The 284,857-nt window shown below is 33.8% G+C and overlaps 19 protein-coding genes across 26 annotated transcripts; 9 read left to right on the top strand and 10 right to left on the bottom strand.

Annotated features, from left to right (window-relative positions):
• The first annotated feature begins 45,136 nt into the window (after positions 1–45,136).
• Grd (gamma-aminobutyric acid type A receptor subunit Grd) lies at positions 45,137–59,573 on the top strand. Its single transcript, XM_077440498.1, has 10 exons — positions 45,137–45,275; positions 48,504–48,571; positions 48,641–48,864; positions 58,094–58,176; positions 58,256–58,391; positions 58,432–58,451; positions 58,497–58,783; positions 58,865–59,086; positions 59,166–59,295; positions 59,371–59,573. Exons 1-10 carry the CDS (start codon positions 45,137–45,139, stop codon positions 59,571–59,573), a joined length of 1,512 nt encoding a protein of 503 aa, XP_077296624.1.
• On the bottom strand, positions 51,988–55,203 carry LOC143918676 (glycerol-3-phosphate phosphatase-like). The gene is made up of 5 exons (XM_077440645.1): positions 55,072–55,203; positions 54,819–54,979; positions 53,962–54,099; positions 53,530–53,876; positions 51,988–52,275 (listed from the first exon to the last, which is right to left on the bottom strand). Exons 1-5 carry the CDS (start codon positions 55,166–55,168, stop codon positions 52,095–52,097), a joined length of 924 nt encoding a protein of 307 aa, XP_077296771.1. The 5' UTR covers positions 55,169–55,203; the 3' UTR covers positions 51,988–52,094.
• Positions 59,574–60,618: 1,045 nt separating the features above from the next.
• LOC143918675 (glycerol-3-phosphate phosphatase-like) lies at positions 60,619–64,048 on the bottom strand. Its single transcript, XM_077440644.1, has 6 exons — positions 63,886–64,048; positions 63,045–63,144; positions 62,811–62,971; positions 61,794–61,931; positions 61,379–61,725; positions 60,619–61,302 (listed from the first exon to the last, which is right to left on the bottom strand). The coding sequence occupies exons 1-6, from the start codon at positions 63,964–63,966 to the stop codon at positions 61,122–61,124; spliced, it is 1,008 nt and encodes a 335-aa protein (XP_077296770.1). The 5' UTR covers positions 63,967–64,048; the 3' UTR covers positions 60,619–61,121.
• Positions 64,049–67,471: 3,423 nt separating this feature from the next.
• Alg-2 (Apoptosis-linked gene-2) lies at positions 67,472–69,998 on the bottom strand. 2 transcript variants are annotated; one of them, XM_077441006.1, is made up of 4 exons: positions 69,851–69,998; positions 69,204–69,310; positions 68,856–69,124; positions 67,472–67,965 (listed from the first exon to the last, which is right to left on the bottom strand). In XM_077441006.1, the coding sequence occupies exons 1-4, from the start codon at positions 69,907–69,909 to the stop codon at positions 67,864–67,866; spliced, it is 537 nt and encodes a 178-aa protein (XP_077297132.1). In that variant the 5' UTR covers positions 69,910–69,998; the 3' UTR covers positions 67,472–67,863. The 2 variants fall into 2 exon arrangements, with proteins under 2 accessions (XP_077297132.1, XP_077297133.1); XM_077441007.1 differs by having other exon boundaries at positions 67,496–67,747; positions 69,851–69,987.
• A 1,999-nt stretch (positions 69,999–71,997) lies between these two features.
• Positions 71,998–76,310, top strand: LOC143919465 (uncharacterized). 2 transcript variants are annotated; one of them, XM_077441799.1, is made up of 14 exons: positions 71,998–72,103; positions 72,193–72,376; positions 72,446–72,625; positions 72,701–72,958; positions 73,064–73,178; positions 73,259–73,411; positions 73,692–73,839; positions 73,915–74,078; positions 74,698–74,862; positions 74,944–75,062; positions 75,139–75,286; positions 75,358–75,583; positions 75,707–75,885; positions 75,959–76,310. In XM_077441799.1, the coding sequence occupies exons 1-14, from the start codon at positions 72,078–72,080 to the stop codon at positions 76,036–76,038; spliced, it is 2,145 nt and encodes a 714-aa protein (XP_077297925.1). In that variant the 5' UTR covers positions 71,998–72,077; the 3' UTR covers positions 76,039–76,310. The 2 variants fall into 2 exon arrangements, with proteins under 2 accessions (XP_077297925.1, XP_077297924.1); XM_077441798.1 differs by having other exon boundaries at positions 74,941–75,062.
• Positions 75,879–80,874, bottom strand: Exo70 (exocyst complex component 7). The gene is made up of 16 exons (XM_077441800.1): positions 80,810–80,874; positions 80,569–80,734; positions 80,376–80,491; positions 80,235–80,309; positions 80,043–80,160; positions 79,742–79,974; positions 79,609–79,673; positions 79,438–79,538; positions 77,574–77,761; positions 77,324–77,503; positions 77,109–77,247; positions 76,920–77,036; positions 76,731–76,840; positions 76,552–76,658; positions 76,383–76,482; positions 75,879–76,302 (listed from the first exon to the last, which is right to left on the bottom strand). Exons 1-16 carry the CDS (start codon positions 80,846–80,848, stop codon positions 76,066–76,068), a joined length of 2,091 nt encoding a protein of 696 aa, XP_077297926.1. The 5' UTR covers positions 80,849–80,874; the 3' UTR covers positions 75,879–76,065.
• A 605-nt stretch (positions 80,875–81,479) lies between these two features.
• On the bottom strand, positions 81,480–91,341 carry LOC143919038 (uncharacterized). 2 transcript variants are annotated; one of them, XM_077441216.1, is made up of 3 exons: positions 83,958–84,146; positions 83,460–83,842; positions 81,480–82,169 (listed from the first exon to the last, which is right to left on the bottom strand). In XM_077441216.1, the coding sequence occupies exon 3, from the start codon at positions 82,107–82,109 to the stop codon at positions 81,732–81,734; it is 378 nt and encodes a 125-aa protein (XP_077297342.1). In that variant the 5' UTR covers positions 82,110–82,169; positions 83,460–83,842; positions 83,958–84,146; the 3' UTR covers positions 81,480–81,731. The 2 variants fall into 2 exon arrangements, with proteins under 2 accessions (XP_077297342.1, XP_077297341.1); XM_077441215.1 differs by lacking the exons at positions 83,460–83,842; positions 83,958–84,146 and adding an exon at positions 89,700–91,341 and having other exon boundaries at positions 81,486–82,539.
• On the top strand, positions 85,085–88,502 carry Ostgamma (oligosaccharide transferase gamma subunit). Its single transcript, XM_077441210.1, has 6 exons — positions 85,085–85,297; positions 86,426–86,716; positions 86,798–86,938; positions 87,012–87,303; positions 87,852–88,068; positions 88,165–88,502. Exons 1-6 carry the CDS (start codon positions 85,196–85,198, stop codon positions 88,178–88,180), a joined length of 1,059 nt encoding a protein of 352 aa, XP_077297336.1. The 5' UTR covers positions 85,085–85,195; the 3' UTR covers positions 88,181–88,502.
• LOC143919037 (polyprenal reductase) lies at positions 91,283–95,477 on the bottom strand. Of its 3 annotated transcripts, none has more exons than XM_077441212.1 (5): positions 95,212–95,330; positions 94,656–95,120; positions 93,229–93,426; positions 92,853–93,157; positions 91,283–92,023 (listed from the first exon to the last, which is right to left on the bottom strand). In XM_077441212.1, exons 2-5 carry the CDS (start codon positions 94,984–94,986, stop codon positions 91,931–91,933), a joined length of 927 nt encoding a protein of 308 aa, XP_077297338.1. In that variant the 5' UTR covers positions 94,987–95,120; positions 95,212–95,330; the 3' UTR covers positions 91,283–91,930. The 3 variants fall into 3 exon arrangements, with proteins under 3 accessions (XP_077297338.1, XP_077297339.1, XP_077297337.1); XM_077441213.1 differs by having other exon boundaries at positions 95,224–95,308; XM_077441211.1 differs by having other exon boundaries at positions 94,656–95,477.
• Positions 95,478–96,724: 1,247 nt separating this feature from the next.
• On the top strand, positions 96,725–101,517 carry LOC143919035 (uncharacterized). The gene is made up of 6 exons (XM_077441209.1): positions 96,725–96,982; positions 97,080–97,243; positions 97,317–97,444; positions 97,566–100,011; positions 100,091–100,276; positions 100,354–101,517. The coding sequence occupies exons 1-6, from the start codon at positions 96,946–96,948 to the stop codon at positions 100,594–100,596; spliced, it is 3,204 nt and encodes a 1,067-aa protein (XP_077297335.1). The 5' UTR covers positions 96,725–96,945; the 3' UTR covers positions 100,597–101,517.
• Positions 101,518–103,063: 1,546 nt separating this feature from the next.
• Nrt (Neurotactin) lies at positions 103,064–129,114 on the bottom strand. The gene is made up of 7 exons (XM_077441690.1): positions 128,971–129,114; positions 109,086–109,359; positions 107,597–107,768; positions 107,272–107,516; positions 106,602–106,683; positions 106,376–106,526; positions 103,064–106,297 (listed from the first exon to the last, which is right to left on the bottom strand). The coding sequence occupies exons 2-7, from the start codon at positions 109,341–109,343 to the stop codon at positions 104,887–104,889; spliced, it is 2,319 nt and encodes a 772-aa protein (XP_077297816.1). The 5' UTR covers positions 109,344–109,359; positions 128,971–129,114; the 3' UTR covers positions 103,064–104,886.
• Positions 129,115–131,600: 2,486 nt separating this feature from the next.
• Positions 131,601–136,121, top strand: LOC143918942 (protein OPI10 homolog). 2 transcript variants are annotated; one of them, XM_077441070.1, is made up of 5 exons: positions 131,601–131,770; positions 134,929–135,058; positions 135,147–135,269; positions 135,365–135,480; positions 135,558–136,121. In XM_077441070.1, exons 1-5 carry the CDS (start codon positions 131,732–131,734, stop codon positions 135,753–135,755), a joined length of 606 nt encoding a protein of 201 aa, XP_077297196.1. In that variant the 5' UTR covers positions 131,601–131,731; the 3' UTR covers positions 135,756–136,121. The 2 variants fall into 2 exon arrangements, with proteins under 2 accessions (XP_077297196.1, XP_077297197.1); XM_077441071.1 differs by having other exon boundaries at positions 131,706–131,770; positions 135,147–135,273; positions 135,375–135,480; positions 135,558–135,767.
• Positions 136,122–137,828: 1,707 nt separating this feature from the next.
• mRpL23 (mitochondrial ribosomal protein L23) lies at positions 137,829–139,287 on the top strand. The gene is made up of 3 exons (XM_077440900.1): positions 137,829–137,905; positions 138,053–138,335; positions 138,419–139,287. The coding sequence occupies exons 1-3, from the start codon at positions 137,892–137,894 to the stop codon at positions 138,572–138,574; spliced, it is 453 nt and encodes a 150-aa protein (XP_077297026.1). The 5' UTR covers positions 137,829–137,891; the 3' UTR covers positions 138,575–139,287.
• Positions 139,072–143,226, top strand: TTLL1B (Tubulin tyrosine ligase-like 1B). Its single transcript, XM_077440497.1, has 11 exons — positions 139,072–139,079; positions 139,661–139,777; positions 140,100–140,186; positions 140,243–140,467; positions 140,596–140,795; positions 141,676–141,862; positions 141,940–142,141; positions 142,215–142,378; positions 142,457–142,523; positions 142,598–142,707; positions 142,782–143,226. Exons 1-11 carry the CDS (start codon positions 139,072–139,074, stop codon positions 142,924–142,926), a joined length of 1,512 nt encoding a protein of 503 aa, XP_077296623.1. The 3' UTR covers positions 142,927–143,226.
• Positions 142,750–157,779, bottom strand: arr (low-density lipoprotein receptor-related protein 6). The gene is made up of 20 exons (XM_077441834.1): positions 157,509–157,779; positions 155,137–155,360; positions 153,146–153,357; positions 152,790–153,074; positions 152,536–152,720; positions 152,227–152,450; positions 150,916–151,089; positions 150,582–150,812; positions 150,354–150,495; positions 150,120–150,281; positions 149,892–150,036; positions 149,679–149,803; positions 149,446–149,596; positions 149,098–149,375; positions 147,816–148,064; positions 147,340–147,733; positions 146,170–146,352; positions 145,923–146,094; positions 145,297–145,508; positions 142,750–145,213 (listed from the first exon to the last, which is right to left on the bottom strand). The coding sequence occupies exons 1-20, from the start codon at positions 157,633–157,635 to the stop codon at positions 144,241–144,243; spliced, it is 4,848 nt and encodes a 1,615-aa protein (XP_077297960.1). The 5' UTR covers positions 157,636–157,779; the 3' UTR covers positions 142,750–144,240.
• Positions 157,780–159,668: 1,889 nt separating this feature from the next.
• CRIF (growth arrest and DNA damage-inducible proteins-interacting protein CRIF) lies at positions 159,669–160,888 on the top strand. The gene is made up of 3 exons (XM_077441068.1): positions 159,669–160,039; positions 160,315–160,550; positions 160,623–160,888. Exons 1-3 carry the CDS (start codon positions 159,727–159,729, stop codon positions 160,815–160,817), a joined length of 744 nt encoding a protein of 247 aa, XP_077297194.1. The 5' UTR covers positions 159,669–159,726; the 3' UTR covers positions 160,818–160,888.
• Positions 160,876–170,572, bottom strand: LOC143918939 (1-acylglycerol-3-phosphate O-acyltransferase Pnpla3-like). Its single transcript, XM_077441066.1, has 9 exons — positions 170,290–170,572; positions 164,983–165,215; positions 164,511–164,699; positions 164,177–164,437; positions 163,925–164,100; positions 163,247–163,402; positions 163,012–163,174; positions 161,735–161,870; positions 160,876–161,656 (listed from the first exon to the last, which is right to left on the bottom strand). Exons 1-9 carry the CDS (start codon positions 170,447–170,449, stop codon positions 161,472–161,474), a joined length of 1,659 nt encoding a protein of 552 aa, XP_077297192.1. The 5' UTR covers positions 170,450–170,572; the 3' UTR covers positions 160,876–161,471.
• Positions 170,573–173,325: 2,753 nt separating this feature from the next.
• Urod (uroporphyrinogen decarboxylase) lies at positions 173,326–175,471 on the bottom strand. The gene is made up of 7 exons (XM_077441694.1): positions 175,401–175,471; positions 174,843–175,130; positions 174,615–174,773; positions 174,397–174,540; positions 174,167–174,322; positions 173,676–173,843; positions 173,326–173,597 (listed from the first exon to the last, which is right to left on the bottom strand). Exons 1-7 carry the CDS (start codon positions 175,416–175,418, stop codon positions 173,454–173,456), a joined length of 1,077 nt encoding a protein of 358 aa, XP_077297820.1. The 5' UTR covers positions 175,419–175,471; the 3' UTR covers positions 173,326–173,453.
• LOC143919388 (aldo-keto reductase 1B-like) lies at positions 175,219–181,273 on the top strand. 2 transcript variants are annotated; one of them, XM_077441695.1, is made up of 9 exons: positions 175,235–175,290; positions 177,046–177,137; positions 177,229–177,314; positions 177,617–177,759; positions 177,830–177,971; positions 178,057–178,251; positions 178,323–178,522; positions 180,280–180,435; positions 180,545–181,273. In XM_077441695.1, exons 3-9 carry the CDS (start codon positions 177,237–177,239, stop codon positions 180,588–180,590), a joined length of 960 nt encoding a protein of 319 aa, XP_077297821.1. In that variant the 5' UTR covers positions 175,235–175,290; positions 177,046–177,137; positions 177,229–177,236; the 3' UTR covers positions 180,591–181,273. The 2 variants fall into 2 exon arrangements, with proteins under 2 accessions (XP_077297822.1, XP_077297821.1); XM_077441696.1 differs by lacking the exon at positions 177,046–177,137 and having other exon boundaries at positions 175,219–175,290.
• The last annotated feature ends 103,584 nt before the right edge of the window (positions 181,274–284,857 follow it).

The following is a 284,857-nucleotide window of genomic DNA, read 5'->3' as shown; positions in this document are numbered from 1 at the left end:
GGGTCGTGTAATCCGTGTCGTTCATTCTTCAACGTTTATAAAGACTCGTTTACACCGAAATTTCTGAATATATAACCAGAATTACCCGATGAAAATCCCTAACTGCTGAGTATTTTACATTGTGTCTTGGAATTTAGATTGTGAACATTACATTTTGACAACAATGAAGAAGATGGAACTAGTTTTGGAAAAATACATTCACTAATAGACTTCTTTTGCTTACTTTATATTGTTGCAACATATATTACAGAGTCTAAACACACCTTTACAAAAATCGAAATTCTCGGCGTTATTTATCTAGGGTTTGTTTGGATTGGTTCCCGCAAAGATGCACTGAATAATGGCGCAGTTTCGAGAAGTCCTAATTTTCAAAGGCACTCAAAAAGAACTTACGCAATATAATTCCACAAAAAAAAGGTTGGTACCCTCGGATAACATTCAAATACACCTTGACTCTTTTTTATGGAATTCTATTGCGTTAGTTCTCCTTGAGCATTTTTGAAAGTTTGAATGTCTCGAGAGTGCAACTATCTCAAGTGCATTTTTCCGGTCACTGTTTGGATTAGCTACAATTTCAATATCTGCTTTCTATTGGATTTGATTTTCAATTTCAATACCTGCTTGGACCAAACGACGTCGTACTGTTGACGTAGATATTTCACCTTTTCGTCCTTTAATTGTTGTTGAATATTTTTTTTTTGTATTAAATCGATTCTTGGAAACAAGCCTGGCGATTTTTCGATCCACACGAGGGCCAAATTTTTTTTTAAGTACCACTATTAGCTCGCCGATTGAGTGTGGGGTCGCAATCAGTCTCCAGATTTTGTTTTATTTTTCTAATAGACGCCCTACTAACACCCTCCATTGTTGCGATTTTGTTTTGAGAAAACTTTCCTGTATTTAATAATGATGTAATGCTTGCAATTTTTTCTTTAGAAAGATCTGATTTTCTACCCATCTAAAAAAATCCAATAAAAGTTTTACACGCAATTTAAATCATAAAACAAAGTAAAATTTCGAGATATTATATACCAACTTACCTTAGAAATATGATAAAGTTGCAGAAAAAGAAAAAAAAACACAGTGCTTTTCACAAAATAATGAATGATTTTAACGGAAACGCACGTCAATATTGAACAAAATTCAGACGCAAACCGATTTCAAACATCTTTCTTTTGTTTTTGAAGACCTTTTGAGGGATAATCCACCGATATTTTTTGCTAGTGAATAGAGTTGCATTTAAGGATAAGATCACAAAAAAAAATGAGGCCAAAAGTTCCCATAATGAGTTATTTAAGACCGTGACAAATTTACCCAAACGCATCTCGAGAGGGGTGGCGTAATATTCTGGTCAGGGACTCTATATGTAAAAAAAATAAATAAATCGATAAACTTTCAAGCATTTGAATACAATTTTACAATGGAGGGGAAGAATTTCGGTTAACGTAAAAGCCCCTTTCCTCAAATACGACCACTAAAATTCACCTCCACATCACTGCATCAGAATGCAAGTTACATGCAATATCGAATTTCACCCACAGGCGTTACCCACACATACACACACGGGAGATTTTGCATAAGTTTTAACGCAATTCCCAAACAGGGTTAGAGACAAATGCGTGACGTCGATTCAGATTCAATTTGGCGCGTCTTCTTGGGTTTATCCCGCTCTTGCAATTACAAGAGCGGGATAAACCCTGGCGGCTCGTCTGCGACCCGCCAGATTAAAAGCCCATTACATCCGTCGACCCGAACGATACGTACGCTAGTGGGGTGACCGCGATTCCCGTCGAAATCCGCGGGACTGTTCGCATGCGGGTGACACCGCAAACGCAAAATTCCCCTAGAACGATTTGCGGTTTTGTCTGTTCAATACAGCGAAAAGTTGGTGCCGTAGTCGAACTCCATGCGAATTTTTACGCACTCGTACACCTTTCGATTAGTCTGTATGTGATATGCGTGAAAGTGATTTTCAATTGAAAATTTAATTCTATACTAAAACTTCGATCCGATAAACTAAAAAAATATTGTAAACGATTTGTGATATGTACCTACATATGTAATGTCACTATGGCGAAAATGTAAATAAATAATTATGTATGTAATTTTATGCACGGCGCAATATATGTATGTACACACATGCATAGTGCGTACATAATAAGATTATGTACATAGTATACAACTATAAAAAAAATCATTATTTATGGATATTTAAAGAAAAAAAATTCTTTCTGAAGTTTTAATAATCTATAAATTCTATCAATGGGGACTGTACTATTCGCCCTATTGTGTTGAATAAAAAGTTATTATTATAAATTTATAAATGTAAATAATTTAATAATATATAAATAAAATATAATTTATATAAATATTAATAAAATTTACATTTTATAATTAAAAATATATATTGTAGCATATGCTAAAAGGAGCCTCGGTTTTAATTGGTTTTCGAGGATTATCTCCAGGCTTAAGTGCTGTCGGCTTACAATGGAGACCCCCGAATGGACTTACTGGTCGGTAACGACATTCGGTCACTTCCCGCTAGATTTCTCAGAACTGACAGCGCGAAAGCGTGGTACTGAGTATATGGTACGTGACTATAACAATAGGTAAACAAACGCGTCGAGGAAGATGCAGTGAGCGACCTACCCTTTATACGCAGGTACTTAGGCCATATGAAGGCATTATGGACGGAGCACTGACTGTACGTGGATCTCCTTAATCACTCAATAAATGCTGTGAAGCGACTTTGGCCTTTTATTTGGATCCTCCATCCAAATCGCTCCTTTTAGCATATATTAATAATAATCAAAAGCCACACCGATTTTTACAAGCTTTTTAATAGCTTCATTTTGTTAGTGACGTAATTCACTTTTTATTACTAGATTTTTCTATGTTTCACTAACGATTCAGTATCTATTCCTACAGTCTTCCGATCGTTTTGAAACTTTGCCATTTTGCGCGGTTTGGTCAACGATGGAAATTTAAATCGATTCTGATAGTTCAATGGTGAAAAATAATCGTAATAGTTACGTTTAAAAATGCAAACATTTTGGACTTCTTGACGTTTAGCGGTCAGTAACCTTAGATGTTTTACTTTCCGCCACCCTCTCGTTTTGTCAGATTTTAATTATTTAAACGCCTATAATATTTTTCACACTATATCTTATAAAAATTGCATTACAGGCTCTCATTATATCTACTATATATTTTTACTTCACTAATATGTTATATAATGAATGTTAAATTTTTTTATATTATAATTAGATATTCGTCTTATGGCCAAACGCCGAGACTTTTGACATTCATGTATGACAGTCGAAGTTTTGTTTACAACTCTCTGATTTTGCTTCGAAGAGAACGATCTGCGATATTTTACGAGATTTATATTTTTATATACAAAACATAGAAAAGCCTAGTTTTTTAAAAACTTTTTTTTATATATATTATTACGCAATGTCGTTACCTATTCTTGTTGCTGCATTTTTATTAGCTTACCGACATACGGGGTTTGCTAACATTGAAGTAAGTTAATGTCTCCAAAATGAAGTTAGAGGAGTTAAATCATTAAAGAACTCATTAACAATTACATCGTAATCATGTGTCAGATTGAAGCAATGACTGCTAGTTATCCAAACATTCACAACTCACAGGCTAAACAGTTATAACCAGAGAAATGTAATGTAATATAAACTTAATATTACAAGTTTTAATACTTTCTCACATTTTTCTGTATGTTATCTAGCTAACCGACACGAAAAATGGGTAAAAGCTTATAAATAACACACACAGTAAGTGATATGGATATCGGAGAATATTAAATATTTTAATCGATCAATTTCATCAATTTGAATTTGATTTTGTCAGTTGAAGATTTGGGTCCGATTTCCCACATGTTTCCGGATTGATAGCTTTTCAAACTGCTTACCTTTAATAACGACGGTATATTTTAATATACAATATGTATAATATATCCACATTTTCCATATGTACATTTGTATATATATTTTTATCCTCCCTTATCAATTCCAATATCATCAAACTTTCAAGGCCTCTTTTTCGCCCAAGTCAAAAGTACAAAAACCCAAGATTTGCCAGCGAGCGTATAAAGATTTTAAGTCGTGACAATGCGATCTAAGTTGAAGAATATATGTGAAAACTTTGTGTAAGTTTAAAACCTAATACGTATCGTCGTTTTGAGAAAAATACATTTTGTGGCTGTACTAAATACCTATCCAATTTTTTTTTTATATTTGACCTACATATTTCAACACTCGACCTAGGAGAATTTGAAAGTTACCATGAGAAGGTTACTCTTAAGGTACACTACGATTTACTTTATTGACAGTTAAATAACTCGTTATTGTGTAATGATAATATAAGTGTTAAAAAAAAATCAAGATTTTTTTAAATTTATAACTGACCCACTATGAACATATGTATAATATATCAGAATACCTTATGTGTTTATATTTTATTAAAATTGGTCAAGAAATATGCAATAATAATATTAATTTTATATGAAATGAGAGTAAACGAGAGTGAAAAAGGTAACTGTTTGGCTTATGAGTTATGAAGGGTCGGTAGAAAGCCATGTTTGGTAGCTAGCTGTCATTGTTTCGATTTGACACAAGATTCCGATGTAATTTTTAATGAGTTCGTTAATGATTAAACTCCTCTAGTTTCATGTCGGATTCATTAACTAAATTTAATATTAGCTAACGACCGAATATATGTATGTCGGTAAGTGGAAGTGGTTCAAAATCAGATCACAATTCACACGAAGAAGATAGAAGATATCACTGAATGGTTAAATTGCGATGTGACCGACTCTGGTTTAAAAATTTCGAATGAAGAGTAAATAATTATGGAAATATCTGGCTTTGAAGATCAAGAAGGCAAACAGGAGATTCTCGAGGGTGGGGGGGGGAGGAAATATTGGTCCTACACATTCTGAAGCTTTTCAATGCTAAGATGTCGCCATGAAGTGGTTTGAAAATCAAAAAGAATGTAAGTACATAATTCGAGACAACTTATATGACTTGAAAATATTCGCGATTGGGCAGCTTCGAAACCTTAATCAAAAATCAATAATTGAATTCCTTACTTACATTAGCTAAACATGCTATTCATACTAAATGTAATAGATATATACATAATATAAATTTTACAATTATTCCGGATAATCGATGTTCTAATGTATATACTTCCCTCTTTATCCGTCTACTATCTCAATTACTCGGTTATGCTCGGACTTATGAATATTAATAATAAAAAGTTAAAGCACCTTAAAATACTATATCAAATTGTGTAACCTATCGGACTAACAAACAAACGTTAATCTTAAAATTAAATATGAATACCATGCAGACAATTAAAGTAAACTAAAAAATCATGCCTTAATGAACATTATTAGTCCTTTGCTCGCGGCAACTTTCGCGGTACTTTTAAGCGTATTTGTAAACCGAGCTTTCGACCATAAATATATATTGCACTTATTCAAGTGATCAAATATGTCAATTGAAATCTGAAGTATTGTTTAAATAGTGAATCACGCCTGTAGTATTCTGTTTCCACAGTGAGCTGCTGGCTTTTTAGGCATGACATATATAGCGGTCATCTGCGGGCAAAGGGCTTAGCCATTAGAGGGGTCCTTCTATTTTTAAAGTTGAATGGAAAGGACACTAAAAAGTGCGGCACGGGACGCACACACGGACCCCAGCCGTGAGAGGTGTATCTTCACACCACAAGGATTGCCCACACCAAAGTCGCATGCGAATATTGAATACGCACGATTTGTGATATTTTCCGCTTCAGTAGGTGAGGGTTATTGGAAATTATTTTAACCTATTTATCTGGTAGCCTGCGCTCATCATTTTTTTCATAACTGAATGTGATGTATGAGTGGAATTTTGATCTTCTCTTTTACATTTGGACCTCGCTATGTGTACATACATACATAGGTGTACAAGAAATTTCCTACTTTATATTTTATTATTTGATATTTTGACTTTATATGCTATTATTATGATGCTAAATTTTTTATGACCATGAATAAATGTATTTTTGTCAGTAGTTATATGTATATATTTTTATTTGTCTCACCTCTCTGTGGTTTTTCGACCATTGTGGCGCATTAGGGACTCCTGTTATGCCACAATGGTCCAAACTTAAACTTAAATAAATTATTTCAAGTTACTCCCACATTTCTTCAAATATGGGAATCACCGCTATCGATCACTGTCAAAACTGTCTATACAAGGATAAAATATCACAAAATAAATCCAGGGGGTGAGTTTTGCCAAGGATCGCGATGGCATAGATTAAATGTGCTAACATTTTTTTTGCATGTCCAAATCTAAAAAAAAATCACATGCCGCGTACTACTCTGTCTGTTTAAGTTACACCAAGTATAATATTTATCAGGAAACTTGCATATGTATGGAAATATATTTTTTTAATTAATAGTAAAGCTTTTTTTTATATACATACGTGCACTACTATTATCTATATCTATAGCTCTCATCTCACATTTATTACTCTTAAAGAAAAATGAATTATATTTCATACGACATATGTCACATTTATGAGTCGTTGACATTTTGGAAAATTGTATTTCCGGTCGCATTCCACATATGTTCATACGTGTAAGCAATTCAATACAACAGTACCATGTACATACATAAATACAATTGCACATTCAAAGATGGCAGAGTTAGCTCTTGCAAAATTGCTTTACATATATGTAATACATAATATGATCACGTCCACATTTGAACATTCACTAGGTCGGATAGAGGTACTATGTCTGAAATAATTATAATTGAATCAAAGCTGTAGCTGGGGTTGAGTTTGTCGATGCGATTTATATTAAAAGGAAGTTTAATAATACAATTAAAAGTTTTACGTAGGCGGGGGCTCGATCAGGTAACAATAGATTAATCTAAGAAGTTTAAATTGCTCCGTTTGTTCTTTGGAGTGTTCGAACGGCGACACTGGAGCTGATGGCGACGAAAGGACGAGCTCAAAAGACTATCTTTGCTTATGAAGGATGCCCAAGATTACTCCTTGACAGAAGAGAACTCACATCGGACCCGTTTCCGGATGCTTATTATAGCCGGGATATTCTTTTAATGTTAATTACCCAGCAGATGTCTAGATTGGCTGAGATTAAATTAGTACCCATGTACAATATATGTATGTATATATATTACCTTTGATAATGTTCAACGGACGAAAAATAGTTTTACGACGCATAATCAAACATCGCAAGTCGTACATAATTTTATGATTCACGTAACAACATGATCTATTGCAGAGATGGGCAATATATGCATCAACAACCAGCGGCGTAGACTAATGGTTAGCATATTATGCTTTCGAGCAGAGTGGTCACGGGTTCGAGTCCCACTAGAGTGCAGCTGCTGGCCAGACCTTGGTTTGTGATTCCAGATCAATGGTTTCTTATCAGATTTTTCTGATTTTCATTGAAACGGTTCCTGTAAAAATTGGCATCTCCTTACCTATGTAATCTCAAGTTATTCAGCGTCTTGAGGTTCGCCAATTTGATTATTAAAATGCTGCGAAAATTTATCCATAGAGTTTGTATGAACTCGCATTGTATAAAAATGCTTATGTATATTGATTGTATTGTATCTGTATAAGTGCACTCGTCGTTTTCTAACGGCGAGTGTTCATGTTTTATGAAATTAAATAAAATAAAATAAAATATATACATAATTATGATGAATTTAACAAATGTATAATTCGGTTAAGCGATTTCTTGCTGCGGTGGTTACCCACCTCCATTAACCAATATTACTCATAGATATTCTTCAAATGAAATCACAATATTAAATCAACCAAATTTAATATCTTATTTAATTTATACTATAATAATATTATAGTTTTAATAGTGTAACATAGAGAGATTGGAGAATTGGTGCTCGTGGACCGCAGGTTTACTATCACTAATCGCCTTATCTCGCATTCGCGCCAACAAAGGACTTGGCGTATGAACAAGCTGTATACAACGGCCAATAAGGTCTCGCGATCCATCGACCTATGACATCTCTGTATTGGGAGTGACCGCTAGGTATAAATACTAGGCGGTTTTGGTGCGTGCTTCATTCGGAGCTGGCAGGCCGAAGGATCCAGAACAATAAACTACCTCTACCGTTACTACTGCACCTTTCACTCCGATCTCGAAAACCTCTACACTTCCACACTATAATATTAAAATAATTTTATTCGTTTTCGATGTCAAATTATCAATGAATTTGGTTAAATATTAATTTTAAAAATCATATTTTTTCAGTGATTTCACTATTTTAATTTTAGAAATAGACTTTTTTCAATCGTACAAATTTATTTATTTTCTATTATCTTATAACTAGAGGTAGGATAGTCACAGTGCTATCCATTGTTCCATTGTTGTAAATCCATGTAAAAAAGGTTCGGCAAACCTTTAACAATGCATTTACAACCTTTGAACAATACGCGGCACCTTCTGGGTCCGGTGACTACTTATAACCAGTGAGCGGCCCTAAGATGCGCCAGTTCGAAATAAATGGTTTTCTTTTGTCAATTTCTATTGTTAACCATTTTTTTTGCTCTCTAAAGAGCAAAAAAAGGTTAACAATAGAAATTAACAATAGGATCCCGTTTCAGCGCATTTTCGCGCCTATCTCTGCTTATAACAAATCTATCTACTATCTTATAAAAAATAATGATACTTAAAAAAATCATAAATGGTTCTGTGTGGTTTTTAATAAATATTGAGCTAATTGTATACATACGTACATACATACATATGTTACAGTCCAAGTGTTCACTCTAGGGATCCCAAATCCGAATATTCGAATACTTTTTATACGAGCTTATTTTTTTTATATTCGATCTACAGCACATTTAGTTTTATTTGATGTTCCGGACAATGATTCTCTTAAAATTTTAATAATATCTTGAACTTACAAATAAATAATTTAAAGCTACTATTCGATATTCGATATTCGAATATATTCGAATATTTGGGATCCCTAGTTCACTCCAGTTCATTCGTGAACATGCTAGATTGTTTAAACACAACTATTGGTTTTAGTTCAAACAATCAACAGATATCTTTGGATATAATCACCAGGATTGTATATGTAGCATGAAACTTTTATCTGTCAAAACCTTCGAGATGTCAAAACGCCAAGTATTTAAAAGGGAAAACCTATGGGACCACGTTACAACGTTGCTATAATTCTTGTTTCTGTTATTTTTTAAAACATATTAAATCAAGACAAGCAAACATATATATGTACATAATGGTTGGGACAAACAATTGTGATTATTTTAACTTATGCCTAATAGTTGGTGCATGAAGAAATTAGTTAATTTGTCAATTATTTTGTGTACACTAGAACTGGCCAGATCGGTTCTTGTATGAAAAAAACTAGTATCTTCACGAACGAACGAAATATACACTTGGACTGTAACATACAATATAACCAAAAAATATGCGAATAAAAGAAAAGAAAGGTGAATAAGAAAAACACAAATCGTTTAAAATTTGATTTTTATAATCTCTCTCTTTTGATTTAATAATTGAATTTATTTATATTTCAATAAGAATATTTTTCAAAATTCTGGTTCAATTATCGTACTCTTTCTTTAAATTGTACAATGATTTAATTATTAAATTAATAAATCACAAGCCATTAAATTATGTATATATATATTGTACAATTTACATACATAAATGAAAAAAATGAATTTCGACACATTTATAGATTAATGTATCAATATACAAAGAAGATCAAAGTCAATCCGCTTTCACGATCAATTGGCGAAAAGGTTTCCGAGCCATGATTTATTCGCTATAAAGATCGAGAGGGCAAAAATATGGCGTTAATAAATTATTGAAGAAGCAATTCGATAAATATATAAACATACTATGCCTATATGTGTAATATGTAGAAAGGAAGTGATACGTAAGAAATGAAAAGGAAGCGTCCTTTACACGAACCTAATGACCCAATTATTTTTGATTAGCACTGAATTAGAAAAGTTACATACATATGTAGTACATATATATACACTGGACGGAAACACATGTAGATAGTTTATTTAACGTGTTGATTTCCAATCGATATTAACTACTTTGACAAGTTGTTCATTAGTCGCACAACTGTGTGAAAACACACACTAAATTCAACTTAAACTTTAGACGTTAACTTTAAATAGCTAACCTCAAAGATATGTACATATGTATATGTATATGTATATAAGTATGCACAAGTAATTTAAAAGTATATTGTATGGTCTTCATACTTATAAATGAATAATGTAAATAATTCAATACAGAATTAATTATCTTACGACATTCAAAGGGCCGTGATTGTTAAACTTTTTAAATACTAATTATAATATATGAAAAAATCGCCGCATCAAAAATATGTAACTCAATATTTTTAGAACATGTATATTATTTTTCTTAAGAGGTGTATTTTCTTAAGAAATAATTTACAATTCAAATTTCTTTCGCTTACGGTATTTTCACGTTATATATTACGTTATAATAATAGATGAGGTTTTGCGATCATGTAAAAATTCGACTTCAATATTTTGACTGATCTGAACTCAATCACTGATCTCATTTGTATGCTTTTTAAACAATGTGTATGTGTGTATTTTAGAGGTGATTTGAACAGGATTAACCTTATCAAACTTAAACTGAATATCGGTAACTGAAATACTAATTTTTTTCATGTCATATCTATGCATATGTATGTATATATGAAAATCAAATTTTGTCTGTCTGTCTGTCTATCACGTATGCGTTCCTATACCATTCAACCGATTGCGATGAAACTTACATGAGCTATTGTGTGTATGCCCGCGATGGTTTCTATAAAAAAAATGGCCCAAAACGAGAACGGGAACGGGAAAACAGGAATGAGTGGCATTGAAACGCAATAATTTCAAATGTATTCGCGTCGCCACCTGCGTTGTTAGGGTAAAATAAACAAACAGTTGAATAATTTCAAATACGTTCGCTGCCTGCGTTTTTCCGACAAATTATCGTTACTGTAATTTAATTACTGTATTAATTTGAAACTGAAACATTTACTTATTGAAACAGATCGAGAAACGGGAATGGGAATTCCATGTGTTATTGTGGCATTGCAACACATGCCGGATTCAGCTGGTTTATTATAAAATAATTTAGTTATATAATTACAGTCAATTTTTATTTCTATTTACATCCGTTATATGCAGTAGCTAAAAGAATGGATGAAAGGCGGGCAAAAGAAGTGCCCGTGAAAATGTAAAAGGGTGAAAAGAAGAACGCAGCGAAGATGAGTGGACGAAATTTAAATAATGACTGAGGATCCATTTACTCATATTGATGACCAAAATGAGCAATATGGCAAAGTATGAAAATGATCGGATAAGAGGCAAATTTTTTCATGAATTGCAATCGTAAGTGAAGCTAAAAGGAGGTTAGCAAAAAAAATGTGTGAGATGAGATAGATGAGAGTTGCGCAAAACAGAAACGAATCGAAGCGTGTTGGAGAAACCTTCATCCAACAGTGGATGGTGAATGGCTGCAAATTATGATACATGCAATAGATGCACTAAATAAATATTATTAAAATTTTCAGAACTAATTTGTTTCGATGATTCCTTTTAGATTACTAAATTTAAAATAGCAACATAATTGAAAAATAAATTATTACTTGATGGTTACGAAAAATGTATGACCTTTTAAGTCGGAATCAAATGAACACATTTCTCATATTGAAAATAATTCAACATTTTATGGACGTCATATATGTAAAATTAACAAATATCCGAAGAAGATGATGATAAAATACTTTTTCAACACTAATTTACTATCGACATGAGACATTTACAGTATATCCCACTTTAGACTCTTATTAAGAAAATCCTCAAAAATACTTTATTAGATATATGTATGTATGTACTTTGTGTTTACCTTGAATAAATATGACCCAACAAAAACAATGTGAGAGAAAACACCTATGAAACTGAAAAGCACTTTGAACAACACGTATTACAAAGGGGAATATTACATTATATTACCAACAAACGTACTTCATTTTTGATAGACACCAGAGTAAATAAAATATCACTTATCGCACCGACAACACAAAACAGTACCGTTTTGATCGACAACAATAAATTTTCAGGTGAGAAACGAACGGCCAATTTAACCCAGACTAATAGAATGTCAATCATGCGTAGGCAACCGCCCAGACGGAGAAGAACCCAGCATCCACACAAAGGTAGGAGGCAGTCACCTTCGAGAGGAAAGGGTCCCTCTGAGGTCTCGGGGGGCCCTCGAGATCGAAGGGTCCCCCTGGGCGGGGGTGGCCAACCAGGGGGTCGCAACGACCGAGAGCCCTCCGGCACAGTTGGCTATCAGACGCGAAGCCAACACCAACGTCCCCTGAAACATCGTTCTGAAAACACTTTCAAACACAACTTTCACACGAAACTTTTCAATAAGTCGGAAAAAAACTTTATCAATACCCACACACAATCCAAAATAATAAAAAACGTGTCACTTTACATCCATTTGAGAAGTTGAGACGCAACTTGCGTCCGATATTCAAAACGGTGAGTACCACATTTATAATTTTTAATAATAGACACAATTTAAAAAATTATAACTTTATGTTTTTAATGAATTAAATGGAAAAAACTGGATTGAATGTAAGATAAGCTACCTAATATATAAAGTGTAAATTATATCTAAATTCCGATATTTTTTTTACACGCGCTTGTTTTTATAAAGCATCTACTGAGTAAATTGAATTAGATGGGTGTGTATATTCTACATAATTACATTTTTAAATTGAAACATCGCCTTAAAAAGTTGTAATTATACATGAAACGAAAGTGGCTGAATTTTATCAATTTTGAAATTATAAAAAAAATTAATCATTTGGCATCGTTTAATTTAAATAAAAATTTTTTATGTTTTATGAAGAAAAAATTGTTATTTTTGGCTCTCTTCATTTATTTTTAATATAAACCGCTTAAACATGGCCAATCTAATAGTACATTTTATTAAATTTATTTGAATCGTTTTATTTTATTAAAATTTATTTGAATATTCATTTGTTTTTTTCTAAGAACCAAACAAACATACAAAGTCTCTTTCGAAATTATAAATTAGATATTTGAAATTTAAACATCGGCTTAAAAAAGTTGTAATTTTACATGAAACGAAAATACCTGAATTTTATCAATTTTGAATTTATAAAAAAAAATTAGTATTTAGCATCGTTTAATTTGAATAAAATTTTCATTTGTTTTCTGAAGAAACAGTGGATATTTTGACTCTGTGAAGAGAGTTAAATTTCAAATATAATATATATTTGTCATTTGAATTTCTGTATAGATATATTATATTTGAAATTTAACGAAACGAAAACAACTGAATTTTATAATTTTTTTAATTATAAAAAAATGAATCATTTAGCATCGTTTTATTTAAATAAAATTGTTTTGTTTTCCGAAGAAAAAATGTATATTTTTGACTCTCTTCATTTGTCATTTGAATTTCTATATATATATATATATTATATACTTAATTAAAAAATTAAATGTACAAATAAAAGTAATTAAAATATAATATATATTTAGGGGTGGGTCTTCGTTGTGGATCATTTGAAGCGAAATATTCATTCAAAAATATCAACGTTATTTTAGCGGATGCTTCAATTATATTTGTATGTTCAAATTAAATTCAATCGATAATAATTTAATACTAACAAATGTGTACGTATTTCAGATGAACCGTTGAGCTTTTGTCAATTATCTCATACTCGGTTATGTAGCTGAAATATTATTAGTCGAATTAATTTCACACCGCTGCCACCCTTATTTTGTGTATCCAATTAAGCATTATTCAAACTCGTGTGTAATGTAATAATTAGGTGAGAAAAGGTCCCAAGTCCTCTTTAATGAGATTCCGCAGGTCGTTTCCCCTCTTGTTTAAATGATTTAATAAACGACTGTTTTTTGGAGAAAATTAAATAGCGTGTTTTTTACGACGCGTATAAAATTGCGCTCATATTGTTTGATGAATTTATTTATATTATAAAAGTAATAGTTAAAATGAAATTTGTTTTAATATAAAATACAGTTGTTATTTGTATGTGTTGATTACTTTTCAATTGATCGAACTTTTTTCGGAAAATAAATAAATCCACGCAATAACATATTCCTGCGTACATGAAAAGTTTTCCAATACAATTCTTTGTATTGAAATTTATTTTATTTTATTTTATTTGTTGTGCTCTGAACACTCTTTTTTATTTTATATATTATTAAAATGTCGAACTAATATCTAAGAATTTAATATGATCTGAAAAATTTCCATTCGAATTGGTTTTCGTCTGCTAATGAATTCTTGGAAACATCGAAGCTCGTGTTCTTCGAATTTTATATTACGCCTACATTCATTTCGACAATTGATAATGATATTCTGTATTTACTTTAGTACAGTTTGCTTGATTGAAATTAATTAATTAATTAAAATTTTCTTTGAATATGTATTTGAGATTTATCGATTAATTATCAAAAGTCTGAAATCCCCTTCAAAAATTATTCCAATATTTAATAAAATATGCTTTTTATATACGAATTACTTCTTTCTATACTTTTCTTTTCCCAAAGCTTCATAATGAATTATTTTATTATTAGATACTCTATTGCTTTCATGTTTAAAATTTTGAAATTATATAGTTCGTTCAGACTATATATGTATGTATTGTACACTTTTAATAGTTCAAAAATGAAACAAATTATTACATCTACATATGCATATGTTTGTATGTATGTATGTAGTTAATGATAAGTCTGCACACCATCATTCGAACACTATACGCAAAAAGGTTTATATTATCAAACATTACACGTCAACAATTCGGCACAACTCGGAAAAAACAATTTCTATTCATACCATACAGCACCGCCCGTTTTCGGCACGTTCATACTTATTTTCGACGAGTGCAAAGAAAAATCGGCTTACATATACGGTACAGAATGCGACGATATGGTGCAATATTGCTTGTGTCATGTCGTGGAGTCAATATTATTACATATGCGCATGTGCACTTTCAATATTACGGGTGAACTCGTCACTAATACTTCGCATCGAAGGAAAGCGATTCTGCTTGGTACGTTTCAGTGAAATGTACTGCTGTATAATATGAATAGATCGTGTCGGCTACTGCTGTTTTGGCATACAGCATGTACCCATTACGGAAAGTATGAATGTGTCCACATAAAATGTGCTAAAGAATATTTTTCGAACTACTGTTTATGTACATACGTGCAGTTTGAGCTGTGAAGTTATAAAAAGCTATATATGTAAGTACAATATCTAATTTGCACGTCTTCGATCTAACAAAAGATTCAAAATAGGCGATAAGAAAAAAAATTCCATAACTGAAGAAAATGAATGAGACACGTCTTCAAATAATAATTATACAATAGACGCCTTTCGGAACAATCAGGCTCCTCAGTAAAAATAAAACCAACGAAATATGTGAGAATAAGAAGAAGGGTAGGAAAAGAGGGTGCTGATTGTATCGACGAGTTTTCAATATAAATATTATTATATTTGTACAGCGACGAAGAAAGATTAAGAAAAATGTCTCTCGTATCGGTCCACGAATTCAATTTTGACTTCATCTTACGATACTAGTCATTCAAAACCACTTGAAAAGATATTGCCACAATATTTAATATGGAAACGCAATAAACATGCGGTATACCACCCACTTTGCCGTAAACGAGAGTAAATTAATATGGATTTTCTATATTAAAAATGTTTTCCCAGAGGGATTTCGATCAAAAACCGTGCTTTAAAAACACGTATCTCTCTCAGGATTAACAACAAAAATATTTTATAGGTACAATCCACTTCGACAGTTCAACTATCAAACAAAACTTTCGATATCTCGTACACGCGGATTAACCCCCGAAAGTTGAGATGAAAATGTGCGAAAGCGTTACAAAATCCCCACAGTCGATATTTATAGAAGTTTCTAAAATGTTGATGGTACAAAACGAAATCGGTTGAAATAAAACGACAATTTTAATGACGAATTCGCAACGAAAGTGAACAAACAAATATAAAAAATGTGTCTCAAAAGAAATTATTTGCTCTTGACCGAATACGCAAAAAATTCTGAGAAATAATGTATGAAGAATATAACCAGGTTATTCTAAATCTGACCTTTTATATTGACATTAAATACACGAAAAATAACTTATTAATAATACGGCAGGTTTCATATTAAATAAATAAAAAAATATAATATACATACTTATGTCCAATGACGCCTTTTATTCAATGAAAATTAAACTTTTGATCAGTTATTGATAACACATGATCAGTAACTATATATGTATGTATATACAGAGTCGACGAGAGGGGCGGGCCGAGGTAAAGTTCCAGGGCCTGGACTACTCGTGGGGCCCCGCGTCAGAAAAAGTACCTGTTTAATCATACTTTCTTCTTCAATTATTAGCAACCAACATATAGTAGGTGTTGTTCTAATAGTTCTGATTGATAGTAGGTGTTGTTCCAATACACGGTAAATTAAATCAAATACAAAAAAAGTGACTTTGAAAATATGTACCGACATAGTATTTAATACAAATATATGTACATATATAAAAACAGACGCGATGTATATTTGTGGGTATGTATGTATAGGTATGTGAAGGATGCGTCGACAAGTATGGAGATTTCAAAAAAAATGAAAAATTGAATACCAGGAGTACACGTTATGCATAGGGATGTGGCGTGACGAGCGATCGTGTCAAGGAGACGTGGGCTAGCCGGTAATTGGGGGGGGGGTGAAGCGTCTGACATGTGCTCCTGATATTGAGTGCCTGATTTGGAACGGGTGACGTCAGGTGAGGACGGGTGACACACACACACACACACATTCATTCATCATTTCATTTCGAACCGGTAAACAAACGGGTTAGATCGGCGAGCGTGTAATGCGTTCACTCAACTTTTTACTATTAATACGTGCGCGTGCCTATAAATTAATTTACTTATTATATTTATATCATAATTTTATTTTATTTCGTGTATCAATCCTTTCCGAAACCACCCGTTGAAATCAACGGGCACAACACTAGTATATTATATTCGGTTTAAGTACGTCAATTTGATAAAATGAAATGAAAACGTCTGGCATATTTCGATCGTTAGTAATAACGTGACCTTCACATATATAGAAAATGCTGTCGCGTCTCTTGTTCAATTTTCCCGAATTTCCTCCAAGAAAACATCGGTCTTATTTACATTTTGTTCCGGAGGAAGGAAACCTGCTCAGATTTCTTCTGCAAACAATAAATAGCGAGAGCAATCCGAGCTGCACAGCATCGAGATTCCTTTAAATGTATTAGAGAATCGAAAATTTTCCTCCCGGCCATTCGATATGACACATACGTATGTACATACATACATAGTTGTATAGTATGTATATTTATAAACTTATCCCGTGTAACAGCCCCTTCAACGTTTCCCGGCTTGCCTCATCCCCCTACCATTCTCTTACCCCTCCGGCGACAGTTCGTGCCATTGTGCAGAATCTTTCACTGTTAAGTTTTATTACGCAAGCGAGTAACACCCCTCTTGAGTTGTTCGGAAAAATATAGAAATAAATTGACAGAATTTCCCGTATAGTCACCTTCCCCTTCTCGGGCCCCCCGCAGAAATGGGTTTTTCGTGTCTTACAAAACAGATTTTTTACAATTCGTCGAAAGAATTGAAAGACTCGAACAATTACTCTATCAGGTTACGTCGTAGAAAATAAAATACACACAATTGAGAATTCACTCACTTTCTACATAGCTTTTTACGTTATACGTACATATTTGTTAGCATATACATATGTAACTAGTTGTTTTACCCGGCTTCGCTCAGTATTTGTAATATAAACAGCTTAAACATAGCAAATCTAATAGTAACTATTCATTTGTTTTTTTATTAAATTTATTCGAATCGAAAAAAAATAATACATCAACCCTTATACATAGGCGAAGAAAAACTAGACCTACATACATAAATAGCCTACAAATTCAATTTAAAAGTCAAATTTTTCAGTCAAGTGAAGACTAGAAAATAAATTAAAAATTGAACGGCTCTAACTTTCAAACTTTTGTTTGTAAGTGAGCCGGGCCACACCGGGTGACTTGCGAGTGACTTTGTTGCCCAAGCGTAGTTTCTTGTGGTCACTCTTGGTCAGTCAACTCAAACATCCAAAAGTGACCAAGAATCCATTTTCGCATTTATAAAGGATGCCTTTTATAGAGGTTTATTTTTAGAATTAGCAACATTTTTTCCAACAACAGTTAATTTGAAAGTTGACAGCTAATTTGTGTTCAATTTAGTTTGTCATTTTACGATAAATAGACTTACGCCGAAATTAAAGCTTGCACATTGTGCAAATTTATTTCAAAAATCATAGTTCATTCGCGAAACTTACCATGCGCTACTTCCATTTTACGGTCGTCCCTAAAATTGGCCCTAAGATCGTGTGATTGTTTTAATACCTTTGGATTATTTTCTATTATATGTGAAGTCGTTATTCTACGCCAATAAACCAGAGACGATGGACGACTTGGAAGCCTTCGCCGCGTTATTGGCGAACGGCCCTAGCTGCTTTAAAAAGTGCTCGAGTGACTTTGGACTCGAGCAACCAGTGAGTTGCCCGGTTTGGCAAGCTCCATACAACTGCATACATTTGATCTAGTCGTGCAACAGTCACCCGTTAAGTTGCTCGCAAGTCATCCAGTGTGGCTGTTTTCAATTTGTGACGATCAGTCACACGTGTTATATTATTTTCACTATGCAGTCGCTGGCAACTAATCATCGAGTGTGTCACTCTCAATACAACGCTATACATTTTGACGGGTCATGCTGGTTGCTCAAGTAATAAAATCACTGTGACCAGAACGATCGCCGGCAACTGATATTGCTGCTCGGGTGGCTTTATGGCTTGGGCAACCAGTGAGTTGCTCGGTGTGGCATCATCCATGCAGCTGTATACATTTAATCGAGTCGCACAACAAAGTCACCCACCAAGTTGCTCGCAAGTCTGGGCTCTTATAATACTACCAGATATGCCGAATTCAGTGGTTTTAAATTGAAAACTGCAGATTTTCATAGTGAACATAACAAACATTCATATTTATAAAGTAGAAGACAATATACATATGTATATTACTATTTTCGAAAGTTTGTATCACATAATGAACCGATTCTGATCATCATCATCATCATTTACAGCCATTCGCCATCCACTGCTGGATGAAGGCCTCTCCAACACGCTTCCACTCGTCTCTGTTTTGCGCAACACTCATCCATCTCATTCCGCACATTTTCCTAATTTCGTTCACCCATCTTCCTTGCGGTCTTCCTTTTACTCTTTTGCCTTCTCTCGGGTACCATTTCAAGCACTTCTTTTGTCCACCTTTCGTCCATCCTCCTAGCTACGTGACCCGCCCATTGCCATTTCAATCTCTTCACTCTATCCACTATGTCCACTACCCTTGTCATATTTCTCACCCACGTGTTCCGCTTCCTGTCTTTCCTCGTTATGCCAAGCATACAGCGTTCCATACTTCTTTGAGTGCATTGGATTTTATTTTGCATCTTGGCGTTCAGTGTCCAAGTTTCACATCCATACGTCATCACTGGCAAAACGCATTGATCAAAGATCCTTTTCTTCAGGCAGAGTGGCATTTTTGATTTAAAAACAGCATTCATCCGTCCAAATGCACTCCACCCTAATTTCATACGTCTCTTTATCTCTTCATTTTTACTACCAGACATGTCAATTATTTGGCCTAAATATAAATAATTATTTACTACTTCTACTGGTTTATCATCTAAGGGGATGCTATCAGGCATGCAATAGCTATTGAACATTAGTTTAGTCTTATCTACGTTAATTTTTAATCCTACTTTTCTACTTTCCCTGTCCAGCTGTGTTAGTCTGATAAGTAGGTCAGCTGAATCACGAGCTACTAAAACTATATCGTCTGCGAACCGAAGGTGACTCAAAAAGCGACCATTGATGCTTACTCCGGCTGTATCCCAATCCAATTTCCTGAAAACTCCCTCAAGCACCGCATTGAATAACTTGGGCGAGATTGTATCTCCTTGTCTTACTCCTTTTCCTATGCTAAATCTATCTGTACCTGAAAAAATTTTAACCGAAGCTGTGGCATTCTTATATATTGCAGCTAACAGTCCCACATAGGGTTCCGGCACTCCCTGTGTTTTTAGAGCGTTAAGTACTGCATTATGACTAACTGTATCGAAGGCTTTCTCATAATCGACGAAACCTAGGCACAATGGCCGTTGATATTCGTTGGCGCGCTCGATTAGTTCGCCAACTACTTGGAGGTGGTCCATTGTGCTGAAATTTGCCCTAAACCCTGCCTGCTCTATAGGTTGGTTCTCGTCGAGGATATTCTTCAGCCTTTCTGTAATAACCTTCGTGAAGAGCTTGTAGACCGCTGAAAGTAGACTAATGGGTCGGTAGTTCTTGATATCGCTTTTGTCGCCTTTTTTGTGTATTAAAATGATAGTTGCGTTATTCCATCCTTCTGGTATAGCTTGGTTCTGGATGCATTTGCTGAAAAGCCTAGCTAAGATATTAATTAGGGGGGGGGCCGCCACATTTTAGTAAGTCAATGGGAATATTATCTTCCCCTGGGGTTTTACCGTTCTTTGCAGTTTTTAGCGCGGCCTCTACTTCGCTAGGCAATACTGCAGGAACCCTTTGGCCGTGTGTCGATTCCAGAGCGGGGAATTGGCCGTTGTCGTTCTCGTATAGTTTTGCATAGAACGTGTAAACTCTGTCTATGATTTCTTCTCTATTCCTAATTATTACTCCGCTCTCTGATCTGATGGCGATCATTTGGTTTTTGCCTAAGAAAAGATCCTGTTTGCACTTTTTCAGGCTACGGTTATTCTTAATGGTATTTTCTATTAGCTTGCTGTTAAAATCCCTGACATCCCTGACTATTCTCTTTTTAATTTCCTTATTTACTAGATTGTATTCTTGCTTATTATTATCCCTATCTAAATTCCTTTTATGCTTAATTAGGTTTTTTGTTTCCGCTGAAATTTTGCTTAATTTAATCTGTTTCCTGAATCCAGTAGAAGACAATATACATATGTATATTACTATTTTCGAAAGTTTGTATCACATAATGAACCGATTCTGATATTATGTAATAATTGTATTAAATTTTCATTTGATAGTACAAATATATATATATATATATATATATATATATATATATATATATATATATATATATATATATATATATATATATATATATATATGTGTATATAGGTATAATCAATTTAGTCGTCCATTTACTAGATAGGGTTACAGTGAAGGTTTGTTTAATTCATTAAAATTTGCTTATTGTGCAGTCTTTTATAATTTTTTTCTACAATTCCCAGTGGATTTGTCCTGTCAAATATCGCGATGCGAAAAAATTCAATAATACTTTTTCTCCCGTCTTTTAAGAGAGAAATCTGCTCCTTGGCAATCAAGATTGAGCTCGTCAAACGAAATCACTTTTTTTGTCTTGGAAATTTATTTTTTCGTCGACCTCCATTCGAGACACTTTTCCAGATTGGTTTCAATCGCCTTTTAGCTCCCATTATTCAATTAATTCATATTAATAGCGCTACCAATTTATATTTCCCGTGTATATATATATAAATAAATAAATAAATAAATATATACATATGGGCATCAAAACTGTAAAATGCATGAAATTTACATAGCGTGAAGTTAAATTATATAGAAACTGCGATCCAAATTGCAGTTGGGAAAGGTTTTTTTTAATCATGCTCAAAATGACAGATCGTCTTTGAGGCACGCAAATCTAATTTCTTCGGAAGCCTTCTTCAGAATCAATAGTGAACCAATTCCACTTTAAAACGAATCTATCAACATGTCAGATAGGGTAGGTTTGGTACCAGATTTTTCACGAAACAGACGTTCATTCGTGGCCTGAAAGGTGTTCGATTCACATGTAGTGAGAATTTGGAAAATTTATCGAAGTTTCTCAAAGCTTTTAGAAAACACGATCACCCACTAGTATTTAACCTGGCCGATACGTACGTATTCCAGGCCTGATCCTAGAACCATTCATATGTATGGTACATAGCTGAAAGGATCTGTATAAATGTACTCTGAGACTCTTCTCTAGCTTTCTAGTAAACATGATTGTTAAATGATATTTATTTTTATTTTATAAATATTGTATACCAGGAAGAGCTAACAGGTAAACCCAATTCGATATACAGCTTTTTTTTTTTTTTTTCGAGAAATACATACATTTTACACAGTATGTAGGTGGGTAGCATATTTTTACCTAATCAACAAACTCTAGACGATATAAACTCGAATTTGTTTCAACAATGAAATCAAATAACTTTGAAACAGTCAGCCTGGAATGAATATCCAAAGTCTGGCCAGCAACACTGTGCCAGAGAATGAACCCATGACCCCTTAAAAGTAGTACACGCTAATCACTGAACTATGTTGCTGGTTATGGGTATTGCTGCTAATCGGGTTATCTCCACTATCTCATCTACATATCTGACTTGTCATGTGAACAAAAAAAAGTAAAAATTAGCCTACATCTAGCCCTTTCAAGTAGACGCGAGACATCCAACGAAGGCAACTATTCTTGACTTTTTACAGTAGCAGAAAGGTTCAGAACTCAGGAAAACGAAAATAGTGTAGCGTATGCTAAAAGGAGCCGCCAGTAAAATTGGTTTCGAGGATTATCTCTAGGCTTAAGTGCAAGTCGGCTAACAATGCACTTAGCGGCGGTAACGGCACTCGGTCGCATTCTCGTGGAGTTCTTAGAACTGAAAGCGTGGGACTGCATATCCGAGTACGTGACTAAACAATTGGGAAGTAACCGGACGTCAAAGATGCCCTGAGCGACCTGTCCTTTATAAGGAGGTACTTAGACCATATCAAAGCATTCTGGACGGAGCACTGCCAGTGCGTGTATCTCCTTAATCACCAATAAATGCTGTGAAACGACTTTGGCCTTTTACTTCGATCCTCAACCCACCCCCACGCAACAATAGTATTCGATTTTTTTGCTTTTGATTCAATTCAACACATTTTCTAGCAATATTTTAACAATATTAAATTCATTTATATGAACTATCGACTTTTATGTATTATATATGGGTAACTAAACATTCATCCAACAGAGCAAATCTTCCTCTAAGTCTTATCACCTTAGTAAGCGAAGAACACTTTGAAAAGTACCCTTCGCAAGAAACTTGACATTTTTCAAAATAAAGTGATAACACTCGAAGTCCTTCATACGTTATCTATGTATGTATATTCTTCTTCTATTTTTTTTTTGTTTTTTAATAAAATTTATATCTTCCCATGATGCCATTGCGGATTGCCCCTGAGCGAAACCTATGGTATTAAACTTATACATATATAAATTTATAGATTATAAAATTGAAATTATATTTGAAATAGTGGGTAGGATAGTTTTGCCAATTTGATTTTATAGTATAATTTTCAAGAACCACCAGAAAAAAAAACAAACATATAGACATTATTAAAAATAGTAATAACAATGACTAAAAAATTGTTTTGAACAAATATATGTACATATGCATTAACTCCCTCATTATACTTATGTATGTATGTATATTTTTTTTTCCTCAACTTTCACCCGCTTGAGTGACGCCGGGTAATTCAGCTAATATTGCACTATAATACACCACATATGTATGTACTTATTATGGAATCCACATATGTATACATAAATATATATGAATATAACTGCTATCAATCTATTTTTCAACGAGCAAATTCACGCGTTCACAATTGATTCGCGGCAAATTTACGCATTATCTATAAGGAAAAATGCATAAATCACCGTGGATTTGGATTCAAGTGGAATTGTTCGGAATCTAATAGGTGATCTTTCGAGGGGGGTAAGATACGCAAACAGGCGTAACGGCCAAGACCTTGAATAAATTACGTTTTTTGAACAGATGATGGCCGTACGTACCGAGATAACGTACACGTGAATTTATTATGCACGCGAAATAAATAACAATGCCGTGTCTCAATTTTACATTAACATAAAACGAAACGTCTATATTACATATACATATTATACAAAAAGACGTACACGTGAATACGTATGTTTATTGTGTGTCTGAAATACGGTGGTATGAAATCGTACGATGCATTAGTTTCGGTACTGCAAATTTCATCGAGATTGTATCGGATCAGATAATTCGACGTCTTTATATACAAGATATGTATGTATGTATGTTTATTGCAATTACGGATTATCCTTGACTATAAGGTTTTATTGTAAATTTTATCCGACGCTTAATCTATATTTATATGTGATGAATAAAATTGTGTCAGTATCAGACGAGCATCTACGATTCTTGCAAATCCTTCAAAAAAGTTACAAAGCTGATATTTACTTTGTCAGTGGATTATAAATAAGCTAGCTCTAGGGAATAATCTTTACAATTTATATGAATAGACGATGATATAAATGTGAAAATGTGCGATTATGAATAAAATAACGTAGACGGCTTTTACTTAATCTATGTATATGGAAAAGCAATAGCTAAAATTTTTATTTTATTTATTTATTTATTTAATATACTTGGGGGAGGCGGCAAAGCCGATAGGCCCAAGGGGTTTGAATAAACATATTTTACAAATTATACATACATATATGCAATCAAAAAATGAGAAAAATTAAAATACATAAAAAAAAACAATATTAAAATAAAATAAGAGAAGAAAAAAATATAAAATATATAAACAAAAAAGATAAAAATACAGAAATATGATTATAGGAAAGAAGAATCACAAAAATCCTTTGGTTTTAAAAAAAGTATCAAGTTTATTCTTAAAAATATTAATATTATTAGAGGTTACTAAATCGTTGGGAAGACTATTCCAAACTGAAACCACTCTGTTAGAAAAGAATGAATCTCTGATCAATTTATTAGATTTATCTTTTTGGAGTCTAAGCGAGTGACCTCTGAGGTGAGTGTTTGTGTTGAATGAAATAAGATTAGACATATGACAATTATAGTGATTATTAAGAATTTTATAGACTTCGATTAAGTCACCTCTAGTTCTTCTCGTCTCCAATGTAGTGAGATTCATTCTTTTCAATCTTTCATTATAAGAAAGTGATTTGAGATCAGAAGGAATCTTTGCAATTCTCCTTTGGACCCTTTCAATACATGTAATATCCTTTTTAAAATGAGGATTCCATATGTTAAAAGCGTAAAAATATTATGTATTTTTGTATTTATTTTTATTTTTTATTTTTACATAGATATATACCAAGAAGCTTGACAGGAAGACCCCAATGCGCCTTCCTAGACAATTAATTACAAACAATGCTGCATTTTTATTACATAAACCAGATGAACAAGACATTAACAATTAATTAATTAATTAATCTATTGAGACATCTATGGATTTTAGATTTGTACATAATTTTTACAAACTGTACATAGATTTAATACAGATTGGTGACATCAAGTAGGATGATTTTTTTGCCAATTTTGAGGAACCGTTTCAACAATGATCAGATAAAATTGACAAACTCTGATAAGAAACGATCGACTTGGAATCACAAATATTAAATTCTAACCAGCAGTATAGCGGGATCGAACCCAACAATCACTCGGTCATACTGCTGGTTATATGTATATAAGGAATATCTATCTCGAGATATCGACTCTGTATTCATTGTTGATTTCTGATTTAAAATTTTAATTAAAATTTGGTTTGAGCTTAACTTTCAACCGTGTAAGAAATACAATTTTTACTTTATCTATGAAAGTAGTAACAATGTGTAGATAAAGTTGTGAGATCATGTGGAAATTTGACGTCGAGATTTTAGCTGATTTGTACTCAATATCGATCACTGATCATGTTGTCATGGTGTGTAAAAAATGTGTCTGTATTTTGGTGATAATTTAAATACCATTAACTCCATCAAATTGAAACTTGGTACAGTTATAAAGCTTTTGGATTCTATTATTTCCTAAGCCGCTCAACGGATCAGACTGAAACTTTTTTACATGTAATAGAAATGGTAAATTTCATAAGTTTATATTTTTTTAATATTTTTACTTTAGAGTTTCGGGGTTTTTTTTTTATTTTTCTCAGAAGCCTTTCTGTGTATTGAACTGAAACTTGATATCTACAATTTTATGCTTAACACCAAGTAATATACAAAATATATTAAATATCCGTCAACTGGAAGTGGCAATTAATTACTCTTCGATTTTTCTTCCACTATACTTTTCGACCCTATAAATATGCATCCTCTTCACGAGAAAATTCAAGTATAATTATTGTATCAAAGTGATTAAAATAAAAAAATCATTAAATTAAATAAACCAGAAGTGTGATTTTTTCCTGTTAGAAAAGTCAAAAGTGTTGTAACCTCACAACTATTCACGAGTAAATTCAAGTATAATTATTGTATCAAAGTAATTAAAATAAAAAAAAATCATTAAATTAAATAAACCATAAGTGTGATTTTTTCCTGGAAAAGTCAAAAGTGTTGTAACCATACAACTTTTTCCACACTACTGAATTTATGGAGCTGAAAATTTATATTTGTATTTTTTATGTGCTAACTTAGCTAACCAGAAGTAGTAATTTAGTTTTAAAATATATTTTATTTTGACCTTTTGAATTATTTATATCTTCTTGATACTTTATGCTTATACTATTTATAGTGATATTAAGAAATAAAAAAAACGTAGAAGAACTTTTGTCTTGTGTGAGTATCAACGACACCCGGAAGTTTTGGAGAACACCCACTGTCATAACGTGCACCCAAGGACGTGACGTGCCGTACTATTCAGTGCGTTTTGGCCCTAACTTACTTCAATGTTAGCTAACCCCTCGTATCTCGATAAGATATCAAAGCGACCTGAAGATTGGAAGTGGCTCAAAATCAAATCACAATTTTTTGACGGGCAGAAATGTCACTGAACTAACAGACTGAAGCGAATAAAAATCTTGAAAAAATAATAAATTCGTCAACGCAAAAATTTTCATATGAGAATTGTATTCAAACGACAAATTCACGTATGTAACTAAATTTGTTATAAAAGTCCAACTTTATATAAAAAATTCACAATATTCACTCCGTTAAAGTACATACATATAATATACACGTATGAGCAAATTTATATACGTGAGATTTCACTTGAACGTTTCTAGCAGGTGCATATCTCGAAAATTATTCCGAACGACTTGATACACTTCTTTCGATTTTCGCACATACATTTCTAACTCAAGTCCTCGAGAAACTCACTTCTTGAACCAACTCACACTTTTCACGCTCCAAGTACTTCGATATATCATATTACCCCCAAAATTATCAACACTTGAAACGCTACGAATATTTACAAAATACTTTCGGTAATACCCTCACATTCGCAAATACATTAAAAATGTGTAAAAATACCCTTCTTCAAAAGACCCCTATCTCACACGCCCCTTTCTTATCTGCGAAACCTCCGACGACCCAAATCTTATAAAGTATTCTTTCGAAATTCATCCGAATACACTCAAATCTCGCGTACATTACCCGAATAAGTATAAAACAATATCTTATTCATTCATAGAGTTTCCCAAAGTCGACCGAATAACGTACACGTACGCTTTACAAAGTCGCCCTTAATAACTTGATGGATGTGCAGAGTTTTGAAGCGTTCACGGTGTAAGCTTCCCCAGGTGAAACAACAATGGCCCTTGTCTTCCTTATCGGTCCTCAGCATCCACCCTGCCCGAGCCATCATTTGACAACCCCTGAACATTGACAAAGCGCACACGACGAGCCCAAAATGCATATCGCATCATCGAATACCGACGAACAATGATGCATGAAACTCGTGCAATAGATACTGTTTCTCGTTCAATGTGTTTTGAATTTTGACGATGATAATCCTTAGGGATAGTTTCGAAGGTATAATCTGAGGAAAAATAGGGATATTTAATAATATAACAATTTTTTATTCTCAAACTCTCTTTTTAATTATTTTTCTTTGAATGATATGCACGGATAGGGTGACCGTGAAAAAGTCAAAAATATTCGTTTATCATGCATACATACATATGAAAAACTCTCTCCCCCCCGTCGTACATCCTCACTTAATTTTCGCGAGCAGGATACAACAGGAACAAGAGGAACAGGCTTTTCCTCCCGTATTCTGCGCGTGCACATTACGTTTTCACGAACACCTACCCTCTCCATCTAACCTGATACCAACTTATAGTTTAACTATTTTTTCAGTTGCGACATATTCTGACCAGTTGCAATGTAATTTGACATATGAATTAGCTTACGTGGGTTAGAAGGAATATATTATAAATATTCAAAATATATTACAACTGAAAATACACTTCAACTACATATATATGTATAACGGCAGTCGGTACCAAGTTAGATAAAATGTATTCCAACAGGAAGATACACTTCAACTGTAGCATATAAATATGTACATACTTACCTATATGTACATACATAGATCCCACAACCAACAATCTGGTGGCAGCGAACTTGAATAAATCAAATTCTTCAAACGTAATTTACGTTTGAACATAGGTGTCGCTTTGGGGCAACCTATCATGACACTTATGGTAAAATTAAATATTAAAATTGAAGATATTGAAACGTTTTTTTATATATTTTATAGATAAAGATTTATAATTATAGATTTCAGTAAATAATACGGATTTTTACGTGGTAATTTTTTTTACTAAAACTAGTGTTTTACATGTTCAATTTTATCAAGATTCTCAAAGACCATAATCATAATTTCCCACAGCAAATTATTACTTTGTTAAAAAGTAAATGATAAAAAATGCATAGTTTTTAAATACAATTTAATTTTAAATTGAATTTTTTATGTGATACTAAAAACAATTTAGCTTTTTCAGTTCATAAAATTAAATTTTTTAGACTAAACTTTAAATTCAAAATTCAGTTATGTATGCAAAAGACCTTCAACTCTTTCAAGTATAAGTTCATATTATATCATAGATAAATTTATATTGTAAAGGTATATATAATATTATTAGGAAATAAATTATATTTACACAATTTTACTATTTACATACATATATCAATCAAATTTCAACAAGAATTTTGAGTTACATACTTCTAATATCACATACATATGTATGTATGTACATATGTATACATATACATGTGTGTATGTATTACATGAACCTCGAAACCAATTCGTTTACAAATCAAGTGAGCAAAAGAGCATTGTTGACAATAGTAATTGACAATATTAAACCATTTGTTTTTTGCAAAAAGCATTGTCCACACATTTTCTACACCACTGAACGAATCAAACTGAAAATTTATATTTATACTAGCTGAACCCGACATGCGCTGCATTGCCATAGTAACGCATGCAATTCCCGTTCCCGTTCCCGTTCCCCTTCCCGTTCTCGCTCCCGTTACCGTTCCAGTTCCCATTTATCGGAAAAACGCAGGCAGAGAACACATATGAAATTATTGCGTGCAATGACACTCATTCCCGTTTTTCCAGTTTCCGTTCCCATTTTTTCCCATTTTTTTTTTCACAGTAATCCTCCCGGACATGCATACAACAAATCCTGAAAGTTCCATCTTAATCGGTTTAGTGGCTTAGGAGCCTATTTGAGACACACACACAGACATCCATTTATATATATATAGATTCTTTATGTTTTAACTAAAGAATTACTAAGGTTTTTGTTAGAATTCCTAAACCGGAAGTAGCTATTTTTTTTTAAACAATATTTCATTATTTTATTTTGACCTTTTAGATTATTTCTATCGTCTTGATATTTTATATTTATAATATTCATAGTGATTTTAAGTAATAAAAAATATTTGAGCAAAATCCGACAACCGGAAACACAACTTTTGTCCTGTGTGAGTTTCCCTACATAAGCGCTTAACTTGTATCGAAAATGCTCTCGTAGCCGTGTGTGAACGCGAATGTACGTTTCATTATCGAATTTTATTTTTTATACTTCTAATATTCCTCAAATACATAGATTAAGTCCTGAGTTTGTCACGTCCATATTTTTTTTCATTAGAAAAATCCAAATATATGTATAAAAATAGGTTTATAAGAAAATTCTATCGTTTTAAAAAAACACATCGTCCGTTTCATAATACATACTTAACGAATCACCCTCACTCTAAAATAAAATCCGCCAAATTCAATTAACTAGGTCGCCTAATTGGGTCTAGTTAATTCTGCACAAAAAAAAAACAGCATCGTCACATACACGACTGGCCGAAAATAAACCTTCGAGAAGAAGGAGGCTCGTTAAAGAGATCACACGACATCCATCCAGGCGACAATCAAGTGTCAACCTGCGAATTCGCTTTTGTAAGCAAAACTTTTTTCAGCTACCAAAAATCTCACAAGATCGGCATCAAACATCGCGCGACCGTGAAGGCCACTGGGATTTTTACAAACCAATAAATTTATTATTTCCTTCAGATGACAGGAGAAAGGGGGCGGTGCTCACCACCCCCTGAAATCCTCCTCAGAGCTTACCTGTCCGCTATATCGAGCATATCCAGGGGATACGACGAGCAAACGCCCGTCGTCGGATAAGTACGTAATATCCGATGTCGATAATCCCAATCGACTTCCACGATACTCGGAAGCACTCCGATTCCCGACACAATCGTCGTCATCGCCCTCTGATCTAATTGGATGCTGGAAATCTCGAGTCGGGATAAAAAAGCGCGCCAAATTTAATGCGGTTAATCGATAATGCGATTTGCGCGTCGAGCGACACTAACACTAGTTAGCGCTCTGTCGGATAGAATCGAATTTCGCATGCAAATTTTGATTCCAAATCGTAATTTTTAAATGCTCCCCCAATCCTATTGTGCATGACAAAAATCCTATTTGAAAATTTGGTCCGAATTCAAATTTGCAGCGAGTCAAAATTGAGCTTAACACCGGTAATCTCTGACCAAAATGGTGTCCTTTCCTCAATTACTACAAATATACATAATAGTAAATCCTCTGAAGTAATCTCGACATTCGACAATAAGAAAATCATTGAAAATAATACAAATTTTATAAAATATAGTGTGTAAAAATTATAGGCGCTTAAACAATTAAAATCTGACAAAACTTAAAACAATTAGGCTACTGACCCTAAACGTCAAGATGGTCAAAACTTTTGCATTTTTAAACGCGTCCATTACGATTATTTTTTACCGTCTAACTATCAGAATCGATTTAAATTTCTATCATTGACCAAACCGTGCAAAATTTCAAAGTTTCAAAACGTTCGGAAGACTGTATGAATAGATACTGAATCGTTAGTGAAACATTTGAAATTTTGTAATAGAAAGTGCATTAGTTCACTAACAAAGTAAAGCTATTAGAAGAACTTTTGTCTTGTGTGAGTTTCAACGACACCCGAATTCAGTTTGGGGAACATCCACTATCACAATGTGCAGCCAAGGACGTGACGTGCCATACTAATCAGTGTGTTTTGGCCCTAACTTACTTCAATGTTAGCTAACCCCTCGTATCTCGGTAAGACTTCAAAGCGACCTGAAGATTGGAAGTGGCTCAAAATCAAATCACATTTTTTTCATACTGGCGGAGTTGATTTAACCAGCTTTTAAACCTGCAGCATAGCTCGGTCGTTAAGCTTCTGCTTAGCTTCGAGAGGCGCCGGGTTCAATCCCTGGGCCGGGGCCTCGAATAAAAAATGAATTTTTCAGAGTATGCTGTTGGTTAGACCTGGATTTGTGACTTCAGGTTGATCGTTTACTATCAGAGTTTGCCAATTTTATCATTGTTGAAACGGTTCCTCAAAATTGGAAAAAAATCATATTTTCTGTTGTCACAAATCTTCTGTATTTATTGTGTGTATAATTTGTAAAAACTATGTACAAAATCTAAATCCATAGATGTCTCAATCGATTAATTCTGTAGTTAATTAATTAATTAATTAGTTATTTTGCGTTCTTCAGCTTCTGGAAATACAGTGATTTATGTAATAATAAAATTCTGCATTGTTTGTAATTAATTGTCCAGGAAGGCGCATCGGGGTCTTCCTGTCAAGCCTTCCTGGTATATATCTATGTAAAAATAAAAAAAAATATGTACGTATTAGGGTTTCTGATTTCCCGGGACACGGGACGGAGCCCGGGATCGTTCCCGGGATTCCCGGGGTCCCGGGACGCATGTAAAAAATTTTTTTCAATTTAATATATTTTTTATTAATAAAAAAATATTTATTTATTTATTTACAAAACAATACGTAATATATCTATTAACACGAAAAAATGTAATTATGATAGTAAACTTATTTAAAGTAGCTTCTTAAGAATACTAATACTATATTTAAATGAGAATCCGAAAGTCTAATTCTAGATTTGGTACAAAAATTTCTAGCAATGGAAACTCTTTTGGTTTCGGTCGAAGTTGGTTTTATTGTTAAAGGGGACGAAAACAATTTTTTTAATTATCGGTTTTTTCTCCTGTTCACATGTATATTTTAATTTCTTTTTTAAAGTCGAGGCTAATTTTTATTTACGTTATTTTGTATATTCGTCTTTGATAACTCCTTATTTAATTCTTCATTCATCGTCAAACACACAATTGTTTCATCTTCATCCGAATCTAAAAGAGTTTCTTCCATTGTGGAATCGTCAATACAAGAAGGATATACTCGCTTCATAATAGTTTCACTTTTATTACAACATTTAAAGAATGTTTTGTTCGGTATAAAATCAGAATTATTTAAAATTTGTGTTAAAAAAATCAGTTTTAGGCTTCTTCTTTTTTCTATTTTAATTTTTGAGAATATTTTACAATTCTTTGTGTATTTGATTTATTATTTCTCTTCGTGCAATCGTAAAAACGTTGTATGTTTTCAAAATTTTTTTTAATTCAATTCCCGGGATTCGAGATAAAAATTCCCGGGACACGGGACAACAAAAATTCCGTGAATTCCCGGGAATGTCTGTCCTGGGTCGACCCGGGTCAGAAACCCTAGTACGTATACATATGTACATCGTCCAAAATTTAAAAGTCAAATTTTTCGCAAGATATTCATTTTTATATACTTTTATGGGAAAATGGCGTAGTGCTGATGAAATCCTTTAGTCAGTATTAACCCTGGCGCGGTTGAAGAGCTTTTCAGCACCCCGGTCGATTATGGCGATTGCCTCGTCACTCGCTCATGCTGAAATTTACGGTTGGTTCAGACTGCTGAAAAGCAGAGTTAGCTCACACGCGAATGGTCTGCCTCCCGATACGAGGACACAGAATAAAAAAATAGTCATCGCGACGACCGTTGGCACGTTTTCCACGGCTTTTCTATTTGCATACTGGCAATACGTAATCTGAAAACAACAAACTGGCCTAAAAACATTGCAGTTTATCAATAGTGTACCATGCACAATGTACATACATACCTATACATGTATAACATATTCAATATTCAACAGAAATACAAAAGTTTTCCATGCCTCCTCGTCTTACATACATATGTATGTATGTAAATTTCAAATAAACATTCAGTGAAAACACGTACCAAATTTACAATTAAATTATATTAAAGAAAATTGTAAAACTCAGCGTTTGAAAAACATATTAGCATTGATTCTCTAAAATACTATATATTTCAATTACAATTGTATCTGATTAAGGTACATATGTACATGCTAAATGCTGTTCTTAATGGATTCAAATCGTTTGCTTAATCCACACCGAGACTAATCCTACCCAAATTCTCGACTGTATACGACTCTACATGCATACATACATACATCTGATAAAAATAAGTTTTCTTTCAAATTTAATTTTTTTACTCAATAAAAAAATAAAAGTAAGCAAACAATTTATTTTATTTTATTTTTTCACGTTACTATGACAAAACTTACACATTTTAACAACAAATATGATAAAAATTATTTGAAATTACAAAAAGGCTAATTTCAATATCACATTCATACTCAATATGCCTGGTTTGGTTCCCGGAAGAATGCACTGAAGTGCACTGAATAGTGGTGAAGTTTCGAGAAATCCTAATTTTCAAAGGCGTTCAAGAAGAACATACGCTATAGAATTCCACAAAAAAGGCTAGAACCCTCGGATAACATACAAATATCCCTTGACGCTTTTTTGTGGAATTCTATTGCGTTAGTTCTTCTTTGGATATCTCGAGAGTGCGGCTCTCTTGAGTGCATTTATCCGATCACCGCCTGAATTAGTCTCTTACGATTAGATATAGACTGCTCGTCAGGACAACTGTAAAATAACAATAGAATGTTCCATCCAGAGAAGTTTAATAATAATAAAAGGGCTCTTACGAATAAATAATTGTTGTCAATATTATCCGGTACGTCTCTATAAATACGCTACAACGCACGGAATACAATCGAATCAATTTACATACTTATAAAAATGTATCTCATGTTGTTTATTGTGTGTTTTTGAATGCATTGTGCAATTTTTACCGACGCTTGCCCATCTTGCAAGTAATATAAACAAACATAGAAGTTTTTATCGGACATACGTCGAGCACCAAGCATCAAATACGACTAATGCTAAAATTATTTAGGAATGTCTGTGGACAATCGTCACTTGACAACAATATGACACCTAAAGCCACTTCTATTAATATAACATTTCTCTGGTTCCATCATTGTTCTATGAAAAACCAAAAAACTAAAAAAAAATTGCCGCACTGTGATAACCGGGACTATTTTATTTCTCCTAATATTCTGAATGCAGGGTGTTCATATTTTTTTGTATTTCTCATCAAAACCTCCATGATTCGAATAATGTAATTACATTAAAACATTGATCAATATCAACAGAAATAAAGAAGCCCCTTATACATGTGCCTAACGATACGAGAGAGAGGGGGAATTCAGCACGCGTTGCAATTAACGGTCAGTGTGTGATATCTACCTTTAAATGACGGCTCGACTTCAGCAGCTATTTTTTTTTCATTTCTTGCACTTTTTATTATTTGCTATTTATTTTATATTATTCGACGTTCTATATTATACATGATAAAGTAATTTTTATAAGCTAATTGCAATAATTAACCTCGCAGATTTTGCATTACTTTAACTTAAAACACACACTTTGGTGACTAGCGGATTTATTTAGAACAGTAAGGCAAGTTTTAACGAGAGAAAACTAACGAAAATCAGTATCATATTTGAATTCGCTGGGTTTAACTTAGTAACGATTTCTCAGTCTAAGCTCTTTCAACTCAAAAACGTAATATTCTGTTGCTCAATATAATCAAATTTTTTCCCAAATCTTAAATGTAAATTGTATTTTATTTCATACAACATGAACACTCGCCTTTACAGATCGCTCCAAAACGTCGAGTGCACTTATGTATACAAATACAATACAATCAATATATGTATGTACATAAGCATTTTATACAATAAGAATTCATAAAAACATCCACAGTGACATACATACATACATACATACATATATGGAGAAATTTTTGCAACATTTTATAATCAAATTGACGAACAACTTTAAATTAGCATGAGAGATAGGAAAGTAGATGCCAATTTTAAAGGAAACGTGTGAATGTTTTAATTTGAACGTTTAAAAATCAGAAAAATTGACAAACTCTGATACGAAACGATCGACCTAAAGTCACAAACCAAGGTCTGGCCAGCAGTGGGACTCGAACCCGTGACTACTATGCTCAAAATCACAATATGCTAATCTAATATATAATTTGGAAAGAGACTGTATATATGTATGTATGTATGTATGTATCCTTCGTTCGTAGAAATCCGTGACATATCGAAATAATAATTCGCTTTTTTCCGATTCAAAGGATTCGAAGTTCCCGGGGGCGAAGGCGCCGAGGGCGGAGCCCTAGGTAGCGCAGACCCCAAGGGCGGAGCCCTAGGGGGCGCAGACGCCGGGGGTGTACATATATTTTTTTTATAAGAGACTTACTATATCTATATATATATTTGTTTTTTCGTGACAGTCAATTTAATCAAAAAAACAAATGATTATTCAAATAAATTTATATAAAATAAAACTATTCAAATAAATTTAATATAAAAATTAGCGGTTTATATTACAAATACCGAGCGAAGCCGGGTAATACAGCTATTAATTTATATGATTGATATGATATGCTATAATATAATAATAAAAAAAAATTATTTATTTGCCTACTAAAACCAGAATAGTCGTTCTGAGAGATTCTTCTCACCAATTGAAGAACTCTACCATATACATACATATAGTCATCGAAATAAAACTTAGATGTTAAATCAGCTGGAAAATATTCTAACACACCCAAATACACCCCACTATATCAAAGGAAACTATTTTAGAATAGCATATCGAATTTACAGAACATATGAAAAGAAAATCAATCATCAATTTAATGTTATACGTATACATAATTATACGGATAGAAAGTTTCAGTTACAAGATTGAACAATTTTCAACCGAGCCATTTCTTCTGGGGGAATCCCAACCCCATCTCCACCCACCCCACCCACTTTCACCTCCCTCGGGCACCAGACAAAGCCTCGAACGGTAACCACTTGTGGTTTTACGTGATCAAGCACATTTTTGCCCACGCTAATGGTCTCCATACCGTCGATAAGCCTCGAACGAATCGCGACTCTCTTGCCGCCATTATGTCATGGTCCATAATCATCGCAAATTATTATCCGATACGCGACCCGATGATGATGATGAATATAATTGATACTGGCGTTCGCGCCTCATTAACGGACCATTGTGGACGAGCCACCAATACGCGAAACCAAACCTTCGTTAGCGATCAATTAATTCGAGCTTCTGTCTAAAACCGAAACCAATTATAGGCTTATCGTTCTAAAATTTAACATATGTAATTTCATGCAAACAACCGTAACTCTCGTATTGGTTTTGCTGAGGATCGATTTATCAATTTGATACAATTTTAACCGCCTTTGACTTTCATCCGAACCGAAATTAATCCGGTCTATAATTTGCAAACATTCACAAAGGTACGATTTTCAATTGTCAATGTGGTATATATGTAATAGATGCAAATCCTCTCTAATGAAGAAGAGACGTATAAGATGTGTATAAGTACGTATGTATATGTACAGAGGCGTAACTAGAAAAAATTTGCCAGCATGCAAAAAATACCAAAAGGTCCCTCATTTTTTTCAATTAAATAAACTTGTAAGTTTAAATGACCTTCTCAGCTTATATATGTATGTATATATAAATTTGAATCACATATTTTATAGACATTTTCTGAACTTTTTCATGTTAATATTGAAATTTTATTTTAAAATAATAATAAAATTGAAAGTTTTTCAGAATTTTTTTTATACTAAGCTTTCCGGACATGCATACAACAAATCCTGAAAGTTCCATCGTGATCAGTTGATTGGTTTAGGAGCCTATACGAGACAGACAGACAAATAGACAAACAGATATTAATTTTTTTTATATATACATTTTTATATATATATATATATATATATATATATATATATATATATATGTATATAGACTATATTTATTATTATTTATGTTAATATTCTCCGAAGGCCCTCCTGAGCCTAGGGGCTTGCATGCACCGCATACCCCTGCGTCATAGCAGTTACGCCAATGTATATGTATGTACATTATACCGGAGCGAAAAATACGAATTTTGGATTTTCATCGATGGCCTAGTGGAAAACTTATGTCGTATCAAGGAAACGTAAAAAAATCATTAATTTTAAACAATGTCCTAATCAATCGATTTATCCTAACAAAAATTTGGAAAAAGTAGTTTGTTTTCATATTTCGCTTTTTGGTGAATGGTTTTGATTTTTTTACTATTTAAAAAAAATAAACACTCAATACCTATTTATTGAAGTTTACTTGGGTCGAATATGATAAGTTTTGACTGATTAACTGTTCTCCCTATCGTCTTAAAATAAAAGCAATTATGATTGTCAATACAAGGGTAAAATATCATCGAAAATACCCCATGGGGGTATTTTCGGCCTACATAGATTGCCATAGCATAGATCAAGCGTGCTAGCGTTTTTTACATGTGCAAAACTATCTAAAAAAAAAACAAGCCTATTTCGAATTTTCAGTACTTACATATGTACATACATATGTCTGTACGTAAAACCGGATTTACCTGTAATAAAATTAAAATAAAATGAAAAATAAGAACATGCAATGTGAAAAATGAATAGTTCAACATTTTGCATCATTTTCCACAAATATGTAAATACGTAATTTATTTTCCAGATAATTTAATTGAAATTAATTTCATTGCAACAATTTTTAGTATCTTTTTTTTTATTCATACCAATTTTGTGACAAAATTTAAAAAAAAGCTTTTCATCTATTTAAATTCATTGTAAAATTTCTACTTGCATATAATGAACTATTATAATCGTACTCATACTATGTAATTGCAAAGTTTACAGTACTTTTTTTGAAAAATAAATCTTGTTTTGAAACTCAATTACGAATCCGGACATTTCAGGATGTGTTCTCCGCAAATGGATTTACGTTTTTCAGCGGAAAATCTCATCTAACATTGAGTACTATCTGTAATTAGATTTTACAGAAAGGATAGTTTTGTACCAACTCACTTTATTTCCAATACGTACCGCACAGCTACACTATGTATAGGTATATTTTGAGTTTAAAAACTCTACAATTCAATACCACATTAACCGATAATTTGAAATAAAATTGGAACGACGGAACTAAGTCTTAGTACATTATTCTTAAAACTCTATATATGTATATTGAACATATGTATTATACCACGAAAGTTCGAGCCAAACTATTAAGCTCCAGAATACTATATTTGTTCAGATCATCAATTTTTCAGTGGGTCGAAAGTTGTCCCGATAAACTAACCGTAACAAAGTCCCTCTCCGGATTATTCCCTTCGATTTGGCGTTGTTTATTCCGGTGGCAAATTTTTCACAAAGCGAAACGTTTCAGGAATGCACGTGAGTGTAATTTCAACTGGGATCAAATTTAAGTGTTGTTATCTCACGATTTCGCGACGAAATTTGACCGTCGTCAACTTCAACAACGTGCCGAGGATCCGTTTTCAAAACCTCAATTAACCATTCAAATGAGGATAACTACTCCACGTCGCACACCGTATAAATATGTATTATATAAATACAAGCAACGCGAAATTATCATCTTTGCAAACTTTTGCAGGAATTTAAATTCGCGACGCGACTGAAAAAAACTTAATTAAGGCCGAAGGAACATTTTTAAAATTGCTGATTATACTAACGCTAAAACATATCGCCCGTTGGAAATCAACGCGTGTAAAATTATCAAATAAAATTCATCAATTCTATCGGTGATTTAGTTCTTTTTAGATTTGGTATTTTTTCCCACTGTTATTACTATTTTATATCGAGTATTTTCTATTGAATCATGTTTATTGGGATAGTGTTCTGGCCACAATTTTTTTTGTTTTTTTTTTGTTTGAATTTTAAATCGGTAAAATTGCGAGCTAAAAACTCGCTACTATTATTTACTCGTATTTACACAAATCTGAATTGAATTAATATATTAAATTGTCTTTATATGAGAATTAAATAAAATTCCACTTTAGAAAAATCATATTTCGACAATTCTTGTGGATTAATAACAAAAATTCTATTGTTATTAATACCTTACCTCGATAAAATAAACGATTTTTTTTTTTGTATAAGAAAAGTCATATCTCGTCTTTGAACCATTTTTTGTGTCAAACAGTGTAATTAGCACGTGAGCTGTAGCAGTTTTAGCGCGTGCCGGCCGATTATATAGCGTACAGTGAGTACAGCTTGTAGTTTTAAATATATTTAGTAGAATATATTCAAAACACGTCTTAAATATAAAATTTAAAAGTTGGTAATATTCACAAGGACGGGACAGAAGCGAACAAGGAAGTGCAATTACTTGACGTTATTACATGTACCGGCCTTTACGGCACACGGGATTTTTTTCATTAACTTTTAAGCTTTGAGATTTTCAATTATTTTTTCGTAATATTCCTCTCGCCGGAGACTAGTACCCGGCTCAAAGAGCACATAAAACACATCGCCAACGTACCCGAGCAAAGTACCCGACACAACTTCGTCGAAACGACGACTCTTCATAGCTTTCGATGCCTAATGATCTCGTTCATTTTGCCAATTCGAACAGCATCCCTTCAGCTTTCGCGTATTTGTGTATCGAATTACATTTCACGCTTGCTTGAGCTTTGCTACTCCGAACTACACCCCTTTCCCCATAACTTTTTGTTTGTTTTTCTCGTACAAAAGTCGTATTGATAGTTTCAACACAGCTACTTTGGAAAATGTACCCGACACGAACATGACACTGACCCGTTTTAATGGCGAAATTTTATTCGATTCTGTTCGTCTGATATTTACATACTACATACAATAATACATATGTATATAGTATATAATAATATTATAGCGTATGCTAAAAGAAGCCGCCGTTATAATTGGTTTTCGAGGATTATCTACAGGCTTAAGTGCTGTCGGCTAACAATGGAGACCCCCCGAATGGACTTAGTGGTCGGTAACGGCATTCGGTCACTTCCCGCTAGAGTTCTCAGAACTGACAGTGCGAAAGCGTGGGTCTGCGTATATGGTACGTGACTATAACAATAGGTAAACAAACGCGTCGAGGAAGATGCAGTGAGCGACCTACCCTTTATACGCAGGTACTTAGGCCATATGAAGGCATTGTGGACGGAGCACTGACTGTACGTGGATCTCCTTAATCACTCAATAAATGCTGTGAAGCGACTTTGGCCTTTTATATGGATCCTCCACCCAAATCGCTCCTTTTAGCATATGCTACAATATTAATAATAATCAAAAGCCACACCGATTTTTACAAGCTTTTTTAATAGATTCATTTTGTTAGTGACGTTACGATTCGTTACGACGATTCACTTTTTATTACTAGATGTTTCACTAACGATTCAGTATCTATTCCTACATTCTTCCGATCGTTTTGAAACTTTGCCATTTTGCGCGGTTTGGTCAACGATGGAAATTTAAATCGATTCTGATAGTTCAATGGTGAAAAATAATCGTAATAGACACGTTTAAAAATGCAAACACAAAAGCGTGGGACTGCATGCCAAGACCGTGGGACTGCGTATCTGGTACGTGACTATAACAATAGGTAAACAAACGCGTCGAGGAAGATGCAATGATCGACCTGCTTTTTATAAGCAGGTACTTATAAAGAGCAGGTCGAACAAATGTTCCCACATATGTACCTATGTATGTATGTATGTATAAATTGTACATCTGTATTTTATGAAAGCATTTAATATTTGAAGATAGCTTTTGACTGATAAGCTTTGACTTTAAGAGGGCTGGACAGCAGCGCCTTGTCCATACAAACGTACTATACTTCTCCCTTCTTCAATTATGGCACTAGAGAAATTATTTTTTAATATTCTATGGATATCCACCATTGGGGTGCATCTATCGTTTTATTTTTTTGATTAATTATTTTTTATAGGAGCCAGGAGCCACCAAACATCTATAAAATTGCCTCTTTTTTACACCCACGAAACGAGTCCAGCGTGCTTATTTAACGGTCGATTTTTAAAAAAATATAGATAGATGCACAGAAAGTATCTTTCTCATACCGATGATGAAATTTTTTTAAAAATTGGTTCAGTTTTGGAGGAGAAAATAGGAGAATACGAAACCTCGATTTTGTCAATTTAAAATACGTTTTATCCGGTCGAAGCGCAACTGTCGCATTCACTCAATATATATGTACACACACTCAATATATATATATATATATATATATATATATATATATATATATATATATATATATATATATATATATATATATATATATATATATATATATATATATATATATATATATATATATATATATATATATATATCGAAGAAAGGAATAGTAACAAAATTAAGGTTTCGGGTGTACAGCTCTCTTAAGCTCGTGTATGAACAAACTATTATGTTTATTAACGACCTGAGTAACACTTGGACTGTAAAATCCAGTAGTATGGCTAGGTGGTTGCGTTTAGGTATAGCGCCGAGAGGTTACCGGGTTCGATCCCGTGCTAATCTTTAAAGCTGCTGGTCATCGTTCCCTATCAGAGTTTGCCAATTTATCTGATTTCATTGTTGAAACTGTTCCTCCATCAAATTGGTGAAAATCATGCTACCCGCTATGTCACAAATATTATAAGATGTTTCTATGGATTAATTCATTGATTAATTAATTGTTAATTTCGTGTTCTTCAGCCTCTCGAAATACAGTGATTTATGTAATAAAAATTGCTGCAATGCTTGTAGTTATTTTTCAAGGAAGGCGCATTAGGGTTTACATGTTGGGCTTTCCTGGTGTATGTACATATATCTAAATAAAATAAAATATACATATACATACATATATAATGCATACTAATTTAAATAAATTAAAAATCAAAACACTCGAAAATTGAAACTTGCGCACACATTTTGTATAACATGAATAGATTTTTAACACTTTTATAATAAGACTTTTTATTATACTTAAAACTTTTTGAAGATCCAGCTTAACAATTCTTCTTATGTATTATACATGAACTAAAAAGTCGACAATTATTTCCACCACGAATAATAATGATAAAAAACTACCCTAGGCGCATTTCGTCGAACAACAATTCTCGAAGAAGAAGCGAATGCAATTACCGAATCTGCACCGCCTCGAGAGAGATGCATTTGCATAACCCAGGCCGCCAGTTAACACTCACTCCTTCACTCTCGGTCATTGCATATTTTCAAAATGCAATGCGCTCGGCACCCTGGAAAGCTTTACATTATGCGACCAACTTTTTCAACTGTTCAAACCATACTTACACACATACGAGACCATACCCTACCACCCAAAATTCCAAAACTTTCACTGCATAAATATCCCTTTACATATCATTTGCTTCATATCATACGACTGGTGTCCGGTTAAAATCACTCGGTACAAAAGCGCCCCGACGTAACCACTCCGACATAACCGCGAAGCGTTAAAACAAAACCACGAGAGATAAAAACCATCCCAGCAAAAAGCACTAATATATGATAAATTTAAATTCCGATTTCGACCTCGATTTCTAGTTTATTTGTAGTATTTAAGCGTTCAAGTATAAAAATAAAAGATTGTAACTGTAGCATAATACATTAATTGTTTGGGATTTTCCGCCGTCAACTTTAAACAACGCATCGAGATTTACCGCTGTAAACTTTAAACAAAGCACTTTCTCGAATTCTCATCGAGAAAATTCAAGTATAATTATTGTATCAATGTGATGAAAATAAAAAAAAATCATTAAATTTAATAAACCAGAAGTGGGATTTTTTCCTCTTCCAAAGTCAAAAATGTAATGACCACATGACTTTTTCCACAGCCCTGAACGTATCAAGCTGAAAATTTATATTTGTATTCTTTATATACTTACATAGAGTTGATAAGGTTTTAATAATCTCTTGGATTCCTACTCCACTCAACAAAACCCTTAAATGATCATTATGTACTTAAATTACTTTATTTTTCCTTTGTAAGGTCTCACCTTGAGTTTGCCTCAATTATCTGGTCACATTTTTATTTATCCCATATTAATTGTATTGAAAAAGTCCAACTTAAATTTATTAAATCCTTACGCTACCTTTTTCCTACCTACACCCATACTACTATTCCAGATATTTTAAAAATCCTATCTTTCAACAATATTTCTGTCAGGCGATGACTTATTGATACTACATTCTTTTTTAAACTCATGCATGGTTTCCTTAATTGTTCTGATTTACTGAGTAAGGTTGATTTCAGGATCCCAGTTAGGTATTCTAGACACGTTGCACTCTTTTCACTTAATCCTTTCAATACCAATTCCCAAAAATATTCTTATCTGCAGCGTGTTTATCGTATGTTTAACGGGGAGCTGAATGAGATTGATCTGCTCGGTATTTCCTTACATCAATTCAGAACTAACATCAAGAGAATCTTGACCGGTTGATCCATATCTTCTTCTATTCTATTTTATAACGTTTTTCCAATATTTTAACACTTTAGTTTAGTTATACAATGTGCTATTTAGTCATGTTATAGCTTTTATTATTTTCCTTTTCATTTGTTTATCTTTGTAAAAATCTGTAATTGGACTCGGATGCTATATACATATATTATATATTTACTCTTTGTTTTTATGCATTTCTACACTTTTTTCTGTTGATTTTTCAATAAATAAAATAAAATAAGAATTCGTAAGCTGGAAGTACTATTTTTTTTAAAACAATATTTCATTATTTTATTTTGACCTTTAAAATTATTTTTATTTCTTGATATTTAATGTGTATATTATATATATAGTGATTTTAAATAAAAAAAAATTGAACAAAATCCGACAACCGGAAGTTTTGTCTTGTATAAATTTACCTACACTTGCGCTCAATTTGTATTAAAAATGCTCTCATAACCGGTATGTGTGAACGTTTATGTATGTTTTACTATTATTATTTACGAATTATTTCATATACTCTGGTGTGATTTTGTCGCCAAGCGCTTTTTGCTGGGGTGGTTTTGTCTGAGCGCGGTTTTGTCTCCCGCAATTTTGTCGGGTTGCTGTTGTACCGAGCGCTAAAGTCGGGGTACCCATACCACTTCCTTCTTCCAGCTCAAATTTTTGCTTATTTCATGCATCCATCTACTTACAACCTTCCTTGCACCTTTTTTCTATATCTTGGGTACCATTTATTTTGTCCAGCTTTCATCGATTCTTCAACCTCTTCATTCACTCTACTAAGTCGGCTACTCTAGTCATATATCCCTCACCAATTTATATTTATACAAAGTTTTTTGCTCGACAGGCTCCAACTGTTCATCTGTACTATGAAGAAATGGTCCGACCATGCAGTTTTGTGTGCGACCCTTATAATGTTGTTGCGTTCGCATCGGATGCAGTGCCAATCGAAGAGCACTTCATTAACTCAAATGAACGATCACAAGAACATCTCGGAGCTCCTCGACGGGCTGCTAAGGGGGTACGACAATAGCGTGAGACCTGACTTTGGTGGTAAGTCTCAACTTTCAATACGTCCGATATTGGAAAATAAATCCTCGCCGCAACGTTCAATATTGAAAACTTTCACCGTACAATTCCGCCTACAAACTATCATATTATTAATTCGTATCGACTGCCAACTATTTGATTTATACACTTGTCATGGAACGTCCCTCGCTTTGTATGGAGATATTTGTATTCCAATTCTCATACTTAGATTAAATTCTTTCCTTTGAGGATGCAAACTGTGGCGATGATACGATTTCCAATAAAATTATCAAAGTAGTGTAAATCTTTGTACGCGTTTTAGAAATGTACTTTGAAGAATATGTGAAATACGAATTCTGTTAGTGTGTGTGTGTGCGTGTTCGAGAAAGGAGATAAATAAGCTTTGACGGCAGCCTATTCCCGGAATAGTGGAGTCCCGAGGGAATCCGTTTCCACGGCAAGGTAAACAGACCACTGCACATGTTTCCAAACCGCCAGATCGGAAAAGATTGATAGAAAATGGAAAACATTCTGGAGACACTCTAACACCGCTTGTGGAATATATCAAAATCAATCTTCTCCACTCAACAAACAACTGCTATAAGATTAACTGGGGAAAAAGTACCTATTATATGTATATCTATCCATGAATACATACAATTTATCATGTTTTGACACTCTTCTACTAATTTTTATAGACCTTCAAATGCGGTTCGGTGATTATTTCGCACATGGCGATATCGCACACATCACTAAAATCTCGATCACGCACTTGAAAATTCCACCCACCAAGAGTTATCCACGCGAACTATCACACTAACGAGAATTTCAAGTGCCAGATATTCCGTATAAGCAATTTTCGAGGCAACGATTGTCAAATACATATACTTCAATCACCCATAACCAGGTCATATTATCAGGTCAAAACTTAATATAAACAAGTTCAAATCTTTACAAAATGTTCCTTAATCCTTCTTAGAATAATAATAACAAAACCCAAGATCTACATATTATATGTTGATAAATTATTTTTGGAGTGTTATGTGGCACGTGTTTTTATTATGCTAGCAAATGCTAGCACGTCTAATCTATACCGTCGCGTTTCTTAGCAAACCTCACCCCCTGGAGTGTTTTCGGTGATATATGTTCCTCGTACCGACATAAGTTTGATAGTGATCGACATCGTTAATAATAAATAAATGATGATAATTAATATCCAAACTATTGATAAAATGTATGTACAGTTAGCTTTTACTATGTATATAAAATGTGTCTGATGGTGCTTACGGACTAAACCAACGACGATTTTGGGCCAACTTTTTAACCAGCAGTAGCGTACAAAATATCGAAATAAAAATTAAATTTTAAAATTGAAATTAAATATCAAAATCAAGCTAAAGAGCGAGATTGAGCTAAAATTAGATCATCATTGATGTTTTGAATTACAACAATGTTTTGAATTACGACGATACGCATTTAAAACCAGAGAAATATTATAATTTCTCTGCTTACGAGCGAAAAAAAATATTGTTAAAGTCGTCACGAGATGTTACTGTATTTCCACCGTCGATGATCGATAAAAAAAAACAATTCATAAAAAAACGCGGTGTCGGATGTCGGTGATTTGTCAAAGGGTTTTTTTTCTTTCGTCGAAATAAAATTAATAATCACACATTATCCGATAAATTTTACCTGTGAAATGATTTAATTACTTGATTTATTTCGACGAGAGAAACAATTGAAGAATAAAAAAATCCGTTTGATGTGACCAACAACACCCCGGGTTAGCAAAAATCGTTGGATCACCCATACTAATACATGATATATTCTCAGTAACTGCGAAATAACGGGGAAGTAAAAATAATAATTCTTTGATTTTTTTTCGATCTTAGTGCGTATCTTCGTAAGTCAAAACATCTTCGACAAACAAAAGTCGAGGATTACCTGTATGTGATTGTTGATGATCTAATTTTAGGTCGATCTCAAAAATTTATTTAAATTGTGCATGTTCTGTTTTAACTTTCAATATTTAATTTTAATTTTAATATAATGATTATAATTTTATTTTGATACTTGAATTTAATTTTAATATAATAATAATAGTTTTAATTTTGATATTTAATTTCAATTTTTAAATTTAATTTTTATTTCGATATTTTGTACGCTACTGGTTTTAAAAGTTGGCCTGTGGGCCGTTCGTTGGCTTGGTGCGTACGCACCATGATACGCGCGCTTTAGTATTGGTATAGTAATAACTGCAATATAGAAATGAAACTGAGTATAAAGGTACAGACACACTGAGCGGTACACGGCATGTGTTTTTTTAGATAATTTTGCACATTTGAAATTAATGCTGGCACGCCTAAGCTAAACCGTCACGATTCTTGGCAAAAACACCCCCTAGAGTGTTTTCGGTGATATTTTATTGTTGTATTGACGTATATAGGTTTGACAGTAATCTAAAACGGTGATTTCCATATTTGAAGAAATGTAGGAGAAACTTGCAAAATTAATGATGTCGTACGAATTAATGTAAATACACCTCTCACAGCTAGAGTCTACCTACGCGTCCCGTGCCTTACTTTTGAATGTGTTCTTACCATTAATAATCGCCAGAATACGAATATACTTGCCAGTATACTAAATAGTAGGCGAAAATGCGTGATTGCTATTGGTCAGAAAGACACCTGGAGAATAAATATGTTAATTAAAATAATGTGTACAAGTAGAAATAATCATGTAAAACATAGGGCGCAGAAAAACAGAAACGTACGCGGTACGTGATTTTTTAAATAGATAGTTTTAGACAACAAAAAAACGCTAGCACGCCTGATCTATGCCGGGCCAAAATCACCCCCTGGAGTGTTTTCAGTGATATATTTTCTAGTATTGACTGTGATTGAAAACGGTGATTCCTATATTTGAAGAAATGTAGGAAAAACTTGACAATGGTCTGAAGTAACGCCCTTCCCAGCTGGAAGCCACGAGAACGTGCATGGTGTAGGATTCAGTGTGCTTTCGCCCATATAAACGAGCGTACTGCACAATGTGCACAGTAATACATAATACCATATACCTTAAAAAATTACACCAGGTGTGTTTGACGCAACGAAAATCGCCTACTACCTAGTAAAATGGAATATCTCATATGACAGCCTTTGTGGTCTATCGAACAATTCTCAGATGAGAATGCTCACCATCATCGTTTTTATTCTAATGACCATTTATTGAGCACCCAATGTTGTATTGCAGGTCCTCCTGCAGTCATCGAAGTTGACATCATGGTAAGAAGTATGGGACCTATCTCAGAAGTAGACATGGTATGTTTCATTTACAATTCAGTAACTGCTTTATTGCAACTTTTAATCAAAGCCAACCATATTTTCAAGACATACTCGATGGATTGCTACTTTCGTCAGTCCTGGGTGGACAAAAGATTGGCGTTCAGAGCCGACGCCAAGGAAACCTTGGCATTGAGCATATCTATGCTGAAGAAAATATGGAAACCAGACACATACTTCTACAACGGAAAGCAGAGCTACCTCCACACCATAACCACGCCTAATAAATTCGTCAGATTGTATCAAGACGGACGCGTCCTATATTCCTCGAGGTAAAAACCAAAAAGAAAAAATGCACTTTACCACCGAAAATATTTATCTTAAATGAGTTTAATCGTTAATGGAACATCATTGAGTGTTTTATAATTGAGTAAACATCTGGTCGAAGCCTAAAACGTTCCAGAGATTCGCGACAGCACGCTTTTAGGCAAATCCACCGGGGATTTTTAAGTGGAGCCTTTGATCAGCGCTCGTGCAAAAAATCGTAGCAGAAGATCGTATAATTGGAATTTTACGTGCGATCGCTTAATTTGCGAGCAATTGAGTGGCGAAAATCCCGAAAATAAACGCTCTTTGCATATAGAATAAATAAATGATCCACTTAGTGATCTAATATCGCTGCTACGATATACGTGATATGTAAATCGTTTGCATTGTCAGTATTTCGAATTGGCATTCCTATCGTATCAATTAGGAAATGTTTAATTACGGAAACGTCTCGACCTATATACGTACATACATATATACGGAAGACATTTTGGCACGTGTTTCAAGACTCTCAGGCAATGGTAATAATAATACATTCGATTTATTTCAAATTCAAAAAATCATCTGTAAAGCTCGAGCGCCATCTTTTTAAAAACGCTCAACAGCAATACGTGAGTGGTGCTCGAGCGAACGCTTGGCACATTTGCATATTTATAAAATCGCAAAATGTTTCTCAGTTTAAAGTAATGTATAAAAATGTCGGCAAATTATATTTTTCATTCGCCCTAGAGACTATAGAAAATTTTGCAACAGAAATGAATTTTAAGTTGCGACTTTAAATGCATTTCAATTGAAAAGATTCCAATTATCGTCTTTAAGAGCGTCATTTGAAAGACATTGCTGTGGATCCCTTTGTAGAAAATAACAATTAATAAACGTGAAAGCAATGGCGCAAAGTGATTACAATAAATATCCTCCGTCATAGATATTATACCCACCTTGGAAGAGTGAAGTTATTCATACAAATATGTATATATGTATGTATATGTAATACCGCGTTTTAATGATTTGAGAAAAAGCAATTAAAAAACTAAGCAAAAACCACCAGTAACATAGCTGGCTCGATTGAAAAGAATTTTTTTAGAGTATTATCCGTAGTGCTGCTGGTCAGGCTTGGATATGAGACTGCAATTCAGAGTTTGCCAATTTTTCTGATTTCATTGTCAACAAATTGGCAAAAACCATCCTACTCGCTATGTCACCACTAGGGATTGCAATACCGGTATACCGGTTTACCGTTAAATCGACAAAATATCGTCATCGGTAAAAACCGGCAAATTTTAAAATTTAGCGTCAGCTATTTTATAGTGAACTAGTTATTTTACCCGACTTCGCTCAGTATTTGTAATATAAACAACGTAAACATGGCGAATCTAATAGTAAATATTCATTTGTTTTTTTATTAAATTTATTTGAATCGAAAAAAATATAATATTCAACCAATTGAATTGTCGTCATAGAAACTTTGTATTGTTTACGAAGTTCCCAACCAAAGATATATACATACTTACATACATACAAAGTCTCTTTCGAAATTATATATTAGATTAATTATTTACATATATTTACATATACTACGAAATTATATATTAGATTAATTATTTACATATTTACATATGCGTATTGTAAATTAAGTTGTCTGGAATTTGTTTATTATTTTCAGTATTAAATATGGCAATTTCAAATTGATAAATTCATTGGCAACACACACACTAACCAACTGCAATCGAATTACAACGTACTACCAACCCTAACTTAACCTAAACTTAAATATAAAAAAAACGAACCATAACTAAACCTAACCTAACCTTACCTTAAATAAATAAAACCAAACCTATCTTATCCTAACCTTGAATAAATAAGTGTTAGCTGCTAAGATATTATGATGTGTTTGATACGTCATCAAAAAAAGCCAAATCGAAACAGATAGTGAACCATGGGAATGGACAGGAGTGGGGTTACGGGGAGGGCGTGTGGGTGACACGACAACTCGTTCACAGATTTTCCGTAAACCGAGGATGCGCTCCAGGCATTACGTATACGGCCATCTCTTTCTCACCCCGTCTGTTCACCAAGATATCGTTTACTATGCCATTACGTATGCAGCCATCTCTTTCACAGATCGTCTGTTATCGGTGAACAGACGGTCTGTGAAAGAGGTGGCTGCATACGTAAAGGCATAGTAAACGAGATCTTGGTGAACAGACGGGGTGAAAAACTGTCAAAAATTACAATTTCACTGTAACATATATGTAAAACAATCATTCAAATCTACACCGACTATATCCACTTGAAATTTTTAAACTCTCTAATACAACTTAAGACCCCGAATGGGAATCACAATTATGTATGAATGAAAGCCTTCGTATCAGCCCTATAAAGCACTGGAATGCAATTGGAGGATTAGTTCCAGCTTAGAACCGATCCCGGATCGGTTTGAGAGAGCACGCTTTTCCAAAGCTCACGCTCATAAATTTGTACAACGTCGTTTTTGACTATTTAAATTTCACCCCGAGGAGGTCCCGTCTATTTCTGGAACGCTAAATACACACACACATACATATATAGATAAATACCCAACAAGCCTTTGTCTGACTTGTCCCCGAAATTATTTTCAATGCAAATCCTTCAAAGACGGTGTCCGTACACGCGAAAATTTGGCATCATGAATAAAACATCGCGGTTCTCCTCTGTGAGGAAAATCGGCCAATCGTTTATTTTTCGCCTTTGATCCAGATTGCAGGTGAAAAGTTTCGCAATTAAAAACGACCTTAGGGGCGACAGCGACGCTGTGCGAAAATTTCATTGTGTATCGCTTTAAAAACATCACTCTGTATATACCCAAGAACGTTATTTCACATACTAGGTACATACATACATACATACATACATTGCGATATCCAATTAACGTGTCGAAAAATTAGTCAAAATCGCACTCATTATTTTGAACAACAACAATCACACCATCGAATAAATTTACAAGTCAACAATGATTAATAAAATAAACATAAAACTTGAGGGTTACCATTCATCAATATTTGTTATTGTTCGCACAAAGTTCAAAGTTCAAGAAAATCACACGTTAATTAAGATTTTCAATACATATCCTTGAATTCATAATAAATAAAGCTATTTAAAATTTTATTTAGTTTATATTGACCGTAAATTTTATCATAATTTTGATTGAATTAAATTTAAATAAATAATGCAGTTATATAATGCCAAATAATACTATTTAATTCAAATATGGCAACAGATCACCGATACTTTTCATATAAACGTCTGGAATTAGTAACTTGTCTTCAGGTTTGTCTGACTTTTGCCATTTTCTAACATCAGCCAAAGTAGTAGCTCCAGATAAGACTAGCATCGTCTTAAATCCACAACGGGCTCCAAGCAGTATATCAATATTACTCCTAAAAATTTAAAATTAAAAGTTACTGTCCAAGCTTTCACTCCGGGTCGTTCATGAACATACTAGTTCGTTCATACACGAACAGTTGGTTTTAGCTTAAGTATTAGCAGTCAAAAGGTATTATGGTTACGAAAGCGAAAGGATTAATGCACGACTTTTAAATATGACGGTCGGGAAGGAAGTAAAGTGGTAGCCACCAAGTTGGTCGAATCAGTCCCAACTCGCAGAATGGCGAGCCAAACTCGACCATGTCGTAGAGCCCATACAGTATCTTCAAATAGACAACACCAGGTGTTGGATGAAACTTTTGATATGTTGAAACCAGTGGTGTCATTCTATTGGTTTCCGAGGGTTTCCGGAAACCTGTTGTTCAAAATCAAAAGTTTCCGAAAACCCATTGTTTGAAATAAAAATACATGCCATTTTTGTTAAAACGTATACAAATATTCAAACAACTACGAAAATATTGTTTTATCCGTAATCGAATACATAGCAGGTATGAAGAGGGACCTTTTTTTCCGTTATGCACTAGCAAAAATAGCTGTTAGCCATTCAATGTGAACAACACAGCTGCACTCGATATCAATCTGAGTAAAAAGTCATAAACTTTATTGCCTAGAACTTAAAATACCCAAAGGAAGCTGAAAACTCAACATTTTTTTCAAACTAGCAAACTTTCTGCATTTTGGTTTTACTCGATTTATTTAAATATTATTAAATACATTAAAATTTTATATAAAATTTAAGAGATTAAAATTTTTTTAATATTTAATACTTGAATAAATTGATTTCCCGTGTCTTTGGATAGTATCTGTCAGATTTGTTTATTCGTTTTATGACGTACTTTAATTCTAATATATACATACATATCGGAAACCCGTTGTTTAGAAATTCGGGTGACACCACTGGTTAAAACACCAAGTATTTGAAATGAGAAATCCTATGGAAACCGTATTGTAACGTTTCTGTAATTCCCGTTTCTGCTTATATTAAAATATTGCAACCCAGGGTCAGCATACATACAAAGAGAAAGAGAATATTTAAACTGATGCCCAATAGTTTTTGCATGCACAAACTAGTTCATTTGACAATTAGTTCTTTTGTGTACATTATAACTGGTCAGATTGGTTCGTATATGATCAAAATAATATATACATATGTTCATGAACGAACGAAATGAACACTTGGACTGTAGCATATATGTATGTACACCACACTTTGAATAACTTCTAGAAAAAAATTAGAAAAATCTAACCTGTCTCCGATCATGAGCGTTCTTTTAGGATCGACGCCAAAATTTGCAACTATAGCATCTGAAATATACTTTTCAGGCTTTCCCACCACCATAGCTTTTCTCTCAGCACAAGTTTCCACGGCACGAATCATACTACCAGTGCCGGGAAGAACGATCGACTTCATGGGAAATCTTTCATCAGTATTAGTTGCTATGAATATACAATTTGGATCGCTCAAATATGAGGCAGCTTTCAGCATTTTTGGATAGCTGAAGTGTTCGTCGAATCCCATTACAACTGCTCCGACGTCTGGATCGGGAACGAAGTCTTTGCTAACCAAAGTTTGCAAATCCGTTATGACATCGGGCTGAAAAATTCAATTTAACGTCAAAAAATGCATATATGTATGTGTGTATTTACATATGTATTTTGTAATGAGAATAAAAACTAACCCCAATTCCAAGATGTGGAATTCCAACAGCCTCCAATTCATCGATGATTCCAGCCGAACCGATAACGTAAACTTTTTTTTTGAAACCTATACTTTTTAGATAAGTAGCTGCCAAATAGCTTGTAGATAATATATCATCCTAAAATACAAACATAAAAAAAAATATTCTAGAAACAATATTTTGAGGTCATTTTAGATATAATAAACAATAAAGTCAATCAATGATTAAATATCCCGGAAGATGAATCCTTATCATCCTGATGAATTTCAAACTCAAAAATCATTATAATAATAATATATATGTATATAAAAACGGACGCCATGTATGTGGGTATGTGTAAGACCGTGGACACACTGCCAATCAGAGACAAGTGTTCAAGGAAACGCGGGGAAGTATGGAGCGTCATGTGACATCAGGCCCAGCCACGACAGATATGTGTGACGTCAGACCGAGCGACAGATGACACATACATACACACAGACATTCATTCATCATTTCGAACGGGTTGAATTGGTGAGCGTGTAATGCGCGCACTTTTTACTACGATTAATATTACTTTAAATTACCTTTCATTATATTTATATATAACATATAACTTTATTTTAATTCGTGCATCAATTCCTTTCCGAAACCACCCGTTGAAATCAACGTCGCACAACACTAGTAGATATATAGTTTTTGTTAATGACTATTTTGAACGAATTTAAAAGTAAATCTCTACGTACAATAATAACATACATACATACATTTGAATTAAATATACATATAATAATATAATACTTGCAATATCTAATTGCAAATATATTCAGAATTTTTGCTATCAACTTTTGTCTGTTTATTATAAATATATATATTACCTTTTCAGCTATGAATCCCATATTATTGAATTTTTCTAAGAACTCATTCCTACACTTTGTGGAATTATTCGTCACATAGAACACTCGCTTTCCCATAGAACGTAAGGTGTTGAGAACTTTCGAAGCTCCAGATATTTCATCATTGTCAATCCACAGGACGCCTAATAGTTTAATAAAATCAATTAAAAATAATTACATACATCCTCATTTTTTTCATATCGAGTTATTTTAATATATATATATATATAGTTACCATCACAATCGGAGAGTACAGTATCAAACGATCCTAGGAATTTATCGACTTCTTCTTTGGACAAAGCCGTTGCCCTTGACTCGGACGAGCTATACATGATCTACATATGAATAAAACAACAAAATGAATGTCGTTAAAATTCGTAGTTAAATCCAAGATTATCGCTTATCGATTTTGTGAATAAAATGATAACACTGAAAGCTAAAAAAAACGATAACATTGAAACGATATAATTTATTACCATTCAACGTTTACATGGATTAACTTCTGCTCTTATTTGAAAACTAAAATGAAAATCGTAATCCAATGCGCGTATTATAAAAGAAAACAGAGATTATATACCTTGTTTGTTTGTAGGTATGGTATGTATGTATGTATGAGCAATTTGTGCCAATACTCAGTACATCCATAGTTATATTTCTATATTTTATTTTATTTTTACATATATACCAGGAAGGCCTTACAGGTAAACCCCAATGCGCCTTCCTGGCCAATTACAAATTACAATTCAGTATTTTTTTATATAAATCACTGAATTACGAGACACTGTAAAACTCGCAAACCAATGAGACATCTATTAATTTGTACACAAACTTATTTATTGCACATTAATTAATAACAAATTATAGGTGACATATCGTATATGAGGGATTTTTAGCCAATTTTTTTCCGGGAACTGTTTCAACAATGAAATCAGAGAAAATTGGCAAACTCTGATAGGAAAAGATCAACCTGAAGTCACAAATCCAGGTCTAACCAACAGCATACTCTGGAAAATTCATTTTCATTCGAGGCCCGGACCCAGGGATCGAACCCGGCGCCTCACGACGCTAAGCAGAAGCTTAACGACTTAGCTATGCTGCTGGCTATATATAAAATAAAATCAATGTTCAAAATGCATAGATCTTATTGAAAACTATTACTACTATATTATAAGATTATTTCACCACAATGAGTTAAAAATATGGAAAGTATAATATTTGGTTGGCTTAAAAATAATTGATGTATAAAAATATATCGATGGATATTAAATCAATATTTCAAACACAACAATACCTACAAATTATTTCAGGTCTAAAAAAACTGTAATGCAATTATTCTGGTGTACAATATTACGCATTTAATAAACCGAAATTTTAATGAAAACAAGTGAAAATTCATGTCACTATTTCATTTCAATTTAAATAATGTATTACGTATTAAATAATGTAATTTTTTATTACAGTTAATATTGTAAACAAGAAGACATATATACATATATATGTACCTGGCATCGCCTTACAACATTCACACATACAGTAGAACCTCGATTATCCGGATTGTCAATAACAAACACAAATTTTACGATTTTGCTGCTTTGAAATGCATACCATAAACATTCGAAAATAAAACGTAGAAATGAGTCAGTTGTCTTCAAAATTCAATTAATGAGAATTGCGTTTACAGCAACCATCCAATTAATCTGTGGTTCAGTCTGTCTGGCGCTTGTCGATCGTTTGCACCAAACCCGAAAAAATTATGAAGTTTACTAATTCTTTAAGAGGGCTGTACACCAGCGCCTTGTCCATACAAACGTATTACACTTTTCTCTTCCTCAATAATGGCACTAGAGAAATTATTTTTTAATATGCTATGGATATCCACCATTGGCATGTTTCTGTGGTTTTATTTTTTTGATTAGTTATTTTTTATATGAGTTAGGAGCCGCCAAACATCTATAAAATCGCCTCTTTTTTACACCCATGAAAAGAGTCCAGCGTGTTTATTTAACGGTTGATTTTTAAAAAAATACGACCACACAAACATAGAAAATATCTTTCTCATATCGATGATGAATTTTTTTTTAAAATTAGTCCAGTTTCGGAGGAGAAAATTGGATAATACGAAACCTCGATTTTGTCGATTTAAAATAGATATTATCTGGTCGAGGCGCAACTGTCGCTTTCACTCAATATATATATTGATATATATTGTCGCATTCACTCAATATATGTATATATCGAAGAAAGGAACGGCAACAAAATTAACGTTTCGGGTATCCAGCCCTCTTAAGAGGGCTGTACACCCGAAACCTTAATTTTGTTGCCGTTCCTTTTTTCGATATATATATTGAGTGAATGTATATATTGAGTGAATGCCACAATATACATATATCAATAAATATATTGAGTAAATGCAACAGTTGCGCTTCGACCAGATAAAACGTATCTTAAATCGACAAAATCAAGGTTTTGTATTCTCTTATTTTCTCCTCCAAAACTGGACCAATTTTTAAAAAATTTCATCATCGGTATGAGAAAGATATTTTCTGTGCAACTATGCGCGTATTTTTTTTTAAATCGACCGTTAAATAAGCACGCTGGACTCTTTTCGTGAGTGTAAAAAAGAGGCGATTTTATAAATGCTTGGCGGCTCCTAGCTCCTATAAAAAATAACTAATCAAAAAAATAAAACGATAGATGCATCCCAATGGTGGATATCCATAGCATATTAAATAAAATAATTTCTCTAGTGCCATAATTGAGGAAGGGAGAAGTCTAATACGTTCGTATGGACAAGGCGCTGATGTCCAGCCCTCTTAATGTCAAAAGATGGAAGCTCAGAGCGCAAAGTTATGAAAAAATCACGATATGAAGAAGTCGAAGAGTATATTTTTCTGCGGTTCATTCAAAGACTATCTGTTCCATTATTGTATGAAAAGTGCTCGCGATTTCGCAGCTTCAAAAAGAACAGCAAACTTTAAGCAAAAATCCATAATTGAATTTCTTAATAAAGAATAATTTAATAATGATTTTCATGTTATTATATATATATATGTAAATATAGACAAATAAAAATTATCCATACTGAATGTACACGTTTTTCCCTGCTAATTGTGATTTTTTTGATTATGCGAATTTTTCATTATCTGGACTACCTTCATCCCCGATTAGTCCGGATAATCGAGGTTCTACTGTAATATGCAATTTACAACTGTGAATTAAAAACATAATTATATGCTATAAACATAGTCATGTTTCAGATTGACAATAAAGGCAGGGTGTCCGATGAATCTTGAAGATTTTCCGATGGACACCCAAAGGTGCCCATTGAAATTCGGCTCTTGTTAGTATGAAAGAAAACTTTTGAACATGGTATCACTCTAAAGATTAGCAAATTCAACTCTAAAGATCTTATTTTACAGTTGGTTATACGTCAGTGGACGTGATCTATCGATGGAACCAACAAAGACAAGTAGCAATAGCCGAAGACATGAAACTATCTCAGTTCGACCTGATCGCATCTCCGGCAGCGAACCACACCAACACTGTACTCAAATCGTATCCCAAAGATGAAAAAAATCCATACGCAATATGCAAGTGATTCAAACTACTGCTTTTGTCATAATATGTATATATATATTTTAAAACTTTATACACTTTCAGGTGAGTACTCGATGCTGCTGGTCAGCTTTCATCTTCAAAGACACATGGGAAATTTTTTGATACAAGTCTATGGGCCTTGTATTTTATTGGTTGTTTTGTCTTGGGTCTCCTTTTGGCTCAATCGTGAAGCTACAGCTGATAGAGTGTCTCTTGGTATTACTACAGTTTTGACAATGACTTTCCTAGGACTTGAAGCTAGAACAGATTTGCCCAAAGTACCTTACCCCACAGCTTTAGACTTTTTTGTCTTTTTATCATTCGGATTCATATTTGCAACAATTATTCAGGTTCGATTCCATTCATTTTTATTAAAAAACTCATAACTAAACCGGAATATACATATGCATATAATACTGACACACTTTCAGTTTGCAGTCGTTCATTATTTCACTAAATACGGATCAGGAGAATGTTACTTCAGTGCTGATTTAAGCTCAGAATCCAGCAGTGATGAAGATGATGGGAGAACAAGTAGAACAACATGTAGGAGTCAACCCGGCTGTGTACATAATAATAATACACCAGGAAGCAGTACAGAAGACACCAATTACAGCGAAACGAAAAATGGAAAAGACGTTTTCCTTTTAGAAGTCATTAACATTAATAAAACATTCTCTCTAAAATATAATAATATGTTTTAAAATTGTGTAATTAAATTCAATAATTTAGGTTATTCCCTTGAGAGCCTGTATTACGCCTACGATTCCATCTCGGAGATCATCCCTCAGTTGGACCGGATTACCGTGCTTAAGCCGGACACAACCTGAGCTCAACACTCAGCATATAATTCCCACAACTGGTAAAAATTACAACTATTTCCATAAAGTTAAGCAAAAATAATAGTACTTAATTAAGACAAAAATGAAAATGACAGTTTCAGATCATCGTTTATCATTTCAAGCATCTTCAGGTAGCATCAAAAAGAAGAAAAAAAGAATGCCCCGTTACAATTCGGTGTCCAAAATAGATAGAGCATCTAGGGTAGTATTCCCTTTATTGTTCTTAGCAATTAATTTATTCTACTGGTACTCGTACTTGTCGAGAAGTGAACGAATCAAATCGACCTATAAATCCTAATTGCATATGTCTGCCAAATGTGTACGTATATTTTTCTATGAATTCTAGTCTTCTATATGAATGAAAATGAATTGTACTGTGATTGAAATGTAACATTAATGGTATAAAATTAGAGGGTAATTAAATAATGCCGATAATGAGCTTTAATGCATGACCATATAATGGACATTGTATTATATGTAATAAAAGAAAATAAATGTTGTTATACCACCAGTTATGTATATTGAAATAAAGAGTTGGAAATGCTTGACCTGGGACTGAAAAAGTGTATTTATTGTTGTATTAATCATAATAAACAAACATTCTCACAGGGATAGATTAGTATTTTAATAAGAATTGCTCTCGTTGGATGACTAAGTTATTTTTTAAATTGTTGTAATGGAGGAAAAACCGCCAGAGAAGCACTTAAGTATAATAGATTTAGTATGGTTCACAGAATGTCAAATTATTGTGCTTCAATGAATCTTCCTGTCTGCGATTCATCTCATCTCATCTCAATGAGGGAACTGAATTTTCATTAAACAAACTTACAAAAAACTTATTTCCATTAATACTTTGTCTATTTAACCAATCAACAAATTAATTGGCAGCATCTTTAGAGCTTTTTAAAATCAATGTCAAAATCTTTGTTTTTTGAGCTACATTTTGCCATCAAAAGAAATAATTAATATCAAAAAATAATTACACAAATTCGTCTTTGTAGAATATTTAGAGTTCTGGGATAAAATTCGTTTTCAGAGAACTTTGACACTGTGTATGTTTTAATGAATTTTACTATTTATTTCAATTAGTTGTCTTCATAATTATGTACATATGTATCGTTTTTTTCAATTAGTTTTCTTCATAATTATGTATGTATCATTTTATCGACAAACTTCCACATGATAGAATAAAACAATTGTATATTATTAATTTAGGAATAAAATAAATTAAAAAAAAACCTCATCTGCAAATATGTATCATGTATTGTTCTCATGCAGAAATGATATCAATACTAATTGTATGTATTTTCTTTGTCGATGATACAAAATAAACAAATTTTCTTAAAAATATTGTATTTCTGAAAAATTTTCATGAGTATAAAAATGCTTCATGTACAATACATATAATACAAATTTATTTTTTGTAATTAAAAATTAAAACATGCAAAGAAACGGATGAATAAATATTTCACTTTTTAATTGAATAAACAAATAATACGCCAACAGGCATAAAAAATTCACATATCCATTTGAACATTCATAATATTATGTATTTGAATAAACATACATCTATTTGGCATTTAATGAATAGATCACATAAATACAACATTAGTAGTAATTAATACAAAATATAAATACAATTTATTTAAAAATATATTATTAACAAATCTGTGAACCGTCTATTTTTATTATCACATATTGTTTTACGCTTCCTAAAATTATCGAATTTCTTTATGTGTGAAAATATCTTCAAGAGTAGAAAAACCGGAAAGCTTTTAAAAGCAGAACTATCAAAATTTCAATACAACAGTTGACAGTAATTGAGCATTTGATGCTATAATACTACCTAGTTTAAATATGGTAACAAATCACCAATACTTTTCATATACACATCAGGTACCAATAATTTGTCTTCAGGTGTGTCGGATTTTTGCCACTTTCTAACTTCGGCTAGTGTCGTAATTCCGGACAAAACAAGCATTGTTTTAAATCCACAACGGGCTCCAAGTAATATATCAGTATTACTCCTAAATAGTAAAAATAAATTTATATAATATATATGTATGTACAGCACACTTGAAATAACGTCTAGAAAAATCTAACCTGTCCCCAATCATGAGAGTCCTTTTAGGGTCAACACCAAAGTTTGTGACAATTGCATCTGAAATGTATTTTTCAGGCTTTCCCATTACCATAGCCTTCCTCTCGGCACACGTTTCAACAGCACGTACTAAACTACCAGTGCCGGGAACAACGATTGACTTCTTGGGAAACCTTTCATCTGTATTTGTCGCGATGAATATACAATTTGGATCGTTCAAATAAGAGGCTGCTTTCAGCATTTTTGGATAGCTGAAGTGTTCGTCGAATCCGACTACAACTGCTCCAACGTCTGGATCGCGGACGAAGTCTTTGTTTACCAAAGTTGGCAAATCCGTCATCACATCAGGCTGAAAATGCAATTAGAATTAAAAATATATTTACGTATGAGATTTATTTTATGAGAAGAAAAACTTACCCCTATTCCAAGATGTGAAATTCCAACAGCCTCCAATTCGTCGGTGATTCCAACCGAACCGATAACGTATACTTTCTTTTTGAAATCTATACTTTTAAGATAAGCAGCTGCCAAATAGCCTGTAGATAATATATCATCCTAAAATACAAAAAATAAAACACAATGTTTCATATAGCAAAACCATTAATTAAACTCATCCATAGATGTAGAATAACCTAGATATGCCATTACATACAAATTTCGTTGGAGATCTTGTCGCCACTAACTGGGGTGCGGGGGGTTTAACTAGCGGGGAAGTGGTGTAAAAAAAGGAAGGAACGCAGTGGTTGGCAGTGGTCAGCAACCAGTTTATGTACATATGTACATGCACTGAAGTTTTATTTTATTTATAACATTATTTTATTGGACACTCCGCGTGTAAACAGTAAACCAAACTAATAAACCCATATTAAGAAAAAAATATTAAGCTATACACACTATATTAAACTACAAATGTATGTTACTATAATAAAACCATCATTAACTATTAAAATATTTAAACATTAGTAACTTCCACAAGGATCAATTTTAAAGCTGACACTTTAATATTTAGTTCATCATTTGTAGTTTTAAACTTAATGTCGATTTCTGAATTTCCTTCAGTGCCAACAAGATACACCCAGGTTGTCAACCGCTGTTCCATCAGTACATACATCGCGCCGATATTTCATTATATGTTAAAATACTACTATAATTGAAGACATTATATATAAATTTTTACTTATGATATGTGATGCCAGCCGACTTTTTATGTTTTCTTGAGTAATTGTAACACAATTTCACTGAACACGTCGGCATTTTCGAAAAATGTCAATCAACCTTCCTACTTAGAAGCTAACTAGCTATTGAGAGAGAGTGTGCATGATCTGTACTTTTTTTTGTGTGTGCATGCTCCAACAGGGTGATCGGCTTAGAGCGTCAGGGCTTATCTATGGTATTCTATATCTATGGACTCATCTTCTTCTAGTGAAAAGTTACCTTTTGAGCGATGAATCCCATATTATTGGCTTTTTCTAAAAATTGATTCCTATTCTTTGTGGAATTATTCGTCACATAGAACACTCTTTTTCCCATAGAACGTAAGCTGTTGAGGACTTTCGAAGCTCCGGATATTTCATCATTGTCAATCCACAGGACGCCTAATCGGTTAAAATAATCAATTTAAAATAATGTTCATACATCCTAACAATTACTCAAATCAAACAAAGTTACCATCACAATCGGAGAGAACGGTATCAAATGATCCAAGAAATTGATCGACTTCTTCTTTGGACAAAGCCGTTAATCTTGACTCGGAAGAGCTATACATGGTCTACAATAAAATATAATTAAGTATTAAGTTGCAAATATAATACTACCGCTGATCTTAATGTAATTAATAAATACATTCATAAAACAAGACACGAAATTGCTTTTATTTAAGAACAAAAACGGAATCTTAAAAGAAAAATAAGGATTATAAATAGGTTTTTGAGCTCTTTTTCCTATTATGCTGTAGATTAGCATTAGAATAATATAATACTATGATTACTAACCAAATTAAATTAAATTGTAAAATAGAAAATGATCAGTAGATCAGTAGCTATTAAAATAGATATAAGATGTATTGTGAACATAATTTCGTAATGATAAAAAGCATTTAAAAATCAAAAATCAAAAGAAAATGAAGATTGTTTTTTTCACTTCTCAAATGATAAATTGTAAAATAATATCAGTATACTTTCAGAATTCAAACCCCTATTCAATCAAGTCAGAAATCACTCCTAAAACAATTTTCAGAATTCACTATGAGTATTGCAACATATTTTTTTTCTGAACAGAATCTAATCAGAATATTCAAATTCTGCTTTATAAACCCATAGTCCACAATAGCACAGAATAGTATGCAGTATGCATTTTTTTTAAGATTTCAAAATAATGCAGATGATCGATAGTGTCGTGTAAACAATTGCTGGAAATTAAAAAATGACACCGGAAGTTGTGCAATACGTGTCAGCTGATAAGTTTGATAAGAAGTAATGATGCTATGAGAGTACAAGATGATGTAACTGACCGAGAACGAGCGCACCCCCCTAGAGAACAAACGCGACACCAGCTGGCCGCTGACTGACGCCAAAGTAGACGTCAATGTCATTATATTTCCACTTTTGTCCGCTCTACCTATCGCTACTACCAATCGCTATCATTCTAAATCCGGTGCTGCCAACTCTCATCTCACACTCCACTTGTTTCGCTTTTCAGCCAGCTGATTTAACTGAAATACTAACTCACGGGGAATTATTAATTTTATTAATTACATACCAGGAAGGCATTACAGGCAACCCCAACGCGCCTTCCTGGCCAATTACAAATATTGCAGAATTTTTTATTCATTATATAAGTCACTGAATTACGAGACACTGAAAAACTCGCAAATCAATGAGATTTAGTACGCGGGACAGATGTGTTGACCATGTCCCGGTCTAAGGAAACACCGTTTGTGTTTGTAAGAGGATTGTTCAGACTGCTTGTCTGATGGTCGGTTTTCGTGGCCTTACGACCCACGATTTGGCCGATATTTTTGTGCTGGCGACCCTGAAAGCGGCTAGCCCACACACTGACAGTTGTTCCATAACGGTTGGCGCGTAAACACTGGGGTGTTTACGTGGCCCTTCGCTTCTTGCCACCGACCACCAGCTCGAGACTGGTGGGGTTGTGACGATACTTGGAGACCAGCTCCAGTATCCGTCCGGTGTGCACCAGAGGAAGCCTGGTCTGTCTTCGTCCAGAAGGCAGACAACTCAGCTACGCGTGGCTAACCTCAAAAAAGCACGCGTGGTTTCTTTGTTGACTCCCCCCCCCCCTCTTTCTCCCTGTTTGCTCTATGTACATTCAACGTGAAAATATAATCATTGTGATCAGATTTACGACCTGTTTTCATTGTTATATAATCTCCCGCCCTTTTTCCACATCACGCATCCCACGCACACTGTACGAAAGAGAAAGGGACAGAGCAGAGCAGCCATCATCAGCAGAGACCAGACCGCAGACGACGATCTGCAGATCCCGTGGAGGAGACCACGCACCGCGCTTTGCCACTGAGCAACTTCACAAAACCGACGCAGGTGGTCTCGATTGAAGACCCCTGGCGTCCGTACAAGGATCGTTTATTTTTGTTCAATTGTTACAATGGTTATTGTATGTATGAAGAGGTTGGGCTTCGGAGAAGTGATCTGGTTGAACTCCAGAGGTTCACTCTGGCGTTGCGAGCTGTTGCGTCGCTTTATATACGTTCTGGGTTGAAGCGTTGACACGTGTTGACCTATTTTCGAGGCGCGTGCTTTATGGGGTCAGTGCCAGGACGTCGTTCGTTTGAAAATGCGGTTTTCGAGGCACGTGTTGACGACTACCACGAGTAAACGATTTTCAGGACATGTGTCGCAGTTGCCTGATGACATCACTATGGGGTTTCGTTCGTTTATGATCAAGCGATGAACTCTTTCTTCTGGAATGGTCGAAGGGGTCGTTGCCCTTGAGTTATGCATGTTTGTACAGGATCGATGATGTGATCACTGGTTTTGATTCGTAATAGCACAAGTTGTGCTAGATTACTACAGAGACATCTATCAAATTGTACACAAACTTATTTATTGCACATTAATCAATCACAAATTATAGGTGACATATTGTATATAGGAAAGATTTTAGCCAATTTTGACCGGGAACCGTTTCAACATTGAAATCGGAGAAAATTCGCAAACTCTGATAGGAAACGATCAACCTGGAGTCACAAATCCAGGTCTGACCAACAGCATACTCTGAAAAATTCATTTTCACTCGAGGCCCGGCCCTGGGATCGAACCATAGTACGTGACCATAACAATAGGTAAACAAACCGGACGTCGAAGATGCCCTGAGCGACCTATCCGTTATAAGGCGGTACTTATGCGATATCAAGAGATTGTGGACGGAGCACTGCCAGTGCGTGTATCTCCTTAATCATCAATAAATGCTGTGACACGACTTTGGCCTTTTACTTGGATCCCACACCCATCCCTACGCAACAGTATGATGGACTTTTCGGCTGCCAGATGTTCCGTTATAGAGATTTTAGTGACTTTTGGGGAAGCGCTTTGTGACCGATGATCACCGAACCACCTGGAAGAGTCGTTATAAAATCAACCGTGCAATTATGTAAAACAGAAAGAACTGAAATAAATTTCTACAAATCAAATCTGTGATGAATAATCTATTTAAATGTGAAAAATTAAACATATCTATGTATATGTTTGAAATTAAATTCATCCAGTAGGGGGAGGGCATAGCAAGGGGAGCACCCATTGCAACCTCCTTGGGTCCGCCTATGAGAGGATAAGGATACAATATAACAATTGCTACCGTGTTTTCTTCGGGCTACCAAGGGAATGCAGTCCACAGCAAATGCTTATGGAAGGACACATGCCTCACCTTGGGGAATTATGCCTCACATTATTCTCTGTATCGTCAAATCGTATTCTTGCCGCCGCGACTACTCAATTCTATTTATCATTATATATTCGATAGATTGGACTATCATAAATTATTTATTTATTATTATTTCATTCGAATTATTATTATATTTATTTTTATTATTTGTATTATCTATATATTTATTTATATGGACGATAGGGATTGCATTATTCTTCCTATCGTCCAGAATAAGAATAATTATTATTATTATTATTATTATTATTATTATATATATATATATATATATATATATATATATATATATATATATATATATATATATACATACATACATATATCATTTAACTCATAATTTTCTTAAATTTTAATCTATCTCATCAATTACAAAATTCTTCCACCATTAGACCGGTTCGCTCGTAGATTTTACCAATCAACCAATACAGATTACGTGGATATGCATGTACATATGTCGTGAATTTGAACATGAGGTCTAGTTGCTTATATTTTATTTTATTTTATTTTTTTGTTACAATCAATATACACTCGCCATTACAGATCGCTCCAATGCGACGAGTGTACGATAACGGTCAGAAATACAATAATACATATACAATCACATTACATAGCATATAACAATTAATCAGTACAGAAATAATAATCATTAGATTTTTGGGTACAATTATTATTACAATTTTTATACATATAATAAACACGAAATTATAGAGATGTCTATAGAGATATCTATAGATTTCAGATTACTGTGCATAATTTTTACAAATTATACACACAGATTTTGTGACAACAGGAAATGATCCAATACCAATTTTCAGGAACTGTTTCAACAATGATCAGATAAAATTGGCAAACTCTGATAGAGAAACGATCGATTTGGAGTCAAAAAACCCCCAAACCAGCAATTTGACGAGGACTCGAACCTTCGACCTCGGTGGTGCTAAATATATACGCTACCATTAAGCCAAACTGCTGGCTTATATATGTATTTCATAAAATAAATACTTTCTTGTATCTTGATTAATCAATTGCAAATTATTGTACTTTCATCTCAGATTTTTTTTTACTCTGCAAAAATAATACCAAGTTATCCCATCCACCTGAAGTCACATTGTAACCAATTCAATAATTGAATTCATAATCATCTATCATAATTATATTAAAAAAAAATCAAATATACATACATATGTATAGCACATACATTAATTTTATTTATTTTTTAAAAAATATATATTATATATAACATTTTAAAATAGGTACATACATTTTGAGAACAACATTTAACAGCCATTAATTTTTTAAAAACAGTAAGAATAAACTTGATATTTTTTATACCAACAGCAACCATTGCATTATATTTGCAGTGAAAAAACCATCCATAAAAATTGTTCGTATTGAATAGTAATATATCCAGTCTGGCTGTGATCGTGCTGACGAAAAGAATGTGTTAAAGCCTGTAATGTAATAATTCATACATTCGTGTACTATATCAAAATTTGGACACAAAAGGAGGCGAGAAAATTCGAGTTTCAATCAAGTCAAATGTAAAATATTTTACAAAATAACTTTTTTATATCTTCAGACTAAAGACCATTCCCAGAAACTGTTCATAATGAATTGAGATGACCCCATCTTGATCTGTATCGTACTGTCTGAAAGATGCTGTTAGTGTCTGGAATATATGAAAAAAACACAAACATACACTTAAAAGAATATTTCATGCAAAAAATATATATAATACAAACAAAAATTTAGCTATTGACAGTAAGATACTGAAAAGAGTGTAATGTTCTCAATTTGGTTGCCAATTTTATGACAAAAATGTGATGGCATCATTCTCACCCAACAAAAAAATATTTATAGAATTCCATAATGAAATCCAACATCTCATTTCATCAGAAATATTAACCATAAACCATTTTAATTACATCACATAAAAAATATTTAAAGCACAAACACAAAAATAAGTTAAAGCACAAATAATATAAATACATATGATGTAGTCCAATATTGAAGAAATTTCTTGTTAATTCACTATTAAGGGATTAGGTGGAATCAATAACATTTTTAGCAGGACAAAACCCAACTTAAATAAATAAGATTAACAAATGTCGTATTACTGATAACAAATTACTAATAAAATGCACTTAACGCATGATAATGAAATCCCCTATAAAAATGAATAAACCATTTCCCAGTCAATTTTATTTGGAGTGAAAAAATGAGTCGTTATATTTGTAAGTGGCGTAGTCCACTTTTGTTCATTTCGAGAAATATCTCGCAATACATTAAATATCATGTTTTGCGTTTTACAATATTTAAAAATATTGGTGGTTTATTCTGCTTTGCCGAGATTCTGGACGTATCGAATTAAAAGTAGTGATAACAATTTGTGAATCAAGTCAAACTGAAATAGTGTTTTTGTGAATGAAAATTGGACTTCCGCCACTTTCAAATATAATGGCTAAAATATAAATATTATACAAATGTATGTATAATATAAAAATAAAATCCAAACATAAAGAAGCAATATTAAACAGCAATATTAAACAGCATACTTACATATAGAATAATACAGCATTGTATAAAATCATCGAATAAAATGGTTCCTCTACCGAACCTATCGAATTTCCTCACCAACAAACCGACAATATTATCGGAAAGTCGATATCCAAATGCGATCAGAGCGTTTTTAAGTTCCTCCTTATCGATATTTCCAGAATTGTCTCTGTCGAAAGATCGAAAGCAACCTTGCCAATCGGTGACGTATTTCCACAAAGCTCCAAAATCTTCAAAATTTACAGTCCCTCGACTCTGCTTATCGAACATACCTAATAAAAAAAGATGAGCAAATATAGAAATAAATGCTCTTTTATCCATATGTGCACGTAGTACTAGCGATGTCAATACCGATCATCAACCGCACGGTCTCTGGATTGAATGGATTCCACGTTCCATTCGACAAAGCCATTTGTAATTCATCGGCCGATATATGGCCACTTCTATCTTTATCCACTCTGCAACATAAATGAAAACAGCATTAAATTACATTAAATATGCATCAGTAAAAATCTACTTAAACACACATTGCAAACGCTTATCAGGTCTAAACACACAAACATAAATCACCGATTGTTTCCTTACCCACATGTACACTATTTAATGCAAGATAAAGCAAAATCAGTACGAAAACAAAACAATGGAGAAAATTAGTATATTGTACGTATCTATTTGTGTACCATTCTGACTAATTCACACGTCATGGTCGTGAATTAGTCAGAATGCATATCAAAAAAATCAATAAAATGTTTAAAAAAATTGAATAAATAAACGCTCCAAACGGACATCAAGGTCACATCATTTCAAGCCAAAAAGATAATTGTATCTATCCATTAAGAAAAAAAACCTCGTTAGAACGAAATCAATTTTGAAAGTAGCATTACATACGGCATGGGGAAAGTACCCACGTGCATTGTGCAAGTGCATTGTGTTAAGTAAAACGAATGCAGTGTTCAAGTGGTTGAGGTTATGTGACGCAATGCGATCGGAATAGTAACCTTTGGAAGACGTCCCACAGGAATTCCCGGCTGGGCATCGGAGATGCGAACTGCGACATGACGAATTCGCTCGAAGTAAACAAATAGCAAAGTGACGTCTAGCCGTCACGCGTCCCCCGCCCAATACCGGATTGCCAACTGAAGATTCGAATGCGGATGTTGATTCAACCCACTGCTGCCACTCTCCGCATCTCAAACAACACATCACTCTTTTAATTGAAGATTTTGCTGAAAGAAAGGTTTGAAAAGTTAACTTCTGAAATTTATATTTTATCAATCAATTCATTTATTTATTTATTTAAACTCGGTCAGTTTGGTTTGGGAACCTTGTTAACCACTTTACTGCCGGTCCCAAGCCCGGAAAAAGTAGGAGGGGATACTTATTTTCGATATTTCTTTTAGGGGCGCCTAGAGGAAAATTGCTCGAGGGCGCCATAGGGTGTAAGGCCGGCACTGGCTCTGCTATTTTTTTTTACAAGCCTCATGTTAGGCTGCTTTCGCTTTTTCGTCTGACAAAATTTTTATTGCTAAGTATAATTAGCTGTCCATTCTTGAATGACAAATTATTTACGTGCATTTCTATTTTAAATGTCAATGATTCCTGATTACGTTTAATTTAAAACAAAATTAACCATGTTTCGGTCAGCGCCACCATATGATCACAAACACTATACATCAGAGAAGTGTTATACAATAGAAGTGCCCTAAGGCATCAAAAGTGTCGACAGTTGCGGTGTGGCTGTGGCCACACTCCGTTCGTGAAAAAAGGTCTGTTAATTAAAAGCTGACACGATGTTCTGACTCTTTCTCGCGGGCGGACACGCATACGAGCGTGACAGAGACAACTATTATTACTAATTATAGTACTGTGAACGCGTTTGACACAGGGTATTTGTTCAAAAAGGCACTTCTATTGTATAACACTTCTCTGCTATACATGGCCTTGTAGGCGGGGTAGGATGTGTTGACCGTATCCCAGCCTAACGAAACACTGTTGTGCTTGTTTTAATAAAGTTTTATTGTTTGCCTAAATATTGTACAAAGGTATTAGAATATTTGGGCAAAAGTATGTCGTTCAGCGGTCTCTGGATATGGTAGAGTGTCGCTGGCTCGGCATTCGGCTATGTTCAGAAGGTCTCTGGATGCGGCAGTGTGTTGCTGGCTCGGCGTTCGGCTATGTTCGCAATCACTCAATTTATGTCTAGATAATAGCTTCATCTCATTCTACGTACACACCCGATTGCATACTTTACAAGTACATACATATGTACAATAATCAATATTTGTGTACAAGCATGCATGAGCGTCTGTACGATTATTTTGATCATTTTGGTTATCATTATTTTAATCATTAAAAATATATATTTGTGTAAGTGAATGTCGTATCCTGATTTTTTTAATAATTTAGGATGTGACAAGTGACAAAAAATTCAAATAAGTTTTTGCGTCCATTCAGAGATAATTAAGCTTATCACGAAAATATATTTTCAACTCAGTAAGTTAATGTGAAAATAGGTTTTTCTATTCATTGACCAGTCCTCACATATGCCAAGTTTTGTTTTGTATTGTAGCGTGGACGTGTAGAGAGGTTTCCTAGATCGAAGTGAAAGACGCAACTAGTATGCTAGAGATAGCTTATTGTTCTTCATCCATCGGCCCGCCAACTCTGAATAACCCACGGACCGAAGCCGTCTAATATTATTGCACACATTGCGATCACGCAAACGACATTCGTTGGCACGAAAATCACGAATACGGAATATCTGGCACTCGAGCTTTCGTTAAAAAAATTTTTGGATGCCAGATATTCCATAATCGAAATTTTAATGACGTGTGCGACATTACCTTGTGCGAAATAATCACCGAACCACACCAACTAACACTGTTCCACTGTAGTATTTGGAACTCTGTATTTTATTTTTATAAAAAGATTCATTTTTAATGTTTATCAAGCATGCGGTTACATATTACATTGCCGTCAATTTATGAAAACAAAGCGATATTTCAAAAATCAATATTATTCTAATGATACTAGTTAAATTTTATTTGTGGATTACAAATGCTCGCGACATTACATGTGATTCCTCATATGCTTTTCAATCAGCTAATGGTTTTTTAGTTATAAAATAAAATTTGAAGTTAAGTGTGCTATTTATCGTATTTGGACCAGCCTCGTGTTGTTTAAATGTCAAACTTTCATTTGACAGATGAATAAAGTTTCATAGCGATGGAGTTACTACAAGAAATCGATTGGTGAGAGGAACCTTACATTTATTAATTTTCTTTATACTTACTTGATAGTTTTTTTTTAATTGCAAAATTGTGATTTTATACTTATTTAGGTTAAAAACTGTATACGATGGACGAAAATTTTTAAAACATGATGATATTTTGAATGAAGCAGCAACGTTTAAAATTATTCGTGAAAAATTCAAAAATCCATTACTACCCGATTCAGATGAAGAAACACGACCCGTTAAAAAACTACAACAGAAACTAAATAAAACTAAATCAGAACCTCCAAAAGTATTAACACCTTCTAATTCCTTTTTAGTCAAATATAATCAATCCGTTTAAATATTGTTTCATTTACAGGATCCTAAAAAACCAAACCAATATATACCTGGACTTCGTCAGATACCAATTTTTCCTCAAGTATCTACTCTAACGCCTCACCAACACAAAATATGTATTACGGCAATTCAGTCGATCAAAAACTACTGTGTATCTATGCCAAAAATTAATTTTAATCCTAACCAATTACAAATTTACAATGTAAATATTTACGATACTTATTTATTTTAAAATAGTACTTTTTTACTATCGTGCTTATATATACTGATATTACAGAATTTAATTGGTACAATAAATGAAGAGAATCGACTTTTCGCGGAACACGTAAAAAACATTTGGATTACAAAAAGCTGTGTAAGATATTTGAAAATTCTTCCAGAACATGAAATGTTAATAGACAAAGTAATGAAAAAATCGGTTAATGTCCACAAAAAGTATCCACAGTTTTATCAAATGGCTTGTATGTTTCCTCTCGTCTATAATAATAATGATGTTCCGATTGAAATATCGTTTTTGGAAGATTTACTCGAAGTGGTAATTTCAGAAGTTATAAATTTAATAGCAAATGAATTTTACAAAATATATTTTCTTATAATTATAATATTACGAAATTGTTTATTATAACACTTTGATTCATAGGGTGAATTGCCGACAGTGAAAATACCATATTTGAATAAAAAATTTGTTTTGCCAACGACTTTATATAATTCAGTGGATGGTTCTAAAGATGCATTCAAATTTCACAATTGTTTAGGTAACTTTACATATTATTTAACATTTTTATGTGAAAAACTGTAAATGTATGCAATGCAATTTTTGCTGTCAATTTTTTAGTTAGCGAAGATATTAAATGTGAAGAACTCTCCATAAAACATGGAGCCAGTATTGTTATATCTTCAAATGGGCTCAAAGTACTCGCCAATAACCAGGCTCCCTTCACGCAATTTTGGGATTTACCAATTCTAGTTAAAAGCTATCCAACGAAAGGTGATTTTTTTTATTTATTTAAGGACATATCTAATATATAATTTCGAAAGAGACTTTGCATGCTTTTTTGTTTGGTTCGTAGGATCCGTGACAAATGTATATTCAAATAAATTTAAATAAAATATAACTATTCAAATAAATTTAATCAAATGTTTACTATTAGATTAGCCATGTTTAAGCGGTTTATAATACAAATACCGAGCGAAGCCTGGTAAAAACACTAGTATTTAATATAGAGAAGTACAATAATAAAAAAATATTTTGCAACTCATTCTTACAGGTCCGAGAGGTGAACTCACATATCACACTGTTGCATTTATTGATAAATCATTACCTGTATGCAATTTCACTAATCATGAAAAAAGTTTACGGTGCTACAAATTACTTTTGAAGTCATCCTTTTTGAATTTGGTGCAGCATCAAAATCAGTAAGCTTTTCGGGGAAAAATTATTAGTTTAGTCATATTTTAGTGCTTTAATGTGTATGTTCTTTGCCATTCCAGGACTTCGTCAGAAAATGTGCCCAATACTTCCAAAGAAAATGAGATAATTAAAACTAACGATGAACCGGAATGTTCAACCGAAAGCAACACTATGAATGATTTATCGAGTGATAGTTCTTCCGATGAAGAAAAACTTTTAATTGATTGTGCACTCGGGTTTGATGGTTAGTCCACCTGTTATTTTTTATATCAATCTGAAAAAAATTATCTACTAAATATTTATAGTACTATATCTGCGAATTATTAGCTATTTGCAGGTACTATATCTGCGAATTATTGGCTATTTGCAGGTACTATATCTGCGAATTATTGGCTATTTGCAGGTACTATATCTGCGACAGGCGCAAAGCCTTCGATTATAATTTCTTACATTTAATGTATGCTAGACTTGTTTAATCAATCGTTCATTATACACGAGGCAAATAAATTTCGCACGTTATTATAATAGATTTATATCATTTAGCTAGTTCGCGGCTTGTACTTGTATTATATGTAGGTATTATACGTTGTATATGATAATAATTTTCTAACAATTAATAATATTAACTAATTTGGATTATATTTTTTACTCTACGTCACTGTTCGAACTAAATTTTCAGAGGTTTAAAACAAAATTTTAACAGTAAACACGCTGACAGTGACAGTTCACGCGCATGCGCAGAAGGCTTTGCGCCTGTCGCAGATATAGTACCTGCAAATAGCCAATAATTCGCAGATATAGTACCTGCAAATAGCCACAACCAATATATATATATATATACCTGCTTTTCATTTAATTTTTAGACAAAACTACTAAAACTACTACTAAGATAGGCAAAACCAAAAACGCATTATCAAAAATATCTCAAAATATGACATCTAACAACAAGAATGAAGATGAAAATAAACAAAGTGCTCGTTTAGAATCTGAAAAAATATCAGTTATAGACAAAAACATAGAACAAAAAAGTAATTCCTATTATTATATTTATATACGTCATATATGCATGTTTTTTTTTATTATTTCTTACGTTCTCTTGTTACTAGTAGATAGAATAACTACATATAAATTATGGAAAATTGGGCAAACCAAAGGAAAAAATCCCCTTTGCAAAGACCTAGAAAAAGACATTAAAATTGTAATACGGTGTAAAGTTGACGGATACGAGGTATAACATAATACACTCGCACTCAAATAATTGTCACTTTTCAATCCATACAAATAAAATCATTCTAATATTCCAGACAGACCCGTCAGGCGAAAAACAAAACATAAACATAGTTCCCAAGCTCGAATATCAAGCGGAATACGGAGCCGAAATGACCACACCGTCGGAAATTGCTCAACATTGGACTTTATTACAATTCAGACCCAATTCAACACTGCTCAAAGGTATCAACTATGACCCAAATAAGAATAAATCCATTTGAAATTCTCAATTAATTAAACCAATTTAATTTCAGCTCGAATCATACCCCACACTGGCGAGATTATAATGATTGAGAAACTACCTTTGTCAGCCGTGGCGAGCGAAGCTTCAAAGCGAGGGGTTTGGAAGTCTGAATTTGCCCTCGGTGCATATTTCAGCATATTTTCAAGACTATCCAAACTGCAACCGGGTCAATACATACTGAGACATGAACCGAAACATCACGCTTTCGCATTACTATACAGAAGTGTTCCATCGAAGTAAGTCAATAAAAAATAATTATAAAATATATATATGTATACTTTAATTAGATAAATTAACATAATTAATACATTTTATGCTTATATCTATGCTATAAATAATGTAATAATATTTTTTCTCAGGTGTGAAAATGGTTTGGATCTAAGCGAACGAACGTCCGATGAAACTTCAATCAATCAGACCGCCCCATGGACTCCTATTGATCCCAACATAGTCACACCTAATTTAGCGCACCATAATATTATGCCTTGTATGTTCACTTCGGGGAAATGTAAAATACTCAAACCAACTTTTAAGAAAAGTATATATATTTTTTTTATCTCATATATTTTATTACTAATCAGTTAGTTAACAATGTGGCCTAACTTTTTCAGAAATCATAAAGCCAAAAATGAAAAAGAAAAATAAAAAAAAGTCATCCAAGAAGCAAAATGACAAAAAAAAAACGGAATGAATTCGAATTGTAAAAAATTGTAGGCATTTAAGCAGCAACGTCGAAAAATCGATCTAGCATATTTGCTATTTGTGCGGAATTGTGTTTAACGTACTTTTCAGGAGTTTTCGAAAATGGTAGCGATGCGTATGTATCGTAAAACGAATTGTATTTTGGCAACAGAGTTTCTTTATTATCCCGCTTTAACGATTCTCTGAGCTCTAAATCCGGGATGGAATAGCTTCGTTGAACTTTCGCACATTCTTCCATTTCCTTATTGAAACCCTACAACGAAAAAAACAATGAAAATAAAATACTCAAACTAAATGATCAAATGCATTTTCAATCCAATCAATGTAACCTACAGCAAATTTTTCTTTAATTGAAGCTCTATCTTTATCTTTCAGTTTACTGCCTTTTGTTTCTTCATCACCAGGCGTTATATACATAAGTAATTTATTCCAGCTATAAAATTAAAAAATTAAACCAATTGTTTCTTCAGTTTATTAAAATACAACAATAAATAAAAAGCACCTTTGTAAATAGTTAGTTTTGTGCTCTTGAATCATATCTCTATAATTTTGTTCACAATTCGGTTCCGAAAGCGTTAAAACTTCCAATAACTGCGTCCTTTGTAAACCCTGTAAAAATAACATAAACATTAATTCAAAAAAAAAATCAATTATTATACATAAATGACATTAAATACGAACCATCAACAAATAATGATTATTATTAAGTCTAAATAGAGCGCGTAGAGCTTGATCACTATATTGCTCGCTTTTACTATGCAGAGTCAAATTCAATTGCCCTAATACTTTTCCTATTAACGAAATTTTCAATAACAGTAAATACAATACATGATTATTTTATAGTACAAAAACTATATATATAATACTTACGAACGTAAATAGCGAGCAACGCTCTTGCTTTCGCTTCCTTGTCATGAGCAATTTGTGTATAGCACGGTAATAATGCAAAATTTTTCACGTAGACTGTCTCTTGGGATAAAACTCCACCTGAATACGCATTATTTTCAATTAAATAATAATAAAATAGTGCAATGATTTAATCTATGATGTAATAATCACCGATGGTATCGGAGTAGTCTAATATTTGATCGAGAAATACGAGAACGTTAGTCGTAAGCTCGTGTACCGTTCCGTCAACCGGCAAAGTGCCGTTGTCGGATTTTACGCTTTCAATGAAATCTTCCAAAGCTTTCACCCCCTAAAAAGTATAAAAATAAATAAAACACATCCGAAATCAATAATAAATGATTTCAGTTCTAAATATATGTACTTACAGTGGTGTGTAATGTTGTTAAAATTGAAGAAAACTTAGATTTTACATTAATATCACAATGCTCTACCGTTCTTTCGAATTCTGGTTTCAAGGCTAGCAATTGTTTTAAGATTGGAAACACAATTAAGACGGATCCGAAATCATGTCGGCTCATGCATTTTTTAGCTCTTGATGCAATATTCTTAAAACAAATAGAAACTATTGTATATTCTGCATGTAATGTGATTTAAAGTGATTTTTTACAGTGCTACCTCTCCATCTTGTACTACGAGATCAAGGGCATCTCTGACTATAATCTCAAATACGGTATGCTGCTGTGCCAACGGAACCAATCCGACAAGAAGCATTTGCTCAGCTTTCATAAGACGATGCAATCCCATTACTAATTCTAAATACTGCTCCATATCTTGTTCAGCACCGCCACTCCAATCTTCCCCTTCTATAAATTTTAAAAACGAATTGAAAGTATTACAAATTAAAGCACGGCCTATTTTATCTTTCATTATATTATACTCTAGACACAATCCAAAAGTGGATACAACTCTGGAGAATACAGGAAAACGAGCAAAAATCTGTCCATGTGACATTTGTGTACAATGAAGAATAAAACTTGTCCTGTAGAATTGAACGACATGACACTTCCACAAGCAGAAGTAGCTTAATATCTGGGTATACTTCTGGACTGCAGGTTTACATGGACAAAACGTAAACAACAAAATTTTAAACTCAGGAAGCACTACCAGATAATCGGCACTGGTCACAGAGAGCAGACTTTTAGTATATAAGGCTATCTTGAAACTGATATGGTTGTATGGGATACAATTATGATGCTCAGTCAGTAACTCTAAAGTGGAAATAATCCAAAGATTTCAAAGTAAAATTTTACGAGTCTTTTGTATTGTAGGAATACATTGTAACTGCATTATATCAAACGCTAATGTCATCGCGTAGCTGCAAAAGAAACGACGTCTAGACGCCACTGAAATACCAACAACCAATTCAAGTGGAACGTCGAATGCAGGTGAACTCAAAACACAATCCATGGTGCAGCTGCAAAACAAACGACGCCCAGACGCTTATGTCATCTCATATAACGGATCAGATGCAGCAGATGGGACAGATGGCAACCCCCGAGACACAGCTGCAACGCTGACCACATTCTGCACACGGCCGCGTATCGTATATAAACCAACGCACCTGCTCCGGACGTCAGAGTGAACAATTGGAGTTCAGCCAGCTCACTTCTCCGAAGCTGGGCAACTAGCTCCTTCGTAAATACAATAACTCTTGTATAAACTGAACAATAAAGATCCTCTTCAAAACTCAACTGAGTTTCCATGAGGGAATCGGTCGAAACCTATGTATCACACGCCCTATAGTAAAATTCACAAAGATACAAGGATACCGACAGTCACAGAGGAGGCGAGTTCAATAGTCTCCATATATAGAAACAGACTGGAGAATCATCCCAACGAGCTGGCCAGGGAGCTGCTAACCAGTAAAGTAAAGAGGCTTGTAGGAATATAGCACAACTTGTACGATCTCAAATAAAGGTCGGTGATCTCATTCACTTCCCAATAAAACACAAGTTTGTATCATCGCGTTCCTGTATGCGCATGCAGATCCAACTGTGGCCGTAATATGTATCTTTTAACAAAGCATCATAGAGACATCTATGGATAAATTTTTGATAAACTTACATTTTCGGAGCATAAATCGTCAAATTTCGAGATGCTAAAAAACTCGAAAATTGTGAGAAATCGGTAAAGGTTGCCAATTCGTTGGAACCGTTTCAATGAAAATCAGATGAAATTGGCAAACTCTAATAGGAAACGATCGACCTGGAGTCACAAACTAAGGTCTGGCCAGCAGCAACCAGTGAGATTCGAACCCGTGACCACTATATTCGAAGGCATATAAGCTAACCACTACTCCACGTTGCTGGCTATAACCAGCACACAAGCCTCAGACGCCAGTAAGCCTCTGGAGTTCAGCCAGCCCACTGGATCTGGACCTCTAATATCAGGTGAAGTGCCGATGGGTATTTCACCCACAAGCTAAGAGGAAAGAGGAAGAAAAATAAAAAAATGCATAATAAAAACAAAAATATTAAACCTGCATGCGATGCACTTCTTCTTGGACCGAGAGTTAATCCTGTCGACTGCTCTAAAGTCTGAGAAGCTTTCAGTATCATTTTATTAGCTCGTTTTTCAAGGCTGAAATTCATTTTAGAATAAAATAGCCATTTTGAGTAAAATTTATTATATATTTTTTTTAATTCCTTACGCCTTGTGAATTCTACTTGAAGTTTTCCTTGCAGTACTTTCAGTGCGATGTATTATTTTAGATTTCTAAAATTAATTCCAAACATTATTATACAATACAACAACTTTATATACAAATTTGTAACGTTTCTTACGGGCATCGGCGAATAAGTGATATGTGATTTTTGCATGCTTCCTCCGCTACTGGTTCGTTGGTGTTCTTTGAGAGAAGTGAGCGATTTATATACAACAGATCCTCTCACAGAACCCAAGAGAGAAGTATAAGCATTTCGGCCAGCATTATTCAACCACTGACATATCGATCTCAAATCTTCTAATGCTGCTAACGGCATTCCTAAACTTGGTGGAGCACTTTCTACGCTTGAATCTGAACAAATATCACATATCAGTACAAATAATGGAATCATATTACGGAGGAAAGTAATATTTTAATACCTTCATCCATTGCAATGAGATCTAGCAGAACAATTGGCAGAAGGGGTTTACTATATTTAACGAGAAGATCTTTCAGTTCACTTTCAAGTTTAGTAATACCGGTGAAATATAGCGTATTCTAAAGCAACAAAAAATAAATCTAATAATTTTCAAAAATTTACTTGGTAAACAAATCAGTATAATAATACTTACAACATTTTCAAGTTCTACACTTTGTGGATTATTTTTATTGAAATAAGCTTGAGCTTCGGCTAGTTTATTCATCGCCTAAAAAATTACGTATCAGATATTTGGATATCTAAATAAAACATTTTAATGTGAGAAAATGAGTACTTGAAGAAAATTATTTAAACCGTCACCGGGTCCTGCAGTAATAACATCTGAAACCTCTTGTGCGACGCAGTAGTAGCTTATAACATGATCCAAAGATTGCAAGGTTCGTTCCATATCTGTTGGACGTAATAAATGAATTAGACCATGCTGAACCTATGCAGTGAAATGAGAATTTGTTCAAAAAATTATATACTTTGTTGCTTCCTTTGCAACTGTGCCGTGTCATTATACACCGGAAGTATGGTCTGCTCTAACTTGGCGAGCCTGTGCTCAAACGAATCCAGAATTCCCACAATGGAGCTTGTGAGCTGGGAACTCTTGTTCAATCTCTCCTTGAGGAGATTTAAATTGGTCGTTTCCTATTAATAAAAAAATAACGATAATCATTTAACATTTAATTAGTCATTATTTAAGATGTAAACAAATCAGAAAACCTTTTCCAGCTTCATTTCAGCTGTGGATTTTGACTCCATGGTTGTAGCTGTCAAACGTGCAACCCCACACTGAACATTACACGACCATTATCGAATTATTAAACAATTTTAAATTTTAAATCAATTCTTTGTTACGAATAGTAAAGCTAATTAAATAAATTTTACTGTATATCAATTTTAATTTTTTCGAACGCGTAGTATGAACATTTCTCGAAAACAGACATGGATAACAAATATTTAAATATAGATTTCTTTATCGACTAAATATAGAAAACACCTGCTATTTGGGACATCGAATGTCCTGAATATAGAAACAACGATAGAAAAGCCACGCATAAGCTATCATCTCGACTTTTCCCAATTCCCAAGTGACGAATGTTTTTTGAATTGCGTTCCAAAAACGCTGTGCAAATCCCTCAGTGTGTACGCTACCGATGAGCTCAACGCAGTGCTAAGCGCTAAAGTTCTAAAGCTAGTACGAATGGTCATATTATACGGTAATAAGATTATTACGCACATCGCGATCGCCCAAAAGATTATTTTTGCCATGAAAATCGCGATTTGTAAATGGTTCAATGTTGTTCATCGAGACCACCACATCTCCCTATAATGCATAGAAAAGATTTCATACACTTTATGGGGGATGAACGAATGCGACGACTGGCATGTTAATGCACGTGTTTATTATATGACAGCTGAAGACAGAGTGAGTAGCGGCTCTCCGAACCCAGCCGGGGTGGTCCCCACTCGCAGGAAGGCAACCAAACTCGACCATGTCGTATAAGCGAGCCGCCACATCACTCCCCCCCCAGCATCAGCGATACCAAAATTACAAAGAAACAAATTTTACAAAAGAAAAAAATTATTGTTACACAAAGAGAAAAAATTATTACGTGGGGAGAAAAAAAATTGTTGACGTGGGTCATCCGCTGTGTACATAGGTGTACCGCCCTGAATGGTCGGTAGATTCGAGGGCGGTGACGTCGCGAGCAGGACGGTGGGTGGTCCGATGGTCGCGCCGATGCGATGCGATGCTGCGGCGGCGCCGCTCTTCCGAGGCTGATGTCGGTTGGTGGGGCGGCGGGGGCGGCAGGGGCATCGATGTGGTTGATGATACTCCGAGCTGGACTGTGAGTCGTTGTGGCTCGTGGAGGTGTTGTAGCGCTACCGCCCGTCTCGGCGTGACGACGCTCGTGGGGACGGACGGGGCCTTGATGATGATGATGATGATGGTGCTGAGGTGGTTTGTGATGAATCTTGTGGTGCTGGATGACCGTTCTATGTGTAGTGGATCGCGCATGACTCCACATCCAGCTGTCAAGATCGTCGTCTCATTCGCTCCCCCATTTTTTAAAAGCACCTGTCGTCGACGTTGTGGCTGGACTCCAGTCGATAGGTAGGTAGGTAGGTAGCCGTGTCTGCTCGTTTATTGTCACCCGCGGGCCGCGACGCGTGTTGATGGCGATGGGGGCGCGGCGGGTAGCTTCCTGCCCGGCTCGGCGAGGCAGGGATGAGCGGCATGTTGAAATTGATCGAGGCTGCGTGGCTCGATGTCGGGGGTCACCAGTATGGGGGATGAACGAATGCGACGACTGGCATGTTAATGCACGTGTTTATTATATGACAGCTGAAGACAGAGTGAGTAGCGGCTCTCCGAACCCAGCCGGGTTGGTCCCCACTCGCAGGAAGGCAACCAAACTCGACCATGTCGTATAAGCGAGCCGCCACAACTTATTGTCAATAAGTAAAGCCCGGACCCTGAGGGGGCTGTATATTGTTCAAATGTTGTAAATGCATTGTTAAAGGTTTGCCGAACCTTTTTTGCAAAGGATTTACAACAATTTAACAATAAACGGCACGCTTCCGGTCCTACCTCTATCAATAAGTTATCGAAGACTTAAAGAAAAAAAAATGATAACATAATTGTATATTTATTTATACATACACGGCCGCGAGGACTATTAAACATGAACACAATAGAACATTAATATTAATATAAGAATAGAAAAATAGGAGTTTTAAACAATGAAGATACCCGAAATGAAATGAAAACAATAAAATAAAATGCCTTTTAGCCTTTGAGCATATTAGAGAAATTATAATGTTACAATTTTTTAAAATTTTGATAACTAATATTAAATAGATCAAATTGGCTAACGTCGTTTCCCGGCTTATGAAGCCTGGGTAACGTTGAATTTTTGTTAAAATTTGTAGCATAATTTTGGATGTGGAATAAATCGTTTCATCTGGTAAATCTCCCCGGTGTATTTATTTATTTATTTATTTATTTTATTAATTGAAAAATCAACAGACAGGATGTACAGAGATAGGTATAAAAAAAAACAAAAAGTAAATAAATAATATATGTAACATCCGAGTCCAATAATAGATTTTTACAAAAATGAAAAAGATAAATATAAGGAAAACAAATTAAAAAGTAAAGAATAAAGGCATGACAAAATATGTAGTACATTGCATAATTAAACTATAGTATTAAAATATTTGGAAAAGGTTATAAGATAGAATATAAGAAGAAATTGAAATTTACAAATATAAAAAACAAATGAAAAAGGTAAATACAAAATAAACAAATGAAAAGGAAAAGAATGAAAGCTATAATATGATTAAATAGCACATTACATAACTAAACTTATGGGAACTAGTCTTATTGTGAAGGTCTTCTTCACCACCAGTCCGCCATGTATTGTAGACAGATTCGTCTGTGTTCGGTATTAATACAACTATATGTTTAATATGGTATTTATTTGGTAGTAAAACGTATACACAAGTATGGTTAATTGTTGGTAAAAGTATGTCGTTCAGCGGTCTCTGGATATGGTAGAGTGTCGCTGGCTCGGCATTCAGCTATGTTCAGAAGGTCTCTGGATGCGGCAGTGTGTTGCTGGCTCGTTGTTCGGCTATGTTCGGAAGGTCTCTGGATACGGCAGTGTGTTGCTGGCTCGTCCGGCTGGTTGATCTTCCAAGTCCGCGTAGTGTAGTGGTGGCTGGTCAGGAGCTGTATGTCGACGCTTGCTGCTGTGGGTCGACTCTTGCTGCTGTGGGTCGACTCTTGCTGCTGTGGGTCGACTCTTGCTGCTGTGGGTCGACTCTTGCTGCTGTGGGTCGACTCTTGCTGCTGTGGGTCGACTCTTGCTGCTGTGGGTCGACTCTTGCTGCTGTGGGTCGACTGGGGTTGTTTGGGTTGTACCTCCTTTTATAGTGTTTCTGGAATCGCCTGACCGATGGTGGTGGTTTGTTGATGCGTAAGAAAGGAATGCACTTTTGTCGAGGCGTAGAATTTTCTGGAACGCTTGATGGAAGTGGTTATTGATGCGTACGAGCATTTAGTTGTTGATGCGTACAAGAGGAATTTGCTTTCGTCGAGGCGTAGTATTTTCTGGAATGCTTGATGGAAGTGGTCGTACGAGCATTTAGTTGTTGATGCGTACAAGAGGAATTTGCTTTCGTCGAGGCGTAGTATTTTCTGGAATGCTTGATGGAAGTGGTCGTACGAGCATTTAGTTGTTGATGCGTACAAGAGGAATTTGCTTTCGTCGAGGCGTAGTATTTTCTGGAATGCTTGATGAAAGTGGTCGTACGAGCTTTTAGTTGTTGATGCGTACAAGAGGAATTTGCTTTCGTCGAGGCGTAGTATTTTCTGGAATGCTTGATGCTGTTCCGCTCGATGTATTTTGTTGTTGCGGAATATTCTCGAAGGTTTCGATGACGATGACGACGACGAGATTCCTACAAACTAAAGTATAAAAATAATGGAAATATTGAAAAAATAGAATAGGAGAAAAAATGAATCAATCGGTCAAGATTCTCTTGATGTTAGACCTGAATTGATGTAGGGAAATACCAAACAGATCAACCTCATTCAGCTCTCCGTTAAACATACGATAAACGCGCTGCAGATAAAAATATTTTTGGGAATTAGTATTGAAAGGATCAAGTGAAAAGAGTGCAACGCGTCTAGAGTATCGAACTGAGATTCTGAAATTAACCTTATTCAGTAAATCAGAACAATCAAGAAAACCATTTATGAGCTTAAAGAAGAATATAGCATCAGAATGTCGTCGCCTGACAGAAAGATTGTTAAAAGAAAGGATTTTTAAAATGTCGGAAACATTTTTTTTAAATGATTCCGACATTGGATTTTTAAATGTATAAAAATTTATGAGGTCCACTAATTCACTACAGTCCATAATGCCGCTGAGAACACCAAACAGACATAATAGATCATTGATTATTCTCCTGTCACAACGTTTGATCATATGGCCGTATAGTTTTGTATTTGGGGCATCCAGTGCGTGGCAGGGCGGCCGGCCGGTGACAACTGTCAAGTGCATCGGTTTACGTTTTGCGGTTTTGTCGTAAGTCAAAATGCGCGGCCGACTATGCGTGTGGATTGCAAGCGTGGCTTTTCTGATGGCAGCAGCCACTCTGTTCGCCACTCCGACCTATGCACAGGCCAGAGTCAAGACGGTAATTATTTTTGCAGAGACCTCATTTTTTGTTCAATCGTAAATTAACCACGTACGTGTATGTATCGGGCTATGAACCATAGGCTAAATGACAGCACATTTGGTTATAACACCACGGGTAACGACTATACTTATTGACCGTCAATTGAATAACTGCCGTGTGCTATATTATCTCAATCGAATCATTTTGATTGACAGGGAATTGGATGTAGCTATTCTTAATGGAACCAAACTGAATGATTATTTTTTTCTGTATATCTACATCTTGATGAATCCTTTGTACTGTATTAAAGTGCATATAAAATGGAACAGCAATAACAAAATACATACTAGTGTCTACTACCATTACATTTTATTTTGTACAAAAAAAATTTATGGAGTTAAATATTTTGAAAAAATTTCTGATTGAATAATTGATTAAAAAATAAATTTACTTTAGTTTTAAATATTTTTTTCAAATCGCTTTTTTTCGGTTCAAAACTTGGTACTTGTCCATTAACCCTTTGCCTCTGGCAATAAACATAGTGAACAAGCCCTGTACGCGGCACCTTTTTCGCGAATTTGGCAATCGAGTTTTCGACCTTAAATACAGATTTTAATATTTACTCAAATAACCAGATATGTTAATTAACACATAAAGTATTATTTTAAACAATAAAATACATAATATATCTCGTAGTTTTGGCTTAATTGTCAAATAATCATTCTTCATACAATTGGGACGTATCGTCGCCATTGTTCAACAGACGTGACGTCACATAAACGAGGTTTCAGTATGGTTCCACAAAAAACTAATTTTGACTGGTATATATTCATTTTAAGCAAATTGAATAGATGACATTCAACTCTCAGTAATATATTCAACCAATTTTGAACCTTAAAACAGTTGAAATAGGCGCATATAAGGCTCAAAATCCCGTGCAAAGTTCAGAAATTCAATGGAAGACAGCCGCGCTACAGACTTGTCGCCCAAAGCTTCCATAGAAGACGGCCGCGGGCAAACCGTTAAATTAACACAAAATTTTGTGCAACGAATTCTTTACCAGCTGATACTATTACAACAGACGAGTACCGAAACTTATATCTGATGATTGATACTGATTAATTGAGAGTTTGTTTTATTTTTCAGCCATCCAGTGTTGAAACCAAAGTACAACAGTTGACTGAATTGGCTAGCAAGAAGCCAATAATCAGATTCAACGGTAACAAATTTCGCGACTATGTGAAATCAGCGCCAAGAAATTACTCAGTGGTCGTAATCTTCACAGCGATGGCACCGAGCAGACAATGCTCAATTTGTCGACACGTGCACGACGAATTCACAATCGTTGCGAATTCATTCCGATACTCTCAAGCGTACTCCAATCAGCTGTTCTTCGCAATGGTCGATTTCGATGAAGGCTCTGACATCTTCCAAGCGGTGAGTTCATAATTTTTAATGGATTTAATCGATATCATGTAACTCATTTGTTATTGTGTTGTTTGTTTTTTTTTAATATAGCTTCGTTTAAATACGGCACCCGTAATAATGCACTTCCCGTCTAAAGGAAAGCCAAAACCGACCGATACAATTGACTTCCAAAGGGTTGGAGTTTCAGCTGAAGCCATCGCTAAATGGATTCAAGAACGCACTGACATTCAAGTAATGATTCATATCAAAATTTCGACGTCTCGTAATAAATGTGTAAACTTTCAATTGTAAATTTTATTTGCAGATACGTGTATTTAGACCACCCAACTATTCAGGGACTGTAGCTGTCGTCATGCTTATATTGCTCTGTGGAGGGTTCTTCTATTTGCGCAGAAACAATCTAGACTTTTTGTACAATAAGCAAATGTGGGCGGTCGGAGCAATAGTTTTCTGCTTCATCATGGTATCAGGTCAGATGTGGAACCAGATTAGGGGACCTCCGTTTGTTCACAGGGCTCAAAATGGAGGTGTCTCTTACATACACGGTTCTTCGCAAGGACAATTCGTATTGGAGACCTATATAATAATGGGACTGAGTATCCTTTTTCAAAATAAATATGCCTATAAGCAACGTTTTTACTTTATCTATGTACGTAGTAACAATAGATAAAGTTTTGTGATCATGCGAAAATTCGAACTCGAGATTTTGACTGATTCGAACTCAGAATCGATCACTGATCACGTTTTCATGATATAGAAAAATTGTGCGTGTGTGTCTGTGTATTTTGGGGATTTTTCGAACACCGTTAGTCCTATCGAACTGAAACTTAGTATCAGTTACCGAAATTCTTATCGACACAACGTAAATTTTTTTCAAATATTTAAGTTGACCGGAAATGGTATCCTCTTTTTTTTAAGTTTTTGAATTCAATTATCTCCTACATCAATTTGTATGGAAAATGCTCTCATAACTGGTATGTGTGAACGTGTATATAAGTTTAATTATCGAATATTTTGTGACCTTATATTCTTCAAATACATAGATAATGTCATGGGTTGGTCACATCCGAATTTTTTTGATTAAGTAATGGAATTTTATGATATTGCTGTACTTTTGTGTTTTTCCTTAACTGCTTTAAAACAGATGCCGCCATTGTAGGAGGAATGATATTATTAGCTGAATCTGGAGGTGGGTTTAAAGTTGAAGGAAGCCCTGCTCCAGTGAAGGAAAAGAATGCTGGCTCAAATGTTGACTATCGTAAAAGGCGTTTGTTAGCATTCTTTGGCTTAGCCTTAGTTTGCATTTTCTTTTCTCTTCTTCTATCTGTTTTTAGAACAAAAGCCCAAGGCTACCCATACAGGTAAATAAAAAAATGATATTTTTATTATTTGACATATACATATATGTATATGTATGCATGATTTTACTAAAAATGTTTATTTTATCATTGTTTTAGTTTCCTATTCAAATAAAGGATCACAAATCTCGATAATATAACACCAAAGAGTCAAGAGTGCACATACATGAAGTATTGAATAACGTCTTAGTGTTGTTTTTCAATATTTGTACTTAAATGTAATAAAAGTTCAAAACACATGTTGTTTTTTTTTTTTAATGAAAACGTCAATTCAATCCAACAGCATAATTAATAGATTCTTAAACCTCTATTCAATGATAATAATTTGAATTATTAAATGACTATTTGAACACCAAATTTAATAATGCTTTGCATATGTTTATTTATATGAGTATTCACTCCTGTTCGTTCATAAATATACTAGTTTGTTCAAACACAAACTATTGGTTTTAGTTTAAGCGCCAACATTCAAAAGCTATCTACAAATAGCACACATTTTTCCATCCCTAACACAACAACGTTGCTATAATTCCCGTTCCCGCTAGTATTTAAAATATAGTAACTCAGGGTAAGCACACATATGTATATATGTAGTACATACATAGAGAATAGGACAAACGATTGAGAATATTTGAACTTATACCTAATAGTTTGTGCATGAACAAACTTGTTTTTTGGTCAATTTGTTCTTTTGGGTGCTCTTAAAACTGACCAGGTGGGTTCGTTCATGAACAAACTAGCAGGACCGCGCCTAGGAGTTCGGCCGTTTTTTTTCAAGATTTCAAAGCCTTTATTGCTGATATTCAGCGTATCCTGATGACACATAGGCCTCCTCCAGACCTTTCCATATTCCTCTCTCTCTTGCCATAAATAAATCCTTGTCCATAAAGGGCCTGCAGCTTGTTTCATGTCATCTGACCATCTTTTTCTTTTTGCTTTATAGCGTGGGATCCATTCTGTTATTGCTCTTGACCATTTGTAGGGATATAGCACGACTTGTACCATACGAAACTAGGTCGATGATATCACCTATTTCCCTCATCGAACTTAATCTGTACAAATGACATCATCGTGTCCTGTTCTCGTACACGAAAGTCAGCCGTGGCCGAAATACTTCGTCCAGCTTACCCATAAAGGCGATTCGACTCGCTCCAGATATGCAATCACGAGTACACGGGAAATCCCAAGGAGCTACGCAACTACGCATCAAACATAGAACACAAAGGAAGACCTCCACCCCGTTGGAATCTTCCAGAACGTGATCTCACCAGCATAGCTACACGTTGCTCAAGCAACACCTTTATAAACCAGCGCATCGTCCCCAGATGCCAGTGAGCTTCAGGAACTCGACCTGGCTCGTTCCAGCGAATCCCCTACCTACTTCGCTGTACATACCTGTATTAATCGAGTAATAAAGATCCTCTTCAAAATACAACTGAATTTCCATAGGCCGGGAAACGGTTCAAACCTTTAACCCGCCCCATACATTTATCTTTCTTTTCTCTGATCATGTGAGCGGTCCATCTCCATTTTCATTTTTTGGTTTTTATGCTAATATCTTCCACTTTTGTAATTTTTCTTAGATCTGCTCTTTTCTTGTTTTATGGTGTATCCTAGCATACTTATTTCCATACTCCTCTGGCATGTTATAAGTTTCTGGAAGTTTTTTTGAGTGGTAGCCCAAGTTTGACATCCATAGATCATGATTGGAAGTATGCAGGTGTTGAATATTTTTCTTTTGATTGCATTTGCATGTTGTTTGCCCTTCATTATGTCTTTCAAGGACCAGAATCTTTTCCACGCGTTAGTGATCCTCTTTTATATCTCTGCTTCCATATGGTCATTGAATGACATAATCTGCCCGGGGTATACATAGAATACTCCACATACTCGATAGGCTCACTGTCTACCTTGATGATACTCTTGGCTTGGTTTGTCATACCCTTTGTTTTTGTTTTGCTCAATGTAAACCCTACTTTTTACTCTTTATTGCAAGGAATTGTGGCATTACTTGTACGGTTTCTGAGTTGTCAGTAAAAAGTACAAAATCATCGGCAAATCAGAGATGATTCAAATTAGATCCGTTTATGTTAATGCCACATTTGCTCCAATCCATCTCTTTGAATATTTCTTCAAGCACTACTGAGAATAGTTTTGGTGAAAGTGGGTCTCGCTGTCTTTCACCTCTCTCTATTGGGAGTGTTTCTCCTAATGTTTCCATTTTCACTTGGGCTGAGCTATTTGTGTAGATATTTATAAATATAATTTCGTCTAATATATAATTTCGAAAGAGACTATATGTATGTGGGTTTAATGCAAACGATCGACAAGCCCCAGACAGACTGAACCACAGATTAACTGGATGACTGCTTTAAACGCAATTGTCGACTTCACGAATGATAGATTGCACATCAGATGACGAGTAACCTTTCGATGTGCACAGATGCAATTATTAAAATTGAGTTGGACCTTTCTGGCGAGTTTAATAAGGCAAAATTCGGAACTAAAGTATCAGAAGCACAGAACGTATACAGGGTAGGTATGTCGGTACTTCGAGTGGATTTCGCTTAGTGTAAGTGCGAGCAGTGCGCACGCATTAAGGTACACGTGTCGTTAATCTGTGGTTCAGTCTGTCTGGCGCTTATCGATCGTTTGCACCGCATCGTATGTATGTATATTTGTTTGGGTCGTAGATTTCTTGACGTTCAATGCAATAAAAAAACAAATATTCAAATAAATTTAATAAAATGTTGACTATTAGATTGGCCATGTTTAAGCGGTTTATATTACAAATACCGAGCGAAGCCGGGTAAAAACACTAGTAGAACATAAAAGACCCATCTCTATGCGGGCCGAAGCTATGTATGTACGAGTATACCTGCTATCCCGTTATTTCCCCGAATTATAGTTTGAGTATGTTACAAGTTGTAATATTTGCAATAGCAATCCACAAGTATACAACAAGACAACCTAAATGCATTTTAAAAACTACGATGTCTTGTTTCGTATTTTTTAAGGATTATAATTTTTTCGACTCATTTCTTTTGGCCCTTCAAACTAGTATGTTTATGAAAAAACAGCGTGCACACTTGGACTATAACTCATATACATATAGAATTTTTTCCTTTTCGTATTCATATTAAAAATTGACATGCACTATGTTTATCATATTTTGTGATTTCCGTTAGCATAGTCTTCAGGCGAGAAATAAAAAAGTAAAAAACAATTTAATTTAATCAAAGGAATATACATGCACCGGATATTAAATAAAGTCATAAAAAAATTAATTTATCTGAGTTACAAGTTTGCTTATCTCCATTATAAAATATTATCATTATGTACCAATATTTTGGGGTTTTTTTTTTCATTAAAAAATTGTTTTTTCCCAATTTCCATAAAAAATTGTTGAGTTGAGTATTACGTTACGTTTTGTTGTTTATTATAATCATTACATATTTATGTTAGTCATCAAAAATTCATGAATAATCTCTTCAACAAACAATAAATCAGATATTAGAAATTCTCATAGAACGACATAAAAAAATAAAAGTAAGTACTAAATGTGTTATGACAGATTTATCGAAAAATAACGAGTACAAATTTGTAACTACAGCTTATTGATCGGTCAAATTTATTTAATACTTCAGTACTATACTTAAAAATTGCAAATACTGCAAGGCTTTTGATTGGGATGTGTAGCATAATATCAAAAATACGAGTAAATTCGCTTCAGAACGATGTAGAAAAATATATTTTATCAAATTTAAAGTATGTAACAATATGATTAACAATAACACTTAAAAATAAATCGGAATATAAAACATTCCTTGTGCGTGTAGATAAAGCAATTTTGAAGAGTTTTGTACTAAAGTACGTATGGAATTAAAGCTTTCCTTTCTTTCGGTAAACTTGGGAACGTCTTTTGATACCACCAATGTGAAAGCAATGCAGTTTCAATCTAAACAAAAAAAAGAAAAAACATCAATTTAAAGCAATCGTATCTTATAATATATTTTATTTTTATTTTATTATACAACAACAATTAATCAAGCACACTCGTCTAACAGATTGCTCCAAAGCGACGAGTGTGCTAAAAAGATTAAGAAAGGACAAAAGGAAAAAATTACATGAAATTTTACAATTAAAAATACTTAAAGAAAAGATAAATAAATAAAACATGACATAGGAAAAAAAATTCTTAATAAATTCATAATTAAATTAACTAACTCAACCTTTCTAAATGGTCGCGACTTCCGTAACTTAGGAAGTGGTGCATTGAATGAAGAGAGATGTGACAAATTTCAATGGCACCATCCAGTGAATTTAAGAAATGGAGGCCACGAGGAATGGGAGAATAACTAAAAGCCACAGTTCTAGCCAGAGGAGTGTGAAAAAGGGGACGATGGCGGGGCCATATTACACTCTCTGGAGCATGAAGGCCCAACTCAGCCAGGATAGACGGACAGAAGATATAGCCTCTAAATATAGAAAACAAGAACTTGATGAGGGCAACACTCCTCCTGTGGTCAAGAGAAGTGTAGCCGACCATACCCATGACGAATTGTGAAGGAAATAAATATGGGTAAATCCCATATTGCTCCTTATAAAGCAGTCGGAGAAAGCGTCTTTGGATAAGTTCAAGTTTCATAGATAGAGATTTAGTGGAAGGATTCCAGATCATAGAGGCGTATTCCAAGATACTCCTAACTAGAGCATTGTACAGCGGGATTATGGTAGTGTCGAGAATTACGAAAGACAATATAATTGTATCTTATAAATAACATTACCTGATTACTCAGCACCCACATAACGATACAAAGCCACGACGCGTTCTTCGAAAGCAGCATCGTCAGCGACAGGTAAAGCACTATTTCGCAAAATTGATGTGGACACGAAACATAATCGAACCAGCCACCATATGGTAAAAAGTATTTTTCGCTGACGACTTTCCTAGAGCCATTATCTTTGCGTAGATTAGCCAAGATTTTATTGCTCTCGAACTGATTGTACCATGCGAAGAGGAAGATGTAAATGGTCGGAAGAGCCAATATCACAGATTGATTGTCGATGATATTATACTTGGAAGCATCGTCTGAAAAACAGAACACCATCAAATATTTACGATATATGTACAAAACGTTTCAAAATAAGACGTTGAATTACCGCCGATGCGGGTGAAGCCAGCTGAATGCGCCAATATAACGACAATGCAACCGAAATAATGGAAGTGTCCTATTAAGTAATGCGTGAAGAATATCTTGCTACTTTTAGCAAAGACCTGAATGAAAAACGTTTCGTAGAATCGTCTTATGCACTGCACCAGCATCAAGGTCAATGTGATAACTGTTGCTGATATACTAACTGAAAAGTAATGTAATTAGAATGTGTGACTATAGTTTTTATACAGCAAACCTTCCAGAATCCAACTCCAATACTAGAAAATATTTCAATCTTACAAAACATACCTTAAATCAAATTCATATTCAATACATTGTATATCAAAATTAACCAGACATCCCATATATGTACATACAACCATATGCAAACTCAATAAGCAGACACACACTTCTATATGCTGTTTCATTGTATAGTAAAGACCTTTCGGTTTCTATAATATGTCGAATGAGCTATTTTTAATTTTCAAAATTTGTAAACGATAGATTTGTGTATGTTAATGTTTCCCAAAAGTAAATGAAACATTAAAATAATAGAAAGGAACAAATTTTCATCCATTAGTCACAGATTACCTAAGCCCAATCTGATTTAGATCGTCGACTTTAGAAATTCTTTAGTTAATATTATGTATTAGATGTATTATGAGCATTTATAAGAATTGTAAATAGGTTTTTGAGCTCCGTTTCCTATTATGCTGTACATTAACATTAGAATAATATAATACTATGATTACTAACAAAATTAAATTAAAATTTTAAAATAGAAAATGATCAGTAGATCAGTATCTATTAAAATAGATATAAGATGTATTGTGAACATAATTTAGTAATAATAAAAAGCATATGAAAATCAACATAAAAAATCATCCATTAGTGAATTGGTAAACATGTTGTAAAAATGCTGAATATATAAAAATTTAAATATCAAATGTTCATTTATTTTTTAAAATACAGTTTATTACACAGAAACAAAGGAATCTGAAAATCGGCGCCATGACACTATAGACGGCCAATTACCACACACTGGATATTCCCTGGATGTTGAGTGATCACGCTTCTCCAACGACGGTGCACGAGGGGTTCATCAATAGCACACGCCTGGTGCACCGTCACTAGTGGAGTATGACCATATCTGGTGGAGTATGTCGACGATGTCTCTACGAAGATCCACAGCTCCATACATTTTTTAAAATTGCAATCGAGTCAAATAAATACAATTCCAAAACAATTGACAACAAAATCGCATTGTTGAAATACACACATACATACATATATGAAATAAAATATAATTGTTTCTTTATTAACTTGACAATTAAACATTTATTAATCTACCATATGTTTGATGGATTATTGATTTTCTATAAATAGACGAGTTTGGCTTTTGAAAGGCTTGAGTGATATTTGATGTGTACATACTTAACGGTTGTCTATTTTCACCACACCAAAAGTCTAGGAAGCTCACAAGCCACGAGGGCACGGTAATTTTGAAAATGTATAGTCTTAATGCAAGGAAGAGAGCGCCGGATGAAAGTAGCGTGGCAAGGACGTAGAAATGTTTGAAGTAGGACTTAGGTAGCTGGGATGAGCAGATGGCCTGAATGGGTTTTTTAGTCGAGCTGAATTTGCCGTAGCGAAAGCTCTGGGTGATTATATCGGGTAGACGATCCTCGATCAGATTTATCAAGAATCCGACTACGAAAGTCGCGAATGACATGCTTAAAAACAGGAACTGAATTAGAGACAACATGACCGAAGCAGATGTTAACTCAGACTGAAGGTGGGACAAAATGGTGGAGAAAGTGCGATCTGCGACTACTCAGTACTCTCTACTCCTACTCTCTCTTTCGGTTGCTATCCCACTCTCGCTCGCTCTGTACTTCACTGCGCAATGAATGAAATTATTGCGTGTATTAGCAAAAAATTCAAAAAAAAATCCCGAATTTACTTATGCAAAGAATTTATTCAAAATTACCGCATATCAGACCGATTTTTTGGTGATGAGCGCTAATCTCATTACAAGGTTTTTATTTGAACTTTACAACTGTCATCTGTCACCACTCGTCAGTAAGAAAGCTGCACCAAAGAGCGATCAATCCGACCCGTTCCTTCAGCATGGAAATAATGAGATCCTGCCAGCTTTATTTAATGAAGGGCGGGGTCGTCGCAATAGATAGGGTTGTATAATATATTTTTGAATCGTGCTATCTCTAATTGAGTCGTAAAAAAAGAGTGCGCATTATTATTTAATTTATTACCATTATGGCCTTCCTTGACATTGGGCCAATTTTTTGTTACGAACAAAAAATTATGTAAAATAAGATGCGACTGCGTTAAATTGAGGTTCAATGTTCCCTTCTCTTGGAAGAATTTAATTTCATATACATATACATACATACTTTTTACTTGATTTTTCACATTTAAATACATTATTCACGGTAATTGGATTATTAGTCACATTGCGTTGGTCACAAAGATAATTTTTGCTATGAAAACCGCGAATGCGGAATATTTGGCACTCGAGTTTTTGTTAGTATGGTAGTTATCGTTAGTATGATGGACTTTTCGGCTGCTAGATGTTCCATTATTTTTGTGTTCAATGATCACCGAACCATTATTCACAACGGATTTTGATTTGTATAAATATATTTTAGGTGTTCCTATTTTAATTTTGAATAATTGCACGATTGTTTCTTTTACGACTTATTTTACAATAAAAAAAAATTAAATCATTTAGATAGGTAAAAACATAGTTCGGTGATTACATTCTAAATATGATTCGCTACTAGGATAACCGCCGCTACGAAAATCACTCGCGTGGGTCTACTGGCGGGGTCTATGCGGGAATACTGCCTAAATATTGCTCAAAACTGCCCAAATCTTGTATAAAAATAAAATTTGTTGAGCAATATTTGAGCAGTACGGAAATTTTCCTGTGCGACGAATTTTCGTGCGACAGGAACCGCGCGAGTTATTTTCGTAGCGGCAGTTATCCTGATAGCGATTCAGATTTGGGATGTAACCCGTTTACCAAACATCAATCCTGAAAAATTATTTTATGATTCCTAAATATATTTTGTTTTGTTGAGTGGCTAGCTTTGAGAGAAATTTGTTAAACTCGTTTTTCCTACGAAACGAATTCTTAGAAATGAGAATAGGTAAACGGATTATTTCGCATATTGCAATCGCGTACATGACAATCGTTGCCACAAAAATCGCGAACACGGAATATTTGGCATTCGAATTTTCGTTCTGGGTTCGAGTTTTCATACAGATGTTCCGGGATCGAGATTTTGGTGATGTGCGCGAGATCGCTTTTTGCGAAATAATCACCGAATCATATTTATCGAATGATCGAGTAATGAAATATTTTAATAGCGATACCGAATTCAGCCCACTATACCATTCAGCTTTTGCATAGTAAGTTGATTTCTTGGTTTCTTTGTGAATTCCTCGATTGATTTAATTTTTTACAAGATTTTTCCGAGTGAAATCTAGGAGAGCCGAAACGCAAACGCAACGTGTTTGTGTCCGTCATGTTGTCAGCACGTTAAACGGTCGCGACTCGAAGGCGGGCAGTTGCGGTCGCGCACCAGCTGGTGCTGCTCTCATTCGTTGCACTCCATTATAATAATACAGCGTCTTCTGATACTTCGATCGGTTTCCAACCACCGCTTTCGTATACCCGGCATTGTTCTATATTTCCATAATGTTCTCCCGATCCAAGAGATTCGTCGAGCGTCCAGGTAAAATATCTAACTCCCCACATACATACATAAATCACTTTGTTAGAGACTGTGTAGTCATTTGATCACATTGTGGAAAATTCGCTTCTCGTTATAGTCGGTTGCGGTGCAGATGCTGCTTACAATCCTAAGGATATTGCCAAACCAGTCGGCGGCGTGATTCCAAAAGTTGACAGGTTTACAGAATTGAAGCATGCCAATTCCATTAAATCCGATACGGAGTCTGTCTACAGCGATAAGTCGTCGCAAATTTTCCGTACGGTGAGTTGCATAATCTCAACTAAATTGCGCTTTCAATCTGACTATAATTAATTTTCTCATATGCATATTCCAGCCGAAAGCCGTTAGACGTTTAATAGTCAATTCTATCCGGAAGAAAGATCACAGAGAAGATGATTCTACGCAGGGACTGTCGGAAGCATTAATGAAAGAATATTTAGATGCTAAAAATGTTGAAATTAGGTATACTATGTACTAATAGAATAATTTATTGATACTGGAATCGGCACTTAAGACTATCCATTGTGCAATGTATTCAATTAGTATTTAATTTATTATACTATTTTTGTGTATTCTTTTATAGGAATAAAAATGAAACTATTACTGAATACGAAAATCAAATGAGGGAACTGCGTGAAAAGATCGGGTTCTTATATAGAGAGCTCCGAAAGTTATCAAAATGCTGTCATGATATATCTGGGAACGATGTCGATGTGAGTCAAATAAATGTATCCGAACTCAGTGAGCATGTTCAACAATGTCTTTTTGATGAGTCGTGTGACTCCTGTCGGAGTGCAACGTCACTCGTCGAAAGGTTTGAAGCTATCAAAGCTGAAAATCAAATGTTGCACGATGAGATCGATCTGTTGAAATCCTTAGAGACCAGGTTGATTGATTTGGAAGTGGAGTTTAAAGTCTTGAAGGAAGAACACGATCTAGTCGAGACTATTTTGACTGAGTTTGAGGCTAAATGTAGTAATGATGTGGATAATGATTGTATGAAAAAGTCCGTTTTGGCTAAAGTAAATTTTATAATTGAGGAGTTTGTCAAAAAACGCAAAGATGTATCGATTCTGAAATTGGCTTTGGCTCATTTGGAATGCGAACTGGGCTCACTTCTAAATATCAATGTTGACAATGCCGAAATCGTACATGTTGATCTCCAAAATGATAATGTTAAACTGTTCGAATTTAAAAATGTTGAACTAGGCAATGCCGAAGAAGGACTGAGTATTGATTTTGTCGTTTCGAATGTAATCCGATCCCATAAAACCATCATTAAGCAATTGAACCAACAATTGGAAGAACAAGTGTCGCAAATTCAATTGTTGATAAAGAATATAGTGATGATTCAAAGTCATCATACTCTCGCTCTCGACGCTAATGAAAGCATTCGGCATGAATATAAAGTAGAAATTGACGCTTTGCGGGCAAAGCACAATGAAGAGATAGCTTTGATGGAAAAACAACACAATGATCATCTCGAGGCTGAAAGGAATAAATATTCCGAAAAGATACAAGAGGGTGAAAAGAGTCATCGTCTAGAAATGGCGCGTAAAGAAAGGGATTGTTCGTTAAAAATCAATCAAATCGAAGAGACGTCTGCTGAAAAGTTAAAGTTATGCGAAATACAATTCGAAGAACGCTATGATGAATTGCAATCGTACGCCGATTCTCAAATACACAAAGAGAAAGAATTAACACAGAAGGAATTGGAAGAGTGTCAAAAACATGCTGTGAGCCAATCGATGTATTATATGCATCAGACTACGGAATGGAAGAAGTTGATTGAGGCTAGTGATCAAAACGCTAAACATTATTCAGATGAGGCTCAGGCCCTTCGCATACACTATGATGAAAAACAATGCTGTTTAGAAAAGACCGAGACCCAACTCAAAGAAGTTGAACGCCGGGCAGAGGATCAGAAATCGGCTTATGAAAAACGAATCGGCGAACTTCAAAGAGAAATCGATAGAATCAACAATGACAAAATGAAGTTTGCCGTCACCTTGGAAACCACACGACAAGCCGTTGAAGTTTTAAGCGCAAGATTGAGAAATTCTGACGACGACGTAGACAAATTCAAAACCAAACTAGACGATGCCGTCTCATTAAATGCTAAATACGAAACAGAAATTTCCAAATTGAAAGAAGAGTTCAAAAATTTCAAGAAGGAATACAACGATCTGCTGACATGCATAGTCGAGTCTAAAGCCGCATTGGATAAAAACCACCAATCCATACTGAAAGAGAATTCCGATCTCATCGAGTCGCTGTCTCTCTTAGAATTGGACATGACCGCAAATATAAACACATTGAAGATAGACCTGTGCTATGATATCGAGCAATTCAAAGAACATTCTCAGCGAACAATCGATCAGCTGCAATTCAAAGTCGATGAAGAGCACTCGAAGTATTTGAATATGAAAGCACAATGTGACACCGCTTTTGAAAAGATCGGCGATTGCCAACAGCTGCTTTCTATAGCTGAAGTTCAAATGGAGAACAAAGATCAAGAATTGAACGAATTGAGCACTGAAAATGTCCGCTTGTCTGGAACTCTAATGGCTTTGGAGCAAGAGAAAAACGAACTCAAACTATTGCTAGGCGAGTTTGTGAAATTGTCAAAGGAAAAAGACCGCAAGTTGCACCATCACCTTAAAAAGATAGAAGAACACGAAATGACCATAGCCAATTATGAAGACAATATAAGGAAATTGAATCAACTATTAGAAGCTACCGAATTCATCGTCAAAGAGGCAGATAACGATATCAACAATTATAAAGATGATATTGAAAAGCTTACAGCCGATCTGGACGCTTTGCATGCTAAGCATTCTGAGGAATTGACAGGACGTGATGAATCTTTGAAAGTGTTGCGAAATGAAAACGACGCCATTAGACAGAAATGCCAATTATTAGATACTAAAATCTCCGAAATAAATCATGAAGATCACCAGGAGCTGGTGAAAGAATTGCGCGACTGTTTGAAACAGAAAGATGAAGAGATAAACAGATTAAATACACGGGTATTGTGAACTTTTTACACAACCAATTTATTTATGTATTGGATTATGTTGTATAATTGAATGTTTTTAAAATTTTCAGCTAAGCGATGCCGAAATACACTTGGCAACTTGTGATTTAGAAACGGTTCGAAAGCATTGTAAAAACCTGGAAATGGATTTGGAGGAAATGACCGATAAGTATACAAATCTTTTGGGTCATCAGAATAACAAGCAGAAAATTAAACACGTCATCGATTTAAAGATGCAAAATAATACACTGAAAGAAGTTTGTTTTTTTTATTTCTTTTGGTTTATTATGCAAAAATTTATATTCGTATTTATTATATGCTTTGATTATTGTAGGAAAACGAGAAGTTAACTTTCACGGTCGAAAAGCACATTTCTTTAATTGAAAAATTGAAGAAAGAATTGGCCGAAGCCAATAAAATACATTCGCCGCTGGCACACAGGAAGCAGTTCATGCTGGTGTCTTCTTCAGGCAAAGAAAATATCGCAGCTCGGTTCTCGCAGTCACCGAACAGACTCGGAAGTCCAAAATCGAACTCAGAACGAGCCCTCACACCTCTCAAGGACTCCAATCGTTAATAGTTTTAAATATCAGTACAAAATTCATAGACTGATCGTTTTCTAGTACTTAAACACTTCAAATGGAAAAAAAATACTATAGCTTTATATATAATGTCAATTTAGTATAATTTTCATAATTTTTTCTCTAATTATGATATATTAATTAATGTAATCCTATTGTTTGATATAAATTTGTATGAAAAATCTATATACAGCCTAACAGGGCCAGATTTAAGCGTTATTTGAGTTTGTAGCTTCAATGTAAACAAATTTATGTATGAATCTGTATTTTTTATCCTTTGAAATTATCTAAAATCTCCATAAATGATATTCTTAATAAAAATTTAGTGGCATAATTTAATATCAAACAAATTTATGAGGCCCAAAGCTAGGCTTACTTAGCTTATAGTTACGACTTAAATATTTCCATCCAACATTATGTGTATTCCCATGTTATTTTATAAAACCACATATATGAGGGTAGGTCATCATAAGTCGGAGATAAATTGTTATACACATTCGGCAGCTAAAAACCCCGATTGATTTAGATATTAAAGGCACTTCTGAAAAGCTGTTTTTTTTATATACATATTCTTGCTTTTTAGTGAGTAATTTGATTCAGTAATTTTTGTTTATATTTATTTTATGATAGTTAAATTATTTTTATCTCGATTTAGTGTTACTTAAATAAATAATCCTACTATACTTATTTATTGATTGAAATATTTGCATGTGATCTGCCAAATGTTCATTACAAACATTGCATTTGTTTGCCAAAGTTATACCATTTAAGTGTCTTGCTCACTCTTGACTCTGACTCTTGTGTGACCCGTCAGATAAAAGTCAGGTCGAGATCGGCAATTAAGTTATTTATTTCAACTGCGTACAGTACAAAATTATTTTAAATAACGTTTTATCATTTTTTTTATTTGAATGTTTGATGCTTTGGATATTCCTTGTTGTTTTATTTATGTCATTTTAATATATATTAAATTATTTTTACAAATTAATATTTCATTTATTTATTTTTATATTTACCCTGGTGTCATTACAGGTTTTCCCCAAGGCGATACCTATGGCCAGAAGTTGTACATACTAGGGCTGTGGAGTCGAAGTCGTAAAACATCAACCGACTCCTTTTTTTTATTTTAAAATTAATAGTATTACAGTATGCAACTAGTCTCCGATTTTATTAAAGAAAGAGTCTAGGTCGGTAAGTTTCGAACCGGTTCCACAGCACTGTTTTCAGCTAAGTGGTCATGGGTTCATTCCCTGGCTCAGTGTGAATCTAGACCTTGGATATGTGAATCAATATACATAGGTCGATCGTTTCTTATCAGAATTCACCAATTTATCTGATTTCATTGAAACGGTTCCAATGAATTGGCAACCTTTCCCATTTCTGGCAAAAATTCAAGTTTATAGCATCTTAAATTTGCTGATATATAAAATGTTTATCAAATTTGTTCATATATATCTATGATGCTCTAAAAATCTGCTCTCGAATTTCACTGAATTGTATTTACTATGTACATATATAATACTAATAATACTTATTTCAAAATTGCAATTTTTCCGGCCAGAAAGGCGCATTGTAGTAAACTACATAGGTAAACCTATGAGGCCTTCCTGGTATATATATACATACATATTGTTGCGTAGGGGTGGGTGGAGGATCCAAGTAAAAGGCCAAAGTCGTTTCACAGCATTTATTGGTTATTAAGGAGATACACGCACTGGCAGTGCTCCGTCCAGAATATCTTGATATCGCCTAAGTACCGCCTTATAACGGATAGGTCGCTCAGGGCATCTTCGACGTCCTGTTTGTTTACCTATTGTTATGGTCACGTACTAGATGTGCCACGGAAGTCAGTCCCACGCTATCGCTGTGGGTTCTGAGAACTCTACCGGAATGCGACCGAGTTACCGCTACCCCCACTAAGTGCATTCGGGGGTATCTCATTGTTAGCCAACTTGTACTTAAGACTGGAGATAATCCTCGAAACCAATTATAACGGCGGCTCCTTTTAGTATAAACTACAATATGTTTAAAAAGACAAACAATGAAATCAGATTAATTGGTAAAACTCTGATAGGAAATGATCGACTTGTAGTCACATATTCAAGGTCTAGCCAGCAACCCTGATCCAGGACTAGAGCCCATGACCCTTAAGTTGTTAGCATTATCTAATATATAATTTCGAAAGAGACTATGTAAGGTTTATGTGGGAGCTTTGAAAACAAATGAAAGTTTCTATGATGACGAAATATTATTTTTTTTCAATTCAAATAAATTTAATAAAAAAACAAATGAATGTTTACAATTAGATAAGCCATGTTTAAGCGATTTATATTAAAAATACCGAGCGACGCCGGGTAAAACCACTAGTATGTAACTAATAAAACTTAATTTGATCCTGCAATGAAAACAAAGTGTTAGAATTAGAGGATACATGAGGGGTAAAGTAAACAGTAGGCTTAATTCATAGTTGAACGTTTATTATAAAAACGGACCAATGAATCAAGATATTAAACAATGATTTACGATATGAACACTGATTATTCGATATTTTGCTGTGATTAGTTGATAAAAATTCATACTGTAAATAATACGTTTTATAGTGAACACATTTAACACACACTAATATTTCCGACTGGCATATTATTACATACATATATAATTATACAGAGAGTCCTATAATTACATTTAATAATAAAATCAACGACAATTGGTTAAGATTGTAATAAGTTCCCTGAATGTAACATTCGCACGTCACTCACTGGTCCTGAATTTTGAACGTACGGTAAAATATCACTCATTATAATTAATTTATCAATGCTGGAGATCAAATCAAATCGAAATTGTAATCATATAATTATACAAACATTAAAAACTATATTGGCATGTGTATGCACGAAAATAAAATTTCATAAAACGCATAAATAACACATTTAAGAGTATCAAAGAATAACTTATCTTTGGATATTGTTTTATTGTTTGAAGAAAATCATATAAATTTTCCTCGCCTACGTATAAAAGTACATAAAATAAAATTGTCACATTTAGTTTTATTTGCAAAAAATAAAAATATAATATATTTATGTACAATTAGCGGTCGCCTATCAGACTTGCAGAATTCCATCTTCCGTCTTAAGATTAACGTATAAAAAAATACAAAATTTTAAAAATATGCACAATAATTGCGCTTTCCCTTCCGTCGTAAACACTATCAACAAAATGTTTTGTTAAAATTCATTTCTTTCATTTGTGTATCGTCAAATCTTCGGCTACTGGTAAAAAATCTATGACAGTTCAAAATTTTTATTACATATACATAAATAAAAAAATATTTGGAAGAATTATCAAAAAAAAAAGAAAATAAATATCATTTCTCACAATCGGCCACATTCATTTGAACTTTCAAAAATAATAAAATCAGTCTTGAGCAGTGTACAAATTGCTTAAAATAAATTGATCACAGGTTTACGTTGGACAAAGATATTCTTTTCGCTTAATTCTCAATACATTAGTTAAAAATAAAATCCAATATAAAAACCTGTAAGCTAATATAAAAATGTTACCCCACAATTCAGAACACTTTTTTTAATCAATTTTTAACCACTTCCCGATGTTAAAATGTATAAAATAAATCTCATACGCACGTACTATCCTTTTAATTCGATTTAATCAAATTGCATATGTAATCACAGTATAATGTAAATTGACTATAAAATGCGTATGTATATTTTAAACCGCAGCATGTAAACAAGATAAGAAAATGGTTAAAAATATGCGTCACAAAGTCATTCCCGAGTCTGATTTCAGTTGTAGTTCATGGTTTAAATTATCAACCTTTACACCTACCGTACATACATACGAATTACATCAAAGAGTTAACCCTAAAAATATACATTTAAAATATGCAAGTTTCTAAAATACATACTAAATTACAGTAAAAAGAATACAGATCTATAAACGCTTGTATAAAAGTGACAAAAGATTTTGAGGTACAAAATTTTTTTTAATATAAAATCACATTAAGCATATCCATTCAGAACACAGTAATTGTTGAGAGAGAGCATACTTCATACGAAATGTTAAAAATACATAAGCAAGTGTAAATTGGTAGCAAAAAATCGTACACAGCCATGTCTTAGCCATTCATAAATTACACCGAATAATATGTATGTACATTCAACGCAATGTAAATGTACAAATATTAAAAAAAAAACAGAAAAGAGTAACTTCCTATGATATAATATCAATATGTTGTACCAAATTTAGATGTGAATATGTACAAGCTATGCCTAGTCTTGGTGGGCGTAACGCGGGACAAAATCTTTCGATATCCAAAAATCGCAATTCGGATACTCTCTAATGGGCAACACGTCTTGTCCCACGTCTAATACTTGGTTGTTGTTCCTCGTATTCGCTTGAATGACTTCTCCATGCCACACGTAGTGGTAGAAGAGTTGCTGCATCGCCGCGACGTACCTTCGCTGCTCGGGTGTCTTCGGCTCGTACCTGCCCAATATGGCAGTTATGTCCGAATCCACATCGGCGATATTATTCTCGCCGCTAGTTTGAGTCACAACGTAAAACGCAATCCCCGTTCTCTGCTTGGCCAATAGAGATAACGGACAGACAGTGCGGATATCCGTAATCATCGCTGCTAAACCTTGATAAGAAGCATTGTATCTCTTGATGACTTCATCGACTATTCCCGCCTTTCCGATCTGGCTTCCGTTGATGTGCTTCGTGACTAGTTCAGTGGTCCAGTTGGAGTATCGCATGAGTAATTTGTTCGATGCACTTTCGTGTGCCGTCGTTCCGATCACTACAGGTATTTTAGTATTCGGCAAAACGCTCATCAGTTGACTCTTGAGCAGGAATCCGTCTAATGTAAGCCATTCGTGATTCTTATTCGGCTTTTCGTCGACGGCGGGAAGATCGGGGGCAGCGCTGCGCCATGTATCAGGAACGGACGTTATAATATCGTCAATCTTACTGCTGCGGAGACAGTTGGCGTCTTTGCATTTGATCAGGTCTAAATAGGCATTGTTTGCTTCTTCGTATTCTTGAATATCCCTGCCTGGATATACACCAGATCCTGATGATACCCAAACTCTAGTGAATAGCTTATCGGCCTTTTCGTAACCGAGTAAGGCAGTGACGAGGGTTGCACCAGCTCGATGTCCGAATATCGTGACGGCTTTAGAATCGCCTCCAAAGTGTTTGATATTCAACTGCACCCACTCGAGGGCTACTATTATGTCCGAAAGGCCATAGTTTCCGCTGGTCAAAGTCGGTGAAGTCTTGGAAAGTGTGCTCGATGAGAGGAATCCCAAAATTCCGACTCTGAAGTTAGGTCTGACGAAGAGAACGTCTTTGGATCGGGCGTAGCGAGTCGAAGGACGCAGTTTACTAGGTGTGCCTCCGACTAGTGACTCGCTGCCGATGAGGACAATGACCGGTAGGGGTGTGTCGTATCTGACATGAGGGGTTATCACATCGAGGGTTAGGCAATCTTCGACGCCATCAGTGGTTCCGTTGCCGTGAATTTGAAGACACGGAGGTGTGGCGTTGTGAGCTTTCAGAGTGCCGTTCCAGCAGGATTCGAGTCGGTTCAATGGTTGGGCCGGTTTCCAGCGATTTTCTTCAGTTGGTGGACGAGCGTACGGAATACCTCTGAAGGCAAACGCGCCGTCTTCCAATATACTGTAAAAGTAATACAAAATATTTTGGTAATACGAATCTTCAGTACATGTATGTAGATACAAAATATAATGCGCTTACCCTTCTACGTATCCACATGATGTAACAGCATCCACGTACCGACCGTCCTTTATAGGTGATGCTACTATATATCCTGCGGATGCGTTCACAGCAATTATTATTATCAAAATGATTGCGAATAACAATAGGCCTGCCATAATTGCTAAATCATCTAAAAAACAATTAAAAAGTGTCAATAAAAACAAAACCAAATTTGAATCAATAAAGATTAGTAATATAATAATACCTAAGCCAAGCTTTTGCTGTCGAATTCTTTCTCTCAAAGTTAATTTCTCTTTATTTAAATCTGTATTACCATCAGTTTTATCCTAAAATACAACACATACAATATCAATTATGTACATAATAACATTATACATATTTCAGTGATAAATCATTTTTGTTATTATTTTATTACACACATATGGTAAATGGATTATTTCGCATATTGCGATTACGCACACAACAATCGTTGCCACGGAAACCGCGAATACGGAATATCTGGCACTAGAGTTCTCGTTAGTGTGATAGTTTGCGATCGAGATTTTATGATCGCTTTGTGCGGAATAATCACCAAACCGGTAATTGGATTCTTACGCACATTGCGATCGCCCAAAAGACAAAAATTTTGCCATGAAAATCGCGAATACGGAATATTTGACACTCGATTTCTCGTTAGTATGATGCCAGATGTTCCGTTATAGAGATTTTAGCGATTTTTGGACGAGCGCTTTGTGGGCAATAATCACCGAACCCACCAAACCACACCATATGTGCCATGACAGGAATTACCCCAAGGTGACACATATGGTTAGATATTTTTGTGCATAAGTTCTTACAATTTTTCAAACACAACTGTACATAGAATACAATAAAGACATCTATGGACAATCAATTGGTAATAAATCGTTACTCACTTCTACGTCCAATTTGACAGTTTCCATTCCATCGTCATTTTTAATTTCAGGCTTTTCAGCATCTTTATTATCGTCTAAAGTCTCCATTGAAGCGAGTTCGGCTGTTTTGGCAGTATCCAATCCTGCTTCGGCATCTTTACCAACACTGTGACCACGAAGCTTACGCGGAATCATATTCACCAACGGTAAACGAATTGCATTCAACAAACCCCTCTTTTGTCCAGTTTCTTCAGAATTATTAACGTCTAAAATGAAAAGGAAAACATTATTTAATAAATTTAAAATGTATTACATAATAAAAGTTTTATGTTAAAATACAATTTACCAGGATCTTTACTGTCTTCGGATTTTTTAGAAAATGGATTCCGAATTTTCAACGATTGGAACCGGCTTTTTTTCTGGGTATCAACTTCCTTCTCTTCGACATTGTCTTTTGCGACTACTTCTTCAACTGGAGGCATCTCTAGCAACTCACCTTGAGCTCCATCATCTCCCTCCTTGAAAACATTAAGCACATTATTAATATCACCATAATCATTCACAACCATTCTCCATCCACTACTGAATGAAGATCTCTCCATTACGCTTCCACTCGTGTTTTGCGCAACTCTTCTCCATTTCACCTCTCACATATTCCTAATTTCGTCTACCCTCTTCCCTTTACCCTTTTACATTCTCTTGTGTACCATTCGAGCCCTTTCTTTGTCTATCTATCGTCCGCTCTTCTAGCTAAGGGACCCACCAATTCGGCATTCAATTTCTTTACTCCCACTATTACATCAACCACTTTTCTCATGCTTCTAACCCACGTATTGCGTTTTCTATCTATCTTTCAAGCATACAGCGTTCCATACTTATTTGAGTGCACTGGACCTTATCAGGCGCATAACTATTAGGCCTCACGGACATGCAGTACATAGCCTTTTAGATTTGGGGCTCAAAATTTTTTCAAATAAAAATTTAAAAAGACGTAATTTTTTTTTAAATTATTTATATAACTAATAGGAAGCACTAATGAAAAGTTAATACTCCAAACTTGATACGCAACACATTGCGTATCCATGATTTTGTACTCCTTCTCACGACATTTAATAGTTTTCTGTTACGATACAGAAATAATATTGCAATGATCTATAAAAATGATGTTAAAATAAAAATAAAATAATGGTTTTCAGTAAAAATAATTTAGCTTTCTTTCAGAAACGCTAGAGACACGTCCTCGCATTTGACGAGCTTTTAGTAAATTAAAATTAATAAAAGACCATAGAATAAATTCAACGAGTAAACCCAGGCTCAGTGAATTAATAAAATAATCGATTGAACACGAAGAAGCTTCTAAAATGTCTTCGAAAGATTTAATTGCAGAATTTGCGACTTTGAAGGCGAGGAAAAAAAGAGCATTTAAATTAAGTGAGTTAATTATCAATTTAATTTTAATGAAAAATACTAAAGTCGGGCCTGTTGCTATTATTATTTGCAAAAGCATTCCTAACATACTATGCTTTCGAGCAGATTGGTCACGGGTTCGAGTCCCACAAGAGTCCCGCTGCTGGCCAGACCTTGGTTTGTGACAGAAGGTCGATCGTTTATTATCATTGAAACGGTTCCTGTCAAAATTGGCATATCCTTATATATGTAAGTGCTTTCGAGCGATCTGTTAAGGCGAGTGTTCATGTTCTATGAACACTCGCCTTTTAAATAACAAAAATTCGAACACCGTTCTAAATAAAATAACAAAAATTCTGGCGTTCAATGCCCAAGTTTCGCATCCACGATTAAAATAATAATATTATTAAAAAAAATCAAAGATATACTTTGCACTTTTCCTTGGATTTGCTGCGGGTGAAAAATCCAGGCATTTTGATACCTCCGATGGGTATGAATTTTGGCTTTACTTCTCGGCCTTCTTCGGTGACGGGCACGTCGTTGGCATCAGATTCAATCTTTTGTGCTTCATCTATGGCTTTATTCTCAATGTTGAGCATCTTTTCACGCTCTTCGTCCTCTATTTCCTTCTTGTCCAAGCTCTTTCGCTCCTCTTGAAGAGCGATAGTGTCGATTTCGGCGCTCATGGTAGTCGGCGAGACACTGAAAATCAAATAACAAGGTAAAATTTAATAAATTATCATTTTAAATGCGCTTCCACACTTCCACATTTGAAAAAGTTACCCAGCCCTGATCGATACTAAACGAAAAAAATAGACCACATACATATTCGTTACCGAAAAAAAAGGTCGTTCGTTCTGCATGGCTTCATCTAAAACGGTTAATGGCCTCACTGCTATCCTCTGCCAAATATCAAACGACAGACCACAACAATTACCTCATAATGTTACATTATTATTGATTCGGTACAAGCTTGAGCATTTTAGACCGCAATAAAGTACATTTATAAAAAAAAAGTAAAGCTTGCATGTATCACCTGTAACATTATAAACGGCACCCTACTCTTGGGATCTTATCGAGGGAATCTACTCCAGTCGTAACCATGCGTGACACGTTTTGGTAGAAAAGTTCGTGATTCATGGATTTTTACCTGAAGTGTTTGTTATTTTATTACATATACGGTATATACTTAGCAAAGCTCGCTACGGATACGTTAGTACAGAGGTGTTCAAATTGTTTCCGCCGCGGAACACTGTTTTGGAATAAAAGCACAAAAAGAGTCGCTAACTAGTGGCATAATTTTTTATATAGAATAAATAGTTGCATCTGGTAAATCTCCCCGGTGTATGAAAATTTATGAGGTTCACTAATTCACTACAGTCCATAACTCCGCTGAGTACACCAAACAGACATAATAAATCATTGATTATTATCCTGTCACAAAGTTTGATCATATTCAATTTAATATACTTGTTGGTGACAGGGTCAGATTTTGTAAAAAATTTAAAATCAATGAATCTAATAAATCTATTCTGAATCCTCTCAATGGAATTACTATGTATAATTAGGAGACCATATTGGCGAATTGTATTCAAGTCGATTCCTTACCAATGAGAAAAATAATAATTTAATTGTGTTAATATTGTTAAAATTAATTGAATTTCTTATAACAAAGCCTAGGATTTTTGAAGAACTTTTAGTTACATAATCAATATGAGGAATAAATGTAAGTTTTTCATCGAAAAAAATGCCTAGGTCTTTAATGATTAAAGGTCGGATGAAAATAAGGACATGAATGAAAAAATGGTCACTTCCGAGGCCGAACTGGGCAATTGATATATATTTTTCAAGGAATTATTATAATTTATAAAATTAAAATCACTTTTTAAACAAGAAGTGGACGATAATATTGATTGTTATTATTACTAACAAATCAATGGACATCTAATATTAGCGTTGTTATTCAAATTCAAAATTCAAAATTCTCCTTCTGATTAATTAACAAAAAAAATTGTGCGTGTTCCAAGGACACGTTTAGGTTGATAATGGATGGAGAGAACATTGTTTGCTGTTTTCACTAGCTTGTAGATATTATTTAATTTATATAACGTGTTACTAATACGGTCCTTTGGCAACTTGCCCCGCCCCAAAAGGATATTACCTTGGTTAAGATCTGAGGTATAATGATTAGACGTAGGCATTGACTTGGTGCTTTTTAACACTTTGCACTCTTATTGGAATTTCTCTTCACCACAAGTCTACTCTAGGATGGAAAAAATTATATGATTTTTTTTTTAAATTTTAGTTGTTCATATTATTAAATTATGTCGAAGATCAAATTGGTGAATTCATTTTAACAAAAAATACGCAATTTTTTTTTTTAGATAAAAACTAAATATTATGCTCAGTTATTTTGGGACTATCTGTTCGTCTCCAATTGTGACCATAATAACATGATTTTGATTTGGGATAGCATTTCTCGAATATAGTCACTAAACTCAATTATTTCAAACCATCATAATTACTAAATCGAACTAAATGATAAGTTCTACATTTCTTGTATTATTTATGACAGCAGTTTTGTATAATAAATGAGTTTTATTACTAGAAACTTTTAAAATATGCCTATAGAAATGTTTTCATACCTACCCTATAGTTCGTTAGGCAGTTTGGGTCCAAGGATGCAAAGCTATTGTCTGTTTACTCATTGTATTTTAATGCGTACCCACCCTCATAAAGTGTCTATTGGTTAGTTTTTAAACTGTTAGTTAAAATCATATTTTCTATTCGTTACCTACTTGTAGGACACATCGAAAAAAAAGCTGGATCATCCCAGAAGGCGGGCAAAGACGAAAAGATTAGATTTATACTATATTGTGTATATATGTGGTAGGTAGGTAGTTTTTACTTATAATACACCCTGAAATTTTCATCAGGTCAAAAACCACCCGATTATTAACGGGCACAACACTAGTATTCAAATAATAGTTACAAATAGTGGGTAGGATGGTTTTGTCAATTTTGATGAGGAACCGTTTCAATACTAAAAAATTAGATAAATTGGCAAAATTTAATAGAAAACGATTGACTTGGATCACAAATATCCAAGTCCAACCAACAGCACTGCAGAAGTATTCGAAATAAATTCTTTTTAATTGAGGTCAACCCAGGGCTTAAACCCGAGAACCTCTCGGTGGTTAGCATCAATGTAACCACTCACCTATATGCAGAGAAATGTAATAATAATAGAAGGGCCCTTACGAATAATTAATTGCTGTCAATAATACGCGGTACATCTATAAATACGCTACGACGCACGGAATACAATCGGATCAATTTACTTATAAAAATGTATCCCATGTTGTTTATTGTGTGTTTTTTAATGCATTGTGAATTTTTTACCGATGCTTGCCCATCTTGCGAGTAATATAAACAAACAGAGAAGTTTTTATCGGACATACATACGTCGAGCACCAAGCATCAAATACGACTGATGCTAAAATTATTTAGGATTGTCTGTGGACAATCGTCACTTGACAACAATATGACGCCTAAAGCCACTTCTATTAATATAACATTTCTCTGCCTATATGTATATTTTAATTTTCTATCAGCTACATATATGTACATATATTTTAATGCTGGCTATATGTATATTTTTAATTTTTAATCTCAATAAGGTCTTTAAAATTACCTAAATGATTTTTATGATTTCGCAGGAAATTATCGCTTCTATGTCGCTGCAGGAACCAGTTAGTAATCAATTCCTCAATGAAATGGGAATCACTATAAATACAGATTCGCAAAACAATAAAATAAAATTAGCTCCCCTCTTGAAAAAGTGAAATGATATTATACATACATATATAATTATATAAATATGATATTATATATAATATATAAATATTTGTGTGTATTATATGCATTTACATTTTATAATAATCAACAAAATGTATTGCTACAATGTGTACGCTAATTAGTTGACATTTTTAAATAAAATGAAAAATTTCCTATTTATTCTGAAACGCTTCTTTTATTATATGTATTTCTAATAGATCCTTTTCATTCCATTTCTGCATAATGATATCTTTACAATTCGACTACATCCTTTGATGCAAATGTTCAATCTTATTAACGTCGAAATTCAATGCTCGTTACTTTCAACGAAGCTACATACAAAGATTGACTGTAAAGCAATGGAAAAAATACCTTTCATTAAAACTATTGAATAAAACAACTCTGAAAATATATAAATAAAGCAGATTACATGTAAAACTTTCGCAGTTTTGTAGCAAAATTTTTCCTCGGGCACTGAAGTATCAAATGCCGGCTTCGAACGGCGTAAAAAAGAAGTCTTTCGATATCAATAGTAACTTTGGGGAGCAGACAACCTTGTTCAACGGTGAGTGTGTGGGTGTATATTGTATGTATATGGATGAAATAATATGAAAACGGTAACAATGCAGCATGTTTTATTTTATTTGTTCCCTTTTCTGACAAAATTCAACGAAAGTCTGCCAAAGTTTTTGCCTCATTAACGTGAACAACGGAATGTCGGCAGGCGAACCGAAAAATCCTTTTGTTTTCTGTCTGCCGGCATTCTGCGCTCTACATGGCATCATTAGCGATTATAATAGACGGAAAAGTTACGAGAACATTTCGACAATAACACAGGGTGGATCAAAATCGAAGCGACCGTCCCTTATCCGCCCCAACTTCCGTTTCTATGTACATACTAACTTGGGTATTCTTTCACGAACATTAATTGGCATTTTTATTGCATGCGAAACTGCACTGTAATATGTATATGCACGGTGTTTTTGATCACTATTTTTTTACACTTTTCAAACAAATCTTGCCTTTGAAGTTCACGACGGACTCATCGACCACTATGTCTCTGCACGGTATAATTAATTGTCTGCATTCAGCATCTAAATGATTCAAAAAGCCATTGTGTTCTACATTATTATTTTTGAGTTGTAATATCCGAAATATTTGTAGAAACCGATCTCTTTTGAAGACACTCCTAAAAAACATATTTTCAACCGAAAAATAAAAATTTTTTGGTTGAAAATATGATTACTTAAAATCGACCAATTATCACTGTTTGTATCTCTGATATCACCTTCACTATCGCTTTCGGTATCAATATAGCCCCTTTTTTACTTGGTTAGGGTTGAATGCCACTTCCACTGTAAAAATTTTCTACATTATCAAATACAAAATAGTTATCATCACTATCACAATCATTTTGGAAGTCTTCTAGGTTTTGAAAGTTTTCTAGTAGGTAACGAATAGAAAATGTGATTTTAATTAACAGTTTAAAAACTGAAATTTCAATGTTGCCAACACTTGTATTTATTATTTCTCCATATGCACTAATATTACCGAACACGTCATAAAATTATGGTCACCCCACCGAAAATACCTCCTTAGAGCACAATGTATCGATACCGACTGCCCAAATAAAACGGCGCACTCGAATGTAGAAGCAGGTAAAGAATTCAAATATTCTTAGAAACAATATAGACGCTAACCCTTTACTGTAATTATCCTATTTATACATTTTCTAGCATCTCGTATCCTTTAAGTACACTATTGTAAAATAAAACCTTCAAAAATTTGCCAATGAATATTAAAAATAAAGCTCCAAAGTAGCCGCTTAACAAGGCCACTATACTGGCTTTCCGAGCTGGCAACCGAATATCCGAAAGCCACTATAGTGCCTTTCAGAGTTCAAGACGTTAAGTACACTATTGTAAAATGAAACCTTCAAAAATTTGCCAATGAATATTAAAAATAAAGCTCCAAAGTAGCCGCTTAACAAAGCCACTATACTGGCTTTCCGAGATGGCAGCCGAATATCCGATAGCCACTATAGTGGCTTTCAGAGTTCAAGACGTCAAATAACAATAGGCTACTACATTAATGTATTAGACAAGAAAGGAAAAAATTATGGTTGACAATAGTGAACCATTTTTTTTGCGAAAAGCATTGTCCCAACGCCAATTATTAATAATGTAGTGTCGTGTCGCGTCAGTTCACTGTGCACTCAGCCTTATACATACAAAGGCTCTCACCTTTAGGGAATAAACCATTATATCAAGTTTTTCATTAGTGTTAATATTGCTGTGAATGATGTCATCCGTGACTTGTTTAGGGAGAGGGAATAATAACTTCCAGCTTTTTGCTTTTTTTCTAGACTTACAAGTGGATCTATTTTAAATGCAATTCATCGTAATACATTATTTTAGCTACATACTCATCAACAATCAAAATCCTCCATCTACAAGAACTTTTGGAGCCGTTTTTCGGAGTTGGAAATTCCGCGAAATGCAGATTGAGCACCACGCGTTAGTACACACTCAGAAGACGATTGCGTTTTCCAACTACATACACACAAAAACAACAACAAAAAAGAAGAGAAGAAGGTAAAAAGGTAGCAGTTCCGCTCTCATCACCTCAAGGCTGTAAAACCTGATCCAGTGCACCGGGGAGCGGATCTGGTACAAAAGAGGACGTGCCACACACAATGAGAACTAGTCTTAATAACGTGAATAACATCATCATCGTCATCATCCTCCTACAGAGATTACGCGTGACCTCAAAATGCCAAGAGGATATGTCCAGGTCTCCCCCTCTTGTATACTATATATATATATATATATATACCCGTGTTCCCATGAATACACTGTCCAAATAATCGATTGACAATTATTGTGTATCTCCGAGCTAAATTGTGTGTCTGAAACACGTCATCGTCACTTGTAGTATGATTCGATAAAAATTCCAATTCGTTTAGATTCTATTCTTGTGGAGAGGAACTCACACATAGACCAGGAGGGATTAGAGCACATGTTCCAGCTATTTAACAACTACATAGATGAGTAGATCAGTAGTAACAATTAGCACTCGTTGACCGATAGACCTTTATATGGCATGTATCACACATGTAGTAGTACTCAGTTGCTATGCATATCAACTATTAAATATAAACAAGTTAGAGTAGTTAACAGCTACTTATGTTGTATATACTTAATTAATGTCAAAAATGAAAAAGAGATCAAAGGACTAGAACGGAATTAGAATCAATATGAAATCCAGGAGACGAAAAAAACTTGAATACTGCACGAGGTAAGCATAGTTTGTAGAGAAACGAGTAAAGATATTGAAACTATAATGAACGAGGACGATTAACATGTGTACCCAAGACAATGTAGAAGAAAAAAAGATATAAATTGTTTGGGTCAGAGTAGTGAAAAAAGGGAGTCAGGTGTAGTCACCGGACCCAGAAGGTGCCGCGTATTGTTCAAAGGTTGTAAATGCATTGTTAAAGGTTTGCCGAACCTTTTTTACAAAGGATTTACAACAATGGAACAATGGATAGCACTGTGACTATCCTACCTCTAGTCAGGTGTAGCTCAAAGTGGAAAATATTGGAAACGTGTTGGAGAGATTTTTGTTCATAGGTGAATGGTAAATGGCTGATGATGATGATGTGGTGTTTTTTTTAGAAGAAAAGACAGTTTTCTAATCTAGTTGTGTTTAAGCCTAAATATCACACAAACACTCGTTTGAAAAATCTAGAAGGGATCGAAAGAGGAACGCGAGGATGAGAAAGCATATCCAAGCGAGGAAGAGGTTGAATAAAAAGTAGCTATCGATTGAAACAGTAACCAAATTTCGTATTTCTTGAAATGGGAGTGCAAAAAATATATTAAACTAGCTGTATTACCCGGCTTCGCTCAGTATTTATAATATAAACCGCTTTAACATGACTAAGCTAATAGTAAACATTTAATTTAAAAAAAAAAATTTTTGAAAAAAATTTTAAAAATTAAAAAAATAATAAAAAAAAAATAAAACAAAAAAATCAAAAAAATTTTTTTCCTTCTAGGGCTTCGCCTTCGGCGCCCCCCCTGAGCCTTTGCCTTCTAGGGCTTCACCCCTCCACGCCTTCATGAGCAATTGCCGTTTTGCCTTTCAGGGCTTCGCCCCTCCGCGCCCCATGATTGAATGCCGTCTAGGGCTTCGCCCCCCTTAGTTAATGCCTTTTAGGGCTTCGCCCTTCCGCGTCCCCATGATAAATTGCCGTCTAGGGCTACGCCCCCCTTAGTTAATGCCTTTTAGGGCTTTGCCCCTCCGCACTCCCATGATAAATTGCCGTCTAGGGCTTCGCCCCCCCCCCGCGCCCCTATGATTAAATGCCGTCTAGGGCTTCGCCCCCATGATCAGTTGCCGTTTAGGGCTTCGCCCCATAAGGCTGCGCCCCCTTTGGGGCCCCATGAGGCTGCGCCCCCCTGGGGGCCCCATGCGGCTGAGCTCCATAAGGCTGCACCCCATAAGGCTGCGGCCCCTTCGGAGCCCCACGGGGCTGCGCACCTTGTGGCGCCCCTGGCGGGGCCCCATGACACTACTCGCCTTGCGCCCCCGCGGGGGTGAATCCATCGAATCGAAAAAAACAAATCGGCGCCTATGGATCGAAAAAAAAAAAATCGAACACGTCTTCGATGACGTCACCGATCTGCGGACGACGACGACGAAGGATACTTACATACATACATACAAAGTCTCTTTCCAAATTATATATTAGAGAAGAAGAATAGAAGACTAGATACAAGATAAATGCGTCATAGGTTGTAAATGCGTCACAGGTCAATTTTTATATGAAAATATATATTTTTAATCCAAAAATCGATGTCGAAGGGAGCATTTCTATGTAAGTTGAACAGAATGGGCGTGTCACCTGAAATCTTCTCGAATGGTCTCATAATATATGTACATTTGTATGTAAATCGCCAAATGGTAGGTTGGGTTGATTCTAAATTGATCTCAAAGTTGCTATAAGTCTTAAATGTAGACAAGTGCGTAGAAAAGAAGAAACTTTCATTATGCAAAGGACGAAGAAAGCTTTATAATCAGGCCCGTCTCAAGGAGCTCGGCCACCTGTGTCAAAAATATTTTTGCTGCCTCCCACCCCGCCTCCCATTTCTATTTTTTTTTCACCACTTTCAATAACTCTTTCACTATTTTCAATCACTTAAATTTAGTACATATATACAACCAAAGTTGCTGTTTTACCAAGATTTGTTTATTTCATTGTTTTATACATTTGTATGCACACAAACTAGGGACCCAATACCGCTAGTACAGAAACCGAATTTAATCATTTCAATTTTATGCTAGTTGAATTGTTTTGAATTTAGAAGAAAACGGTCTATCGGCTAGTCTGTATAGGCTAATTGAAGAATGAGTCAACATTTTTTTTTTGACCTGCTATTCAATGGAGTCGCTAAGCCGGAGCCCTACAGTTAATTAATTCATACTTCGATAATTAATTACATTTTATTACAGTAATTGTTTAAGTAAATCAATTCTGGAAGATACCGGTGGTGAGGATTTTGTGGAAAGTGACAAATTTCGGTATTTTTAGAAATTCTAATACAAACATTTCTCGCATCTGGCTGACTTTAAGTCACCAGGCTAACTAATAATTCGTATTCCAAAGCTTCATTCATGTTCTATTCAAGGATCAAAGTATCATCGACAAATGATCGTCAGTTTCAATGCCGAAATAATGCGTGTACTCGAGTATGGTAGTGTGCGTGAACTAAAGAGGGGGACGCCTGCTGGTGATTGGCGGACGCTAGTGTTGCATCTCACTCTTTTACTACGTACACTGTGAGACAGCCTCTCCTTTGTGCAATATAGAATCATGTTTTCATTTTATAAAATAAATGTGCATTTAAAAAAGTTTTTTGTACATTAAAAAAAGTTTCTGTACATGACAAAAAAATTGTGTGCATTTCTAAATGACGGATACAGATTGCATTAGAGACTTTGCTTTGATTGTTTGAAAAAAATATTTGCTACTTAAAAAGCGGGTGAAATGTGTATTAAAATAACATACAAACTGTATCGACAACGTCGCGAATACCAAAATACGAACCGACAGCGACCAACGCTTTTCTCTACTGGATTCCTTCTTTTTTACATACCTCTTATACAGTTCACATGGTTTTCGTGTAATTACTCTTCGGCTTGCGATCTTCGACACCTACGACCTTGGCTTCGACTCTATCATCATTCATCTTCATACGTAATACGTAAACAAAAGTAAGCATCTTTGACAGTCGACTGTCAACTGTCAACAATAGCGGAAGACTGCAATGTTGCCACTTTTTGTATCTATTCTATTGCTAAAATATATTTTTTTTAGAATTATCGTTTTTTAATGGTCACTTTATGATGCCAAAATATTTTCTTCGATGCACAATACGGGATTGTTTAATGCACCCAAAATAATGCAAAATTTTAATGCACAAACATTTTTTTAAGATACAAAGTATTTTTTTTTATTGTCAATGTACAGTTACATAAATCGCACCCGTTTGTATATATGTATGCTATCTATCGGTTGCAATTTTAAGAGATTGCTCAGTGCGTGTGTTTAATTGTGACAATTATTTGAAGCAGTTATTACTAGAGGTAGGATAGTCACAGTGCTATCTATTGTTCGGCTAACCTTTAGCAATGCATTTACAACCTTTGAACAATACACGGCCCCCTCAGGCTCCGGTGACTAGTTATTACAAGTCACAAACAACAATGACAAAGTTGAGTCTTACGTTTTTCTTAAAAAAAAAACAAAAATCAATGAAAATTTAAATGGTAATGAGTAACAGCTCTACAAATTGAAATTTGAAAAATAAATTGGGAGGGGGATCGCCAAGGTGCGAGCCGGTTAATAGGATTTTAGCAGAATATCACTTTTTCACATAAAAAATAAATGCATAGGAGGTCCTGCTGCATAACCATATATGGAGTGCCTCACAGAGCATTCGATCATTTCACGCAATAATTGAATTTGCATCCCCTAGCAACGATAGTCAGAAACTAGCACAAAAGTAAATCCACTGTAATCCCCTGTGTGCAATGCGAGTAGAATAAAGGGGAGGCCTCCCTACCATTGTGACTGAAACGAACCAGAAATACTCGAAACTCTTTGAAGCGAACACTCGAAATGTGTTTAGTTTAGTTTTGCACTCATAGCAAATATGTATGTAGTGTATTTCCGGTCAGACGATTGTAAGCTACAAATTGTAGCACAAGCGGAAGATGAAAGCGTGTTGGTGTGCTGTGCAATGTTTTACGGTTTGGATCGTTTATTATATTATACATACCTACTGGTTAGTGATAAATTGTATTATATGTAGCTAACCAGTATATGGTTTTGACCAAGAATATATCGTCATCTCGCCAGTTTGTGAAAGCGGTGCGAGTAACTGTATAGTTACAATGGGACTGTTACGGTTACATTCAGTGTCTGTTTCTCAAAGTACGTATTCTCACGTATTCGTCTTTTCCAAAATCGGATTGAAAACAAACAAAACATTCCGGAAAAGCACATGGGTTTTGTCGAATGTTGTGGAATGTCGGCCGAGAATGGTAACAATGACAGAACAGGCATAGTGAATGAATTTTTTTTCTTTCAAAAGATTATCTCTTCAGTTCGCGTACCGGTTAGAGCTTATGAAGAATTTAAATGCTTTAAGTTTTGCAGAAAATTGCATTGCATTTTTTATTTTAGATTTAGTCAAAAATAATGAAAAAAAATCGGATGTGACCAACCCACGATTTTATCTATGCATTTGAGAAATATAAGAAGTGTAAAATACAAAAATCGATAATGAAACATACGTATATACAAGTTCACGTGCTATGAGGGCATTTTCGATACAAATCGAGCGCAAATGTAGGGAAACTCACACAAGACAAAAATTCTACATCTGGCTGTCATGATTATGTTCAAATTTTTTTTATTAAATATTATACACAATAAATATCAAGAAGATGATGAAATAGTTTTAAAAAATATTACTACTTCCGGTTTAAGAATTCTGACCAAAACCTTATCAACTCTAAGTTAGTATATAACGACTAGAAATATAAATTTTCAGCTTGATACGTTCAGCGGTGTGGAAAAAATCGTGTGGTCACAAACATTTTTGACTTTTCTAAGAGGAAAAAATCCCACTTCCGATATATTAAATTTAATAATATTTTTTTTATTTTCATCACATTGATACAAGGATGATACTCGAATTTTCTCATGAAGAGCATACATGTTTAAGGGGTCGAAAAAAATAGTGGAAGAAAAATCGAACAAGAGTAAACTGCCACTTCCGTTTGACGGGTGCTCACCAAATTATATGTAACTTGGTATTAAGAGGGCTGTACACCCGAAACCTTAATTTTGTTACCGTTCCTTTCTTCGATATATATATTGAGTGTATGTATATATTGAGTGAATGCGACAGTTGCGCTTCGACCAGATAAAACGTATTTTAAATTGACAAAATCGAGGTTTCGTATTCTACTATTTTCTCCTCCAAAACTGGACCAATTTAAAAAAAAATTTCATCATCGGTATGAGAAAGATACTTTCTGTGCATCTATCGGCGTATTTTTTTTAAAATCGACCGTTAAATAAGCACGCTGGACTCGTTTCGTGGGTGTAAAAAAGAGGCGATTTTATAGATGTTTGGCGGCTCCTAGCTCATATAAAAAATAATTAATCAAAAAAATAAAACGATAGATGCACCCCAATGGTGGATATCCATAGCATATTAAAAAAAAATTCTCTAGTGCAATAATTGAGGAAGGGAGAAGTATAGTACGTTTGTATGGACAAGGCGCTGCTGTCCAGCCCTCTTAAGCTTAAACTTCGAGATATGAAATTTCAGTTAAATGCACTCAAAGGTTTCTGAGAAAAACATAAAAAACCTAGATCTTCTAAAGTAAAAGTACTACTTCCGGTTGAGGTAAAAATATTTAGGTATAAAATTTATAATTTATATTACACGTTCACAAAAATTCAGTCCGATTCGTTTAGCGGTATGGAAGTAATCGAATAAAAAATAAATAAAAAAAGAGCACACCTATAAGGGGAGGTACCTTTTCCGGTCAACTTAAAAATTTCGTCGTATCGATAAGAATTTCAGTTCGATAGGACCAACGGCGTTCAAAAAATCCCCAAAATACACAACAGACACACATTTTTTTCCAGATCATGAAAACATGATCAGTGATCGATTCTGAGTTCGAATAAGTCAAAATCTCGAGTTCGAATTTTCGCATGATCACAAAAAATTATCTATTGTTACTACGTACATAGACAAATTAATAGTACATGAAAATGTAATTCATTAGGAATTGTCAAATACATAATTAACCCGGGATGCACGAAAAATTATGCTTGTAGAAAAAACTGTTCGTTACGAAGATTTATAATATTTGCATATTTTTGTATGTAAATCGAAAAATTTTAATGGCGCTCCTCTGTCATCGACGACCACATCCCCGCCAGATTACGCGCGCCTATCTCCTGCCGTCTGGCTGTATTGATCATTTCATATATGTATGTAGCTCCACGACGTAGCTCTTATTTCATATATGAAAAAAAGTACTAATTTCGTATCGACAACTTACCCTTTTATAAATACGGTATCCAGGTTTGAAAAAAATCAAAAGCTCTTTTGAAAAGTAGTAGTAGTAAACATAAAGATCCATCAATTATATCGCGAAAAATGGAAAGCATTTCCCGTGGCCAAATAAGTCACGGGTTGATTGCTTATAGCAGCGGTTCCCAATCTATTTTGACTCGCGTACCACCTGGTACTACATAATGCTAAATTGTACCACCATATAAAAGTGTTATTATATAGTATTTGCACGGTAAGGAATGTGAAGACAGGATAGACGCAATAGATCTAATGGTGCGTATGAACCAAACCAACGAACGGTCTCTGGGCCAACTTTTTAAACCAGTACAAAATATGGAAATAAAAATTGAAATTAAATATCAAAATTAAAACTATTATTATTATATTAAAATTAAATTCAAATATCAAAATAAAATTATAATCATTATATTAAAATTAAATATTGAAAGTTAAAACAGAACATGCACAATTTAAATCAATTTTCGAGATTGACCTAAAATTAGATCATCAACAAACAGGTAATACTCGACGGTTTTTTGTCGTCGACGGCCGAAATACAGTAGCATATCGTGACGACTTTTAAGAAATAATAACAAGATTTTTTTTCGCTCGTAAGCAGAGAAATTATAATATTTCTCTGGTTGTAAAAGCGTATCGTCGTAATTCAAAACATCAACGATGGTCTATTTTTAGCTCAATCTCGCTCTTTAGCTTAATTTTGATATTTAATTTAAATTTTATTTCGATATTTTGTACGCTACTGGTTTTAAAAGTTGGCCCAGAAGACGTCGTTGGTTTGGTCCGTAGGCACCATAAGAAGAAGTAAATATATATTTTCTTTTCATTAATTAAATCTCCGTACGCGTACCACAAGTTGGGAACCGCTGGCTTATAGTAATGTATGTAAGTACATATAAAAATACAAATCCAGTGGTGTTCCGTAAAAAAATGCTTTTACATACATACATATGAGTCTAGTTTCTTCGTGCAAAAAATGGATTGGGTGAGGTGCTGCAGTACCTCAGTTACTATGGACGAACCGCGCATAGATACAACACATTTTTTTTTAAATTTCAAGGGACGCGTGTGACTCTTTTGCCATTGCTTTTATATTTTACATATCCAGATAATCACTATTATAGCATTAGTGTCGTCATAGACGTCAAGTACGGAGAAGTAAAATATTTTTTTCCAATAACTATATAATGGTGAATCTATAGAATACACACGCCATGGCAGCACCAATTAATCCATACACATAGGCATTACTCATACAAGTAGACACATAACTCAAATCGCTCTAAAATTTGACACCATGACTACCCCTTTCATTATTAAACCAAACAGAAATAAAGGGGAAGATACCAACATATGTACTATAAATACATACATATATGTATCTGTAAAGTGTAAACATACCAACTCATTTTTAGTATAGATTTAAAATGACCAGCGGAATTGAATCCATGGCACGCTCGAGATTTACCAACAATTCGTAATGAAATATGTGGGGGGATCTCTTCAAAAAAAATTACACCTGCCGCGTACTCTAAATCAATGTTTCTCCACTACGGACAACTGACGGTTCATGAAAAAACTTAAAAAATTTAATACATGCCATTTTCAATAATTAACTTAATTAGTCTCATATTTTCATATTATCAATATCAATATTATCATTTACTTGCATGTGTAGAAATGTTGAAAAACACTACCTTACATGATATAGAAAATAATTCAACGACAAAACATCGCCTACAAAATCGATTTATGAAATGATTTTGAAACTATGGGTCAAGATACATAAATAGGATTTTATTTTACTTCTCCAAATAAACAGCAGCATCAGTGGTTAGCGTTTAATGCTTTCGATTGTGTGGTCACGGGTTCTATCCCTGGCTTTATTGCTGGCGAGACCTTGGATGTGACTCGTTGTCGATCGTTTCCTTTCAGTTTGCCAATTTATCTGATTTAATTGAAAACTGTTCCAACAATTGGCAATCCTGTCCTATTACTCACAAATTTGCCAATTTGTTGGAACCGTTTCAATGAAAATCAGATAAATTGGCAAACTCTGGTAAGTAATGATAGGCGCGGGACCATGCTTTTTGGACAAAAAATGGGAGTTTTCAATTTGAAATGAAACAACTGTATTGATATATAACCAGCGGCGTGAATTAGTGACTAGCATATTTATATGCTTTTGAACATAGTGGTCACAGGTTCGAGTCCCACTTTGTCGCCGCTGGCCAGATCCTGGTTTATGATTCCAGTTCGATCGTTTCTTATCAGTAGAGGTATGACCGAAAGCGTGCGTTTTCTAGGAAATAGGGCGTTTTGGGTATATTTTTCAGGAAACAGGGCAAACTACAAAGCTAGAGAGCATAAAAAAAGGTTCATCAGTTGTTTCATTTCAAATTGATTCCATTTCAATATCAATTTGAAATGAAGATGGTTTAATTTGAAATGAAAAGCCTGTGCAAGAATAAAATATCACCGAAAAAAGTCCAGGGGGTGAGTTTTGACCTGGATACCATAGCATAGATCAAGCATGCTAGTGTTTTTACAAGATTTATTTTATATGTACAAAACTATCTGAAAAAACACACACCGCGTACCACTCTGTTGGCGTACCACATAAATAAGGTTCGCTACCTCTGATACAAAAATCCTAATAAAAAAATTATAAAACCATCTATGCACGTTTTGTATAATAATTAGGCGTGAGCATTCGAATGGCACTAAATTGAAAAAGATAACGAGACCCTACATATTAACATTCGATTGTCGGAGGCCATGGTTGGAGGCGCTAATTCAGGAAATGCATTTCCCGTCAAATAAAGGGTTAACGCACACCGCAAACACACACAATATAAATCGATTCGCGAATTACCTTACAAATACGATTCGAGTTACCTTACAAACTTCTCGATGCATCGTTCGAAGTACCTATATGTAATATGTGTGTATGTAGGGCCGAGGTGAAGGTACTCTGTACCTTATTACAATGCCAGATGCGATTCAACCGACACATAATTACCAGGGCCTGTTCGGCGTATCAACACGCCCATGTTTTTTAAACAATTCCTATTTTAAGAAGCCCTAGTGGAGTGTGGATTCCATCATGTATGAAACGAGAATATTCCATCGATGAATATAGACCGTCTCAATTCTCCCAGAGTTCGGCCGACGAAAAGTTCACCAACTAAGGTTTCTTTGTTTCGCAACGTTTGCATATACAATGTAAGTTCCACTAATTCGATGGATCTTAAAATTTTAAGATATATGTATGTACATACTGCACGTCAAGTTAATTGTTGAAATTCTTTTTAAAAATTGATCAATATCAAACCAACAGAATAGACTAGTAGCATATAATGCTTTGAACAAAGTGGTCAAGGGTTCAGATCCCACTGGTTTCTGTTGGTCACACCTTGGTGACTTTCAGGTCGATCGTTTCCTATTAGAGTTTGCCAATTTCATCTGATTTTCATTGAAACTCTTCCAACAAATTGTCAACCTTACCCATTATCTCGAAAAATCTAGTTTTCAGCAATCTCGAATTTCACTGAATTATATATATAAAAATGCTGCAAATTTACAAATTTGACCATAAATTTCTGTGGATATTAATTGATATGTATTTATGTACTTTGTCTAATACTAATAATATTTGTATCAAATGTAAAATGTTTCTGGTCAGGAAGGCGCATTGGTGTTACCTGTTAGAACTTCCTGGTATTAATTAAAGATAAAATAAAAAATTAAAGGTTAAATTCTCCAAGGCGACAGCTACGGCTAAAATTGCACACGTGTACTACAGATGGTACGTGGCCAATTTGGCGAGGAACCGTGTCAACAATGAAGTAAGATAAATTGACAAACTCTGATAGGCACATTATCCAAGGTCTGACCAGCAACACCAGGGCAGGGCTCGATCCCATCACCTTTCAGTTGATGGAATTATACGCTAACTACTGAGCTATATTATATTTTTTTTACTATTTTTATATGTCAACCAGATCTCCAGAGCATTTCAAGGAAGACACAAGTAAAAAATGAACTTTTGGGGAGGAATAATAAAATAAATATTCTAAATTGGATGAAAAATCCATTTAGTATGAATGCAATTGATGATTTCTGGGTAACTACTGAAATGACAAGTACATTTCTATAACTCTGGGAGAGGGCAAGTTAACATTTCATTGAATTTCCTACATCTTACCTCGTCGAATTTGGATTTAGTAAATAGAAGCAACCAAATAGCGTTGCAACCACTTGCTAGTTTTCATTAGCAAACTTGAGCAACTATTTTGAGGAGGGGGGGGGGGGTTGGGGTACAGAAAATTATTAAACTCAAAATTATGCCACAGACCCAAATTCGAATATAGCAATTAGTTGCTCGTAGACCTCTAGTAGACAACCGATTGGGTTTTTGTCCATAAATAAGTATTTTAATTCATGCATTCAAATTATTCTTAAATAATGGACTGAATGATATAGCTTTTGAGTCGTTCAGAAGTTGCGTTAGTGCAGTTGAAGAAAGAAAAGCATTGTTCGATAAAAAATTCTTGGCGATAAATTACTATATGAATGGTGTCCGTAACGAGTGAGTCACATTATAATGTATACAGTGGTGTCATCCAATTTCCCTAACAATGCGTTTCCGACGAAAATTCTCCCAATATTCATATCAAGGATGTTCAAGGATCAAGAGAAAAAAATACGCGATTCTGACTGGTCTGCTGGGATATTGTGACTAATAGGAATTGTTCATTAAAGATATCTACCAATAAAAACAGAGATTTAGGGCAAACGCACACTGAGTCGTACGTGAGATACTTTTCATCACCCCCTGGAGTGTTTTCGGTGATATTTTATCCTTTCTTGACAGTGAATTCCATATTTGAAAAAATCTAGGAGAAACTTGTCTGTTGCATATGGATATGCATACACGTGCGACCTCCCAAACATATGCATTCTGCACGTGCAACTACACCCGTATTCGGTTTGGGAAAACCCAATATTTACGGTCACAGCGGGAAGCCCAAAGGACACGTGACGTCCCATATCACTCAGTGTGTTTTTGCCCTTGGAGTTAGCTTACTGAAATGAAATAGTGATATGTATGCACAAATTGTAAAAATAATTATTCAAAAAAAAAGTTAACACGGATTTTTGAGCATATTCTAATCAATTACTATTTGATTATTAATAATTTTAAAAAAAATTGTAGATATTTAATTTAATAATTTTGTTTCCGGATATTTTAAATTTGGAACTAATGGTTTCCTTGGAAATCTATTGGATGTAAAAGATGTTAGTTTCTCGATTTAATAATTGTAGCAGGTGGGAATATAATAGTATATATATATGGTAAGGACCTCTGAAGAACATATGTATGGGTCAACGAACTTTCTATATGCGAAGTGTGTACTTGTCTACTGAGATTGCAGCTATATAGTAGGTATATATTATATTATAATTAAATAGTTACTGGCTATTTCACTGTTTTGCAAGATTGTTCATTCCATAGACAATAAAAATAAAATTAAAGATTTGTTTGATTCGAAGATATATGTAAGTAAGTGGAATCAAACAATTGTTTACATCTTGAAATTCTGTAACTCGATACATATGTATGCATGGAGTTGTGACGCCAATTGATCAATTTATTGCAAAAATGACCAATTACAATGATTGAATTCAATCAAGAGTTTAATTTTTTGAGTAAAATAATTCTAGACCAATAATTGTAATCACAAATTTCATAATTGTATAAATATTATTTCAAGATACATTTGTACTGTATTTTTTATATCGATCATACATATTTAAGTGTGCATATAAAGGTGATGAAATTATCCATGTAAAAAAAGTAGATCTGACGAAATTGAAAGGGAAGTTTGGGAGGGGTGTAAAAATGCTCGATCATGTTCTATTCAAAAACGAAGTTTGGATGAAGAAGCTTGAAAGTTGGTCTCCGTAAATATAATAATTTAATAAAAATACTTAAATGGGTATATAAAAAAAAGTAAGAAATTATCAAAAATAAAATATATATTAATTTCTGATGATATATAAAGATGTATGTATGTAGAAATAATAAAAAATTACTATAAATAGAATAACAATTATTTGACAAAAAAAATAAAAAGTAGGTAAAAATGCACGCGCCGAATTTTAGGACTTTTTCATATCGTAAAACTACCATCGCATTTTACGATATGTTCAAGCTCCCCCATAAAAGACATCAAATTTCACCACAATTAGAAACATTTAAAAAAAATTAAACAACACGAGTTAATTTTCAATGAAAAAAATACAGATAGATATAATTCCCAACATATGCGAATGAAAAAAATAAACAAAACTCAAATCATCGCTTGCAACAAATCAAAAACGCAAAACCCCTTTGGCAATCTTTAGATTCACTCTATGAATAAAACGAGTTGGCAAACCTGATCATTCAAACGAGATCGTTCGAATGAAAACGGTGAACCGTGAATAAAATAAACGTACAAAATCCGACACGGGAAGAATCGCCGTGAAAAAGCCGATAGCGAATAATAATAAATAAATATCAGGGCGGAAATAACATGGAGTAGTTTGTTGCGAAAAAAGCATTGAGCGTGGAAAGCGTTCCCCTTCCCCCTTCCCCCTTCCCCCGTCCCCCATCCCTCACCCCCTCCACATTCACATTCACATTCTCATTGTACTCTTCCCGCCCCTAAAATCGATGCGACAGGACCTTGGAAATGATACTCGCGAAGACAAAGGCAGGCAATGAATGAATCGTCGAACTCACCTGAATGATTTCTGGTGCGGAAGTGTGCCGGCTGCCGGCTGACGACAGTCGTTCTCGTTCCCGTTCCCGTTCCCGTTCCTGTCCGTGCAGTCGTTCCCGACTCGAACCGAACGCAACACAATCGACAGCGACGAGAGACGCGCTCCGACTGCCGAAGAGAAGACGCGACTAGTTCACCCCAAGCGTCCCACCGCCCACGCGGCTACAAACTACCCCAACCTGCACTTTCCAGCCAGCTGGAAAAGTAACAGCTACTCGTCTGAATTGAAAGCTCCAAATTTTTAACTTCACTTGTATCTCATTTACAACTTCATTTTCTTTAAGCCTCCATTCTTTCAGACAAACGCATCAATATTTTACAATTATACTAGCTGTGTAATTATAAAATCACATTATAATCTTCAAATTCCAAAAGCTGCATCATCTGATAAATCAAATTATATTGTAGCATGAAGGTACAAGTATAGATATATTTTTAAAAATTGACACTACATGTATGTATCTGTTCGGTCTGTCTGTATCAGTATCAGGGGGCGGTAGGCGAAATAAATTTAAAAACCTCCACCTTAAACTATCAATAAAGCATTACCCATAAGAAAATTGTTGATTCATTCGACACTGGATGTCATTATTAGAGGTAGGACCGGAAGCGTGCCGTTTATTGTTCAATTGTTGTAAATTCTTTGTAAAAAAGGTTCGGCAAACCTTTAACAATGCATTTACAACATTTGAACAATAAACAGCCCCCTCAAGGTCCGAACTTTAGTCATTATATGCGGTCTCTCTTACGGGACCGAAAGTGAAACGCCCGAAAACGCAAATATCGGAAGTCAAAGATCGAGAATCGAAAGATCTTAAGTCGAAAGATCAAAAAAAAAAGGTGCATGGTAAACGGTACTATGTATAAATAATATATATCAGTGGCATGCGGTGAAATTATCTCTCTTTTTGTCATACAGCCTTGTTTAATGTGCGCGCGCAGAATACGGGAGGAAAAGCGTGTTCCTCTTGTTCCTGTTGTATCCTGCTCGCGCAAAATAAGTGAGTATGTACGACGGGGGGGGGGAGACCCTTTTTTTTATCTTTCGATTTTTTCGTCTCGTGAGGTAGACCCCATTATATGATATGAACAATTAACAACTTTTACCATTACCGCTAAGTGTATTTTACACTCCGATCTAGAAACCTTCACTTTCACGCTAAAATAATAATAGCTAAAACAATATTGTTTACAAGGAAAAAAATAAATGAAATCGTTGGCCATGTAATAATTACTATTCATTTTAATTTTAAATTTAAGAAATAAGAGCCATAAAATTTTACCGAGTGTCTTTTATACTTTCTTATAATACATATATAAATTTACCGTCAATTTGCGCTTATGTATTATTTCAATGGTTCAGTGATTACTAGTCAAATGTGAACCGGTCACAGGACAACCAGTCGCTCTAGATCGGTCACACGTGATCACCCGTCACACTAAAACTGGTCACGAGAAAACTGGCCACACCCTAAAACTGGTCACGAGAAAACTGGTCACACCCGAAAATTGGTCATGAAAAAACTGGTCGCACACACCCAAAAATTCGACCAATTTTTAATTTTTGGGTGTGACCAGTTTTTTCGTTACCAATTTTCGGGTGTGACCAGTTTTCTCGTGACCAATTTTAGTGTGACGGGTGATCACGTGTGACCAATCTAGAGCGACCGGTTGTCCTGTGACTGGTTCACATATGACTAGTAGTCCGTTTACCTATTTCAAAACAAATGTGCAGTGGTAGCGTTAACACTAATATTTGATAGATCTATCCATAGGCGGATCCAAGGGGGGTGCCATGGGTGCTATAGCCCCCCCCTTGGGATGAATCTAATTTCATATGTATTGTAAATTTTTCATATTTAAATATATATTATTTATATATTATTTATATTTTTATAAATATTAAATTCCATTTATTTTAAACGTACACTGTTGCGCGAGCTTTCTACCTACATGTAAGGGTCCGAAGATGAATGTGACTGTTCGTGCTATTATAGCAGCAAATCCCCAAATGGCCCCCTCTTTGAACATTGTCTGGATCCGCCTATGGATCTATCAAATACCGCGCGTTCGAACGCTATTACTCATGCGTATGATCTGCCGAATTTCATAGATCTATCAAATACCGCGGTAGATACCGCTAGTGTTAACGCTACCAATGAATGTAGTGTTTCCCTAATCTAAATTTCGCGCATTAGTAAGAAATAACACCACTTAAGGTCTGACTGAATTTTTGGGTGCCAGGTGTTCCGTGATCGAGATTTTAGTGAATTGCGCGAGATCCTTTTTGCGGTAATTGGACTATTCGTCACATTGGGGTGGTCACAAAGACAATTTTTGCCATGAAAATCACGAATACACAATATTTGGCACTCAAGTTCTCGTTACTATGATAGTTATCGTTAGTATGATGGACTTTTCGGCTGCCAGATGTTCCGTTATAGAGATTTTAGTGACTTTGTGACGAGTAATTTGTGACCAGTATCACCGAACCCCTTTTTGCGTAATAATCACCGAACCCAATAAAAAGTGTAAAGCATCATGATGAAATAATTGCAGACAGCGCTGTTGAGAGGCGGGTTTATTTGACAGCCGGAGTTCGGCTGCTGGTGTGGTTAGTGGTTAGTGGTTAGTAGTTAGTAGTAAGTGGTCAGTATCGAGGGTTCGTGTCGGTGCGGTGCGGTGCAGTGTCAGTCAACGTCTCCTGTCAACATCTCTATCATGACAAACGTGCTGGGGGCCATCGTTTCGGGCCGGCTGGTTAGTATTTTACGCCTCGCCTGCTCCCTCCTTGTTTATTTCAATATGCACTCTGCTATTTATTATCATCTTTGTATTGTACAAACAGACTTGTGTCGCTCTATTCTAATTCGGTTATGTTTAGTTTTCACTACGATTTCAAAAACCGTTGAAATTATTCACAGCTCTCAATTCTCAGTGTTGATGCGCTATTTTGAATTTCAACAAAATTTTGACTATTCAATTTAATATTGACAACGATTATAAAGCATTATACTGAATCTGTGCAGGAAATGCTAACGTTGCTTTTGATTTAAAAAAAAATATTTGTTGTGAAATTTCATCAATTCTTCTAGAACGTTTCCCAATTTTATTGAAATGATCTTTTCAAACATACATCGTAAAATATATGAAAGGATGTTCAACGTCTACATAGTTGAAATGCAACACTTCAATAATAGAATGTTCCAGAACAGTACTACTATGTAAGTACCGGTACCGGGCCGCGGGCCAGCGATAGTCGGTCCTCGGCCAAAGAAGTAAATACAAGTACATGTTTTGAATATCGATAAAAATAGAATAAAAATACTTTCCCCCGTTCTCCACTGTTTGTATTGTTTTCTACACTCTTCAGTCAGTGTTCGTCACTAAGAAAGACTCCCTATGCACGTTTTTTAAGAGTAAACATTCTGATACAGAGATTCGCAATACGTCTCACTCTTCAGACTCGGATAGTGAAACAACTGAAAGTCAAACCAATAGAATTCGTTCTGCTTCTACTCGTAAATTTGATCTTTCTTACATAAAATTGGGATTGGCATTGTCTGTTTTGAAGTGCTGGGTGGGTTGGCGGCGAAGAAAGCCGAACGTGTCCCATTATCTAATGACACTATAGCTCAAAGAATTCATGATCTTGTTAAAGATGTGAAAAAACAGCTCATAGAAGATATAAAATTGGCAAAATACTTTTCTTCGCAGCTAGACGAATCCACAAATATGTATACCTAACATAGCAATTCTATTGCTATGAATATAGATTGCAATTTAAAGGAAGAATACTTATTTTCTGCATCACTGTCAACAAGGACAACTAAAGTATTGAACGACTTTATTGTAGTAAAATATGAATTGGATTTAAAGTTTTGCATAGGTGTTTAAAGTTTTGCATAGGTGGATTTAAAGTTTTGCATAGGTACTGATGATGCTGCTGCAATGACAGGCAGGTACTCCGGCGTTTTATCAAAATCAAAAAAGTACCACTTGACCAGCAAAAGTATTGGATGTTATGAAATAAAAAAGATCACACGTAGATACAAATATATACAAAAAAAATTACATGTATAAAAATATACCTGTAAATATATTGATCATATGTCCCCTTTTGTCTATCGTCTCCTTAATAAATAATAAATACGTTTTTTGAAACAAAAATCGTTCGATGTTATGTACATATTAAGTAAATCTATTAGAAAGAAATTTAATATTTAAATAAAAAATCATTTTCATTATAGAAAATTATTGCGTAGCGTAAAAATGTTAGGGGGGGAGATTTCCATCTCATTTCATAAAAAAAATGAAGCCGGTCTGGGAGTAAACAATCTGTAAAAATAGCGTTACAGTTGTAAAAATCGAACGTTCTAGAATTGAGATGTCAAAACAAAACAAACTTTTAAGAAAAATGCTCTATATAAGTATGACAACATATGTATATTAAAATACTGTGGCCGTTTAATAATGATTATTAACAATGTTATCGTTTAAGAACATTTTCCAAGAGGAAAATATTGAATTTTAATAAAAACAAAAAATTGCACCATAAACAGAATTTTGTATAATGCGCCATTGGTCAAATTTTCTTAAGGTGTATTGTTATTTACATATATTAGTTTTATTTATAATCTAATATGATTATAATATACTAATAGCCTGTGTGCGCATAATTTTGCACTCGTTATAATATCGCAATACGCAGTTAATAATTTAAAATTTAATTATTTTTTTTGAAAAAAAATTCTTTTGTTTTTGTTGGCCGTTCAGATGAGCGAAGTGATATGCCGCGTCTCTTTCCACGATATACGATTCCAAGAGATAAAAAAAAGAGACGTAGCATGGTGTTAACAGCGATTAGTTCGTACACACGCTCGCACACATTAGACAATTATTATATAAGACTAGTGTTGTACCCGATGAAATATCATCGCATTGGTGTTGGCATATTAAGGTCTGACCGCACTATGCGACAACCGAACGATCCGACAAATATACAAAATATATTCTATACAAACTTCTGTTGAAGCAGACGAAAAGTTACCGGTATGCATTTAACGGTAAATTGCAATCCTTAGCCCTATGGCATGCCCGGCGGCAAGTGTACTATCTATGGTTACAAGCTAGGTAGTACACAAACATTCCACACATGTACACACAAATCCTACAATCCATTTTCGAAACCACCTGTTCAAATATTAACGGGCATAACACTAGTATTTATTAGTTGGAGAGAAATATGATAAAAATATTGTTGTGGCCGTTGATATTTTAACGGGTGGTTTTGGATAGAAATTAATACACGAACCTCACACAAGGCTATTGTCGTTAGCAGTTTCAGCATTCATAGCCTTTGCGGTCAATTAGCATATATGTATATATGTACAGATCTAAATAAAATTATAAAAAGTTTATCTTTTTTTTTTAATATGGCCTCATCAGAAACATACTCAATGATAACCAGCAGAATATACTAGTGGTTAGCATATAATGCTTTGAATAGAGTGGTCACGGGTTCATATCCCACTGGTTTCTGCTGGACAGACCTTGGATTTGTTACTCCAGGTTGATCGTTTCCTATCAGAGTTTGCCAATTTCATCTGATTTTCATCGAAACTGTTGGCAACCTTATCCATTTTCTCGCAAAATCCAGAGTTTTCAGCAATCTCGAATTTCGTTGAATTGTATAAAATGCTGCAAATTTACAATTTGACCATAAATGTCTCTGTGGATATTAATTGATATGTATTTATGTACTTTGTATAATACTGTTGATACTTGTATCAAATGTACAACTTTTCTGGCCAGGAAGGCGCATTGAGGTTACCCGTTGGGCCTTCCTGGTGTAAATTAAATAAAAAATATTTTTGATGCACTATTCGTTTTTGACATTTTGACTTTTTGTTTTCCAGGTGCAAACAGACTTTTCTCTAGTAGGTGAAAGCCAGTTTCTAACTACGATAACTGATGTTGATAGTATTAATCACATTGTAATATTTTTAACCGGTGCTATCCCTCTTCCTGAAGGCACTGTTGGAATGGGTATGCAAATACATTCGAAATATATTCACAATATTTGTATATATGTAAAAACTACTCATTAATATTGTTTTCTTTTTGTTTATTTCAGTATATTTCAGTTGGCCAGACCCAAATGCTCCACCAAATTGGCAACTTTTAGGTCACATATCAAATTCCAAACCTTCGGCTATATTTAAAATTTCTTCTTTAAAAAAACTAAGCGAAATGACAAGTAAGTTTAAAACTCATTGAAATAATACAAATTATCTAATATAACATACTGATTGATTTAATTTATTTTTTCCATTAAAAAAATTGTTTTCATAGTTGGGGACAGTGGATATGTGGGAACATTTGGACAGCAAAAAATCTGCAATAATGCACAAATAGGTATTTCAATAGAACCAGAAATAAATGCACAACTACAGTTACCAACGACCACGGTAAATTTTGAAACTATATTCGTATACAATTTCCTTTATTGTTAGCAGTTTTTCTTATTGAACTTTATTTTTTTTAGGTTACGGCAAATTGTTATGTTTCATTTAGTCAAAAGATGCTAGAAAATTTTATTAACTTTGTTGCAAGCTTCGCAATAACACAACATGAGATGCAACCGACGCCTGGTGTAAGCTTTGTGCCTCTCAATACCGTCCAAACTTGGTATCAAAATTTCGAAAGAAGATTACAACAAAATCCAAACTTTTGGAAATCATAAACACAAACAAGGCTGATCAAACTTTTTTATATGCGATGTATATAAATTATATGAACTCTCTTATTTAATAATTGAGTCTCAAACTGTCTACATCTTTTTAGATGGGTGTGTTGTTGTTTTTTTTTTTTATTTGTTTAGTACATATGTATTTTATTTATATTTATATTTTTAATTTGCATTTTCAATAAACTAATACTTCATGAATTCTGCTAATAATGTAGGATTAAAATGTTAATTTTTAAATATGCAGCACTGACATATTTTCCAATTTGGCTCCTAATAATGTTTTCAAATATTTGTATTACGTTAATTCATATGATATGTGATGAGTTTTGTATTTTGTATATTATTTAATAAATAATACTTAAAGAAATTCTAGTTTTGTTAATCCAATATCTATACATCGGTCTCCGTGACGGGCCGGAATGTGAAATTACCGAAAACGCAAATATCGGAAGGCAAAGATCTTAAGTCGAAAGATCAAAAAAAAAGGGTGCATGGTAAACGGTACATACTCACTTAATTTGCGCGAGCAAGATACAATAGGAACAAGAGGAACAGGCTTTTCCTCCCGTATTCTGCGCGCGCACATTAGGAAAAGCCTGTTCCTCTTGCTCCTGTTGTATCCTGCTCGCGCAAATTAAGTGAGTATGTACCGTTTACCATGCACCCTTTTTTTTATCTTTCGACTTAAGATCTTTGCGTTTTCGGTAATTTCACAATCCGGCCCGTGAGGTAGACCCCTATACATACATATATGTAAAATTGAATGTCTGTTTGTTTGTCTATCTGTTTCATATAGGCTCCTAAACCACTCAACCGATTACAATGGAACTTTCAGGATTTGTTGTATGCATGTCCGGGGAGCTTACTGTGAAAAAAAAACCTCTTAATAATAATATTCGTAATTACAATTTTACCGACGCGAAAGTTTGAAGCGCCATTGTGTGGTCAAGGAAATGTGTTCGTTGGTAACCACATTACCAGTTGGTTTATGACGACACGACTTTGAAGAGACGTTATTTGAGCTCAAACCATCACTTGAAACAGGAACGGGAATTACATGCCTTATTCTGATATTGCAACGCATGGGTTCAGCTAGTTACAAATAAAAGTGCAAGTAACTAATGACAAATTTATTTATCGGTCAATGTTGATATTCATTCCTGTACTGTATTGCGGTATGAGTTTAGTCATTAACGAGACTTGCGCGTGGATTTATTTCATGATGTTGATTTGGGATTAAGTATTCAACAAACCCTGTGTATGGGGAATACAACTACGTAGGACTAGTGTTGTGCCCGTTAATTTCAACGGGTGACTTCGGAAAGGAATTGATGCACAAATTAAAATATAGTTATATATAAATATAATGTAAGGTAATTTATAGGCGCATGTATTGATAGAAAAAGTTGAGTGCGCGCATTACGCACTTGTAGATCCAACCCGTTCACCCGTTCGAAACATGAATGAAACCCGCTACGAAAATCGCTCGAGCGGCTCTCCTATCGCACAAGGAAATTGCCGTACAAAAAACTGCCCAAATATTGCTTTTTTATACGAGATTTGGGCAGTTTTCTGTACGGCAATTTTCCAATGCGACGAATTTTCGAGCGACAACAGACTGCTCGAGCGATTTTCGTAGCAGCGGTTATCCTGGTAGCGATTCACATTTGGGATGTAATCACTAGAGGTAGAATAGTCAAGGTGCCGCTCATTGTTCCATTGTTGTAAATCCTTTGTAAAAAAGGTTCGGCAAACCTTTAACAATGCATTTACAACATTTGAACAATACGCGGCACCCTCTGGGTCCGGGCTTTAACTAATCACCGAACCCTTGTCCACGCGTCCGCCACAAACATACCTACATATGTACATCGCGTCCGTCTTTATATATATATACCACAATCAATGTCAAAACTGATGTGACGTTTTAGACAAGTACACATTTTTTTCCACAAAAAATTTTAAGCGTATTATGAAAATGATTAGTAAAAGATCTGTGCCCTTATTTTAATTTGAAATCATCGAGAATTGTCGACTTTACGTAGTTGGTTTTGCCCGTTCTAAAATAGTGTTTGGACCAATATCTATTGTTGGTTCTGTTCCTTGTGTCAAATGAGCAACTAATTCGCAATGTCAAATAGATGGTTAGAACTCGGAATCACCTTGTTTTATGCTTATATTCATATCTCTATCATTTTAAAATAAAAAAATAGACTTAATTATCGTTTTTTTGTTGAATTTTATGTTGTGTATTTGAGGTTATGATTCGGCATGATCAAATTTCGTTTCAGGTATCCTCTGTATCAGCTGGGAAATCCGCAGCTACGCGTATTTCTGCCCAACTTTTGGATGAAATTAGTCAACCGGAAAGATTACAAATATCCTCCGAATGTCGTCCATTTTATATGTTCAATGAAGATGACCGAATATGATGTTAAAAATTATTTGGAGAAGATATACGACATACCGGTCGTGGAGGTGCATAACAAAGTGGTCGGAGGTCGGACAAAACCTGCAATAGGAAAGGGATATATAGTAAAAGACAACGATTACAAACTTGCACGCGTTACTTTGGTACATATATCTTAATTGTCTCATTGATGTTATATTATACTATATGAGTTGGTTTGCAGCAGTTGATTTACTGATTGTTACAGCCTAAAACGGTAACTTTTGAATTCCCCGATGTGTATCCTACAAGTAAAGAAGAAGAAGAAGGCGAAAAGGCTATGGATGAAGCGAAGGCGGGTTTCAAGACTTTCACATCTAGAAATAATTTAAGACCTGGAGTACCCGGTTGGTTTTCGTTTTAATTGTATATGTATTGTTATTATTGTAGATGTAATGTAATTAAATAATTTTTCATGTACTTTTTATCTTTATTTAACCATAAAATAATAATAAAATCTAATAAAAGCTTTGTAATAAAAAAAAATCAATTTTGAATATTCCTTTTTAAATGTCGATTATGTTATAAAAATTATTATATAGATAAAAGTGGTTCACAAAATTTTTTAGATGTCTAAAATTTTATATAAACTTTTTTAGGTACCAAACCAAATATATATTTTAGCAAAATTTTATATAAAAAGATTCTATAAAATTCATGATAATTCTTTTGAATGGATAGTACGACCATAGGTTTGTGTATGCTACAGCCTTAAATGTACATCTCATGAATCCACTGTCTAAGTGCATTCGTGGGTGAACAATAGAGACCCCGGATTAGGCTAATGGGACTCGAGAGAGGATACGCCAAGTTCTCACAGAACAATTGACTCGCCACAATAGATACGTATCTGGATCGGGGATGCTGTGGTGTGCAATTTGTCCTTTATAAGGAGGTACACATGGTAGATCAGATTATTCTGGAGTGAGTGGTGGATCCGTGTGGACCTCTTCAATCGTTGAATAAATGCTGTGAAGCGACTTTGGCCTTTCATTTGCATCCTGAACCTACCCTTAAGCAACAATACTTTAATAGTTTGTTCATATATAAACCAATCTGGCCAGCTATATTGTACACAAAACAAATATAAAAAAAAAGTTTGTTCATGCACAAACTATTAGGCATAAGTTCAAGTATTCGTTTGCTCTATGCTCCATTCTGTCTTTATGTATGCCTACCTTGGGTTAGAATGTTTTAAAAATCAGCAGCAATCGGAATTATAGCAACGTTGTAATATGGTTTCCACAGGAGTACCCATTTAAAATACGGCTTATTTTGTTTACGACAGCCAAGTTTCGTGCGACACCTGATGGTAATCTATTTGAAGATAGCTTTTGACTTTTAGCACTTCAACTGTAATCTATAGTTCGTGTATGAACAAAATAGTATGTTCATATATAAGATATTTAGGCTTGAGCCTTTATTTAACAAGATTTTAATTTTTACCCAGGTCTGTGACCCTAAGGGCGAAATCACAGGGAAAAACGGCACGTCGTTTGCTTGGCTCTCTGCTGTGGGGGTTCTCCTACATTTCTTCAAATATGAGATACACCATTCTCGATCACTGGCAAGCAAGGATAAAATATTACCGAAAACACTCCAGGGGTGATTTTGGGACGGTGTGTACTGGGCGTGTTTGTTTAAAAGGATCTTAAAAAAACCATATGCCGCGTTCTTTCCTGTATGATTTCGCCCTTACTCTTACTTTTTGAAAATGATAAACAGTACACTCTTCTGCATTATAAAATTTTTATTGGAAAATTCTTCATGAAATTGTATCTTACTTTCGATGGTACCAAACTATTTAGTGTAGTGAATGATATTGTTGAATACAATTGTAAATTACCATAGTTACAATACAATACGATAAATCACCATAACAATTTCAGTTTGATCAATGTTCCTCGACAATATAATAGAATGAATTATGATACAAGAAAATCTACAAATACTAATCCATCAACTATGTATGGCAGGTAAATTATTTGCGTTGGTAATTAATAAAACAATTAACGTATTATTTCAAACCAAGCAATCAGAGAAGCCAATGTTTTTGTAGAATCCAAGGGCCTGGAGTGGAACGTACGCGAGTGGCATATTGTACGGATTTGGATAAATCTGTTTTAGTGAGCAATTTCGAGAAAAGGGGTTGGATTCAGGTGGGACCTGATGACGAGTGGAACTTTTACTGGGCGGGGACTCAAACGTGTCGAAATTTGTTCAGTGTGGACAGCGGATACCGAATGAATGATAATCAGTAAGTGTATTTAAAGCTGTGCAGTTAGAACACAATTCTGAAAAAGCTTGGGACTCCTATGCTATTTCACATCTGTTTGAACTTACTTTTGAAAAAAATTTCAATTTGTAAATGAAATTTTATTTCAGAATGATCAATCACTTTCCGAATCATTATGAATTATCGCGGAAAGATTTGTTAGTGAAGAATATAAAAAGGTACAGAAAGGAACTGGAAAGAGATGGTAGTCCGCTTGCTGAAAAAGTAGAAGTAACCTTGCCAAATGGTCAACCTGGTACCCGTTATGTTCATTTAGATTTCATTCCGGTAACATTTGTTTTGCCAGCTGGTGAGTAAACATTAGAAATTAAGTACTTATCATAGATATAGAATACATAGATACGCCCTGACGCTCTAAGCCGATCACCCTGTTGGAGCATGCACACACAAAAGAAAGTACAGTGCATGCACACTCTCTCTCAGTAGCTAGTTAGCTTCTAAGTCGGAAGGTCGATTGACGTTTTTCGAAAATGCCAAGGTATTCAGTGAAATTGTGTTACAATTACTTAAGAAAACATAAAAAGGCGGATGGCATCACATATCATAAGTAAGAATTAATATATAATGTCTTCAATTATAGTAGTATTTTAACATATAATGAAATATCGGCGCGATGTATGTTGTGTTATATGCAGCAGTCGACAACCTCTGCCACAGATGTCTCTAAATGCACGCGTATATCTTGTTGGCACTGAAGGAAATTCAGAAATCGACATTAAGTTTAAAACTACAAACGATGAACTAAATATTAAAGTGTCAGCTTTAAAATTGATCCTTGTGGAAGTTACTAATGTTTAAATATTGTAATAGTTAATGATGGTTTTATTATAGTAACATACATTTGTAGTTTAATATAGTGTGTATAGCTTAATATTTTTTTCTTAATATGGGTTTATTAGTTTGGTTTACTGTTTACACGCGGAGTGTCCAATAAAATAATGTTATAAATAAAATAAAACTTCAGTGCATGTACATATGTACATAAACTGGTTGCTGACCACTGCGTCGACCTTTTTTTTCACCACTTCCCCGCTAGTTTAACCCTCCGCACCTCTCAGTCGGTGGCGACAACATCTCCGACCAAAAGTGAACGTAATGGCTTATCTAGGTTATTCTATATCTATGGTACTTATCGAATTCGTATAGAAATTAATTACAATATTTTTCAGACTATAACATGTTTGTGGAAGAATATAGGAAATCTCCTCAGAGTACTTGGATTATGAAACCGTGCGGAAAGTCTCAAGGCGCTGGCATATTCCTGATAAATAAACTATCGAAATTGAAAAAGTGGTCCCGAGAAGCCAAAGCTCCGTTCCATCCGCAACTATCAAAAGAAAGCTATGTCATATCTAGGTATTTCAATACAAGTAAGCAAAGCCACTCCGACTAATCAGTGTATCATGTGAGTGAAATATGTACTATTATTCCAGATACATTGACAATCCGCTGTTGATCGGAGGTAAAAAATTTGACCTACGTCTGTACGTTCTGGTCACTTCGTTTCGGCCGCTGAAAGCGTACCTGTTCAAATTGGGATTTTGTCGATTTTGCACAGTGAAATACGACACCAGCGTGACGGAGCTGGATAACATGTACGTCCATTTAACCAACGTCAGCGTACAAAAGCACGGTGTAAGTATCGATGAAGTGAAAATCAACCTATCGTTACGCTTGAGTCCCCAGATTCTGATTCCGCGGGTTTCAGGGAGAATACAACAGTCTTCATGGTGGGAAAATGAGCGTTCAAAACTTACGATTATATCTGGAGGGAACACGGGGTAAGCCCGTTACTGACAAATTGTTCTCGGCTATTCAGTGGCTGATCGTGCATTCATTGAAAGCCGTTACTCCAGTTATGGCTAATGATAGGTATTATTTGAGTTGCCTTATTTGTATTAGTGTGTAGGCTTGAATTTTAATTTCACACAAGGATTAAAACATTTTTAGGCATTGCTTTGAATGCTATGGATACGATATCATTATAGACAACTATTTAAAACCATGGCTTGTAGAAGTGAGTTTCAATTTAAATACCCATACAGTATATCTTTAGTATATCATATTTCAGTCCATGTTTTTCAATGTCAGGTGAACGCTTCGCCGTCATTAACATCCACAACGGTGAACGATCGAATATTAAAATATAAACTGATAGATAATATTATATCGGTGGTTTTGCCGACCGACGGAATCCCCGAGTGAGTATTTTGTTTAATTATTTTTTTCTTAAGAGGATTTTTGTACGGATTTAAGTATTAAATGGTGTTTATAGTGTTCGTTGGAATAAAATAACATCGCAGGAAGCGTTGGGTAATTTCGAGCTGTTGATAGACGAAGAACTGGCCGCCCAAGAGGAAGTCACCACGCAAGGAAATTTGAATGTGAACCGGTTGAAATCGCATAGTCGATGGAAATAAAAATGACAGGTGTTATTATAGAATATAAAACTTAAAGTTTTATTAAATATTTCTAATGTACAAAATTATACATTCTTATTATACAATACAAATGCATGCACATATTTTAACATTGTGCATTTTTCATGTACGTGTGTATACTGATTTAAAGCACCTTTTCCTCTATTGATTTCAGTCTTTATTTAAAAATATACATCGTTTAAATTATATGGCAGTCAATGAGGAACATGATTTTATTTAAAAATGATTTTTTTGTATTCATAAAAGTTCATGAGTATAAATAAACAAGTGAAAATTTTCATTGTTTTTTTTTTTTCAAAACAAAAGTTTGTATGAATTAAAAATATTAAATTTACTTTTACTAATCAATACATTAAATCAACGATTGTTAATTATAATTAGAATAAAATAAAATAATTCGAGGTGCGATAAACTAATTTGAACTTATAACATAAATATTTCCATTTACACCACAATGATGTGTAGACATTTGGGAAATATCTAATAAATGTTAATGATACATAAAAATTTTAGATTAAGTAGCAATTATTATTGTGATAATTTTTTTTAAATATTTTTTTATACATTACAATAAAGTAAGTTACTCGCCATCCATTAAAATAGTATATATGTATATCTTTTGTGACATCGTCATAAAATTCCAATACCAAAAATATTACGAATTTGATTTACATTAACACTAAGTCATTCTCTAAAAATTATATTTACAATTATATAGGCACAATTTTAGGCAACTTAAATATTAAGTATAAAACAATCTATTCAAAACAAATCAACAGTTTATTGTTTCATTATATTAAATAAAATAACACGATGATAATATTATAGAATCTTTGGATTATTTACACTAGCAGAAATCGTACTATGGGAGTTTTAAATTATTGAAACTAAAAATATGCATATGAACATACATACAAATTTGTGCTTAGACCAAGGGATTACATTATAAATAAAAGAATATTATAATACAGAAAAAAATACCATTTTCAAACTTCCCAATATCAATTGTTCTGCAATCAACATTCAACTGAGAAATATCTGCATTAGATTCCTGTCTCAACTGTTCGATTCGATAATTCTAATTTTATGTTACGTTCTGTTAACAAGTTTTACATGAAGATCATGGTATTGATTAGAAGAGCATTAAAGTTTTGACAATCAATATACATAAATAATTCTAAAACACTGGAATATTGAGTTATATCGATATGAATTGAATATATAACGATTAATTACATAATAAATATAAATTATTTTGTTTCCACCGAAGTCCTCGTGGCTCGTTATCAAATGCTATGAGTCATAATGCGGCGGGACTGGTGAAGGCGGGGGAGGCAGTGGAGAAAAATAAGCGGATGAACGAGAAGACGGCGACGGCGGTGAAGTCGGACAAGGCGTCGGCGGCGGCGCTTCCAAATACATCCCTGATCCTAACATAGGATAAAATATATGTTCGTAAGATTCCGACTCATCGCACACATCAGTCGAACACGGAGTGGGCGGCGGAGGCTGATTTATAGCCCTGTAGTGTCTGTAGGGTCTATGCCTCGAAGCTGCACTGCTAGAAGGAGCCGTCGTCGCCGGACTCGGAGGCGGGTTCAACGGTTCTTGAGGATATCGACCCCCTACAAAGCACGAACCGTTCGTAGCCGAGCTTGACGCGCCCGTTATATGATTCCTATCATAACTACTCGTGCTCGAACTATTGAGGTTAGACATCCTCATACCTTCCATGATTTTATTTCCCATTTTTATAGCTCTCGAATTGCTACTAGTCGATGGACAAACGGTACCGATTTTGATGTTGTGGGGAAGCTGTTTCGGGCTCAGTGGATCGCCAGCCCTATCGTCTGGTGGGAAACGATTGGAGGCCAACTTTCGCCGACAGTAAAGTATTCCCAAAGTAGGGAACACTAACAGTACTAATCCTAGCAAGATAAATATATATAAAATCTTCATATTTGTTACGGGAGAATCAATGCTTTCTTGAGCGCATTGAACAGGCACTTCGTCAGCACCTTCACATCGGTCCCATTGTTCGCATAGTTTACTGGACAATATGCATATACCCGTATTCGGACATTTGTAATTGTGAGGTCCGTTGCAGCAGTTTGCTTCGTCTTGTCCATCGGAACACTGCTGGACTCCGTCGCAGACTTGATCGTTTTCCAAACAATTTCCATCTGGACATTTAAACTTATCTGCAGGACAAGTGTTGCATCCGTTTTCATCGGCTCCGTTTGGACAATCTGATATTCCGTCGCATCTGGAAATAAAATATGTTTTAGTACAAAAATAGAATTATATGCTAAATTTAGGAAATACGTATGTATGTATACACAAACACACCTCCATGTCTTTGGAACACATTGCTGAAATTGTGGTAAATGAACGTTATGATCCGGTGAATTGGGTGCACATTCGAAATAGTCTACAGCGCATGGAGAAAGTCCACATGGAGTGCCTTGAGATGAAAGTCCTCGTACGCAACCACATTTTCCACCAGCTAAGCAAACTCCACTGCATTTTCCACCGCCAGCACATTGGTGTTTCATATCAATCTGAAATACATCAATAAATAAAACCAGAACACACTATTTATTTTTATTTTATTCAATCAATCAATCTATGTACACTCGTCATTACAGATCGTTCCAATGCGACGAGTGTACTATAGAGATCAAGAAATACACCAAATTATATACATAATTCGAAATTATACATGGCATCTATGGTCAAACATAGCAAAGTGCTCTGCAAACATCGTATACAATACGATCAACAAATATTTATACAACAATAAGAATTTTTATACAACAATCATCCACAGAGACATCTATGGAGAGAAACCCGGCGAACCTTGAGACATAATAACATAATAACTCAAGATTTTTTGCGAGAGAAATGGGGAGGGAAAGCCACTTATTTTGCTTTGGTTATTAAATAATGTCAATAATTTTGAAACAGAATAATACCTTGTGAACGGCAACGACGTCCCCCACATAAGGAACACGAGTCACCGAACGAGCTGGTGCGTTTTTTTCATCGAGTGGTAGGCGCATAAGTTGCTTCGCACCATCAATCCAATACAAAGTAGAATTGAGAACAGACAGAGACATTACAACTCCACCCTTCCAAATAGTTCGTCTGAAATTTTAATTTAAAATAAACGTCTTTTACATAATCTAGAATTTTAGAATTAAAATCGAACAATAACCATACTTCTCATGTCCATCTAAAGAACAAGCATATATTTGATTGGCATTAGCCCAATAAATAGTATTGTTGAATGGATCCAAAGTGAGTGCGCTTATATTCTGCGCTTGAATGATTTCTTTACGATCAGTTCCGTCCATAGCTGAGCTCATAATTTTCTTTAGATTGACATCAGCCCAAAACAGCAATCTAAAATATATGAAAAATAAGTCAGCAAACAAATCAACGATTGACGTATTGTATTGTAAAAGTGTTATTTATTTAACGTTTTTTGACCATTATGGCATTACAGGAAGAACCTAATGCGCCACAATGGCCTACATAATAAAATAAGAGAGGGAGAAAACAAAAAATTAAATAAAAAATTAATAGATACAACAAAAAGCAAAAGCAAAAAATTAAGATACAAAAAATTAAAAAAAAGAAAAGTAAAAAAAAAAAAAATACTGCATTTAACACAATCATAAAAAACTTTATAGTAATTAAAATTTAAAATAAGAAAAAATACAAATAAGGGAATATCTTGCACCTTCAGCCTGTTCCGATAAATAAGAACAAGTTACAAATACAAAACATACCTGCGAGGCCCAAATGGAAGAGAGTAGATTAAGATTCCACTCATACATCTCATTCAAATTAAGAAAGTAATGAGCGCAGGTTGCCAGATAAATATGTTAAAATAATATCCAATAATCTACGCTCACCGAGGTGGAAAATATCGCATTCAGGGACGGCAGCAACGATTTCATTGAGAAGTCGAATAGCTCTTGGTATAGGAGCCATTCAAAAAAGAACTGTGCGAGCAGGAGGTACAACCATCAAATGATGATGTCTACCACACACATAATAATTAGGTACATAAAGTCCCAACTGTTCCAGCAACAACGGGCATGACGTATTACCACACAGTAGCTGGAGAACTAAACGAATTAACGAGAAGTTTCTCCGAAGTTCAAGGGAATTATACCCAAACATGCGTAGGATAGAGATATGGGTAGTACCCATACTCTTTCTTATATAGAAAACGAAGAAATGCTTTTTGCACTTTTTCGATAATAAGAGAGTAGTTTGCTTCATGCGGATTCCACACAATCGCATTATACTCTAGCTTACTTCTAACAAGCGAGTTGAAAAGCAAGCGTACAATTAAACAAGTACAACTCAAAAACTACATACCTTTTAGTCGGATGAATAACTATGTATCTCGGTACGTATTTCTCGCCTTGAATTACAACCCCGACCAACGACGTGTTGTCTAATTTTGTGACGTTGATCGAATTCGTCGACGGCGAAGAAAAATAGAGTGCTCTACCAATGGGATCTAGAGCCATGTCGGCCGAAACGTCGACATCTACAGTCAGCACGGTAACATTTCCGATGCCATTTTCCGGCATATATTTGATAGAATGTGTACGGCCCTCGATCCAATAGAGATTTCTGTACACGGGATCATATTCAATCGCTCGGACGCCTCTCAATTCAGACAAGGTTGTGTCTGGGCAATCAGGTCCTCCGAAGATTACACGACCCACACCAAACCGATGACTGAACAAAATAAATTCCTTGGGAGCTAAAAAAACAAAATAAAAATACCAATTACCAAAAGTCTAGAGAAAATGAAACAAAAAAAAAATACCAATTCAAAAGTGTACCTGAACATGATATATTATCTCTGTTTAAAGTGTAATGAGTCGGACAAGCGCATCTATATCCTGAACGATGTTCACCGTCCACAACGACTGACAAACACAAATGCAAGCATCCGCCGTTGTTCACCGAGCAAGGGTTCTTCCCAACTTGACGCGATTGATGATAAACTATCATATCCGTTATTGAATCCAAATGAGAGTGTATTATAGATCGGTTTTCACCATTGGTTTTTAAAGCACTTTCAATGTTTCCTGAAATGGATATAAAAACAATTATTAAAAAAAATTATATTTTCCCATGATATCATTACGGGTTGCCTCCGAGCGACACCAATGGTATTAAACTTGTAAATGTATAAATATTAAATCATATTCAAATAGTGGTGACATAGTGGGTAGGGTGATTTTTGCCAATTTGATGAGGAACCGTTTAACCCTTTGAGTACTGACGTCTTTTCTGTTGAAAGCCCGCAACGCTGAAAATTTCGCCAACAATTCCAACTGCAATTATTTTGAAATCCAATAGAAAGCAGGTATAAAAATTGTAGCTAATCCAAACAAGCCCTAGATCACTACCGCCGAGGATTTCCAGTTTTGTAAAGGTGTGTTCAGACTCTCTATTATATCTTGCAACATTATAAAATAAGCAAAAGAAGTCAATTAATGAATGTAATTTTCTAAAACTAGTTTCATCTTCTTCATTGTTGTTAAAATGTAATGCTCACAATCTAGAATGCCAAGCCACAATCTAAAATACTCAGCAGTTAGGGATTTCCATCGGGAAATTCTGCTAGGTTATAAATTCAGAAATTCTGGTGTAAACCAGTCTTTATAAACGTTGACAAATGAATGACACGGATTACACGACCCATGTTCAACGCATTTTTTTCTCAATGCCATCTGGAAAGGCTTAGCGGTTAGTATTCTTGTTTACTTTGTACATGCTCAAAATACAACGCCTATCGACCTTTTTCAGGCCCATGGACTTGTTGGCAAAACATCAATCGGCGTTGGTCAGCATTCAAAGGGTTAAACAATTAAATCACATAAATTGGCAAACTCTGATAGGAAATGATCGACTTGGAATCAAAAATAACCAAGTTTGACCAGTAGTACTACAGAAATGCTTCCAAATAAATTATTTTCAATCGAGGTCAACCTAGGGCTTGAACCCTGGAACTTCTCGGTGGTTAGCATCAACAAAACCACTGAGCTATACTTCTATTATAATATAAAAGTTAAAATTCTACATGCATATCCAAATAAATAAAAAAAAACGTCATACCTGTATACCAGTCAGCCCAATATATATAATCTTGATATAATGTCAGAGCAAAAGGCATCGTGATTTTACTAGATATCAACGTCTTCCGATTTTCGCCGTTCAATCTCGCCGTTTCTACCAAAGGTGGTTCCAACGTGACCCAGATCAAGTTTTCTAATTCGTAGTCGATTGTCAAAGCGTACGCACGCCCCACCGGAGACATCCAAGTTTCGACGTGTGATCCGTCCATTTGAGCTCGCTTTATACTCTTAGATCCCCATTCCGACCAATACATGTAACTATAACGCACAATTTTGTATTATTATTACGAAAAATTTAAGTCAAGTATGAAAATATATATATACATACCCTTTGAGAGGATCCAATACGATGCTTCTAGGTTTTCGAAGTCCCTGCCAAATTAGCGTTCGACGACTGGATCTGTCTACTTTCAACACTTCGATACGACTAGACGTATCGATCCAATATAAATTTCGACCGCACCAATCGAAAGCTAAGCCTATCGAGAGAGAGAGATAGAGAACGATCAGTAAAAACATATTTTATATTGAATTGTATGAACACATTTGAATGGAAATTACTTTCGACGGGTGTCCACTCGAGAAGTTTTTCAGAATTGGAACCGTTAATTGTACATCGTCCGATGCTGTAGGCTTTCGGATCGCCCCAATATAGGCGACCTTCTTCAGCATGAATTGTCAAATAGCTGAAAAATGAAAGTGGATTTAGATGATACATTCACAAATGTGTGCACATTGCGGTAAAATATAAATAAAACTCAAATCAAACACTACCTAGGTCCTTTGATATCTTTGATGGGTAATGTAGCGTTGTTGTTTTGAATTTCTATACTGAGACGGCCAATCTTTTCCTTTCGTGAATATATGAGAAAAGCTGCAGGTTTTACGCACGTTTTACTATCTTTTCCGAGTTCCAAGCCTAGAATGCACAAATACAAATTAGAATTTAATTAAATACATATCAATAAAAAATGTATTCGATTAAATTCTATGACAACTCACCGATGGGACAATCGCAAATGTAGTCTTTGGGACGATTGAAGCACAAATGAGAACAATTTCCATTATTGTCGCTGCAAGGATTCAAAGCTAAAGGCTCTCCAAGCTTAAAAGCTTTCACTCCCATCACATTGTGGACTTGATCTGCGACTATTTCTCTCATACCTTCGAATCACAGACCGTAATTACACATTCGCACGTTTTGAATAAATAAAAGTTAAACAGTTAAAAAAATACCCGTTATTTTATGAACTCTAGACAGACTTCTAGTTTGCCAATCAGTCCAATAGAGATAGTTGCCGAGTAGGGATAAGCCGAAAATATGATTCAAATTATCACCGATAATTTGTCTTCTATCAGAGCCATCCATATTGCACACCTGCAAGTCAAAATTAATATTCCACTTAAAAAAACCTTAATATTCCATAATATGAAAAAAACAACAGACAGGTATTTTAACTATACCTCCATTTTTTTACTCTGAGCATCGCCCCAATATATTTTTTTTGCGGTGATATCGAGTGCTATACCGTTAGGCCAAAGTATGTCTGACGATATTAACAAAACCCGATCGCTGCCGTCTAGCGAGGCTCGTTCAATTTTTGCTGGTCCTGACCAATCCGACCAAAACATCCAACCTAAAGAAGGCGCCAGAGCTATACCTCTGGGAGAATCTAAGTTTTCATTTATCAATACCTAGAATAATAGCAATAAACGTCGATGATTAGTTTGCTTTGTCTATAAATTTATTTATAACAATTATTGTAGATTATTAAATCATAACAAAAATGATTTTTACTTTTCTACTAGAACCATCCAGGCGCGATGTAGTAATTGTATCGGCAGCAGGATCTGTCCAGTAAAGGTTTCCAGCTACACTGTCAATAGCCAAACCATCAATATTACCTAAATTGCCTTGGATAACAATAGACTGTTCACTTCCATTTATACGAGACCTAGATATTGTTCTCGCCTGTAAAAAAACATAGAATAGACTTGTAAAAAATCAAGCATATCGAATCACCATTATAATATAAACATTTTAACATTGAATATATAACCTATGAGTGAAGTAAAAATATATATGAGAGATAATGAGAACCTATAATGCCAATTTTATAAGATACTAGCTGAACCCGGCATGCGCTGCAATGCCACAATAACACATGCAATTCCCATTCCCGTTTCTCGATGTGTTTCGATAAGTGAAAGTTTCAGTTTCAAATTAATACTTAATAATCAAATTAAATTACAGTAATGATAATTTGTCGGGAAAACGCAGGCGGCGAACACATTTGGAATTATTCAATTGTTTGTTTATTTTACCCTAACAACGCAGGTGGCGATGTGAACACATTTGATCCCGTTTTTGGGCGATTTTTTTTACAGAAACCATCGCGCGTATACACACAATAACTCATGCAAGTTTCATCGCAATCGTTTGAATGGTATAGGAATGCATACGTGACAGACAGACAGACAGACAGCCAAACATTGATTTTTATATATAGATAGATAGTGTGAAAAAGAAAAAGTTGTAGGTGTTTAAACAATTAAAATCTGACAAGACGAGTGGGTGGCGGAAAGTCAAACATATAATCCTATTAGCTATTAAACGTCACCGTCTTCAAAAGTATCGCAAATTTAGAAGTGTTTATTAGAATTATTTAAACAATAAAATCGATTGAAATTTACATCATTGATCAAACCACGCAAAATGGCAAAGTTTCAAAACGGAAGATTGTAGGAAATCTAGCTCAATCGTTTGCGAAGTAAAACATAGAAAAGCCATATAAAAATTCAATACAAGTAAAACATATTAACACTAGCAAAATTATTCAGCTCTATTTGGATTAAAACTCATATTTTGTACAATGAATTAACTTTTACAAACTACTAAGTAAATTGGTAAGGTATGTATGTATTTTCATTTAATTTAATGTTCCGATATCTATAGAATTTACTAAAACTATCTCAGTATGTTCAAAAGCGTGTGAAAAAAACTCAGCAAAGATTCATTATGGTGATTGTTTTTGGCAATAGTGAACACTTAAAGATACAATCTGAAAACATGTATTTATGTATGGATTTTAAAATATAAAATTAGCACCTCATCGTCTGTCCAATAAATAAAATCAGAAGCAGAGTCGTAGTCCACAGCAACAGCACTTTTGATATTCTGAAGCGGAATGATAAAACTAGGATAATCCGGACAGTCTAATGAGATGCGACTTAAAGCCATTTTTTGCACGATAATTAATTGAGATTGAATTCCGTTAGCGCACTGCCATTTGTTCAACAGTTTAACACCAGCCGGACAAGCACACGAATAACCTAAAATAACAACAACAAAAAAAAACAAAGTAAGTAAACGGAAAGAATGACAAAGCAATGTAGTGTATAAATCGAAAAATCGAACCTGGTGGAGTCGGTGACAACAGACACAGATGCGAACAATTTCCATTATTATAATAACAAGGATGAGGCTGAGCGGGTTGAGGCTGTCGATGAGAATTCCAAACTTTAACGTCTCCGGGTGCATCGTCCGAATGTATCAAATTTTTCATCGGCCCGTTTGTTTTCATATCCCACGAGTGTACGTACCTATAATATTTAATTCATTGAAACAACTCATCCCGTATAAAATTCCATTTGTAAGAAACAAACAATTACCAAGTTTTCCAATCTGTCCAGTAGAGCTTCTCGTTAAATATCGTCAGTGCAAAACCGTAATCAAGTTCGTTCTTCATTATGGTTTTTCTATTTTTACCGTCAAAGTCCATCGAGTCGATGAAATGAAGCTTAGCATCCAACCAATACAGTTTATTATTTTCATAATCGATGGTTAAACCGTTCGGCCAAAATATACGCGTATCGACAATGACCATTCGAGATTTTCCATCCATTCCGCCCCTTTCAATCTTCGCTTCCTCTCCCCAATCCGTCCAAAATAGTAAACTGGAAAAATGTCACATTCAAAGTACGACAGTGGGAATTATGCAAATAATAACTTTCAATCGATGACTCACCCTTTCATTGGAGCGACAGCGATTGCTCTAGGTTGATCAATATCGGACCAAAATAGAGTTTTGCATACTTTAGTAGTGAACGAACACACTTCGATTCTGTGAGTGTCGAATATGTCTCTATCAGCCCAATATAACTTTTGGGTATACCAGTCGATGGCCAAGCCAACAGGCGAATTTAGTCCGGTTAACGAGAACGTAGGATGATTCGTAACCTGTAAGCAAAAAATGAACAACGGTTAACTTCAAAACGTCCACAAGGATGTGCGTCAAGAATGTATTTTGTCTCCCATGCTATTCAATATTTATGGGGAATACATTATGAGAAGGGCGTTTGATGACTGGAAAGGAGGGGTAAAAACATATCCAATATCAGATACGCCGATGATACCACATTAATAGCCGATTCCGAAGAGGAAATGGCTGATTTACCCGGTCGTCTGCAACACGAAAGCACTCAAGATGAACAGAGCGAACACAAATCTTACAATGGTGGATCAACATGGTCAAATCGTGCCCTATCTGATATTAAATTTGAACACAAGTTAATTTATCTTGGATCAGCGCTATCTGATGTCGGAGGGTGTGAGACTGAAATAAAAAGGCTCATCGGCATGGCGAAAAGCTCAATGTCGAAGCTGAGTACAATTTGGAAAGACCGGGACATCACCGTGTATACAAAAATGAGTCTGGATTGAGCTTTGATCTTCCTCGCGTTTCTATACAGAGTTGAACATGGGCAGTACGAGCTTGAGATGTGGTGTTGGAGACGGATACTTAGAATCCTGCCAGTTGTACAATGAGAAGAAGCAATGCCTCCATGCTACAAGAGCTGAGGGTAGGCTATCGTCCATTTGTCTTCAGTTTATCCTTCAATTATTTGGGCACATCGCGAGGCGAGACCAGGACAGGCTGGAAAAATTGGTCATTCCGGGAAGCGTTGGAGGAAGCAGAGGAGGATGACAATCCCCAACAAGATGTAGCGACCAGGTCAGGACTGCCACGGGGAAAACTGTAGTTGAGTCAATGCGAACTACGGGTGAAAGACCATGACGGGCCACATTGTGGAAGTCAGAAAACGGGAAAGTCACGACCATCAGAGCACGAGGAAAGCGAACGGAAACAAGAAGAAACGAATTTATTCATTGTGTTACAATTTAAAAGGATGTCAAATATGAAAAATCGTTGTCAACTCTTTGTATATTATGATTCATATTAAAGAAGGTAACAATATCATTATTCGCTTGGGATACAATTCTTGGCGGTATCAGACCGAGTTTATTTGTTTTTATATATTATCGATCCTCTAAACCCGAAGTCACAAATGAAGCTGTCCTCAGCATGATAGGGAGAGGCAGAGAACTTGTTTCTGTCATCAAGCGGAGAAAGATGGAGTACCTCGTACACGTGATACGGGGTCTAAAATACGTTCTTCTTCATTTGATAACCATGGGAAAAATAGAAGATAGAAAATGGATTGGCAGGAAGAAGGTATCTTGGCTTCGAAACATGCGCATCTGGACTGATATGAGCGCTGAAGAGCGATGCGGATATCTGCAAATAGTCGACGAGGTGGTCGCCAACGTCCGGATGCAGACAAGGCATTAAGAAGAAGAAGAAACCAGAAGCGTTCAGATGAATAAGTATTATTTATATAAAAGCTTAAAAAGACCTTTTTATAAACGTTCTAAACAAGTTAGCAAGTGGTGGTGTCTTTTGCCATAGAAACCTGACTTGGCTAAGAACATATGATTTAAAAAGTATTAAAAAATAAAGGCATCTTTGCAACAAATGCACGTCGATGATAATTGTGTCAATATGCAGGGTCAAAGTGAATCATCCACTTGTTTATTTCCTATCTAATCTAATCTTGTTTATTTCCGATTCATGTAACTGTATGCGATGAAAAAAATATAATATTAATACTAATCTCGGAAGATTTGACATCATAAATAGTATGTGTAATATAGAAGTTTACAAGATAATATACTCACTTTATCGCTCGCTTGAGTCCCATTGTGCGAGATGCATTTTATGGTTTCCAAAACGTTATCGGTCCAGCATAACAATTGGCCTTCCATATAAAAGTCTACGGATGCACCCTCTTCCAGGCCTTTGACTATCACAGTTGACTTGGGCTGCCGCGATAAATAAGTAACCCGAACTTCTTTGTTGGTCGTGTATAAAAGAGTGGGTCCTGCACTCGTATTTGGGTGTCCTTCGAATAAAACAACGATAACATATTACATACATAATAATGCAAATTCTATTATTATACGATTGGTCAAATGTTTTGTTTACTCGGTGTGTAATGTTTGAACAAAATCCAATTAAAAATAATTACATTATTATCATGCATACATATGATTCTTCGAATACAATTCTTTTATCACCTTTCACTCAATGTAGATAAATAGTCTGCACTTAATAGATAAAAAAAAAGGTCAAAATACAATTCAAAGTCATTGATAAAAGATACACACACATATGAATTTGCCGTATAATGGCTCACAATTAAATAATAAATTCAATACAATTTTGCACAAATACGACGGAATCACAAACATTTATGGAGAAGAATTCTATCGAGAGGAAATGAATACCAGATCTGGATTCATACAATGATATTCATAAAATGAATGCATTATAATAACTAGAGATTGGCTATGGACAGTTATTAATCCTCAATATTATTAACCCTCACTGGCTGGCTCTCCCGCACAACAACTATGTTTAGTTATTTGATCCCGGTCAATTAATATGTTATCAATTTATGATATTCAGATATTTCTACATATAAGTGAAATAAACAGTCACTTATCTATTTTATGTACAAATTAGAATCACCCAGAAGGTACATTTGCTCATTTTTCTATAAAATCTTCTTTCCTTAACCGTTTGCCCGCGGCCGTCTTCTATGGAAGCTTTGCGCGACAAGTCTGTAGCGCGGCTCTCTTCCAAAGAATTTCTGAACTTTGCACGGTATTTTGAGCCTTATATGCGCCTATTTCAACTGTTTTAAGGTTCAAAATTGGTTGAATATATTACTGAGAGTTGAATGCCATTTATTCAATTTGTTTAAAATGAATATATACCAGTCAAAATTAGTTTTTTGTGGAACCATACTGAAACCTCGTTTATGTGACGTCACGTCTGTTGAAAAATGGCGACGATACGTCTCAATTGTATGAAGAATGATTATTTGACAATTAAGCCAAAACTACGAGATATATTATGTATTTTATTGTTTAAAATAATACTTTGTGTTAATTAAACATATATGTTAGCTTGAGTAAATATTAAAATCTGTATTTAAGGTCGAAAACTCGATTGCCAAATTCGCGAAAAAGGTGCCGCGTACAGGGCTTGTTCGGTATATGTATTGCCGCGGGCAAAGGGTTAACCCTTTGAATGCTGACCAACGCCGATCGGCGTTTTGTCAACAAGTCCATGGGCCTGAAAAACGCATTAAACAAGAATACTACCCGCTAAGCCTTTCCAGGTAGCATTGGAAAAAAAAAATGCATTGAACATGGGTCGTGTAATCCGTGTCAATATTTATAAAGACTGATTTGCACCGGAATTTCTGAATTTATAATCATAGCAGAATTTCCTAGCTGCCGAGTTTTTAGATTGTGGCTTGGCATTTAGATTCAATTATGGATTTTTGTTTAAAATTAGCGGTTCTTTTGAATAATGGACCAGATATTGACTGTCCAGACGATCGTCTTTGAATGAACCACATAAAAATACACTCTTCGGCTTATTCATATCCTGATTTTTTCATAACCTTACGCTCCGAGCTTCCATCTTCTGACATTAAAGAATCAGAACACTTCGTAATTTTTTATATCCGAGATGGTTGACGTTCCGACACCATATTTATTCGACAAAAAACGTTCTAAAACACCGCTTTTTAAAGCACTGATTATATCTAATTTGTATTTTAATGATAATACAAGTTTTCTTTCCCATATCTTCTTCTTGTTAATGCCTTGTCCGCATCCGGACGTTGGCGACCACCTCGTCGATTATTTGAATATATCCACATCGGTCTTCAGCGGCTCGGAACAGCTCTTCGGCGCTCATATCGTTCCACATGCGCATGTTTCGAAGCCAAGATAACTTTTTCCTGCCAATCCATTTTTTTCCTTTTATTTTCCCCATGGTTATCAAACGGTGTAGTATGTATGTAGATATAGTACCAGTCGACATTCCAAAATGTAAACAAATATGAAAGTGTACGGATATGTCAAAATCGCCCACGCCCCCTTTTCGCTAGGGGATGAATGGAGGGGGGCGTGGTGTGGTGTTGTGTTGTGTAGAGTAGAGTGGAGTGGAGTGGAGTGGAGAAATGTTTGTTTACCAGCGGCATTGGCGTTCGTCGGGAAGTGCAGAGGAGTTTGAAGGAAGAGTGCGAACGCCAGGAGAGTGGCCAGAGGTGGTGCCCCCCCTCCCCCTCCCCCTCCCGCTCCCCCGCCCCGTCCGCTCATCTCTTCTCGGCCCTCGCGCGCCCCCGCCTTCGCCCTCCAGGAGGCGCCGCTAATCGCACTCGCTCACTCGCTCGCCCGCACCACACCACACCAACTATCTCAGGTGCTGCTCTCAACGCGCACCAAACACGACCTTTGTCCGACTGCATTCCATTCGGATAAGACTTGATTTTCGATTTATATATCACTGATCGTTCTGTTTTACGCGTCATTCCGAAGCTGAATACTTTTAATTACTGCTCAAAATCATAGAGCTTCTAAATCTTCGATGAAGTTTTTAAATTATTCATAACAGTACAGTATGTGCGTGTTGTTAGCAATTGAGAGATCTCGATTGAAAATTATCATATCAATAGCGGGGCTCGGTGATTACTAGTCAAATGTTAACCGATCACAGGACAACCGGTTGCTCTAGATCGGTCACACTAAAACTGGTCACGAGAAAACTGGTCACACCCTAAAATCGGTCAACCAGTTTTCTCGTGACCGATTTTAGGGGGTTTGGTGCATCCGCTCTAAAATCGCCAGATTAACAGAACGGCAGCTTTAAACGTAATTCTCGTTTTCTCGAATGATAGATTGCACATCAGATGACGAGTAACCTTTCGATGTGTACAGATGCAATTATTAAAATTGAGTTGGATCTTTCTGGCGAGTTTAACTTGCTTATAATGACGGATCTCGCGTATGTATGCATGTAATTTTTGTTTGCCTTCGATCAACGATATGTAGTCCGATGATTCGTTCCTGTAGTCTCGCCACTGAATCATACGTTGTATTATTTCAAGCATTTCTGTGGAACTACTGTTCAGATTTGTATATTTATTACATCAATATTAGTTTTGAGACAGTTTCTCAGATATTGACTTTTATTGTCACCACTATTTGATTATAATTTTAAATTTATAAATAAATTTCTATATAGTACATATTGTAGGAATCTCGTCGTCGTCATCGTCATCGAAACCTTCGAGAATATTCCGCAACAACAAAATACATCGAGCGGAACAGCGCCAAGCATTCCAGAAAATACTACGCCTCGACGAAAGCAAATTCCCCTTGTACGCATCAATAACTAAATGCTCGTACAACCACTTCCATCAAGCATTCCAGAAAATACTACGCCTCGACAAAAGTGCATTCCTCTTGTACGCATCAACAACTAAATGCTCGCACGCATCAATAACCACTTCCATCAAGCGTTCCAGAAAATTCTACGCCTCGACAACAGTGCATTCCTTTCTTACGCATCAACAAACCACCACCATCGGTCAGGCGATTCCAGAAACACTATAAAAGGAGGTACAACCCAAACAACGCCAGTCGACCCACAGCAGCAAGCGTCGACACACAACAGCAGACCAGTCAACATACAGCTCCTGACCAGCCACCACTACACTACGCGGACTTGGAAGATCAACCAGCCGGACGAGCCAGCAACACACTGCCGTATCCAGAGACCTTCCGAACATAGCCGAACAACGAGCCAGCAACACACTGCCGCATCCAGAGACCTTCTGAACATAGCTGAATGCCGAGCCAGCGACACTCTACCATATCCAGAGACCGCTGAACGACATACTTTTGCCCACAAATACCATACCTTTGTACAACCATAGGCAAACAATAAAACTTTATAAAACTAGCACAACAGTGTTTCGTTAGGCCGGGATACGGTCAACACTTACCTACCCCGCCTACAATATTATACATTAGTTTCGATTTGAAACAACTTGTCATTGCACTATGGTTAAAATGAATTAAACAGATAATAGAGGAAACACCACGATTTGAGAACTCTGTAATTATTGTTGAATAGATACTCCTTGTGACCTTTATGGTGCTCCTGTTTATTATTAGTTGATGGCAATATATTAATTTATTGTGAATTGTCGATTATGTATTATTTTATTCCGAATGAACAACGATTTTAGTGTTTCTCTTTGCTATTGATTGTTAACATTTTACTAATTAAAGATAAGTATCCTACTGATAATAACACAAATGAAATAGTGGTAGCTATGGTCAATAAAAAGTGTTTTATGATCGAGAAGTTAGGTTATGTCGGTGTGACATTCGGGCATCGGTAAGATGTTGTGTCTGAAGATTGGCAGATCATGGATAGCGAGCGTGAGCGGTTGGCCTGCGATGGCAATTCGTGGCTTCTCCAAAGAAGTGGTCACCCCCGAAATGTTGGCGGATACGAAAATGGAAATGATTTCCCCGAATGAGACTCAACACCGAATCTTTCAAATCCGCAACAGATCCAACTTGAAGCCCTACCACCGGAGACAGCTGCACGAAAAGCCCCCGTACGTGCACCGCGTCCATTGGTTGCACGACACGCTCAAATATCAGCAGAAGTTATACGGCACCTATGGAGTCCAGAGCAAAATCGATCCCAGTAATTAATTCACCTACTAATTTCAATATTGAATAGTTATAATATATGCCACAGGATTCATATTTTGTTGTCGTATATTACTCACTACGAGTCAATTAGAATTAAATCTATATTCTTTTATTTTTAAAGCTTCTAATTAAAAAAAAAAAATGAATAGCATTTACCATGTCTTTTTGTTAACCTTTTAAGTGTGTAAGTTTTTTTTAAATAACTTTATATATCAATCGTTTGTGGTTTATTAGATCTTTTGAATGATATTATGCATTTTTTTATAGAAATTTGTTGGATGACAACAAACGCATTGAAAGACAAAAAAGAAAAGGAAAGAATAACACATCCATTTTCTTTACAAAAAATGTTAAAAGTAGCAGAGGATCGAAGATTATATATAGAAGAACGTATAAGGTTGCGACAAAAAACAATAGAAGACAGATTGTTGAAATTAAATCAATGGAGAAGAGAATTAAAAGAACGAGTCGATAAAAAAGAAGCCTTAGCTAACGCTGCAAAGGTTTGTATGCTCGCTTCATTGACAAATGTAGTTAATTTGTATGATTTTGTTAACTTGTAATAATCTTTTCAGGCAAAGAAAGAGAAACTGATTGAAGAAGTGAGACGACATTTTGGATTTAAAATGAATCCCAAGGATGAACGCTTCCAAAATTTATTAGTCGAGAAAGAAAAACAGCAAAAGAAGGCTGATAGGGCGGCCAAATTAGCAGCTAGAGACAGTTTAATGATTAAAAAATTACAAGAAAAGAACGCCGAGATCAAATAAATATTTATTATTAATATTTAGCAGTAATGATAGTGATTCGAATAAAAAAACAAGAAATAATTTAAATAGTTAATTTTATTTTTTCTTCATTTTATATATATATACTTTAATTCTAAACAATATAAAAAAATAGAGAATGTTAAACTTCCTCATTTATGTATATGTAGACTCTTGGGGAAGTTGATTTAGAGTTAAAATATAGATTTTTTTCATATAAAATAATATAAAAATAAATATCATTGCATTTGTGCAATCACATACAGCTAACTTAATAAACTATATAAGATCTAAGTCACAATATTGTGTAATTTTACAACTTTCTTTTCGGTAATATCACATTCAAACATCCAAAGTTCCGCACGATGATAATATCATCATCACAAATGCAGTGCACAATCTGGAAAGAGTCGTCATCTCAAAAGTTAAATATCTTTACGGCGACGAAGAACACAATTCAGCAAAAGGATCCATCCCCATTCTTCGACTGAATCGTTGAAAATTCTCTTCCGATCGCGACTTTCAATTGTATACACTCAATCGCTTGCACGATCGGTGCAATTGCAAATTAAATATTTTCTAACATCGAAAAGTACATCTACGTAAACCCTGTGTCGCATCGGTCATATATAACAATAACAAATTCTAATAGGTTCATCAGTGTTGGGTCCACGAGATCGGCACCTTGCTGGCGTGTCTTGCCTGTGGTTGATCGGACTCGGGTCTGTCCGAATCTTCGTCTTCGGTCGAAAACACCGACGATTTGCCGTTGTCCCATTCGCTCTCCGGATCTGACAAGATGTGTTTTTCATCCAGTGTCATATCTATCATGCCTTCCAATTCTGTAAAATAAACGTATGATTAATCAGTCATCAGATGGTGATTAGACACGTGTACGAGTGTTTAAATTCGGTACGCACCATTATCGCATAAGTTTATTTGATCATCGTCCCAATCGTTGTCGAATTCCAGCTGGCCGTTGGCGTCTCTTTCCAGTGGTGATTGGAAATTTTCGATTTCGGCGTTGGTGACGTCGTATATTTCGGTTATTTTCACCTGAAACAAAGCATACGCATATTCAATGTTGCACAATTGCTTTGTGTTGCTACTGGTGTGCAGATAAAATATGCATAAAAAATTGAATGGATGTAGGAATGCTGCAAGATTAAGTGCTGGAATTTGTACTGTGATAAGATTCGTGACACATTTGACAGTTTTTTTTTCGTTATATTATATCATTGTTTGATTCGAATACATAAATCGAGCATTGTTTTCAACAACAAAAGTCGACACATTTCATCAGTATGCAAAAAATTTCAATATATTTCGTAACGACAATGTGCGAAATGAATTTGCTTTTTTCGATTAAACCTTTGCACCTTTCGAAGATCGACATCGGTTATGGAATTCCACATTTCAATTTAAGTAAGCTCAAGAAGAGTGTCTTATTTTTTAATAATAACACACTGAGCTACAAAAATATCACGTTTGTTGCTTACCGGAGCGGAGATTAATCAATCTTTACTAAGTTTGACCCACTGAATTTAAATATGACGACGATTTTAGTTGGCTTGCTCTCATTTGCGATAAGGGCTTTAAGAAATACGTAATGTTTTCAGATTATTGGATTTAGCAGTCTTTAATACAAAATCTAGTATTGATGTGTCAAAAGTGAGTATTGGAATCAATAGTCAGATGTTATTTTTATTGATTGTGATTGTTTATTGCTTTAAAATACGTATAATTAATTATCTAGTAAATTTTTATAGTCAAAAAACATTTTTTTCCCGAGCTATCATGCATTTATTGGGTCAGTTTTATATTTCACTACTTTTACAAGGATTGGTTTTCAATATCAATACATTTTTTTATCTGAATCCGAAGGGTAAATAATTTTAAATTACATTATGCAATGTTATTAAAAAAAATCAATAGAAAAATAATCTGACTATTGATTCCAATACTCGCTTTTGGCACAGCAATACTAGTTAAAGACTGCAAAAGCCCAAAATTTGTAAAAATTGCGCATTTTTTAAACGCTTTTATCTCATAAACGAGAACAAACTACCAAAAATCATTGTCATATTCGAATTCAGTTGGTCAAATTTAGTAAACATTGATTAGTCTTAATAAACTTGGTAAAGATTGTAATAAAGTGAAGAAATATTTCAAATTTATAAAATTTTAAAAATTATACCTTATCATTTTCATCCATATAGTAGTATGCCATGATTGCATCATGATGATTGGTCACTTGGAGAATTTGTTCGAACGTGTCATCTTCTAATATGAAATCTTGAGTTGTGATATTTGTTCCTATACTACTGTCTATCGCACCGAGTCTCGATACATTTGAATGCCTTTGAAATACAACACAACGATTAATACAAAATGCATCTTCAAAACGGTGAGATCGATGTAAAAATAATCACCTAGGTAGATACTGAGGTTCTGACATGGGAGCCGGTGAATGAGAGAGTGGCGGATGCCAATTATCCGACACCCAAGAACTTGCTTGAGCCTGTTTGAGAATCGCCTTGCACACTGCCGACAATGATAAATTCATTTTTGGTCGACATGCTAATAACCTGCAGAAAACACGTCATTTAGATTCAAACACGACAGTAAATTTGAACACAGAATATCGAATTATGCCAGAATATATGCACAAACATAACAAGCAGCGTTTCATAAAACCGTTAACAAAGACAAACAAATAACGCAATGAATACGACAAGCATTGCATGTCAAATACACGTCCGTATGATACAACAATTTTCCCGCTACCGACAGTGGACAAACAAAACCATTAACCCGACATTAGACGATTGATTGTAAACAATTGTTTACCTTTTGCTAACGGTTCTATGTTTCTTACATCCTCGTTTGGAAACCATACAATTTCCCAAAACCTTGTACTGAAGTGTGTACGATTCAATTGACGTACCGATCATGCTAAACACACAATATAGTCTTTATAATGAATGCATTGCACTAGCTTAAGGCTAGAGAAAGTTAAATTGTGCATATAATCTGCATAAAATGATATATTTTGATGCTCAAACTATAATACAATATTATGAGGTGATTTTTCTTTAATGTAAACTCACTTTGTAAACGTAGCATACACAATGTCAACAGGCAGTGTGCAAGGAATAGTCAAAAGGGATAAGATTTTCATACTGCGATGTTTAAATACCCAGTTTACAATTCCTTTGTTGGCGGAATCGATGGCATTCTGTAACACGGTCACGACCGTATCGGGTAAATTAGCCATTAAAGCTTCCTGGAAGAATGATTCTGTATTAGTAACAAATACGCATAGTTTTAATATCTATACAAATATATGAATTCGAACATACTTGTCTGTGATTTTTGCATTCGACACATTCCGGATCGTAGTCCATGGAATCGTCGAGGGTGTCTTGGATTTCAAACGTCGACTGTACTGAGAGGCAACGTGTGCAAGATATAAGATTATTTCTGTGTAAAAACCTAAGCGCATCGTCGAAGCCCTGTTTGCACATCCGGCTTAGGACTTCCGGATTGGGGGGAAATAAAATTCTAACGAAGCGGTTGATGTTTTGTTTGGACAGCTCGATACTTGTATTATTAACATTGACCTGCAAATGAATAACAATGAATCAATTACATTTTAAAAACAAATCACAACTTAAAGTCTGCTTTGACACTTACGTGGAAGAGTTGGGAACTTAAATCTCTGGGACAAATGTCGCTCTCGCCACAAAACGGGCTCACCGTTATGGTATTTTCATCCAACACCGGTAAATTATCACTAAAACCACCATCCATATATCTAATTCCGTGAAATTTAGGAGGTAGCATTCCGGAAAATACAGGAATGAAACACGAAGCTAACAAAGCCTGAAGATTAAACAAAAAAAATGAAAATTTTTAGAATATGTATGTATGTATATAAAATTAATAAAGAAATGCTTTTTTTATATAAATTATTAAATAGGTTTTTGAGCTCTTTTTCCTATTATTAGAATAATATAATACTATGATTACTAAACAAATTAAATTAAATTGTAAAATAGAAAATGATCAGTAAATCAGTAGCTATTAAAATAGATATAAGATGTATTGTGAACATAATTTCGTAATAATAAAAAACATTTAAAAATCAAAAAATATAAATTATTACTTGTAAGAGATCTTCTTTACTGCTGAACTGCGAAACGATTACGTTTTTGCCATCGTAGACTCTCGTGAGGGATATGTGCAATTTTCCGCTGACTTTAATGTGTGCATCGTCTGGTAAAAATTTTTCCAAACCTTCTAATATTACATTTTGGACGTTGAAAGAAGGACTGAAAGGTCCTAGAGATCCAGATCGTGCTTCGCCGACCAATCTCAGCATATCGCTTATTATATCACCTGTAAAAAACAGTAATAATTTAGACATAGAGTGGCGGAAAGTCAAATATATAAGCCCACTAGCTATTAAACGTCACCGTCTTCAAAAATTACGCAAATTTAGACGTGTTTATTACGATTAGTTTTCACCATCGAACTATAAGAATTGATTTAAATTTCCATCGTTGACCAAACCGCGCAAAATGGCCAAGTTTCAAAACGATCGGAAGACTGTAGGAGTAGATACTGAATCGTTAGCGAAGTGAAACATAGAAAAGCCTTGTAAAATGGTAAAAATTCTCAAATCAAAGAATTGGGAAATACAATAATAATCAACAAAGCGAAAGCAGTGAACTGATTATTGTGTTTATAAACACATTTCGAAATGTTTACATTTTTAATACATCGCGTAGAAAGTTAAAAAAAAATGAAAGTATTTACATACATAGATAAGAACATTTCGATATGTGCGCATTATAATTGTGTTATCGGTTAGATTTGAACGATAACACAGTTCATAATTAATTTCTATACGGATCAAAGATCATTCGGAGAACATGCTATTATATTATTACAAAGAGATTGTTATAAGAAACGGTTTTTTTTTTGTACGCATTAGTCATTTTTCAATCACAGGTAAAAAACTTCAATTATATTGGTCCGTTGGACACTAATATTAAAAATTACAAATTGTAAAGCAATTGATTACTTAACCTAAACGATAAATGACAGGGAATTGACGATGGTTTGTTTAATGTAATGAACATAATGAATGAAAAAATCAGATTGACGAGTTGCTATTATGTTACATATTATGCCAAGAAACGTGACAAACATGTTGATTGTAAATTTTGCTCAGGTGCAATGAACCTTTGAAAAGAACCAACGGTAAAAAATATAAAAACATACAATTGTATATTTTTTTTACTTTAAAGTATCATAAAAAGTGTAAATTTATTTACAATTCATCAAATATTCAATAATATTACAAAAAAATGTCTATTTAATATGAGGATTAGGGCGAAAAAACACTGAGTGGTATAAGACGTCATGTGTCCTTGGCTGTGACCGTAAACAGTGGGTGTCAGTGGCAGCTCGTGAGAATTCATAGGAGGGAGGGCTGCAGAGATTAATTAATGTAGTAGCTCGTTGACCATACCGGTGATCAAATGCAGACAAAAATAGAATGCATAAGTACTATACTGGGAGGTCTGCAGCCCATATGGACAGCAAAAAATAGCATGCATTTGTACTATACTGGGAGGGCTGTAGCCCCGCAGCCCATATAGACGAGCCGCCACTGGTGGGTGTTCTCCAAACCGAATTCGGGTGTAGTTGCACGTACAGAATGCATATGTTTGGGAGGTCGCACGTGTATGCATATCCATATGCAACCAACAAGTTTCTCCTACATTTCTTCAAATATGACATTCACCATTATCGATAACTGTCCAGTAAGGATAAAATATCACCGAAAACACTCCAGGGGGTAGTTTTTGGGACTGTGTACTCAGTGTGTTTTCGCCTTTATTCTATTTTTAATATAATATACATATCTTCAAATGAGATATTTCCTATAATCAGTATGTTATAACTATAATATGTTCGTCGTCGCTTGAATTACATTTAAAGTCATCTGTTATGCATGAAAAAATACATAATTATTCACGGTTTTGAAAATAAAATAAAAATAATGAGTAAAATCGTGAATGCACTTGGCATAATGAGTTTCGTGTTTCGGAAGCGATATTTTAATCGCGAAAATAAAAAGAAATTTCCACAATCGTTTTCAATCCCGCTTTACTCTTGAATACATAATAAAGATTGTCTCTTGTAGAAAACTAGGTCGAGCTTTTCAAAAAAAAACTGTTACACCTAGGGTGAAAGGTGAAATCGACGCTAGTGAAATTTCGAGAGTGAAAGTTGCACAAAATATTTCCGAATGCGGTAGAGCAAGTGCAAGTGGAAGGATTGGAAAAGTGTCATAACAACGATTTGATTTTATTTTTTTTTACTAATTATCATAGTTACGAAAGCCATTTTTATTTAAACTACATATGCAGTCAATACTATATGCATTAATCGTCATATGGCATATTAAAATTTTTATTATAAACCAATTAATTATTAATTAATTGGGACAATTAATCTCTGAAAAATATTACATTTTTGTTACATAAAACTATTTTCTAGTTCTATTAAAATAATCCTAGTACTGTAGACGAGCTTAATGAAGATATAAAATTAGATCATAAGTAGACTGCGGATAGATACCGTGCTTTTTCCAGGAATTGGGGCGGTTTGGCTCTATTTACAAAGCTAGAGTACAAAAAAAAAGGTTGGGCGAACCTTTTACAACAATTGAACAATAAACGGCGCGCTGTGGATCCGACCACTAATCATAAGTAGAGGTAGGATAACCAAGGTGCCTTTTATTGTTCAAATGTTGTAAATGCATTGTTAAAGGTTTGCCGAACCTTTTTTACAAAGGATTTACAACAATTGAACAATGAGCGGCACCTTGGCTATCCTACCTCTAATCATAAGAAATACACTTTCTATTGTAATAATTAGACACTGGATGGTCATTAGGGTTATGGTTATGTTTTTGAGGCGTTATGGTTATTGTTAACTTTGTAGAAAAACTTTTGTTGCTCTCTTGCATTTAGCACTGTTGGAACGTGTATTGTTATTTACCATTGCCCTATAATAATATATCATTGGCAACTGATTTTTTTAAAAAGATGAAGCTTGGGGTAATTTTCATTGTTATAAATTAATCTATGATCATTTTAATCGTATAAAATGTTAAGTGGAATTAAATTAACAAGTGATCAATCAAGATCTTTGTACTTTTCTATCGAAACTGTAAAATATGCTATGATCATTTTAATCGTATAAAATATTAAGTGGAATTAAATTAACAAGTGATCATTCAAGCTCTTTGTACTTTTCTATCGAAACTGTAAAAGATGCTACTAAATATTTAACTTTTATTAGAATATTTTATTTTCAGTTATAAAAAAAAAAAAACAGATTTTGTTCATTTGTAAAATAACACATTTTTAAGAAATTTTAAACATTGAACAAATGTAAATTGTGATTATTTTTTTTAAATCGGCCAGCATGAGTAATAGTTATTGTCGTAGAATATAAGTTGAAAAATATTGTAGAGTATGTGAATTTTTTTTCTTCAAGTGAAAGAATGTAATGAAATGTATGTCTTTTATTCATATTATATTAAGGTGACCATTTGTACTGATTTTGCCAGGTCAGTACTGGTTTTTTTTGGGTATCTGTCCCGGTAAGTTGTGAGATAAAACCGGTACACTTTTTTATGTAATAGAATTTTTATATCTAATAGATGGAGAAACATACAAATTATTCTGTCTCCTACAAAAATATTGGCAAATTAGTCAAATTTTGTTTCCATTTATCACGAACAAATGCACCAGCCGAAGGATTTTTTACTCTGATGAACAATATATAGTTCAGTGATAAAACGAAATTGTTTGAAAAACAATTTGCTATATGAAAAACGAAAAATCGATATTGCTATATGAAAAACGAAAAATCGATATTGCTATATGAAAAACGAAAAAATGTTTGACCGGTCTTATGTAGAATTTTATAAGAGCATTCAAGAAAATGAATATTTTTTTTCGTCCATGATTCTTTAATCTTCGTTTAAAATAATTGAAGTATTTAGAAATATGTTTTATGGAAAAAATGGTCATCTTATATTACATTTGTAAAGTAATTTTGTAATTTTTTTTTTTTAATATTTTACAGATTGGTATATAATTGCGTAAAATGAATCTAAAACTAGAATAAAGATTTAACTCTTTGCACTCGAATGCCGCCATAGCGGTAGCATTGAAGTTTGCCGCATTACTCATTACATCATTTATACTTTTATTGGTTACTCTAAATCTGTGAATTTCCATTATATATTGATAACAAAGATAAACTGCATGAATGCATAATAATAAGTCAATAATTCGTATGAGTATATAACGTGTTATCACTTAAGTGCAAAGTTGCAACATTTTATAGATCATAAAACTTGAAATTCGAGTCACACAGTGTTTTGAATTTCGAACGCTCTACTGGCAAGAAATTTTCATTAATTCAAGCAGATACATACAATTTCAAATTATGGGTGTTATTTGGAAATATTTTCTAGATTGTTGTTATGGCTATTCTTATTAACCATTTGTATTTGTTTTCGTCAATGAAATTAAAAGTATTATTTTTAATTAAAAACAACAAAAAAAATACTCAAAAACGAGGCAAAAGGCAGAGAAATGTTATAATAATAGAAGTGGCTATAGGCGTTATATTGTTGTCAAGTAACGATTTTCCACAGAAATTCCTAAATAATTTTAGCATCAGTCGTATTTGATGCTTGTGGTGCTCGACGTACATACATACATACATATATCCGATAAAAACTTCTGTTTGTTTATATTACTCGCAAGATGGGCAAGCATCGTTAAAAATTTCTCAATGCATTCAAAAACCACACAATGGGATACATTTTTATAAGTAGTAAATTGATTCGATTGTATTCCGTGCGTTGTAGCGTAGTTACGGAGACGTACCGTGTAATATTGACACAATTTATTTATTCGTAAGGGCCCTTCTATTGTTATAAAATTTCTCCGGTTTATAGATGATCGATTGTATAGTCATAAACTTGACTGGTTACATTTGACGAGTGATTGGACCGAGTAGGGATTTGCTGAAAGTCTGCTGGATGACAGTACATGTGAGCTGAAAGAAGAATGGAAACCCGAACCGTTGTTGGTTTGACATTTGCGTCACAATATGTCACCGAGAGCGATAAGACGATAAGCGAGAGCGTGACGCTTGTTTGTGGTGTGGTGTGTGGTGTGTGGTGTGTGGTGTGTGGTGTGTGGTGTGTCGTGTGTCGTGTGCGAGTATCATAACAAAAGGACGACCTCTGACAGCTGTCAGAGTGAGCGAGTGTGAGAGTGAGAGAGTGCGAGTGAGAGAGAGTGATGTGAGGTGTTAGAGTGCGAGCGAGAGGCAGGGGGTTAGTAGAAAGGGAGAGGGAGATTACAGCTGGTACCGAGAGGCAGTTCGCAGAGCATGCAGCAGGCGGAGAGCGCCCCCGCGGAGGCCCCCGAGATGCGGCGCAGCAGCAGGTGGGGCGCGTACTTGCGGAAGCACACGGCCACCCCCACGTGGTAGATGCCCAGGAAGCCGCATCCTGCGAACGACAGATTCATCGCTACACTCTTCTTCTGCTCTACTTCCAAACAACGACGAACGCAACGACCTATCGACGCCGACTATGCGACGACACTGAACTTATTTCAAAACGCGCGCCTTTACTTATACTCACACCCCCCACCGCTCGCTCACGCTACTTTGTATCGTTGTTTCGTGCAGGGTTGCCAGCTGCCACTGTCATTTCAGTACACTTTTTTTTTCCTTTCAGCCGATTCTTTTTGTTTTTTCACGCTCATACAATCGATATTGCTAAATGATCAAAGTGGGTCTACCCCACGGGATCGAATTAGAAATGCACGAAAAACCAAATATCGGACGGCAAAAATCGAAAATCGAATTAGTCATTATATGCGGTCTCTCTCACGGGACCGATATTGAAACGCCCGAAAACGCAAATATCGGAAGGCAAAGATCGAAAATTGAAAGATCTTAAGTCGAAAGATCAAAAAAAAAAAGGGTGCATGGTAAACGATACATACTCACTTGATTTGCGCGAGCAGGATATTTTATTTTATTTTTATTTTATTTTATTATGTATAAAAAAACAAATAGTAAATAAATAATATATGTAACATCCGAGTCCAATAATAGATTTTTACAAAAATAAAAAAGATAAATATGGGGAAAACAAATTAAAAAGTAAAGAATAAAGGCATGACAAAATATGTAGAACATTGCATAATTAAACTATAGTATTAAAATATTAGGAAAATAGAATATAAGAAGAAATTGAAATTTACAAATATAAAACAAATGAAAAAGGATATAACAGAAACAAGAGGAACAGGCTTTTCCTCCCGTATTCTGCACGCGCACCTGTTCGTCTTGTTCCTGTTGTATCCTGCTCCCGCAAATCAAGTGAGTATGTACCGTTTACCATGCACCCTTTTTTTTTATCTTTCGACTTGAGATCTTTCAATTTTCGATCTTTGCCTTCCGATATTTGCGTTTTCGGGCGTTTCAATTTCGGTCCCGTGAGAGAGACCGCATATAATGACTGAAGCCCGAACCCTAAAGGGGCTGTTTATTGTTCAAATGTTGTAAATGCATTGTTAAAGGTATTTACAACATTTGATATTTGGTTTTTCGTGCATTTCTAATTCGATCCCGTGAGGTACATCCGATCAAAGTGACTGTTTGTAAACAATGCAAGTTCGAAATGAAAAAGTTGGGCGTAAAGATTTAGGTTTCGGAGTGCTACCACTGAAGATAATGTAGGGATATAGCACGACTTGTACCATACGAAATTAGGTCGATCATATCACCTATTTCCCTCATCGAACTTAATCTGTACAAATGACATCATCGCGTCCTGTTCTCGTACACAATGTCAGCCGTGGCCGAAATACTTTGTCCAGCTTACCCATAAAGGCGATTCGACTCGCTCCAGATACGCAATCATTAGTACACGGGAAATCCCAAGGAGCTACACAACTACGCATCAAACATAGAACACAAAGGAAGACCTCGACCCTGTTGGAATCTTCCAGAACGTGATCTCACCGGCCCAGCTACACGCAACATCTTTATAAACCAGCGCATCGTCCCCAGATACCAGTGAGCTTCAGGAACTCGACCTGGCTCGTTCCAGCGAATTTCTACTTACTTCGCTGTACATATAAATACACCTGTATCAATCGATTAATAAAGATCCTCTTCAAAATACAACTAAAATTCCATAGGCCGGGAAACGGTCCAAAACCTTTAACCCGCCCTATAATAATATCAAAAGTTGGTTCATTCGTTTACATAAATGTCCAGGGAAGACAGAAATGTGAACCGAAAAGCAGGTGTTTACCTAATTAAAGTACCGTTAAATACTGATGTGGGTCAAAGTCGTTATAAACAAAATCGAATATATTATTTCGAAAGAGACTTTGTATGTAAGGGTAATTGGACTATTCGTCACATTGCGGTGGTCAAAAAGACAATTTTTGACATGAAAATCGCGAATACATAATATTTGGCACTCAAGTTCGCGTTAGTATGATGGACTTTTCGGCTGCCAGATATTCCGTTATAGAGATTTTAGTGACTTTGTGACCAGTAATCATCGAACCGTATGTATGTAAGTATCTTTGGTTGGGAACTTAAAGCGTTATATAAATAATTCCAAATAATAAAAGAATTCAAAATATTTTTCAGACGATACAGATTTCAAATCTAATATTCCGATTAGATGGGGGGGGGGTAAAGTTCTAGGGCCTGGACTACTCGAGGGGCCCCGTTTTGGTAATCATACCTGTTCATATTATACTTTCTTATTCAATTATTTTAAAAAATAACAACCAACATGTAGGTATTTTTCTAATAGTTCTGATAGAGTTTTCGTATATAAAAAATATATCTATATATTTTTTTTTAGTTGTTCATAGGGCCCAGAATATATTTTACCAGGACCCGGGATTCCTCTCAGCGGCCCTGATTCCGATAGATTTTAACATGAAATATCTCGACTAGTGAATTTATCAGTATTAACATGTAAAAAGACGTGTGATATTATGTCCAAAAGACAGGAAAATTACGAGAAAGTGTTAAATAAAATTTTCAACCTAATAAAGCTTCGATTTGCAGCTGTTTATCGCGAAATGAAAGTATAGCTCATTATCTGTTATTGTAATTTCAGATACATACATTTTAAAAGTTCGCTTACACACATTTTGTAGTGAATCACACATGGCAAGGAAATATGTAATCATTTTAAATGTAATTATGTTTTTAAACGTATTGTTTTTGCTCTCATCTCGTTCGCTTATATGTATATTACATCAAAGTGCAAAAAATATATATAAAAATATATTTTTTTAGACATTAATATTTGTCATCTAATATTTTAGAGTTCGAATCGGTCAGGTTAATTTTAAAAACAATTTGAAAATAAAAACAAACCGCAAACATTGTATAATATATTTAACAAAATGAAAAAAAGAACGATACACCAAAAATAAAAGTAAAAAATGTAACAAACGTACAAGTATAATTCATGGAATTATATAAATATCAAAATGCACTATGAATTGCCTCTGTAAATGTGTGCATACTGTCTATCGGTGTTGCCGGAGTGATACCGTGTCCCAAGTTTGCAATGTACCTGTGCTTTCCAAATTTCCGAGCCATGTCAATAGTCATTTGACGGATTTCATCCTAAACAGAATAAATGAGATGAATTATATTCTCATAAATACACCCACCGAGTTATTCTAATACAAATCAAATGGATACCTGTGGTTTGTACAAGTCTTGCGGATCGAGATTCCCCTGAAGCGTGATGTTTGGTCCGACATCCTGTCTGGCTTTTACTGGATCTACCGTCCAATCAATCCCTATAACATCGTACCCCATTTTAGCTTGCAAGTTTAGCGAATGTCCAGCGCCTTTTGCAAAAATCGTCTAAAAATACACAATAACTAAAACATTAGCTTACATATGAGCGTTGTATGTATGTACTTTTGTTTGTGTTGTATAAATTTGTTACACAAAACTCACAATATTCATTCATAAATGTAATAAACAATTATTCTATCAAATATTTAAACAGTTTATCTATCTATTGATAAGAATACATATTTGCTTACGAAAGTATTTTTGTTTTTGTTCTGTGATATTGGGGACTTAATTTTCGAATTTCTCTATAATGTACCTTACAATAAGTGGAAATGTTTGTGTCATATGTCTATTTGTCTACTGGGGAGTATAAAAGATAATGTAATCACCATGGGAACAGTCGGAATGCTCTTCTTTTGTAGCCCGTCCCGTACCCGTTCGGGAATTTGTCGCAAATAAGGCATAGAAATCGTAACAAATTGCTCTGGAGATAAATGCTCAGCACTGGATTCGAAAATTTGTAAAAGCTGTGCACCGGCTTCAACCTAAAATCGAATTAAATGACTTCAAAAACATCTGACTAATACTTAAAACTTGTCAATTGAAATAAAATCATCACCTGCATAATTAAATAATCTACGATAACATCGGTGAGAAGACCAAGTAAGCGTTTAGTTTCAACGAGATGATTTTCTATCCACTTTTTCGATTTCTCCATCGTTTTGCTGCCACCTCCTTCAATCATATAACCCATCAACGTCCACTAAAATTATTTCAACAAAAAGATAATACACTTCGCGTGGAATATTTTACATTAGAATTCAAATGAACATTTACAGGTGCTCCTGTGAAGCCGATAAGAGGAACTTTTCCAGCTATTGAGTGTCTCGTTAAAGTTATTGCATTACCGACGTATTTTAATCGGCCGACAGGATCGTTGAAATCCAACGTATCGATATCTTCAGGTTTTTCAAGGGGATTTGGAAAAACTGGACCCTGTAAAGAGAATACAAAGTTTGAATGTGTATTGTTCAAGTTAAATGACACACACTTCGTGATACTCACTTTACCGGGATGCATTTCAACCGTCATTCCTATGGCTTGAGGGATAACCAATATATCGCTGAATATTATTGAGGCATCTAAATGTTCGAATCGTCGCAGGGGTTGTAGAGTGACTTCGCATGCCAGTTCCGGAGTACGACATACTTCGAAAAAGTCATGTTTTGCTCTCACTTCTTGGAATTCTGGTAAGTATCTACCGGCCTGCCGCATTACCCATACTGGTACTTCGTCGACTTCTTCTCCTCTTGCGGCTTTTAAAAGTCTATCATTCTTCAGAGGAGGAAACGGCTATAGGAGAATGAAAATGTTTAAAAAAAATGTATATATGTATACATATGTGATAATCATTCATAAAAAGCACGATATTAGAGAAACTGAATATGGTCGTTGTTAGTCACATTAGGATTGATTCGGCTGTCACTTTGGATTTTATGGTGTCTTTGAACAGGTTTGTTCGTTAGAATTCAAATATTAATTCAATAAATAATAGTAAATACTTAAAAAATACTAAATTTAATGTATAATAATATATGTATATGGAATTTATATAAATATTACCATAATATTGATAGACATGACAGTTCAGCGCCGACACGTCTCGTATCGTAATTTCAAATGTGGTCTTAAAAGATGTATTTACTACCATCATATTCTGCATTATTGTTATACAATTGTTAGTTTTGACGTTTAAATTATCTTTTAAATTACAATTGTAATATTAATTTATATCGGAAAATAGATAAACAAGATAAAATGGCTATCAAATAAAGGAAAATTAAAAGAGAGATAAAATCTACATATAATATTTAATTTTGAAATATGAGTTATCGACGATAACTTATGGTACATGTGGGATTGTTCGAAGTTATGTCACAGTGTTGATTCAGATTCAGCTCTTTTCAGACTACATCTTTCATTATATTAAATGAAATAAACCTTGTATAAACAGAAAAAAAATAGAGTATACCTCTTTAATTATACAATGAAATATTTGATAAAAATCCGTTAATAAACACATGATTGAATCACTCAATAAGCGACGTATAAATTAATTTTAATAGAATTATTTTATTGTGATGTAATCATCCGTAAATATCGTTGAGGTCCATTCAAAACAAAGGATTCGATTCAAAATTCAGCCTTTGTATTTTGTCAATGATAAATGATTCAGTCATAATTAGGTATATTTATTACAACAAACGATACGGGATTCAAAGTACAAACGAGAACAAACACGGATAAAAAATTGATTTGAGAAAAAATCTCCAACGAACGATACAAGTTACCTTTGTAACAGCCAATACGTATACATTTTTAACAATGCTAAAATTTGTTATTCAAAATTTGTTTGTTCAAAAATGAATGGTTGCCCTAGATGAATTTTAAATGGACGATTTATAGATTTCCAATTTCTTTGACACGACATGAAAACGTCATGGAAACCGTGTCAAAACATCAGCGAAGGTCATCGTGGAAATGACATTGTATTTAAAATGTAACATATTAGCATATTATACAATTGAAAACTACCCACTCTGAAAATAGAACATTTTGAATAACACAGGCGGTTCCTATTTTGAATACTCTGTATAATATAGTATTTTAATGCTTAAAATGAAATAAAATATTATATTAATTTTGCGTGAAATCTTCTTTGACGAAATCTTATACCAAATCAAGTTCAGTCATTTCGTTTAAACTTTTTTCCACTAAATATTGTTTTTACCCAGGAAATCAGTTTCTTTTTTTATCATCCCTAAACGTAAAAGAGGAAAAACATATTTCTTAGTAAATAAGAATCCTTCAAAATTTAAGGTACACATTATAAGAGAGCTTTTCCGCTTTGGAAAATATGTCTCGCCATGTTTTAATATTTTAACATAACAGTGGCGTTCCCGCAATAATATTATATTTGTATGTTATATATTGAGTTGAAATCATGTATTAATACATATTATACATATATATGAAAACAGAAAAAATAATGTTTTAAATGTAATAAATAATATTATTCCTAAATTTATATTAATTACATACATACATATGATTGAATGAAGTCATTGAAAATTTATTTCTACATGATATAACCATTATCAGAATGAGTTAGCATTTTAATATACGAAGTATATGTACTATTATGTTATATTATACTAAGCAATGATTTGAGAAAGATAACACAATACATACATATATACTTTTCCAGGTGACACAGGTGACGCCACTGAGTACCTACATACATATGTATAATACTTTAAAATACGTCCGATATAAGAGCACTTCAATTGGGTTTTGTTTGTCAGTTTAGACATAACCTTTATCTGACACAGTTGTTGGTAAAATACGTAATATTAAATAGTTAACCCAGTTAATCTCAATTTTTCATTAGAAAGCAGAATGACACCTTCAATAGTGCCTACGGTTAAATTTAACGATGGAAATGCAATTCCGATCTTTGGTTTGGGAACTTGGAAAGTAAGTAAATAGTTATAATTAGCTGATTTAACATACATATATATATTAATAGTATACATATCTCAAAATTGTTTGCGAACGCTTGGGAATACCTATATATGTACTTTGAGGACGTCTCATCTTATTAATGATATGACTAAATCATTGACGTAATGTTAATCAATTAGCACATTTATTTCAAACTACATTAATTGATATCGCTCTGAAGATTCAAAGATCTAATATTATTTACCGACATTTAGTGAAATACTATTTTTTATCTTATTTATGAGAAATTAATTACGATAACAATTTACTTTTAGTCTAAACCAGGGGAAGTTGATCAAGCTGTCAAAGATGCTATAGATATTGGTTATAGACATATCGATGGAGCACACGTATACGGAAATGAAAAGGAAATCGGGAATGCTATCGCCGCAAAAATTGAAGAAGGCATAGTTAAGAGGTTAAAACTTGTGAATACGAATTTGCAATTGGATTGAAATAAGAGTTAATAATGTTCATTATTCAATCAGGGAGGATCTGTATATTGTATCAAAGCTTTGGCACACTTTTCACAATCCCGAACTCGTTGAAAAGGGTTGTCGCAGAAGCTTAGAAGATCTCGGCTTGGAGTATCTGGATCTATACCTCATACATCATCCTGTAGGGTTTGTAGTAAGTAAAATACCTCTGGAATCTCAACAAGGTAGTCTTGTTTGAGCTTCATAGCTAATAAATACATACATATATCGTTTTGTAGGAAAGTGACGAGCTTATTCCAACGGATGCAAATGGCGCTTTAATGTATTCCAACGTGGACTATGTTGATACTTGGCTCGCTATGGAAAAATTGGTCACTTCTGGTCTGGTGAAGAGTATTGGCATCTCAAACTTCAATCATCTTCAAATCGAGAGAATTTTATCCGTAGCGACGATCGTGCCAGTTACAAATCAAGTCAGTTTCTAGCTCATCCAAATGAAAGCGAGTTAAATTTGGCTATTCAATGGGAAAATTTTGCTTTACAGGTGGAGTGTCATCCATATTTGAGTCAAAAGCGTTTGGGTGATTGGATGGTTGATCGAAACATAACATTGACTGCTTACAGTCCTTTGGGATCACCCGATAGGCCTACGGTTAAGCCTGATGATCCAGATTTGTTGGCTGATCCTAGACTGTTGCCTCTGGCTGAAAAGTATAACAAAACTCCAGCTCAAATTCTTCTAAGGTTATTTTTTTTTTTTAATTTGCTCGCCATATTGTCTATCGATCTACTACGTCGAATCAAACAATGAAATTTATGTAGTATCTATTTGAACTTTGAAAAACGAAATATCGATTGCAATCTTATCACACTACTAAGCCCGTATGAGTTTTGGGAATCTCGCATGCAATAATTTGCGAATCGATAAAGAATAAAAAATACGAGTTCATACATTGTATTTTACGTAAGCGTAGGTGTATATTTTTGAGAAAAAAATCATAATATACATATTGTAATTTAACAAAAATGTCATTGCCATAGTTGATGTCATTGTATTTTTGATAACTTCCGTTATAAAAAAAATGTTGACATTATTATTCATACATGTTATCGGTTGAATTCGAACTAATAAAAACACTTTTGCTGATAGTATTTCGTATAAAATGGTACGATGTATTCATATTAATAATATCGAGTTAAATAATAATAAGTTAAGATTGTGTTTCCAATCATAGTAAACAAACAAACATACTACAGTATTTTATATTATTAAAAAATACATTTCATTATTTAGATTATAAAAGGTAAGTGAGATTGTATTGATTATGTTATGAAAACAATACATAATTAAAAAAAAAAACACTATTACGAGCACACAGTGTTTGAATTAATGTTATTTTTTTTACTTTAAAATCCAATTACTATACTCAAGTAAATTACGGTCGTCTTTCCAATATTTATGACTATGTAGAAATAAAAAAAAAAATGTAACTCCTTTAATCTTATACCAAATGTTGTATGAACTTCATTTTGAAATTCAATATACATACATACATAAATGCTATGGGGGCAAAAGGAATGGCATTGTTGAATAGGCGGGAAGAAAGTAAAGTAGTAGCCACTAACATGGTCGAATCGGTCTAAACTCACAGGTTGGCGACCCAAACTGGACCATGCCGGAGGGCTACTACAATACTGTACTAAAGATTCCAAAAATACCGACATTTATCACTTCCGGTATACAAAAAAATAATAATACCGGTATTGCTTTATTGTAACAATTTGTGCAATACAATTTAATTAACTACCAATAAAATATTAATTAATTAGCTGTAGATTATTCATTTATTTAAAAATTAAGTCTTTCTTCACTGCGTGAATTCAAATGTCAAAAAAAGTAAATAAATTATTGCGTGTTCCTTGTTTTGAAGATTTTTTGTGTGGGAGGGATGATTTAAGCTTTCAAATATATATGTATTCAATTAACTGTCAAGTGCAAAAAATAGGCTTCCGAAAAAATGGGAAGGCGACGTGACTTCGCATTGTTAACAATCAGTTATAAATCAATATACATACAAATCTATCTATGTATTCGGAAATACTCTCCGGTATAAGTACGATATACATTATATTTTAAATTTGATATATTTAGCGGCTCCTTTGAATAGCAGGTCAAAAAGGATGTTGATTGTTGACGCATTTTTTGACTAATACATACAAACTAGCCGACATAACGTTTTTTTTTCTAAATTCAAAACAATACAACTAACATAAAATTGAAATTATTATATTTCGGTACTACCGGTAGTATTGAAGGCCAAATTTTGACAAAAAACTAGTAGTACCGGTATTGGAATCTGAAAATTACATATGTTATTTCTTGTATATAGCATTGGTTTTTATAAATACACAAGTAATAAAAAGAGTGCATATCTCATATTAAATTGATTTTTTAATTTGTAAAGTACCATACATTTTAATGTGCTCGTTTAAATTTGCAGATATCACATCGAGCGTGGTTTTATCGTAGTGGCAAAATCTGTCAGCAAGGAGCGACTTCGTCAAAATTTCGAAATTTTTGATTTCAAAATCTCTCCTGAAGATATGAAGACGCTGATGAGCTTCGAAAACAACCTTCGCTATTTTAAAATGGAAATGTTAGTAGTCGACTTCTTGCGTCTTTTAAATAAATATATACATAGGTACATATATACATATTATACATGTGAACTGAATTGTTTGTTTGTTTTTTGTTTTTGTGTTTAGATTCGGTGTTGATCATCAAGATTACCCATTCAAGGCTGAGTTTTAATAATGCAGCGTATTTGTGATGCTTCTGCCTTGTGGACAATAACTTTTTTTTCATGTTTTGATCCACTAGAATGTAGCAATTATAAATACTGTTATCTGCGATAAAAATCAATAATAAAATGCTATCAGGTTACATATGTATACATATATTCACATCTACCACCATTGATGAAATATGCCATTTAAAATATCGATGCTTCTCTTTTCAGCTTTTTAATGTAATAAATTTTAAATAATTGTAATGCATTTTTAATATCGATTTCTTTATCCTTTTGTTATAAATCTGAACCGTTTCAGGTACTCAATGAATGGAAAACTGACATATATATGTATGTATGTACATTATAGTAATATATCTACGCATGTACGTATTTGAAGAGAACTGATAAGCAAGTAAATTTTTGAAATTGATTTATATTCAAAAACATAGCTAATTGTGCAATCAAAAACATAGCTAACGATAATCCATTACCTACGTATCATTTGAATTTGCGACAGCTAAAAGGTTATCAAATTATGAAAATATCATATGTACATATGTACATTTCTAGAAAAATAAAGTCAAGGTTTATTTATTTAGGTCAATAGTTAAGCCTATGTATGCATTATACATACATAGGTACATATATATTCTGAAAATATTGTTTATTAATCTGACATTTTATTTAATTACAAGACATTTTGAAAATGAAATATGTCTTTTGATATATTAACTCATACAACATATTTTATATGCGAAAAACAGGGACGTCATTTGGGGGGGGGGGGGGGCATGGGGGGGGCACCCGCCCCCCTGAATTTGGAAATAGTGTGAATTTAAAAAATATTATGAATTTAATGATAAATGAAATACAATGGATCTCTGAATGCTACATTTTTTTCTTATATTTTGGGTAGCCTAGTGGCCAATAAAATAATCGCTGCAATAAACTACTTTGAAAAAAAGGTTTTATGATTTCGAAGTAAGTATATTTTGTTTTTTGAATGGTATGCCTTGGGTAAAATTCGTAGAAATTGTTTGAGCCATGGAGCGAATTGTTAGAAAGGTCCGCCTTACTTTATTTTATCTCAGAAACAGATGTGTAACTTAAATTTTTCTAAATGTTCGTGTTTATTGTTTGTTTTCATGAAAGGTTTTATATTAATATTTTACTGAATTGGTTCAATACGAACTGATTTTATTTCTCGTATTTTTATTTGCGGACGTCCAATCTCTCACAAAAAAAAAAAACGAATGCGGTGGATTTAATCTTCATGTGTGACGAGCTCAGTCCAAAATAAGTTTTAGTTATTTTATAAAATTGCGTCCTGACCAAAACCTTATTAACTCTTAGTTAAGTTAGTACATAAAGAATACAAATATAATTTTTCAACTTGATATGTTAAGAGGTGTGGAAGATCCGTGTGGTCACAACATTTTTGAATTTTCTAAGAGGAAAAAATCCCACTTTCGGTTAGTTAAATTTAATATTTTTTTATTATTTTCATCACAATGATACAAAGATTGTACTTGGATTTTGTCGTGAAGAGCACACATATTTAAGAGGTCGAAAAAAATAGTGGAAGATAAATCGAACAAGAGTAAACTGCCACTCCTGGTTGACGGATGCTTACCAAATTTTATACATAGCTTGGTATTAAACTTAAACTTCTAGATATGAAATTTCAGTTCAATAAACCAAATAAAAAGTTAACAAAACTTAATCTATTGTTACTACGTGCATAGATAAAGTAAAAAGACATTCGGTAGAAATTAAGTTAAGTGATACAGTTTGATTGACGATGTGAAGATTGTGTTAATATATTTTTTTCCTGCGGCTCCTTTTTGACTTTTTGCATAATATAAAATATGAATTTGAATATTGCAATTTGAAAATTTAAATACTGCAATTTGATATTATTGAATGTACTTAAAAATACATACATATGTATATGGACATACATATAACAGGTTTATTGAAAAACAAATACATAGTTTGTAAAAAAGCAAGTGGTATGACAGCTGTTGCATTATCATCGTCATATGTATACATTTTTAAATATAAATATGTAATACAAATACAATGTTTGATTATATTATCATATATACATATGTATGTACATAGATATTCATATAAATTAGAGCTTAAAAGCTTTAGAATTAGTATAAAATATAAATATACAAAAATACACTTGTTACTACATATGTAGATACAATCACGAACAAATCTGAATCGCCACGGAGATACTTTCATGTTATTAAAAGGAAGCTACTATAATATATTGATTAACTCACTGGAACATAACAAAACTGTGTTAATGGTGATGTTTGATTTTGAGATATACATATATATGTACATATGTATGTATAGACACATATACAATACATTTTGAGGGTGTGTATGTTTGCATTATGCACACCTAAACAAATTTAAACTATGAGATATTATGTACATGTAATATACACACACTGTATACAAATTACATAGATATTGGGACATATGATATACATTTGATTGCCACAAATTAAAAACATCGATTCGGCAAATGCAATGCTTACTTATCTCGAACATGAGCAATATTTGGTGCGTAATTCATAAAATTGCATGTTCCGAATCATCCGAGGTGGAAAGTGCATAAAGATACAAGTTTTTATCAATATATATCGCATAATCGATTGCAAAGTTCGTGCTGAATATGATTAAAATGTCTGGTCTACCCATCTAAGTTTGTCACTAGGCACAGTGTCAAGGTTGATATATTATTTTAAATTATTATTTTGTATTGCGAATCTACATATGTATATGTATATATTAGCAGGTAATTTAAATTGGGCATTTTTCTCTAATTAAAAGTGTTGTTGAACAAATTGAATTCGATAGCGAGAAAAAATTCATAAAAACAGAATTTATTTTGATCGCTTTGTCTAAATAATTTCAACTTATTTCAACCGATTATCCGATAGCTGATTTTACAAATTTTATGATATAAATCCATACTCTCACAAGCGGAACTTAAATTATTTGGTAAAAAATGATGTCAATAAATAAGTATAATTATATCTTTTCTTTATTATTTATTTATTTATTTCAAGTTTGGACCATTGTGGCATTACAGGAATTCCTAATGTGCCACAATTTTCTTGTACATTTGATTTTGATATTTAAATGCTTTTTATTATTACTAAATTATGTTCACAATACATCTTATATCTATTTTAATAGCTACTGATCTACTGACCATTTTTTATTTTACTATTTTTATTTTATTTTATTAGTAATCATAGTATTGTTACTAATAAAATAATAATAATTAAGTATACTAAAAAGAGCCGCCGGTTAGTTGCAATCGGATTAGGCCGGGTAGCATCCCAGAGACTGTGTGACCGTTATAATTGGTTTCAAGGATTATCTCTAGACTAAGTGCTGTCGGCTAAACAATGATTGCACTTAGCGGTGATAGCGATACTCGGTCGCATTCCCGTGGAGTTCTTATAACTAATAACGCCAAAGCGTGGGACTGCACATCCGAGTACGTGACCATAACAATAGGTAAACAAATCGGAAGTCGAAGATGTCCTGAGAGACCTGCTCTTTATAAGGCGGTACACTTAGGCAATATAAAGACATTCTGGACTGAGCACTGCCAGTGTGTGTATCTCCTTAATCATCAATAAATGCTGTGAAACGACTTTGGCTTTTTACTTGGATCCTTCACCCACCCCTACGCAACAGTATTATATCATTCTAATGTTAATGTACTGCATAATAGTAAAAAGAGCTCAAAAACCTATTTACATTTCTTATTTCTTGTACATACATACATATGTATGTATGTACAAGATCCAGTCGTGAATACAAAACATTCCCTGTGAGGCTCAACTATAAGAGAGAAGATCAAAATTCACTCATACGTCACATCCAATTATGAAAATAAAAATGAGCGCAGGCTACCAGACAAATAGGTTGAAATAATCTCTGATAATCTACGCTCACTGAGGTGGAAAATATCACATTCACGCATCGAAGTAACTATTTCATCAAAAAGTCTGATAGCTCTTGGAATAGGAGCCATCCGATAAAGTGCTGTGCGGGCAGGAGGTACAACCATCAAATGATGGTATCTACCTCGCACATAAGTATTAGGGGCAAAAGACTAAATAAATATATATTTTTTTACATACGTACATATATACCAGGAAGGCCTTACAGGTAAACCCAATGCACGTTCCTGGCCAATTACAATTACAATGCAGCATTTTTATTACAAGTCGTTGAATTACGAGAGACCGAAAAACTCGCAAATTAACGAGACATCTATGAATTGTGCATACATTTTATTGTACATTAATCATACATACTTCAAATAGTGGTGACATAGTAGGTAGGAAGGATTTATAGCCAATTTTTAAACGGGAATCGTTTCAACAATGAAATCAGAGAAAATTGGTAAACTCTGATAGGAAACGATGGGCCTGGAGGCACAATATCCAAGTCTGACCAGCAGCTTTACAGATGTACTCAGAAAAATTCTTTTCCAATCAAGGTCAGCTCATGGGATCGAACCCGGCGCCTCTCGGTGTTAAGCAGAAGCTCAACGACCGAGCCATGCTGCTGGCTTAATTAATACCCAACTGTTCCATCAACGACGGGCATGACGTATTACCAAAAAGTATATAAAAATAAAATATGTATCCACCAGTATTTTAAAAATTATATTGCATATTTAAATATTGTGCTTATGAATAAGACGTTGTATATATATTTACATATTAGATGCCGCAGTTTGTTCTCTTCTCCTTTGGCGCACACCAAATTGATGTCTTCGTCACCTGCTGCTCCTCAACCAGATTTCTGCTGACTTGGATTTGCTTATCTGGTTTAGGGATTGTTTAATTTGAGATCGTAAACGTGTTTTAATATTACATATATTTTTTTTTTTCATTCTTGTTATTGTATTCCTTTTTTCGTTTAGTCATAGTGACGATTTGGAACTACTTTGTAACGGAGACATGTTATAATAGATTAATAGCTTATTATTTTATCTATTATTAATCTATTGAAAATCTATTAACATTTCTCTGCTCTGTAATGTCACTATGGCAAAATTGTAAAAAAAAATATATACATAAAAAAAAGTTTTTTAAAAACACCTCTTCTATAATTTGTATATAAAATTATTATTTTGAATAAAAACAATAATTTTATTTTACTACCGCCATCTATGTTTAAAACTAATAAACAGACGATGGATAAACGTCAACGACTATCTCGCCGGGCTATCAAACGCGTCTTACACGATATTTTTGTACCATCGTAATGGCGAAGGATCCATTTACTTATTTTGATGACAAAAATGAGCAATATGGCAAAGTATGAAAACGATCGGATAAGAGGCAAACCTTTTCCTGAATTGTAATCGTAAGTGAAACGTAAAGGAGGTATGTAAAAAAATTAAAATACACAGGTATTGATTGAGTGCAAAGGGTTGACAGCAATAATACAAATGTCTTAATTTGTGGTTTAATTTATAAATCATCGTCACATTTTTATTTATCAATAGAATAAACGATATAAATACTGTATTTTCTCAGAATATTTCATGCAATTGCAAATGTTTTTGTGTTTTTCTTCATTTTTGTGCTCGAATTAGTAATTTTGTGTCAGCGTGTGACAATTTACGAGGTTATTGGAACAATTATCAATTATCACATATACATTTATACATTTGTAAATAGACACACTCGAATAAATATAATGGAGAACGATCAATCGAATACATATGGTGTGATGCAACGAACGTGGAACACTGTGATGCAACTATAATACATAGTTTGATATAAACATTATTAATTTTTAGCTATAGTATTTGTACGTATACCGATAATAAATATGCCTATCGTTTCCGCTAGGTTTGAGCAAATTTTGCATTTAATAATATAATAGATAATTTGTGTCGAATCGAGCCTTCATTATATTGTTGAATTGCATATGTTGAATTCAAGCAACTCATCGTTCTGCAAGTGAATATAAGATTTATCTGTTTTGCTAATTATTCACAGCGTATCTTGTAAAATACGATGACGTAAATCGCATAGATAATTTTCGAATATTTTCCTGTCAGTTTTGAAGTTCAAGTTTTTTTGCACGTGACGTATGTATGTACATATGTATACAATGTGTTGGTACATATAATGGATGTGTGATAACGAAAACATAATGAAAAATCGATAATATGTATTCAAATTGACAATGTGTGATTGATTGACAGATATATATACATATTTTGCGATTTTTAATTATTTATTATGAGTAATTTGCATTGGTAAAAATGATTATTTACATACATATGTATGTATTTAAATACGTTGTTTAAAATAATGAAAGTGTGGATGTTTATATTTATGTATGTGTTTCTATTGCAGCACACACTAAGCAGTATAAACAAACTGTTGATTTGTATTGAATGATGAATGTCAGTTTGCATTTGTTATGTTTAAATAAAATATAAAATTTACCCAAGATAAGACGACGACGTGGAAATAATATCAAAAGGTTGAAATGAATGTGATGTATACATTATATTGATTTTAAATAATGAACATAAATTAAATACGAAAAGGTTTTTATGTATAAATCTTCGAATAGGAAAAGTACTAATTTCGTGCACTTGTTTTTAACACAAATTGTATTATTAATAATTTATTTTTTTGTGTATACGCTGGATTCTAAATGGATCATAATAAAGTCAATCGAAACATATGTATATGTATTTAATCACTTCATCGCCATAAGCGCACCGGTGCGCCCTCATTCGTATTTAAGGCTATGACTATGATATGATATTAATTTTGGTTTCTTCACAGTGACATCTAAAAATATCCTGTGATACTAATGAAATTGAAAAAAATCTATATTTTTCGTTAGTTTGTGATATATTCAAGAGGTAGTGTCAAGGGTTGGCACTAAACACATATGTATAATAAAATAATCGAATCGGTTTCTACAAAAATGTTGGACTTTCTTTTCAAAATGGCATATTCATAAATTTCAATATGATTTTTTAAGACAGCAATGGTAAGAATACTTTTGAAAGTGCAGCACGGTATGCTTAGGTAGACTCCGGCTGTGATAGACGTGTCTTCATGTCATTGTTAATTCGTAATCTTATAATTTCAACAAGTTTCTCCTGCATTTATTCAAAATTGGGAATCACTTTTGTGTATCACTGTCAATACAACGATAAAATATCACCCAAAACACTCCAGGGGGTGTTTTAGGGAGGATTGCGACGGTACAAACTAGGCATGTCAGCGTTTTTTTTGCATGTGCAAAACTATCTTAAATAATAAAAACGTGTCGCTGTCCATTTTGTGTCTGCACTTTATGTATGTAGTGTTTGCTTTCAGCCTGAAAAGTAATACATTTATTTATAATATGTAAAGAAAAATCTGTAAAATTTAGTCATAGGTATTTGGAAAGTTTTATTATAAGGAAAAATTCGGAAGTGATTTTAGAAAATTTATCTCAATTTGTATTAAAATTTAATTGTAAAGACAGTTTCACATAAATGGTTAATATTCCAAATCATATTCCTTTTTTCATTAATTCCTGTCGAATTCGTTTTAATTCGTAGTTATATTATACATAAAACTGTCTGAGGAAGTTCTAATTTTGATGAACGCAAATTTTCCAGCTGTTCAAAGAAAAGCGTATCGTTTTCCCATAGTAATCATAATATCAAAGTCCTTGCGAGATTGTTTTTATCTCATCATAATTGAATGTCGAAACTTGTAATTGGATATATTTCATTAGATTAATGATACGAATCTCGTTTTTTTTTAGCTTTTAACCCTATGCACTCTTTATCACAAGTCAATAGATACCTTTTGATAATGCGTAATTTAATGACACATCGATCATGCAAATTTTCAAACAGTATTCGTGCAAATAGACTACGAAGATTTACAATGTATCTACGACTGCGAAGTGAAATTATCGTTCATTGTGCTATCATTGTTAGAAAAACTTATATTTTTATATTATACCTATAAATAGTATTGAAATACGTACATATGTAAATGCGTACGTAACTTGCAATAATTTAAGATAATATAGCATTAACAATAATAACGCGATTGATAAAAATCGCGTAATTTAGAAGAAGTAAATACATAAGAGGCTGATAATGGGCTCGCTATCGTTGTTTGTAAGTGACATCCTTCAGCGAAACGTTGAAAAATGGGCGTTTAATAATAAACACACATCGATATAGATATTATAAAGTGTGATTTACGAAATCACCTTGTGTGCTCGCATTCGTATCGATAAAGTAAATAATAGCTTATGTTCGATGGCGTCAGAAGCTAAGTGAAATTTGACAACGTTGTTTATATTTTAAATTGTTGTGAGTTAGCTATTCACATGTTCGTCAATTCAATTTAAATATGATAATGTGGATTATTATAAACTAGTGTTTTAATTTTACCCGGCTTCGCTCGGTATTTGTAATATAAACCGCTTAAACATGGCTATATATGTATGTAATAGAAATCATTTTATTAAATTTATTTAAATAGTTTTATTTTATTTGAATATTCATTTGTTTTTGTATTAAATTTAGCGTCATGGATTCTACCAACCAATACTTACATACATACAAAAGTGTCTTTCGAAATTATATATTACTAGTGTTTTTACCCGGCTTCGCTCGGTATTTGTAATATAAACCGCTTAAACATGGCTATATATGTATGTAATAGAAATCATTTTATTAAATTTATTTAAATAGTTTTATTTTATTTGAATATTCATTTGTTTTTGTATTAAATTTAGCGTCATGGATTCTACCAACCAATACTTACATACATACAAAAGTGTCTTTCGAAATTATATATTACTAGTGTTTTTACCCGGCTTCGCTCGGTATTTGTAATATAAACCGCTTAAACATGGCCAATCCAATAGTAAACACTTTATTAAATTTATTTGAATAGTTTTATTTTATTTAAATTTATATGAATGTTCATTTGTTTTTTTATTAAATTTAACGTCACGGATTTTACGAACCAAACATACATACAAACATATATACAAAGTCTCTTTCGAAATTATATATTAAATAGAAGATAGATTAGAAATACGTATGTTCATATGCAGAAGATGCGTAGAAATTCATCTACATACAATTCTTGTAAATGCCTCTTTATCTCGTTAATAGAACGGTTAAATGAATTTGCCTTGAATATGATAACAGTATAAAATTAAAATCATATTACTGCATTGAAAATGTAATAAAACAGTGTCTTTTTTATTCGAGTTTAGTATATGCTAACCAGCAAAATAGAGTAGTGTTTAGCATATAATGCTTTGAGCAGAGTGGTCGCGGCTTCAAATCCCAGTGGTTTCTGCTGGCCAGACCTTGGATTTGTGGCTTCAGGTCGATCGTTTCCTATCAGAGTTTGTCAATTTATCTGATTTTCATTGAAACGGTCCCAAAAACTTGGCAACCTTGCCCATTTCCTCTCAAAAACTCGAATTTCGCCAAGTTGTGTAAAATGCTACAAATTTACAAATTTGACCATAAATATCTCCGTGGACGTTAATTGATATGTATTCACTGAATTTCGCTGAATTGCTTAAAAATGCTGAAAATTTGATCATAGATGTTTCTGTGGATGTTAATTGATATGTATTTACTTTGTATTATACTACATAGTATCAAATGTACAATGTTTCTGGCCAGGAAGGTACATGGGGGCTACCTGTTAGGCCTTCCTGGTAGAAATTAATAATAAATAAATAAATATAACTATGTAAAAAAAAATATTAGCATGTTCTTTTGTTTTTGTATTTTTACAATACAGCGGATTGTTTTATACATAAATAAATCGCTTTATATATAAAAAATACTTTCATATATGTACATACATACTTATTATCAGATTTCCTATTATTTATTGATTCGTATATCGCATAAAAGAAATCATATTCAATTAATAACATCCATTTAATTATTTTGCGTCGTAAATATTTAATTTGCATCAATTATAAAATAATTGAAAATAATATATCAAAATTTACAAACATGTAGCACTGACATCTATATATAAAAAGAAAAATATTAAATACACACCAAAGTTACTTAACCTACCTTTTATTAACTACTTATTTTTAAATAGTTTTTAAGTAATATCTGAAGATGTCAATGTAATAGATTTCTGAACTCTTTATTTATTTCATGAAATTATATATATTGGAAATAAAAATATTAGATTTTGCTTAGACTCAAATCCAAATTTCATAAAGTGACTTTAATGATTATTAAGTGAATATAAATTTAAATTTGTTAGATAAACTGAGTTGAACTAACAACTCGCCATAACGAGTTAATAACGAATTTCAACGAATTTCAGTACGCGGTAAAATATTACTATACGATAACATATATGTACATACGAAACAGTTTTATTGAGAGTTTGAGACCTTAGAAGTGTTCCTTACAATAGTTTGATAAATTAAATGATTAGACTGAAATAGGAAAAATATCTTTGCTTTTGAATTTTCGTAAGCATACATAGTTACTTTGAATTAAATTTGTAGAAAATTTACATACGAATAGTCATACCTGCACACAATAGAAAGGGTGCCTACAAAAAACCCCTATTGACCGATCGCCTATTGCACAAATTTAAATTTGAAACTATTTTACCTGCAGAATCCAGAAGGCACAATGATCTGTCTGGAAATGTGTATTCTGCCAGAAAAAATGGTCCCTTTCTTCTATTCACACACAAGTAACCCGGTTTATTTAACGAATTCCTAGAAACGTGAGTTGGTCAGACATTTCCCTGTCGTCGAGGGGTGTCCCAGGAGCACCTGTGCCCCGCAACAAAAACCACCGATTCCAGAACTTTATTTACAAACACACCCCTCAGAAGACGATACGGTTTATCTCAAAAGTCGATCTGCTAGATTGGTCGAATTTCAACTAAAAAACATCCCAACCCCCCGATTAAAATTGAATTTTACCTCGAGCATTATAACAAAAGTAAAATTTCGCTTTTGCACACGATCCAATTGGTTTCTACGTTGAAGCCGTCGACTCGATTGGATCTTGGGTAGGTATTTTTTAACGCGACTGTACGAAAAAGTCCTTTCTTCCCCTATTAGGAGGGCGATTATGTTTTTTATCAGATTCAAGGGTATCCTTCGGTGCTCGCGGCCAGTTTTAAGGTATTCAAAGTAAGTTCGGATAAAAAATAGCCAGAAAAAGGATTCAGCCGATAGACCTCGAGATCCTCTATTCATTGCTTATTCCGACAGATACTTTTTGACATTCATTGCCGATAAAGTATGGGAAATGGTAAAAAATATTTTTCCAAACAAAAATTATTATTGATAATGAATTCCATTGTTGTATTGCTGCATAAAAAAGCGTAATTTACGCATTCAGTTTCCGAAAACATATTTAAATATTCGCTTGACGACGAACTATTGCATCGGTGGCCTTGGAACTGTTTGTTGGGCCGACGCGGGCTAACAACCTCGTTACGTTAACCCTAAAACTGCAACTGCATCAGCTCGCTTTTACTATTTTTCCATTGCTTATATATTACTCTAGTCTTACAAAATTAATTTGAACAATCCCCCCCTACCCAAAAGTATCAACTTTGAATAGACACATATGGAAATTGAGGTTTATGACAGTTATAAATATAGTTGTGAAAATAGTAGGAATAACTACATAGTAAACTTGAGATTTTGAAAAAAAGTCCTGAAGTGTCACTTTAGTGCACTTCAGTTCTATGAAATCATTGATTAAGTTAAGACAAAATAAGACTCTATTTTACAGAAAATAGGAATAAAAAGGTCACACAATTCAGTCCACTTTAGAAAACTAGGTATTTATATGAAACCACATACACTAGAAGTGAAACTTTTTAGCTGTCTTACATATGTAAGTCTTCTATCCTATCCTCTATAAATCCCATCCAACATTTCATGTCGTAAAAATTTCCGTGACCACCTTAAAAACCTACTACAAAATAAGAAAGAAAAACCTACTCCGACCAAATAAGTTTTGGACAGAAAAAACATACTTAGATATCTATGTATGTATGTTCATAAGAATTAAAATATTGAGCTTTTTACTTTGGATCGTTGATTTTAAAGACTTTTTTCCCCATTATACCATAAACACTAACATTAAAATAAGAAAAATAATGGGTAAAATAGATAATAAGCACCCTTTCATCAGATCGCAGGCTTATCTTAAAAATATAACTATCAATCGCAGTAGTTTCATATCAAAAAGACGTATTCATATAAAGACGTATAAAGACGTAAAAGACATCACAACGTATTCAACATATTAGATAATTGCATAAGTTCGTGCCCGTTTACCATCGCCAAATATATACTTCCAATAATCAAAATCGGATATGAACTTATGCAATTAACCTATTTATTATAATTACAGTCCAAGTGTACAATTAATTATTTCATGAACATATTAGTTTGTTCATACACGAATCAATCTGACAAATGAACTATGTAGATTGTTAATGCACAAACTATTAGGCATAAGGCATCAACCTATCAAAATAAGGTTAGTATATTATGCTTTTGAGCAGAGTGATCACGGGTTCAAGCCCCACTAGAATCTCGCTGCTGGCCAGACCTAGGATAGTGACTCCAGGTCGATAGTTTCTTATCAGAGTTTGCCAATTTTTCTGATTTTATTGGCATTGCCTTTCTTGCTAATCTCGAATTATTCAGCGTCTTCAGATTCACCAATTTGATTATAAAATGCTACAAAAAATTCTCCATAGATGTCACTGTGGATGTTTGTATGAATTTGCATTGTATAAAAAGCTTATCTATATTGATTGTATCTGTATGAGTGCACTCGTCGCTTTGGAGCAATCTGTAAAGGCAACAGTTCATATTCCATGAAATAAAATAAACTTAAGTATTGTCAATCGTATGTATATTTTTACTCGGGGTTGTAATATTTTTAATATTAGCGGAAATGGGAATTGTAATGCAATTCCATAGGATTTGCCTTTTAAATACAATTTGACATCTCAAAGGTTTTGACTGCTAAAAGTTTGATGCGACACGTGGCGATTTTATTTGAAGATAGCTTTTCACTGTTAGCACTTCAACTAAAACCAATAGTTAATGTATGAACAGACTAGTAAGCTCGTGAAGGAACCGAAGCGATGAACTTGTACTGTAACATAAACGAGCACGTGTTTGTATCCTATACGTCTAAAATAATTTTTAAAATATGCCTTTATGAAATGAAAATACTACATAAACACAATCTGGATGGGTATTTTTAGCACGTGAAAGTATCAACAGAGCGATGCATTTTCCCCGGCAAGTTCACGGTTAAAATCGCCTTCCAAAACTCCATTCCTCAACCCTCCCTTTATCCACGCGATAATAACTATGCACACACAAGCACACAGCATATGCAACTTGTATATGTGCATGTATATATTATATATGTATATGCAGTTCTGTATGCACATGCACACACTTTCCCGGGTCTCGCCCACATGCGTAAATACGAATAGGTTGGTTTGCATACGCACGCGAAGCGTACCTGACGACGCAACGCCGAATGCATTTACCATTATGTGTATATATTCTGATGTTTCAATGGATTTTTTTAAACATATGTGTGGATGTGTTCGTCAGGATGTGTGTGATTCCTTCTCGCTATTAAAAAGCGATGATTTGAAGAGTGGTGTAATTTATGTGCTTCAATTTCGATTTGGAGGGCGGATGTGATATTGACGGATTTACGTATGCCATGTTCGCTCTCGCTGAAAATGTTTAGGTTTTATTATTGAAATGAGTTTCAACGATACGCATTCGTTTTGCATCAGAAATTTTTAATAAATGCTTTTTATTGTTCATAAATTATGTTCAAAGTGCGCGTCTTTGGTCTATTCTTCATTCATAATAGCTACTGGATCCAGTGGTCATTGTGTATTTTCCACGTTGACTTTCTTGTTAGTATTAATTGTAGTGATATCTTTTTTAATGTCAAGTTAATCTGTATTCCCTATTGAAATTATACTTTCACTAGTAGAAGTATACTTTTGTCAAATCAGTCGGTGAAAGCATAACAAACAAATCTCAACTTGAATGCTAGATCCATATCCAGAGATCGACGAACAAGCTTCTTTTGCCCACAAAAAATGGTTCAATATGTACTATTGTTCATATTGAATTATGTACTATTCATATTCAATTATGTACTATTGTTCTATAAAGCAAGAGAGCAAAAAAAAAGTTGACAATAGTAATTTTACAATAGTGAACCATTTTTTGTGGGCAGAAGAAGCTTATCTACCAAACTCTGATCATTAAAGGGCGGATAGGGAGCGTGCTTTTTCCAGGAATCGGGCATTTTGGGTCTTTTTACAAAGCTAGAGTGCAAAAAAAAAGGTTCGGTGAACTTTTAACGAAGCATGGCCAACAATTAACAATGAACAGCACGCTTCCGTTCCGCTCACTACTGGTCATAACTAGTCACCGGAGCCTGAGGGGGCCGTGTATTGTTCAAAGGTTGTAAATGCATTGTTAAAGGTTTGCCGAACAATGGATAGCACTGTGACTATCCTACCTCTAGTCATAACCAGAGATCAGGGGTCAGGATTTTTTTCAACACAAAAAATGGTTCACTATTGTCTGTTACTATTGTCTTACAAAGCAAGAGAGCGAAAAAAAGGTTGACAATAGTGAACCATTTTTTGTGCTGAAAAGAATCTAAGCCGTCGATCTCTGGTTATGATCAAAGATCGGTGGACAAGTTTCTTTTGTCCACAAAAAATGGTTCACTAATGTAAAATTACTATTGTCAATCTTTTTTTTTGTTCTCTTTCTTTGTAGGACAGTTAAAAAATGGTTCTTAATAGTGATCGACGTGGATGGTTTCTTTTTGCACAAAAATAGTTCACTATAGTCAAAAATATTTTTGCTCTCTTGCTCTGTATGTTAATGGAAAATTCTGTTGATATTTTATGGTGGCATCGGCGGCAAGTTTTTCCTACATTTCTTCAAATATCATTGTCAAATCCATGTCACTGTCAAACTTACAATAAAGGTACAATACGACTGTCACCGGGCTCTTTTTGGGCTACCGAGGGGTTGCAGTTGTTTGTAGAAGGGCACGTATTTCACTTTGAGGCCATTCTCAGGATGAGAGCGGCCTCCCTACGTCGTCGTGTATTTGTATCGTCAAATTGTTTGCTTGCTGCCGGGTCTTCTCACTTTTGCTCTTCTCTATATGTCGGAGGATAACCATACTAACACACTTGTGAAGAGTCTCGGTGATTACAACAAAATGTCTATACCCTTCAGGTATAACACACAGATTACCTAAACACAATCTGCTTACGGTCATCGACTTTAGAGAGTCTTTAATTAATATTATGTATTAGATGTATTATGAACATTTATAAGGATTGTAAATAGGTTTTTGATCTCTTTTTCCTATTATGCTGTAGATTAACATTAGAATAATATAATACTATGATTACTAACCAAATTAAATTAAATTGTAAAATAGAAAATGATCAGTAGATCAGTAGCTATTAAAATAGGTATAAGATGTATTGTGAACATAATTTCGTAATAATAAAAAGCATTTAAAAATCAAAATCAAATATGTTCGGTGGATGGAGCTACTTCACCGACTGCCATAAATTGACTTTCTTATTATTATTTATTATTATTATTTATGTATTATTAATGATTATTATTATTATATGTACCTACATATATTATTATCATTATATTATATTTATTTATTTTATCATTCATTTGTATTATCTATATATTATTTATATGGACGATTGGGATTGAACTAGTCTCCCTATCGTCTGGAATGAAATACTATTATTATTATTATTATTATATCAATAGAAAGATAAAATATCATCGAAAACGCTTTTGGGGGGTGAGTTTTGGCCTGGATTGCCATAGCATAGATCAAGCGTGCTAGCCTTTGCAAAACTATTTAAAATAAAGTAAAAAAACAATACCCACATATCTATACCTACTTTACAAACTTAAAATAGTGGTTTTTAACTTGTCATGATTACAACCTGACATACATCTGAACCGAATTAAAAATTCTGCTTTTCATAATCTGAAGGTTTCTTACAATGAAAATGCATCAGTCGACTTGTATCATTTTCCCTATTTTCCTCGCCACGCATACTTCCACAAGTATTAACAGGTACGTTGTTTACGATAACTATGTATAAATGGAATCGCTTAGTCATTAGTTTACCATAGTAGGGTTTGTGCAGTTTGGGTGTTAGTACCTTCGTAAAAGGGAGTCGAGCCCTGCTGTAACGAAAAACTCACCTGCAGTATAATATTTGCCTGCCCCAGGTTTTTACCTTATCAGCTCCAGATATCGATCATTCTTCCCCTAAATTTCACTCTCGCCCCTGCGCTCTGGTATAATTCGCCATCAAACACACACACACACACACAAACTACACCCATAAAATATACACAAACTGATGAAATGTGTGTACTTCGCATTATTTTAATGAACATTTCGTGGAAGAAGTGCGTATATGCATATGTATAGGGGCTTTGCATGAGGCATATGCATACATACATACATACATTCATAGGTATCTTCCGTACGATGCATTAATCGCATGAATCATCTGTCTTTTTTACCCCACCCGTTAGTTTTTTTTTTCGATAATGCTATGTGGCAATTCTTAGTATTACTGTTATGAATTTTAATGAAAATTAGCATTTTTTTCTTCTAAAGTCTATTTTTTTGCATTTAATTTGGGCCGAAATGTGTTTTTGACAGTTTGATTATGATGTTGGTCAGTTGTGCGAAATTACGGATTATATTTATAGCCGTATACAAAGTTTAATTGAAACGATAGTTATGGTATTGATGGTAATTGATTTAGATGATTATTCTGATTCTATACGCTGAGGTACGTACGTGTTTGCATGACTTACTTGTATGTACATGAGTATTTATAAAATCTGGATTAAATCCAGTCTACACGCAGCCAGCTTATGAGCCAAATCCTACAGAATCATAGATTGCACTTACATATTAAATTTGGAAAATTATGAAAACTTTTAGTTAAATGAGTCAAATCCGCTTTAAAAACAAATTTTTCGCTTTTAAGATAAAGTGGACGATTATTTGGAAACATTTATCAATTATAATATAAAACTTTATATTTGATAGCAATAAAGTTCGAGTTTATATAGTTATGAGGTAGGATAGTCACAGTGCTATCCATTGTTCCATTGTTGTAAATCCTTTGTAAAAAAGGTTCGGCAAACCTTTAACAATGCATTTACAACCTTTGAACAATACGCGGCACCTTCTGGGTCCGGTGACAAGGCCACTTATGACAAGTCACCGGAGCCTGAGGGGGCCGTGTATTGTTCAAAGGTTGTAAATGCATTGTTAAAGGTTTGCCGAACAATGGATAGCACTGTGACTATCCTACCTCTACTTATGACTATATAAAATACATACATATATTGTATAATAAAAAGAATGGTGAAATGAATAAGCAATATGGATAATTTTTTAGTTGAAAACTGCATATATAGAAAAAATACTTAATAAACTCAATTAAAATAGGTACGTAACTAACTATGAAATAATAATAAAAATAACTTTGTTCCTTAAAACGAATCATTTGCGCATTGGAATAAAATTACATCAAATACATATACATATTTCTATTAAATAAAAATGTTCCGTTGAGCAATATCTTATTTGAAGTACGAAATAATTTCATTTAATTTCATTTAACAATTAAAAAGGGCGCAGTTTAAACACATGAAATTGTAAATGAAAAACATTGTGATTGGTTATTATAACGCTAGCGAAATTCAATATATGTATGCGAGATGCGCATATATCATATTCCTAATCTGTTAATGTGCATTTCATTCGTTTTAGGTTGCTTTAGATGTTTCAGTTGTAAAAAAAAATTATCAAATGCCCGCATTTGATATTAAAATCAACATTTTTTTTATTCATTTAAGAACTTTAGTCTTATTTCTTTTTTAAGTGCACAAATATTATATTAAAAAAACATTTTTTTCTTTTGTTTTATAATCTAATCATATTTTTTTTCTATTGCTGTTTTTTCTGTCATACATATATTAGAATATATTTTTAAATTGTTCATTTATATTTTTTAATGATATTTAATTCACACAATTTTATGAAATGTTTACGATAAATGTGCATTTGCTCTATAAAATGCGCATTTAAATTATCCCCTATAAAATATTAGCAATTCATATTTCAGTATGGAATTTGTACTCAGTGGACTCCAAAAATACTTTACATGAAAATAGGAAATTCCGATCTATTATAATTAAATATGGTTTTTTTATAACACACTAATGTACATAAGTATGTATGTGGACGTATAGAGTCAAATATTTTTCTACCGATTCCAAGGCATTGTTTGTGTATTTCCAAAAGCTTCATTATGAGTCTGTATGCGTCTGAAGAATTGATTGATTGTTCAATTTAGTTTTATATTGCATTGGTTGTTAATGGCCAAAAAATATAAGATAGGGGTAGAGAGGGGCGGCCATCATTTCGCATTATCCCGTTTGCTCCCACGGCGGACGGCTAATTGGGGATTGTGGGAACCGATTTTTTGGGACCTTAGAAATGCTCTTTCTCTCCTCGTTATCACAAATCTACCCGCTGTCAAGGCAACACCTGTTGGCAAACGAGCCGAAGGTACCGTTATTGCTGAAATTTCGCCTCGTTATTTACGGTTACGACCGCACGGCATAAGGGTTAAATATAATATATTAACCAACCGGCTAAAGTCAATCATTAAACCAAAAAATTGAGAACCTCCGCCCCTCGGGAGTCACGGATGTTGTAAATTTTTTTATTATTTTTATTAGGACACAATCGCCGAATCCGGATTCTATACCTACCTACATATGTGTCTAATTAAGTGAATTAGACTTGCAACTATTGTCAAGAATTGCACGATTTGGATGCATCTTTTGCGTTCAACTTGATGACAGTCGTAAATTTTATATTGTAAATGATTATAAATCTACCTTTTAATCTAGAAAATTGTGGACATTGATTTCTGATTTACGCAGGTGATACTTGGATCAATCGTTCTTCTTCACAAAACTCTCTAAGCCTCTTTAAATTTGAAGCAAACTGCAATCTTTTTATCATATTAAATGAAATGATGCATTGCTCATTATTTTTACACATTATATTTCTTTTTAGTATTCATTGTTTTAATGTAAGTGCATGTGTTACAATTCAAGTGTACATTTCGTTCGTTCATGAACATACTAGTTTGTTCAAACACGAACATATCTGGCCAGTTTTAGTGTAGTGAAAGAACAAATTGACGAACGAACTAGTTCGTTCATTAATAAAGTATTACCACTAAGGTACAAGTTTAAATACTCTTAATAGTTTGTCCCATCCTTTATGTACCTCATGCATGCTTTCCCGTAGCAATTTTTATTATTAACGGAAACGGGGATTATAGCAACATTGTAATGCAATTTCCATAAGATTTCTATTTTTAATACTTGACATTTGGATATATCAAAGGTTCTGACAGCTCAAAAGTTTCATCCGACTCCTGGTGTGTATATTTGAAGATAGCTTTTGAGTTTTAGCATTTAAACTAAGACCAAAATAGATCGCGTATGAACAAACTAGTATGTTCATGAACATACTGGAGTGAATACTTGGACTGTAGAAAATAATAGGAAAAAACGCTAAAAGTGACCAAATTTTTATTTATATTTTTACATACATTTATACACCAGGAAGGCCTAACAGGTAAATCCCAATGCGCCTTTTTGGCCGATTACAAACATCGATATATAATTTTTAGAATAATTTTAACAAAGCATCATAGACATCTATGGATACATTTTGACAAATTTTTGATAAACTTACATTTTCGGAGCATTTTTTTTAATATATGTATGTATATAAATCGTCAAATTTCGAGATGCTTAGAAACTTGAAATTTAGAGGGAATATAAAGGAGCAAATTTAAAGGAGGACTGCGAGAATTGATAAGAAGCATACAAAACGTACATAAACAAAAAGAATAACGGCTACAATATTGAGGATGAAACAATACTTCTATCGATTATTTTGATATAATTTTAGATATATGTATGTAGGTATATAAAAAAATAAAGTAATAAATCATTACCTGTAGAAATTATTATGTAGATCTACATAAGTGTACTCCAGATAATGTAGAAATTTACGCAAAATAATTTTCTTTGATCAAAAACGTATTTTTGAATATTCAGAAGCATCGACTGTAGGTATACACAAAACTGGTCACCTTGGTGTACAATAAAAGCGACAGGAATGTCCTCGAATGTAACGAAAGCGCTTTTTATTGGACAACACCGGCTCTGTAGGTTCACCCCCGCGAGAATTGTACCAAAAAATGAATTCCACGACCGAAGAAGACGACCCTTTTTTGTGCGAGCAACCAAAAGGGTCGTCTGACGTGAAAAAAATTCGGTTTGCATCGACGGCTACCAAAAGTCGACTCAAAAAGTCTAAAAAAAACTCGCAAGACTCGAAAGGGTTGCATTCTCCTACACTTCAATGTCCAATATGCAATATAAATAGAAAATTTCTTTCAATTCAAATATGAAGGGATACAACACATATGTACATAATGATTTCTTGTGTAAAATTATTAGTTAATTGATTTCGTTATTGAAACTATCCATTTTTTATAATGTAAGCTAGTCTATTATCCCCGCTGTTAATTAATCTGTATATTCTTAAGAACAGGTGGTTCGATGCTTAGTCAGTTTCTCGTCCAGGAGTCCTGTTCTGATGGGACGAAATTGTAAAATTTAATTTACAACAGTTGCAACAGTAGCAAAGCACCTGTTCTGATCCAACCCTTTGTCGTCAGCATCACGAATAGGGCTTTCGAAGGGAAAAAACTAAAAATAACAAATACGCACTGCGCTCTTTTATTGGCCATAGCGAAGTTTTCATCTGGAAGCTAAACTGTGGTTAGAAGATCGGCTTAAAATATTTAATGCGGCGATCGAAAACCTTTGCACGTGGAACAAAATTTATTTCACATTCGAAAAAATAAAATACTCTGAAGCTTTGATACTTAAATGATTAATCTTGGTTCAAAATTCAACGAATGAAACCTTCTCTAAAAGTGCACGTCGAAAACATCGAGTTTTAGTTAGATTATAAGTCTAACTAAATTATCTATTATTCTGTATAGATATAAAACCTATTATTCTGTATAGATATATTAACAGTAAAATAAGATAATTTTAGCATGAACTACTTATGAGTCATGACTAGAGCCCGGAATCTGAAGGGGCTGTTTATTGTTCAAAGATTGTAAATGCATTGTTAAAGGTTTGCCGAACCTTTTTTACAAAGGATTTACAACAATGGAATAATAGGCGGCACGTTTCCGGCCCCTTCAGATTCCGACCTCTAGTCATGACTAAAGAGCGGGCCCAGAACACGATGTCCTTTGTTTACATGTTGTAAATGCATTGTTAAAGGTTTTGCTGAACCTTTTTTACAAAGCATTTACAATAATGGAACAATAGACGGCGCGCTTCCGGTCCTACCTCTACTCATGACCAGTGATCGGCGGCCGAATATGTTTTTAAGCACAAAAAAATAGACAATGATCGTTACGTCAGTACATATCTATTAGAATACTAAGATGATTTGTGAACATAATTTATGAACAATAAAAAGCATTTAAAAATCAATTAGACACATATGTACATCAGAAATGAGTATCAACTTTTATCATAGTACATCATTTGAAATAGATTTTGTTAAATTTTGAACTAAATGTTTCAAATTGTGAGCGGCAACCTTCAAAGGAAACGATAAATACGGCACGGGACTTGTATGTGGACTGCAGCTGTGATATGCGTGTCTTCATGTCATTTTTAATTCGTACGATCTTATTATTTCGGCAAGTTTTTTCTACATTTCTTCAAATATGGGAGCCACAGTTATTAATCAACTGTCAAGTTTAAATTATCACCGAAAACACTACAGTAGATGAGGTGTGTGAAGACACCCAACGGTACAGATTTGACCTAGCAGCGTTTTTTTTCATGTGCAAAACTATCTAGAAAAAAACACATGCCACGTTCCTCTTTGTATATTTTCACCTTAAATATATTGAGATTGCAACGGGCGGATGATATTATCGATCAAAAACGATGGAAAGAAGTGCTGGAATGGTAACAGAGAGAGTGTAAAAGGGTACGAAGGAGGCCACAGTAGAGATGTAATCAGAAAATATGTGTGAGATGATATTGACGAGAGTTCCCGAAAACAATGTTTTTTATGATTTTATATGAAATAGTGAAATACGTGTGTAAGAAATATAACAAGGATATAGCGAAGAAAGTAAAGAACTTAATATGGCAATGGCAATTAGCCAGCAGTATGGCTTGATGGTAGCGTGTATGTTTGGCACCAAGTAATCAGTAGGTTTTATCCGCCATACTGCTGGTTAGATTTGGGGGTATTTGTGACTCCAAATCGATCGTTTCTTATAAGAGTTTGCCAATTTTGTCTGATCATTGTTGAAACGGTTCCTCAAAATTGGCAAAAAAACATATTTCCTGCTGTCGAAATATGTTTTTAAATAAATCTTCTGTATTTATTGTGTGTATAATTTGTAAAAGTTATGTAGAAAATCTAAATCCATAGATGTCTCAATAGATTAATTCTGTAATTAATTAATTAATTGTTATTTTGTGTTCTTCAGCTTCTGGAAATACAGTGATTTATGTAACAATAAAATGGGGTCTTCCTGTCAAGCCTTCCTGGTATACATATACATATCTATGTAAAAAAAAAGTTAAAATAAAAATGTAAAAGTAAAATGGGTGGGTCACGTAGCTAGAGGAATGGACGAATGGTGGATAAAATAAGTGCTAGAATGGAACCCGAGAGAATGCAAAAGGGTAAAAGGAAGACCGAAACAGAGACAAATGAATGGTGTGCTAAAGAGGGCCCCAGCAGTGAATGACGAATAGTTGCAAACGATGATGATGGTAGATGTCTACCCACTGATTTTTAAAAAGTTGAAACTCAGTATTTCCGACGACATGCTCGTGAGCGCGTTGCAATCGAATCATCGACCCTAAATATCGTTTCGAATAATGTTTTCTACGCAGGAAATGTTGTGATATCACATTAATTAGCTGCAAAAGGTTATCAACTTCTGATGAAAGTCTAAAAATCGTATTATCACCCAGACACAAAAGCTCACCCTCACCTTCGTCCTTCTCCAGCCCTAAGGGGGTCGAACACGCTAAAATATTCACCCCTGCATCGTTCTTGTATAATGTAATAATGGTTAACTTCATGACAGTCAAAGTGGACCTTGAAAACTGCACGATGCACATTTCCAATTGCATCGACCAACGAACTTTTCGTCAAAAATTCAACGCTTCAAAACAACGGACATTCGATATACCATCGGAGACAATGGCGTGTACCTACCTTTCATTTTTTATGCGTATTTACAAATATTTTATTCAAATCGCGTGTCGGGTCTCCCTTTTATTTCAACCCGTCCAGGATATTCGCCCGAGGAATGAATATATTTTTGAATACGACTCGGGAATGAAAACATTTAGTTTTTGGACAAAAAAATGACGATCCCCCATTGCAAAGACGCCTGCGTATTTATTTATTTATTTTTTACCTTTCAGCATTTTTTTCCCTTCCACGCGAAGGGTGGATTATTCAAATGACGCAATTGACACTTCTCTCGTAGAAGAGTAGACAAATTCACGAACAGGAATTTATTTGTCGGTGTTAATCGTTTTGGGCGGTCTTTATTCAATTGTGGAAAGCACGTGCGTTCTTTCTTATTTATTCCTTGTTTTCTTTACTATATTTTAATACATACATTCCGCACTAAAATTGTCTTATACATACATATCAAGAAGGGTTGAAGAAGACGTCTTGTGTAATTTTTTTTATTGCATCATACTGAAGTAATTAAATTTTATATGCTGTTTTAGAACGCTCGAAAGTGCAGTTTACTCCGTGGCAAATCCACTTTTATATTTTATTCGTTGCATATGTTTAGATGTTTGTTTCGCAATAAATTTAATTAAGCGTACCGGGTAACATATGCTCGTTTATGTTGTACTTAAATAATTATTAATTAATTAATTCAACGGATATTTAATTTATGCAAGATTACTGTCAAGATTTTTTATATATAGGCACCCGAGTTGAAAAAAAGTATTCATTCGAGATAAATTGGTTATTTTTTAGCCACAAAATGCGTGTATTTAATTCAATTAATATTAATGAAGTGCAATACAACAAATTTACAAAGACTTTGTTTATTTCTTCTATAAAGAGTTAAAATAAAGGCGATTTATTTTTTTAATTTTTGACATTCTATGTAAGTTGTTTATTACAAAATCTGCCAATTTTTTGTTTGAAGTCTTTACAAGTAAAGCATTTACTACTTTACTACAGTGGTTGATATATATAAGACACTGAAATGGTAATGGGTGGGTCTCGTAGCTTTCGAACGGACGATAGATAGACGAAAGAAGTGTTCGAATGGTACCCAAGAGAATGTAAAAGGGTGCAAGTAAGGCCAAAGGCGAGATGGGTGGACGAAATCATAAAAATGTGTGGGAAGAGATGGATGAGAGTTGCCCAAAATAATGTGTTTATGATTTTATATGAAATAATGTCCAATGCACTGAAAAAAGTATGGAAATTTGTATGATCGACATAACGAGAAGAGATAGGAAACATAATACGTTGGTAAGAAATATGAAAAGGATAGTGGATATAGCGAATAAAGTAAAGAAATTGATATGGCAATAGGCTGGTCACGTAGCTAGAAGAATGGACGAACGGTGGAAAAAAAAGTGCTGGAATGGTTCCCGAGAGAATGTAAAAGGGTAAAAGAAAGTGCACAAGGAAAATGGGTTGATGCACAAGAAAAATGTGTGGGATAAAATCGATGAGAGTTGCCTAAAACAAAGACGAATAGAAACGTGTTGGAGAGGCCTTCATCCAGCAGTGGATGACGAATAGCTGTAAATAATGATGATGGCGATGAAATAATAACGATAAACGTTATCGAAAATAGTTAATTATATACGTCAAGTCAAAGCAAAAATCATATTGATTTTTCACTTCAAAAAGTTTCTTTGTGGTTAAAATAAATCCAGTTTCATTTATTTATTATGCGTAAAAAATGACACGAAACATTTCATGATTGAATTTTTTAACAAATTTTCAATAATAATGATCAAACATTTGAATATTCGTGATCATTATGGACTTTCGAATATTCGACGATTAAAAACTGCATAGAAGAAGTCAATTAAAACAGCCTGTCTCACTAAAACTTTTTTTTTAACAATTTACAACTAATTGAGTTGCAAAATGTAGCCGACGGCTATCAATTCTCGTTTGATAGCTAAATTGACGATATCTGCGATCGAGTCGTCAAGGTAACATAATCACTTTAAAACGACAGGTGATAAATCTCGATTTCGAAATTAATCTCACGCGTGAGCATTTTCGCAACGCGGCATAGACATGTCTGCTCGAGTGTCTACTTAATTAACCCTTTAAGTACTCTAAGTACGTGGGGTTCACCATTTTGTTTTTCGACGATCGGTGCCGATTTTTTATTGATTTCCCACGAAAATTTCTCAAATTTTAACAAATCGAAGCTTTGAAAACGGTCGAATGCGATATCTTATCAACAATTTTATGAACACGCTTAGAATATTCCCAGAAAAATCAACCGTTTGTTAAGTTTAAAAAATCCGAGCGAAGAAATGGATATGCCTCATGGGCTTAGCCCACATGAATAGATAGTAACTCTTACACAATATGTGTATAATAAAATTTAGCAACGGTATAAGGTAAATAACGCAAAATGATGATGCGTCAAATATAATTTTCAAAACTTTAAATATTGATAACTTCCACTGCTTCCACTTCACCTACTTAGTTTAGAAATTAGAACTTGTATATTTAAAATAATTTTAAATAAAAGTCGTATACAAACAGATTTATTCGCAATTTAATGAAACAATTTGCCGATATGTAATTGTTACTACTACAATTGACTTTAAAGGCGAAAATTTTTATAATCAGTTACTTAATACAAAAATGGTCATTAACTATATTAAAAAATGATCAGTAAGTTTTCATAAAAATGGTCATTAAAAAATAACATTTTACCTTAAGACACCAAATACATACATATCTATAGGTTGAATTTTCTGTCTTGTCAAAGTATTGACCATATTGATATAATACTGACAACTTATTTAATTTACTGATCGAAGACGCAAATTAGTATCGGACTATTTCAATTCAATACTACAATAGTAGGTAGTTGACATGATATTCGAATACCTAGTAGGCGGGATGGTTTAGCCAATTTGATAAGGAACCGTTTCAACAACAAAAGCAGATAAATTAAAAAACCCTGATGGGAAAAGTCACAAATATCCAAGTCTGACCAACAGCACTACAGAAATACTCTGAATAAATTCTATACAATCGAGGTCAACCCGAGGCTTGAACCCGGGAACCTCTCGGTGCTTAGCATTGACGCAACCACCGAGCTATACTGTTGGCTTTTATATTGTGCAAAAAGATTAATTCAGTTATGGATGTCAAAAAGTACTCATTTGGATTAAGTCTATAATGCAAACTATGTACCTACTTCTGAAACGGCCCTGTAAAATTATTTAATAAATAAATACCTATTCACGCTACTCGTGTCTAAACATTGTCTTTTCAAACTTTAAAAACCATTCAACCATTCAACAACTATATGTACAAATACAAAACTTCTATTTTATCTATAAGTTAATAGATATTATGAGGGGGGTGAGCCTTTATAAAAAATCTTCTGCCCGCACAGTGCTTTATCGGATGGCTCCTATTCCAAGACCTATCCGACTTCTTAATGAAAGCATCGCTGAGAATATTTTAACCTTTTTTTTCAGATATTATTTTAACCTATTTGTCTGACAGCCTGCGCTCATCATTATTTTCATAATTGGATGTAATGTATAAGTGAATTTTCATCTTCTCTCTTCCATTCGGAACTCTCGGGGATGTTTTGTATTTACGGCTGGTTTTAGTACATAAATTGGTGCTGACTGTATTCCCAAACATTCTCTTTATATTTTACCAATATTGTGACTGCTTCTATTATTGTTTGAAATTTTGCTGCTATTGTTTTTTTTATGTATTTTGTATAAATATATATTTTTTTCTGTATGCGAGCCGTTATATTTGAAAGTGGCAAAAGTCCACTTTTCTTCATTTCGAGAAATATTTCGCAAAATGTTTTACGTTTAACAATATTTCAATATACTGATGGCCTGTAATACGTTTATTATGCTTTTCCGAGATTCTGGACATATCGAATTAAAATAAGGGATAGCAAATTGTGAATTAAGTCAAACAAAAATAGTGTTTTTACTGAAAATTGGACTTCCGCCACTTTCAAATATAATGGCTCATATATGTATGTACATAGTTATGTGTGTCTCTGTTATTGTGGCACATAAGGGAATTTTTTAATGCCACAATGGTTTTTATATTTCAATATTTTAAGCCAATTATGCAGAGAGATGTATAGAGGGGCCCTTACAAATAAATAATTGTCAATTTTACGCGGTACGTCTCTATAAATACGCTACATCGCACGGAATACAATCGGACCAATTTACTTATAAAAATGTATCCCATGTTGTTTATTATGATGCTTGCCCATCTTGCGAGTAATATAAACAAACAGAGAAGTTTTTATCGGACATCCGTCAAGCACCGAGCGTCAAATACGACTGATGCTAAAATTATTTAGATCTGTCCATGGACAGAATGTCACTTGACAACAATATAACACCTAAAGCCACTTCTACTAATGTTACATATCTCTGCAATTATGTATTTAGATAAAGAGAAAATTCACACTATACGGAGTCATTGAAAAATAAAATATGTTTTAGTGTAATGTTTTCATACTGATATCGCGAATGCACTTCCTGTGCGACATTACGATAGCATTGGTAACTGACCAGTGGCATATGTGCGATATGCGAAAGTTGCAATCTACGCCCACAACATCCGCTTCCACAATCGCTGCTAAACTGGCATTCGTTCCATGACTTGTCGGTTTTACTCCGCGTTATTATTTTATAGTATCTACGGTGGGTTTGCATTGTAAAATTCGATCGATTCCGATTCCTCCATGTCATCGATTTGCGGTTCCGGGAAGTCGACGGGGACAGTTGCGCTGTTATTATGGTCATTATGTCAAATTTGACATGGTCTTGTGCGCGTGCACGTGAATGCGCATGCAAGTGCATGCATATCTCATTCGCGATCTCGAATTATGTACGTGCAATATTTTTCAATAGCACGATTTTGTGAAAGTTGCTCTGACAATCAAACAGGCTATTCAATGTGTCAGTTTGCCCTTTGAAAGAAAAAAAATATGCACACGAAAAAAAACGAGTTTTGCTCGATGGATATTGAGCTTGGTTGTGGGAAAATTGTTCGATATTAATTGTGCGACTACCATTTTTATGTATGTATATTAACGATAATTCGACTAATTTTTCAATAACGCAGATAACACGTTTGGGTTTGTCCGATTTCATCAAATATTTCATTTCTGAAAAGAATGGGATGAATACAATCAATGGGAAAAGAATTCTTAATTTAAATTATTATAAAATTTTGAGCACAATTTCAAAAACTATTAACATACGATTGAATGCCAAGATACCATACAAAGTCCAATGCATTCAAATAAGTACGGAACGCTGTATGCTCAGCATAACGTGGTTGAGAAGTAGGTATGACAAGGGTAGTGGATATAGTGAATATAGTGAAGAGATTGAAACAGCTATAGGCGGGTCACATAGTTAGAAAAATAGTTGAAAGATGAACAAAATAAGTGGTAGAATGGTACCCGAGAAAATGGAAACGGGTGAAAGGAAGGCCGCAATGAAGATGAAGAAAATGTGTGATTTTAAATTTCGGCATATCGAGAAGGGATAATACGTGATTTAGAAGTATGACAAGGGTAGTTGATATAGTGGAAAGATTGAAGAACGGGTCCAATAGATAAAATAAGTGCTAGGATGATACTCGAGAGAATATAAAAGGGTGAAATGAAGCACGCTAGGAAGATGGGTTGATGAAATTCGGAAAATGGACAGCGTGTTGGAGAGGTCTGCATCCATCATGATGACATTCTGTATGTTAACACACTTGAATATCAAAGAAGACAAATTATACTATCAAATTCGACCCCAATTTTTACCTTTTTGTGGATACAAACCTTCAAATGCTATTCAGTAATATATAGTGTGTCTTCGGCATAGATAGTCTGTTAATGAAATAATATCCATTTGAGTTTAGTGTAGTCTTATTGCATAGAACTGATAATAATGCTGGTATTTTTCAGTATAGGATTTTTTTAATAGAGCAGTGATGTGCGGTTGTTCTAGTGCTATATTTCTGGACAAATGTTTCGGTCTCCCGACGATAGGGTATCTCAGACTCTATTCGTTAGGGGGGGGGGTGGCCTCATGTAGAGGGATTTGATCGACTTCATTGATATTTAAAGTGGGCTTATAGTATATCTATTAGTTGCATAATCGGAAAATGGTATCTCCGAAGAATTGCATTCGAATAATTTTCTAGCTACGACTGAGCTACATTGCCTCGAGAGCAGAGGTACCCAGGTACGTTACAAAACTTTCACAGCCTCACATTAGCCCACTTCTTTTTTAGCAGATCAATGGACCTATTCGTACATGAGTAGGTATATATGTACATACGTCAACAACATCATCGCTTAAAATTTATTCAATTCACCATTCAAAGTCGCTCGATTGTCGTCGACTCACTGATGAATCTTTGTGAATACAAAGTCATGTAAATATTTGAACGAAATTGCACATAAGCAGTTTATTGAGCGATTGATGACATGCACAAGCTATTCGATGGCAATTTTCCCCCCTTTTCATGTCGTAGTTCGCACAGGTATGTCTGTTTAGGATTTCAATTTTTACAGCTGCCACTTAAGCATACCCGTCAGTTTTACATACTACAATGTGGCCAACTTTTGTATATGCATTTTCGATTTCAGACTTGCGCATTTTCGCTATTGCAATCGGGTAGTTGGATTGGTTCCTCTCGGCTCCTCCTCTCGTATAATTTGCAATCCTCCCACCTATCAAGCTCACATCTCCCTTATCGTTTCTATGGATACCCTCTCTATTACAGGGAGGGATGACGAGAAATTTATACATTCAATTTATATCGAAGTGAAATTTTATTTGGGTTATAATATTGTATTACCAAATTATTATAAAGTATGTGGCTTTATCTAACTGCATAAAACAATGAATTAAAATTTGAAAAAAATCAATTTTATTTTGGTACTCTGGTAATAATACCTACAAAAGTCAAATACATAGATATATCAAAATTTCAAGTAACCGACATCAATTGTGAAAAAACCGGCAAATCGATTTCACGGTCAATCCAAATATCTACCGAGTAGGTAGTAATAAACAATACAAAAAAATAGTCAAATTAAAAAATGAACATCTAAATTTACTCAATATCATGATTTTGAGTAAACTTTCGTATATTTTGTTGATAAAATTTTGATTGTATTTTATAAAGTTGTATCTATTACATCTTCGTGCCATTTTTTTTTATCAAATTCCAGTGATTAACACAGAAAAAGTCGCACAAATGTATCATATATATTTGAACATTCAAATCGAACAAAAATGTATAAACTTTTGAAAATAATTACACCATAAGCGAATAATGCTACGCCAATGTAATAAATACCTAAATAAAGCCCGTTCAATATTATAAATAATGGCCGAGCTAAAATTTACAAATTGATAGGCATCAATATCGAAAATGGCGTTTCAAAAAAAATCAATTTACGATATTTAAATTCATATCTATGCAAGTTATACTTTGTAATAAAATTCCATTGTTTTTTTTTATTTGAATTGTTAAATCGATTTCTTTTATTTTTTCAGTTCGTTACAATTTATGTTATATACATATTAGTACGATTGAAATTTGGGATTGAGCTAGTATTTAAAGGTATTTATTGTAATCATTGTTCATATCTATCTTCTGTACCAAAAATCTATTTATAATTATTCATTTTATCGGTTGAAATGCAATATAAATGCATTTAAACCACACCTTTAATAATGCATATACCTACCTAATTCAATACCATCTACGTACATATGTGTTTAAATTATAATACACAGCAAAAATAGACACAATTTCGCACGCCATCAGTTGAGCAAACACTCTATCAAACGTCCAATCAGATTCCGCTCCGAATCTAATCAGATTTAGAAAGCTTCGATGCACATATCAGCTCTTAATCTATCGGTTGAACGTGCAAAGGGAGCCCGTATGCAAATAGCGAGAGTTTGCACAGCGCAATTGGCTCCGTATATAAATACATGTATGCAAGTATAGTCCGTTCGCAATAGCAGAGATGAAGTCGTACGAGAGAGGGAGATGAGCGAACCTGTTCTCGCCTCGGCATTGGCGGGTCCGGCTGCTGGGTACGGTGGGCAAACGTATTCGTAAATTCGCATCGATCGTACGGTCGTCGCGTCAAATTTCCTCGCGAATTATCATATTCGCGTCGGCTTCTTCCATATATGGTCACAGCGACGTTGCGAATTATTTCGCACGCGTCTACAACTATCCGCGATGGGCGTTGCCGACTCCCACCCACTAACCACCTCGTGCCAAACGACACGCGATCAGTATCTGGTCGATTTGAATTTGTCGGATGTTCGATTATTCGGATGCTGTGATTGTGTAATTTCGATTGTGGTTTGCTTACCTTTAGATGATAAATATTAAGTAGGTACCTACGAATGCGCTTTGGAATTTTTATAACAGTTTCAATGCTTTGATTTGATTATTACATACATATATCTATGTATGTAGATAGATGCATAGAAGTACAGCCGTGGACAAATGTATTAGGCCACTTGTAAAAAATGGTTTTGACTGAAAATACTCGGGTATTTGAAACAGTCACTACCTGCATCATTTCATACTAGGAATTCTTCTATTGTTTATCCCTAGTTTTTTTTCGTTGGGTTGTTTATTATTTAAAAAAAAAACAAAATTGTCCATTTGTCGCGTTGTTTTTATCTTCCCCGTTTCTGCTATTTTTTTTTAAATGAAGTGCATCTTTTAAAATTGAATAATACCAAGAACACAGGAATCGAGTGGAGGGAACAGTGCTCATATCATTTTAATACAAGGGTTTTTGGCATTATTCAATGAAATAAGATGCAGGTAGTGGTTATTTCAAATAGGTACCTACACGAGTATTTTCAATCAAAGCTATTTCTTACAAGTGGCCTAATACATTTGTCCGCGGCTGTACCTATATTATAATATATCTATTCCTCAATTTCAACGTGTTAAATAATTATGAAAGAAAAATCATGCGCCAGATCAATTTTTTAAATACATATCAATTATTCAAATATCAAAATTAACTCCAACTATCTAACAACATATAACTAAGTTGCGCGGCATTTTTTTTAAATAGACTAAATGTAGATATCTATTGAACAATTGATTTCAAGGTGGGGATACCCAGAGAGTGTAACTCGTAATCTGCGGTCGGTTTTTAATCATTTGGAGATATATTTATGCTATTAAAAGAAGGAGAAAAAAGCAGACGTATGAAATTAGGATTAGGAAGAAAAAGACCATCGATAATTGTGTATTGCCAGTGATGACGTATGGATGTGAAACTTGGACACTGAACGCCAAGATGCTGCACAAAGTCCATTGCAATCAAATAAGAATGGAACGCTGTATGCTTGGCATAAGAAGGAAGTGTAGGAAGCGGAATACGTGGGTGATAAGTATGGCTTGGTAGTGGATAGAATAGTGGATAGAGTGAAGATATTGAAATGGTAATGGGCGGGCCACGAGGCTAGAAGAATGGTGGACAAAATAAGTGCTAGAAAGGTACTCGAGAGAATGCAAAAGGGTAAAAGGAAAATTGCAGGGAAGATGGGTAGACGAGATTAAGAAAATGTGTGGGTGGGATGGATGGGAGTTACGCAAAACAGATACGAGTGGAAGTGAGTTGCAGAGGCCTTCATCCAGCCGTGGATGGTGAATGGCTGTAGTAAATAGACTAATGATTTACATACCAAGCAAAGAGTCAATGATGCTTTAAACATAATTTCGTACATGTCAGAATGCAATAAATATTATGCATCATTTTAATTATTATTTAGGTACCTACATATGTATATTCATAGGTAATTTACAACTTTTATTGCTAAAATGATCTAAAACGTATATAGGTACATATTTATAGATATGTACACCATTCATTGTATCCGTCTCATTGCCAGATATGGTGATGATTTCCCAGCGTGAAGTGTCCGAATTTTTTGATATTTACTCCAGTTTGGGCCCGAATAGTCTCGTTTCTACCGCGTGTCTTCTATTATTAATCTTTTTATTGCTCTTTTATCAAATTATAGACACATAAGAGCGTACATTACGGAAATAATCGGCTCGAAACTGCAAATTTTGCACCGGTACCCGACAACACCACCGAACGCTCGCTCGGTAATAAATTTTACACCCGGTTATTATGACCGCTTTCTAACGTTCGCGTATAATTCGATATTACGAACGAATAATCGCAATCGATCTGACCGGCGAAGTGTACGAGTACCTATCCGGAAAAATCGGAACCGATTTCTAAAATTCCGATACATGGATACCTGCTCAAAAGTGCACATTCGCCGCAAAATTCTCAATACATTCGCTTGGCAAGTACATACATATGTAAGTGGGCAAGTGCTTATTAAGAACCCGTAAGCGAAAAGTGCGTATGGTACTTAGTTGCGTTTCGCTCGTGCGTTTTGTTTTTATTAAAATTGTTATTTTTAATTCGACGCAAACAATGTTCAAAAAGTTATTACGCTGTTAAGATGCGAATTAATTAAGAAATTTCAAATTGAACTTGAGCGCGCGAGCGGCGCGTGCGAACGCTTTATTGAATGATTTATGATTAAGATCAACAATAAATTCGTGCAAGCTCGTGGCGCATATGCATATTAAAATATGCATTATTAAAAGTTTTGAACATGTTCGAATATGAGGGCATTTGTATGCGTATCTGTTTTAGGTAGTTAGTAGGTAGGTACATATGTACATACATAGATACATATGTAGGTACAGTGTGCACGTGAAAGATAACATCATTCGCGTACGATTTAGATGAAAATTTTAGTGCGTGTATTGTAATGGCTACTTATCGATAAACATCGTAGGTATGTGTTTATTAAATACTCTTTGTTTTCGTGAGTGAATTAATAATTAATTTCTAGTTTGGATCGGGGACGGCGAATGTTTAGTCGTGATTATTAATGCATTTGTAATTATTATTCAAATTTGTAGTGTTTGTATTCGGGAATTTGAAATATGAAAAGTATTTATACGTAGGTTTTTGCTCACGTAAGGTCATACGAACAATCATTCGTATGAAATGTGTACTTATCTGTTAAATGGGGTTCGACACCTTGTCAGTAGATTTTGAACCACTTTTACTCTTCCGATCGCTTTGATATTTTACCGACATACCTATGGGAGTTTGCTGTCAATAAAATAAGTAAATGGGGGAATTTAATCATTAAAAACTACATCGGAATCATTTGTCAGATCGACGTGATGACAGCTGGCTATTCAGAAGCGCATTCTTGCCGCCCATCTTACACCTTTGAAAATTTTGGTAAAAGGTAAAAGAAGTACTAACGTGGCACGTGTTTTTTTTTTAAGATAGTTTTGCTCAAGCAAAAATAAAAACGCTGCTAGCACGTCTTATAGATGCCATCGCAATCCTTGGCAAAACTCACTCCCTGGAGTGTTTTCGGTGATATTTTATCATTGTATTACCATAGGTCTGATAGTGATCGATTGCGGTGATGCCCATATTTCAAGAAATGTAAGAGAAATTTGTTGAAATAATAAGATTACATGAGGATCTGGAGTCTGGAGTCTGCCATTACTGACCTAAAAAGTCATATTGAAATTTATAAAAATGTGATTTTGAAAAGAAAACCCAACATGTCAAATTTTTTATTGAACTGTAGATATTTATTTTCAATTTCAATATTAAAAGAAATGTAGGAGAAACTTGTTGAAATAATAAGATCGTACGAATCAACAATGACATGAATCACAGCTTGGAGTCTATCTAGGCGTGCCGTGCCGCACTTTTGAGTGTGCTCTTATCACAAAAGTTAGGTACTTTTTCTCACATAAACTTTATATTACAAGCTTTCACGCTTTCTTATGTAGATATCTATATGATTTTCACTTAACTAACAATTTATTTATTTATAATTTGGGATGAGATTCGTATATTATTTACAAGTTTTATATTATGTCAGCTTTGCCAAATTAGTAATTGTTATTGCATTAGATGTGTATCGTATACCTATGTACATCTTTACAATAAATGTATGGGAGTGAATTGTCTGATTTTTGATTCTGCAATACGGCATAGATATTCTATGTAGATTTACCTGGATTATAATCCCGAAAAGTTGATTTCGACATCAAGTTTAACAAAAACTAGTTAATGTAGTAATGAAAATTGGATAATGGTTATTTCTAGTTGCTAAATATCGTGTGAACACGTGTCAGTACTTACATACAGATGTGAAATTAATAGAATTTACGTATTTAGATGTTCGAAACTTATTCTCTCATTATCCTGGTTGACCCGATCTTTGTATAATCTTTTGCAACTAACTCTAAGAGACATTAGCGAATTGGTATTTAAAAATTGAGTTCGGTCCGTTATACCACCTCTGACTGGTTTGAATGTGATATGGTACTTATGTATGTATGTATTTTAATGCGGAATATTTAGTAGACACCTTGTTGGCCCTACAAGGCGAAACCGTGACCAATTATTTAGCTGAATTATCTGCCCGCCAATTTTGAATGCATTTCGAAATCGACCGACGAAGGTTCTCGAAGGTTTTCGACTGCGGCCTCGTCTGCAAAATGACCGCTCTTTTATAATTGCCACGTCACGATGCCGCTTCTGGCCCACATTACACCATAAAATTCATTATTCCCGAGCCGTTTGGACAGTGTATGGTGAATATGTAATTCGTGGGTCATCCTTGAACTAGAAAATTTACGCCAATTTATGGTGTAATAATATTATGTACGTGTGTTCCGTCGATTCCTACGAAACGAATTAAATAATTGTTTTGTTAACAACTTTTAGACACGCTTTGTGAGGTTTGCATCTATGTAACTGCAATATTATACGAAAGGGCTTATCTCGATGTATGACGTGATTAATAACGTTCCGTTCCTAATAAATGTGAAAATCTTGTCGAATAAAATGCGTCGGGTTTATTTTAAATTTAAATGCCATGCATAAGCAGACGCGGAATACATTAAAGTTGCGAAATACACAGTCGTAGTACGTTTTTAAGGCAAATTTTCGTACCTATTTGATACAAAATATGTATAGTGGAAGGTATTGATTTACCTTCATGAATAATTAATATTCGTACCTGCCTAAATACGTTGCCGTTATTGAACATTGCGAAATTAAAATATGAATGTTTAATTTTTAATAGACGTACCTGCCTACATTACATATTTTTTTTTTTATATTTTTTTTTGGTAAATGTCAATGTTGTCTGTTTTGCATCACTTTTCCGTTGTTCGGGTACGAAAATATCTATAAATAAATAATAAAAAATGTACGTCGTGTCGATCAGATAATCCGATTGGTGTAAAAATCAGCCAATATGTGTGGCGTATGATAGCAATTGACCCCGATTTCGGTTAAGTAACTTGTTATTGTCGGCAAAATCAAATTGTGGGCACGATGCTAGATGATATTTAATTTTCAAAATTTGTACGGTTCTGCTGAAATATGCATGTATGTATGTATGTATTTGCATACATGTATCGGTGTCTGTGAACGGTATTTATGTACATTAGATGTAAATATGAAGTGCAACCCGAAAATTATGCATTATTCAGAAGCACTTTAAATGCAGCTTTTCCGTACCTACTTACATATTACACGATGTTGTTTGAAATGATTTCAATGTTTGGTCTTCTCGTACGATAAACTGTCGATTTTTGGAATTTACAAAACGTTACGTTGGTAATTTTATAAACGATTATTTTTGTACTTACGTGTAGCGAAATATGATACGTATTCATTTTTTTGAATATATTTTTAGTATTTACTTATAATGTATTGATGAATATATTATACGTACTAAAAATATATTCTTATATACTAAAAATATAGACTTATATATCTTACGTGCTAAAAATATAGACTTATTGCGGAAATAAAAATTCTAAAATTGCTGTATTACAAAGATTGAATGGTACACCAGGCCAACTACTTAATATTGTTACAAAGCCTCTACACTGCTTCATGCAACGATGTGCATAAGTATTATTTATATTTGAGATATCTATAATAGATATGGGATCTACATACATATTTCGTACGCACTAATGGAAGTATGAAGTTGTACGTCAAAATTAGCAGTAAAGCTGAGCATATGTATGTTGCTAGTCACTGATAAGTCTTGGGTTCGAGCCCTGGTAAGAAGGATTGAAAATAATTATACGTTATATGATTTGACGTATTTCTGCGGTGCTCCTTCAGATTTGCATTCATTCAGATTTGGATATTTTAAATTAAAAGTCGATCGATCAGATTTTCTATCAAGTGTTTGATTTAACTGTTGAAGAGGCTATTTATAAATTAGCTGCTTTAGGTCATCGACTTTAGAGAGTCCTTAATTAATATTATGTATTAGCTGTATTATGAGCATTTATAAGAATTGTAAATAGGTTTTTGAGCTATTTTTCCTATTATGCTGTACATTAACATTAGAATAATATAATACTATGATTACTCACCAAATTAAATTAAATTGTGAAATAGAAAATGATCAGTAGACCAGTATCTATTAAAATAGATATAAGATGTATTGTAAACATAATTTCGTAATAATAAAAAGCATTTTAAAATCAAAAAATCAAATAAATTAGCTAGTTATCCTCAATTTGTCACCACCGTCTGATTGAATATATACTTTCAAATATGTATATAGGTGTGTATGTTTAGCCAAGTTTCGATATGCGGCCATCTGTTATGGAATAATGGTGATTTGTGATTTTTAAATGCTTTTTATTATTACTAAATTATGTTCACAATACATCTTATATCTATTTTAATAGCTACTGATCTACTGATCATTTTCTATTTTACAATTTAATTTAATTTGGTTATTAATCACAGTATTATATTATTCTAATGTTAATCTAAAGCATAATAGGAAAAAGAGCTCAAAAACCTATAAAGGTAATCTGTGTGTTATACCTGAAGGGTATAGACATTTTGTTATAGACATCACCGAGACTCTTCACAAGTGTGCTATTGTACAGTCAAAGAAATAGACGCAGTTTCGCGTCGAACTATTATTTTCGCCGATAGCCCTGGCGGAGGGTCTACATGTGTAGGTATGTATGTATGTATGTACCTACATGCGCGCAAATTGCGTTCTCCTCTACGCAAGTGCAAATAAGTGCGCCTCGCTAATTGGTGCAGTGCGCGCTAGACGGAGAGGTGACGATGCGAGCGAGTGAGGAGAGAGGAGGTGGGCGGTTGGGCGGTGGGTGGTGGGTGGTGGGCGGTGGGGGGTTTTATCGTGTGTGTGTGTGTGTGAGAGAGTGGAGTCAACGGCCGCAGTGTCGCAAGAGAGTGCGGTGTGGCGAAAAACGGCTCGTCGGTGGCGTTAGTGTCGCGGCGCTTGTGACCTTCGGGCTCCGCGACGCCAGCGCGCCTACACGTGCAATAAATATGCAATGGCCGCGCGGATATTTGGGTCAAGCAAAACTTTGCACGTGCGGCCGCCACCGACAGCCGCTCGCCGACAGGGCTGCCGCAAATCCAGTCTCGTACCACTCGGTCGCTCTTCTGTCTCCTCTGATTGCGCGAGGAATTTCTTTTTTGTATTTTATTTCAATCAAACATGTACGTATGTAGCTACGAGTGTACTAATGCAGACACAATACAATAATGCGATTATACAATGCGAATTTATTTTGTTTATTTTATCTAGTCAGGAGCATAGCTCGGTCGTTAAGCTTCTGCTTAACACCGAGAGGCGCCGGGTTCGATCCCATGAGCTGACCTCGATTGAAAATATTTTTTCTGAATATACATATGTATATGTATTTGTGACTCCAGGTCGTTCGTTTCCTATCAGAGTTTGTCGATTTCTCTTATTTCATTGTTGAAACGGTTCCCGATTAAAATTGGCTAAAAACCTTCCTACCTATTTGAGTGTGATTAATGTACAATAAAATTTGTCTCGTTAATTTGTGAGTTTTTCAGTGTCTCGTATTTCGGCGACTTGTGTAATTAAAATGCTGCATTGTTTGTAATTGGCCAGGAAGGCGCATTGGGGTTTACTTGTAAGGCCTTCCTGGTTTAAAATGTAATAAATACATAAATAAATTTAAATTGGCACACATATTATAAAATTTTACTTTTTTAACAATTCCTGTATTTTATCGTTTTTATTTTGTGTTGCAGGGTTGCGGTTCATTGCCAGTTGCTCTCTTGTGTTATCAATAGATATTTCTCAGGGATATGTTATCTCAACTCATCTTGTGAGGTTGGTCGTTTTTCTTATATTTCAGCTGGTTCTCTGCAACAAATTTTTTTTAAATAAAACTTCTTTACGTACGTTATATGCAATTAGTTTTGTTTAGTTATTTAATTATTTAATTTATGTGTCGTCGCCTCCCCCCTTCCCCTCTATATTTTCCTCCTTAAGAATTCCTCACAAATTTGATTTATTTCTTACATAGTGTCAAAGTAATAGATTTTGTGTGAGGTAGTTTTACTCAAAAATGTTTTTACATGCTTGAATTTGAAGGCTTAAAAGTGAACATATACATATGTAAAGATGAGCACAATTTTTAGAATAGGAGATTTAATTTAACCCTTTGACTGCTACAACAACGATAAATCGTTGTTTTGAAATCGGCGAAGATTGCTACGACGCTCGTTGTTTTCGTCATTAATTGTCGTATTTCAATACTTTCTTTGAGCCACCAGCGCATCAGTGGCACGAAACATTTTTTTTGTATACGTATTTATATTTATTTTACAATCAAGCTTTATAAACATTTATCAATTTTTTAAATAAAAGCTCTTCAATTTCGGGTTCATCATCAAAGTAAATTTCGGGTTCGTTGTCAATGTCATATAAGGAGTTATTACTTGGGAATTGATTATTGTCGATAAATTCATTTTCAGAATCAGTAGAGCTGCTGATTGGTCGAGTTCCGCGGCGAGGAGCTATTATTTCGCTTTCATCACTTTCACTGTCCGATATCATTTTGCAGAGTTAAAATAAATGGCAAAAAACAATAGAAATCCGCTTTCAATTATATAGGTCACGAGACGTCACGAATTCATGCAATCAATCGAATGCAACTGAAATGCATACAAAATGTTTATGATACATGTTGAAAAAATATTTGATTATTAGAAACTTCACATCCTTGTGTGTCTCGCTCACACGTACACAATTAAAACCAAGAAAGAAAGAGAGAAAGACCGCTACCTGTTTCGAATATATCGCATTTTGTTAGGATACATCGATGTCTAAAAATAGATTATTGAAAAAAATAAAGCGTCGGAAAATAATCGTCAAAACTTATTTAGTGTATATATGTAGGTATCTCTTTCGCACGCACGCATGTAAAAGCAAGACAGAAAGAGAGAGCACGAGTCCATAACTGCTTCTAAAAATGTATATAAAGTATTATAAAAATTACAAGCGTTCGGCGAAGTAAGTATGTAAAAAAAAATATTATATTTAATTTTTTTCAAAATAATTACAAATGTTAGCATTTTTCGCTTGGACATTGAAAAACCTCGTAGCAGCCAAAGGGTTAACGGCCCATACATTTGCATGATATTTGACGAAATTCTTCATATGAAATTTATCGTGGTTGAATTTTAAACTGTCAATACTGTTGATAGTATAGATCTGCTTTATATAATTAGGGTTTTTTCGAGTAATTTTCTTATATTGTCACACATTTGTGACGGCCCTAACATAGTTGTTTACACTGCGCTCAGTTTTTGCGCGCGTATGTGTGCGTGTGTTATCGCACGCGAATACTTTGTTATTTTCGATGTTGCAAGCGCGGGCCGATAGGAGAGGGGGGTGGTGGGAGGAGGCGGGGCGCGGGAGGAGGACAGAGAGCGAGGGACCGAGAGGAGGTGAGGGAGAGGGAGAGGGACATAGTAGGTACCCAGTGACGTCACACGAGCCCAATAATTCGCGTTAACGCGGATGCACGTGGCCGATTTGAATTATTTAAGTATGCACGTACATTGGATCTGAACACCAGTTTGGCCAGCGGTAAACCTCCGGTCCATCGCAGATGCGTCTGAGAGGTAAAAAGAATGCGAGAAAATATCCACATTTTAGTAGCGGCAGAAAGTAGCAGTAAAAACGGCCATATACGAAGCAGTGAACTTTGCACGCCGAAAAAAGTCCACCGACACGTGGCCGAAATACGAAAACTGCATCGCAGCGTTCGTTCGCTGCAGCGATGGAAAACCATTGACTCTATGAATGCATGCATGTATGCATGTACGTATGTGGATTTAGTTAGAATCGGCCTGATGGGATTTTCTTCTAATTGGAAAGGTTTTCCGCGAAGATTTTCCGGTGTTTTGTATTATGTACTGCGTTGGCATTGAATTACGACCATTTATTTAGGAATATAGCTGTGCAATTTTATTTTATTTACATACATACATAGGTATATACAAATGTATGTTACATCAAAAGCGTCAAATATCGCAGATGTATACATACATTGTCTAATACATATATGCATATACCAGCTTTAGTTTTTAGCTAAAGCTTACAACTCTAGCTAGCATGCACTTGCCGCTGTGCACCAGTAATTTTTTCAGTAATCAAAGACAGCTCATCAAAGTTTGACTGATAAATTTTATGCTCATGAATGGAACCGATTGTATTCAAATAAACAATTTATTGTCGGTTAATGCGAAATTAGGCAATAATTAACAATATTCAATCTACTGTATCTATAGGTTTTATAACTACATCCGTATTACCTACGATTTTTAGGTTAAGATAAAGTTGTGTAGTTAAAGGTTTTGTCTCTAGTGTACACTGCTACTAGATGATTTTGACGATGCATATATGTACGTACTAGATAATGTATCCATCAGCGAGATTTACGCTCTTATTGTGACATGTATGTATGTATGTATATACCAGGAAGCCTAACAAGTAAACGTCTAAATACGCCTTCCTGGCAATTACAAATATCAATAAACAATATATACAGTAATTTTACAAAGCATCATAGAGACATACATAATATGTATATGGATAAATTTTGAAATATTTGCATTTTCGAAATTTTTTTTTTGTATATACATAGATATCTATGTAAATCACCGAATTTCGTCATAATGAAAAACTCGAAATTTGCGAGACATATATGAACAAATTTGAAGCATTTATTTTATAAATCAGCGAATTCGAGATGCTGTACACTCTAAATAGGACAGGGTTGTTAATTTGTTGGAAGCGTTTCGATGAAATCAGATAAATTGGCAAACTCTAAATATCAGATAAAATCAGCAAACTCGAAATCAGATAAATAGGAAACGATTGACCTTCGAGTTACATATCCAATTTCTGGCCAGCAGCACAGACAGGGATGAAACCCGTGACCACAAAATTCAAAGAATTACATCCTAACCATTGATCTATGCTGCTGGTTATACGACTGTATAAAGTCTCGTATGAATAAAGAATATTTAAATATAACGTTGAATATTGAAAGAATGACTCTTCATAAAAAATAATAATTAGTCGTCCTGGTGATTTATACATCAGTTCGTAAGTTAAGCCAAAAATGTATGAAAAGCAGTACTAAACGAAAATAATGCTTCTTCCAATAATGTTAACTAAGAGAATGAACAAAACAATGGTGACAACTACATATAAAAGAAGTAAATTTTTGTAAAAATTTCGTACTTTTAATACGGAAAGAAATTCTAAGCTAATTCGGTTTGAATCCATTTCGGCTGATTATACTTTTTAATTAAAATTTTGCTCACAAGCAAACTATGTCAGTATTGAACTTTTAATTTATATGTTGATTTATTCGTAATCGAAATATTGTGGATTTTAATTAGTCGATTTGTATTATATTTTGTAGGCTTTCGATCGGTGGGTGATTTTTCTTATGTGAATTTCGACGGTCAGGAAATGAATTACAATACATTTACATAATGGGGTATTTAATTTGCCGTGGTTCAAATTTAGGTTTTATTTTGTGAGGGAACTCATCATAAAATAGTAGGTAAATAGTCTTTGAAACTGAGCCAATTTCTTTTCTAATAATGCTTTGGAGTAACAATAGGCAGATGCGAGGTTGAAAATTTAATCTTCATTATATTAGACGCATGTAGTATTTGTTTTTGTTAATTTTGATTTGCATATCAATTTTAAATTGTACTGTAATTATGCACGAAGTATCTACATTCAAATGTATGGACATTTTCAAAAATTTATAAAAGTAGTATGAGCGAATTCATTTACACGAAATGGCCAGTTGTCCTTTACATTTCAAGGTGTTCAAATGTGATAAAATTAATTCGTAATTATGTTTACACATGTCTGAATAAATCATCTCTTCTCTCGTAAACAAGCGTTCTATGTCGTCGTAGATGATCCAACCTTTTCAAACTCTTTAAAAACTGTTAAAGCTACAGCTTCATTCATGCATTTAGTAAGTCATCATATTTTAATGATTCAACTTATTCATATGTATGAATTTGCAAATATAAATACTATTTTTGGATCAAACTTTAATTCAATAGTGATACGGAATGCATATGAAACAATCGAAACTGATATTTCTGATTTTATTATTGAAATAAATCGGTTTTCTATCGTTGTTTTTTTTTATTATTTTATTATACTATCACGCGGCAAGTATTTTATCGAGAAACCTAATTAGAAAATACTACGATTGTTAAAAAATAATCAGCCAGCCATAGATCGAATCGACTCGGTTACGAAACTGTGTATGTGAGTTTCGCCAAATTGGTTATATTTTCGACCTGAAACGTGGATATTCGATCCACGATAGGTACCTATTCTATGCACACGCATACACATTTATTTATGTGTCTATTTTATGAAAAACATTAAAAATTTCATCACAACAAAACTGGATATTGGAGAAATCGCATATTCGTGTGTGTGTGTTCAAAAATTGGCCACACGCGTGGGATCAATATGGCACATGTAAAAATATTCACCTGCATGGTTTTCGATTGCGACACACTTGTGGCCCTTCGTCGCAACATTTTTCTGTTTTGAAAGTTATTGCTATTAATTTGCATACGTATCTAAATGGCATTTTGTGTCCCTATATGCGCATGCATACACACAAACTCTTGTCGACACGTCGGTCGGTGTGTTTTGTGAAAGATTCGCTCGCTTTATTAGTGTTATCATGGTTTGGAGCGATGGAACGTTTTCGTAAACAAGAAATTTGTTATCTCTGTGTACACATATTTGTGTATGTGTATATTAGTACACGTGAGTCGGTGTGCTGTTGCATTTTTGAAACCGTTTTGTTTCCGCGATAAGTGTTATCATCTCGTTCACGAAAAACGGGCTTTCCACGATTTCTTCACGCGACGACGAAAACTTGCACAAAAATAATACAATGTGTACGATTTCGACTCGGCGACGACTCGTTTAGTTTCGTTCGGCACTTTTCTGCGTTTTTATTATTTCTCTCTCTCTCTCTCTCTCTCTCTCTGTCTTCTTCGACAACGTTTACAGTTATTAGCGAAATGTTAAACGCAAATGTAAAGATGGCCGACTTACATACGTGCATATGCGTAGTATGTGCGTGCGGTTGCACGATCGCAGCTAATTCGTATGAAAATGTAAAAATTTACATTGCGTATTTGAAAACAATTCGACGCTTTCTCTCGCCGTTATTATAATTGTTTATCATATTGTTGTATCAATTGCTAATTGAGTGGATGTGCCAATTCGCATCGCCGATGCTCGTCTTTTATGCGCGGCTTAATTGCGATTAGTCGTACTCCAATTGGCGAACGATTGTTGTATTAAATTTTCATTATTTTCAAATTTGATTGTACATACTTATGTACATATGTATCTGTGTACTTCGTGGATTCGTGGAGTCGCGACTTTTCGGCCGGAGTCGGAATGGGAGTCGTTGAAAATTCGAGCGTCTTCAACTTCGATTTTGCGTTTGAATTGTATTTGATGTAGGTACATATGTATATAATATAAATATTGAATCTTATTACCTAAGAATGACTCACCAATGATCAATGTATGCAGATGTGGGGCGAAGTTTTAATACCTTTGTCATTTTTCTCATTTTTAGGTAAATTTGAGGAAAGGTCTGTTGTTATTTGACAAATCTGCTGCTAAATGCGTTTATTTAATTAGTTTTGTGTATATTTTACAGTCCGTGCTCACTCCGGTTAATAGACATGCTAGTTTGTACATACATCGATTTTGCGTTTGAATCGCATTTGATGTAGGTATATACTATATATATAAATATTGAATTATTACCTAAGAATGACTCACCAATGATCAATGTATGTAGATTTTTGTAAGTTTTAATACCTTTGTCTTTTTTCTCATGTTAATGTTAATTTGAGGAGAGGTCTGATATTTGACAATTTTGTTGCCAATTGAGTATATTGTATTAGTTTTGTTCATAAACATGCTAGTTTTTTCATACACTATTGATTTAAGTTTAATTGCTGACAGTTAAGTACTGAACAAAGATATATTCAAATTGATTCACCAGGTGTTGCATGAAATTTGTAGCTGTCAAAACTTTTGAAATGATAAAACGCCAAGTAATTTAAATGGGAAATTCTATGGAAATCGCATAACAACGGTGCTATCATTGCCGTTTCTGCTATTTTTTTTAATATTGCAGTTCAGGGTAAGCATATGTACATACATACATATGATGGGACAGTTGATTAACCCATTTGAACCCAGAGCTCGCGTGAAAACACATGTCCCATGTGCCCAGGACTATTTTTTCGTTTATTTTCCAAAATCTTTGAGTTATTTCATGGGAAATATTTTTTATAGGATAGGGATGGATAATTTATTGATTTTTCAACATTTTTAATTTTTTTCAAGGTGGTGTCGTGAACGACCTTTGGGGCTAATGAAACATGTTTTTTAAAATAAAACAAAAATCACAATGGAGTCACATAATCAGTTATAATACTTTCTCACTGGTTATTTGTAATTTTATTGTTAAGAAATTTATAAAATTAATTTTAAAATTAACAAACACGCATCTCTTCGATAAAATGATATTTTCAAATCGCATAACATAACACACGTAGGTACATATATTGTGACATATACACATCGTCAACAAAAAAAAAGGGTGCACCCTTTTAAAAGAAGAAATGTCATAAACGAGATTTTGGGTTCAAAAGTCGTAAAAACAAAATACATGAAGACAAAATAATTAATTATTATGATACGGTACAAAACATTTGTCATGCAATGGAATTTCACAGTTATCACAAGCGGAAAACGTTTTATTTTTACAGTGTCCACAATTTCTCCTTTTCTGTTTGACCAATATCAAATGTCTTCCAACTTCCTTTTGATTTTGATTAACTTTGCCGGGTCTGAATGGGACCAATTGTTTTCGTTTTTGACCACAACACTTGCACAACGTCTCTGTTACCTGTCTGATAAATCCTAATTTATCAAATTTACAACCAAAACTTTTGCTGAGAATCCAAGCGTTATTCACAGCTACATCGATGTTCCAAAACAGAATAGGCATGTACCATTTTTTCCCTCTAATACTTATATTATAGTTAGAAATATGGTTATCCATTTGATCAACCCCACCCATATATTTATTATACATATTTATACTAAATGGTTGATTGATTTCCACCCTACTTTTTTCTTTAACCGAATATCAGTTTCCAGGGGTGGTAATATGTATGTATGTGGTATCCGGAAGTTGAGACTCGTCCCAATTATCAATTTCTTCCCGTATCTCTGCAGTAGTAAAATTGCATTCTCTGGAAAAAAATATGTGTCATTATCCCAAGGAGTCATATACGACTCCGTCGACTTTTGATTTTTTTTTTTCAGGAATATGAGATATATAAACGCAATTTCTCTTCTTCATATTATACAATAAGTCCTACTGTATTAGAAACATAAAGATAAATAAAAAATATGTAAAAATAAAAAACTTACGTATGTTTTCTCTTCGACATATCTGCAAGTCGAAAAGCGCTCGATGTTATTCCCTCAAAACTCCAAAAGGAACTGATTTAATTTCGTGTGACTTTCTTAAAATTCATCACCAACATCTAACCAAGCGTAACGAAAGGTTTTACGGCCGGCCTGAGTGATCCCTTTATTTTACGACGCAAAATTGTAAAATGCCGTGAATGACCGCGCTGGCATACATCGTGTAAGTTCATAACTGACCGAGTGGGTTCAAATGGGTTAAGAATATTTAAATTTATGTCTTAAAGTTTATACATAAACAAACTATGTAGTTCGTTTGTCAATTTGTTTTTTTTTTGCGTATTATAACTAGCGAAATTGGCTCGTATATGATCCAACTAGTAGATATGTTAAACAAAATATGCGGAAACCTGTACAAGTACTTCATAGACATTTGAAAATTAAGCTTTTGGAAAAATAAAATGAAATCGGAGTTGGATTGAGGGAAGATATCCAGAGTTGGAGTTGTGTTTTTTTAACAAATCCACAGCCCTGTATACATACATATGTATAGCAAACAATCTCCTTCGGTTAACCGAATCCTTATCATATTTATTGCTATAAATGCGGTGAATACGTATGTATTGTATAAAGATATAAAATTGAAATATGTAGGTATCCACTGCTTCCGGTTAATAGATACTTATAAATTTATGTCAACATCTTGCATGGCCTATCTTCAAACCGATATGACTATGATTGTAATCTAATTGGATCTAGTTATTGTCATGTGTATCCATTATAACTATGGATAATTTAAGTTAGTCTATAATTAGGAACGGTTGTTGCAATATGGTACTTTATTTGTTTATTTAATATTATATGTGTGTCCACTCTGTATGTTTACATTAACCTCCTACGCATGCTAATTGTATTAACTGTTCGATTTCTAATATGTAATTCTGTGAGATGTATTCAGTTTTTTTTTTTGAAGGCGAGATTCAGATGCTACTGAATTTCAAATTGGATCTTTATAAAGACGGTTATATGTAGATATGCGGGATATCTTTGAAAATTTGTTCGTTTATTTGCTCAAACTCCAGTCTATATTCATTCAATATTTCCAAGTCAAATAAGCCGAATTGTAAACCGTAGAAAAATAATTTAACATGGAAATAATTAAAATTGGTCGCATGTTAGGGCTTTGTTGGACAGTTTGCAGCTTATGTCCCCAGATATTAATATTAATATATCAAAAATGAACTTTCTTTGAAAACCCGTTCATATTTTAGATTCCTTCGGTAATTTATTATTAATTATATTGTCAATTTTCTAAGATTTGCCAGCTTGTCGGTTGTGTTGATGAAGAGGCAATTATGGATAGGTCTGGCCTCGGGCAGCTGGAATATACTACATATGTAGTGTGTACTGGCAAGTTTGGCGGTCGAAGTGCGCATTTTTGCCTAACGGATGGCCGTCTTTGACACCATTCAAGTTTTGGCCAATAAAGGGCCTTGTCATTTGGACTCGTGTGCCAGTTTGGAGGGCCACGTCCGCACGCCACTATCAATGATAAACACACACACACACATACGCGAACGACTGCGCAATTGCGCGCCAAAATTGAGGTCGCAACGGCAATGAGAGGGCCCACGAACCGAGCCCTGCAAATATCTCGCAAACGGTATGTACTCGTATGTGTGTGTGTGTGTGTGTGTGTGTGTGTGTGTGTGTGTGTGTGTCAGGGATGTGTAAACTGTATTATGTATGGACCTTTTAAAAGTGAGATCAATCTACATAAGAATATGTTTCAAACTCTGAAGTTTTTCAAGAGTGTAACCTCAACCGGTAGGGTTTGGTTTTTGCATCTTTGAGGACATTTGAACATTTGCGCACACAAAATCGATTTTCTCGAAGAATCTCATGTGTATATTGATTAGTAGGTACATTTGATAAAACGATTACTTGAAATAGTTTTAGTAACTTCAAGATGAAGTTGTACACAGATCCTTGACACGTTGGATCGATGATATGAAAAAGCCGCTGGTTTAGTTTTTTTTCTATTCAAGTAACTTTTAATTAACTTGAATATTGTCAATATTTATCAATTCATTTCAGAAAAGTGTTTTAGAGACGGTTCCAATTGAAGATTGGCATCGTTGAATGTGATTGATGGGCTATTGACCGAATGGACACTTGGCTGACGGACACTAGGCTGAATGGACATTAAGCCAAAGGACATTTGGCTGAATGAAATTTTAAATTATTTAAATTTATCAAAATTATAAAATTTTAATGTGATTTCTGAATGTTGTATCTATTTTCAGTAAGTTTTGAGTAATTTCGATACACAATCGGCCAAATGTCCGTTCAGCCAAACGTCTGTCGGGCTATTGTCCGTGGGCCAAGTGTCCATTCGGCCAAAAGTCTGTGCACGTCAAAGGTTCATTTAATTTTCCAAATCTATACTTTTTTGGGATAGTGTTTTATATAAGTCATGGAGAGAGTGATGAGATTGAAATGGAAATGGGTGGGTTAGGTATTTAGAATAATGGACAATGGAAGTGCTGGAATGGTACCCGAGAGAATTGGAAAATAATTATTAATTTAAATTGTTTAAAAATTTTTAACTGGAGATTACACCATTTTGAAAACTATTAACATAAGTTACCATAAATCTGGATGTGATGCTACATAAAGTCCAATGCACTCAAAGATGTATGGAACGCTGCATGGAAACGGAATACGTGGGCGAGGAGTATGTCAAGAGTAAGCGAAAACATACTGAATCGCACGGTATAAGCACGTTATTGACATCCCGCCGTGAAAAATCTACATGGTTTCCTTTTTTTTTGACGTTTCTAATACATTTCTTCCAATACGGGAATCACCTTATTGATCACTGTCAATACAAGAATTTAATCCTGGGTGCCATAGTAAATATTATGCATGCTGGCGTTTTTTTATATGTGCAAAACTATCTTAAAAAAATAACACGTGACGCGTGCCTCTCTGTGTGCTTTCGCTCTAATGGATATAATAGTGAAGAGATTGAAATGGCAATGAGCGGGTCATTTAACTAGAAGAATGGACGAAAGCAAAAGAACATTTACAAATGAAGTGCTGAAATGGTACCCGAGAGAATTTAAAAGAGTGAAAGGAAGGCTGCAAAGAAGATAGGTAGATGAATGAGGGTTGCGCAAAACAGAGAGAATGGAAGCGTGTTGGAGAGGCCTTCGTCCAACAGTGGATGGTGAATGACTGTGAATGATCGATTAGTATGATTAGTATTTAATTTTCACGTTCCTGGTGATAATGTGATGAGAGTTTTTTCCGAAAACTTTCCGGTCCATGAATCGCCAACGTTGTGGGTTTGAGATGTAATTTTTTTTATTTTGTATTTTGTAGTACATGTGTATGAACATATAATGTATAATATGACGATCGTGTCCGTGTGCCCGCTAACTAACTGGGTTGATGTTTTTGAATAAATTTTGTATTAACATTTTTTGCATTTTAACGCATGTAACTGTTGTTTTAACTGTGTATCATAATATTAATGATGATCATTCCGGTTGCGGCGATACACAAGGTACGTTGCAATATTCAAATCGATGTGAAAAATGTGCATGCCGTTCCCAAACCGAAGAGCGTTTGCATACTCGGTTGAATCGAACGAATGGGTACTTAAATTTGTTAATTTTTTATTTTCATTGGCGATAAATTCGGAACGTACCGATTCGAATTTCAGTTATCTATCATTAGTAGGAGAGCTTGATCTTATCTGTAATTTCACAGATTGATAATTCTCATACTAGATGCTAAAACGTATTGTATGAAAAACGTTGTAGATAAAATACATATGTCTATTGCTGAAATAGAACCTTTTTTTACAAATTTGGAGAAGGTTTTGATAAACAGCGATGTGTAGAGATCAATGGATGGATCGAAGGAAGGGTTTAATTATACATGGGATCTTCTTCATTGGATTTAGTGTTACAATTATACTCTTTATTGGTACATATTTCTACGATATGTCAGATAGATGTTCCAAAACAGTATGCCATGTATCTTTTACTGGAGAGGAAAGGAAGAAAATTAAATTTATTGGATTAGAAAAAACACATTTAGTATGGAATTAAATTAGAAATTTTGTTAGATATAAGCAAATTGAACAGTAAGATGTTTCAATTTGGATAATAATGAAACAAAAATTACTCTCTAATGATTTTTCTATTGCCTTCTAAATGGGTATATATGAGTGAAAAAAGAGACAAATATTTGTTGAATACATACATTTGTACAGTGTCGGTCTCATCAATTGCGACACTTTCAAATTTGTCGTCTTATTGGAATTTCTCAACAGAATGGTTCCAATTTTTGATTTTAACCTTTTTTTCTTAAAAAAGGTATTGTTATAAATATTATGAGACTGTTCTATTATGTTCTCATCATCAAGAGATGGCAAATAGTTTCACTATCTTGGAGCAGATTAACTGCATGTAAAATTTGAGAATAGTTTGGAATGTGTTAAAATTTGGAATGTGTCGCCGGTTTTTTAAAGCATTAAAAGAATAACTTGATGTATAAATCCAAAGCTAAGAAGCTCAGATGGCAAAAAGACGACTCCTTGAAGATCTTTCAGTTTAGTGGTGCCAATTTTGTATTGAAACAACAACTACATATATGTAAATATATTTATGTGATATAAAATTAACAATTTTGACGGAATATAAATGATCCGAACTGTAATGAAAATCAAGCAATAGCAAAAGAAATTGAGTGTAAATAATGTTTCGCCTTTTTAATCAAGGTTTCTAGAGGCTTTCAGTCTCGAACTGAACACTTTTCAGCTCTAAGTATGTTCAGTTGCTTTTTAAATGTCAAAAACTTTCAACTAATCTAATTTTAAGCCGTGAAAATCGTTCTGCGGTAATTAACTATCAAGTTTGCACGCGGCCCGTTACGCACAATGGCGATCGTGTGTGGACAGCTTTTTTTCCTTCGGTGCACAAATGATCAAAAGGCGAATCCATTAACCCGCGAGCCAGAGATAATCAACATTCGTTTTTCTGCCGCAAAACTGTGACAAGGCCGTTTACTTCACAGCGTGAAAAAATATACTCACATTTCACGTACAACGGTTGGCGACGAGTTCACGAACCCTAATGTGTGTGTGTGTGTTTGTGCATACATATATTATATGTATGTACTTCTTGCACGTGCTCGTCCACGTGAAATCCATTTTTGGCACACGTGTATACGTATCTACGGTTCTATGTTATAATCAAAACGTTCGAAAACTCGTGATTGATGGGAGAAATACGTAGTCGAATGATGTTTTGGATAATTTAATTTCTTTTTGTTGTGAGTGCAAATTATATATCAACTGGTTCATTTTTGTGACATGTTCAGGCTTAATTATATACATACATGTACATATGTATATACATATATGACAAGTATACTGTGAATTGAACTCTTTTCAACAACTACGGTTTGCCGAATATATTTTTAATGCAAACACCTAAAGTTGTTGGCATTGTGGATGACCATTTGTTCGGAAATTAGTCGATGGAAAGAGTCCAAAGATCTGTGAATAGGCCTGTATTAATTCGCAAACAAGTTCAGTTCATGATATTAATTCATATACACACATTCCGATTTAGATACGTACATACATATGACTAGAAGACGTTTCATGTTTTGCGGTTTACATATTTAAAATTTATTTATATTTTCTCATTATTCGTTTAAAGCTAATGGATTAGACTTGTCCATACATACATTTTTATATTATAAATTTGAAATAATATTCAAATAGCAGGTAGGATGGTTTTTGCCAATTTGATGATGAACCGTTTGAAAAAATTAGATAAATTGGCAAATTCTGATACGAACCGATCGACTTGGAGTCACAAATATCCAAGTCTCACCAGCAGTACTTCAGGAAATACTTCGAAAAAATTCTTTTAAATCTAGGTCAACCTAAGGGTTGAACCCGGTAACCTCTCAATTGTTATCATTAACGCAACCACCGAGCTATACAGCTGACTTCTTACATACATACCTACATACATCAGCTAGGTTTGCTTGTCAACCATATAGTTAATTTATTTATTTAAGTTTAAGTTTGGACAATTGAGGCATTACAGGAGTTTCTAATGCGCCAGAATGGTCAAAAAATTTATCGTTTAATATAGTGATCGAGAGACATCTGAAGTTGTCGTATTATGTATTGGGTAAAATAATGGGTGGATTGAATTTCATTTACCATATGATTCTTGTTTATAATTAGGCTTGTTGAACGGATTATGGTCCCAATATCGTTAGCGGCACTTTCTTTGGGTATTTGGCATTAATTTTATACAATTTTAGGTATTAGATGATATCTGTAAAGTTACGATAAACTTTAATATTATTCATGTCGAATTGAGGAAGTTCCCATCGAAGTGATGGAAATTTCAAATGACTTGTGTGCGTGTGTGTGTGTGTATGTATGTCCATATGTGGTGCTTAAATAATTTTATTTTAACGATATGATTATTCTTCCGCTTTTGAATTAGTCAACATTAGATATTTCGTAACATAACATATGTACATATATGCATATATCAATGACTCTTCGATTTGAAGACGTCAGATAAATCCGAGTGTAAGTTTAGATAAATTTCGATACTTGTCAAAATATAATTGAATGTTAGATTGATTGTCGAAATTCGGTTATTTGATCTCGGTTTTATTTGACGGATTTGTGAGTGATTTGATATTGACAATTTTTCATAAAAAATATTTAAAATAAGCTCAACCAGAAGCCGTTTCGTGTACGACAGTAATTAAACGGGCTATTACATAGAGCTAATATTTTGTTTCTCGTACCAATCTTTCGACGAAGGGCAAAACGTAAGGAGAAAACTTGATTTGCAATTTCTATTAGGTAACTGTTTTACTATATAGGAGATCAGGAATGGCGACGAACAACTTTTACTTTAATCGTCGTCGTCGTCTATTGGTATGAAGTAAATAAAAATGTAAATGCATTTTTTTGAAAGTGATTGCCAAACTCAAAATGTTGACCGCAAACATGATTCACATAGGAATTATATGCAGGTACATGTAGTCAGTGAAAGCCATGTCATAATTCGCGTCTAGGACTTGTTTTACGCCCTATGCATGTATGTACATATGTAGGTATGACTTGTCTCAATTATGAATTTGATTCAAAATTAATTATTACTTTCTCTCATATGAATATGATTATAAAGAGAGAAAGTGTCTTGCTAAAATTTTGATACTTTTTACCAATTCGTATTAAGTGCTTATGTATGTACTTACAAACATCAAACGTATACGTAAAAAGTATGAGAATTAAGTCAGGTTAAATTAAGATTTTCCAAACTCTTTTCAAAATACTTACCTTAATTGACTATTTTGATAGAGCTTCTCCTTCACTTGTCTTTGCGGAAATGAAGCTTTTGGCTAAAGCGTATTTGACTAAACTAAAGTTAAATTGTACAATTTGCTTGAAATATTTAGTATATGAGCCGTTATATTTGAAAGTGGCGGAAGACCAATTGTCAGTTCCAAAAATACTAATCACTTCTTTTAATTCCATATGTCCAGAATCTCGGAAAAGCAGAATAACAGTATTACGGGTCACCAGTATTTTTAAATATTGTTAAACGCAAAACATTATATTTAATATTTTGCGAGTTATTTATCGCAAATACATACATATATAAATATAATATAATATACATATGTAAATAAAAGTGGATTTCTGTGTATGTTTGAAGTATTAGTTATTTGTGAAAATTTTGATGTGAAATCTGTTTTAATTTCAAATCAAACTTGAATTGTCAAAACATCGTAGAGTTAGTTAATACCTATTTCATAGCTAAATCATAGGATTAAATAAGAATTAGAAATTATTTTGAAGTAGAAAGATTTTGATCAATGATTAAGGATGGATGTAAAATTTGCACACTGGATTAAAAAACTGTGAAATGTCAAATAAGCGGTACGCAGAAATATAATATACATAAATAAATACATACGTATGTATCTTTATTTTTGCAATTTTGCCAACGAATCATTACAGATGGCATTACTATGGCCAAACAAACCAAGAACACAAAAAAATGATGTAATAATAAGGAAAATAAAAATAAATATAAAACAAATACAATATTAGAATAAATTAAATAATCCCACATCCAGATCAGCATATTTTAAAATATATAATTTCAACTAAACAGAAATCTGGTTGATGATTTGCAACAAGCAAGGACATCATCAAATTGGTACATGCAGGAGAAGAGAACAGACTGTACATAGCATCTATTGAACCCGAGTTAGCTAGGAACATTGAAGCTCAATTCTGAAAGAATTTTAGGATTGCTCACCAAATCAACCAATAAATTATACATACATGTAAAAGTGTTTGAAATTTAACTGAAGTAACAGATGAATATGATGAGTACATAGACATAAGAAGAGAAGACATGACATCTAAAAGGATGTAGATAATAAAATAAAGGTCAATTAGTAACGTATTGTGTGGATAAAATAAGTAAAATGTATTTAATTAAGTTAGGCTAGAATGAAAGAAGAGTGAAGAGAATCTAAATGTCACGTTTGAACTCCTTGAAAGTTTCTAGCGTTGTCATGTAAGAATCAATTCGATTTATAGCTAAAATCGATGTGCAATACCTACGTCCCAAAAGTTCACAAAATAGGTAACTATTAGCACTGTGTATATACCTACATATATGTACATATAATAAATTGCGTCGTGAATTATTCGTCTTCATTCGAGAAACGCCTACTTACATTGTTTCTAAAAATAGTCTATTAACCAAACTGGAAATTGAAAATGTGAAAGTAATCAATCACGACTTTGGGTACTATTTGTGTAGAAAAACATATATTTGTGTATGTTAATTATTCAATCGAAAGGTCAAAACTCAATTCGTACTAGGAGTCTTATACATTTTCTATTATGTATAGGTATATGCGAGGGATTAAAAGCTCGAGCGATAACATGCATATGTTCAACTGGGGTAATGATTCGGTACTAGGAAAGAGATCGCACATGTTGTCAAATTTCACATAGATCTATTTCGGTCTAATGGTATACGGTTTTCATCGGTGGAAAAAACATTCCTCCCACGGGTCAAATGAAGGGGTTGTGCTCCTCCTTTGGGGCTACGAGAGGAGGGAAGGAAGCTCCTTCCTCCGTGCATTGCACGCACTGCACTTATTAAGCCATAACTAAATTAAACATCCTGTCGGAACTTCGGCAAGTCGAACCGATGGTTATTACTGGCGAACGGGGAGGGTTTAATATTTTTATATATTTTTTTTTTGTAGCTACTGAAAATTTCGGTGTACACAACTGTTTATATTTTGCGTTTAGAACATTTAATATTAAGCTCTTTGTGTTTGGTATATATTTTAGAGTTCGGAATACGTTGTGTTGCTAATCTGTATTTAAATGCGTGAATGCTCTCTGGTTAAACTATGTAAGAATTAGGAAGGACGAAACTTTGTGTAGTAAAACTTTAACTATTGTCAGATAAGCGTCAAAAATTTGATGTAGTTTCCAATTGCATACATTTAAAAAAATTTTGATGCAGTTAAATTGCATACAATTATTTTCAGTAATTTTGCTTATTAACATTTATAATCGCATGCTTTTTCTTTTTATTAAGATCAAATATCACAGTTTTGTATGTGATAGCTATTTTTAATGCCATAATTAACTGCAAAGTGCTATTTAATTAGAGCTATTCAAATCAGCAACTTTCAATTAAGACTATGCTGCCTTTTGAGTGAATGTATTTGTATCTGTTTGACACTTATTTATGATCGTGATCAGTTAAGTATTATAGTTCGAAAATATTAATATCTACATGTAAAATAGTAGTACGTTTTTAAATCCAGGACATACAATATCGATACTTTATTTTTCTTTAAAACTACCTAATGAATTACCATAATTAAATACTATGTAAATACATGATATATACATAGTATTGTTCGAATGAATAAAGCCTCAAAGTTCTATAGAATATATGAGGCCCTTATTATCAAAGATGGCTAAAGGCGCTTTTTGGAATTTCATATGTTTTAATGCTATTTTGTTCATTAGGAATCCGTAATTAACAATTGTGACTGTCAAAACCGGCTAATCTTTGTACTAAATTAACTTTAAAAACAGGACATAGTATCAAAACTGTCTTGTGAAATAGTATCTTTGTATCAAACTTGTCTCTTATGAAAAAAAAAACGTAAGGGCTCTTTTTCCATCTTTGATACTAGGGGCCTCATGTGTACATATGTATATAATATCCCACTGTGCCTGAAGAAATGTGGTTGATGTATGATGAGTCATGGAGTAAAGAGATTGAAATGATAATGGGTCACGGGCAATGGGTCACGATAGATGGAGGAAAGAAGTGCTCGAATGGTACTGGAGAGAATGTAAAAGGGTGTATGGATAGCCGCAACGAAGATAGGTAGATGAAATCAGAAAAATGATTAGTAAAATTAATGAGAGTTTCTCAGAACAGAGGCGGATGGAAGCGTGTTGGAGAAAAATTCATCCAGCAGTGGATGGGTGTGAATGATGATGATAACATACAGATTAAATAATTTAACAGTTAAACTGTATCGATCTTATTATAAACAAAATTTCGCTCATTTATACTTCATCTATGTAAATACGTAGTAAAAATAGATTATGTGAAATTTCAAACTCGAAATTTTGACTGATTTGAACTCAGAATCGATCACTGATCACCAGAGATCGGCGGACAAGTTTCTTTTTCCCACAAAAGTGGTTCAATATTGTCAATTATTATTGTCAAACTGTTTTTTTTTTGCTATTTTGCTTTGCTGTACAATTGTGAACCATTGTTTGTGGGCATAATAAACTTATCCGCCGATCTCTGCTGATCACATTTTCATGATTTAGTTTTATTTAGAACTCTCACCAAGAACAGCAGTAGATACCTACGTATTATATATCTGAAGTACTGTTTGTCAAGAAATGTATTTCACGGGTCTACGTGACTTGACAGAATTTTAAATGACAGAAAACGCAAATATCGGAAGGCAAAGATCGAAAATCGAAAGATCTTAAGTCGAAAGATAAAAAAAAAAGCATGTTCCTCTTGTAACCTGCTCGCGCAAATTAAGTGAGTATGTACGTGAGTATGTACCGTTTACCATGCACCATTTTTTTTGATCTTTCGACTTAAGATCTTTCGATTTTCGATCTTTGCCTTCCGATATTTGCGTTTTCTGTCGTTTAACATTCTGTCTCGTCACGTAGACCCGTATGTATTATATATCTGAAGTATTGTTTGTCAAGATATGTATTTCACATTTTTATACATAGTTAATATACGTAATTTATTTTAATAATATTTAAATAATAAAGGATTCCTAGTTTGCGTAAGTTTCATAAGATCTTGCTTTCGATAAAAAAAATAATAGAGTTTCAGAACAATGACAGAAGTTTTGGGAGTGGCGATCTAAATACATAGTTCTGGGGTCGCACGTCTAATATGTATACTTCAATGCTTGTTAAAAAAATTAGCAGATCCTTTGTGTTTGGAGTGTATCGGCTCATTGCTGTAAAATTTACACGGTCCATGTGAATTTCGAAGGTAGTCGGCTCGTTTTCATGATTGCGTCGACGCGCGTGTGTAGCACTTTTCGTCCAAGAACGATAAATATTTGATCATCGCGGCAGGCATGCGATCGAAGTGGCCAAAATGCAAACAGAATCGTAAATAAACTGGGCCACGTTTTGTCGTTTTCATATTTTAAATTGACCACAACATCGCGTTCCTTTGTGCGAGTGCTTTCGCGGCCTTCGGATAACGCAAATTGGATACCCATGTCAGGTGAGGGGGGGTTGGTTTCGGTGCCTTCAGTTGATGGGGTCACCTGTCCACCGTAGAAGGACACAACGTTTGAGGTCGACCCTTTTAATATACGAATATTATTATCGGATTTTCGGTGCCTTTTACTTTTTTCCTGTCATTAAGTCGAATTGAAGCGATGGATGCTTTTTTTGTACATTTTTACCATTGCAATTACAGTAATCGTTGTGTGGTTTTAGTGTTATGATGTCATTTTGTTTGGGTGTAATTTTGACAGTCTGAATGTATCGATTTATTTATTTGCCATTTACGTTAGGTGGGTTTTGTGCTTTGAATAGATACATTGTAAAACTAATGGTTTAAGGTTTGATATTGTGTGCTAAAGCAAGGTGACGAAGCTATGCAGCTTCAACACAACTACTTCTAAATTCTCTGAGAATAGTCTAAGATAAGAGATGTTTTTAGATTCAAAATGATTTTTTTATTAATAATTAAATCAACAAATTAAATTGAGCTGTGCGTAATAGTTTCAATCTGTCCCCTTGTGTTCATTCAAACTTCTTCTGGGTGTATACGTTTAAAGAAGCAAGCAATGGAATGAAAAAGGTGTATTATTTCAGCACATATGTATGTATGTATCATCAAAAAAAACCGACTGTTTTTTTTCAGTTTTTTTTATTGACTATTTTTAGCTCGTCTTTTTGTAAGATATTACTAATTTTCTTTTACAACAATTCCAATGCACTCCAAGAAGTATAGAATGCTGAATTCTTGGAATATCCAGGAGAAATAAGAAACGGAATACGTGGGTGAGAAGTATGACAAAGGTAGTTAGTATAGTAGATAGAGTGAAGAACTTTATATTTATTTATTTATTTATTTATATGGCAGTGGGTGGGTCACGTAGCTAGAAAAATGAACGAAAGAAGGGTTAGAATGGTATCCGATGGAATGTAAAAGGGTGAAAGGCATATGGGTATACGAAATCCGGAAAATGTATGAGAGTTGCGCAAAACAGAGACGAAGAAAAAGCGTGTTTTAAGAGGCCTTCATCTAGCAGTGGATGGTGAGTGATGATCTGATCTATATAATTTTGAAATATCAAGGATTTTGCCACCAAAAAGTATTGCCACCAAATTGCACAATTTGATAAAAGCTTGATATAATTTATTTCAATCCTATTTTTTTGTATTGTTTTTTTGCGGTCGCAAAATATCAAATCGTACGAATTAAAAGTGCATTATATACACTTTTTTGCCCGCCTTTTAAATATATTCCTTACCCTTATTCATCAGATGGAAGAAGATTTCATAATGTGATAATGAAGCAGCACCGCTCCGTATAATAAAATAATTCCACCTTGGATTTTGTTAAAATACAATTTTTTAAATTTCAAACGGTTCTGAACTTTTTTCTGTACAATCGCTTAATTATTATGGAAGATGGAGCTGTCACATTAGTTTTATTATAATAAATTTCGGGGTTTACAATTCTGATCTAAGTTACGATGTCCCCATTTGGAACGACATCGCCTCTCCTATACACGGAGGCCCTTAGGGATTTTTTTTGTGTTGACCGTGGCACGTTAATGTTTAATAGTAGTACAGGTGTAGTAGTCGGCAGATGGAAAATGTTTTGTCCCACTATTACGCTACCTTTGTGAAAAAGCGCAATTTAACCGCGATTATCATCACACTCGAAAATAAATAATAATATCTAATAGAAAAAAAAACCACACGCCACTAACGCAACTAATGAATAAATAAAGCGAATCATTAATATTTAAATAGTGCTAATTCGATATATGACGGTGTATGATATTTATGTGAATTTAATTCTGTGTATGTATTATACATACATAGTCGTACCTTTATTCATTATTTGCAGCCGTTCGCCATTAAATGCTGGATGAAGGTCTCTCCAATACGGTTCCATTCATCTTCGCTCTGAGCAATATTAATCCGCTTAATCTAGCACTTTTTTATTTAATTTCGATCACCCAACTCATCTGTGATCTTTCTCACACCATTTCACACTATCTTGGGTAGCATTTGAGCATTTACTTGACTACTTTTTAAATCATTGACACTTATACATATATCAGCTACATATTTTAATCACACGAATGTACATATGTATGTATATGTAGGTTCATCTTAAAAAAATCTACATTTTCTTGCTATAAGATTATATTAAATATTTATGTTTGTATTAAAATTGTGTTTATAATATTTGAAATTAGGTAAATCAAGTCGATTTCTTTTAACTGAAATAATATTTCATTTAATTTGAGTATTCTTTGTCTACAATTCGTTTATGTTTCTAGCCACACTTATATAATATATTATATGTATACATGTCTTGCACATAACCGTTTTAATCCTTTCTTATATCCTATTATATCAGTTATTCTAGTCATATTTTTCACCCTTCGTTGGTGTTTCCAAGGGTGGATCCAGGATTATGGATAGGTGTAATCCCCCCTATGTATGGGAATGAAGTTTCGGCGAGCAGATACTTTTTTTTTAGATAGTTTTAAGATTTACCTGAACGATTTTTCGGCGTTTCAGCTTCTGATTTGTTCATGTGAGGGTAAATGAAAGATCAGATCCATTGAGTAGTTCAAGGATAAAATTTGTACGAAAATTTAAATGTTAGAGCCTCAAATATTAACTTTCATACATATGTATGTTTTTAAAAATGCAGTCGAAAGAGTCTCAATTTGAGAGGTGGTAACTGGAAATGGACCTAATTTAAAAGACATTTCTATTTTTATGCAAAATGAAATAAATTTATATAAAGCGTTTGATATTTATTTTATATACACTATAATTCATATTAGTTTATTAAAATAAAAAGTTATCGACTCTTCAATATCCAATATTTCACTTGTTCCATTCTGTAGATGTATAACGTTTGTATTATATTTATTATTTTTTTTTTACACAATATCGCCCCTCTGAAAAGTTTCTGGAAATTTATCACTATCACATCCTAATTTCGCTCATCTCTTTATATCCTCTTGTCAACTTCCGGCTACTTTATTATAGTGCATAATATCATATAACGGTTCGCTAAAACGTTGACTCGCTCGTCCTAGTTTACACGCGAAATCTTTGTTTGATTGAGTGAATATGGAAGTACATAAAATCTAGGTACCAATATTGGGGTTGGTTTTTATGCGTCTGGATCTGATTTGTGGCACAGGTGCCGTTGGTGGTTCTCTGCATCAACCCTTTACCTTGATCAACGTACACATTATGAAATGCTTCCTGGCAGATACAACTCAGACTGGTTTTTTCGTACATTTTTTGTTCGTATCCTTGGGATGCGAACGAACCCCGGGATGATAATTCATTTTTTTTTCGTATCACGATTAGGTAACTCTCGCAGGTACATCCGAAGATATATGTGTATGGATTTTTTCTTTTACAACTTTTACCTAATCTTAATTTCGTGGGGATGTTCAACGGTTCAATATATTTTCTTTATAATAGATTTTTTTAAACAATGCAGAACGTATTGAAATTTGCTCGATGCTAACTTTCGTGTTGTTTCAATGATGCAATTAGTGTTGCTCGTTATTTATAGACAAACAAACAGTCACAGCAAAGATAATTCATTTCTGATAATATACGTTGCACTACATTCCATTTAGATTCGTCATTTTATTCTAACAAAAAATAAATTTTTATTGAAGTTTTAAATCGAATGCATGCATAGCCTTTTCTTTATTTTTACATACCTCCTTTTTTCTGTTTCTCATTTTCAACTAGAGTGGTCTTCATTCTACATATTATATTAATTCTCTATGATGATGTTTTTATGTTAAAGTTCTAAATATTTCAAAATTTATGTTCTTAGTAGAATAATTTCAGAATGCAATTTTATTAGAATTATTCTAAAAATTCGAACTTTAAATATGTATTTTATTTACGGTAGTTTTTTTACAGTAGTTTTTTTAAGATAGTAGCAGTATAGTTCAGTGTTTATGTTAATGCTAACCACCGACAGGTTTCCGGGTTAAAACCTCTGGATTGACCTTGATTGAACAGAATTCGGAGTATTTCTGTAGTACTGCTGGTCAGACTTGGATATTTGGGACTCAGTTAGTAAACTCAAATTAGTAAACTCTGATAGAAAGTCAGTCGTTTCCTATCAGAGTTTACTAATTTATCTGATTTCATTGTTGAAAAGGTTCCTCATCGAATTGGCAAAACCATCCTACACACTATGTCACCACTGTTTGAATATGATTTCAATTTTTAATATATAAATTTGTACTATATATGTATGTACAAGTTTAATACCAAAGGTGTCGCTCAGGGGCAACCCGTAATGACTTCATGGGAAAATATATATTTTTAAATAAAAAATAAATAAACACTGAAAAGCAATGGCTAATTTTCAAAATGGTAGTTTTCTCTCATATGAGTAATGTTTTACAGTATATTAAAGTTCAAAATATTTGATGCATTTGTGCAACCTGTTGATCGGAACATCCCTTTGATATCAAATGTCTGCTGCAATTCCTAAAGATGCATATTATGCCAGGCAGAAGGGATCGCAGTGAAAAAAGGCAAGAGGGTGTAAAGGGTTGTGTGGGAACATCGAGCACCTGCAAGTTGCTCGAGAAAATACTATCTATTTACGTTTTCTGCTTACATTCAAAGCTAATTAAAAAATGCACCTTTTACGATGCAAAAAAATTAATTTATATTATAATAAATAATTAAAATATCCATATATAGACGTTCGACATATTACATATGTATATATTCAAATGTTCAACTTTGGAAATGACTTGCTATTGTACAATAAGATGTTTTTCCTTCAATGTTTAAATAAGAACTATGTATGTAATTGAGGGATTCTTATAAGTTATAATAATAAAAAATATAATACTGCAATTGCATTTGTGTATATATTTATTTAATTCAAAATTGTCTTGTATATCATTGGAATTAACAACAAAATTTCATACACTTTTCGCATACCTAACGTTGATGAAATATTACGAACTAACTGTAAGCTATTAAGACAACTAATTTATATTGTTAGAAAGTGTCTCTTTTGATCTTCTTATATCTAAAGATACAAGTTTTATAACTACATATGTGAGGGATAATTTTCAATTTAAAAGCAATATACATAGGTATAATACGAATTTCAGAATTGAATTATCACCGATTGAAACATACAGCCTGAAGATATTTGCGTATGAATCGGCGATATTTTAATACATGGTAATTAACCGAGGAAGATCGTTTTTTAATAACCACACTCTCACGAAAGAAAGGATCAATTTTATACGAAGCTTTGGCAGATTCTACCTGCCCGATCGCACAAAAACTCGCACAGAACCCTTTCTTTCCCGGGCAAAAAAAATTCTGAATAAAAAATGGAAAATAGTCGTTAAACAAAAACGCGTTGATTGTATGCATTTTATAGTGCAATCTAGGTCAGGTATCGAGCAGATCTTCCCCTTCAACATGTGCCAATCATACACACGCGGGGGCGAAAGGGTTGCGTGGGAGCGCGCACTTTTTTATCCCCGTTTTTACCTACAAACCCATTTCACCTACCCTCTCCGGCCCTTTTGATAGGGATGCGCGATAACTCTTGTGGATTTATGGTGCATTGGATTTTTTGCATCATCAAGGTCAAAAACCATTGTTCGATCTTTGTCGTTGGTGATTCGAGCATGTACTATGTATAACATAATAATGGTCCTTTCATAAGATGTCACCTTGATTTCGAGTGCGCTCTCTTGATCGATTTATGATGGAATTTTTGGTTTGAATTGTTGTTGTAATTGTTTTTAGCGATCTCGTTGAGGCGTTCAGTATGTTTTTATACTTATTACCCATCACGTGAATGACGATTTCATACTCAAATATACGACGATATATGTACGTATATTCATTCATACCAAAACGGATAAATAAATTTAGCCAGTCAATGAAATTAAAATCTGCTTGGTAAAAAAAAAGCATAAAAAACATACTTAGAATTTAACAAGCTAGTTGAATTTTTGATGATACAAATTAATTAATTAAATTGGCGACGTTACTTACAATTTATTTTTTGTTAATAGTTCAGGGCCGTAACCAGGCAAGAGACAGGTGCAACAGTACAGGTTGCGAAATTGAATTAAATGCTAATATTTCGTGAATGTCGAAGCAGTTTTGTCAATCTTAGGAACTACATTAATTTGTTATTGCTGTTACATTTTTGCTGTGCTATTTCATGTAAAGGCATTTTCAAGTTTCTTTTTGGTTGAAATTCAATCAAACGAAACACATGAATTCTATCGATTTCTCTAAATCGTTTCCATTTTCAGCAAAACGATTGCTGAATTTGATATATTATATTAATAATGTACAGCAATTAATGATGCCGAAAACACGCTTAAATTTACCAAATAAAAACATGTGAATGGTTTGTCAAAAGAGGCTTTTTCAAATAGTTTTCTCATGTCGCAATAAATTTCTGTTTGATAGGCTTTGACGTTACATTTGTTTAAATCGCTATTAAATTGGCAAATATTCGGTAAACATCCTAGTACGTGTGATAATGTTAAACAAAACTAGTTTTTGCGACCTTCATTCAATTCGACTATTAGACTTTGCAAAAAATTTATATGAAAATAAAAAAAAGTCTGCATAATTTTCACATGTGTAATTTGCACATTTGGCATTTGGATTGATCACTGACTATTTGCATAATTGTTTTATTTTTCGTATTTTTTGCACACGTGCAAATTCCTTTCGATTTAATATTCGATATAAACAAGTGGCGTTGAGGATAAAATTTTTTATTAGATATTTTGATTAAAATGAATCATTTAAATCGCAGTTGGGATCAATATTTCAGTAAATTTTCCTCATTAATTTAAAATTGGTTATTTGATGTTAGACAGGATATGAAATATAATTTATCATTGTTAATTTAAAACCCATCACAGTTGGTAGTTTTAGACCAATTTTAACCGATTTATCTCAGTGGGATTTTCTTTATAATAAAGCAACAGGTAAAAATGAAAGCAGACCTTGTTAAAGGGTAGTAGTTCTAATGTCATATGTTGATTTACAAAAAATAAACGGAATTGTTTGAATTATTTTTTTTCATTCATTTCCGGCATCTCAACAGTTTTAATACATATTTCTTTCTTCTACTCTAAATGCAAGGGGAAATAAACATAATGGAACTTTTTGTTCTATACATAAATCATCGACATCATTATTGTACCAAATAAAATAATAGCAGCGCCTCGAAAAATAATTTTGAAAAGTTTGCTCGATTCTAACGAATCTAAATGATAATTAAAATTTTGGATTTAACTGTAAATTTTTATAGCTCCATAAACATCATCCCTTTCTTTTACGATTTTTCGAGAAGTTCGATAATTTCACGGGACGTTTATACGAATGACAAAATTTACGACAAACATATCGAGTGTAACCAATAAAAACACCACCACTGCCAAAGCGCCCTTTGTTGCCCGGCTATAAACCAAAATATGTCACCCTTTTCATTGGGAAATTTCATTATGAGAAATTTTATATTCATGAGATTTTTCTCAGGCGACGAATAAAAATACCCTTACTAAAATGCATAACATAACCAAAATTTGATACGCTCGCACTAAAATATTGAGACACGGTGTAATTCTCAAATAAGCTTTCAAACTTAAGTACGTACACACGTACATATTTATAAGTATAGATTGAATCCATATTCTCGACTAATATGGACAATGCTTATTTTAAAATCACCTGAATATTCATTTACATATACATATGTATGAACTTTTTTCTTTAACACACATGTTCACTAGATGTAGTTCGCAAGCAAAAATATGTATTCACATTTGAGCCCTTCGAAAGCTCATACAGAATTTCTCAACACTCGCATCAATAAAGTGTACAATTTTATATTTAGGATATATTGCTTTCAATGCTAAAATCAATAAGTTATACTGTAAGGTCTTAAATTTAAATGAAATCTAAGACACATCATAATTTCAAATGTCTAAATACAAGTTTAAAGATAGAAACGGAATACATGAGTTAAAAGCATGAAAAAGATGGTTGATGGAATGTTGAGAGTACATAGATTGAAATGACAATGCGCGGATCACGTAGCTATAAGAAAGAACGATAGATAGAGGAAATAAGTGCTCGAATGGTACCCGAGCGAATGTAAAAGAGTGCAAGGAAGGCAATAAGGGAGAAAAATGTGTGGGATGAGATGGATGACAGTTACTCAAAACATAGTAGAAAAGAAACCGTGTTGAAGAGCGAATGGCTATGAGTGATGATGAAATTCAAATTTACTATGATAGGTAAGCCAAATGAAACAATTTTAGTTGGTTGGGATGCATTGATACATCGTTCGTGTATTTTTTGAAAAATATCTATTACATTTGTCTACATATGTGATGGGTGATCGTTTGATTTGGAATAAAGATATCAATAAAATAAACTGTTTTATTAGAAAACTAAAAATAGCATAGAAAATTTACAGTCGTAACAAAATATGTTGAGATAAAAAGAGATCACATCATATGATACAAAAGATGGAAATAAATCTAAATGAAAGTGTCGATGACAATGACAGTGGGTATTGGTAGGTTGGAATAAATAATTATATATTACAAATTATATATTATACAATATAAAAGTTTAATAAATAATAGGAAGTTGGTGTATCTGATTTTATGATTTAAATGTAAAATTCAAATTTATAACAAATCATTCCGAGTTTGGACCAATATATACTAGGGCTGTGGAGTCGGAGCATTTCAAACGGAGTCGGAGTCGGAGTCGTAAAAAATGAACCGACTCCGACTCCTTTTTATTATTTAAATTTATTAATAGTATTATGGTATGTGTCAACCAGTCTACAAATTTTTGTTAGTACATAAATTAATTAATAAATTTAAATTTAATAATTTCATTGTGAAAATCATGAATTTAAATTGCATCTAATATATAATTTCGAAACAGATTTTGTATGTTTTTACGTAATATTTGTTGGTAATCGAAAAACAAATCAATGTTTCCATTCGATATGGTTAAGTATTATTTTTTTTCGATTCAAATAAATTTAATACAAAAACAAATGAATATTTACTATTAGACTCGCCATGCTTAAGCTGTTTATATTACAAACACTGAGCGAAGCTGGGTAAAACAACTAGTGATTTTTTTAAATTCTTTTAAATATATTTTGAAAATCGCTATTATTTTTATTAATAAAAATTTCACGTTAGCAAGAAAAGTCGATCTTACTATAATCATTCAAGCTGGAGTCGGAGTCGAATCATAAAATAAAGTCGGAGTTAAATTTTGAACCGACTCCAATGTCCTGGTATAAAACACCACAACCTATAAAATGTGACAAATATAATCAGTCTGTGTTTCGAATCAGATTCGAATTGGAATTTTCTTGTTTTTGCGATTCGCTCTATAGATTTCTCATTAAATAATAAAATAACGATATGAAAGTTGACTTTTATTTTCCATAAAGTGGAGTTGATAGCCTGTCGTAAAAATATTAAGTGAACCGATTTTATACTTTGTCTTTCTTTATGTTTACAAAGTTAGTGTGTGTTACTTTGTGAGATAGATTTTATTTAAAAAAAATCTTATGAATTGGAATTAAAACAAACATAAATTGAGAACAGATGGTTCACAGCCTAATTTTCGTACATTGGCAAAAACTTCTAAAAAACTTTTAAAAGCGAGGGAGGGTAAAAGAAACGCGCAATCAGATACGTCTCGGGGGTCTAGCGCATATTTTTTGTCGCCATTTTTTATCGCCAAAGTCGAGTTCAAAGGTTTGTTATCATATCACATGTCGTGTCTGAGGGTTGACAACCCCTATTGGCGTGCGAACCGAAACTGCACACTGCATTCGCCCTCTGAGAGATATGCAATCTCATACAAGAAAGCGCAAACTTTTGACGAATGTACATATTTTCACAATTTTGCGATAGCGTGATTTCGTAAATAGCAAAATAGCGAACGTGTTTATGTCGTCGTAACTCGGGACGATAAACGAATCACAAAAATAATATTTAAATTCGCGATAAAAATTCATGGCTTTTCACTTTGACGGAAATTTTATTTGATACATATGTATATGTATATGTGTGTGAATTTTATTATATAGAACGTTGTGCACGTAATGCAAAAAATGCTGGAATGGAAGCTGAACGTCTAATCAAATGACTTTCGTTTTATATGATATTTATCGACGTGAATAGGGGGGGTAGGAATGAAAAGTGGATTTTTGTGTAAAAATTTAAGGGATCGAAAGAACCTGTCCCGGTATTTGTTTTTTTGCGATAGCTATTCCATATTCATGCGAATGCCGCATTAGGTGTGTATGGGCACAATGTGTCCATTGAAATGGATTCTTTGTTAGTGGTTCTCATGTTACTAAACCAACGGTCACAGGTAGATATCACGCGCTAGACATTGGGAATCCTATCGATGATTTTTTTGCGAAAGTTGCCCCTCAAAAGGTGAAAAAAATGGTTACACGTGTGTTCGAAAGAAAACTCACAGTTATTCCGTCCGAATTTCGGGACAGCAGTGTTTACATTGTGACTGAGCGAAATCCTTAAAAAATTCGAAACTGTAAATTGCACAAAATCGGGCTCAGAATCGTTAATGCGCCGTGGGACGTATTAGTGGATTTTTTCAATTATTTATATTACATAAAATTTTTCAATATTGAAATTACGAAATTTGACACAATTTCTATTGTCTCTTTACATATGTCATTGAATATGCTGACGATAAAATTAGAGCAAATTCGCATTTTCATTTATCTAATGTGCATATATGTATAGTACATTGTACATACATACATATGTACATTGATAAATACATATGTATGCATAGGTGAAAAGTAAATTGGCAAACATACTTTCGCGATGATTCAAAACTAAATGCAAAATAAGATAACATTTTTTTTTTAATTTACATATTACCATGATGCCATTACGGACTTTACCCCTAAGCGATATATGTGGTATTAAACATGTACATATTCAGGTATGTATATAAATTTATATAAAAGTCATATTCAAATAGTAGGTAGGATAGTTTCGCCTATTTGATGAGGAATCGTTTTAGCATCGAAAAAATGATCGACTTACAAATATCCAACTTGACCAGCAGCACTGCAGAAATACTCAGAATAAATTCTCTTCAATCGAAGTCAACTTAGGGTTTTAATACGGGAACCTCTCGATAGTTAGTATTAACGCAACCAACGAGCTACATATGTATACTGCTGGGTAATAAAATCCTACTTTATTATATATTACGTAATTTTAAAAACCTTTTTCTGAATAAGGACATACATAGTATACTATTCAGTTTTTCATTTACTGAAAATCTTATCTTTGTACTATATATGTAGTAATTTTGTAAACCTTTTTAGATTGCTTTAGAGCTATTTTTAGTACGAAGCATTCTTCTATTATATGGAGCTCTAGTGATATACCTATAGTTGATTGCTTGAAAATTGAAAAACTGCACAGGAAGCTAAGATATAGGTACTTTTATGAAATTTGCGGACACTATTTTTTAATGTATCTACTAGGTAGGATTCAGGATACATAGGCTGTACAGCAAAATGAGAGTCGATGAACGGTTTAAAGCATTATGTACTCGGCGGAGCGCCACAATTATCTACCCGTCGCATTACGTACTACCAACTTCATCATTTATTCTACTCACGCATGCCAACCAATCATTCATCCATGCATTCTTCTAATGAATTGAAAATTGTAATAAATAAATAACCATACTAGATCGGATAGATTGAAAATGATTTAGTAGGTCTAATTACTATTTAATTTTAAAAGTATCATTGACTTTTTTAAATTTTTTTGATAATGCTTTTTTATTGATAAAAAACGCTTTTTTTGATAAAGTCGAAATGCTTTTCATTGTTTTATTTCTCAATCTTGACATATATTGAGATAGATAATATGTCCTTGATTTGATTAAACGGATTATGCTTAAATATAAAAGAAATTACGATATATTTTTCATCGGATTGAGATTGAAATAAAAAAAAGAGCTAATTTTTAATTAGATGATGATTATATCATTCATATAAGAGGTTGTACCAATTTGATACAAATTGACAATAATGTCATGTAGGAATTTTGAATTGTATTTTTTTTATATCAATTCAATGGTGATATAATACGATTATATGTATGTATGTATGTATGTATATGTAGTACATATATAGTAGAACATTCTCAAGGAAGTCCTATAGAAAGTTTTAACAGAAATAAAGTGTGTCTATTTCAGCACTGAAATTAATTGCCAATGCGTCCCTGCGAATAACCCAAACAACGGGGGTGTACACTCAAGGGACGCGTCAGTTCGAGAATTTCGTCTAGAAAAAAAACCGTGGACCGTTTATTTTTCCGCTATTTTTGTTATTTTTTTGCTCGATCCCACCCATTCCTGGAATATAACGTGATTTTGCAGATTTGTTGCGATCTGCTCGCAGCTACCACTACCTGGGCGTGTGCTGAGCGCGCGTTTCGACCCCCCGATTCCCACACTTTAGGGTGGGTCTTTTATACCCCTAGCGGACCGAGTCACGCTTATGATATCGAAGCACCTGAATTTTTGCGATACGAACCGTAAAAAGTCGATAAATTAATTGGTTAATCTATATAAGGAGTAAATCGATTTCATATAATAAATATTGACAGGCATAGGGGATGTGGAAAAAATGCATCGTATGTGAATCATTTTATTCGCCGAAAACCCGCATGATTTTGGGGTCACTCTCCCCCATATCATTATTGTTGAAATTTTGGCGTCATCGTTGCGACACGTATGTATGTACACATAGTCAAATATTACATTAGCTCTTAATTGCACTATCATACTAAAAAGCTCTTCATATGCAATGTTGTATTTTTATTTAAAAAAAATTTTCATAAGCACTTTTTTATTCGTTTATTTTATCGAGGTAAGCCAGTTATCAATAGAATTTTTGTTATTAAACCACAATAATAGTCGAAATATGATTTTTCTAAGTTGAATTATATTTAATTCTCATATAAATACAATTTAATATACATATTATCCCTATTAATTCAATTCACATTCGTGTAAATAGGAGTAAATACTAGTACGAGCTTTTAGCTCGCAATTTTACCGATTTAAAATTCAGCACACTTCCAATTAACTGAATTTAAACGAAAACAAAAAATAGTATGACCAGAACACTATCCAAATAAACATGTTTCAATAAAAAAATCTCAATATAAAATAGTATTAACAGTGGGAAAACATCCCAAGTGAAAATACGTACTTTTGACTTTTGATTTGAACTGGACAACTACATACTTAAAGAGATTTGAAAGCTGAAAAGTACTACAAATGAAAGATAAAATACCCGATTATAGATTTCAATATTCATTTTGAACAGAAAATCGACAGAATTTGAGACATCGACCGAACAACACCAAGTTATAGAAAAATCGCGCGATTTAAAAACACATATATCTCCGAATCTCGAGTCAATCAACATTTTTTTATTATCAAATTCGTGTTTACTGGGCATAGATCTATAAGAAAAGTCATATCTCGTCTCTGAAACATTTTTCGTGTCGAACAGTGTTATAGGTACATATGTAGGTATCTGTATTTATATGTACTAGCTTGATTTTTTTATAATATTTCTTTAAATAGGTACAATTCATATAAGGAAGTGAATGTCAAAGTGAACCATCGATCCCTGTTTGCATAATATCTACATCGTTTGTCTAATTGGAGTTAAATTTTGCATAGTCACTATCTATGATCTGGCAGATGTCTTGGCACATTTTAATTTATATGGCTACATATCGATTTAATTTTATTCAAATCGAACACTACTTCTAAATAAATTAATTTCACATCATACATACGTACACATTTTCGTATTTTATTTCATATTTCTATGCATTTTATTCGAGTTTGTGAATTTCGAACACATGTATTCATGTAGCCATGTTTCACTCGTCTATTATTGCAAAGTACATGTATTCGGTTAGCTCTAGGGGAGGCCTAATTAGAAACGAGGGTCGAATAGTCAGACATTTTTGTTTTCGCCCATATTGCTCGGACGAGCTGTTAACTCGCTCGTGTCGTGGGACTTGCGACTTTTTCTGGCGCATGCGGGCTGTATCATCACTCCATTATCCCCTAAATATTGAATCGCTGGGCGATGATCAAAGGGAGACAAAGAAGCCATTGGAAACGCGAGTAATTTCACCCGAAAGAGCGTCAGCCATGCACTCGTCACGTGTAAGGTTTCCTCACCGATGTTTTTATTTAGCAAAGCATTTTAGTTTTCAATCAGTATTATAACCGTTCAATATTTATTCCAACTCGACTAAAGAAAATTTTGAAAATCTGTGAAAAATTCCAATAAGAATGAAGTTCGAACTCGTTTAAATGTACCTATGTATGTATGTAAAATCATTTTCACATGAAATTTTCATATTAAAAATTTAATCTAATATTCAATGTCAGTATGAAATTATTATAACAAGATCCAGTTTCGAGATTTATTGCTCTTATATTTATGTATATAAATATACATATGTTAGATTGGATACAAAACCGCAATCGAACATAAGTATTTCAATACATTTGTGAAAAGTACCGAAGGCAACCAGCGATTATTTTCAAATTTGCGTAATGCTAGTTTAAAAATTTATGGTTGTGAAGTATTCGAATATATTATTTCATTCGGAAATAATGTTTATATATCAAAGGAATGGTCTTTTATTTAGTTACAAGAGCGTGTAATAAAATAAAGGGCGTTTTTCCAGCACGAATACCTACGAAATTGAAATACGAGTGGAAATAACTGATCCATTCATTTTGTATTAGATAGGTTTATATATATGTATGTATTATAATTTAAGCATGTATTTTATTTTCATGTTTGTATTTAATTTATCTAATTATTAGAAATATATCATTAATTAAGTTTCCGATCGAATGGTTTGGATTTTAACAGATGATGTTCAATTTAATAAAACTTTAATATTAATATGATATTATATATTTATTTTAATTAAATAATTTTTGGATTAAATTATTTAACTCTTAATGGTTGTACAAAAGATTAATGCATTATTTTGGTAGAATTTTCACTATTATTTTGTTTTAATTTAATGATGCTTTTTGCACACATTCTTAAAACATCACTAAAAGCTGTTTCTATTAGAATTGTATGAGTTTCCACAGACACACAAATAGAGGATGTATACAGAAATACAGTAATCATCACCATTCACAGCCGTTTACCATCCACTGTTGGATGAAAAATTCTCCAATACGCTTCCATTCCTATCTGTTTTGGTCAACTCTCATTCATTTCATTCCACACATTTTTTTCTGATTTCATCCAGCAATCTCACTTGTGGCCTTTTACATTCTTTGAGGTACCATTCGAGTACTTCCTTCGTCCAACTATCGTCCGTTCTTTTAGATACGTGAAATTTATAGATAATTGGACTTAACCACTATATTTGAAAGTGGCATAATTCCACTTTTCTTCATTTCGAGAAATATTTCGCAAAATATTAAAAATAATGTTTTGCATTTAACAATATTTCAAAATAATGGTTGCCTGTAATACGTTTATTCTGATTTTCCGAAATTCTGGACATATCGAATTAAAGGATGTGATAACAATTTGTGAATTAATTTACAATTTATGAATTAAACCATTAAATTATTAATTTTACAATTTGTGAATTAAGTTAAACAGAAATAATGTTTTTGGAACGGAAAATTGGACTTCCGCCACTTTCAAATATAACAACTCATATGTACATATGTATACATATTACAAGAAAATTCATCCAAGACAAAGGAAGATGCGTAGGTGCATATGTAAATGTAGGACAGACGCCTACGTTTAATATTAGATATTTGATGATTTTTTTGCAAATTTACATCAAAACACGTTGTAGAATGCACAATAAATCTTTGTGCACATCAAAAAGATTTTTGTTTTATATATTTTTTAAATAAGCTGATTTATTCTGGATAAAAAAAACCGCTTGACACTATAATGAGAGTTAAATTTATTCTTCTGTGTTGGTGCCAAAATAGCCACCGCTTCCAGTCAATTCTACTGTATCTTCTGTTCCCGACTATAGATAGAAATGGGACGAATTTCAATTCCTACTACATATATACATATATCGTCCATTCAATTGCCTATATTTACAATCTAATGTAATAATTATGGATCGATGCACATATGCGCAATAGCTCAATTCCAATTCAGATGCAAATAGATGGCGCCAAATACATTTAAGTGCGACGACCGGTTTGGATCTGCGAGAAACGTAAACACATTCGGCGACAAAAGAATCTCGGCGAACGACGAAAGGGGTGAACAGAGTTTAAAAAAAATCGTTCCAGAATAAAAAATAAAATGCATTTACATATAAATATACACACACGCCTCTACATATACCTAGAAGGAGAAGGAGAGGAGACGCATGCCTGAGTTCTGTTTGGTTTGGCTAGCGGCAGTTTGATGAAAGTGTAGCGCATGTGAGCCCTAAATACCCCAGGGCTAAAAATGGGACATGGCGAACGGGGTACGTGGGAGTCATTTGTGTTTAAAAATGAGCATAGGCTAGAGCGAAATGCGTGAAAGTTCCGAAAAGTATCAAAAGTCGCGAGACTTTGTTGTTGAAACAGGCTATTGGAAACTTGCTTCGAGTGAATATTTCATATCTAGTGCAAATTTGCAATTCAGTTCCTTATACAAATGTAGATTGATGACAGGTATCATATCACTTATAGCATTGTTCATTGATATCGATATGCTTTCATTATAAATTGATACATTTTGGTAAAGTTAGAATGGCGTTTTGACAGAAGTTTTGACTGTTCACTATGGCAATATTGACAATTATTATATATCTGTAAGAATGGTGATTTATAACAATAATTTCTAGTTGAATTGATGACTTACGGCAAATCTGCAGTATTGAATCAAAATCCTGTGAAAAATTATTGCTAATTCTTATGAATTATGTATGTTGCTTACAAAGCAAATGTATAAGACAATGATGAAAATGGTGTATCTTTATAAATTAGCAACTCCAGCACTTTCATTATAGCAAGAAATCCTAAGCTAGGGCTCGGACTAAATATTCGGATAGTAAGCTTTCAGTTATTTAGATGAAGTTTTAGAAAGATTAAGATATTATTAAAATTTTAAGGAAGTCCTAATCTGGTACTTTTTTATTATTACTAAACTATGTTCATAATACATATTATATCTATTTTAATAGTTACTGATCTACTGATCATTTTGTATTTACATATTTTTTTTGTTTGTAATTATAGTGTTATCTTGTTTAATGTTTAATGTACAGCATAAAAGGAAAAAGAGCTTGTAAAAAAGAGCTTTGAAAAAGAGAATGTCCAGCGTAATAGGAAAAAAATCTATTTGCAATTCTTATAAATGCTCATAACATACTTTATACATAATATTAAATAAAGACTCTACAATTAACAATGTAAAGCAAATAGAATCAAATGTGCTGTGAATTCAAAATAAAAAGTTCGTATAAAAAGTATTCGAATACTCAAATTTGAGATCCTTAAAGGGCGTTCAGTTGTACTTTTAAACAGTTTTTACTTTAAATCGTCGCAATTTCTATAGTATATGTATGAATAAAATGTATTGCGAACATTTAAAGGAATTTTGAATAGGTTTTTGAGCTTTTTTCCTATTATGCTGTATACACTAACATTGAAATAAAATAATACTATAAATAATAACAAGAAAAATATTGTGTAAAATAGATAATCATCATTGGATCAGTAGCTATTAGAATGCAGCTCAAATATATTGTGAACATAAGTTATTAATAATAAAAACAATTAAAAAACACAGTAAGAGAATCCACTTAGGCTAAGTAATTTTTCGTTTTGCTATCAGTAAAAGTTGGTCTAATTAAAATGTATAAAGTACGAAAGTATTGTATGTGCGATAGGAAGGATAAGGGATCTGGAAAGTCTTCATCCAGGATGAAACGGTGTTGATGAAGTCCGTAAAATTCAGAGTGTTTGATTGACAGGTAGATGCATTCACGATGTGTGAAATCTTTTGATTGATGGTCGTACTCTTTTCATGGATGTGTAAGTTTAGTTTGTTGGATGTTTCAGTTAAACCCTTTGAATCCCTACGAGACAGTGGAGTGATCTCTCCTATGAATAAACCTATCCAGAAGATTGTTTTTCCAGACTTCGACCGAATCGGGTGTGGGCATTAAACGTAAAAAATTACTCTGTCGGCGCCTGTCCAACGCGTATACTGTATAGTAGGCGTATTTTAAGATTTACATGGCGGAAATGCATTTCAGATGCGCTCGCGACAGATGCTCCCAAGTGCGAATGTGCAACTGACATATTGTATCGGATTGCTGAAGCGTTGTTAAAATTACGACCTCGGAACATTTTTATGGGTTGATTGAAATAATTGATTTATTGAATTGCACTTAAAAGTGCTCCTTTTGAATTATGAAATAGCGGCTGTACCTACATACATACATATCTGTAAGAAAATTCTCAAATAAAAAATAAAATAAAATAATTGCAATTATAAATATGGATGAAATAGATTGAAAGTTTAAATAAATACGTGTGTGAAATTTAAATTGATTACCCCATTTTACTATTTTCTTCCTGCATACGTCTCCGGGTGCAAGTTATGCGGTACTGTGCATCGTTATGCACTATTGCTAGACTCAAACCCGTTTAAATATGCGGCTGTTTATAAAAAGAGGTTGTGTTATTCGTGTAAAAATGCCAAAAATATTGTAACAACCCCATTAAAGGGTTGCAAGGGGTGGAAAAGAAACAACTTCTCCTTCCGACACTCGCAAAGCCGCAAACTCCCCTAGATTTGAACGGTGCGAAAAAAATGCGGAACCACTTAAAGATTGCCATTAAACGTCACGTTCCGAAAGAGGGATGCGTATTTTTTATATTGAAAAATTTTAAGCTAAAAAATAATGAATGAAAGGGGACAATCTGAGGTAATTTTAGTATTAGGTATACGAGCTGTTCCTTTTCAATGTGAAGTAAGTCAATTACCTGTATATTATTGTTATATTTGATTAGAATGTGATATTTGAAGCTATTGGATTGATGAGATTATTACTGTTGGCTACTTTTTAATGTTGGTTTACTTTAAGCAATTAAAATTTTATTAGATTTAAAGGAAGCAAAATAGAACAAACATTATTACATTAATTACACTGAGCAACAAAATTAAAATTACCAGAGCGGAGAAAAACTATTTACCGCTCGAATTAGTACGTTTAGAAACTATAAATAAATAATAATTATTATTTTTAGTTGTTTGTGTATATATATGTTTTGTTTTTGTTATGTCTAATTTATTATTTTGTTTCTTGTCTTTTCTGTTATATTTTTGACCATTGTGGCGCATTAGGAATTCCTGTAATGCTACAACGGTCCAAACTTTAAATAAATAAATAAATAATAAATATAGAGATAGAAAACCAATTCTAAATAAATGTGGTGAAATATGAAACTGGCAAATTAATGCGTAATAAATAACACGGTAAAAAATTATTTATTTAGATTTAAAATTCCGTAAAAAAATGTATTTTAAAGCAATAAAATCACAATCAAAAGGAAAAACATCTGACATCTGAAACAATCTTTTGGTGTAGTATTTTTGAAAAATGTGTTTCTTAAGAGGGCTGGACACCAGCGCCTTGTGCATACAAACGTATTAGACTTCTCCCTTCCTCAATTATGGCACTAGAGAAATTATATTTTAATATGCTATGGATATCCACCATTGGATTAAAAAAAAAATACGCACATAGTTGCACAGAAAATATCTTTCTCATACCGATGTGGAAATTTTTTTAAAAATTGGTCCAGTTTCGGAGAAGAAAATAGGAGAATACGAAACCTCAATTTTGTCAATTTAAAATACGTTTTATCTGGTCGAAGCGCAACTGTCGCATTCACTCAATATATATATATTGATATATATTGTCGCATTCACTCAATATATACATGCACTCAATATATATATCGAAGAAAGGAACGGCAAAAAAATTAAGGTTTCGGGTGTACAGCCCTCTTAATACATAAATAGATATAATAAAAAAAATATAATTCCAACCTATTGCATTTACGTTTATACATAGAAATAAGTCTCAACGTGTGTACATGTGTATGCATGTATACAGAAAATTATTCAACTGCATACTGACAGTTATCACGAAAATAAATACCTACATAAATAAACTTGACCTATTCCGACGTCTGTTACTTTCATTCATTCGACGTCAAGGCGAAGTGTTGAGCTCCATTTTAGTAAGTCTCATTGTTTGGATTCTTGAGAAATGCAACCGTGAATAATCGTGTACTAACCTAACCACGTCCGACGAGGTTGTGCGTCTGACTTGCTTGCACGTCTCGTATATAATTATAATGAATGGGAATGTTGTTACATCATTGTGATGTTAAACATCGCGCTTTTTTTCCTATCGCCACCAATTAGAATCCACTCGATCGTAAAGCAGACAATGTACCGTAGAAATGGAACGAAATTTAACAACAAATACCCACAGCGACGCGATGGGCTCCTTATGTCGAAGATACGCAATACGATAAATGTCAATATTTCTGTGAAGTTATATGCTACCATATATTATACATACATATGGGGTAAGATTTAACTGTGCATTTAAAAAAATATATTTGCTCCTTAAAACGAATCATTTGCGCATTAGAATAAAATAAATTATTCTAACGCATACTGTAAATATATTTCTGTTCAATAAAAAATGTTACATTAAGCAATTTTTCATTTGTTTTATTTGATCATTTAACAATTAACAATATTTCGATCATTTAACAATAAGAAAGTGCGCAGTTAAAGGTAGAATCGAAAAACCTCAATGATTTCAACTACAAAATTTTTGCAGAACTCGCGAGTTATATTCGAGCAGAGTGAGTAGTCACGGTTAGATTTCCATTCGTATATTTTATTTCAACAGACTTTGGTCTGTGACTCCAAGTCGATCGTTTCTTATCATAGTTTGGCAATTTTTCTGATTTTCATTGAAACGGTTCCTGTAAATTTATTTACTAGAGGTTTTTGTCTTATTGCTTATTTTATTTTTTTAAGTGTACAAATATTATGGCAAAGGAACATAATACTTTTTAATGTATTCTTTTGTTTTATAACCTAATTATATTTTTTTCTATTGTTTTTTTTTAATATATGACCCATTACATAATATTTGAAGTTGGTGTTAGTCCATTTTTTCTTCATTTCAAGAAATATCTCGTAAAGCATTAAATACTAGTAGTCTTACCCGGCTTCGCTCGGTATTTGTAATATTAACTGCTAAAACATGACATGATAACTCATATAACTACATAAAGTCTGACCACCAGCATGATATCTGTATAAAATGAAACAGCTTAAACATGATATCTGTAGTGTGACCAGCAGCACTACATATATACTCGGAAAAATTCTTTTCAATCGATGTCAGCTCATGGGATCGAACCCGGCGCCTCTCGGTGTTAAGCAGAAACTTAACAACCGAGCTATGCTGCTGGCTATATATACTAAGTTTCTTTCGAAATTATATGTATACCAGAATCCAGCGGCCCCCCCGGCGCCCCCTGGAGCCTTCGCCGTCGAATCGGCGACTATGAATCGAAAAAAAAATAAATCGAATGTGTCGTCTAAGAACCAACGAACGTAGGTTACATATATGCAGTCTCTTTCGAATTTATATATTAGATAATGTTTTGCGCTTTACAATATTTAAAAATACTGGTGGCTTATAATAAGTAAAGAGCGGACCCAGAGCGCGCCGTTCATTGTTCAATTGTTGTAAATGCATTGTTAAAGGTTCACCGAACTTTTTTTTTTGGACTCTAGCTTTGTAAATAGAGCCAAACCGCCCCAATTCCTGGAAAAAGTCTCTACCCGCGCTCTAATAATAAGTTTATTCTGCTTTTCAGTGATTCTATAGGCAGACATGTCGAATTAAAATTAGTGATAACAATTTGTGAATTAAGTCAAACAGAAATAGTGTTTTCAGAATTGAAAATTAGACGTCCGCCACTTTCAAATATAACGGCTCACATGTGAAATTATTTATATTTTTAAATGATATAATATATTTTTGTAATTCACACAAATTTTATGAAATTCTTACGATAAATTCGCATTGAAATTGTCCCCATACATATACATATAAATGTACATATTCTCGATGTTAAATATAAAATTTACACGTGAAAAATATTATGCGATATTTACGACTCGAAATGTTTTTTAATCGTGGAATAATAAAAGGGGTGGAAGTTAAATAAAGGTGTAAAATAAATTTATAGCGAGGGAGTGCGGTTCGTTTCCTTATATGGATCGGTCTTGGAGGGGGCCCTCTCCCTCCTACAATATTCTGAGTGCACCAATCGCGAGGCCCGCGCACACGCTCGATAAAAACAACCCGTGCAAATTGTCCAATAAGAAACTTATTCGCAAACTGCTGCCACCGCATTCTGTCATGTTGCGTATTAAGTATTTTCTCGCCTTGCGAATCAACGACTCTCAACATGCACGATTTGCATAAAAAATAGGTTACCATTCGTGTTGAAAATGTTGCGTTCGTTTTTTAATTTTATTGGATTTTTTTTGTACGTGGTGATTCGAATGATTTTTTAAAATCTAATTAATTTTTTTTTTGTACCGACTGTCAATGATATATAATGATCGTTTTTTGGATTATTGTATCGTCAATCTTCGGTCTTTGAACTAGTAAATACATAGATGTCCACTACATAGATCTTAGCTCTATGAAATTATTTGATTTTTACAAGGCTCTTCTTTTAAAATTGCAGATCAGATTGTTTGTTTTGGTCAGTGCGTATTTAATCATTATTTTTATATATCATAATTTGGTTATTGATTGTTCGTATTGTGTTTACATCATAATCCCATACACCCTGAATGCATCTACCTGTTAATCAAACATTGAATTTCAGGAACCTCATCATCAATGATCGGCGTTTGATTGGATGCTTTTCGCACAAAAAATGATTCATTATTGACAATTTCTTTGAAAAATCATACTTTTTTGCTCTCTTGAATGCTTTTTCATCCATCGAACGCCAATCTCTGCTCGTCATCATCGTTTAACACTGGATGAAAACTTCCCAAATCCTCTTTTCGAAATCTTTCCTATCGACCATAACTGATATCTTTCATACTTCGTATCTTAGACCGACTTTTACTCAGAGTAAAATGCAAAATTACCTAGCCTTAAGTGGATTCTCTCACGGTGTTATTTTTTTATTATTATTTTTAAATGATATTTATTGTTTATGCATATATGTATTGTGTTTGCAATATGTACATACATCTTTGGTCTATTCTAATAGCTACTGATCCAGTGATCTTTATCTTCTTCACAAACTATTTTTCTTGTTATTTCATTTTAATGTTAGTTTATACAGCACATAGTAACAAAATAGTTTAAAAATCTATTTAATTTAATTTACTTATAGTTAGAAAATTGCTTTAACAATGAAATCTAATGTTTATATTGTTTACAACATGTACATCGTTTTTACGAAAGAATCTCTCAGACTGTGTTCGTTGTGGAGGTGGTGGCCTCAAGTTGAGGGTTTTATAAGTTGATTTCATTGACCTTTACGGCTTTAAATTAAATTATTTTACAGTATTTTCTACATAAATATATTCATACTTTGACACAATTTGCAAAAATTCTACTTATTATTTGTTTAATCATTTTTTTTTTAATATATTAGTATGGTAGTGGTACTTCCATTTATGAATTGAAGGGTTTTCGGTCAGATTCTACAAAAAGATAATTTTTAGAACTAAACTGTTGAGATGATTCCATAAACTACCATCAAAATCCCTTATTTTCTTTTTGAATTAAAATTAGTACGAATTTCTATTATACGGCTAAATGTTCAACACTCATATATTTTACGAAACGCTTAATTTCTTCTGCATATCTCATTTCCTTGCATATGAAGATTTCACGTAAAGAAGCTTCAATTCTGTGGTGAAAAACATCAAATCAAATTATCATATCGTCAATCAAAACATATCGTCAATCTTCACATCAAATATTTTAATACAAATCAATAATGTCTAGATATCGGATAGGGATCAAACACAGAAGGTTTTGCTATTGTTAAGTTCGTAGAAAAACCTTCTTATTTTGTCCTCTTGCATTGAAATGGTGTATTTTTATTTGCCATCTGCCCTCTGATGTCTATTAATGACAACACTTTTAACATCTCATTTTATGCGATTTCACTGCAAAATACTTCACTATGTTTTAAATAAAAATGAATTTAAGTTCATTCGAAATTTAAAGCCCTCCCTTTGAATGCATTTTAGATATTTTACCTAGCTGTGTTTAGACCTATAGATCCCTTATATACATATAACATGATATAAGTTCAGAGCAAGTACGCATTTCCTTATTTTGCCACCATATAAGGAAGCGTTTGGAATAGTTATGAATAAGTCAACATCTAATGCTAATACAACATAAGTATTATATACCTACTTTATAGGGTTGTGACGTCAATGAACACATTCGTAGTAATAATAAATCAAAACACTAGCACATATTAGATGGACAGTGACCGAACGTGGCTACCGTAAAATAATTGTGAAGTCGAACAACATCCAAGCACACTTACATATTTATGTAGGTATTGTATAATACTAGAGATAATCGAGATCTGAGAAAATATTGGGTTCCGAGCCCTACGAATTGTATCTGGCAACCACTCGGATGATGGATGATGGATGATGAGCTGCGTTGATTATCTCTAGTGGATCATTGGACAGAAGCTCGCGAGGTAAATCGAGCCTTAACGAGCGCCGAGACAGATTACGAGTCAATTCGTACGCGATAGCGTTTAACTGCCGAAATTGAATATAATAACCGACGTTTATAATTAGGTAATATTCAAATGTGACCGTTATTCGAATGGATTATTTGCGGCGTATTTTCAATTTCACGTAACCACGCATTCGTGAGAAACGACAGAACGTGTCACTTGCTAAATGTCGACTTTTTTCGTTTTAGTCACATAGTGGGCGAAAAAACGGTACCACACTTTTGAAATTTTGTATCGTCGAAACTTAGCATACTATTGTACTTATGTTGAAAAAATTAAGTTTATCCCTATACATTGGAAATTACAGGGAATACGACGAATTACCAAATTTTTAAGTAAAACAATAAATGCAAATACATTGTTCCTATCTTTGAATGAAAATTTTCAAAAAATGAACTATTTAGAAGCCCTTCAATTGATCAATAGATTTAATTTGATAGCAAACATAAAAATATGAAGATAGCAAATAGTTTTTTTTTGTATTGTAGTAACCGCCGCATCAGCTGAAAGATTTTTCAGTAAACTTAAAATAGTCAAAAGTTATTTAAGCTCTTGACAGACTGAGTAATTTGTGACTTTTACTACTTTCAATTAAAAACAAGGCAACACAATTCTAAAATTTAAATCTATTTGAAGGCAAGGAAGATAAATTTTTAATATAAAAAAACTTTGTAATTCTATTCGTTTTGGAAACTACTCTACATATTTATGTCGTATTAAAAAACGAATATATACTTATTATCGTTTTTATTTATTTATTTAATAGCACTGAGCACCAAAAAATTACCGGAGCGGAGACTAATCAATCTATACAAAGTTTGACCCACTAAATTCGAATATGACAATAATTTTTGTTGGCTCCTTCTCGTTTATGAGATCTAAGCGATTAAGAAAATACGCAATTTTTATAGATTTTTAGCTTTAGCTTTCTTTTACTCAAAATCTAGTAGGGCTGTGCCAAAAGTGGGTATTGGAATCCATAGTCAGATATTGTTTCTATTGATTTTAATTTATTATTGCCTTAAAATACTTATAATTAATTATCTAGCGAATTTTAAATGTTAAAAATATACTTTTTTCTTACACATTTAGAAAAAAATATATGTTTTTTAAACTTAGTAAAGATTTATATTTTCATTGCTCAGTCTAATTATAGTTTATATATATTTAATATATTTACATATATTTATAAATTATTTACATTTCTTTATGTGCATTTTAGGGTGTGTGATGGGGCGCCAAATTTGAGCAATTTTGCCCCGGGTGCAACTTTTTCTTCGCACGGTATAAAAAATAGAAGTTGAAATCTTTATGTACATATGTATGCATAAGAAGAATGACGTCATGCAACATGAACACGGATTTGGAAACATTAAGTTTGGGATCAATAAGTGGATTCGTGTTCGCAAATGAATCTACCTATAACATCTTCTTTCTTCTTTATATAAATTCTCTAGAAGTGCTTTCTACGGTTTAGATCGATTTTTTTCGAAACATGGAATTCAGATGTTTTAAATAGATATATCTATGTTTAGACTATTCCAAAATTATACCACGTGGGTGACCAAGATAAATAAATTACTCACTTTATTAATTGATTATCAATTACTGTTTTAATACCACCCGTTGATATAATATATCAACGGGCAAACACCAGTTAGAAGATAAGTTTTCAAAGTACGAGTATCATTTTTTGAGGTCACTGTGTATTTTAAAGTCCACTGATGTGTTATTGCAACGGTTATAAGCATGCGAGATGATTAAGTCGAGTTTATCGCGCGATAAACTCTAAAATGCCGATAGCAGCTAAACCCACAATGATTTGAGTTTGCTTCGAAAGCAAAATCCGCTGGATTTTGTGTGTACAAAAATGCATTTTATTTTATTGAATAATTTATTTTAATGTGTGATTCTTCATCATTAGTCTACGTTTCAACACGTTTTCTTTTATTCTAGAAATGCTTAGAATGTTCGTACATATTGAGGGAATCGGTGATGAATGCTTGAAAACAAAACGCTCTCGAGGGAAAACAACCGCGATACAAAGAATGCAATCGACAGAATTCGAAAATACAATGGGGACCAAAAGTATTCATAGGATTAACAAAAATATATCTATTATTTTTTCGATAAATTTAACCTGAATCTTCATCATCATTTACAGCCATCCACCATCCACTGCTTGACGAAGGCCTCTCCAGTACGTTTCCATTCGTCTCTGTTTTGCCCAACTCTCATCTATCTCACATTCTCACCCCATAATTTTTTCTAATATCATCTACTCATTCTTCTTGCGGTCTTCCTTTAACTCTTTTATATTCTCTGGGATACCATTTCAGCACTTCTTTGTCCACCTTTCGTCCATTCAACCCGTCCATTGCCATCTTCGCTCTTTCCACTATGTCAACTACTCTCGTCATACTTTTCACCCACGTATTCCATTTCCCATTTTTTCACGTTATGCCGATTATACGGATAAATATAGTTATCAAATGCTAAAAAAAAATTACATTCATCTTAGCAGTCGAATTAGTAAATTTCATCTTCATAAATTTGGTTTGATTATAAAAAGTTTTTTTACTATATTTTACAATGCTTTACGTCCCACTTACTTCGATCATTTAATTTTTTGATTCTACGATGAATCATCGCAGAATCAGTTGGACATAAATTGTCAATCTCTTTTGAAACGACAAATCACTAAATCGATCCTCATACAATTTGGTTTTATTACAAGAATTTGAAATTCAACAGACTTTTTACTCTATTTTACAATAATTACTATGTAATATTAATACTTCAAACGCATGTTTGAAATTAATTCTAAATGTATTGGGGCCAAAGACGAATTGATTTGTCTATGGTTCGCCAATTCTAGTCATATAATTAGTTAAATATTTTGTCAAATGCATTTTTAAAACCACATTAAAAGAAATCTAGACCTCATTTACCAACATATTTGAAATAATTGACAATGGTAAAAACAAAACGCATTCATTGTACCTATATAATAATATTACGAGTTCTTTAAATACCCATTGAGTGGTACTTCCTAGTTTGATTCTACGAGGAATCATCGCAATAAATTTTCCAACTGATTGAAACGACACACCACTAAATTGATCCTCATACAATTTGGTTTGATTGTAAATTCAAATTCAAATTGTCAAATTCAACCATTTTTTTCTATACTACTTACATATTTCACAAAACTTAACATACAAATTCGTGCTTTAAAATTGGGAGTCACATACGAATTGGTTTGTCTATCGTAGGTAAGCCAACTTTAGTTTGGTATTTATTTCAAATGGATTTTTAAAACCATTTGAAATCTTATTTGAATTTTACAAAACAGTTGAAATTGACAATAATAAAATTAAACATGAGACCTCAAAACTACTTAAGAGGGCTGGACACCAGCGCCTTGTCCATACAAACGTATTAGACTTCTCTCTTCCTCAATTATGGCACTAGAGAAATTATTTTTTAATATGCTATGGATATCTACCATTGGGATGCATTTATCGTTTTATTTTTTATAGGAGCTAGGAGCCGCCAAACATCTATAAAATCGCCTCTTTTTTACACCCACGAAAAGAGTCCAGCGTGCTTATTTAACGGTCGATTTAAAAAAAAATACGCGCATAGTTGCACAGAAAATATCTTTCCCATATCGATGATGAAGTTTTTTTTTAAATTGGTCCAGTTTTGGAGGAGAAAATAGGAGAATACGAAACCTCGATTTTGTCGATTTAAAATACGTATTATCTGGTCGAAGCGAAACTGTCGCATTCACTCAATATATATATTGATATATATTGTCGCATTCACTCAATATATACATTCACTCAATATATATATCGAAGAAAGGAACGGCAACAAAATTAAGATTTCAGGTGTACAGCCCTCTTAATCGTCGCAATAAATTGCCCAACTGACCGATACAACAAATAACAAAAAAGAGATGAGCTGATTTCATATTGTGTGTATTCGTTCATATGAATGGATCATTTAATTTTATAATGAAAAACGTACTGTACTACTTTACATACATATACTGTGCTTTTATATTAGTAATTGACTTTTGCACCCCACGGTACAACCGAAGCCGTTAAATATGCAATAATATATCTTCACCAATTTATCGCACGTGTCGCTTAACGATTGTATTTTATTGTCACGAAGACGCATCTCCGAATGCATAACGACGACACAGAACCGATTCGGCCACTTTGCAAATACACCATTCCGCCATTAGTTGCCGGCCGATTCGGCCGGAATTACACGGGCATCGAGAATGTTGACTTTCGAACACGGTCAGTGCGTTTTCGAGTCGATTGAATTTAGGTACGCGTATAATGGGTGTATGGATAGAAAATGATGTGCATAAGAGGCAACAGGTCTGCGCTGCGACAAAAGCACCGCCGAACCGGTTACCTCCTCCTCTGCAAACGGAAAAACAAAACAAAAACCGCATCCCAAGACCGCCCTCCGCGTTTCCACTAAATCTCAGAGAACCCGAGGCCACGACTAGAACCTTAGATGTGTTTTTTTGTTTTTATTTTGCCTTTTTGAGACGGAAAATTACGAGGAATAATCCTCAGCGGTCGGCCGCCATATTGCATCGGCTTTAATGCGTTTTGATCGTGAATTTTGTTGGTACAATGTTTCATGTTGAAATGAATGCACTTTGCTTGATTATTTTATTTTATTTTATTTAACATAGATATATACCAGGAAGGCCTAACAGGTAGGACCCCAATGCGCCTTCTTAGACAATTAATTATGTACAAACATTGCAGCATCTTTATTAGATAAATCGCTGTATTTCTAGATGCTGAAGAACACTAAATTACCAATTAATTAATCACTAGAGACATCTATGGATTTAGACTTATGTACATAAATCAAAAGTAGGATGATTTTTGCCAATTTGATGGAGGAACCGTTTCAACAATGAAATACCGTTTCAAAAATATCCAAGTCTGACCAGCAGTATTAAAGCTTAGCACGGGATCGAACCCGGTAATCTCTCGGTGTTAAACGAGTGGTTACCGGGGTTAGAGGTTATTAAAAATTGGACATCAAATTTCAGCATATTAACAATAGAATATGAACTAGTGTATAATATAAATTTTGATAACATAATAACAGACTTTGATAACGGCTATTCTTTTGAAAATTTCAAGTTACAATAATTCTATATTAATATAATAAGGAAAAATATTTTAGTTTTGTTTTAAAATCTTTCATGGCACTTCAGCATCAATTTGACTTGACGTTTTTTTAATCCAAACGATGGTTAGTGATTATAATTCAAAAACTGGTAAATTTATTGTATTTATTCGAAAAAATATTTTACCTGCGCAGCCTTTTTATCACAAATAATAAATAAGTTAAAAAGATGAGAGGCATCATTGTCAATGTATATATTTTTTTGTAATAAACTATATATTTTTATTTAATACAATTACAAAAATAAAGGGGTGCCAAATTAGATATTTGCCAATTTACATAAAAAAAACATTGCTACGGCTCTGTTTATACTGCATATGTGTATGTTATCGGATTTGTTGAAAAATTTGGATTATAATATGAATTAAGTCTGGTTTTTTGTACATATGTAATTTATATAATAGTCCAATTCCGTCTGATTGTTTGTTTATAGTAACGCTATTAGATAAATGATTAATTTAAAGCCGATTTTCGAATCTGCGATTAGTTCGAGTAATCAAAAGGAGGGTCACGGTTTCTAGCGAGACCCACCCAGGGGAAAAATTTTTCCTCTGGTTTTTTTATATTGTATGTCATATTTATCATCATCATCATTCACCATCCACTGCTATATGAAGGGATCGCCAACACGCTTCCACTCGTCTCTGTTTTGCGCAACTCTTATCCATTTCACCCATGGTTGCCAGTTTACCAAAATCACAGATCGGGACATTCACTACATATGTCGAACATTCGCTATATAGATAGATTTTTGCAGTATTTTGAAATAATAAATTATGATATGATGTAGACTCAAATTTTTGTGATAAAAAGGACAATATTGCCAACTTTTTGGAACCGTGTCCAATGATATCAGATAAATTGACAAACTCTGAATGGAAACGATCGACCTTGGGGTCACATATCCAAGGTCTGGCCAGCAACAATGCCAGGGATAGAACCCGTGACCACACAGTCGAAAGCAGTACACGCTAACCACTGATCCATGTTGCTGTTTAAATATACATATGTAGGTATTTTTATAGAACAGAACTTCGTTAAATTTAAACGTAGACTTATTTGAAATACATACATAGCTTTTCAAGATGGTGTTCCAATATGTATGTACTTAATTCAAACTCAAATTTATTATATTTATATATAAATTTACAAGTAGCTTTTCAACATGGTAATATTATACACATTAAAGCTCAAAACTTTAAATTTTGTGTGTAGGAGTTTACGTTTTAAGGTGTAATGTTTCTAATAAGATTTATATTAAACAAATATTATTTAAATATATAAGCTGTTGGTCTTTCAATTTTACGGCTTATGCAGAGTGCATAAAGAAAGAACCTGACACGATGGGACACGACAAAAATTGATAAATTGTCATTAGGGTTATATCACATCGATAAGAGATAGGTGTTTCTAATTAAATGGATTTGTGCTAAAAATAAAATAAAAATACTGTCCAATTTTTAAAAAAATGCATAGGTAACATTTTATAATCTATGATTATATCTTTCACATTTCTTTCCTTCAAATAATATGTCTGACGATCTAAATATTGCAGTCATATAATTTGAATCAAACTGTGTGTTTTCAAGTCGGCCTATTTCGACTTAATAATAATTGATTTCCATTTAGTTTCAAGGCTAACACACTAAACTCTCTCCACATATAAATTGATCAATGCAAGATGACAGTGAGTATTTATAATCAAATTTTACAAGCAAAGGAAACTTGTCGAGTGAGCAAGCAGCATGCGGGTAACGGTACTAGTACTAGTCGTCTGAAATTGGGTTATGCTCAATTACTGCGGTTAAGCTTTTCTTCTTTCGTCCTATCATAACATTTTATTTCATTTCAATATTGCCTTTTTTGTAATACATAGACCATAGAAGCTTTTCAATTCCGACTACAAATAAAGTTGTGAATTTTGAACTTTTTTAATTTGAACGAACAATACAAAGTTAGCGAACGTTGCATGCAACTGAAATAATACATTTTCAATGAGGTTTGTCTACACTTAAAAATTCCAAACTGAGTTGGAATTGAGGACGCTGTCTTTTACATTTTTAATGTTTGCAAGAAGACAGTATTGGCATAGTTGCATGTGAGAATTTTAAAGCATTTTCATCGTACTATACTTACATAAGTTCTTTTATAATACAATACTTTAATTGAGTATTGCACTGCATACTCAATGGCGCGGTCACCTTGTGCATATTATAAATTTATAATATGGTATAGCGAACAAAAATAAAATAAAAGGATTATATCTATTCCCAATATATTTTTTTGGGTTTAAAATTTTCAATGATATTCGTAAGTGAGATTGACATTACGTTTGTTATCCAAAAATATATATAATACCGAAAGATATTTGAAAAATTTCAAGAATTAGGTTCGGTAATTGCATCTTCATTCCATTCACTTACAATAACAATAACATGCGATGCAAATATTACAAAATGTAGTCATATTTGAGAAAAGTTTATAATTGAAGGAGATCTATGTACTTATAAATGAACTATTGTAGATTTGTATATTGTACCTACATATATGTATATATTAGAGTCCAAATTTTCACTCCAGTTCGTTCATTAATATTTGTTTATATGTGACCTATTGGTTTTAGTTGAAGTGCTAATAGTCAAAAGCTATCTTCAAATGGACTCACTAGGTGTCGCATGAAATTTTCAGCTGTCAAAACCCCAAGTATTCAAAAGGGGAATCCTATTGAAATCACATTAAAACGTAGCTATAATTCTTGTTTCTGCAAATTTTTAATATATTACAACCCAGGGTAAGTATATACATATGTATGTTTATGTTCATAAAAGATGGGACAAATGATTGAAAATACTTACATATTCCTAATAGTTTGTGCATGAACAAATTAGTTCGTTTTCAATTTATTATTTTATGTACACTATAACTGGCCTTATTGGTTAGTGTATGAGGAAACTAGTATGTTCATTAATGAACGAAATGTACATAAACTTGCACTGTAACATATGTATGTATGTATATGTAGGTACAATTGTAGATAACACTGAGCAACAAAAAATCACGTTTTTTTCTTACAGGAGCGGACACTAATCAATCTTTTAAAGTAAGCCACAATCTTTTAATTCTAAGTTTGAGCCACTGAAATCAAATATGACAATAATTTTTGTTAATTTGTTCCCGTTTAAGAGATATGGGCGTATTAAAAATTGGTAATTTTTACAGATTTTCGGCTTTTACAGTCTTTAATTCAAAAACTGGTATTGCTGTGACAAAGGTGATTGATCGTGATTTTTTATTACTTTGAAATACTTATAATTAAATAAAAAATTTTAAAAGTCAATAATACATATCTATTATTTTTTTTGCACGTTTCCGTAATATTATGAGTTAATTTTTCACTTTACCACGTTTATACGGATTGGTTTTTATGTTAATATTTTTTGTTTTATCGAAATCTATTAATTCGAGCGGAAAGTAACTTTGTTTGTCAACATTAACCTTTAAAATTTGCTAGATAATTAATTAACCGTATGTTAAAGCAACTAAAAATCATTATCAATAGAAAAAAATATCTGACTATCGATTCCAATACTCACTCTTGGCACAGCAATACTAGATTTTAAATTAAAGATTGCAAAAACCAAAAATGTGTGAAAACTGCCCATTTTTAAAACGCTCATATCTCTCACACTAGAGCAAACCAAAAAAATATTCGAATTTAGTGAGTCAAACTTAGTAAAGATTGATTAATCTCCGCTCCGGTATATTTTTGTTGGCTCAATGTAATTATAACTGCAATAAGTATATATGTATAGATATACTTTTATCAATTCCTATTAATTTTTCATTGCTTCGTTATACGACTTAATGTATACATATAAAAGAAGGCGTGTCTTCTAGTATGTAGGTGTAATTGGAATATGAATATTTATGTGTCAATATTAACTTAGCAGTATTGAATTGATTAAAACCTATTCAATGTCAGGAAATATAAATATTTGATATATGTATTTCAAATGTTATTATCTCCAGAGTTGTCTATTTGGTCAACGGTTTTATAACAAATGCACAATGACCACAATAAAATCTTCTTGGTCATGGTTTCTCGCATATAAAAATACATGCACACACACACACACCTTTCGCAAAATGAGTTATGTCTGATCGGAATTCACACGTCCCGTTCGATTCTCATGACAAGGAGACATCCCAAATCCTGTTCCGTTCCGCCAGGACCGGCTCTCCCGAATCCTCAGAGATCAGAGTTCAAAGTCGGGACTCTTTCACGTGCCGTTGTGAATCTATTCCTCGCTAAAAAATATCGGACATTGCATTTATTTTTCACAATAGGAAACTCCGAACCGAAACTAGCCGAAGACTAGACACGAAACTATGTAGGGGACGAAACCTGCTCCCGCTCGTGGGTATTATTTTTTGCCTTCCCATTGTTCGCAAACGGTAGGGTTTATTTAATCTTTGGGTGCACACAATGCGTGTTGACTTAAGAAGCACTGACCGTCCATTAGGTGCGCAAATTAATTTTCATATTAAATATGCAACTCGTCGATACACATAACGGTGTATGGCAATTAGCGCATGATGCACTGTGTAATTATGCGCAATCGCTGAAGGCGGTCAATTTTATACATACATATAGGCGAAATATTCAGATAAGGGATCGATTACTGTATTCAAAGGTCGTAGAATGTTTGTTTTTAGCGGGCATATCGAAAACGCGCCCGCGGGCCGCATGCGGCTTCATACATTTTTAATTTTTTCAAGGTCAAGTATTTTATTTCATATTTGCAGATTTATTCAGAAGGATTTACTCACAATCTATTTTCAACTCATTTTTCCGTTAAAAATTTGATTTCAATACAAGACTTCAATGTCTTTGAAAAATGAAATATAGCTACTGTTCACAGAAAAAAATCTCACCCGAGGCACGATTCTCATTGAAAATAAATTCGATTGAAATCATAAAATTTGGAATCAAATTTGGAAACCAAAACGTTTTTTAAAAATAACGTTGATGATATTATAAGGTTTTTATCAAAAATGTATGTGTTATTTTTCGGTAACTGCTATTTTCATTGTCTTTAGGTACTATTTATATTTATAGTTTAATGCTTCTTTATTGCATTTTAATGTTTCCCTTATTTTTATTTGTATGTTACAAAATTTTAATTTAATAATGTAATTGTCTAATGGTTAACAAATCCATTGGGTGCATCGGCTGTACCGTTTCTCATAATCATTAATAAATAAATAAATATGTTATTTTTAATACAAATAATTTAATCTCAAAAATAAATCTATATTGTTTGTTAAAAAATATTACATAAAAATACAGATTATATGAATTCCTTTGTATATACCAAATAGTCATGTATAGTAATTTTTTATCAACTTATTAACTTATTTTTCCATGTTTTATTTGGCCTGCATTTGTTTGGTCAGTAACTTCGTTTGATTTGGTCAGTAGCTTCGTTTTAATTGGTCAATAAGTTCGTTTGATGTTGTCAGTCATTAACTTAGTTTTATTTGGTAAATAGCTACGTTTTATTTGGTCAGTAACTTCGTTTGATTTGGTCAGTAAATTGAGTATCGGTAAGCTATATACATATGTATATATATATATTATCAGTCACTGACTGCTTGAATATTGTTTGTTTATTAAAAAATATTTAAAACAAGTGGCTTACTACCGTTCATTTTTAAATAGCATACATATAAAGTACACTATTAACACAAAATTTTCGTAAATATTACTGACCATTCATTAAAAAAACTGACCATTTAAATTGGTATCGTTTTTTTTAATTTTTTTAATATAAATTTCTGACTCATAGTCTAAAATGCCATAATTCTAATCGCCTTAATAATAAAAACACAAAAAAAGCTTTAAACATATGTATTACATACATACAACGATGTTAGTAGTTTCAATTACATATATACTTAACCGTTAAAATTGCTTCATACAAATAAAGTCGTCCCATCAAACAAAATCGATACCTTTATTCGCGTACAAGTACATATTGACATTTCTCGAGACGATATTGCAACGTTTGAAATCGAGTCTACACTTGCATAATACATTGAATATTGCAATTTTAAAACACAATAAGCTTGAACGTGACCGCTGAATCATAACTGGTCATTAAAACTCGCGCATTATTATTTTCGTCGCGAATAAAGGACGTGAATTTTTTTCATACTTATTTATTCAAATTAATGACTTGTCATATCCCATTATACCCGACCGTCACTAACAATAGCCAATGTGTGTGTGTGTGTGTATGTGTTTAATTTTTTCGGACGAGGTGCATTGAAGTGGGCAGTTTCGTAACCAGTATATGCGTGCATTATGCAAATGCAGGTCACTAACTATAATCGCAAAGAGCATGTGACCATTTCGCGACTCGGCCATGTGAATGCACTGGTCACTGGTCGGCCGGTCGACTCGTCCCCGTTCCGGGATTTGGGAATGTCGTCGATTTAACGAAAGAATGGATCCTAATTCCCGTTTAGGTAAAAGGGGTAGTGATTAATTGGATTTTTACTCTGTATGAAAAAAAATGCAAATTTTAGTATCGGTTGAAGTTATGACGCGAAGTGGTCACTTCTTGGGAAAAAATTCGCACGATTATGAAACGATGGTCTTATGATATTATATTAAAACGATATATGTATGTACATACATACATATAATAAGTATATATGTAGGTTCATATCGTTTTGCACAATTCTCAGTATGCATTTCTCTTTTTTGGTGAAACTGAATATGAAGTTTTGTTCAGGCGAGCTTATTCGTTAGTTTTATACTACCTCTGGAATATTTATAGCATGATCGTGAGTAAATCTTCATAAAACACTAATATTTTGTGATTTTTAATTTAAAACTTCTCAGTACTTTGGTTAAACTGATTTTTTTATGAATAGTTGCTCGCGAATGTTCACTAGTTTTTTTTAGATGGTTTTGCACTAAATAAATCGCTAGCATGCCTAGTCTGTACCGTCGCGATACTTCCCAAAACTCACCTACTTGAGTATTTTCGGTGACATTTTATCATTGTATTGACAATAGTGAAACATTTTATATATATTTAAAGAAATTTACATAACTTTCCTTGATAACGATCCTTGACAAAACTCACCTTCTGGGGTGTTTATGGTGATTGTTTTATTTCTATTTTATTTCTTTCTATTGACATAGGTTTGACTGTGAGTCCCATATTTTAAGAAATGTTGAAGAAACTTGTCAAAATAATAAGATCATACGAATCAATAATGACATTGAGAAACGCCTATCACAACTGGAGGCTACTCAGTCGTGCCGTACTGAAGTCTTGCGTGTGTTCTTACTATTTGTCTTATTTTACTCGCACGAAGAAAGAAGTCGGCTTTATTACTCAGCAAAGAGGTCTGAAGATGAAGATGAATATATTATACTATCTTTGGATCAAAATTGGGTTCAATCGCAGTAATCCATTTAATAACCCAAACCCGAAATCCTGAATTTCATTAGAACGGCATTTTTTTAAAGCCGAGTTGTATACATTTAATACCTGTAATAGATGATTATGTCGGAATTAGACAAAGTTGAGTTTTGTGCTTTTGAAATTTAAACATATGGATTTGCTTTAATTTTCTAATACGTTGATTAACATTTGAACATTATTATTTTTGAAGCCCATATAATGAGATACATATTGACTTTGGGAAATGCTACTTTACAGTAAGTATTAATTATATTCGGAGGAGGATGATACTGGTAAAAAGAAAGTAACAAAGATTTGGTGCATATGATGAAAGTATAATCAAAAGTACTGAACATACGTATGAAACCATCTCGAAATATTCAAATAAAAATAGGAAAATATAGCAAGAATGGATTAATCTAAATTTCAATTAAGTACATATACCAATATAGTTTCAGGATGCAAGTGGTTCCAAATGATACACGTAGATTTGGTCAATTGTGTTTATTGGTACGTTTTAATGTCGGGAAAGTTTTACGATAAGTGACTCCATACACGCTTCACACCATGCACGTTGGCTAACCACATATTCGCACGCTCAAAAATCTTTCCTACATACATACATACATATATGTATGTAGAATTTAAATTATGTCAGGAATTATAGAATTATTTTATAGCTATTAATTCAATTGATTACATTTTGAATACCCGTTCTTTAGATCTTTCAGTTATACTATATTATACATACATTAAAACGTTTCCATATAAAATTTATTATAATTTTGTCATCAATTCACATAAAACGATGCAAATTTCCCTTGCATTCAAATGTACCTATATAATATGGCATTTTGCATTCCATCAATTTATTTTTTCCTGGAAGCACTTATAGAACAATAATGCAATTATCACAGGGCTGAAAGGCAATAATACGATTGCATTATGAATTTATCATTATTATTCGTCAATCTTTTAAAGTGTGACATTTCGCTCGATGAGGAATTGCACTGTCGGATTTTGAAGGGCTGTTGCATTGCGTGATCGGATTGCAATAAATGCATATCGCCTGAGTGCCGTCTATGTGCATTATTTATCATTGCACCTTTGTGTGATGAACCTTGTGCAATGGTGCACGTTCGCATAATCGATTCGGTTGAATCGCGTGCAATTCCATGCAAAAATGAAACGTATGTATGTGGGTAAGTGCTGATACTATTATTATGTGTATTTAAATTCCCATTTCTATCAGTTGAATCGAATCGTCATAATGCTAATTAGAGAGCTTTTCAATAACGAAATTGATGCTTAAACGCTTTATGGTTGTTTTTTTTCAATTTTTCTTTGAATTGTACTCAATTATATGAGCCGTTATATTTGAAAGTGGGGAAGTCCAATTTTCAGTTAAGCGAACACTATTTTTGTTTGACTTAATTCACAAATTGTATCACTACTTTTGATTCGACATGTCCAGAATCTCGGAAAAGAAAAATAAACTTATTACAGGCCACCAGTATTTAAAAATATTGTTAAACGCAAAATTTTATATTTAATGCTTTGCGAAATATTTCCCGAAATGAATAAAAATGGATTTATGCCACTTTCAAATATAACGGCTCATGTCATATTAGCTTTGGATCTATTGCCTTCCACTTCGTCATATCGCGCACTAGGTTATAATTCCCTCGAATCGCCATGTAGATTATATTTGGGGAAACATTTCTATACATTACTGGTTGGTTTTGTGAGCAATCCTCAAATTCTTGCAGAGTTGATCTTCAACGTTCCCAGCCAACTCGGGTATATTAGATGCCGCAATTTGTTCTCTTCTCCTGAGGCACGTACCAATTTGATGGTTTCGTCGCCTGTTGCTCGGGGCATCAAACTCCTGAACCAGTTTCTTTTTCTGTCAACTTGGATTTATTCAATCTAAAATATGCTGATCTGGTTGAATGATTGTTCAGTTTGAGATCGTAAATGTTGTGAACAAAAGAAGTGCTAGAATGGTACCAGAGAGAATGCAAAAGGTTAAAAGAAAGACCGCAGGAAAGATGGGTAGACGAAATTAGGAAAATGTGTGGGGTGAGATGGATGAGAGTTGAGCAAAACACAGACGAGTGGAAGCGGTTGGAGAGGCCTTCATCCAGCAGTGGATGGTGAGCGGCTGTAGATGATGATGATTCAATTTTTTTTTCTATTATTTTTGTTCTTAACTTTACATTATTTTTATGCTTTGTTGTTGCTTACATTTTATTACATTTTGACATTTTATTTTTATTTTTGTATCCTTTAATTGTTTTTTAATGTACATATATATCCTAGCTATGTATAGTGATGCCCTGGAGTATATCTGTAATGTCACTATAGCTTAACAGTAGTAAATAAATAAATAATTATTGATCATTTTATAATGTTTTTTTTTCAATATTATCTTTAATTTGTATACTGAGCTAATGAACAGTTATTAAAATCATCGTTTATATACCTATTAAATGAAAACTGAATATTTATGTTTATTTCATTGATGCTTAAAAAATGCATTGCACTCGCGCTTTATTCGCAATTGTTATGGGGTCGCCATTCATATGTATTGAAATTGCAATTTTTTGCAAGAAATTTCATTGTTCGTTGCATTCCCATTGTTCCATTTTTTGACCTCAAGGTTTGCATTTTTTTATTTGTTTATATTGTTTATATTGGCACACGCAAACGAAATTGCAATAATTTCCTTCAATTTACATATGCATGTCCTTATTTTAATGTCATATCCAAATGCGAAACTTCTATTTTGACATTTCGACGACATAATCGTGAAATTTAAACAGTATCGAAAGGGAGATTGGGCAAGACAAAGGCAAACGCGTATAAAATTTACATAGGTTGTATAATTTTTATGTTCTGCATGTGAATTTCTCTTTCTATCATTCTGCACGTGCACACCTGGCTGTACATACACCCAGTTGCATAATACACGTGTGATACACATCGATACGATACTAACCGGCCAAATCGCGTGAAAGTACTAAAATTTAATCGACTCATGCACTTATCGCGGAAGTTGTTTATCTTTAATATGATAATATTATCGAGAGAAATGTAAACTTGAATCGAATGTCTATTTGCGGTGAATTTATGTAGGTATATTATAATTACATTTGGAATTTGTGCATTTCTTTTTTTTTTATAATACATAGGCGTATTAGGTTCTCTTCTCGCTGCTTAGTCGAAACTGGTTTCGGCAATTTGGTGTGTGTTTTGTATATGTAAAAAAATATGATTATAATAATAAGACAGAGGTAGGCTTGATTCAACCCGTTCGCCACCTGCACTGCATGCACTTCGTGTCATCTTGAATGCATTTACAAATAACGAGGGGTTGGATGGTGCGGAAGGCGATCCAAATTAGGGGACGATCTTTCCGACAATTATTTCAGGATGAGGACGTCAGATTTTTTTCCGTGTGAAATTATGACGTTAAAATGTGTGGATATTGCGCAACAGTTGGTCACATCTACATATACTATCATATTAGTATTGAAATTAAAACAAATTAATTCGTTTACGATAGCATGTGGTCATAAGCTTGGTTATTCTACTTTTGGCAGACCTAAAATTTAGTAAACTTATCTTTGCCTTTCACTTATACTATTCAAATATGCTCAAAGGTTAACTAACATGTATGTAGATGTAGATTGATACTAGAAAGTTTTTTTTTATTAATTCAATTAGTGTTGAGTATACTCTTTTGTGACTTTTTAAAAGTTTTTACAGCAAATTAATGCCTTTGTAAAATAACAAAAATAGTCTGCAAATGTTTTAAATTGAAAACTAATCAGGTAAGGCACCTTATTGTAAACAAAAAACTAAAATAATTAAATAAATATTGTACTACTTACGCAGGTCTAGAACATTATTTGCGCAACTTAACTAAGTGCAAAGAATTTTGAATTTCCATCGATTCGCATAGTATAAAATATAGTTATATAAAACATTTCATCGATTTTAAACCTGCCTCCAATTAATCGATTTAGCTCGACGAAAATTTCGGAAAAGTGGGCATTTTTTCATATATCCTTTTTCCGAAAATAGTTTAAATTTTTCTACTATTAAAAAAAAATAAACGCTTAATATTCACCTATTTTAGTTTAATTGGATCTATTATGATAAGTTTTGACCGATTCATGAGAATTTAAAATCGCCGTTTCACCAGGAACTCCCATACAAAGCGCGCCACGCTTACAACGCCCATTTGTATGACGGAAGCGTTATTTTCAGAAAATCGTCAATATTACATGTTCTACTCATTATTTTCAAAATAAAAAGTTGTAGAAAGCTTCCTTGGATATAAATCTTTAATTGGAATACAAAAAATACGATAAATAAAAAAATAACAAAATCACCTATTTTGACCTAAAACATGATATTTTATGTTATTTATAGATTATTATATATGTACATAAATACATCCTTTGAAATTATGCACTCTTATTGATTTTTTCCATTACAATTTAAGTGCTTAGCTGTAGGTATGTGTAAGTCACTTTAATGATTATCAATTAATTTTAGTCGACTTTACTTTTAAAATCATTAACTTCCATTTGAAATTTTCGTTAAAAACAACTATAGATATATGACAAAATACGCCGCAAGTAAAACTTTTTGTAGCATAAACTCTTGCACAAAACATACATAAGTTGATTTTGATTTTTAAATGCTTTTTATTATTACTAAATTATGTTCACAATACATCTTATACCTATTTTAATAGCTACTGATCTACTGATCATTTTCTATTTTACAACTTTAAATTAATTTTGTTAGTAATCATAGTATTATATTATTATAATGTTAATATATACAGCGTCATAGGAAAAAGAGCTCAAAAGCCTATTTACAATTCTTAATACTTTATAACTTGAAAAGTGCACTACTTACGAAAATTGTATACAAAATTAAGGGAATTTTTTATTGAATAAAAATGTTCATGTTAAAGATGTGTTATTCACTCTTGATAGTTCATTAAATCAACGGAAAGTTTGATAGCCCGCGATTGATGATCTTCGTACAAACGCAGTTTCATGAAGGATTCTAATGCATGTCGGTAATTAAAGGTGGCCAGGAAGACAGGCTCGGATTCCGAACGTCAGTATTTCCAGGCTAATTATACCTACTCAAGTGGTGGGTTTGTATCTAACTACAGCTCAGGTGGTAGGCGATCTTGATTGGCAGCCCTAGCTCACCTATAGAGGTGTTACGAAGGCACATCGGAAAAAATCCCAAACTAACGTTTTCACGTAATATAATTACTGTGCGAGCCGGAGATTACCGGTTATAATTATACGCCTTATCTCGTCAGAGCGCATTAAAATATTATTGCATCGGGGAAAACAATTCGTGGCAGCGCACAAACAATTAAACGGGCAAATTATGTTAATCGTTATTATGAACTGGAAGGGTTGGAAGAGTTAATTGTGCTATCATGTAATGAGATTTTTATTTAACATCTCCTTGAAGTGAACGAGTACAGAAACGTATCTCATTGAAAAATATGTATGAAGTTGTTCTCACCATGTTTCAAAAGGTACAAACGTCAATATTGTCTAGGTATAGGATTAGTAGTTTTTTGGAAAATATAATAATTGTGATTGCTTCAAAAATTTCGTCTATGTACTTTCTTATCTTAAAAAGTGTTAGAAGGTAGTAATTGATATCAAAACCTGTCACTTCTAACTCACAAATATGCTTAGATATCATCGCTATGTACATATGATTCAAATATTTTTAAAAGTGTAATTCATTCATTCGACTTAATCAGATTGGGCAATCGGGGAGATGTGGATTTTGACCCTTTTGATAATACAAAAATGAGTCTATCATATTTTTTTTCCAAAATATATATAACTACTCAAACGTGACACATTTAAAATACAACAATTTCCAGGTTTCCGAAACAGATTATCCGATTTTATGAATAAATAGCACTCGAATAATCAATTTTTCTACTTCATTCTATTCTTGTAAATCGGGAATAAACCGCAAGTTTTCTGCAGACTGCAAATTTTATATGGAACCAGAACTTTTTGTTTGTTTATTTTTTCCAACGCATTAATTTGGACCAAATTTTACAGGACATTACCTTACCTATTAGGATCTTTAAAAATTAATGGATATTTTTAAATATCACCCCTATCTACAGATTAAGATGCAGACACACAGAGTGGTACGCGGCAAGTGATTTTTTTATGTAGTTTTCGACATGTGAAAAACGCTAGTACGCCAAACTATACCGTCGCGATCCTTGACAAAACTCACCCCCTGGAGTATTTTCGGTGGTTTATTATCTTTGTATTGACATAGGTTTGACTGTGATTTCCATATTTTAAGAAATGTAGAAGAAACTCGTCGAAATAATAAGATCATATTAATTAACAATGACATGAAGACACGCCTATCACATCTAGAGTCCAACCTAGGCGTTTCGTGCCACACTTTTGAGTGTGTTCTTACCATTACATTCCTAACATATCCAAATCATAAAACCGTGTATATATAAATAACAATTGAAGTAGGTATATACTATTCAAATTCCATAATTCTTTCCCGAATACATAATATAACGATTATACTTTCAATTCATAGTATATACATTAAGTTATAAAACCTTGAACATTCTACTAACTTTGAAACGAAGTTTCATTCCAGTAGACTTTGCAGTAGGCAAATTCTATATATGGATTCCCATTGGTCTAAAATGCAAACCTATTAAGATATCTTTAATTGGTCAGAATATTTGAGCCGAATCGCGTATTTTTCTACTTGCTGCAAACATTCAAGAAATGATATACATGTGTACTATATGTATGTACATAAATACGAACATACTTACACATAAAATATAAGCACACACACCCAAAATTACATATATCTAACGTTTGAAAAACGTAATCTCATCTGTCGGCCATTTAAACAAACTTCCATATCGTCGATTTACAAGTTCAATTTCCCCGATGCCTCTACTCCTCCCGATGCACAAATATTAGCTTTGAACATTTTTATCATCGTATATACG

This window comes from Arctopsyche grandis, chromosome 11, assembly GCF_051622035.1.
Source record: "Arctopsyche grandis isolate Sample6627 chromosome 11, ASM5162203v2, whole genome shotgun sequence".
In the NCBI taxonomy this organism is placed as follows: Eukaryota; Metazoa; Arthropoda; class Insecta; order Trichoptera; family Hydropsychidae; genus Arctopsyche; species Arctopsyche grandis.
The sequence above is the reverse complement of the archived record's forward strand: the minus strand, read 5'-3'. Positions and strand labels throughout refer to the sequence as shown.

Bases quoted from the DNA above. Each gene is read 5' to 3' on its own strand.
- LOC143918676 (XM_077440645.1), bottom strand. From the start codon at position 55,168: ATGTATAGCTCGTCCGAGTCAAGGGCAACGGCTTTGTCCAAAGAAGAA. The intron at 54,980-55,071 runs GTAACTATATAT...TTAAACTATTAG, and splicing joins TGTACTCTCCGATTGTGATG to GCGTCCTGTGGATTGACAAT. The intron at 52,276-53,529 runs GTTAGATTTTTC...TTAAATTTTTAG, and splicing joins ACGCTCATGATCGGAGACAG to GAGTAATATTGATATACTGC.
- CRIF (XM_077441068.1), top strand. From the start codon at position 159,727: ATGTTGTGTCTGAAGATTGGCAGATCATGGATAGCGAGCGTGAGCGGT. The intron at 160,040-160,314 runs GTAATTAATTCA...ATTTTTTTATAG, and splicing joins CCAGAGCAAAATCGATCCCA to AAATTTGTTGGATGACAACA. The intron at 160,551-160,622 runs GTTTGTATGCTC...TAATCTTTTCAG, and splicing joins CCTTAGCTAACGCTGCAAAG to GCAAAGAAAGAGAAACTGAT.
- arr (XM_077441834.1), bottom strand. From the start codon at position 157,635: ATGAGCGGACGGGGCGGGGGAGCGGGAGGGGGAGGGGGAGGGGGGGCA. The intron at 150,037-150,119 runs GTGAGTTGTCAT...TGTGCATTCTAG, and splicing joins CATTTGCGATTGTCCCATCG to GCTTGGAACTCGGAAAAGAT. The intron at 147,734-147,815 runs GTACACTTTTGA...TTGTTTTTTTAG, and splicing joins AGATAATATATCATGTTCAG to CTCCCAAGGAATTTATTTTG.
- mRpL23 (XM_077440900.1), top strand. The intron at 138,336-138,418 runs GTACATATATCT...TGATTGTTACAG, and splicing joins AACTTGCACGCGTTACTTTG to CCTAAAACGGTAACTTTTGA.
- Nrt (XM_077441690.1), bottom strand. From the start codon at position 109,343: ATGAGCGCCGAAATCGACACTATCGCTCTTCAAGAGGAGCGAAAGAGC. The intron at 106,527-106,601 runs GTATTATTATAT...ATTGTTTTTTAG, and splicing joins ACAGCAAAAGCTTGGCTTAG to ATGATTTAGCAATTATGGCA. The intron at 106,298-106,375 runs GTAAGCGCATTA...TTACTTTTACAG, and splicing joins TCATGTGGATACGTAGAAGG to TATATTGGAAGACGGCGCGT.
- LOC143919035 (XM_077441209.1), top strand. From the start codon at position 96,946: ATGTTCTCCCGATCCAAGAGATTCGTCGAGCGTCCAG. The intron at 100,012-100,090 runs GTATTGTGAACT...TAAAATTTTCAG, and splicing joins TAAACAGATTAAATACACGG to CTAAGCGATGCCGAAATACA. The intron at 100,277-100,353 runs GTTTGTTTTTTT...TGATTATTGTAG, and splicing joins AAAATAATACACTGAAAGAA to GAAAACGAGAAGTTAACTTT.
- Urod (XM_077441694.1), bottom strand. The intron at 174,541-174,614 runs GTAAATGTTCAT...AAATAATTTTAG, and splicing joins TCGGCTTCACAGGAGCACCT to TGGACGTTGATGGGTTATAT. The intron at 173,844-174,166 runs GTGATTACATTA...GTGTATTTTTAG, and splicing joins GCATTCCGACTGTTCCCATG to ACGATTTTTGCAAAAGGCGC.
- LOC143918942 (XM_077441070.1), top strand. From the start codon at position 131,732: ATGACAAACGTGCTGGGGGCCATCGTTTCGGGCCGGCTG. The intron at 131,771-134,928 runs GTTAGTATTTTA...TTTGTTTTCCAG, and splicing joins CCATCGTTTCGGGCCGGCTG to GTGCAAACAGACTTTTCTCT. The intron at 135,481-135,557 runs GTAAATTTTGAA...TATTTTTTTTAG, and splicing joins TACAGTTACCAACGACCACG to GTTACGGCAAATTGTTATGT.
- LOC143919465 (XM_077441798.1), top strand. From the start codon at position 72,078: ATGGAGTTACTACAAGAAATCGATTG. The intron at 73,179-73,258 runs GTAACTTTACAT...TCAATTTTTTAG, and splicing joins CAAATTTCACAATTGTTTAG to TTAGCGAAGATATTAAATGT. The intron at 73,840-73,914 runs GTAAGCTTTTCG...TTGCCATTCCAG, and splicing joins TTGGTGCAGCATCAAAATCA to GACTTCGTCAGAAAATGTGC.
- Grd (XM_077440498.1), top strand. From the start codon at position 45,137: ATGTTGTTGCGTTCGCATCGGATGCAGTGCCAATCGAAGAGCACTTCA. The intron at 58,177-58,255 runs GTTAGTATGAAA...CTTATTTTACAG, and splicing joins CCCATTGAAATTCGGCTCTT to TTGGTTATACGTCAGTGGAC. The intron at 59,296-59,370 runs GTAAAAATTACA...TGAAAATGACAG, and splicing joins GCATATAATTCCCACAACTG to TTTCAGATCATCGTTTATCA.
- LOC143919037 (XM_077441211.1), bottom strand. From the start codon at position 94,986: ATGTTGTCTCTAATTCAGTTCCTGTTTTTAAGCATGTCATTCGCGACT. The intron at 93,427-94,655 runs GTATGTACACAT...ATTACTTTTCAG, and splicing joins TGAAAATAGACAACCGTTAA to TTAGTATATCAGCAACAGTT. The intron at 93,158-93,228 runs GTAATTCAACGT...TCTGTTTTTCAG, and splicing joins TGGCTTCACCCGCATCGGCG to ACGATGCTTCCAAGTATAAT.
- LOC143919388 (XM_077441696.1), top strand. From the start codon at position 177,237: ATGACACCTTCAATAGTGCCTACGGTTAAATTTAACGATGGAAATGCA. The intron at 178,523-180,279 runs GTTATTTTTTTT...TTAAATTTGCAG, and splicing joins CCAGCTCAAATTCTTCTAAG to ATATCACATCGAGCGTGGTT. The intron at 180,436-180,544 runs GTTAGTAGTCGA...TTTTGTGTTTAG, and splicing joins CGCTATTTTAAAATGGAAAT to ATTCGGTGTTGATCATCAAG.
- LOC143918675 (XM_077440644.1), bottom strand. From the start codon at position 63,966: ATGACATTGACGTCTACTTTGGCGTCAGTCAGCGGCCAGCTGGTGTCG. The intron at 61,932-62,810 runs GTAACTTTTCAC...TTTGTATTTTAG, and splicing joins TGGGATTCATCGCTCAAAAG to GATGATATATTATCTACAGG. The intron at 61,726-61,793 runs GTAAGTTTTTCT...TTGCATTTTCAG, and splicing joins TTTCACATCTTGGAATAGGG to CCTGATGTGATGACGGATTT.
- Alg-2 (XM_077441006.1), bottom strand. From the start codon at position 69,909: ATGTCGCAGTTCGCATCTCCGATGCCCAGCCGGGAATTCCTGTGGGAC. The intron at 69,125-69,203 runs GTATTGACATCG...TTTTTTTATTAG, and splicing joins GACCGTGCGGTTGATGATCG to GTATGTTCGATAAGCAGAGT. The intron at 67,966-68,855 runs GTAAGTATGCTG...CATATATTCCAG, and splicing joins AATGCTGTATTATTCTATAT to ACACTAACAGCATCTTTCAG.
- Ostgamma (XM_077441210.1), top strand. From the start codon at position 85,196: ATGCGCGGCCGACTATGCGTGTGGATTGCAAGCGTGGCTTTTCTGATG. The intron at 85,298-86,425 runs GTAATTATTTTT...TTTATTTTTCAG, and splicing joins CACAGGCCAGAGTCAAGACG to CCATCCAGTGTTGAAACCAA. The intron at 86,939-87,011 runs GTAATGATTCAT...TTTTATTTGCAG, and splicing joins AAGAACGCACTGACATTCAA to ATACGTGTATTTAGACCACC.
- Exo70 (XM_077441800.1), bottom strand. From the start codon at position 80,848: ATGGAGTCAAAATCCACAGCTGAAATGAAGCTGGAAAAG. The intron at 77,504-77,573 runs GTAGCACTGTAA...ATTTGTTTTAAG, and splicing joins TCGTAGTACAAGATGGAGAG to AATATTGCATCAAGAGCTAA. The intron at 76,841-76,919 runs GTAAGTATTATA...TTTCGTTAATAG, and splicing joins GTTGCTCGCTATTTACGTTC to GAAAAGTATTAGGGCAATTG.
- LOC143919038 (XM_077441215.1), bottom strand. From the start codon at position 82,109: ATGCGCGATCCACTACACATAGAACGGTCATCCAGCACCACAAGATTC.
- TTLL1B (XM_077440497.1), top strand. The intron at 140,468-140,595 runs GTAAGTGTATTT...ATTTTATTTCAG, and splicing joins TACCGAATGAATGATAATCA to AATGATCAATCACTTTCCGA. The intron at 141,863-141,939 runs GTATTTCAATAC...CTATTATTCCAG, and splicing joins GAAAGCTATGTCATATCTAG to ATACATTGACAATCCGCTGT.
- LOC143918939 (XM_077441066.1), bottom strand. From the start codon at position 170,449: ATGAATCTGTCGTTCGCAGGATGCGGCTTCCTGGGCATCTACCACGTG. The intron at 165,216-170,289 runs GTACCAGCTGTA...TGTTTTTTACAG, and splicing joins GCTCTGCGAACTGCCTCTCG to GTGATATAATAAGCGATATG. The intron at 164,101-164,176 runs GTATGTTCGAAT...TCATTCTTCCAG, and splicing joins AATGCAAAAATCACAGACAA to GAAGCTTTAATGGCTAATTT.